General features: G+C 41.7%; 1 protein-coding gene across 3 annotated transcripts; it reads left to right on the forward strand.

Annotated features, from left to right (window-relative positions):
* The first annotated feature begins 55,447 nt into the window (after nt 1–55,447).
* SLC25A13 (solute carrier family 25 member 13) lies at nt 55,448–233,664 on the forward strand. 3 transcript variants are annotated; one of them, XM_032874629.1, is made up of 18 exons: nt 55,448–55,463; nt 81,403–81,456; nt 90,433–90,575; nt 123,426–123,541; nt 142,928–143,067; nt 156,862–157,008; nt 159,057–159,195; nt 159,942–160,035; nt 160,246–160,330; nt 164,096–164,183; nt 164,644–164,802; nt 177,644–177,696; nt 179,182–179,262; nt 200,572–200,712; nt 221,297–221,435; nt 232,862–233,020; nt 233,114–233,204; nt 233,478–233,664. In XM_032874629.1, exons 1-18 carry the CDS (start codon nt 55,449–55,451, stop codon nt 233,662–233,664), a joined length of 2,031 nt encoding a protein of 676 aa, XP_032730520.1. In that variant the 5' UTR covers nt 55,448. The 3 variants fall into 3 exon arrangements, with proteins under 3 accessions (XP_032730520.1, XP_032730530.1, XP_032730538.1); XM_032874639.1 differs by having other exon boundaries at nt 164,099–164,183; XM_032874647.1 differs by lacking the exons at nt 55,448–55,463; nt 81,403–81,456; nt 123,426–123,541 and having other exon boundaries at nt 90,523–90,575.
* The last annotated feature ends 5,252 nt before the right edge of the window (nt 233,665–238,916 follow it).

A 238,916-nucleotide genomic window follows, 5' to 3' on the forward strand; every position in this document is an offset into this window, starting at 1 on the left:
TATATATATATATATATAAAACATAGCCCAAGGAAGCCTGACTTCAGTCGCAGATGGGTTTAGAGAGACTGAGGCCCCAGGAGGAGAAAGTGAGGAGGACAAATCAGCCTGGACCTCTAGCCTCTGTATTTGGTAGAAGAGGTGACAGGCCCTGTGTAGGCCCGTGTCTTCTTGAGTTTCTGTCCACCAGGTGGAAATCTGCTCTTAGGATGAAAATTGTAAGGAAAAGTATCTGGAAAAATAATTTTTAGAAAACTGTTTTAGCTGAAAAAAAAAATTAGCTAGAAAACCAAACCAAACCCCCAAATTAGATATTGGAGCAGATTACCTTATTTTTTTATGACTTTTTTCTGCCAAAAGGAAATGGTCATGTGTGTGATTGTGTTAGCAAGCACAGGCCCCAGCCTCCAACTGCTCACAGAAATTAAACTGCTTTCAAAGGGAGTAGCAGGCGAGACAGCCCAAGAAAAAGAGTTTAAGGCCTTTTGCATTCATTAAAATTTATTTGGAGCATGATAAATCTTCCATATATGTCAACCGGTCGTCTTTTCTGCTTTATTTTAAAAGCAGCATTTGAAGATCTGAGAGTAAACAACGATGTGAAAGTTTTCTTCACAAGACTTTCTTGTTCTATTTTTCCTCCCCTAATAAAATGGTGTTTATGGCTCAATATACAGAGTTAGAAAGAATGCAAGTAGAAAGGTATAAAGTTTTAAAAATCTAAACCTCTAAGTCTTTTTATACTTAGAGTTTCAAATTGACTCTAAGTATAGCACTGTTTTTGGAGGTTGAACTTTCAAAAAAAAAAAAGGGGGCAAACTTTGTTTTTTAATTTAATTTTGTATTGTAAATATATATACCAGAGTGTGCATCATTTTAGCCATTCCTAAGTGTAAAATTCAGTGGTATTAAATACATTCACAATTTTGTGTGATCATCACCACTATCTATATCTAAAACGTTTGTCCCCAATAAAAATCTGTGCCCATTAATAACTCTCCATTTCGTTTCTCACCGCCCCCCCAGCCCCTGATAACCTCTATTCTACTTTCTTTCTATATTAATTTGCCCATTCTGGGTATCTCATATTAAGCTGGAATCATACAATATTTGTTCGGCTGACTTTTGTCTGATTTATTTCACCAAACTTAATGCTTTTAAGGTTCATCCATGTTGTAGCGTGTATCAAAATTTCATCTCTAAGAAGGACAAAATTTCACCATAAACAATCAGAATTTTGACCTATGTTCTTCTTTTGTGCAGCCCTTGTGATCTGGAGTTTGTTAACTCTCCACGGAGGAAAGCAGATGTCTCTGATCTTACTTGGCTTTGCTTCACTTACAGTCTCCTGAGCACTTGGAAGTTTTTTCCTGTTGCCTGAGAAGCCCAGAGAGATTCTGAGTTTTGTTTTTATTTTTCTTTTGGATTGTCTGGTATTGTGAACTGACAGATTCCAGTTTTAAAACCAAAGGACTGAAAATCTTACGTTGAGGCACTTATGGTCAACCCCAAAAGTTGTGGGTTGTTGTTTTTATTATTATTATTATTATTATTATTTTGGCCCTCCTTGACCTGAATACTTATTATAATTTTCCTTCAGTTAAACTGGGGAGAGATACAATGTGTAGGCAATGAACATTTAACACAACCCACATTCATGACTTCTTCTTTTTTTATTACCTTTTAGCCGAGTGTTTCACAACCCTTTTGGGCTTGACGGCACCTTTTAACAAATATTTTGTTAAGTCCCTTTTAAAAATCCTAAAATGAAAATACACAATATAACCTATATACACCTATTTTTTAAAAGTCAAGATAATGCCTTAAGCATGATGTAAATTAGAAGTAAAGGGAGAATGATTTTTAATAAAATTATATATATTGCAATAATGAGTATTCCAATTTGCTTGGGAATAACTACACTGAAAGACGTAATGAAGTAGTCAGAAGCTGGCATTAGATAGACTTTTGACTTCAACAGCTATAAACACAAACCAAGACAAATGTGTTATATAGACAACTAAATTCCCTGAGCAATGTTGCAATTTTCCAACAGTTCTATAAATTTCCAAAATAATGAACAACTTAAAAAAAAAGTTCTGAGCAAGACATAAGGTTTTATTCCTAGAAAACTTAGGGTGTGTTAAAACTGTGTAGTAAACATATTGTGCTTATATATAAAATGGAATTAGATTTTTAGTTGAAAGGATACATAGGCTTGTCCAAATTCATGACTGTCTATTCAAAAGTTACGTACGGAACAATTCTTCATTGTGCAGGACTGTCCCAAAGGACATATTATTTTCTGTACAGCTTTGTGCCAGGACTGTCTTGCAACATGTCAATATCCCTAACATTTGCCCGGTAAATGTTAGTAATGGTCCCCAATCACTGTGACAATCAAAAAACAAAACTCATAAATTTTTGAAATGACCCAAGAGTAGAAGAATAACTTGCCTAGTCTTTTAGAGGTGGGAAGCCAGCAGATAATTCGAAGTGCCTCTAACAATTCTCAAGTATGTTTACACATCTAATTTCCAGAGTGGGATCTGGAGAAAGAAAGGCTCCAGAGACAAATTAGGCAGGGAGGCTCCTCATGTCCTGGCCCATGCCATGGGCCTGAGATCTTATCCTCTGCCTTTTTTTTTTCCAGACATTCCATCCACCACCACCTTTGCCAAGCTTCATAAAGATAGGAAAGTACATAAACAGTTTTCCTGTGGTGTAGTGGAACCTCTGGGGTTGAACATGCAAATTATGTCGTTACAGCTTCAAAAAAGGTTCAGGTTCTTTCCTCCATTTCATTTTTCCCTTCTAAGCTCACCCTTAATTGCAGCCTCCAGACCAAAGCTGCAAGTCTTGGCATAGCTCCCATACCATTCAAAAATCTAATAATTCCTTTCTATATGTGTCTCCAATTCTACCTCCTACTTGGTTCCTTGCCTACAATGTTCTCGAAGTTTGCCTGAGCTAAACTTGGTGGCTTCCTGTGTTCTGTGCCACAATCACCCTGGAAACTGAGCTTTCCATTCTCCAACATTTTAGTGTTTCGGGTCATCTTTCCTGAGTGACCAATCTTGCCACATATCAAAAATATGTTCTAGGGGCGCCTGGGTGGCTCAGTGGGTTGGTCCTCTGCCTTTGGCTCAGATCATGATCTCAGGGTCTTGGGATCAAGCCCGGTGTCGGGCTCTCTGCTCAGCGGGGAGCCTGCTTCCCCCTCTCTCTCTGCCTGCCTCTCTGCCTACTTGTGATTTCTCTCTGTCAAATAAATAAATAAAATCGTTTAAAAATATATATATATATGTTCTAACAGAATAGATGCCTTCCATGCCTCATAAACGCTAAAATTTTTCTCCAGCCCTGATCATTTATGTTGCCTACCCAGACCCCAAGATAATCCTACAAAATGGACTGGGAAGGTGACATCTTTTCACTGAAGACACTGAGATGGGACAGATTGATTTGATAAAGTTCCATAACTAATAAGTAGCAGAAGTAGGGAACGAACACAGATTTTTGTTCGCTTACTTGATTTTTGTCTTTATTTTCTTACTTTAATTCAGTAGGCTTTTTAGGAGTTAGTTCACTAACCCCATTGAAATAAAAACCTCTTCAGTGAACTATTTCATGTTTACCCTTTCCACTCTCCTTTGAGATTGTGCAAGTGTCTCAAAAAGCCTTCTTGCTTTGCTAGCTGTCAGTCTGGCAGAAAACCCCTCATTTCCTAGTCTATCATCACATCCCCGGAAGTGCTTCTGCCCTTTAGATGGTTTAAGGTGCCCTTCCTTTGACCCCTTCCCCCATTCTTATTTCTCCTGGACACACAGAATCCAGATTGCCACACTGAAAAACATGTTTGCCCTGCCTCTGGGTACCAAAGGTGTGCTAATATTTGCTATTTTATTTCTGAAGCATATTGTAGGCAGGAGAGCACTTTGGACTTGGGACTTTTTGGAATAATCATTGCTGTAGGTTCACCAGATGCCGAGGCACCAGCTGCCCATGGGTCTCCCCTTGCCCCTGCACCACACTGCTCTTCAGCCCCTTCCTGCCCTCAAATCCGACCCCGTCTTCAAGGCCTTGCCCACATGCCGCCTCCTGTGTAAATCTTCCTTTAAACTTCCAAAAGAATTCCTCTATTTCTCTCATAGAAGATCATCTAAAGTCTGTTTAGCACCTGTTTAATTCTGTGGGATATTATAGTAAAATGCTCACAAATATTTGTTTTGCATTCTTTCTTCTTTATGGCTGGCATTACATTTCACTCATTTCCTTGCTTATCGTTGTTATTGAACCTCCTGCTTCTCTCTGGAGTTGCTTCTTTCTAGAATAGACTCTCTCTGAGAGGATCTGTGGATGTTAAATTTCTTGAGTTCTATATGTTTCAGTTAAGAAATTTTGGGCTACAGGTAATACAAATCCCTGCTCAGATGGTTTTAAAAATAAAGGAATTTAATTATCTCACCAACAGATCCCGAGATAGGGCAGTGGCATGCAAAGATATCATCTGAAGGAATGATTCTTCTCATCTCATGCTGCTATTCTCCACCTTTCTCATCTGCTCTGGGATTAACTCCCTTCTTGACCATGGTCGCCACAGTCCCAGATGTCACAGGCAGACATGATAATGTCCAAGGAAAGAGTATGCTGCCTCTTCTCCTCTGGACCTCTTGAAAGGAAAGGAGAACTTTCACATAGTCCCCCAGCACACTTCTCAAATTGAATTGGCCAGGACTGAGTTACCCAGCCCTTTCTATACTAACAAATGTCAAGGGGAATGGTATTACTGTGATTTAAGATCTACCTTTTCTTGAGGGCCAGAAGGTGAGGGCAAACACCATTACCAACTTGTGATATGGATAACACTTGGCTTATTGGAACACATTTATAAGAACGCCTTCCAAGACAGTACTTAGTCCCCACAAAGAGCTGTTCTTGAACCTGGCAAAGCAGTATTCACAATGGGTCGTGCCCTAGGGCAGAGAGCTCATGGCTGCACTGCTTTAGCAGGCTTGAAGAAGCTAGGGCAGCAGGGATACTTAACCAATCCTGTGACTGAAAACTCAGGGCAGTGGCCTTTCTGGTGAGAATATGTGGAAGTGGGACAGTAGCTACCTGCAGTTTTCTTTCCAGCTATGGTGTCAGCTATAGACTTCATAGGGACACCCCCACTGAACCAACTTGTTGCTAGGTTACCTGTAGGAAAGGGAAAAGAGTTCCAGGGATGTCTGATAAGAGTTTGTCTTGCCTCTTCCCTGAATTGCATGGAGAAAGAATGAACACTTCAGAAAAACAGGGCTCTCTCTGCAAGAGAGAAAGTTTTTTTTAGAGAAGGCTATTGAGTGTGTTCTATACCTTGAATGCTTGAAACCCTCACCAGCTGTGGCTGAGTCTTAATTCTAGACCCAAGTTCTTTTCCCTTCAATGCTCTGAAGATTTTGCTTTATTGTTTTTTCTCATCTAGGACTACAGGTGAGAAATCTGTGAGTTATCTGTTTTGATTCTTTAGAATAGTTTTTGCATTTTTTTAATCTTTAATGTGCCAAAATGTCATAACTTTATGCAAATATGTGAAGTTGTTTCATCCTGTTTGGCACACAGTATTCCCTTTCAATCTAAGATGGTGTTCCTTTTTTTTTCAGGTGTTATTTCTTTTGTCATTTGCTTGAGGATTTCCTTCATTATCTCTATTTTATTCCTTCTGACTAACCCAGGAGACTCATGCGTCATTAAACACATTTTCGAACTTGCAAATATCTCATCCAAGTCTCTTAACTTCTCTTGCTCGCTTTTCATCTATTTATTCTTTGTGCTCCGTTCTGTAAGGATACTTGCTCCATTTTTCAGCTCACTATTTAGCTCTTTCATTTTTCATTTATGCTGCTTAGCCCTCATTGAGTTTGTTTTTCTAATAAACTTCATTATTGAAATATAACACACATACATACAGAAGAGTGCATAAATCCTAAGCATACAGGTTGATGAGGACTTGCAAAATGAACCCTCATCTGTTACATCTGTGTAACCCTCACAGATGAAACAAGAGGAGAGCACCAGGGAATGTTGCCTTTGCAGCGTTAATATACAGGACGTATGTTTCTGATATGGTAACTTAGTGAAGTGAAAGAACAAAGAGAAAGTGGAAAATACTGCCAGACTCCTCTTTAACTTAGCTTGCAATTCTTGCAGTTCGTTCTGCTAGAGCGGCCATTATGGTCCTGGGTCAAAGAAGAGTTTTGTTCCCATGAGATAAGTATGCGATCCTCTTTCTCTATAAAGATCTAGTTTACTATGATATTGCTGACAAAAGTCCTAATTATTTCCTCTTGCTCATATGATCATTCTCCTCACTCTTCCTCTCTGTGATGTCAGTTCATGAGTGTCTATGGCCAAACCGAACCAAGCGGAAGTTTTTCTGAACAAACCCTTTCCTAGAAGTCCAAGGATGGATTATTATGCAAGGGCCTGTCCCTGATTGGGAGGATTAAGAGGAAAGGGTTATTTCTTCTCAGTAAGAGATATATGGAAATGACAACTCTCCCTGGACCATCAAATCAATGTAGACTGGCCTGCTTATTGCCTCAGGAGTAATCTGGAAGGGGATTCTGGAGATGTATGCTATCTTCCTTATCTAATGTTCTGCCTGCCACTCTCAAAGTTATTGTCACTCATTCTCCTTGTGGAGGACTCTGTTTTAGCAGATACTGTCATGAGGAGAAAAATCTCAAGAAATGGATCAGAACTTGCAGTTCTCATATAGGTCCAATGAAGTCTCAAAAAATAGGTCATAGCTAGAAACTTCTGTGACTCATTAAATTCAACAGATGTTATTGAGCACCTACCATTTTTTTAAATTCAGTCAACAACTATTTATTGATCAACTACTAGCATCAGTCTTTGTTTTAGGATCCATAGTAGATACAGGAAATAAGATGAGACCCTGCTCTGAAGGAAATCATGGTTCAGCTGGAATGGAAAAGCATATAGAAATCACGAAAACCAATGACAGAAAAAGACATTGCCCTGGAGCAGTATAAACAAATGACACTGGGAGAGGAAAGGGAAGGTCAAAAGAAGATACAGATGTAGTGAAAAGAAGGTGTACATGCACCCCAATGTTCATAGCAGCAATGCCCACAATAGCCAAACTGTGGAAGGAGTTGAGATACCCTTCCATAGATGAATGGATAAAGATGATGTGTTTCATATATACAATGGAATATTACTCAGCCATCAGAAAAGATGAATACTCACCATTTGCATCGACGTGGATGGAACTGGAGGGGATTATGCTAAGTGAAAGAAGTCAAGCAGAGAAAGACAATTATCATATGGTTTCACTTATTTATGGAACATAAGGAATAGCATGGAGGACATTAGGAGAAGGAAGGGGAAAATGAAAGGTGGGAAATCAGAGGGGGAGATGAACCATAAGAGACTATGGACTCTGGCAAACAAACTGAGAGTTTCAGAGGGGAGGGGGTGGGGGATAGGTTAGCCTGGTGATGGATATTAAGGAGGGCATGTATTGCAACGAGCACTGGGTGTTATACACAAACAATGAATCATGGGACACTACATCAAAAGCTAATGAAGTACTGTAGGTGACTAACATAACATAATTTTTAAAAATTTTTTTAAAAAAGAGGGAGCTCACACTCAGATCAGTAAACCAGGAGGGCTTTGTGGAAGATAATATTTAAGATAATCCTTATAGCTAGGTAGGAATTTGACAGAGGGGATAGAAGGAAGAGCATTCCAAGAGAAAAAACTAGAAAGCTGCTTAAGAAAGGGATGGAATTAAAGGCAGACAAAGTATTTGCGTGTGGCTGGAATGGCAGTAGAGACAAATAAGCAGAGATTGTTTAAAAAAAAAAAAAAAGAGGTTGGTCTGTGGGCACCATACTTACAGATAGCAACTCTAACCAACAGCCAATGGAGAGTGTGTCATCTAAAACAAACTATTTTATAGAAAAGAATAGGGTTTCTGACCGAAAATAAATGGTTTTTATTTTTTTATTTTTTGTTAATCCAATATAGTCTGAGTTGAAAGCAAAGTGCCAAAATGACCCTTTCCTTAAGGAGTCCTCTTTTTCATAAATGGATTAGAGGAACCAAAAATTTGCCCAGTTTCCCTAGCTAAAAAATATGGGTAAGCTAAGGTAAACATTATTAAAGAATTAGTTCCAGCTAAAAGGACCATGGAAAGCTTTCTGGAAAAATGCACATTTAAGCAGAGTTTTGAATGGTGGGACGGGGTGGAGAAGATGGATCTGGGAAGATCAAGCTCCCAGTTCTATTTGTAATGCTCATGGGGTGAGGGTGCCTGTGGAATCATTTGCCCTCCACAGACATAAGCTACCGAAGCACTCTGACCCAGCCAATTAAGTGTGGATATCAAATGAGCTTCTCATTAGCACCAAGTGCTATGATGGATAGACATTTTATGAATCCTGTGCAATCCTCTAGGCATTTAAACAGGGGCTTTCTTTATCTTCTGTAATCACTATTACATAATACCATGTGTGGCCACTATCCCCACAATCTGGGGGGATGGAAAGGAGAGAAGTTGGGGACAGCTTCTGGGAGAAGTGGACGGTCAATTTAAGATCTAAAAGTCGAGATGGAGGGAGAGGAAGAGCATCCCAAGAGGAAGGTAAAGGGGGCAAGACAGAATTTGATGGAATCAATAAATGTCAGTAGTTCTGGGGCACTGAGGTAGAGGAAGATTTTAAGTAAGGGGAGTATGAGCCACATCTAAGGCCTTGAATAACGCCGTAAGAAGGTTAGCTCTTACCCTAAAGGCGATGGGAGTCATCAAAGCGTTGCCAACAGGAGAGAACTTCTGCTTTAGAAAAACCACTCTGGCGCCTGGGAGAAAGAATTGAGCAGTAGGAGGAGGGAAGGCTGTGAGAGGAGTCCAGCTTCCATCGCAGTTTCCCAGCCAAAGCAAGGTGGGCCCGGATCGGAGTGTAGTAACTAAAACTCACTTTTAAGAGCTGCAGAACGCACTCACTTTTCTGCCGCCTGGTAATGTCGTTAAGGTCTCTCAACACCCCTTGTTTGTCAGAACATTGTCCAAGCCAATTTTTAAACCAAAAGGCTTAGGAGTAAGAATATCACATACACTGAGGAAATTTTAATTTAACTTTCCTGAAATTGGGAAACCAACCTCTTGCACAGCTCAGCACATTCCTCAAAGCTGCTCTCACTTTCCTGCCCAGCTGAGTCAGGCAGCAAGAGGACGTCGTTGCTAAGACAACTCCATCCAAGGCCCAGCACTGGCGCTGCCCTCTGCTGCGCTCTCTGGCCAAACCCTTTGGGATTGCTTGGAAAATTACAAACGAAAAATAGCATCGCTACTTCTCCACCTCTCTTTCTCAGAAATCCCGCTTTACGCATCCCATTCTAGCCACCATGTTATTTCTGTATCTGTCTCTCCCGCCTCAAATTCTTTCTTCTTTGAAAGGAAACGTGAACTTTCCATTGAAATTAGGTTTCATTTTCTGGTATTTTCAGACCTTATTTACTTTTATTCTATTTGTTGGAAACCCACCTAAGGAAGGAGGAGAAAGGGAAGGAGAGAAGGTGCATCTGTAGAAGGTGCTAAGTATTATGAGGCATCCGATACCAAATCTAAATGCATTTCCTTGTTAACATATATGACACCATATATTAAATAAGAGCAATACAGCACATCTGGATTTCAAAAAGGTATTTGGCAAAGTTTCAGTATAAGGAACAAGGTGAAGAAATGGAGACTAGTTAAGGTTGTGAGGTTAGCAAGATTCAAATCTGACAACATCCAGAGCATGTCGATTAAAGAATCCCTGATATTTTGTAACAAGGGCTTTAATCTTAACCCTATCCTATTTATCAAATTCATAATCACTTGGATAGCAACATGTGCTATTAATTTCTTAAATGATCCAATGCATCTAGTGCAATTCTAGGAACTTAGTAATTGCTCAATAAATATTGAATTTAATAGAGAGGAAACTATTGATTCTTCACCTGACAGAATCACAATTCTAAATTAGTTCATTAGACTGAAAGAAAGTAAAAATACAAATACAATAATATTGAAAAGGTAAAAATTAGTTTTGTGCTCTTGGGCTCAAGTAATCAATGTTCAAGTATAGGATTAAAAAAGCCTAATTTAACATGTGATTTTAAAAATTAAGATTTAGGGGGTTCCTGGGTGGCTCAGTCGTTAAGCGTCTGCCTTTGGCTCAGGTCATGATCCCAGGATCCTGGGATCGAGCCCTGCATCAGGCTCCCTGCTCAGTGGGGAGCCTGCTTCTCCCTTTCCCTCTCCCCTTTCTTGTGTTCCCTCTCTCTCTCTCTCTCTCTCTGTTAAATAAATAAATAATATCTTCTTTTAAAAAATTAAAATTTAGCCAACTACAAGCAAAGTATGCGTTAATAGGTGGCTTTTCTCTCCCTGCAAAACTAATTCAGGCTACATAGCATCATATACGGATCAAGGCAGATAACAGTGTACTCGCCATTGAGCTATTTAGACATCTGGAAACTGTGCTTCATACTAGACACTGCATTTTAAAAGGATTGTTAATCAAGAGACTGTGTCTAGACTAGATTAGGCATATTGGAGCTCTTATGAGGAAAATGTCAAGATATTTGAATTATTTGCCTATATTACAAAATAAAGTTTTGCCAGAGTAGGGGTAATACTGGGAGTCTTCATAGTAGCTACCTTCACATGTTGAAACGCTATCTTGTACAAGCAGAATTCAGATGATTCCTATTTGCTCTAGAGGGCTTAGTTTACTAAACTCAGCTTAGCTAAGCTAAATTTAACTTAACTAAGTTTAACTTAGCTTAACTACACATTTGAAAGAAGTGAAAATAAAGCATATTTTGACTGTAAGAAATAATTCCTTAGCAAATAAATTGGCCGATAAATGAAATAATAAGTGTTCCAAAGAAATACTGAAAAGCAGGTTACTTTTAGAGAGAATTATTACGTGAAATAGTTTGTTGAATTTTAAAAAATACTTCATATTTTGAAGTCCCTACCATCCCTAAGACTGCCTGATTATCACAGTTATATTGTCTGAAAGAAAAAAACAAAAATTAAACCACCATAACCAACTAATCATCATGCAGACCAATATGATGTATGAATTTAAGAAATACTAATGCAGTTGAATTCCATATGTCTTTGGGGATTGCTTCTTTAGTACTAGGCACTTTGTAGATGCTGACTTTATCATTGAAGCTTACAGTCTTGTGGTAAAGAATGATCTAAGTGGGTAATTTCAGTATGTTTCATAACATATTGCACGTAACAGACATTTGTATTAGTTTCCAATGGCTGCTGTAAGAAATTGCCACATTTAGCAGCTTAAAACACCACAATTTTACTACTTACAGTTCTGGAGGTCAGAAGTCCAAAATGGACCTCACTAAGCTAAAATCAAAATGTCAGCGTTCTAGTTCCTTTTGGAGGCTATAGGAAAGAATCTGTTTCCTTGCCTTTCCCAGCTTCTAGAAACCATCCATATTCCCTGGTCTGTGGCTGCATTCTTATAACTTCAAAGCCAGTGACATTAAGCACAGTTGTCCTTACACTGCCATCCTTCTGATTGTCTATCCTTCTGATTCTGCCTCCCTCTTCCATATCTGAAGGCCTTTAGGATTAGGTTGGCCCCACCCAGATAATCCAGGATAATCTCCGAATTGCAAGGTCAATGTAATAGCAAACTTAATTCCTTTGCCATTGTATTAGTCATTGAGGGCTGCCATAACAAAATACCACAGACTAAGTGCCTTAAAAAACAATTTTTTTTCTCATAGTTCCAGAGGCTGAAAGTCTAAGATCAAGGTGAGTGGCAGAGTTGGTTTCTGGTGAGACCTCAGTTTCTGGCTTCTAGACATCCTCCTTCGCCCTGTGTCCTCACATGACCTTCCCTCCATACATGCACACTCCTGGTATCTCTTCCTCTTCACAAGGATGCCAGGCCTATTGGATTAGGGCCCTTCTATTATAACTTCATTCTTTAAAGACCCTACCTCTAAATATAGTCACATTGGGGTTCAGGATTTCAACACATGAATTTGTGGGGGGACACAATTCAGCCCATAACAGCCATGTAACCTAATATATTCCCAAGTTCCAGGCATTAGGACATGCATATGTTTAGGGGGCCATTTCTTGTCTACCCCAGTCAGTGAATGTTTGTTGAATGAATGAATGAATGAATGCTAAAGTAGGACTGCTGACAGGGAAGCTCAGAGGAGATTCTTGGGTCAACCTGGTATCTCAGGGAAAGATTTCTGGAGAACTAGTTATGGATGCATATAAATTCAATAAGGGAAATTGTGGGGGAAAATATTAAGCATCATGTAGTCCAATGCTCGATTTACAAAGAAAAAAATGAAGGGTCAGGGAGGTTAAATGACTTGTGATAGAAGCTAGTTTTCTCTACCTTTAGTCTAATACTCAGTCTGCCATATTGGTCAACACTTGAGACAGCATGGAGAAGGGCTGCCCCTTTGACAGTGCAAAGAAAGCAAACAATAGGTAGAATGAAACAGAAGCACCCCACTTCATCAGACAAAACAATCCCCTTGGGGATTTGGGAAACTACAAGGAAACTCTGTCCTCTAAGTATGAGATGATAAGAACTTAGGTAAAGTGTGAGCCCCTGTTTCATCATCTACAACATGGGATAATAGCAACTTTGATTTCATCCAATTATTGTCAACTTTAAAAAAATAAGTGTGCTTAGAATAGTCTTTGTGCATAAGAAATACTCAATGAATGTAGGTACTATTATTATTGTTATCATCATTACTAGCAACTTCTAATGCCTTTATTGTAATTGATATACCTCCCAGCTAACTGGTGCTGAAGTAGTACCAGGACACAGAAATCAACAAGAGAGTTTCCACCACAGTGGACGTCAGTCCAACCAATGCCTAAATGCCTATGATAGTCACACAGGTGGTCTCTGTGAGTGAAATGAGCCAGCTGGGCCCTGTGGCAGGAGGAGGGCCCATGTCCAGTGTATGTGGAAGAACTACTGAGTTCCAGACAATTTTTGCCATATAGCATCTTGCCCAATTGTCTGATAGACCAGTTTTTCAGAGGAAGCTGAAGATCTGGATATTTACATAAAAGATATCAAAATTTTTCACTGGCAATTCCAATCTTAAACATCTATGAACCAGATGTGGCCCATAGACTACAAGTTTGCAATGTGTAAGGTGAAGAAAGCACTGACTAATTAACTAGCAGTTCTCTACCTGGGGTCCTAGATAGAATTCAGAGGTCTTTGAACATAAATGGGGGAAAAAAACCACCTTATTTATATATAACATAATTTCCATATCTTTTTATATCTATTTGTATTTCTTTTGTTAAGTAATAGAAAATAAATTGTATATATTTATTTTTCTAACACCTAATTGAAATTGAACATCTCCTTAATTATGAGTATCAACAACAGACCACAGGAGTATTAGAAGTACCTGAAGCTATCACCCATAGAAACCACAAATATTTTTACATCACATTACACCATTGTGGCATCTCAAAATATCTACTGTGCTCATTACTGCTTTGAAATCACAATTAGTAGATCTACCCTAGGTCTTGCTGTTCAATGTATAATGTATTTAACGTGCGTGTGTGTGTATAACACACATAATACCTTATCATGAATTTGATTTTTATTTTTTTTTATTTTATTTTTTTTAGATTTTATTTATTTATTTGACAGACAGAGATCACAAGCAGGCAGAGAGGCAGGCAGAGAGAGAGGAGAAAGCAGGCTCCCCGTGGAGCAGAGAGCCCGACGTGGGGCTTGATCTCAGGACCCTGGGATCATGACCTGAGCTGAAGGCAGAGGCTTTAACCCACTGAGCCACCCAGGTGCCCCTGATTTTTATTTTAATATTTTGATAACTATTTCATCGTATTTGGTTACTTTTGCAATGCTTCTTTATTTTATGAATTGAGAAAGATTATCCTGAGAAGGGTTCCATATTCTTCTCCAGACTGCGAAGGAGTCCATGGAACGCACTACACACACGCCTACACTCACACACACACGCACACACATGCGCATGTGCACACGCCAGGAATGAACATTGAGCGTCCAAGGAGGGGAACGAAGGATCCAGGTGAGACAAAAGTCTTCTCCAAAAGTAACACACACAAGAATTGTGCATCTTGGTTTGCTCTCTGAGAAAATGTTAGTGTGTGGCCGCGCGGCAGTGGCCCATCTCTAACTATCCCTGAAGCAGTGACCTGAATTCATCCAGTCTTCTCAGGTACTACAGTTAAGTTGAATTTCAATGCCCAGGAGTGACTGAGTGTTGGTGAAACGGAAGCCTGCTGTTGTTAAGCATTATTATGGAAGCCGGCTAGCCGAGGAACCACATTTTGTTCAGTAAACGGGTCATGCTAGAACTTCAGCTGTAGTTACAGATAAAGTTTTTTTGTTTCGGTCTCGCTGGACTGAGGAGTTTCTAATTATTTGTTTGCGATCCCCTCTTACCAGAGCCTCTCTGCTGGTGGATGATGGTGAGTTCCTTTGCAGGTCTGGGAAATGTGTTTGGCCTGCTCCAGTCTGGGCTGCCTGCTCTGCTTGCTGGGTTTTGCAAATCTGAGCTGGGTTGTGGGTTTATTTAGTTCCAGGAGACTGGTTTGGCTTTTCACATTCCTAGGTCTCGTGTGTCTGAAGACCTTCAGTTTGGCTTTACGAATGATCCTATGGTGTAACCCTAGCTCCTAAGCGGTAACATAAGTTTGGTAATAATAATAAAACAGAAATAGGGAGCTATCAGAGATTATTAGTACTGGCATATGAATTAAACCATATTGTAACAAATCTGTTTCAAGGGTAATAATCTTAGTTTGGACAGAACTGAATTCAAGACCTCAGTCTCGCTGGCATTTCCCACATCCACTTCCTCTGAATATGAAGATTTCCAGATATACTTACATGATGTACGCTCCCAACTAGTCTTCAGATAGTGCTCTAAAGGAAGTCATTTCTACCAAACTCTGTTTTCAAATGTCCTGGTAATTTTTGAGTTCCAGTATTTTTTGAATACTCCCAAAGTCATAAATAAGAGGGCACCCATACCTATTTATAGGCCTGAAGGGGAGAAATACTTGTTTCTTTTGTTCGTCATGGTTCATCTCTAACCTGGCACACGATAGGTGTTCAAAAAATATTAGTTGGTTTAGTAAATATATGAATCAATGCAACACAAATTAAGTGTAATTACAATGCTTATTTCAAGTTATCGAAAGGATTAAGACACCATTTTTAAAACATTCATAAACTCGTAAGTCCTACATAAGTGAATAAACTGGATTCACCAGTGCCATAAACCATAGTTAACCTCACACACTCCCTCCATTGATACCAACTCTAATAGTCTTTTAGTTATATAAAAACCTGTCGCTAATTGAAATTGTATATTTGGCATACTTTTATTTGCTGCCATTCTATTCTCTCTCTCTCTTTTTTTAAGATTTTATTTATTTATTTGACAGACAGAGATCACAAGTAGGCAGAGAGGCAGGCAGAGAGAGAAGAGGAAGCAGGCTCCCTGCTTAGCAGAGAGCCCGATTCGGGGCTCGATCCCAGGACCCTGAGATCATGACCTGAGCCGAAGACAGAAGCTTAACCCACTGAGCCACCCAGGCGCCCCCATTCTATTCTCTTTTAATCAATGCTACCCTCATTGGGGGGGGGGGGCTGCAACTTCCAGGGGTCCAGGGTCCTCACAAAATCTTGTACATTTGACATAATTAGTTTAGAAGATACCCGCTTCCTTACTCCCGACACTGAACATCTCCTAACATTGCCTCCCTACCCTCAAAATTTATCTTTTTTTATGTGCTATTTGTTCTCAGTTGTACCGAAGCTAACCTGAAGAGCTTTATATATGTAGGTATGTCTCAGCAGGTTACTATTTAATGTCATATCCTTCTTGGTTGGTGCATGTGCCTTTCAGCAGGGGCAAATACTTCAGCCATCCTGGCAAAATGGCAGGAGCATACTGGCTTTTCCAGGATCACTACATATTACACCACATTGGCAGCTACCTATTTGGTGCATAAAATCAGCCCTGCCAGTACATGCAAAGGCTTATTTTGCCCCTGTTCCACCCAGGTGCACTGGGAGACCTGGGCAAATTGCCCCGTGTCTCTCTGCCTTAATTTCTTCACATATAAATTGAAAAGGGAGGACAGAAGTGCCCCCAGATAATCTAGTCCTTACTGCACCTAAAAGAGCAGTGGTTCCAGGGTTATCTCTAATAAACCGGGTTAAATGAGAAATCTGTAAGAGATGCTGATGTTTTTCTCACCCTCACTTGACACCAGACTTTGACAATAGAGTAATTTAGGTATATATATAGACATATAGATACACGTATACATATGTTCTTGGCCATGTACCAGCCTGAGGTGAGAATTGCCAGTAGGTATTTCCATTGCTTGGTGATCATTCAGGAACCCAGGCTAAAGGTGACTCAGGTATCTGGCCCCTAGTAACACCTTCAATTCCATTTATGGGCTTAGAAATAGACCACAAACTGGTAATTTTATCACTTTGTACTTTAAAGCATGATCCATAAATTGACTTATCTCTTCTCTCTATAAATTTGACTTTAAAAAAAAAAAATCACGGCATGATGACTCTTTAACTTCATGTACTGGGCAAACTTGATAAAACATACAGAGTCATTTTTTAGCTCTAAGAGGACCTAATAAATGAATCTAAAGGCTTATTTCTTGTTTATATGATTCTTCTGTTCAATACAAAATGTCAAGGATTGATAATAAAGGTCTATGCTTTTAATGTCTTATTTGCCATCATGTTAATATGTCAGTGTCACGCCGTCCTTTCTGTAGAGGGAACTAAACTTTTAAATATAAACAAAGGAATGAGTTTCTTTGTGTTCCACTTTTGTTGACACTGGATTTTTCTTCTGGACAAAAATAAAACCCTTTCCCCCTATCATAAGTAGTGACTTTAAATTGACCAAAAAGGAAAAATAAAAAGACAGTAATGTGTTGTCATATGCCAGGAGACAGTGGTGACTGTTTTTATTTTTATAGTGCATTGTAAAAAACATCTAACAAAAGAAGTTTGAGGGACTGCTAAGAATAAAATACATTTAAAGGTCTCTGGCTTCCTTTTCAAACATGACTTGAAGGATGATCAGCATTCATTTCTGGGGGATAAATAGAAAGTCAAGGAAAGTAAGTCAGCTTATAAAGAAATATATTTACCAAAATCCAGAAAATGAAAAAGTTACGCTCTTCACATCCATCCAATACAAGTTTGTTTGCATCTGTGGAGAGCCGTGATATTCTATTGGCTAGAACCACCACGTGGTTTCTCCACTTGGCTGGATCTTTAGGGCGAGCAGACCCACAGCAGCTGAGCAAACAGGCTGGAGTTATATGTAGCTTGAGACCACCGCAAGGGCTGCTGGAGGAAGGCAAGACAGCCATACTGTGGAACCTGGGGGAGTGGCTTCTGAGAATGAGATGGTCTCAGGGGCATCAGAAGCCTGTTACGGACTCTGTGCCAAGATGCTGAGTCTCCCAGATCAGCAAGGTCCCCCAGATCAGGTTAAGTCTGGGGTCCCCTGCCTGCCTCTGTCAGACAGCCAACGACACTTGGTGCTAAGTCCCAGGGAACTGTTTCTGGGCCCTCCCACGGCTGTCTCACAGTAGTTTTGGCCCAGATCATTTCCTGCTACATTTCCTTTCTCCATTGCCATGTAGAAAAGTGTGATGGGGCATGAAAAATAGTATTGCGAGCCAAACAACACACTCTATTTGAAAAGATTGGTCTGGTATCCTTAAATAAAAAATAATTTTGCTTGTAATTTCAAATGCTAGCCTACGAACTTGAAAGAAACCCAAATGACCACAGGATGGGGTGGTATAGACTACCAAGTGGCAGACAGCAGAAAAAGGAGATCCCATAAGAGCCTGGGAAAGGGGTCCCTAATTAGAAGGTGTTGCTCTGGTGTTGGGCCTGAAGGCATTTGACTATAGTTAACGCCTTTCCAGGACTCAGAAGCCTGAGGTGAAGTTAGTTATACATCTAATGCCTGCTCACACTAAGTCTCTAAAAGTTAATTACACCAAAGTATACTTTTTCATTTGTATTATTTTGTTTGTTAGCATTAAAATTCTGCTTTATTTTCAGAATCTGAGAAATTACTAAACAATATAAGAGTAAATCTGAAAACATGTGAGATTTGACAAATAGGTTCCAGACTGACCACTTGTTTATTGGCTACTCTGGGGAAAACTCTACCACTTCAGGTCTTTAAGCAAAAACTTATTACAATGAGTTTGATAGGAATAAATCTGGAAAATTAAAATGATCAATGTCCTTGCCCCTAGGCAAGATTAAAGGCAAATAAATATACTATTTTTCAAAAAATATTCATTACCACATAAACAAACAAAATATACTATTTTTCAAAAAATATTCATTACTACTTCATTACTACTTCAGGCTCCCTTTTCCTTTAAAAAAATTTTTTTATTAACATATAATGTATTATATGTTTCAGGGGTACAAATCTGTGATTCATCAGTCTTAAACAATTCACAGCACTCCTCATAGTACATACTCTCCCTAATGTCCATCACCCAGTTTCATTTGTATTATTAAAGATAGTCAGGATGCAGTCTTATATCTTGTAGTCTATCCCACATTAGCAGAAATAGTTACAAATTAAGGTTATCAAATGTATGAATATATATTTAATGCAAAATATTCATGGCAGGTAATTCCATTGGAAAGCAGTCATTCTCTTCTTAGCCCATGCACATATGTGCACAAGCACCAATACTATTACACACACACACAGAATTCAAGGACAGACCCAAAGGAAAAAAGATGAGTAAGGAAAAACAACTCGGGAAAAGTGGGGCAGAATTGGAAATCAAAACAAACTTATATTTGAAATGATGTGATTAATAAAGTAGCCAAAGAATGGCCCTTCAACATCAAAGTAATGCAAGAACAGGGACATTTTCCAAAGCTCTGTGGAGAATAAGGAAGTCATTTCACTGCATGAACTACAACAATATACACAACACTAGCTCTCCTTTCTAGTCATAACAAAAATTACTTGAAACATATACAGAGTGAAGGAAAGAATTTTGGTTGTGAATATTGAGAATTCAAGAAAAGAGATTTCCTCTGAAGGCTGAAAATCTACCCAGGAGATATATATATATAGATATAAATATATCTATATATATATATATATCTACACACATATATGTATGTGACTTTTTAAATTAAAATTCTTGTTTTCTCCTTTACCTTGAAAACCTAAAATAATTTAATCTTCTTGCAAATTATTTTAGAAAATAGACTGTAAACATTCACATTATTGAGCATATGTTTAATGGAGATAAAAGAACAAGGACAAGAATTTTAACGAGGCATTTTTGCTAAGAAAAGATCTGAGTGAATTTCATGCTGGCTTAGAAAAATAGAGTGGGTGTGTTTCATGAAGATTAATGTTATTTGGAAAGTTATAAGATAGATTTTAAATCCATTTTATGATAATAATGACAAGTCACCTTAAGTAGTGTCATTATATTCTGTTAATAAGTTAATTCATAACTGAACTTTCCTTCTTTCACAATAGAAAAATTCAAAAATACTAACACCATGAAAGAAAAATAAGAAAGGGGACTTGTCTTGATTAAAGGAAACTAGAGAGAATGACAACCATATGCAATGTACAATCTTTGATTGGATCTTCAAACAAAAATAACTGCAATAAACTATGTTTTGTGGAAAATTGAAGAAATTTGAATATAGACCCTTTATTAGATATTATTGAATCAATATTAAATTTCTTGGATGGTTTGGTAGACTATCTTCATTCTTAGGAAATATATGCTTTAGGAGATGTATTTAGGAGAAAAGTGTAAAGTAAAGTTGCTTTCAAATATACATACAGATATATAGGGGAGTGTGTGTGTGTGTGTGTGTAGAGAGAGAGAGAGAGAGGTAAAAGCAAATGTGACAAAATGTTAACAATTGGTGGATCCAGGTAAAATATATGGGTTTTCATTGTACTATTCTTTCAACTTTTCAGTTGATTTGAAATTGTAAGGACGCTGAGTTACTAAGTTATAGATGAGAACTATTTCACTTTTTAGTAGTATTTCAGGTAATAATTGAAGAAAGAATGATAGAATTATTCTATCTCCATTTTGCAATTTCTAATTACTTATGAATCTAAATGCTGAGCATCAGTGGCCATAAAAGGAAAGATGATCAGATATTATGTGCCTTTTAAGAGAACACATCACTGAGAACACACCATTGTTGTAGAGTGGGCTTGAAAGAAAAATTAAAAAAAAACAACAACAAAAGTATCGAACCTAAGTTCAGCTTCCAGGCTGGCTGTTCTCAAACAGCAGCAGAATCAGAATTTCCTGGAAGCCTAGGTTAAACCACAGACTGCGGTCCTTCAAGTCCAGAATTTCTGATTCCATAGGCTTGGAGTAAGTTTCAGTGATTTGTGTTTCTAACAAGTTCCCCAGTAATGCTGAGGCTGTGATCTTGGTCCACCCTTTGAGAACAACCTCTCCATATCAACATATTAACTTACAAGAACTACAAATGACAGAGGAACAAGTCAATTAATACCATAGGGCTGATATTCAACAAACCCAGACTGGGGGTAAGCAAAGGAAAGAACAATCTGCTTCTTAAATTCAGTACAATTTAAATAAAGTTGAAAGGGGAACCTGTAGGTTAAAAGAGATTTAAAAGAGGTACCCATCAATTGTAACATGTAAAATTTTACTTGGATTCTTATTTAACTGTTGTGTTGATGTTTTTTTAAGATTGTATTTATTTATTTGAGAGAGAGAGGGCATAAGCAGAGGCAGAGAGAGAGGGAAAAGCAGGCTCGGAGCTCCATCCCAGGACCCTGAAATCACGACCTGAGCCAAAGGCAGACAGACACTTAACTGACTGACCCACCCAGGCACCCCTTAACTATTTTTTAGAAGTATTTATTACATTTACGAGACCTTTAGAAATTTGGCCACTGACTGGATAAATTATGGTTAATTTTTTAGTTGTATTAGTGGTATTATGGGTTTTTTTAAAAAAAGAAAGTTCTGGGCGCCTGGGTGGCTCAGTGGGCTAAGCCTCTGCCTTAGCCCACTGAGGTCTCAGGTCATGGTCTCAGGGTCCTGGGATCAAGCCCCACATAGGGCTCTCTGCTCAGCAGGGAGACTGCTTCCCCCCCGCCCCGCCTACTTATGATATCTCTCTCTCTCTGTCAAAAAAATCCATAAAATCTTTAAAAAAAAAAAAATAAAAAAAGAAAGTTCTTATTTTTAGATGTATGTATTGAAATATTTACAGATGAGAAAAGTTAGAAGGAAAAAATAAAGGCAAAAAAATCTATAATTCTTAATAGCTTTGCTGATTTTTATTCTCCAACAAGAATATTTTTTTTTTATCTTTGCTTGTTTCATCATTAACATTCCTGTCTAGCTTTTTAAAAATCCTCCTTTCCCCTGATGATGACTCAGTTCTTGGAAATCTGAGATGGCCCTCACAATTATTCTCATGGTTAAATTCTCTTTTCTTTGGTGTCAGCATGAGTCTTCCTGAATCCAGAGTACACATGTGTTGATTTCCTCATTAATTTGACATTCTGAAATGTCAAAATACTAAAATACCAAACACATTCAATATAAGTTCCATTTAATTACAAACAAAATCATGAAAAATTAAGTTTTTTATTGTGAAAATACCATATATAAAGTGTATATGATGAATAGATTAAAGAATACCAATGAAAACCATCCATCAACCACTCAGCTTAAGAAATAAGACTATCAGTACCCTAGAAGATCCCATGTGCCACCATCTAAATCACCTCCCCTTCCCTGCCCCATGAAAGTAACACTATGCTGAATTTTGCACTAATTAGTCCTTTGCTGTATAATGGTTTTATCTTCTAACACTATAGTTTTGTCTGTTTTGATACTTACATAAATAGAATCATACCACGTATTCTTCTGTGTGTCCTTATTGCTCTTTTACATCATGTTTTTTAATTTCAGCCATACAGAAATGTACAGCAGTCACCCATCCTTTTTCACTACTATATAGTATTCAATCATTCATTTGTACAGGTTTCCAAGATTTGTCAGTTCTTGCATTGACAGTTTCTCTCTTCCTTTCCAAATTTTAAAACCTTTTATTTGCTGGCTTTTGGAACTTTTCTTTATTCATTTACTCTTTCTTCTAAGGACATCATTTTGTTTAGATTTTTCTGTTTTTTGATGTTAGTTTTGGTGGATTATCTTTCCTAAATAAAAGTTCTTCTGTTCAGGGGTGACTGGGTTGCTCAGTCTGTTAAGCATCTGCCTTCAACTCAGGTCATGATCCCAGGTTTCTGAGATGGAGCCCTGAGTCAGACTCGTTGCTTGGCAGGGAGTCTGTTTCTCCTTCTCCTCTTGCCTCTGTTCATGCTCTCTTGGTCTTTCTTTCTCAAATAAATAAATAAAATCTTTTTAAAAAAATGTTATTCTGTTCAGCTAAATTTTCAAATATATTTTCAGAGCTGAGTGTTCCCTTAGATTCGTTTTATTTCCTTTGTTTCTACCATTATTTCTCTGTAATCATTTCTTCTTTTATTTTTTTGTCCTTTTTTGTTAACTTGCCTAGTGTTTTGTCTACTTTATCATTTTAAAGAACTTGTTATATTTTCTGTGTTCTGAATCACTAATTATATTGTTACTATTTCTTTCCATTTGCTGTGCTTCATTTTTTTCAGCCAGATACCAAAACATTATTCACTCTTTGGAGTCTTCTACCAAAATTATTTAAAGCTATTGAATTTTCCTCTAATGGCTGCTTTAGCTCTAGTCTGTATGTTTTGATAGTATTCACATTCTTGTCCTTTTGTAGAAATCCTGTGGTTTTTGTTTGGATTTCTTTGTTAACCCAAAAGTTGTTTAAAGAGAGCTTTTAAAATTCCAGGCAAGAGGGATTTTTTTTTCATGATTAGTTTGTAGTTTGTGATTTCCAGTGTATATTCAGAAAGCAACTGAAAATATTGTCTATTTCCAGGGCACAGGTTTTGTGATAATAAAATACTATTAACTATTTTTTCAGTTCTTTGTATACTTACATACAGGCTTTTCATCCATTTAAGCTATCATTAACTATGTCTTCTTTCCAGGCACATGGTTAAAGTGTTCTACCTACCCCAATTTAGGTTAGAGATGGCTGTATTGATTGCTGTGGATAATGAAATGTGAGCAAAAGTAGCATGCAGCATTTCCAGGTGAAGGCCTTTAAATGCTGGTGCACTAATTATTTACACATCAGCTTGCCACAGTACCAGGAAAGGAATCTGGAGTATGGGGGCCTCCATTAGCCTATAAGCCTCAATGAAGGAGGCCTTGAGAACAGGCCCCTATTCACCCATGATGCACATGTCGCATAGGCAAGAACTTAATTTTGTTAGTTTAAGCTGCTGAGATTTGGGGATTATTTGTTCATTAGCAGGGTAGGCAGGACCCAGATAATCTGAATACAGCAGGTATTGAAGACGCTTCAAGGCAGAAGCGTCTCCTTCAACAGCTTGATATGTCATCAAAGACTCAAATTTTTGTACCTTTAAATCTCGACTTCAGCTTCTCCCTGATAACAAGAGATGCAGAGGTTCTAGGACTTAGACTCAGAAATGAAATAGCAAAAACAAGAAGAAAGAACATATTTTCTCTAGCTCTCTCTTAGGAAAAGGGAAACTCCCTGATACAGTCCAGCAGAGGGCCCTTTCTGCCTCGTTGCCTAGAAATGTCACAAGCCTATTTCTGAGCCAATCACTGGCAAGAGGGATGGAGTTTCACGATTGACATTGACTAATGGTCTAGGATAAAACAGATGCTGGGGTCTCAACCACAATGACTGCTGGTAGCCAATGATCTCTATTAGTATGTATACATATGTAGGAATGATTATTTTTCAATATTTTAACAGAAGAAATATGTTGGTTTCTAGAATTTTCCTGATAAATATGAAACATAATATAAAACAAAGTCATTAATTTTCTCCAAATTCTGAATTTAAAAATTTTGTTTCTTAGGTGATAGTTTATATATTATCATTTATATCTCATATAGGCCTTTTATTTGTAAAAATAGCCACTCACACGGTGTCAATAGAAACAGAAATGATAAAAATATGTAAAATTATAATCCAGGATAAGCAATGATCAGAGTATATTTGTACACTGGCAAATATATATTTCTTATTACCTGAGAAAGGACAAATATCACTTTAACCAAGGTTCCCATACTTTCTGACAGCTAAATTTGGCCTTTTGTTTTACTTGCCTAAAATATTTCTTCTTGTTCAGACTTTAGTCCTTTACCATGTATGTTATCTCCTTGTCAGATGCTGCTCCTGTTCAGTTTATTTATTTGTAGCAAATGGTCAATGATATTTCAGAGATCATTTCCCATTAATACACGCATCTTTTTAATGTGTACATCATATCTTTTGTATGAATGGATCTTAATTTAACCTGTCCCCCCCATTTGTATGTATTGAGGTTATTGCCAGTCTTTTGTTTTTATAAGCAATGTTGCGATGAGCATCTATTTTTGCTCATTTATATAAGCATATCTGTAGCAGAAATTCCTAAAAGGGAAGTGTGTTTTCACCACTTGACACAGCTCTGATATGAGTCAGACTTGCCATTTTTAAGAAAGTATTCAGAGGATGTATCCACAAATAAATAACTCTAAAAACATTACTTGATTCATAGGAAGATATAAAAATTTGAATGAATCTTGTCCCTGTATGAACACACCTATTTATTTTTATTTCACCACTTTTTCTGGTGAGTTCACAAAGTTCACATTACCACAGAATGATTTATTCATGATTGCCAATGTGATTTAATTAATTTGGGGGATTTACAACTATTTCATTCACTTATAAATATGAGAATAAATGACATTAAAAATAACAAAATAAATACCACCATCAGGAACTTGTGAGAAGAAAAGAGTAGTTTAAAAAATAATGTTTTCCAAATGCTCCCTATATTTCATTCAAGGCTCATCTCTCAGGGCATTACTTTATATATATTTTTTTAATGTTTTATGGGTCCTTTGTGAAATACTGAAGGTTACCGGATGTATGACTTAAGTTTTGCAAATCAAATGTTTCTTTAAAATTCAACAAATTTTCAATGAGGTTTAATTAGGCAGAGAAGTGGTTCAGAACTCATTTTAAAACATGCATGATAATTAGGGAACATCAAAGAGTATTGTTACATTCTAAACAGTAAATAACCAGCTGTTAATGATTTAACAAATTCCAAATGTTAGTTCAGAGAACTGAAGCTTTGTTTTTTTAAGGCAAGTATAGATTAAGTCAATGATTTACTCAATTCCTCTTCTCAAAAAATAGTTTCACCAAAGATTGCAAGGGTCAAAGTTCATGGAATTTTGGACCTGAGAGACGGTCTGTGTCTTCCCATCCACAAGCAGGCGAGGACGCTGTCTGGCCAAGGTCCTATTTGGTTACCAATAGGCTGAGCTAGGACACAGTTTCCGGGGCTCTCAATCTAGGTCACTTTCTACTAGACTGTGCTGTGTCTGCATTAATGTATGTAAAAAACCTCACAACACCATATACTGAGTTTACTGCGGTATATGCTTTTTTTAAATCAACTTAAGAAAAAAAAAACAACTATGTTGAAAATCATGGATAAATTACAGAGATACACCAGTGAAGGAGGGAGAAAAAGTTTCTGTCAGGAATCCATGTTCTGGTGGGAAAAGTGCGTCCCTGATGATTAGAAGAGGCACTTGGGGAGAATAAGAAATCCTGCTAGGACTGATGAGCCCTGGACTTGCTGGGAGTGGTGGCATGTCTGTCCTATTATGTCATGGTTGCCTAAGATCTACCACATTTTCATTACAATCATAATCCCTCCTTCTTACACCCTTTACAGATTTTAAAACATGTCTCCATGACTGTCTGGTCCTCACAGTGAATTGCGAGGCAGTTATTATCTCCAGTTTCTAATTAAGAAACCCACTGTTACGAGAGGGTGACTTGCCCACAGCCTCACAGCCAGAAAGTTGTAGAAGTGGGACTGGAACCCCAGGATTTCTGGCCTTTGGTCCAATGAGTTGTTCACTATTAATCAACCTGAATTTCCCAAATTCCAAATATTAGTTTACTGGGAATTCTGAGGTTACTTTGGAAGGGAGATCCTTCAGTGGAAGTTTGGGTAACCTAAATTTCCAAATTATAGCATGCTTTCTTGGAAAAGGAAAATAGTAGCGCCCAAAAGTTCCATGGAAGTGCTTGTGGCTGTTAGTGAACTGTGAGGATGGCATTTTGCTAGAAGCATGAAACCACAGTGAGCTTTGAGTTCCTCAGTTTGTTTGTTCCATTCCTTGTCATGGGGATAAGGAAACTTGAAAATAAAATATCACTGAAATTAAATGCATCTGGAAAGAAGTTTACCAAAATGTTACTAGTCCCTGGGTGGTTGGATTGCAAGTTAATTTTGTTTTCTGAATTTTCCACATTTCCTACAATAATCATGTTACTTTGATAATCGGAAATTACATAATTCATCTGTAGCTGTATATAATTCCCAACTTATTCAAAAGGGAAATTTACATTTTCTTGATCTATATACTTAGATGGACAGACATTTGTAACCTCTCCTAACAGATAAATATCCTTTAAAAAAATCAATCTGTGAGTGAGCTAAGGAATTCATTCAGGCATCTATCCGTTCTTGTAACAAATATTTATTGAGCACCTACAGTGTACCAGGCGTACTTAGGCACTGGGACTACAGCACTAAACAAAACAGATAGAAATCCTTGCCTTCATGGACCTTCCATTTCAGAAAGGGAGACATGAGTATGAAATGAGTATAACAGAATATGTTAAATGGTGCTAAATTATCAGGAAAAAAAATAATAAAGCATGGAAGAATGGAGTGCTTAGGGTGGGAACATTTGGGATAGGGTGTTCAGGGAAAGCATCTCTGAAGAGGTGACCTGAAAGAAATGAGGTAGTGAGCCTGATGAGTTTCTGGAGGAAGAGAAATCCAGGTAGAGAGAGCAGTGAGTGCAAAGGCGTAGGGCAGGGATATACTTAGCATGTTCACAAACCTCGAGGTGGCAGGATCGTCTGGAAGACCTCATGTAGCAGGAGAAAGAGTAGAAGATGCCATTGGCAAGAAAGAAATACAATCTGACTTAGGCTTTAGGATCATTTTGGCTGCTGTGATAGGGATAGATTGAAGGCAAGCAGAGGCCGATGCAGGGAAACAGATGGAAGGAACATTATAAACCTCAGCAAGTGGAGTTGGTGGCTTGAACCAGAGGGGCGGGGACGCAGGGAGTCAGAAGCAAGAGCGGCTGGATATACTTGGAAGGCGGGGCTACTGGGATTTGCTCATAGATTGACTGAAGGTTGTCGGAGAGTCAGCTGTGACTCAAAAAGTTTCCAACTGAGCAACTAGAAAATTGTAGTTGTCATTTCCCAAAATGGGGAAGATGGTGGGAAACACAGACTGGAGATGGACAGAATCAGGATCTTTTTGGACATGCTAACTTTGAGATGCTTATCCTCTATCAAAGTAGACGTGTTGATTGACCCTTGGATATACAAAGGAGTGGTTTGAGCTGGAGTTAAAAAGTTGAGACATGTGAGCATGCAGATGACAGGTGAACCTAAAAGGCCAGATGAGAGCAACAAGGAGTGAGTGAGAGCAGACAAGAGAGCCAAGGAGTCTTGAGCCCCAGCTCCTTATAGAAACCAGGGGAGGAAGAGCCAAGAGATGGCATATCCTGGGGGCCCAGTGAAAACCTAGTGAAACAACAAAGAGGGTATGTATCAGGTGGTGATAAGTCAAATGTAGCTGAGAATTATTGTGCTTCAGACCAATTATTTCTCAGAAACATTTGAGTAGTGTTTGTTCCAGGGACTAACAACTCATAACGACTGTGCCAGGAAAAAAAGCATTTTAGAAACCATAGTATCACTTCTTAGCATTTTAGCTAAGATAGAGTATAAAGGCCATGGTATAATGAAAGATGGAAAGCATGGGTTGGAAGACCAGCTCCACTATTTATTGGCTGTGTGATCTGGGAGAGTCACGCAGCCAGTTCTCTTCTAGGTTTCCACATCTGTAAGACTGAAGCAATACTAGCTATCCCATTCTGTTGCTGTGAGGAATAATGGAGAAAAAAATCTCTATCTATCTTTGTTGTTTCTAACAAACAACAGGCACTCAATAAATGTTAGCTTCCTCTTTGGTATTAAATGGAAGAGTTGTTGGGCCGTGTAATAGATGGTAATATGGTCAGACCTTATAACAGATTTCAGACTCTATGAAATTGGTCCTCAATGACCCAATTCCCCATTGTCCCCCTTTGTAATTACTCAGGTGCCAAATATGTGCCCCTTGCTAAACTTTAAACTTGGCTTCTCAAACTCAAAAACATGAAGCTGAGGAAGTTTTAAAAAATAACTGGCTTATGTTATCCATATTCTTTTTTTTTTTAATTAATTTATTTGACAGACAGAGATCACAAGTAGGCAGAGAGGCAGGCAGAGAGAGGGAGGAAGGGAAGCAGGCTCCCTGCTGAGCAGAAAGCCCGATGTGGGGCCCGATCCCAGGACTCTGGGATCATGACCTGAGCTAAAGGCAGAGGCTTTAACCCACTGAGCCACCCAGGCATACCATGTTCTCCATATTCTTAACGTCGTCAAAGCAAAGAAAGGTTTAGGAACTGTTCCAGAGCAAAGGAGAATAAAAAGACATGACAAGTAGATACAATATGTGATCCTGGACTGGATTCTGGACTGTTGGGGTCAGGGGGCTGCTAGAAAGGACATAATAGGGACAACTGACAAGATTGGAATATGGACTATACATTTATTGTTAACATGTTAATAATATTAAATGCCCTAAATTTGATAATTCTGCATGTATATCTAAGGGAATATCCTTGATTTAGGAAATGCCACTAAATCATTTCAGATTAATAATTCATTAAAATAATTATATATAGAACAGAGAGAAAGAAAATGAGAAACAAACATGACAAAATGTTAAAAGTCAATTAATCTGGGTAATGGATATACAAATTATCTCTATTATTCTTGCAACTTTTCTGTACATTTGAAATGATTTCAAAATAGGAAGTTGAAAAATATTACTCCATGGAGTATGCTGTTAATTACTTCATGCAAAAAGCTTCTTGCCCAGGGGCTCCTGGGTGACTCAGTGGGTGAAAGCCTCTGCCTTCGGCTCAGGTCATGATCTTAGGGTCCTGGGATCAAGCCCTGCATCAGGCTCTCTGCTTAGCAGGGAGTCTGCTTCCTCCCCTCTCTCTCTTTGCCTGCCTGTCTGCCTACTTGTGATCTCTCTCTGCCAAATAAATAAATAAAATATTTTAAAAAAAAAGAATCTCTTATTTAAAAAAAAAAAAAAAAAGCTTCTTGCCCAGAGGGGTTGGGGCAATTTTTCTTTCACATATATTTTATACATATGGCAATTTTCACAACAAAAAAATTTAAAAAATAATAATGAGGAATGTCTAAATGTCTGTATTTATATGGAAATATATCAGGTGAAAAATGAAATTGCAGGCCTTTGAATTACAAACACCTTTGGTTATGGAAACATACACACACGTTATACTTGGTTTATGTCGGAAAATAGAAAAGAAAAACTTTAAAAGCAATTCCTCTGAGGAGTCCAATTGTAATTTTATTCCAATAGTTTTCTTTCCTGTTCAAGTTTTTTAAATCATTGCTTTTCTAATTTAAAATAGATTTTAAGGTGGATAATAACTGATACTGTTAAATTTTATGAACCAATAATGAGGGAGTGGTTTTGAAAGAGAGAAGCAGAGAATTTCTTCTGCTGCAAATACAAAGATTAGAAAAACTAGAATTTATCAGTCTTTGTCTTTTGTCTAGGATCACGCTACGGCAGGAAGCAGAATTATTCCTGGGAATGGACAAAGCGACTGTTATTTAAGATCTTATTGGCTTTCAGATATTTAGGTAAATTATTCTTTTTTTTTTTAAGTATTTATTTATTAGAGAGAGAGAGAGAGAGCAGGGGGGAGGGGCAGAGGGAGAGGGAGAAGCAGGCTCCCCACTGAGCTGAGAACCAGACATGGGGCTCAATCCCAGGGCCCCAAGATCATGACCCAAGCCAAAAGCAGGCACTTAACAGACCGAACCACACAGGCACCCCTAGGTAAATTATTCTTAATCCCCAGTTCCCTGGCTTCTGAAAATCTAGAGCTTCCCCATTAGTTCTGCTAACATCTGACTTTATCATTCTAGTTTACTCTGCCGCTTCAACGTCCAAAGGCACTTTGTTGCTGCCTAGCTTTTCTCCGCTGCCTTTCACAAGGAGCTCAGGTACGTTCCTGGTTTACAACTGCATAATTTAAGGAAAGACTTGAAGAGTGTTGGTAGCACCTTTACCAGACATTGTCAAACCCTCCACTACCTCCCTCTTTCACATTACCCTGACTCCCCAAAATGGATGCTCTCATTCTATGAGCCTGGGGCTGTGTATACCCTCCGAAAAGTAATAACATTTTATCCTAACAGTTCCATCTACAGTGGGCCAGCTGGGCTATCCTCCTTGCCCCAACTCCCCTTGGAATTCTGGTGAATGAAGTGTTCGTGAGTAAGAGTTTATGATTATGGTTTTTGCAAATGAAACATCCAATCAGGCAAAATTGTGGCAGGGAGTGAAACTGATTCATGGAAGTTAATAGTTACCAAAAGACCGTACCTGAAATGCCCTGGTGTCTCCTCTGCCTCATCCCTCCTTGTTCTTAAAGACATGATCCTGGGATCACTTCCTGGTGAAAAATGTTTATAGCTCTCTGGTCCATCTGCAGGCCGATCATCTTTAGACGCGCATAGTAGCTGAAACCACACAGGTAAGTGAGGTGGTCTAAAGGGTCCGTGAAATACAGAGCAACAACAGCAATAAAAATAAATGACTGTGATTAGAGACACAGACTATAGACACTGGCACCCAGAATTCAACCCCAGATCCTCTACTGGCTACTTTGATCATACAGATACTTGCTAGACTAAGTGCAGGGAAAAGAGAATGACACAAATTCCTTTGAAGATCGTGGGGAATTTGTTTTATTTACTTTCATGAAAATGAGGGCATGTAAGGAGGTGGGAAAATTTTATAAGGAAATGTATCGATGAAGTTTATTTAGTAAGCCTTCCAATGTATGGCTCGTCTTGCTTCTGACCCTGAAGTATTCCATACCTTTTCTTCATTATTTTCCCACTTACAGTCATTGACCAAAACATTTGTGTTTGTCTCTCACCAGCTCAGGAGAAAAGGTCATGAAAGGTCTTTAAAGACCTATCTCGGTAGGAGCCTTGAAGGTAGTTAAAATCCAAAATAGAAGAATGAGGTTCATCTCTAAGCTGACACTGGCCTATCCATCTAAGCTCTGGAACCCCTCGCCAAGTGTGGCAGACAGAATAATGGCTCCCAAACATGTCCTCATCCAAATCCCTGAAAGCTGTGAATTTGTTACCTAACACAGCAAAAGAGTCTTTGCCGATGTCATTAGATTGAGGAGATAGAGAGATTATCCTGGATTATTCAGTGGGTCCAACAAAACCATACAGGCTGTTATAAGCAGAGGTAGGAGAGCAAGAGTCAGGAAAGAGATTTGCAGGTGCTGTGCTCCTGCTTTTAGAGACAGAAAAAGGGACTGTGAGCCAAGGAACACAGATGTCCTCTAGAAGCTGAGAAAAGCAAAGAAGCAGATTTCTAGTTGGAGCCTCCAGAATGATCACAGCCCTGCCAAAACCTTGACTCTTCTGACTAGTTCAGACTCTTCTGACCTCCTGAACTGGGTAATCATAAACGTGTGTTGTTTTAAGCCACGAAAAGTGTGTAACTTATTATAGCAGCCGTAGGAAACTAATACACCAAGTCACCCACATTATTTTCTTCTCGTACTTCTCTCTAGCTGAAACTGTGTTGTTTAACTGATTTGTTACTTCCTTACCTCTCTGCTCCCTCAAGAATGTAAGCTACACGTGATAATGAGAAATAGCCTAGGACTGAGCTTGTTCCCTGTCTCTCGAGTGACAGAACTACTAATTATGCTGCTGAAATAAGTTGACATTAGTCAATATCACCAGAGACCAAGAACCCAGTATTCATTCTCATGTGTTCTTAGGAATCTATGATGGGCCAGGTACTTGGGAAGTGTTGAGATGGAGAGAAATATAAACATGGCTCTGGACACCTAGGAGTTCTCACTCCAATTACATAGAATAACAAGGTAATATTGATTGTAAAAGTGTTTTTTGAGCAATCAAAATGCAAATAGAATAGCAATGTTTTAGAAGTCTGTGTTTTACAAGAAAGGTATGGAGGCTCTGTGGTGAAGAGTAGTGGCTTTCAACTCAAGGCATTTAGTTGAGAATCTTGACCCTTCTTTCTTTCCCCGGGACAATCTGGAGTGGCTACTTCTCTCTTCAACCTTATTTCCTCATCAGTAAAATGGGACAGTGAGATTCATGCCATAATCATTGTGATAATTAAATTGGAAAATATATATGGGAGCCTTTAGTATAATGCCTGGCACAAAATAATCACTCCATAAATGATAACTTAAAAATAGAATTCATTTCTCGATATCCAGAAGCAATTTTTACAAAACTGGATGGTTTCCCAACTTTTCCTCACCAAGAATCTCCAGAACTGAGTTATTATTTTGAAGAGCTTTGCTTCCCATGTGTCCCTACTCCTTCCCCCATTCCCAAATCCATAGTTTCTACTCACTGCTGAAATGAATTTCCAAGTCAGATTTGCCAACTAGGATTTTCCTTAGCCTATTTTCTTTTTAAGGGATGGGCCCCAGTCAGAAAAGGGGTTTTGGAGGTTAGTTAGGAGCCTCTCCAAATAAAAATACAAACATCATTCGGGAGGCACCATAAGGAAGCAGAAATATAAGGACACAATTATTCTTCTTTTTATGATCAAGATGGATGAGCTAAATTTGTTAGGGCAATTTTGTTTGCCTCTATGTGTGTGTGTGGTGGTGGTGGGGTTACTATAAAATCCCTCATTGTTCATTTTCGGCTGGATGTTTTGCAAAATGAGTTTCATGGTTTTCGTTCCAACACCTCACTGCCAAGCTGATTGGAAAGGCAACTGAGTTTACCTTTCAAAGGTTAAGTTATAAAGTTGAACACATGTGCCAGATTTTCTCTTTAACACATAAAAATGCTTTGTCTTATTTCTTTTCCATCTAACTCAACACACAAAAATACTCAATCTTCTATTCTGAATTTTCAGCAGCTAATGCAGGGAGTAATAAAGAATGATCAACAGATGGGGCACCTGGGTGTCTCAATTGGTTAAGCAGCTGCCTTTGGCTCAGCTCATGATCTCAGGGTCCTGGGATTGAGCCCCACATCAGGTTCCCTACTCAGTCTGCTTCTCCCTCTGCCCCATCCCCCAACTTGTGCACTCTCTCTCTCAAATAAATAAATAAAATCTTTTAAAAAAATGAATGATCAACAGATACATAGACCAGTGAAACAGAATTGAGAGCCCAAAAGTAACCCAGTCATACACAGTCCACTAGTATTTAACAAGGGAGCCAAGAATACTTAATGGAGAAGAGATAGCCTCTTTAATAAATGGTGCTGGGAAAATTGGATATTCACAAGTAAAAGAATGACCCAGTATCCTTATCTTTCATCATACACAAAAATAGACTCAAAAGACTTAAATGTAAGGCCTAAAACTATGAAGCTTCTAGGAGAAATTGTAGGAAATTGCAATTTGACTTTTTTTTTTTTTTTGGCAATGGCTTGACATGGTTCTTGGTAATGATTTTTTAGAAATTGCACATAAAGAACAAACAACAAGATCAAAAATAAGCAAGTGGGATTGCATCAAACTAAAAAACTTCTGCACAGTAAAAGAAACCCTCAACAAAGTAAAAAGATAACCTACAGAATGGGAAAAAAAAATATTTTCAAAGCACATATCTAATAAGGGTTTCATATCCAGGATATATAAACTACATAGCAAAACAAAACAAACAAAACCCACAAATAACCCAATTAAAAATAGGCAAAGGACCTGAACTGATATTTTTCCAAAGAAGATATAAGAATGGCTAACAGGTACATGAAAAGATGCTCAACATCACTAGTCATTAAGGAAATGCAAATAAAAACCACACTGAGATGTTACCTCACAACTTTAGAATGGCTATCGCCAAAAATACAAGAGACTATAAATGCTGGCCAGAACTGGAGAAAACTGTGTACTTTGGTAGGATTGTAAATTGGTACAGCCACTCTAGAAAACAGTATGGAGTTTCCTCAACAAATTTAAAATAGGTCTTCCCTAAGATCCGGCAACTCCCAATTCTGGAAAAATATCCACAGGAAATGAAAACACTAACTTGAAAAGATACCCGTACTCCTACGTTCCTTGCAGCATTATTTACAATAGCCATGACATGCAAACAATTTAAGTGCCTATCGATAGATGAATGGATATAGAAATTGTGGTATACATACACAATTTATTCAGCCATAAAAATTGAGGAAATCCAATCATTTGTAACAACATGGATGGGCCATATATGCATTATGCTAAATGAAATAAGTCAGAGAAGGACAAATACTGTATGATCTCACTTACGTGTGGAACCTAAAACAAAACCAAACAAACAACAACAAAAAAAAAACCGCACATGAAACTCATATTAAAAGAGACTAGAGTTGTAGTTTCCAGAGGTAGGGTGTGGGGGAGGAGGAATTGGAGGAAGTAGGCAAAAGGTACAAACCTCCAGTTGTAAGATAGGTAAGTAATAGCAATGTAATGCACAACGTGACGACCATTGTTAACACTACTGCCTGGTATAGAAAGATGTTGTTAAGAGAGTATTTCCCAAGCATGGTCATCACAGGAAGCTAATTTTTTTTTTTTATGATGAGTATTCTTAGAATCTATTCTCTTATAAACATTTCCATATATCACACAGGAGTGCTACCTATGTGATGATATTTTTTCTTTTTTTCTTATTGTATCTGTATGAGGTAATGGATGCTAACTAAACCTATTGTGGCAATCAGTTTACAGTATGTCTAACTGAAACAGTCCTGCTGTATACCTTAAACTTATAAAGTGGTATATGTCAATTATTTCTCAATAAATCTGAAAAGAAAAGAATAATTAAGTCCCTTAATTTTTTTTAACTTTTTATTGCTTTTTGGTATTTTGTTTTGCTAGGGTTTAAAGATTTTATTTATTTGAGAGAGAGAGAAAAAGAGAGAGAACAAGTAGGGGGAGCAGCAGGCAGAGGAAAAGGGAGAAGCAGACTCCCTGCCGGGCAGGGAGTCCAATGAGGGGCTCGATCCCAGGGTCTAGGATCAAAGCTTGAGCCATAGGCAGCCGCTTAACTGACTGAGCCATCCAGGTGACCCTGTTTTGTTAGGGTTTTAATGTCTTTTTTAAAACTGAAAATCAATCAATTAACATATAGTGCATTATAAGTTTCAGAGGTAGAGTTTGGCGACTCATCAGTTGCATACAACACCCAATGCACATTACATTAAGTGCTGTCTTTAATGCCCATCCCCCAGTTACTCCATCCCCCAACCCCTCTCCCCTCTAACAACCCTCAGTTTGTTTCCTATAGTTAAGAGTCTCTTATGGCTTGTCTCCCCGACCCCCGCCAAAGTAGAGACTCTTTTTGTTTTTGTAAGGTTTTTATTTTAATTCCAGTTAGCTAACATTCATTGGGGTTTAAACGGTGTTATTACAACGTGGGAGCGGATGTGTCTCTTTTCCTTTGTTTCCCAAATAGAAAGAACTCAAGTAGCAGTCCCAGTGATGAAGCCAGCACTGTGGAATGGGGGTTATCACCTGTAATCTCCTCATATGCTGGTGTCTTTCGGAAAATCCAACCTTCCCGCTGAGTAAAGGGTCTCAGCAAATATGGCACCTTTTCCCCATTTATTACGGCAGCTACCCAGGAATCTGTGATAGGGTCATATTCCTTTTGGAGAGGTGGGAAATTTGAGAAGAGTAGTCTATGGAGTCATGCTTGGAAGGATAGACCCCTGGAAGAGAGCTCGTCATTTATGATGGGCAGGGGCTGGGAGCTGCTGGTAATCACAGCACAGCCTCCCCTCGAGGACACCGTGACTATTGAGTCTGCCTTTCTGGCTTGCCTGCTGAGACCTGTGTGGAGCCTCAGCAGGCACAGTACGTGATATGTAATTCCTGGGCTCTCAGAAGGCAACAGAAGCCAACTTCAAACCCTTGCAAAAGAATTCAGGCTGTTTAACAGTGGGGATCTACCAATCAAGATGTAGGAATGAATGTCAGCCTCCCTCACTTAGAAATCTAAACCAGGGTATATATTTTGCCACATGGGTCAGTGTGTGTGAAGACTGGAATCTCTCCCTATCTCAGGCTATTGAATTCAGTTCAATTTGTCCTTACTACTTATTAAATTCCTTCTGTCTGTATAGCTCTGTATAACACATTACTCTGGTAAACACGGAAATGAGTGATGATGTCAGAAAGAAAGGAAAACCACATTTAGAGAGTCCATTCTATGTATCTGCTTTAATTCTTTCTTAAATGTTTCTCGCAACAACCCCAAGAGGCTGTGCAGTTTGAATTAAGGGTCCAGCCTCGTGTAATAAGCAGTCTAAATGCTGAAACCTCATTAAAACAGAAGTTTCTTTTTTCTCATGGAAGAGTCCAGAAGTCAGTGCTCTGGGCACTTTCTATCTTGTACTTAGCCATCCCTAGAGTGTTACTCTCATCTGTATAATGTAAGATGGCTCTGCACCCCATCGACATTCCCTCCCCTTGCACGTGTCCCTTCTGCTCACAGCCTGTTTATCAAAGCTTAGCCTCATGGCCAAATCTCCCTGGGAAGTGGAGGCCTTCTAATAGGTGGTCACATGCCAGTCTACAAGGCAGAAATCATTTACATAAGAGCTAAGGAAGAAACAGATATTGTAGAACTTAGATCATTCTAATGATTCCCATTTTACATTTATGAAACTGAGATACACACAGATTCATAACTAACATTCCCCAGATTCATGGGCTTTACTGACCTGTACTGACTCTCTCTAATGCCCTGCAATAGTTGCTTTAGCCTATTGGCTAAGCCTTTCCTGCCAGAAGAGAGTCCTGAAATGTCAGAAGTATGCATTTCCACAGTTCTATATTCTTTATGTAATGGGAAATAAGACTATGATGAAAACTATTTAAGGGAGAGCACTTAAGAGGTTCCAAAGCTCTCATTCAGTCAGCAAAGGAAAATCGGGTTTTGTTTAAGTGGGAATTCTACTGGGGTGTGGGAAGAAGTCCAACACACCAAGCAGCCAGGGTGGCAAGGTTGGTAAGACTTGTCTGGGAGGAGTCAAGGTAGAACGTTCCCTCTCTCTGGTTTTATACCCTCAATATGACAGTGGTCACCATCACGACAACTCAAGTCTGCCATCATAACATGAAAGCAGCCCTAGGTTAGACGGTATCAAGCAAATGGGCATGGCCATGTTCCAATAAAATATTATTTATGGACACTGAAACTTGGCTTTCATTTGGTTTTCATGGGCCACAAAATATTATTCATCTTTTGATGTTTTCAACCATTTAAAAATGTAAAAATCATTCTGAACTCGTACTCCATTTTTAAAACAAGTAAGAGGTACATCTGTACTATGGATACTACTTAACAATAAAAGGAAACAAATTTTGATACATATGACAACTGGCAGGGATCTCAAGGATGTTACGCTGAGTGAAAAGTCACTCTCAAAGGTGACATACTTTATGATTAGATTAAATAAGAGTCTCAAAATGACAAAATTACATAGAGAACACAGTAGTGGTTAAGGATTAGGGAAGATTGGGGATAGTGGTGTGGTTGTGACTACAAAGGAGTGGCAGGAGGGAGATCTTTGTGATGATAATGGAATTGTTCTGTGTCTTGATTGCGGTGGTGTCTGCATGAATCTTTACCTGTGATAAAGTGGCACAGACACACACATACACACACGCACACACACACATTATGCCAATATAGATTTCTTGGCTTTGACATTGTACTAAATTCTGTAAAATGTAACCCATAGGGGAAACTGGGTAAAGCCTACATGGCACCTTTCTGTATTATCTTTGAAATTTCATGTGAATCTATAATTACTTCAGAATTAAAAATTTAAAAAAGAAATTAAAACACACAATGAGTTTGGTTCATGGGCTGTAGTATATCAAACACTGGACTAGAAAAAAAATTTGCAATATGTATAATGGGAAGATATTAATATACATAATTATGTAAGAATACATAAGTCAACAGGGAAATGATAAGCAACCCATTTTTAAAAATGAACAAAGGATATAGGTAACTCACAAAGAAATACAAAGGCCAATAAGCATATAAAAAATGATTAAGGCAACACAGTAATTAAAAAATTAATAACAATAAGCATCTTGCTACAGTATCAAAAACATAAGATTAATATTATCAGGTGTTGGCAATGTGATGGAGAAATGGATAGTGTCATACACTATCAGCAGGACAGTAAAGTGGTGAATTAAATTTGAAAGACAACTTGGTGGTTTCTGTGAAAAATTCAAAAGACATCTGTCTGATCCACCAATTCTACATCTCAGAATTAATTCTCTGGATATACTTCCATAGGACCACAAAGATGAGTATAAGAATTTTCACTATAGTTTACTCGTGTTTTTTTTTAAAGCAGCTTTATTGAGCTATAATTTATGTAGCATAAAATAAACTCATTTTAAATATACAAGTCAATGATCATTAGTAAATTTACAGTCATAAAAATCTATCATAAAATCCAATTTTAGATTATTTCCATCACTCCCAAAAGACACCACCCACCCATTTGCAGTCACTCCTTGTTCCTATCCCTAGACCCTGGCAACCACTAATGCACTTCTTCTGTCTCTATAGATTTGTCTTCCCTGGATATTTCATACAAGTACTGCATTTTAGTTTTAATTGGGACATGTTCAATATTCAACAACATAATATTTCTTTCACTAATGCTCTGGTACCAACTATGGACATGATCTAAAATCATGCTTGAATTTAGCTTAAAAGCATCAAGGATACAGCTTCAATAAGAAGGAGCTTGAAGGATATTAAATAGCATGTAAATTTGCATGTATACCATCTTCCTTCAGAATTTGATAGGCAAAAGCTGTTGAAATTTGTCACAGAGTAATGCCATGCAACTGTTACACTGTTCCCCTTCCATAGGGGATACAAAATTGATCCGTGTATTTTCAAAGTGGGAGGCATTGGTACTTTGACAGAGTTCTATTACAGTGACAGTATTCTTATTACACCCAGTATCTAATGTACACCTAATTGTATTAGACACAGAAAGCTGTTATGCACTGATTACCAACTGCTGTTTGTAATCTTTTGAATGCACTTTTCTGATGCTGAAAAAAATGCTGGAAAAAGTCACAAGAGAGAGAAAATGGAAGAGAAAGTGATCCATAAACAATGGGGCTTCATATAGCTCCATGTGGCTACATCAAGCCTCATGATGTCTCAGAGACTCTGACAAGTTCTAGGAGCATAATAAATTTCTAGGCTTAATAGCAATAAAGCAAATGGTAGCTTCTGATTTAATAGGTACATGGGTGTCAGGATTATGGTAACACTTGATATCATGAGTCCTTTGAGACTTAGACCTCCTGACAACTGCTGAGCCTACTACACCCCAACCATAAATCATCAGTCCTCCTAATCAATCAAAGATAAATTTTCTTGTAGGCAAACTGCTAATTTAAATGTTCAGGGCTATTTTCTCTGTTTGTTATGATCCAATTATATTTTCAAATATTTGAAAGGTTCAGTAGCAAGAGAAAATAAAAAGATTTGGTTCCTTTGAGCAGGATAGGTGCTATTGATACCTACAAATTCAGCCACCATGATAAGAAAACAGAAAGCATAGGGTTGTTCCCCATTGGGACCAGATCCTGAAACTCTGCTCTCTCCTTCCCATATAGTAATCATTTTGGGAGAAAAGTGAGAGAGTGGTAACAATAGAGTAACATCTTCCCCACAGTAGAACAAGCAAGATTTGAAAAGAACCAAGGCAAGAAGAGAGTGGGAGAAGAGTTTAAGAAACTAAAATTAGTTCAGCTTGACTAAAGCAGAAGTTGCAGGGAAGAAAGTGGCAAAAGATGAGGCTGACGTGTAGACAAAGAGCCAGCAAGCAATGGTAAGGTCTTGGGAATTTACTCAAGGACAAAGGAGAGCTATTAAAAGATTCTGAATAAAGGAGCAGCCTGAAGAGGCTTGGAATTTTAAGGTTCACTTTGGATACAGGGTGAAGGACAGTGTGGAGGAGAATGAAGCAGAGGCAGGGAGACCCTTTAAGAGATCATCAGAATTCCTCAGGAGAGATGATCATGCTGACATTACTACAGTGGTGGTAGGACAGAGAAGAGGTATTTACATGGTGTAATCTACAGCACTTGAATCTACACTGATTGAAGAGATGTGGAGAGTGAGGGAAAGAGAAGGAGAAGTCAAGAATGCTCCCTGTGTTTCTGGTTTGGGCAACGAGATGGTTGATGGTGATATTTACTGAAATAGAGGTCAATATGGGAGTAGCTGGTTGAAACTTGGACATATTTTTTTTTTAAGATTTTATTTTTTTGTCAAAGTGAGAGGGAGAGAGCACAGGCAGGGTGAGTGGCAGGCAGTAGAAGAGGAAGAGGCAAGCTCCCCACTGAGCAAGGAGCCTGATGTGGGACTTGATCCCAGAACCCTGGGATCAAGACTTGAGCCGAAGGCAGATGCCCAACAGACTGAGCCACCCAGACATCCCTCAACTTGGACATATTAAAGTACTAATATTAAATATTAAAGAAATGGTCAGAAGGCAAGTACATAAGCAAAATGAGTTGGAAGTTCAGGAAGAGAAAGGAAAGGGGTAAATATTTGAGAGTGATCTATTAAAGCTATACAGATAAATGAGATGAGACAAGTCTATGGGGAAACTGGGACACAAAGACAGGCCACAAAGATAGTATTATTGGAGCTGGAATCACAATCCTCATATAGCGGCCGTGCCTAAATATCAGAAGACAGAGCCATCTAGCATTGTAGCAGAGAGCCCCAAATTAGGAAAAAGAGCAGTTTGAATCCCAACCTGGTCACATATAAATGAAATGATATAAGGCAAGTGACCTAGACTCTTTATGCCTTGCTTTCTTAAGCTGTGGTCAGCAGATAATAATATGAGCTTCAAGGGTATTGGAGATGGAATGTGAATGCAAATCCAAAGCATCTAGTTCAGTGTATCGATCAATAAATGGTTGTTCTTATTATCATTTTCAATAAATGGAAGGAAAAAGTTTCTTTGAAGATCATTACATATTATTACATATTACAGATTATGTTGAGAGATGCTGATTTTAATAACTTATTGAATTTAATAACTAATTGAAATTTAGTCAACTTTCACCTTTACTTCTCATTTAAAATGCCTGATCTTTAACTTACACAAATTGTACTTTTTTTTTACAAAGATAGTTGTACTACAGGGGGATTGGTTGGCCCAAGATCATACTATATAAAGTGCTAGAGATGACAATCTGCAGTCTATATTGGAAAAGCTCTGCCTAAGACTGAGAAAGACACAAGAACCACGTACAGTGTCACACTTATTCACATTAGGGGCTACTGGTATTCTGTATAGAAACAGTACATATCTCTATAAAGAATAGAGTACCATACGTGGAGGAGTAAGTGCCTACATCATAGGCAGTACTGTTTAATCTATTTGGGGGAGAAAGAGCCCATATGAAAGAACATGATAAATATGCTAAGTTTATACAATACATGCTCAGTGATAAATATTCTAAGCATGTACTTCAATAATTCTCTCATCAGCACAGCCTTGTTACCCCCACCATCAGCAGATACTGATAATTAATCAACTGAAATGAATCTTTACAGAATAAACAAATCTGTTATACATGAATGATGATTATGTCTCTTTCAGTTGTGAAGGCTTTTCATAACTTATTCATGCCAACGTTTGAAGACTTTTCCCTTAGGGAACAAATCTTTTTGGTGAGACCTCTTTTTATATGGTTTCTGGTGATCAGTGGCATTTCAGCCATATTCAGTGGATGTAGGGAGTTTTAAGGAGCATACGGGGTTTGTGCAGTGTTATTCCAGTCCATTCTCCAGGAGGGAGGGAGTAAGCTCCTCAATCTGTCTCACAGGCACTTGCAGTCTTGCTGGCAGAACTGGGATGGTTTGCTCTGACTATACTCATGGAAGTGGACATGATGCTATTGTATCCAGATCTGAATAAATCTCTATATAGGCTGCTTTGAAGCTTATGCATACAGACATTAACTCCTGTGGATAAGGAATATGGAAAGAAAGTGCCACACGCCAGAAAAAAAGAGGCCTCAGGTTGGTCCTGATGAAAATAACAGCAGTCTCATGATTACGATATACAGACATACTCCAACCAGTTCCTAATACCATCTTCATGCCCATAATGAAGATAATACCCTACAGGTCTCTTGCATTTTTGCACATCTTATTAGCAGAGGCTTTACTGGTGTTTGCTCCAAATTGTCTCATTAGGACATTTGTATCACAAACAGACTTGGAGACTTCTGGCCATAGAACAGCATGCTTACTGTCCCTTATAAAAGATTCAGGTTCCCTAATTCAGGGTCCTCCCCTGTAATGCAAATAACTGCATGGACAGGTATCACCTGGCCCTCTTTGTGTCACCTTATGGGAATGGGACTTAGAAAAACCAAAACCAATATCCCGGCTGTTGCTGTTACTGTGAATAATAAACTGTCCTCTGTCTCTGACTCAAGAGTCTCGTGTCTTCTGCCAGCATCTGTGAAACTTGTTAGCTTTCAGGTAGACTAAAATCTCAGAGCCTTTACAGTTTTTAACACTGGGTTTCACCACATCTAATATCTAATATGAGTTATTTTCAGTTTCAGTATACCTTGAAAATTTGCCTTTGTGCTTCTAGTCCTTCAAAAGTGAAATGTGGGATAGAGAGAATTGATCTCTAGTCAGTACAAAGAGACGATATTTCTGAAAGTCATGTGGAAAGCCAAATAGTCAAAGCCTGTTCTAAATCACCCGTAGGAGATAGGAAATTATAAAATACTCTTCTATATCTTAAATGACAAAAAAACTCCCAAAGAATGATAACTAAAATGTTTTTCCAAAGAGTCAGACATAAAATTTCAAAATAGGAAGAAAACTTAAGAATAAGTTAACTTGACTGATTCTATTCTTTTTTTTTTTTTTAAAGATTTTTATTTATTTATTTGACAGACAGAGATCACAAGTAGGCAGAGAGGCAGGCAGAGAGAGAGAGAAGAGGAAACAGGCTCCCTGGCGAGCAAAGAGCCTGATGTGGGGCTCGATCCCAGGACCCTGGGATCATGACCTGAGCTGAAGGCAGAGGCTTTAACCCAATGAGCCATCCAGGCGCCCCCAATTCTGTCTATTCTTAAAAAGATAAGATATGTGAGGACACTCACTGACTTCCTTTGCATTCTCTGTAATGGTTTTGGTAGACTTCTTTCACTTTCCTTAAAATATTAGAACAAATTTGATGTACAAAGTTATTTGTCACATTTTACCTATGGTAGATAAAAATGATAAATGATTTAAAACTCCCAACCATTAGAGAATGCTTAAGTGTTGATAAATTATTGCGGTGTAATATTAAGTAGCAATTATAATTATATTTTTCAAGAATAATTAGTGACATGATATAATTTTTATGCCAAATCATTGAAACAGTAAGATACACAAATTGTGTAATCCCAATAATATAACACATCATTATAACACACACTCATGCATACAAAGAAAAGAACTGGAAGAAAGTTACTGTAAAGTATTAAAATAGTTATAACTGGATTAGGGGAATATGGATGATTTTTATTTTTTTCTCTTTTGTTGTTTTTGGTGTTATCAGAACTCTCTCTAATCTAATTAGAATTTAAAAATAACTTGGGGGGCGCCTGGGTGGCTCAGTGGGTTAAAGCCTCTGCCTTCAGCTCAGGTCATGATCCCAGGGTCCTGGGATCAAGCCCTGCATCAGGCTCTCTGCTCAGTGGGGAGCCTGCTTTCTCCTCTCTCTCTGCCTGCCTCTCTGCCTACTTGTGATCTCTGTCAAATAAATAAATAAAATCTTAAAAAAAAAATAACTGATGCTTTATGCCATAAAATCAAAATCCTATTTCTAAATAACTAAGGTTCAGTCTGTGTTTAATCCACCACGTTGTTTATTTTAGCCTTTCTCCTTCCCATTTAGAGCTCTCTTTGCCAGTTGGGCAAGCTCAGGGTGCAGTGTGGTTTTGAGGGGGGACAGGTAACAGAATTGTATCTGACTTCCCTGCCTCCCACTTCATCCGATTCCTCTTACCCTATCCTCATGTGAAATCCCATATCTGAAAATCCCTCAAATGGTCATCTCTGGGAACGCCAATCCATGACCTGGCATTGCTGGACTTTGGCCACCTTGCTGCCTAATGGTGCAATTGAGTACAAATTGGGGACACACTAGGCAGAATATCTTCTTGATTCACTTCCATCTCCTCCATCAAGTCCCTCTTTTCTGCACCAATTCCTGCTCCTTTTCCTCCCCCTCCTCCTCCTTCTCCTCTCTCTCTCTCCTGCCCCCCTCCCTACACACAACTAGCTCTGGATCAGCCCTATTCAATAGCAACATCATTTGAGTTCCTCAGTAATTTAAAATTTTCTATGAGCTACATTAAAAGAAACTTATAAAATTAATATTAAGGATATATTTTATTTAACCCAACGTGTTTAAACTATTGCCATTTCAAACATGTCATCAATTTATGTTATTTAGTCAGATATTTTACATATGCTTTTTTGTACTAAAATCTTTGCAATGCAACATATATTTTATATTTTCAGCACATCTCAATTCACCCTAGCCCCATGTCAAGTGCTTGGTAGCCACATGTGGCTCATGGTTACAGTATTGAACAGCAAAGCTCTGGAGAGGTCTTTCCCCCCACAACTTCTGATCTGTGTCCTGTTAGCCTGGGTCTTCCAAAAGCATCCAGGGCTTTTGGGGCTGGCTCTGCTAGGACAGCTATCTTCTTAACTAGCGACTTTGGAGGCAATGCCTGTCACAGATTGTGACAGGAGATCAGGTACCTTTCGTTTTCCTGACTTGCAAAAACCCTGAAAGGCAGTTACATATCCAACCAATGAATCTTGCCAGAGTATGTGACTGGATCAGTGGAGATCTGTTCCCTTGTGAATGGACAGTTTGCAACTTAAGGACAGAGGCTATCACTGTCCTTGATATGCAGCATCCCACCCCAGTCTTACTATAGTAAATGGCTTCCTATTCCACCTTATGTCTGAGGTTGGCTGGCTGGCTGACTGACAGTCTGTTTAAATGAATCAGAAGAAGAAAACAGAATATTAGTACTTGATTGAGCATTTGCAATCAAGTACATTGACTTCATTGGTAAAAAACCTGAGTCTCGGAGGGGAGAAGTAATTTGCCCACAGTGATAAGACTGGTAAGTGGCAGAACCGGATTAGAACTAAAATCCGGGTCCCCTGACCCTTAGCCCGTGACATCAAGTCTCAAATCATTTACTTGTGACAATGTTGATTGAGCTACTGCACCAGGTATTTACCAGTAGAAAGGCCCAGGATCTACCCCAGAACAAGAAGCCATTCACCTTCTCCATCTAGCTCCAATCTTTCTGTCCCAAGTAACTTTTCACACCAATGCTCAGAAAACACACACACACACACACACACACACACACACACACACGTAATTACTCACTGTTATAAATGCTAAAAGGGCCAGAAACAGGATGCAGAGATAGAGAACAACAAGGAGGTTCCTGCTTTAGAAAGGAGGTCGGGAAGGCACCCCTGAGTACCTGAGGATGAAAAAGAAGATCAGGGAGAGGGACCGGTGGTCTTCGCTGCAGACTGAACAGTCAGTGTAGAGATCCTGGGGCAGGAAAGCTCAGCCCGTTGAGGAACTGGAGGCAGTCAGGAAGTAAGAGGTGGGAGAACCTGAGATGCAGGAGGAGCCACATTCCATGGGGTCTCACAGAGAAAAGCCAGACAGTCAGCTAGAGTTTGAATTCTCCTGCCCCTTTTGGTATCTGGTGAGTTTCTTCTTACTTTTACCTTTTGATGTTTAATGACCTCTTATTTGTTTAAAAGATCCTTTTATTCTCAAGAGAATGAGCTCTGCCTTCCGCACGAGTTCTTGGAGGTTGACTGTGCTGGCCTCTCTTTCTAGCTGGCAGTGGATCCCTAATGGACTTAGGCAGTGGCAGCCAGAAGGAAGATAAAGCACTGCAAAGGCCGGTGGCCCTGGGGCTGGAACTGTGATTGTGTCCAAGTGACAAACAAGTTCAGACATGAACCATCTGGTCCAATATCTTCAAACTGGAAACCTAGAGCTAACACTGGTAGGTTGTTCGTAAGTACTCAAGGGTTCTCATGTTCTCTGCCTTATTGGAATTTCAAGTTCCAGCTTCAAAAGTAAATTTTCCACGTCTTCTAAATTGATCTGCCTCCCTTCTTTTTTTCCACCCCTATGTTTGCCTGCCTTTGAAAGATTCTGAGACAGTGCGCCTAGGCCTGGATAGTCTTCATCTGTGTAACAGAATACTAGAAGCAGTAACACTAGAATAGAGTCATTGGGCACGAGAGCAGGAAAGAGTCAAGGAGGACGGCTGCTCTGACCCTTTCATTCTTGTATTGCTATCATTTAGAACCCGCTTTTATGTGCGGAATGATTTACATATTCAATTCAGTATCATAGCAACCTTGCAAAATGGGTACTTTTATTTCATTTACAGATCAAGAGACTGAGGCTCAGAGAGGTTAATAACTGCCCGAAGGCTCTGCAGCCGTAGCTGGCGGAGCTGGGACTCCAATAAAGGTCTGTCTGATTATTCACTCACCATTCTATTGGAAGCTAGTTAGACAAATAGACACAGAGAGAGATAGATGAGGAGATAATAAAAGCCAGGGCAGAAACTACATAGCCCAACTAGTCCTTGCTTGTCTACATCTTGATTAGCTGTAAAGAAGGGCTAGAGGGAAATAATACCTATGACAGAGTTGGTTGTTGGTGGTGGTGGTGGTGTTTTTTTTCTGTTTGTTTTTGATGCTTACTTTTTATTAAAAAAAATAAATAAATAAAAACAAAAACAAGTCTCATGAAACCAGTTTTGGTAAGATTGTTTTCCCGAGCATCTAATTCCATAAGGAATTATAGAGCTCTTGATGAAGACTTTTAGGAGTTCTTGTGAAAGACATAGCTGCCCTAAGAAGGAATGCTCCGTGCTACAGCTGGTCAGGCCTGGAGAGCTCACTATACGTTACTGGCTTCTGCTCCTTCCTGCTGATCAGATGCTGGCCTGCTGATGCATTTGCCTGTTCTGCTACATCCCTCCTGGGTGCCCTGAGGGGTTGGGGTGGCCTACGCCTGGCTTGCCCCTGCTTTGAGTGGATTGCTGGGCTTGGGGGACCTCAGTCAGACTCATAAACACAGAGTTGGGTTTGGTGAACAAACCCTGGAATATTCTCCTTCCGGACTATAGAGATAGAGCTTAATCTCTTTAAAGACTTGACCTAAAAAAAAAAAAAAGACTTGACCTAATCCCCGTGAGCAATCAGTTTCACTTTACTGGGATCTTATGGGACCATGGTTAAAGGTTTTAAATATTCTACTCTCAGAACTGCTATTTCTCAAAGATTTGCTATGCCAGTGATACCATATTCAGTACAAGGTGTGTTAGGCTCCCCAAAGGCATTCGTGTCTCCATCTTCAGAACCTCTGAATATGTTACATTACATTATGTGGCAAAAGAGGATTAAGGTAGGAGGGGGAATTAAAATTGCTAACCATTATGAACTGAATTGTGTACCCCTCAAAATTCATATACTGAAATACTAACCCCCAGAACCTAAGAATGTGCCTGTTTTTGGATATAGGGTATTTAAAGAGGTAATTAAATTTAAATGAGATCACTGGGATTGCCTCTAATCCAGTATGACTGGTATCTCTATAAGAAGGGAAGATTAGGACACAGGGAAGACCATGTGAAGACACAGGCAGAAGACAGCCATCTATAAATCAAGAAGAGAGATTTACTAACCCTGCTAAAGACAAACCCTGCTGACACTTTGGTCAGAAACTTTTAAACTCCATAATTGTTAAGAAAATAAGTTTCCATTGTTTAAGTCACCTAGTCTGTGGCACTTTGTTATGGTAAACCCTAACGAACTAATACACTAATCACTTGACCTTAACATTGGAAGGTTATCCTGGATTGTGTGGCTGAGCCTGATGTAATCACAAGGGTCCTTAAATATAAAAGAGCAAGCAGAAGAAGAGATCAGATTGATGTGATATGGGAAGAACTGGACCTGCTCTTGCTGCCTTTGAAGATGGAGGAGGGCCATGAGCCAAGGTAAGAAGGTGACTTCTAGAAGCTGAATAGGCAAGGAATAAATGGATTCTCTCCTAGAGCCTCCAGAAAGTAACACAGCCCCACCGATATCTTGATTTTATCCATTTTGGACTTCTGAACTATAAGATAATACACTTATGATGTTCTAAACAAGAAACTTGTGGCAATTTGTTATAATGGCAATAGGAAACCAATGCACAAAGGTTCTGAGCCTGGTCTGTACAACACAGCAGGATGTAAGGCATGACCCTTGCTTCAACATGGTTCGGACTTCCCTTGTTCTCATACTATTAGTTCTTCAAAATATCCCTACTATTTCTTATTTACCTACCTCTTTTGTCAGTGTTGTATAAGATTCCAGGGGTGTTTCTCTTATGAATGGTGCTGGAATAAGGTACTGGGAGGAGCAACTGCTCTGGTCTAACATAGGAACATTCACAATTTGCCTTGAAACTGTGGATGAAGCCAAGTCATCAGGATGTCCTTAATTTAAACTTCTACTCACTGGCCCCTGTGGGGTAATCTTCCTCAATCATTAGAGGCATTGGTGCTGTAGGTGTAGGACTTCGTGTTGTCAATGCATACATTAAATGGATATTTATTGAGTGCCTTATACATGTCAGTGTTGCAGACACCAGGCATACAATCTCTACTTTCTTTCCAACGGGGGAAGGCAGATGACAAATAAATTATAAATGTATTCCAGGTGATAAGGGATAGAATGAAAACCTAAGTGGCAGGTGAATGGAGGAGGGGCAGATTTCTCTGATCCAATGACATCTGACAAAGACAAGAATGATAGATCTGTGAATTCTCTGAGGGCCAGGACTGAGTCTTCTTCACCTTGGCTTCTTTGCGTAGAATATGATGTAGGGCAGGAAAATGGTTTAATATTAGAATATAAGGCCATGTTGGCAGGGGCTGCAATGGTCAACGCTTGAGCCATGGAAGTATAAATAATGTGTATAATCCCATGAATCCTGGTCAAGCATCAGCTCTCTACTGAATTTTACCCAAGAGTCCGTTATGCTCTCAGAATACACAGCAATCACATACCTCTGTCAACTTAGACCTTTTTGGGGGTACTATGTGCCATCTGTTACCCCAGTACCATATTTAGATACTCTTACCAGTAAATACTGTAGTCTAGGGACTTGAAATGAAATTGGAAACCTGAATTCATCCCCAAATCTGTAGTGGCTATAGCAGATTTTAGAGATTTTTCTTTGCCTCCTGCAAAGCTCTATGTACTTTGAGTGCCTGTGAATCTCATCATTTATCCCTGGAATATTTGGCTATTGACCAAGACATTACAATGAATTATACGTAAAGTTAGTGATTGTGATTCCTTTTCCCCAGCAGACTGTTGGTAGTTGCTGATATGGCCCCTACTTCCATTTTTGGGTAACTTTCAATGCTCACATTTTATATTTGGTGAAACTGAAGGTCTACCCAAGGGTGCAAGTGTTCACAGGCTTGTGTATACCTGCTCTGGTCTCAGCAACTAGCTATTCAAGGCCAAGAGCATATCTCAAAACTCTGGGGATTTGATTTCAATTACACTTTCTCAAGATGTCTTCTTTTCTTGACTCCCTCCCTCCCTTTCCTTTCTTTTTTTTTTTTTTTTTTTTAAGATTTTATTTATTTGACAGACAGAGATCACAAGTAGGCAGAGAGGCAGGCACAGAGAGAGGAGGAAGCAGGCTGAACAGAAGGCCCGATGCAGGACTCAATCCCAGGACCCTGGGATCATGACCTGAGCTGATCCCAGGACCCTGGGATCATGACCTGAGCTGAAGGCAGAGGCTTTAACCCACTGAGCCATCCAGGTGCCCCATCCCTTTCCTTTCTTTTTAACTCTAAAAATGTTGACACAGCTTTCTCTTTTTGATCTACTAAGAATACTAGGTCATATTCATTTCCGACATACTTTTAGCCCACTCTCAGGGAAGCCTTATCGTGCTTGATCTGACACTGGGCAGGATTCACAAACCAAATGACTGCCCCAGAGGGTCTGGGTCCTGAGCAAGCTCAGAACTTGGGAACTCTTCATTTACTTATTTCATGGTGCTCCTCTTGCTCTGGCACACATGTCCTTTACCAGCTCTACCATTATCTTTGCAAAATGCAATCCATACAAAGGATCGTGTTGCAATTTGTAGTAAATGCCTAAAATTTCCAGTAGATGATGTGTTTTGCAAGCATTTTTGCTGGAGTAGACTTTCCAGCATGCTGGGATCTGGGAGCAGGCTGGTAGTGGTAAGGGTACCTCTTACTGGCTTGTCTGTTTTTTAGGGAGCTGAGGAAAACCAGATAGTTTAAGAGCATGGGCAAAGGGCATCTACAAGGTATGGCTGCTCTGGGAAAGGTGAAAGCTCAGAGCAGGACACGCGGTTCACTTTTCTGAATTCCTGGGGCTTGAGCTCACACTCAGGCTGCGTGCCTTCGTAGCCCATAAGCTTTCCCTGTGATTTGGATTGGCTGCTTTCCCAGCACGCCAGGTTGGCACCTGGTGCTATAAGACAGATGGCTTTGGGACCTCTATGGGTTTCTTTGGGTGGCTAAAACAAAGTACTACAAACTGGGTAGCTTCAAACAACAGAAATTTATTATCTCATAGTTCTGTGGAGTACAAGTCTCCAGTCAAGGTGTTTTTCCCAATCAAATCAAGCAGAGCCATGCTCCCACCGAGATTCTAGGTAAAATCCTATCTTTCGTCTTCTTAGTTTCTGGTGGTGGCTATTGACTGTTGGCATTCCTTGGCTCATAGCTGGGTCACACTAATCTCTGCCTTCTTATCACCTGGCCTTCTTTGGTATGTCCCTCTGGCTTCTTATAAGCGCATCAGTGTCAGTTACTTTCAAATGGTAGGGAGGATGGTAGTCTGGGAACAGAGAGAAGGGACAAGTATGAGACAAGTCACTTATCAAGAGTGCACCTAAGCCTGTCAGGACATGATGAAGAGGTCAGAGGGAACATGGTAGGTGCCCAGGCAACTTACACTTTATCTTCCCAGATGATGTTTCACGTCACGCTATTGCTTCCAAGGAAATCAAGGAGCATCTTTCCTATTTCAGAGCTTGTGACTGAAAATTTCCTATTTTGAGAAACTATTTGAAAATTTTTTTGGGGAAATTCTAGAATGAAGGAAGAAGCTTAATAATTGAGTCTGACTCCAAATGTAAGTCAAAATTCACTTTTATCCATATGTGGATACACTTGTATCCATAGAGTGGTAGGTTTTGTAGGTGGACTGATAGCCCCCCAAAAGACATCCACATCCTAAACTCTGGAGCCTATGAATGTTAATGTCTATGGCAGAGACTTTGCAGATGTGATTAAGGATCTGGAGGGTGGAAAGATTATCCTGGATTATCTGGGTTGGCTTTAGATGCCACCGTAAGTGTCCCTAAGGGGGAAGTGGAGGGATTTCTCGGACAGAAGAGGCCATATGAGGGAAGCAGAGTCACACACAGAAGATGCTATCTATGTATGTGGGCTTAGAAGATGAAGAGAAGGCTGTGGGCCCCTGGAAAAGGTAAAGAAACAGATTCTCTCCTCTATCTTCTGGAGAAAGCCCAGCCCTACCATCACCTTGATTTTAGCCCCTTAAGGCTCATTTTGAAATTATGACCTCCAGAATTATAAGAGAATATATTTCTGTTGTACGTGACCAACCATATGGTACCTTTGTTAGAACAGCCATAAGAAACTTACAAACAAGAGTATGATGCTTTGTCTTATATTTAAAAACATAACTCTTTCAGAAAACTTATCATGAGCACTAAGATAAAGACTGGTGAATCACTCTATTGTCCACCTGAAACTGAAATAACACTGTATATTTATTCAGTATATAAAACTGAATGAAATTAAAAAAATATATAACTCTCTACATAAGGACATAGAGACATCAAGACTTGAATACAGTAAAATGTTTAACAGTGGCTAACTCTGGTGGTGGGATTACGAGTGTTTTTTTTTTTTTTTTTTTTTTGGTCATTACTATGACTTCCTAAATTCTCCAAGATATCCAGAGAAAATCTTACAGATTCTTGATTCTTTTTCTATTTCTTTTTCTTTAAAAGTTAAGGGAATATTATTCAATCTTAAAGAATCTTAAAACTCTGACACACACTGCCACATGGATGAAACTTAAGGATATTATGCTCAATCAGGTAAGCCAGTCACAAAAAGACAAATACTATATGATTTCACTTTTATGAGGTATCCAGTGTAGTCAAATTTATAGAGACATAAAGTAGAATGGTAGTTGGTTGCCAGGAGCTGCAGGGGAGGGAAGACTGGGAGTGGCTGTTTAATAAGCATAGAGTTTTAGTTCCGCAAGATAAAAAGAGTTCTGGAGATTGCATAACAGTGTGCTTAACAGGACTGAACCATACACTTAAGATTGGTTAAAAATAGATTTAAACCACATTGAGGGCGCCTGTGTGGCTCAGTTGGTTGGGCGACTGCCTTCAGCTCAGGTCATGATCCTGGAGTCCTGGGATGGAGCTCTACATGGGGCTCCCAGCTCCCCGGGGACTCTGCTTTTCCCTCTGATCTTCTACCCTCTCATGCTCTCTCTTACTCGTTCTCTCTCAAATAAATAAATAAAATCTTCAAAAAAAAAAAAAAAACAACCACACATTGAAATTTTTAAAGTTCATCTACATTATAAAAGGAGAGCTTCAGTGATGCCCTTAAAAATAAATATGCAGTATGTGATGTGATCTTGGTTACATGAGGTTGTGTCTTCTCTGTACCTTTTAAATTCCTTTAGAGCAGCTGGGGCCACTTCTCTGCATGAGCTGTAGACCCATCCCCCGCCAGTCTTTTCTCTATCAATTCCCCTGGTTTTGCTTTTGTTTTTGTTCTTTCACTCTGCATGGTCTTTCTTCTCTGCCTATGAACATGTTCAAGTTTTTCCCGCTCTGTTAGATCTCTTGGGAGTATGTTAATCAGTTGCTCCTCTTTGAAATGCTTATTTTTCTGGCTTTTCATGGTAATATGTATATTGCACATCCTCTTCTTAGAAAAAGACACACACTTCAAAACACTCCTCTCTTGTATTACTGCCAACATTCATATACCAGAGATGTAGGTGCAAGATAGGACGACTCCGTTTCTCTCTCCCACCCCCACATATATTAGTCATCACAGGTGACTAATTTTACCTCCTATATATTCTTTTAGCCCCATCCCATCTCTAGTTTCAGGCCCTCAGCCTGCCTTGTCTGAATACACCAACAGTTCCATCTTGCCCACTGCAAGCAGAGTGATCCGTCTATACTGTAAAACTTCAAACGCTACTTCCCGCTCTAAAGCCCTTCAGTTACGGTGCATACCCTTCAGCATGGCACCCAACACCCTCCATGACATGGTCCCTACTGTATGTCCATCCAGACCCTTCATCCACCAGTCCCACAGCTCAAGTTCACCTTTCATGACCAACTACTTTCATGACTTGCTGTGGTTCTCCAGCAATTTCTGGGTCTCCTGCCTCTCTTCCTTTTCTCTGGTTGGAAAACCCTTCCCCTCCACTTCACTGAACTAATACACAGCCTCTTTTCTGCATACAACCTAGGCATTATCTCCCCTAAGGTACTTTCAGAGTCCTCAGTGTTCCCATAGTGCCCTGGGAACAGGTTGTTGCCTTAACAGGTTGTTTAAATAGAAGTCAGCTATTTATGCATTGGCCTCCTCACTAGCCCTTAAGTTCTTTGTGGGCTGGGACCATCTTTCAAGTCATTTTGGTGTTCCCAGTATCTAGCACAGTGCCTGGCACATGTAGACACTCAATCGGTATTGACTGATTAAAATAATTAATAATACACTTTTGCTGAAAGGTTATATCCACAAGCCACAAAACATTTAAAGCCCTTTTCTCTGACCACCATTGCCTTAATTATAAATTGTCATGGCAGAGATACGTGAATGGAATTTTGATAAAGAGGGCTGAGATATCTGGAGGTTATACATTCAAATTTCCCAATTGAAATTCTGACCTAGTTATCTTAACAGGGCTTATATTCGGTGTGTGTGTGTGTGTGTGTGTGTGTGTTGGGGGGGGATCTTTGACCTCTTCCATCCTAACACGCGGGGCTGAAATGAAGTAGCCTCCCTAATATTATGTTCTGCACTATATATACCTATTTGGTACTTAGAGTTTACAGATTTGGCCTCAATGTAGCTTTGCCAGTGATATTACTTTGCTCTCTTCCCTTCGACTGGCCAGTGCCTTTGGATACATTCTACTACGGTGCAGAGTGGAGCCCCTTTGCAGGCGAACCGACACAGAAAATGTGGCTAAAGAGTGACCTAGTGGAGTTCTCAACTTCCTCACGCTCCGTGCCCCTCCTGGTGAGTCTCACCCGGGTCTGGCCGTCCCCAGTCGAAGTCAGCAGCTTCCCTCATCAGGTCACCTACCCCCAGGCCACCCGCCCGCGCCGCCAAGGTCGCCGCCCCTGGACAGCTCAGCCGGGGTCACGTGCGCGCGCCGCGTCCACCGCCCCCCGGACCCGGGCCCGCCCCGGCCGCAGGGCAGAGGCCGTCGGATCACGCGCGCCCCGGCGGACCCGGCCGGGCGCAGCCAATGGGCGGGCGGCGCCCGCATGACCCGCGCCGGCGGGAGGGCGTGGGGAGGCAGGCCGGGCGCGCACGCCGCCGGGCTGTATCGCCACCCGCGCTGCCGCCCGGACTGGAAGTGAGCCGCCGGGGCCCACGGTGCCAGCCAGCCTCCGGGAGGGTCCTGCAGCCGCCCGCGCAGCATGGCGACCGCCAAGGTAAGCGTCGGCCCGTTGCCCCGGGGAGCGTGCCGGCCGGCCGGGGCCGGGGGACTCGGGAGCCTCAGGCGTTCACGTGCCGAATTGGTGCAACGTGGAAAACAAATGAGAGAGGGGCGTGGGGCAGCTGTTCCACCTTGCAGCAGCGGGAGGAGGTGGGTGACCGTTCCTCCCGGGTAGCACATGTGGCCGGTGCGGGGACGGAGGCCCGACCTTGCGGTAGAAACTTTGCCGGTTGAACCCTCCCACTTGGCTCGGGAGGGGAGTCGGTGTCTGGTTGGCGCCCTGCGGGCTGAGCCACGCTGGGCTTGGAGAAGCCCGGTGGGCCCGGGCGGGCGAGGGCCCGGGGTCCTTAGAGTCTCGCGGCTGCCCCAGAGCGCACCTGCTTCTGACCCCGGCTGTTGTTGACTCGGGCCTCTCCTTCCCCGCGGCACAGCCGGGGCTGAAGCCAGGGCCTATTAGGTTTCAAAGGCCCCGCCCTCCCGCGGGTGGGGAAGTCACCTTGACTTCCGTTTTGGAGGCTGGTCGGAATAGTTGGCTTGCGCGCGCGCGCGTGTGTAAAAACTCCAGAAGACCCCCGTCCCGCCTCCACTTCTCATTCTGCAGCCCTCTCCCCATCTGACAACACTTACATACCGGCCTCTGAGCGTTTGAGAGGCTTCTTTTTAGAAATGACAAAACAGATTGTCCTGGGAGCCTGTTAACTCTTGTGAAGTTTTACTTAAAAGGAATTCTGTGTAATGTGAATCATTCACTAACCCAGAGGAAAGGCAACTCCAACAGCTTGACCTTTCCTCTTTCACCTTTTTTTGGAAACCTGGACACCATTTCAGTCTCTTTGGACTCCATTTCAACTTTTCTGACAGAATACCATATTTAGTCCCAATCACTTGACTCATTGGAATTTATTGCTTTTAATTTTAAGTTCACGAAGGCAGCCCTTTAATCAAGCCTATACAACTTCTTAGTTCGTTTTAAGTGCCGTGAACTTAAATATACCCAACATCTCAAACATTTGTCCTTAATCAAAACTCTGTGATAACCCTCAAGAGGAAAACATGGCCAACACATCATATTCCTATTTATTCAAGCAAACTAATCACATTTGCAATGGAAATTGTAAGCAGACAAATATATTTAAATGCTGTTCTATGACTTAAGTTTCTCCAGGCTCCCCAAATCTGCAGACTTCGTGTTCCTAACTATGTGGCCCAAGTGGCCTTTTTCTTTTCTGTAATTACTCTTGAGTTCCATCCTCAAGAGTCTGCTCTTGGGTGTGTGCATGAGTGTGTTTATGTGTGTGTGAACTTTTGGGTATAGAGAACTATTTTAGGTAGATTCTTTAAGGATCCCTGGTATTCATTTTTGGAAACTTCATTAACCCTTTCAAACCCAGTAGCCCTTGACCTTTTCTTTGCATTAAATATGAATGCAGTCAGAGTCCAAGGCTTCATATGAATGCGTTCTCTCCTGGTGACTTCTTGCAGCAGAGTAGGTGAAAGTAGATTCCCGTACTTTATTTTTTTAATATCTGCAGGTGATTTAAATAATTTTAATTTGGGGATAAAATAATTGAGGGGCCTAAATTGAGGAATATGCATATAACATAATTGGAGTATAAGAAAAAGATCATTAACCAGTATGAAGTAAATAAGTGACATGGAAGCAGATCCAGCTTTTTGGTTGTATCTTTGTGAAACTGTCACATCATGTCAATAAGTGCAGTTGAATTTTAGCCAAGTATGAGAGAGAAAATGAAACATTTCATTTTTGCTCTTCGGGAGTTTGTGTTTTTGTTTGTTTATTCATTTTAGCCTTGCCTCTTTTCAGGGTTTCTGATGGCTCATGTCATGTATACCTGTATTTATAAGCCAACAAGACATCAACACCAAGTCAGAGTAGATGAGAAAAACAGGATAAAGGGAAAGTAAGATGCAGCCAGGACTAAAGTTAGTGGAAAATAAGGATGTACTTGCTAGAGTTGACTGAATTTTCTAGCATCCAAAGTAAAGAGGAAATGATCAGTGAGGTCAGTTTCTTGAGAGAGAGGTCTCCTTGTACTGAGGATGATTTCTCCCCATGTCCTTTTATATGCTGTGAGTGAACTGAATTCAAAACTAGCTCATGACCACACATATATGTCTGTGGGTTCCATAAGGCCATTTCTTGTAGTGTCACTCCCTGTAGCTCAAGGGCAGTGCCGTAAATGTAGTCTTAAAAGTTCCCAAAATGAGCTGTGGTGGTCTGCCTTAATCCAAGAGTGTCTCTTATTTAGATGCCTTTTAGCACTATTCTTGGGAGGTGATTGTGTTGGCTACTAGTCAGTGCTGGACAACCCAAGTTAAAGGCTCTTTGCTTTTTCCTGGAGTGCAGTTATTCCATATTGCTGGGTTGAACACAGAGCTATAGTCTCATTTAGAAGTAGGACTGACATCCCCTTTTATTAAAACGTGAAGAGCTTGCCTAGGAGAGAGCTCACTTCAATGGAATGTCTCCGAGGTTGGGCCAAGAGTCTGAAACTCAGCAGTTATAGGTGAATTCCAGCACTCACTGTGATGAATTATTTGAATATTTAATTAGGCAGATTTGATATTTTCTGGATGAACTCAGCCACACCTAGCAGTTTCTTGATCTCTTTATTCTGAGTTTCTTTTTTTTTTTTTTTCTTTTTTTCTTTTTCCCCAAATGTAACTAATTGTTCATGTCCCTCATCCTTTAAGTAGTAGTTCAGATAGGCAGGCCAAGAATCTAGTCTTTGGTCTGCTTTTATTTTGCATGAAGACTCTGCATAACGATGCCAAAGGTACATGTTTTTCATGATGTAACATTTATCTAACTCCTAGTATTTTGAGACAAACTCAAAAAGCTTCCATTCTCGGGGCACCTGGGTGGCTCAGTGGGTTAAGCCTCTCCCTTTGGCTCAGGTCATGATGTCAGGGTCCTGGGATAGAGCCCCACATCAGGCTCTCTGCTCGGCGGGGAGCCTGCTTCCCCCTCTCTCTCTGCGGGTCTCTCTGCCTACTTGTGATCTGTGTCTGTCAAATAAATAAATAAAAACCTTTAAAAAAAAAAAAAAGCTTCCATTCTCTTGTTCTGCCTACTTTTGTAAGGATAATCCTTATGGGTTCCCTTGTTATATGGTAAATGGTAAGTGGTCTGCCTGTACTGTTTGTGTTGTTTTCAGGATTTCTTTTAAAAACTTCCAAGCACTATCCTGCATGTATTAAAATGCAGATGAGTTTTTAAAATTCATGCAACTCCACAAAAAATGCATTTTTTAAAGGTAGTATTAGAGAGGAAAAACCTTTCCTTCCCCTTCACCCCTTGTTTGGTTGTAGGGAACATTCCTTCTTGGTCATCGGTTGAGTTTGTACATTAATAATGAGGAATTGAAACTAAATGAAACTGTTAAAAGTTAGAGAATGCTCCCTCAAGTTCAGCCAGGAGAGATGTTCAGAAACAACACTGGACATGGACCAGTAATTTGTCTAAAATTAGCCTAGACCTGAAAGAAAGGAATTTGGAGACAAATTGAAGTGTTAATAATGAAAATTCGGTCTGTAGGACTAGTACACTTAGTATTGATAGTCCCTTCTTGGATGAGATGTTGCCTTGATCGTATTTTGTTCTTATGTTCCAAATGTGGCTAAGTTGAGGATATGAAATGAATTGGTCTCCCCTTGGGCCTTCAGGAATACCACAGCCACACTGCAGGCGATTCCTCTCATGGAGATGCCTGGGTAGGATTAGTGCTATAACAAGGGCTATGGGGGCATCAGGGAAGGAGACCATTTCTGTGGGCATAGGAGGTGGTATTTCAGCAGGAATGGTTGGGGGGAAGAGGGAAGACCCATTCCAGTGATAAGAAACAGCAGGTGAAAGGCAGAGTTACGTTACAGAGGAACCTTGGTCCGGCAGCCTTTTCCCCTGGCTCCCCTGGTTTGGGACCCTGTGCTGTAGGTGTTTCCCAGTTAGGCCACACTCCTTACAGGTGTCGCTCAGCCAACAGAGAACTGGGGGGTGGGAGCGGTGGGAAGGATTGAAAGCCAGGATATAACACCTAAACAAACTAGGGAGCACGTCTTTTTGGGTATGGAGTTGTTTATAAGATTGCTGGAGGGGCTGTGACTCCTGCTTCTTTGACTTTTTGTCCTATGTCTGGCCTCTACTTTTGTTCGGTTCTTAAATGGAATCATTCTGCCCTGAGTTTCCCACTCTCTGTCAGTGGGAAGCTCCCCTCTTCGCTCAGCATGTGCTGCTTCATAAGCATCCATCCTTGCTGCCACGATGCCTTGGGGTGTGTCTTGGAAAGGAGGAATGTGTGACTCTGCAGATGCATGTTGGTTTTGCTGGGAAGTAAGGGGGCTGTGCCCCGCCACCGTGATACAGTTCCCTTAGCATGTCTTCAGCAGCAACTGAGCAAGCCCTGTTTTCATGGCCCGTTTAACCAGACCCTCTTGTTGGGTTAAATCGGCCCAATTAATGGTGGCTCTGGTGTGTTACCTCGGAATTATTCCCAGTGGTTGATATGTAGCGTGGTGGTCTGGTTTGTTGATTGGAAATGTTTACAAGATAGAGTACTCATATTTAGCTATTTCCTTTGGAAATTTGCTGTGCAGTTGTGTGAGTGAAAATAAGCCCGGATGGTTCCTTTTGACTTTAGGTGCTGACAACATAGCAGAGTTGGCAGTGTTGAAATTCTTAGTAATTTAACCTAAATAAACCACTCTATTTAATGACTGTTATTAGGCTGGTAGCTTTGTCTTGATTTCCACATGTAGTCACAGTTTCCACATGTTATCCATGAAAATTGTTGACTTGATATGTAAGAGTCAGATATTTCAAGATACACTTACTGTTCTATGGTAAAATGTCTTTTGCATAAGACTCGCGCATTATGGTTTGGAGGAAAATTGTATAAGTCTAAGTGTAGAGGAGGGAAGAGTTTTTCTGGACTCTCCTAGGGGTCCCTGGCTGGATCTGAAAATTAAATTGACAAAAACAAATGGACAGGAGAAAAGCACACAAATTTTACTGAATTTTTACCCGGGTATGGGAGTCTTCACAAGAGAATGAAGACCCAGAGAAGTGACCAGGGCAGGAAACTTTTATTCCTTTTAGACAAAGAAAGAGTGGGTTTGGAAATAACTGAGGTGAAGGGGTTTGGGCCAGGAGTAGTAAATGATGAAGAAGTAACTAGAAGACAAGGGTTAGTTTAACGAGGTTTTGTTTGTACTGCTGTCTGGGTCCCCACTTCCCCATCTCTGGCGATAAGAATGTCTTTCCTCCTCCTGGTACAGGGAGGGTACCCTTCACATGGGAGTTACATGACCGATTTCAGGAAAGAGGGTTGTGGGGGTGGAGGTCAGAGTGACCTTCCTGCTCCTGCTGTTTTCTCAGACTCCTTTGGCTTCAGACATTACAGATGCCAAGGTGCTGCGTTTTGGTGCATTGTGTCCTGAACCCCATCATAAGCCTGATTGAACAGGCTTGTAGCCCCAGATGCCTATGTAGAAGTTTTTCTAAGTTAGGCATGAAATTTTTGTGTGTCTGAGTCTGGTCACAGTGCTAGGTTGAGCTGCAGAGGAGCTCGGAACTGATTTCTTAAGTGGGAGGAGGCTGCAAAGAACGTTTTATTTATTTATGTTTGTGTAGCTCTGGTTTAGTGAGGAGCTAGCCAGGGAGGAGTGGGTTATGTGTGGCTTACATTGATGGTGAGCACATGGATGAGTCTAACTTCTCTGGGAAAGTAGGGAGTGTCTGTGACCTGTGTGATGAGCAAATGCAGTGTAACGTGTGTAGATACTTTGGGGATTAGGAAGTGCTGCAGGATGGCCAAGAGATGCCTTTGTGGGCTGTAGGACATTTCTACCTAACTGAAAACTGGGGGACATAGACATTATTTGATTTACCTGGACAAGACATAGTTTGCTTTTCTTAAGCTTGTGATCATTCAGTGTTCACCGTAATAGTTAGCGATGTGGCTGCTTAGCCAGATTGTCTGAGTGGTCTTCTGGAGCCTTGCTGTTGGAACTTTTGGTCCATGGGCCAGCAGCTTTGGTTTACTTGGGAGCTTGTTAGAACTGCACCATTTTTGGACTCAGCCCAGGCCAAAGATTTTGTTGCATCAGAATCTGCATTTTAACTAGATCCCCAGGGGGACTGTATGCACATTAAAGTTTAAAGAATAGTGGTCTGGAACTCTCATTACTGTGTAATTAAATGTAGTTGCCTTCCTATGCCAAGGGTGCAGCACCTTTTGAATTGGTTGTAGGTTAGTCCAACTTTTTGCAGAATTAAATAAATAATGATAAAATCCAGGATAAATTTTAGGGTTTTAGGATTAATTTTGATTCTTCATTGGGGTCAGGGTATTATTTTTGGAACATATCCCTGAATTATTATTTAAGGGAGTGTACGATTATTATACAAGGGTTGTACTTTTCTCCATTTCTTAGCTACCCACCCATACTTATAGGTCCTGAAAATGAACTTGTGCCTCTTCTCTTTTTTGACATTCCCTCCTAAAGTTGTCAGTTCTGAAACTGTTAGCCTGTCCTCCTCGTATCTGGATTCATGGGACTTCATTTCCCACCGCTTCCTGCCTGTAACACCTTTCATCAGCATTCACGATAACCCCTCTCACTGCTGGCGTCTTAACTCTCACATTATTCCTTTATTCTCGTTTGCCGGCTTCTTTTTGTCCTTCTGCTTCCCCCTGAACTGTGGGTGTCCCTAGAACCTCTTCCCTCTGGTGGGTGATGGCTCCGTGTCAGTCAGTCTGGATAGCTCTCTCTAGCAGCAGCCGTGCGCAGCTGTTTGTTACAAATCTCAATTTTCTGCCTCAAAGATATTTCCAACTCTGCTTACCTAGATTTGAATTCATCTTGTTGATTGTTCCTCACGATCCTGACCCCAATGCAGAATCAAGTTCCTCACTTTGACCTTGCGACTTCACTTTCCTACTGGTTCAAGTTTCCAATTAGCTCAGTTACGTGCCTGTTGTGGGTGGCCAGGAGAGGCCGCCGGTGGGAATTCGGAAGAGGACAGAGAGATGGGTCCAGTAAACCCTTATGCCCTAGAGCAGGAATGTCCTATCTCTTCCACTTATGTCCCAGGTTTTCATTACTTTTTAGCTACAGCGTTGCTCTAGCTTCCAGCCCGGTCTTGCCTTTGGTCTGTTCCCTTCACTTCCCTCTCCCTTCTGTCCAGGTCTGTCAAAGCAGCTTCTAAGATTGGCTCTTACTGCCAGGCTCGTAGCCGTACTGTGTTCACGTGGACAGCGCTTAACAGTTTTTATTAAAAGATGCATTCGGGCGTGTTGTTGATACTGACCATCTGCTAGCTCCTACTGTACCGGGCTTACCAAAATGAGTCCGTTATTGGGCATGTTTTCAAGAATTCACAGTCTATGGGGATTAAAATAACCAGGTAATATGAAGATCCATGCTTATCTTTATGATTATCTTTAAAATCACCTATAGCATAACAGGGAAGGTATTGTAGCCTCATTTGACAGGGAAACTTAAGATTCAGAAATGTTATGCAAGTAACAGCAGCCTTAGCAGGTTACGTTTATTTAATACTCACAAAGTCAGGCACTGTTCTAGGCACTCTGGACATGAAGTAATTTAATGTTCTTAACAATCCTATGATATATAAGTGCTGTTCTTATCTCCATCATACAGACGGGCAGACTTACCTGAACAGAGTGTTTAAGTGTCTTGGTGAACAGAGAAGTTAAATGATTTGTCCAAGGGCACACAGCTTAGAAGGGGCCAAGCTAGGGATTGGAAGTCAGGCAGCCTGGTTCCAGAGTCCAGGCGCGTAACCACGAGATGACATTGCCTTCTTTAATTTGCCTTGTTACATAGTGTAGTTTTGTATTGCCTATAGAATAAAATTAATCTCTTTAGCCAGCTAACGCCTCCTTGGTCTTGGCTGTTGTCTCTTTTTTCCAGTATTACCTCACGCTCGTTCCCTTCTGATATCCTTCACAGTGGTTTGTGAATGGGACCCCTGTTCTCATTCCCAGCCATAAAGCTATGGCAACAGTGTAACTCCCAGGGAAAAAGGGAGCCTGTTTGTTTGTTTGTTATTTAATTTAGAGCTTAGTCAGGAGGAGTGTTTCTTGTCATTTCTCTGTATGGGTTGGTAGGTTTTTTAAGTTTTTTATTTTAACTTTTTTAGTTCTCTTTAGTTCTTTTTAGGAACAGGGGTTTTAGTTTTATTTCACCATTCCTTCAGACACCTGCCAGGATGTTAATCCCTAATCCCATGTCCTGAATTTATAGTTTTTACAGTTTGTTTGTTTGTTCTAATCAAGATTCAAACATGGGCCACACATGGCATTTGACTGATTTGCCTTTTAAATCCTGTTAATCTGTAGGTTCTGCTGCCTCTCATTTTATTTCCGTGCAGTTTATTCCATGAGGGAATTGGGTCATCTTTCCTGCAGTTTGGATTTTACTGATTGCATTCCCCCTACTGTTCTTCAGTCCTCAGTGTTTTCTGACAAGTGATCGATCTGGAGGCTTGATCAAGTTTAGGGTTTTATTAATTTTTAATTTTTTTTTTTGGCTTGAGTGCTTCCTAAGAGTTGCTGGGTGCCTCTCTCAGGTTATTGGGTACTTGGTACTGAGTATTACATCAGGGGCCCATAATTCTTGGTTCTTTCCTGTGATGTTATGTTTGATGAGTGGGTTTGGATGTTGCCTTTCTATTCCAGCAACTTCTGCATAATGGTTTATTTAAGTTGGCTAATTTTTTTTTTTAATTTTTATTTATTTACTTGACAGAGAAAGAGAGAGAGAGATCACAAGTAGGCAGAGAGGCAGGCAGAGAGAGAGGGGGAAGCAGGCTCCCCGCTGAGCAGAGAGCCCGACATGGGACTCGATCCCAGGACCCTGAGATCATGACCTGAGCCGAAGGCAGAGGCTTAACCCACTGAGCCACCCAGGCGCCTCTAAGTTGGCTAAATTTTAATATTAGCAGTCATTCTCATGTATTATTTCATTCTTTAAACACACACACATATGTGTATACATACCCATATTACAATGAGTGTGTCTTACAATTATTACAAAAAAACAATGGCTATTAAAATCAGTTAGATATCAGTGGCTATAGAATTTGTTTGGAGTGATGAAATGAGGAGTGCTGGTGGTTGTCCAACATTGTGCATACACTAAATGCCACTGAATTGTACACTTGAAAATGGTTAAAATGTTAAGTTTTGTGTGTATTTTACCATGATTAAAAAAAAAATCAATTGCAAATAGACTGTAACGCATTGAATAAAAAAGAGCTACACTATCATTCCATGAGAGAGTAGTATTCATGCCCCCAAAAGTCAAAGTGAGACAGAGAGTGAGAGGTATAGCTTTTTTTTTTTTTTTTTAAATACCAAAGAATGCCAACCAGTAAAGGTGGAAGGCTCGATAGAATTAGGAAAAAGAAAAAATACCACTTCATAACTCTTAGGTAATAACTGATTTGGGCAAGGTTCTTCCAGTGGGTGCTTAAACTAGTCAGTAAAAGACTGTTAGAATTCCCATTGTCTCAGAGTATCTCCTTGTAAATTACTGTACAATGAAGAGCTCTGCTTCGACCTCTGATCCAATTTAACATTATCAGGAAATGGAACAAGCTAGCATTGACAGTCCCCTGAGGTGATGCAGTGGGAAGTACACAACATCCATGACATTGGGAGAATGCTTGTTAAAAATGTTGGATCTAAGTCTAATCACGGAGAAACAATTAGACAAATCCAGAAAGTAGGACTTTCTGTAAGACCTCTGGTCTGACTTCAAAAATGTCAATGTTGTGAATGAAAAGGCTAGATTAAAGATGTCCAAGGAGATGTGACAGCCATTTATTTGAACCTGGGCCCAAAATAAATAAATGAAACAGTAAAATAAATAAATAAGTAAAAGAATGCCCAACTGGTGTAACTTGAATGAGTGTATATTATATGATTCTGTATTAATTTGCTAGGGCTGCCATAGCAAAGTACCAGAGACAGAGTGGCTTAAACAACAGGAGTTTATTTACTTAGAAATCTAGAGGCAGAAGTCCAGGATCAAGGTGTTGGCAGGGTTGGTAAGGTGAGTCAAGATTTAGAATTTGCTCGTTAGTCCTTGGATGGCCTTTTCCTCCCTGGGTCTTCACATAGTCTTCCTGTTGCATCTGTGTCCCGATTTGATTTCTTGTGAGCATTCACACACTTCTCTTACTGCAGGTTGATGTTGACTCTGAGTTTGAGGATCCCACTTCTTTCCATTGTCTCCCATCGCAGTACCAGAAGGGAAAGCTCAGTCCCTGCTTCTCTCTTTTGGTGGTTCTTGGAGATTTGTTAGCCCTATTTTGGTGTCCACCAGCAGTTTGAGAAGACCCTGGTCTTGACCTTTGTCCAGTTTTCTGTTGGATTATTTGTCTTTTCACATTGATTTGTTCTAAAAGCACTTTTAAGAACCTTGGCCCTTTGCCCTGTCTGTTGATATATATATATATATATATATTTTTTTTTTTTTGGTAGTAGTTTAACTGGTCAATACTCACCTTTGATTTTAAAAAGATTTTTAAATTAAAAAATTACATATTTATTAATCTTTTCATTTATGGATTCCTTTATGGATTCTGAGCTGTTTGTGATGTTTAAACATGGCTTCCCCATTTAATAATACATAGGAAACCACTTGTGTTTTTCTAGTACTCTTTATAAGACTCTTTCTCTCTTTTTGAAATTATTAATTATCTGAAGTTATTTTAATACAAGATGAAAGGAAGGAAACCAATTTAATTTTTGTTGTTAATTGTTCAACCCCAGGAAGTCATGAACCTTCACTATAGTGCCACATCACCAGCCAGCATGACCTGCTGCCAGCTCAGTCCAGACCCTCTGCTGGCTTAGATTCTTAAGAGAAAATACGATTAGTTCAGAAAGCCAAGACAGCCTCCCCTTGGGGCTCAGTTGTCCTCCCGTGACTTCGTCAGCTCAGCTGCTATGAATAGGAATATGGAAAGGGTACCAGGAACTGGGGAGCAAGGCACTGCTAGATTCTGCCCCAGCTTACACTGCTTTCATTCAGTCCTTTCCCTCCCTTCCCCGCCTCCTAACAAATGAGAACACAGGCGGTCATGTTGCTGGTTAGTGATAGAGTGAAAATTTAAATGTCCAATTGCAAGGCCCATAAAACAAGGGCAAGTAGCATTCCATGAGGGGAATTTGGTTGGACAATCAGGAAAATCTTCCAAGAGGAATTGGCATTTGACCTAGGCCTTCAAAGAACTGCAGCATTTTTAAACTTCTCATTATGGAAAATTTCCATAATGTAGAAAAAAAAAAAAGGAAAAAAAAAGTATAATGAACCTCCATGTTCCTATCTAGCCAATTTCAGGAATCATCAGTTTGTGGCCAATAATTGTTTCATTTATACTGCACTGGCTCTTCTCCTTTCATCCCCCTGATGTTTTCAATACAAATCCCCATCATTGTATCATTGTATATGTAAATCTCAGTGTGTATCTCTAAAAGAGTTTTTTTTTTTAATGCACAACCAAAATATTATACCTTAAAAAAAAAATCAGTGATTCTTCAATACGATCAGGTATCTATTCTGTACACACTTTACACATTTCCCCATTTCTTAAAATTTTTTAAGTAGTTTTTTAAATTGTCATCTACATAAGACCCAGGCATTGCAGTTAGTTGGTGTGTCTTAATTTTCTTTTAATCTCTAGGTTCTCTTGCTCTTTCAGTTTTGTAGTCTCTAAAAGCCAGTGTAATATAATGGTTGAAATCTTGGACTCTGTGTTCAAATTATGGCTCTGGGCAAGTTACTCTATGTATACCTCAGTTTCCTGACTTATAAAAAGGGGCATAGGTGCATTTGTTTCCTGGGTCAATGTGCTCATGTTTGCAAGGCTCAGAGCCAGGCCTGTAACATCGGTAGCTTTATGGAAGTGTTAGCTGTGGGTTTGGAATCAGAGAAGTTGCTCAGAGTAACGTGGGAAGTCTGTGGACCACGAAAGAGAGCAGAGGAGGGCTCACATGAGTGAAATTGTGTGCATTCTTTAGAAGGGGGGTCCTGGCTGTGCAGAGGGTTCCTGTTCTTTTTCTTTAGGCCTCTCCTGGCTCCTTGACTATTCTTCAGTTCAATGATGTTGATGCACAGTGGAATTTTGAACAGGTAAGGTATGATTTAGTGGAAGCAACTTTTCTATTGTCATTTGATTTGCTGCTTTCTCTTCCTCTGCATTTATGAAGTTAACTGTTCTCTCTCAGAAGCCATTTTAACTTTCGGTGGCATTATTTGGGCTCCAGCAACTTGTGATCACTTAAGTAGAACCTTTCAGCACTTTATAAATATGTCATATACTTTTTATAGTCCTTTGTTCCCCATCAGGAACATACATTCCAGTCTTCAGAACAGCACAATCAGTTTTTATTCATTTAAGAAGCAGTAGTAATTTGACACTTGCTAATATGTAACCAATTATATTGGGAGCGGTAATTACAATTGCAGCTGGTTCCTAATTATACTGTAACCTTCATGCTTTAAAAAAAATTATTAAGACCGAGTTCAACCTGTAATACAGGAGAAGAATATTCTCCACTCGGCGGGTCTGCTTTCTGCTGACTGTGGGCACTTAACACATTATAATGCCAAATTAAAAAGACTTTGTTAGTTTCAGCTCTGGTGTTGTCCAGTGATACCCTTCCATAAGGATAGCTTGAAGTCCCCATCCCAGCTTGCCAAATTCTTGGCACATCCTCCAGTATTATAATTAGTGTCAAAACAACCTGGGCTCTTGGGTCATTTTTGGCTCTGTAATTTACCTTCTCACTTGTGATGACTAAGAGTCTTACAGCCTCAGTTTCCTCATCTGAAAAATGGTGATAGTAATGACTCTTTACCTTAAATAGTTTTAGAGATGTTCTAATGAGGTCAGATATAAAGCCTTTAAGCACCATGCCTAGCATAGAGTAAAGGACCCGGCAAAAGTTACCTGGTTACTGTTAATTGCTGTCACCAATAATGAACAGTCCAGCTCCAGAGACTTTACCTCTGCAACCCCCCAACACCAACAGAATTACAGTGTTAGTTCTGCCACCACGCTAATTTGCAGAAGCACGTATCTCCACTCATGGATCAGGCCGGCATTCCCCTTGTGAGGCAGGGTCTCTGGCTTATTTGGCATTGTGTCCTCAGTGCCTGGCGCTGGGCCTGGTATAGGGAAGGCTTCCCAGAGGCGATGGCATTATGTGAATGGGCAGCACCATCTAAGACAATGGTTCTCAACTCAGGGTGGAGTAAATCTGCCCCAGGGCGTATTTGGTAATGTCTGGGTACATTTTTGGTGGTCACATCTGGGAGGAGGGGTGGCCAGAGATGTTGCTAAACATCCTACAGTGCACCAGACTGCCCCCTGTAACAAAGAATGATGGGACATCCAAAATGTCAGTAGGGCCAAGATTGAGAAAGCCTGCTCTGAGGTAACCTGACTGCCTGGGTTATGGTCCTGTGGAATAGACATGGGGTTTGGGGTAGATCAACCTGTTTGACCTGCAGTTTTCTCATCTGTAAAGGAAGAGAGTCCAACCTGCTTCAAGTGTTCTTTGAAAGTAAAGGGGGATTATACAGGTGTGTCCCTAGTTACACTACCTAATTAAGTTAATCTTTTTTAGAAAGGGGGAGAGCACAAGCTGGGGGAGAGGCAGAGGGAGAAGCAGACTCCGCGCTGAGCAGGGAGCCTGATGGAAGGCTTGATCCTAGGACCCTGGGATCATGACCTGAGCCAAAGGCAGATGCTTAACCAACTGAGCCTCCCAGGCACCCCTAATTAAGTTAATTCTGATTGTTCTGGCTACTAATGATTTTTTTTTCCCCCAGTAGACTTATTTTTTTTTTTTAAAGATTTTATTTGTTTATTTGACAGATCACAAGTAGGCAGAGAGGCAAGCAGAGAGAGTGGGGAGCAGGCTCCCTGCTGAGCAGAGAGTCCGTTGCGGGACTCGATCCCAGGACCCTGAGATCATGACCTGAGCCGAAGGCAGAGGCTTAACCCACTGAGCCACCCAGCAGCCCCTAGACTTAATGTTTTTGAATAGTTTTAGGGTCACAGCAAAATTGAAAGGAGGGTTCAGAGATTTCTTACATACCACTTGTCCCTAAGAATGCATAATGTCCCCATTGTTTTCCTTCAGAATGGTACATGCGTTACAGTTGATGAGCCTACATTGACATATCATTATCGCCAAAGTCCCTGGTTTGCATTCGGATTCACTTCTGGTGGCGTACATTCTGTGGGTTTGGACAAATTGTATAATGATACGTATCCACCATAACAGTATCATAAATGGCATTTCTCTGCTCTAAAAATCCTCTATATTCTGTCTATTCTCCTTCCCTCCTCCCTCACCTTTAGCAACCACCGATCTCCTTACTATCACCACACTTTTGCCTTTTTTTTTTTTTACCAGTGTCATGTACTTACAATCATACAGTATGTAGTCTTTCAGATTAGCTTCTTTCATTCAGTAATCTGCACTTAAGTTTCCTTCATGTCTTTTCATTGCTTCATAGCTCATTTTTTTTTTTTTAGTGCTGAATAATACTCCAATATCTGGATGTCCGTGGTTTATTTAACCATTCACTGAAATACACTTTGGTTGCTTCCAGTTTTCACTAATTAGGAATACAGCCGCTGTAAACGTACATGAGTAAGTTTTTGTGTGGAAATAAGTTTTCAATTTGTGAGTCATATGGTAAGACCATGGTAATTCTGTAAGAAACTGCCATTCTGTCTTCCAGAATGATGTAGCATTTTGCATTCGCATCAGTAATCCGTGAGAGTTCCTGTTGCTGCTCATCCTCACCAGCCTTGGTGGTGTCAGGATTCTGCATTTGGGCCAGTTAGAGGGGCGTGCATTGGTATCTTGTTTTAATTAGTATTTCCCTGATGGCAGATGATGTGGAGCAACTTCTCATATTTACTTCCTATCTATACGTCCTCCTTGGAGATTTTTGTGAAGGCCTTTCGCCCATTTTTGTGTTTTTTTTTTTTTTCTTTCTTACTGTAGAGTTTTAAGAGTTCTTTGTATATTTTGGATAGTAGTTCTTAATTGGCTCCTCTTTTGCAAATACTTGATCCCAGTCTTTTGCTTCTCTCCTCACTTTCTTGACATTGTCTTTTGCAGAGCAGAAATGTCTATTTTAGTGAAGTCCAGCTTCTCAGTTCTTTCTTTCGTGGGACATGCCATGGGTGCTACATCTAAAAAGTCCATGCCTAACCCAAGGCCACCTGAGTTTGCTCCTTTATGATCTTCTAGGACTTTACATTTAGGTCTCTGATCCATTTTGAGTTAATTTTTGTGAAGGGTTTAAGGTCTGTGTGTGGAGTCTTTTTTTTTTTTTTTTTTTTTTTTTTGCCTGTTGTTGTCTAATTGTTCCAGCACCATGGTTGAAGAGGCTGTCTTTGCCCTCTTGTGAAAGAACAGTTGGCTCTATTTATGTAGGTCTATTTCTAGGTTTTCTATTTTGTTCCACAGGAGATCATTAATATCCTCTTGGAGGATTGACCCTTCTGTCATTCTCTAATGTCCCTCTTTATCCCTGGTAACTTTCCTTGCTTCAAAATGGGCCCTGACTGAAATTAATATAGCTACTTCTGCTATCTTTTGATTAGTGTGTAGGTGACAGTATCTTTCTTCGTTCATTTACTTTTTTGTTTTTTAAAGATTTGCTTATTTTAGAGAGGGCATGAGTGAGTAGGAGGGAGGGCAGAAGGAGAGGATCTCAAGTAGACTCTCCGCTGAGTGAGGAGCCCACTGTGGGCCTCAACACAGGATTCAGTCTGTCGACCCTGAGATCATGATCTAAGCTGAAATCAAGAGTCAGGCACTTAACTGAGCCACCCAGGTCCCTGCCCCTCTGTTCATTTACTTTTAATCTATAATTATTTTTATATTTACAGGGGTTTTGTTTTTGTTTTTTGTGGGTAGCATATAGTTCTTATTTTTTGATGCATCTGATAAGTTCTGTCTTTTAATTAATTGGTACGTTTAGATTATTAATATTTAAGGAGATTTTGATTATCTTGCTTGGTTTTTTCTATCTTCATGGATTTGTGGTTTCATGTCTGACATTGGAGGGAAGTTCTCAATCATTATTACTTCAAGTAATTCCTACTGTTCCTTTTTTTCTTCTCCTTCTGGTATTTCTTTTACATCTATGTTACACTTTTTGTAGCTGTACTGCAATTCTGTTTCCCCTATTCTACCCCCCCCCCCATCTTTTTTCTCTCTGCTTTTCAGTTTTGGAGATTTCTGTTGAGATATCCTCAAACTCAGAGCTTCTCCTCTTAGTCATGTGCAGTATACTAATAAGCCCATGAAAAGCATTCTTCATTATCCTTAAAGTGTTTTTGATCTCTGCTGTTTCTTTTGGTTCTTCCTTAGAATTTCCATTTTTCTACTTACATTGCTGATTCATCCTTGTATGCTGTCTACTTTATCCATTAGAGCCCTTAGCATATTAATTGTAGTCTTTTTAAATTCCTCTTTGATCATTTCAACATTCTTGCCATATTTGAGGCTGGTTTTGATGCTCACTCTGTTTCTTCAAATTGTGTGTGTGTTTGTTTTACCATTTGCTATGCTTTGTAATTTTTTCTTGGTAGCCAGACATGATGTACTGGATGGACAAAAGGAACTGCAGCAAATTTGCCTTTGGTAGTGTGGTGGTGGGGTGCAGGGGGGGAGGAAGTGTCCTGTAGGCCTGTGATTCGGTCTCTACCCATTGGAGAGTCTCGGGCTCCAGGCAGCATACTTCACAAGGATGTCTCAGGTTTTCCCCCTTCCCTGAGATGGGAGAGAATGGCTAGCGGTGGCTGGGATAGGGTATTTATCATCCCAGCAGTAAGGTAGGCTCTGATAATACCCCAGCAGGTTAGACTGTTAATAAGTAATTTCTCCTGAGGACAGATCTTGTTAAAAAGAACGGAATACTCAGATGGCATTTTGGAATGGTTCCTTTTCCTGTCCTTGTGTGAGATGTGCAAATGATTTTTCTCCCATTTTCACTGTGAGAACCAGGTGGAGTTCCCAGAGGTAAAACTCACAAAAATGTGGAAACCCTCCTATGGCTGGGACTTTCTAGAGTTTTTAAATCTTTGTCTGGTCCACACTGAGCATCCAGCAGTTTGTCTTTCATAGGTCAGGTTTTCCTGCACCAACACAGGTTCCCACAGAGGTCCTAGTTGGTCCTTAAAATAACTTTCTGAAATAGTTACGTAGGTTTTGTTACTTTGCCCATTTTATAGATGAGGAAACTAACTTGGAGATATTACCTGATTGTCTGGGATCACCGGGTTAGTAATACACGGGACCCAAATCTGTACTCTGAACCTGGGGATGTTTGCTTTTGTCAGGGTGGGCAAACACCTTCTGTCTCCATGAGGAGTTGAAAATATAAACAGAAAAAATGTCTATTTTAGAAAAGACTCATACTGTCTCTTGTCAGGTTTTTACTCTTGGGAACATTTACTGGAATGTTAGCTTTAGCTTAATAACAATAATAATAAAATCTAAAATTAGTGTGTTTAAAGTTATTTTAGCATCACAGAACCCACAGCTAAAACACCACCATTCATTTCTTAACTGTTATATTCTGCTTCTTAATACGGAATTGTAATGGTGATGGCTTTATCCTTGTTTAAAGTTTGTCTACAACAATGCAGAGTTAAATCCAGCACACTTCACAAGCTACTGAATCCATCTGATAAACATCTCCAGCACCCCTGACATGACCCGTTTGTGTAATTACCTGGCAGGTTAACGTTTGTGGTATCTGGTGCCTTATAAAGTCAGCTGTTGAGTGATGTGAACTTTTGAGGGTTGATTACACAGAAAGGCTGTGGTTTGAAGCATGCTTAACAACACATCTTGTCTCTATACTAATGCATGTTTCAGTAGCTTTTTCATAATCACTGCTCTTCATTTGTTAGAACTAAGGGAAACTGTAGGATGAGGAATGAGTGACTTAGTGAATTTGGTAAAAAATGATTTTTCTTCAGTTTGATGAGACACCTCATTCTTTCTTCTTAAGTTAATGCTAGCTGTGGTTTTGGGGAATTCCAAACTTTCTTTCGAAGTTACTGATTGTATCAGTCAAGGTTCACTTGCAGAGAACAGAATCCACTCTAGCTGGTTTAAGCAGAGGGAGATTTATTACAGGATATTAAATGGTTTACAGAATTTGTTGGGAAGGTGAAGAAACAGACTTCAGGTTGAGCTTCCAGGAGTGCCTTCTAGGCCCTCACGGCAGAGCAGGCCACCAAGGGAGCAGCAACCTCTTGTATAGTCATGAAATGGCTTGCCGGAAGGGAAGTGTTCCAGATATGTACTGCCACTGACATGGGCAGGAGGTTGGCGCGGGAAAATCCAGTACTTCTAGCAATGATGCTTGCTGGCAGAAGCGGCAGAAGCATGGCCCCCACCTTCCCAGTTTTTGCTTTACAAAATGTTGCCTTCCACATCTCACCTAGCTTCATTGAATGGACAGCACCTAGGCCACGTAGCTGCAAGGGAGTCTGCGAAATGTAGTTTTAGCCTTCTAGTCTCTGCAGTATAGGAAGTAGATGGGAAGGAGAGTTGGGCCCAGCTTCTAAATTGTTGGGCCACACCCAGTAGAGCTTTCCTCTGGGATTCAGGTCCGCCTACTACACTTAACTTCCTCAGATTCAGAAGACAGGCAGAGCGATTTCTCCCTCCACCTCCATTTTCTGCTTGTCACTGCATGTGTGCCTGTACATACAGCAGAGGCCAGCTCACTTTGATGAGCTGTCTCTTCTGGTTTTTATTTCATATCTAAGGTAAATAATTACTTCATGACAGTAGAATTTTCAGTGTAAGCCTGTGCTTGTCTTAGCTTTCAGACCTTTTAGGTTTCTGGGTGGGGATGAGGGGTGGTTGGGCACAGGGCTGAGTGAAGGCAGCGGTGTGCAGTTGGTGGAGTAGCAAAGTTGAGATTGGGATTTTAGGGCCCAACTCAGTAGGTCTCGGCTGAGCCCCACAGTATAATCTCTTGGTGAAGCTTTAAATGTACCCATTTCGGAGATTCTGCTTGGATTAGCCTTTGCAGTCTAATCTGATAGGCCTGGACCTGATAAAACCCAGAAGTCCTTCGGGAGACTTGAATAGACAGCTGGGGCTGAGAATAGCAGTCCTAACCAGACCGAATTGGACATTAGCTAAAGCTGTGGTTCTTAAATTTTAATAGCATCAGAATCACCTGGAGGACTTGTTCAGTGGTCGATTGCTGGCCCCATGCCCAGAGTTTTTGATTTGTAGATCTGGGATACATTGTGACAATTTGCATTTCTAAAAGTTCCCATTGGAGGCTGATGGTCCAGTGCCCACACTTTGAGCACCCCTAGCCTAGAAAGAACTACTATGTATTTTCACTGTACAGATTTGATTTTTACTCATCTGAAAAACTTTCTTCCTGCATCAACATTTTTGGAGCATCTGCTTAGTTTCTTTTCTTTGCAGGAGTTGGGAGTAAGATGCATTTGAAGAGATCATGAATATATAAATAGATAGATATCTTACAGCTTTTCATTGGAAGAAGAGAGCTTTTCTTCTCTTTACATTTTCTTCTTCAAATTAGTATCCCTTATTCTGTGTAGGTGTTCTTGTGTTCTTCCCCACTGCCCTGTTAGACTCACAATTCTGTACTACTGCGATTTGTTAATGAGCTTACAACTGTGCTTGATTCCAGTGTTAGAAAGCCAGTTTAAAAAATATTCCTCCACGCAGAAAAATCTTTCCTGGTGTTCTCCTTTTGGCTGTTCTAACTCATTCTAAAATAAGAATGCATTTATTTGTCCTGAAAGTATTTTTCTGGTTCTCCTTGTCATGCTTCCTGTCATGCTTCCACCTTTTAAAAACACAGTCATTGAAGTTATGTTCTTGTTGGCTGTTTTTTTAATATGTAGGATATACCTAGTTAGTGCATCTGTTTTGCAAATGCTATTGTTAACCTGTTCAAGCTATTATATCTAATGTTTGTCTTGTCAAAAATTTTACATACTCAGTGGTCCTGAAATTTTGTCCTGTGAAACATAGATTCACTGAATTGACCTGAAATTTCCATATTAAAGTTCAGTAAAGGTAAACTTCTCCCGGTTTGTGGAGGGGGGAAAAAAAATGTGTATATGTATGTGTATATATATATATATATATATATATATATATAATGCATAGTTTTTTCAATTTTAACCCTCCCTCTTTTCACTGAGTCTTAACCGTGTGTGAAAGTTAGCTGCTATAGTATGAGGCTCTGTTGTATTGATTTAAGGAGCAAATGGTAATATTTCATAGTCATCTGCCAAGAACTCTTTTCCTTCATGGTGATTTTCCTAACTATGCTGGAAAACTAGTACCTTTATTTAAAACTCTAAATATACAAATTTTGTTTAATAGTGGAATCTGTTCTTACAAATGCAAATTCAGAAGCATGATGATAAAATCAGGCAATTAATTTGTAAGAACAGTAGCTGTAAATATTTACATGCTGTTAGTATAAGGAAAAAAAAAACTTACAACAATGAGATTCAGCTTCTGGAAACAATCCGAAGTTTGATGAACCTTCTAAAGGCTTGTTAAAGTGATGCAGAGTGTGCATGCTGAGCTGCTGTTTTGAGTTGACTTAAAAAGGGAGGCTGCATTTTTGTAGTTCCCTTTTTCCAGCTCCCCAAACTTCCTGGGTATTGATTTTTGCCACCAGGCAGAATCCCTCTCAGTACACCTTCAGAACACTGGTACTTCTAGCTCTAACTTAATGTTGTCTCAAAAGAAGCTGTGTTTAGTATTCTTCCTTCACTGCACATGATACCCAACAAGAAGATAGGAATGGGAGGTAGAAGTAGAAATGGGAATTCTGGCTAGCCACACAGCAGTGGGCAGGCCAAGAGACCGGTAAAAGTTTTTCTGAATTTATCCCCAGTTGAACCATAGTTATTTTCTGCTTCATTAGTATGTTTATGACCTAATAACACACATTTCCACAGGCCACAGAGAAATTCCATGGTGTATCTGGAACTTGGGATCTGTTTTCAAGAAGTAGCATTGGTTGAGGCTCAGATAGCAGAAGGGATGAGTTAGGAAAACGTCTGTGGTTGGTGGTTTGCTGAATGTTTTTGAAGATCCATGAGTTCCTTTCCCCTCCCTCCTCCTCATTTTTTCCTTCTCAATTTATATGCCAGGTTACTCATCACTTAGACTTTTTGAAGAGTAAGCGTGGTAGAATATAAACACCTTTCCACAAATAATACAAATAATGGATTTCATTTGAGTGCTTTCACTGTGTGTCCTTTTATTGCTAAGCACTAGATGTTATTATCTCCTGTAACTCTTTCAACCATCCAGGACTTCTGATTTTACAGGGAGGAAAGGGAGACTGAGAGGTCAGAGGTCTAGCTCAAGGTCACACAACTAGTAGGTTTAGATGTCACACCTGATCCCCAGTCACAGGTGGGCTGATATGAAAGCCATGTTTTTTTTGTTGTTTTGTTTTGTTTTTAAGATTTTTAAACATTTACTTATTTATTTATTTAGTGAAAGTCAGGGAGGGGCAAAGGGAGAGGGAGAGAGAGAATCCCAAGCCAACTCCATGCTCAGTGCAGAGCTCGATGTAGGGCTCGGCAGGGCTCGATCCAGCACGCTGAAATCATAACCTATGCTGAAATCATAACCTGAGCTGAAACCAAGAGTCTGATGACATGTAACCATCTGAGCCACCCAGGCACCCCTAGAGCCATGTTCTTAGTCATAGCACTGGATGGACGTTCCAGTCTGGTGGTTGTAGGAGAAAATCTTGATTTCTAGGCATGTACTATATTAGTGGTTAACGTAAGTTATGGTCAGTTTGAAGCTCCCTACAATGTGGCTCAGTGGAAAGACCAGTAGAGTAGGAGGTGGAAGATTTGGAATCTGATCTCAGCTCAGACGTTACTTAGATATGTAAGCACAAATGGGTACCAGATCTGACTTTTGGGGAAGTACTTGACCCTCTTTGAGTCTTGGTTTCTCCTTCTATAAGGGGGTGCAATATTATGCTGTCTGCAGGTCTCAGATTTTGTTGTGAAGATCCAGTGAAATAATAGTCATGCATTGAAAATACTAAATGTTCTATACACATTAGGTGACATGACTTAGATTTGTTAGGTAACTATACGGATTTTTAAAAAATTAATTTATAGAATTCAGTACTTCAGCTAATATTTATCGAATGCCTCTTGTGCCAGACATTATACTAGATGTTGGTCATACATTGATGAATAACTCCTGCTTTTTAAACAAAAAAATTTTTTAAAAGGTTTTATTTACTTATTTGACAGACAGAGATCACAAGTAGGCAGAGACAGGCAGAGAGAAAGGAGGAAGCAGGCTCCCCTATGAGCAGAGAGCCTGATGCAGGGATTGATCTCAGGACCCCGGGATCATGACCTGAGCTGAAGGCAGAGGCTTAACCCACTGAGCCACCTAGGCATCCCTAAACAAAATTTTTAATAAGTTTATATACCCTTCACCCATTTCTCCCACCCCACTCTCCTGTCTCTGGCAACCACCAGTCTGTTCTCTGTATCTATTTTTTTCCCTCTGTATCTGTTTTTGTATAGATATATAGATTCCATATATAAGATCATACAGTACTTGTTTTTCTCTGATTTATTTCACTTAGCATATGCCCTTGAGGTCCATTCATGTTGTTGCAAATGATAAGATTTCATTCTTTCTTATGCCTGAATAATAACCCATTATTTATTTATTTATTTATATGTATCTATCTATTTCACAATTTCTTTGTCCATTCATCCATCAGTGGACACTTAGGTTGTTGCTTTGTCTTGGCTATTGTAAATAAAGCTTCAGTGAACATGAAGGTGTTCATATCTTTTCAAGTTAGTGTTTTCATTTTCTTCAGATAAATACCCCTAAGTAGAATAGCTCCATCTTTTAATTTTTTGAGGAACCTACGTAATGTTTTCTGTAATGGCTGCACTACCATTCTCACCAGCAGTGTACAGTTACCTTTTCTCTACATTCTTGCCAACACTTATTATTGTTTTGTCTTTTTTTTCTTATAATAGTGTGACAGGTGTAAGGTAACATCTCATTGTGGTTTTGATTCTCATTTTCCTGATGATGAGTGATACTGAGCGTCTTTTCATGTATCTGTTGGCCATCTGGATGTCTTCTTTGGAGAAGTTTCACTTGATCATGGTGTATGATCCTTTCAATAATATAGTGTTGAATTTGGTTTGCAAGTATTTGTTGAGGATTTTTGCACATATATTCACCAGGGATACTAGCCTGTAATTTTTTTTTTTTTTCTTGTGGCATCCTTTTCTGGTTTCGGTATCAGGCTAATGCTGGACTCATGAGTTTGGAAGAGTTTCTTCTTCTTTATTTTGCAAGAGTTGGAGAAGGATTGGTATTAATTCTTCTTTGAATAGTTGATAGAGTTTGCTAGTGGAGCTGTCTGGTCCTAGACTTGTGTTTTGGGAGGTTTTAAATTATTGATTCAATCTCCTTACTAGTAATTGGTGTCTTCAGATTTTTGTATTTCATTATGATTCAGTCTTGGTAAGTTGTGTGTTTCTAGGCATTTTTTCATTTCTTCTAGGTTGTCCCATTTGTTAGTATAATTGTTATAGTGGTCTCTTATCTTTCGTATTTCGGTGGTACCAGTTGTTGATGTCTTCTCTTTCATTTTCGATTTTATTTGTGCCATCTGTCTTTTTTGCTTGGTGAATCTGGCTAAAGGTTTGTCAGTTTTGTTCATTTTTCAAAGAACCAGCTGTGTTACATTGATGTTTCCTATTGTCGTTTTAGTCTCTGTTTCATTGATCTCTGCTCTCGTCTTTGTTGTTTTCTCCCTCTATGGATTGTGTTCCCCTGTGCCCCTTAGATCCTGGCAGAGTTGCGGAGTGAAAGCCTTGTTTCTTAGGGAGGTGCAGTCCTGCTGGGGGATACTGATGTGCATTTGGGGGTTAGCGATGGAAGAATGCTGTGGGAATTTAGGGCAGGGAAAGTTCACTCTAAAATAGCATTGCCCAGGGAAAGCTTGATGAAGTGCATGGAATAGTGAAGTAATTAGATTTTGAAGGATGTGGTATTCAAATGGAGCAAGAATAGTTCACTTGGTGGAAACTTAACCTTTGTTTTTAAAAGGAAACCCAGTTAAGTGCCTATGGTAACCATATGCCTTCTAAAAAATGTCACATATGGGGGCACCTGGATGGCTCAGAATGTTAAGCATCTGCTTTTGGCTCAGGTCAGGATCTGTGGGTCCTGGTATCGAGTCCCACTTTGGGCTCCCTGCTCAGTGGGGAGACTGCTTCTCCCTCTCCCTCTCCCTCTTCTGCTTGTGCTCTGTCTCTGTCTCAGTAAAATAAAATATTTTTTAAAAATGTCACATATAGACTGTTTTGAGATATGGAACTTGGAGGGATTTTGTCTGCTCTTAAGAGGATGGAGGCGTTTTTATGCTGTCTCCTCTTCTTCAGTAGTGTTTGGCCTATCCTACCTTTCTCAGAGTATAAACCCGAAAGGAAGGAATCTTCTCTGGAAATGTGTAGATTGGCACTATCATCAGTCTTAGGTTGGTTAGCATTCTGTTTTTTCCTCCTTAATTGAACAGCAAAGAATACTAAAAAGATTTCCAAATCTTATGGACAAAAAAATGCATTGGTGGTTACAAGTGCTCAGTTGAAATTAAAGGAGTTATCAGTCTTGCTTTGGGAAACAAGGTGAGTAGCCAACTCGTTTTAGAAAAACTACCTCTCCCATTCCAGTGATTAGTTAATAAAATTATTCCTGACAGTGGCAGGCCAGGAAGCTCGGCAGTTACAGATTTAGAGACAGAGAACCCATTGTCCAAAGATCTCAGAAGAGCCTCTGCAAACACACAGAAGGGATTTAGAACAATTTGCATAAATCTCCCCGTGGATAGCGACATGGCTTTGGTATTAGGGTGGTTCCAGGAACCCCTCCTTGGCTGTATCATGGGGTGACGCTGTGCTTGGTGAGAATTCAGTCTCATGACGGGTATTGCCAGCAGGATTGGGTGATGGGACACTGAATAAGCCCACTGTTTGGTTCCACATAAGGACTCTTTTGTGTTGGCCTGGGGTAGCCATATTCAAGTTTGTCTTGCTTTTTCTCCACTGATGTTTTTGGACTTTGTGGGCTGGGGAATTAAGCACAACACCTATTCTGAGCTAATCTGTCAAATTTTGTTCTCGAAAGGTAACCATAGCCCCTTGTATTTCTAGAATGTGGAGAATAATAGTCCTACCTTTGGAGACTTTGACTTCTTAAATTAAAAATTGGGGAGGGAAGGAGACCTTGCTTGGCATGCCCAGATAGCTAGGTATTCATGCGTGTTCCTGGCAGAACTGTGGGAAGTAATTCCCTTATTTGTTAATATGATTTGCCTTGTTCACCAACTTCTTTAAGAACTGTGTTCTCTTGCATAGTTAACAAACAAGTTGTACTTTAATATTTAATATTCCTCTGTGGAAAGGTATGGATCACTCTGGTGTGTAGTTTAAAAGTGCCAGGTGGTCACAGATCTGTTTCCAGTTTTCTTTTTTTCTACTTTTTGGAAAAAAAAAAAAAAGATATACATTAAGTACCACATATTAAGAGCTTTACTGGTTTCTTGCACAGACTGTTAACATTCTAGAAGCCACATAAGGGGTCTGATTTAAAATCCAGAGAGTAGTTTATGCAATGGGGAAATTTGGTGCTTTAAATACAAAAATGACATCTATTAATTTCTAACCTGGAGTTTATTTTCTTTCAGTCTGCTAGCTTGATTTCTCAGCTTTGTTCTAATAATATAAACATTTTTATGTTTATTTATAGGTGGTTTTAACCAAGAGAGCAGATCCAGCTGAGCTTAGAACAATATTTTTGAAGGTCAGTATAAAGGAATCTATTTTGTTTCTTGTTTGATTTGTGTTCTTGAACTTTTAAAGATTATTTTCAAACAGCTCTTTATTTCATTGTTTTATATATATATATATGGTACCTTAAGTAAGGGTATCTTTACTTAAGACTTATGAAAGATCCATTTCAATTCTGTTTTTTGAAATGTATCAGCAGCTTGCAGGTGACTGTGAGGACAGTATGGTTTACATTTTAATTTCTTTTCTCTCACTTGGTGTCAGATACTGGAAGGGGGTTGTTGGGGGATTTAGTCTCACAACTCATTGACCTTTCCAGGACTCACCTATGTGTTGTGATGATTGTGGTTTTTCTCCTAAGAAGTTGAAAGCTCTTTGTTAACATTTCCATAATCTTGATCCATCCAGAGAGGGCTGTCTTTGCCTCTCATTGGTAGAAGCCCATCGTTGTTACCATCATTATCATTATCATGGTTTTATTGCAACTGTGGTTCATGGTGGAAGCGCAGTATGAGTAACAATACATACCAGTTCACGACAGATACCATATATTTCCTTAGTTTCTTATATTTACCATACTTGGTAACATTGGGCAGTGAATGAATGATACTCAAATAGGAGTCTACCCCAGGTCCCAAACCTTGAATCACGTGATGTTATTTTACCTTGATTAAAGTACTCAAAAAAGGAAAAGCCACTTTTGTAAAGATCATTTAAAAGGTGTATATGTGGGCCTTTTCTAAACATGATGGAAAAGCAGCTGTGCTGTATTATCGAGGACCAAGGCTTCAAATGAAACACTTTGCATTCTGCTGTGTACCAAATACATGGCCCTGAAAGTCACTAATTCTGTGAGCATCACTTTCCTCATGAAAGTGTGGTACTATTAAAAAATAATGAGAAATCAGAGAATTTGCATACTGACAGGATTATCTGATATCAAGGAATTGTTACTAATTTTTTTTTTTTCTGGATGATGATATTGTGATCTGAGCTATAAAGAGTCTTTTTCTGTTAGAGATACACACTGAAGTGTTTATAGATAAGATTATGATGTCTGAGGTTGGCTTTTAAACCCCCCTGTTTTGGTGGGGGAGGGAAAATGCCTTGTCCGTGTGGTGGTAATATTTGAAATTGGTAAAGGGAACATTGAGTTTCTTACCCTGTTCTTTCTACTTTGTTCATGTATGGACATCTTGTGAGTTATAAAAATTTATAAAGATTGAGTGAAAAAACTTTGGTGAAAGTGCCCAGCGCCTGATACGCATTGATAACTGATTCAGTAAGTATTTGAAATTAAATAATTCAACACGAGACAGGCTTCAAAAGGAGATGGTTAAAAATGTGAGTAGGGCTGGGGGTGGGGGGAAGGGATAGTATGTAAGGAGATTTGGATTATGTATAAGAAAGCAGAATTCTTTATAAATTTGGTTTTAACCTGAAAGGACAACACAGTATACAGATTCAAAGGTGGAAAAGGATTTTAGGTCATGCAAATCCAGAAAACAGAAATGCTTTGTTTCTCACCTGGACTGGTATCTGTTACTCTGCATTTGGGGCCCACCGTGATTGGGATGAGTTGTGTATGTGGGAACCGTGGACATTTTTATTGTGTATATTTAAGATCTATAGTATAAAACTTAAAATTCTAGGAGATCACTTCCAGTGGGTTGCCAGAGACCCTAGAGAAATGGGTAAAAGCTCATTAACCTCAGCTGGCAAAGTCATAATCATTGAACTCAGGACCTCGCTATTACTTCTGTTTTCTAAACCAGCAGTAGTTGTGGGCATCCTTCTGACAGGAAATGGGAACAACTTTGAACGTCTTAGTAGATGGTACATCTTGGGTACCTCTTGGTCTTTTGGCGTGATCCAGTAGAAAGACTCTACCTGGGTAAAAGCTGTGCCCACCTTTTGAGGCTACATGGCAGCTGGGTTAGGTTAAGATCCTACTTTGGAGAGCCTGTCTTTTCCAGCTACTCCCATTAATAGGAGGCAAGTCCCTGCTGGAGACAAATCAGATTGGTCGGAGTTCTGGAGAGCCACCTGTGAGGTTTCTGTGTCGGTGAGCCTGAAAGCTGGGGCAGAATCTTTAGCAGCACATAGGGAAATGCTGTCGCTCTTGGGGTGGCTAAGATGACGTGGCTTTTGAGTGAGAGTGTGACTTAGAGTCCAAGGGAACGATGGGGCCAGGAAGGCGGGTGGGACTGTCCGTGAAGAAAACAGTGATCAGCAGTTTCTGGAAGGGATTGTGGCTCTGGCAGAGGTTTGGGTGATCTCATTAGGCCTGGGCAGTGTCGTACCAACACAAATCCACCTTGGCTCAGCATGTGGGGGATCTCTTGTTTACCAAGTGCTACAGATGGTGTTGTGGTGGGAGGAGAATAGGGATGAGGAGAATTGGGGTGAGGGTTGGGGGCTCTGCCAGGCACGGCTCCACTGTGGCCAGGCTTTCCTGTTAAGTGGGGATCAGCAGTAAGCTCTCTGCAAACTGGACTACTTTGCTGATTTTCTGTGACTTTCTCCTGATAAATATCCCAGCCTTCTGACTGTTACGCTAGTTAGGGGATCCTTCTGTAGCTCGGGGGAGGTGGACCTTTGGATCAGATGAGCTGATAGCAGAGGAGATAGCAACTGTGGAGGTCAGAGAGAGCCCGTGGAACTGGCAGAGAGGAGGAAAGAGGGGTCCTGGAAGACGGAGATGGGCCCTTGAGAAGGGTTACACTTTCTTCTTTTTTTGTGTGTGTGGGGTTGCTTACTGTGTAGCGTTTAAGTGTTGGGAATATAAAGATGTATAAATCATGGATCCTGCTTTTTACTAGTTCACTGTGTGTAACTGTAAACAAACAAAAAAAAGCCATGATATGGTTGATAAGCATTATATGGTGTTAATTAGTAGGAAGATGATGTGGGGCTAATTAGATCTAGCCAGGGTCATTGCAATTACAGAGAGGTGGTGGTGTTGGAGCTGGGCTTGACAGTGAGTAGGTACTTACCAGCTGGAGATGGTAGAGGGGGGCTGTGGGGCAGAGGAAGACCGTTCCGGGCAGAGGCAGCAGCAGGTGTGGAACAGAGGGCTGTAAGAGTGCCAGGCGGGGGGTGACCTGGAGCACAGGCTCTTGGGCAGTGCAGTTGGGTGGTGGGCAGGGGGCACTTGGTGGCTAGCATTCCTAGCCTAAGGAGGTTGAGTTGGTTATGCAGCCTCTTCGGGTGACAAGTGGTGGCTAACATTTTGTCTGCGTGTGGAAGTTGAAGTCCAGGTGTGGTCAGTTTGGTTTCTAACCTAAGTGTTGACGTGCGTTTTGGAGCAGGTGTACTGAGTGCTCCCAGTTTAAATAAAAGACCGTGAAACTTCGAGGTGAGTGGGGTGTATAGAAGAGGTATAAGCAGCAACCAAGACTTCAAGGAGTTCAGCTTTTACATGGGAGACCACATTTACAGGTACGCAGCGGGTGAAAAAGAATCTAGGTTCACGTAAGTGCCAGTGTGGTGAGCGAATAGGGAAGTTGAGGTCCAGGTGTGGTCAGTTCTGTTTTGTGGCACACAGGAAACCGAGAGGCTGGAGTGGCCTCTGTGGTGAGGAGTGGTCGGAGAAGGTTCCTTGGAGAGGGACTTGGGAGAGCCGCAGGGCGAGTGGGCACTGGAGTCAGGAGGAGGGCAGCTGGGGAGTTCTGGGGGAGAGGGCCACATTCCAGGGAAGTCCGGGAGATGGGTTTGCGAGCACACACAGCCTCTCCACGTTGAAGGATTCTTGCTCTTTCACTTGTTTATTTAAATTCAGCTCTGTGCCAGGGAGTCTGCCAAGCCTTACAGGGTGTGGGTGACAAAATTAGCAAGGTCATTGGGAGTTTGGCACGCCTGCTGAACAATAGGAAGCCACTGGGTTCGTCCAGTGACACTGGCAGGGTGGGTCGCGGTTTGGCAGCAGGGTCATGGTTAGGTGGCCTTGGGGGATAATCCCGGTGCGGGGGCCCTGAGGACTTGTTAGGGTTATGGCAGCAGGGGGATGGAGAATGGGGAAGGTTAAGACATTTTGAAGGACTGCTTGATGGAAATGATCTTGTACAATGTACGAGAGGGTGCAGGGATAAATACAACCCCTGGATAGAGCCTGGGTTAGGGAGGTGCCAGAAATGAGAAGGGGAAAATTGAGAAGGACACCGTTCGCTCAAGGGAGAGCAAAGGGGGTGATACGTACTGTTTACGGGGGGAAGTAGCTGAATGCCTGTAGTGTAAGTTTTGGGAGATGACAAAACTGGGTAAAGGGACTAGACAAGGGGAATAGGCCCTATGACAGTTTGTACACTTGGATTTTTTATAATTATTCTTTGTCAGCAAAACATATGTATTTAGAAATTTGTTAACAAAATTGGAAAAACAGTTAATTTCTTTTTTGAAAACTTAAGATGAGAAAATGCTTCATATTCATTGGCAAAAATTTAAAAAGCAAAAGTATATAAAGAAAATTTGTGATTCTGCTGTATAGATAAAATCCATATCTATATGTATAAATATGTAAAATTATATTTTATATACCTCTCTGTCCGTATCTCTGTGTATGTATATAAAACCTTTTTTTCCTTAACAGGAGAAAAAATACTTTTTTATCCAGCTTTTCCCTTCACCTAATACGTTAGGAAAACTTTTTTCCTATAATTGAATGTATTTCTACAGTATTTTTATTGTCGTGAGCTATCCCTGTGTATGGCTCTTTTTACCGTAATTTATCTAGCCACTTCATATTTTTGGATGCTTAGTTGTGTTTCCTGCTTTGCTAGTATAACAACACTGTACTGAATATCTTGGACCTGCATTTTTGCATATAGCCTGCATATGTTTAATCATATTAAAACTTACAAAAATTTACAAGGGAGAGAGAGAGAGAGGCTTCAGGTCACTTGTAAAATCCAGTCCCAAAAAAGGATTAAATACCATTTTAAAGATGTGGGAGCTGTGTGGTCCACTCCCTTGACGGGGACCCCTGCGGGCCCTGGGGACCCCATTGTCAGTACATTCTTACTATGATCTTTGTCCATCAGTTGAAGGAACAACCTTTGACATTTTTACTGTAATCACAAGGCAGACCACCCAGCCTTGGTAATACGCTGGTTTTGCAACCTGAAGAAAACTGTGTTTTCCATGTTCAGATTAATATGTTCTTATATTTATAAAATTATTTCATTATCACCTCTAAAAACTGGGGCAGAAAATATCTTGATTTTTTTAAAAAATGTAAACTGCTGAGGTATAAATCAAGTGCCCAAATCATAAATGTACATACAGCTCCATTAATGTTCCCAAAGTGAGCTCACACCCATGTAATTACCCCCCCCCCCAGAAGCCATCTGATGCCCCGTCCAGTCAGGACCCACCTCTCCTGAGGGGAACCAGTTGTCTGGTTTTCAGCTTCATAAAAATGGAAAAAACACTATGTTTTCTTGTGTCTCATTTCTTTCACTCTTGTTTTATTTATTTATTTATTAAAAAAGATTTTATTTATTTGACACAGAGATCACAAGCAGGCAGAGAGGGAGGCAGAGAGAGAAGGGGGAAGCAGGCTCCCTGCTGAGCAGAGAGCCCGACATGGGGATCGAATCCAGGACCCTGAGACCATGACCTGAGCCAAAGGCAGAGGCTTTAACCCACTGAGCCACCCAGGCGCCCCTCACTCTTGCTTTAGTTGTTAAGATTCCTCCCTGTTGTTGCATGTGGTTGGTGTTCTCCTATTCTCATGGCCGCGTTGTATTCCGTAGTGTGATTGTATCACAGTAGTTCATCTGTACATCCTGTTGTTGGTTGATGTTTGAGTTATTTTCCATCTTTTTGCTATTGAAGCTAATGCTGCTATGAACATTACAATGTCAAAGGGTGTTTTTTAGTTAAAACACACACACACACATACACACACACACACACACACACACGTTTCTCTGCACACGTTTCTGTTAGAGACCTACTTACAGTTGAAATTGCTGTGTCTGTGGTTCTGTGCGTGTTCAGTTAGAGGAGATGCCGCCAGACAGTGTTCTAAAGTGGTTTGACCGTTCACTCTCGTAACACCAGTGTATGAGAATTGCATTTGCTCCCTGTTTTTGCAAACACTTGTTACTTCTTTTTAATTGTCCTATGTATGGGTTAGAGGTATGGCATTATAATTTTATTTGCACTTTCAGTGGAATTCTTTTTAAGGGGGACAGCAGCTCAACAATGATTCTGAATGTTACCTGGGGGAAAAATCGAAGACTGATCGTGGCCCAGAAAACTCCCAGGAGGGAAAGTAGCACAATAATTTTAAACTTTCCTTCATTCAGTAGATGTGTATTAACCATGGTTCTCTCTGCCTGACACCAGTCCAGGACCCTGAGGATGCTGCAGTGAGAACCCATGGGAGCAAATCCCGTCCAGACAGAGCTTCCCTCTAGTTGTAGCAATTAAGGTGCATGGAGTCTTGGAAGAGTAGACAGGTGAGTTGGCCAGGACTCCTGCTAGAGGAATGGTAGGAGTTGTCAGCACATCCTGGCATCCCTTCATGGAATGTGGGGGCAGCCCCAGAGGGGAGTCTCTACCTTGGGAAGCCATTTGTTCGTCGCCAACTTATTAGGACTAGTGTTGAAGATGGACTTACTTGCCAGGCTGTTCCCTGATGATCACGTGATAATTCGTGTGTGATACACTTGCATCTTAAAGACAAGGGAAGGGAGAATGATTTCATTTGTGCTCCTGGGACAATCAAGAGAGTAAGTGGGAAAAACTAAAGTAGGAGGGTCCTCACCTCAAACCACATAAAACAATAAAGTACCAATGCATTGAAACTTAAAAAATAAACCTACTTAAAAGTTAAGAGAAAATATGGGTAGATACTAGTCTTGAGATGAGGAAGGCCTAGGTTCTAGATTTAGAAGTAAGCGATGGAAGAAATTGCAAAGGAGGAAGAAAAATCTACAGACTCAGTTATCTACAAGTATCAAACTGGATAAATATTTGCAACAAATCTGGTAGAGGGGGAAAAGGGCACACACTGCTGGTGGGAGTGTAGATTGGTACAGTCTTTTCTGGAGAGCAGCATGATAATAAGTATCAAGAGCCTTCAAGTTCCCTCTCCTTTGACTCAACATTTTCTCTTCCAGGAGTGTAGCCTTTGAAGATTGCCAGGAATTTGGATAATTGTTATATACAAGCTGGATACCTTAGCTTTATTTAAAAATAGCCCAAACTAGAAAACAACCTTAACATCTACTGGTGGGAGAAGAGTTAAATTGTGTTTTTAGCTAAATTAATTACTCACTGCTGTAAGCAAACTAGGTATGATTCTCAATCATGGATCTTTGTAGTTAGCCGGGACATCTCCCTTGTACTTCTGTCTTGTTTTGCCTCCGGAAGATCAAATATAATTCTTCCACGTTTCCAAAAAGCCAGTTCAATGCTAAGTGAATAATAGGGGGATTCTTGGACCATTTTTGAGCTTTTCTTTTGTGCCATGCTAAAAATTATTAAACAAAAACGGATTGTACAGAACATTTATGAAGTGCTTATTGTGTGTAGTGTGTTGTGCTAAGTATATTATGTGATTATTCATTTATTTCTAGCATTGACCTTAAGAAGCAGGTGGTGTTGTTATCCCAGTTTTACAGGGGAGGAGCCAGAGGCCCGGGAAGTTTACTTTACAGGTCATCCAGGTGGTGAGAGGCAGAAGCAGAGCTCGGTGCAGCCCAGGCCTGAGGGACTCCAGGGCTGGTTACTGAGTATCTAAGCAAGTTTATCCTGCCTTGGAATTAAAATGTAGAAGTAACAAGTGACTTTTAGAAACAGTTGTAATGGGACTTGACCCTGTGGCTGCAGAGGGAGTGGAGGTGCTTTGGTTGCACTTCCCTTCCCAGGCGCTCCACATCATAGTGGCCTCCGGGGTGGTCACTGTCATCCAGCTTGCCTTGCTCTTCGTGCAGCTCTCGGAATTCACCTCCCCACCCCCCAGTCACTGTCCTGTCCCCAGGGTCAACGTCCTCTCCTGTGCCGTCAGGATACCGGATGGTCCTGTGTTGTTTCTCAGCATCCCCTGTGGCCCCTGGGATTCCATGAGACAGGGATGAGAGGCTTCCTGCTTCCCGGCACTGGATTCTGTCACTAAAGGCAGGAGGAACGCTGTGTGAAAGCATTGAGTGCACCTAATTCTTACGGGCCATTTCTACTCTGGAATGGAGAGGAAGCTAACTAGAGCAGCCTTTCACATCTCCTTCCGTAAAATCCCACGAGAAGCCGTACAGTTAACAGTTTGCTTTCCAGCTTAACCTGTTTGTCCTGCTTTCTTGCATGATTGGTGTCTTTGAAACAATTGGGGCAAAAGAATTAGGTTGTTCCCATCCATGATTTTATAATTAATTCTTTTTTTTTTTTTTTTAAAGCTGTGTGTCCTTCCTAAAAACAAGATGTAATTTTTCTTTCCAAGTTTCTGTAAACTAGGGTTTCTCAATGTCAATACTGTTGACATTTGGGGCTGGGCCACTGTTGTAGGGGGTCGTCCTGACCTCTCCTAACTAGATGCTGGTAGCATCCCTCCCCCTCAGGTTATGACAGTCAAATTTGTCATCAGACACTGTCAGATGTCCTCTGTGGGGAAATATAAAACAAATGGAGAAAGTGCAAAGCAAGAGAAACCTCGCCCAGCCCTCCTGTCCTCCCCAAAAGGCAGGTAACATAGAGAGGGTGGGCCTCTTAGGTTTTGCTTGGCTGTTAGGGGGATGTTGGTGTTTAAAAGCTGGACAGTCAGGCTAAGCTGCCCCCAGTTGAGAACCACTGGTATAAATATAAAACTTGGAAGACTTAACATGTTTCTGTTTTTTTCTATGAGATGTTTGGAAATAACTGTGCTTGAGAAGAGTGTATTATCATGTCTCATGTCTTATCTGTTGAATATTTTCAGCTTTTTCACATTGATCTCATGATTGTGTACTTTTGAGGGTAAAATACTTTTTCTCTTTTTTTTTCTAAACAGTATGCAAGCATTGAAAAAAATGGTGAGTTTTTCATGTCTCCCAATGACTTCGTCACTCGATATTTGAACATTTTTGGAGAAAGGCAGCCTAATCCAAAGACTGTGGAACTTCTAAGTGGTGTAGTGGATCAGACCAAAGATGGGTATGTTTGTTTTTAATTATCTTATTTAAAATTTTTTGTTTGAAATAGCTTTTTATCACTTTAAATATTAAGAAGTCACTGAATACCTTTCTCTCTCTCAAGAGCATTTTGTCTATCTATTACAATTAATTCATTATTAGGAATAATACCTTTAACATTTCCTTCTTATCACAGTTGGGGATTCTATGTGTGTGTCTTTTTTTTTTTTTTTAAGATTTTATTTATTTAGGGGGAGAGAGCATGCTTGAGTTGCGGGGAGGGGTAAAGGGAGAGGGAGGGAGAGAATTTCAAGCAGACTCTGCACTGGGCACAGAGCCCTGTGTGGGACTCAGTCTCATTTTCCTGAGATCATCACCTGAGCCGGAATTAGGGGTTGGATGCATAATTGACTGAGCCACCCAGGCAGCCCGTGTGTGTATTTTTTGACAGTAAAGAACTGCTTATGGTTTTAGAGACTTAACTATAGTTGATGAATGGTGTGAGATCTACTAAAGTGTTTGTACATATTTGGTATTTTTCAAGGGACTGAAAGAATTGTGAGTAAATGTAAAATATAGCTCTACGAACATGATCTTTCCCTCTGCTCAAATAACTTTTGAAATCTTTTGTATGATTAAATAGTGTGACTCTAAACAGAATAATATGATAATTCCAAATCACTGAGAAGGCATTCTACCCAAGCTGGAAGAGACAGATACTTTGCAAAATGCCTTTTGATTTCTTTTCCCCTACCAGTATTGTCACATTTTAAAAACGAGTTTTTCCTAAGCTGTTTAAGATTGTAGTTGGCTGGGGCACTTGGGCAGCTCAGTGGGTTAAGCCTCTGCCTTTGGCTCAGGTCATGGTCTTGGGGTCCTGGGATCGAGCCCCACATTGGGCTCTCTGAGGTAGTCTGCTTCTCCCCACCCCCACCCCCAACCCTGCCTGCCTCTCTGCCTACTTATGATCTCTGTCTGTCAAATAAGTAAAATCTTTAAGGAAAAAAAAAAATTGCAGTTGGCTTTTACCATTAAGTGTGGAATTTTAGGCCCCAAACTCTCGATAATAGAAATACCAACATCCCCTAGTAGCCAAGTACAATGTCCAAGAGCTGGCCTTCTCTGTATTAACTGTGGTAGACCCAACCTCCCACCCTTGCTACCTGTCAGCACCCTCTTCCATAGATTGCAGTGACGTGCTCTTCCAGAGTGGCTTTCTCTAGCTCTCGGCCTTCTCTGTTTGTCGCCTGTGATTTTTCCTACATGCACTGGTGAAGATACAACTATGGTAAAATTTGTTGATGTATTGCAAATGCTTTCAGTTTTCACCATCACTTCCCTGTTCTTATTTATGCACCTGTGGTCCCATCTTGCATGGAAGTAATCTCTTCTAAAATGAAGGTGTTGCAGATAGGAGCCCAGGTAGGAGGGAGAAGGATGGATCTTGGCAGTGATGCTTACAGTCATATCCAGAGAGTTGCTGGATTATGCCTTCTCTGTTTATTCCGGAAGAGGTTATTTGAGTTACTTCCATTTTCTACCTCCACCTGGACACAGCATTCTTTGCTTGGTGGGTAAGTGTGTGTAATGCATGAGCAGCCCATCATTCCCTCACAGGGCCTCTCCGGGGTGGTGCATATATTTCATATATTTTCACACTATATTTTTTTAATATATATTTCGTATTTTTTCACACTAGTCCATCGACTAGTGTGACATATATTTCATATATATGTCATATATATGAAATATATGTCACACTAGTCGATTGAAGCAAAAGCTAGATAGAGCATAGATTTGTTCCAGCAGATGTATTTTTGTGGGGAAAATTTGGTTGCTTTCACACACCTTGTGTTCATGATTCATACGAAGTGTGACCAAGCTCACATGCAACAAGAATGATTTGATTCAAGGTTTAAAGCCAATTTTTTTTCTTACTTGATAGTTTAAAAATTCTTGGGCACCTGGGTGGCTCAGTGGGTTAAGCCTCTGCCTTTGGCTCAGGTCATGATCCCAGGGTCCGAGGATTGAGCCCCACATCAGGCTGTCTGCTCTGCGGGGAGCCTGCTTCTCTCTCTGCCTGCCGCTCCCCCTGCTTGTGCTCTCTGACAAGTAAATAAAGTCTTTAAAAAAAATTCTTTAGGGGCACCTGAGTGGCTCAGTTGGTTAAGCTGCTGCCTTCAGCTTGGGTCATGATCCTAGGGTCCTGGGATCGAGTCCCGAAGCGGGCTCCTTGCTTGGCGGGGAGCCTGCTTCTCTCGCTGCCTCTGCCTGCCACTCTGCCTGCTTGTGTTTACTCTCTCTCTCTCTGACAAATAAATAAAATCTTAAAAAAAAAAAAATTCTTTAAATTACAGAAACATTGAAAGAATGTAATGAATACCTAGTATATACTCTGCACCTAGACTAATTAACACATTTGTCACCTTTGTCTTCTCTTTTTACACACACACATGCTTTCTACATACAAATACATGTATACACGTCATTTTCTTTTTTGGCTGAACCATTTAATTATAAACTGTAGACATTATGATATTTTAGCATTTATCTTCTAAGGATAAGAACATTCTTCTACATAACCACCATACCATTATCTTCCTCAGGAGAATTAACAGTGGCATATAATATCTTCTGATTTCCAGTCTGTATTCTAATATACTGGATCTTTCTACCTGCCCCCCCCACCCAACCTCAAATGGCTCTTTGCTGGTTTTGGTTTTTTTGTTTTTTGCTTTTAAATCTGGGATCCAGTCAAGGTTCTTGTATTACACTTAGTTGTTATATCTCTTTTAATCTAGAATAGAATTTTGCCTTCTAATCTTTTTTTTCATGATACTGACTTATAAAACCTGGGCCAGTTATTTTATTGAAAGTCCCATGTTCTGGACTCATCTGGTTGCTTCTTCAGGCCTGGATTCATGTGAGTTTTTGGTGCAGGTTGGGAGAGATTCTCTACTCTCTGTTGTACCTCCCAGGAGGCATGTCGTCACAGCATTGACAATAGGAAGTTGGATGTCTTGGTTAAGGTGGCATCCCCCAGATTCTACAGAGATCATTTTTGTTCGTAATTAGTAAAGAGATACTGAGAGCGTGTGCATATCCTATCTCCCGGCGACTCAACATCCACTAGTGTTAGCATCCATGATGATCCTTCCCCGAATTAGTTGTTGTCTTGTGGTTTGAAAAGTGGTGATTTTTCTTTCTTCCTTCCTTCCTTTTCTTTAAGATTTTATTTACTTATTTGAGAGAGAGTGAGAGAACACAGGAGCGGGGGGAAGATGAGAAGCAGACTCCCCTGCTGAGCAGGGAGCCCAATTGGGGGCTTAATCCCAGGACTTGAGCCAAAGGCAGATGCTTAACTGACTAAGGCACCCAGGCGCCCTGAAAGAGAAGTAGTTGATTTTTCAAATTCTGTTATTTCTCCTGTATTTATTATCTAGCATTCTTTGTTAAGGAAAAGCTTTTCTTCACTCTGTTTTCTTTCTCTCTTTATATTGGTATAAAGTCACGGAAGTTCATACTTTAAATTCAGTATATTATAGTCTATTGCTGTTACTCTTACTGACGCTCAGCTTGTCCCACTGTGGGCAGAGGGAGTCCCTTTAGCCTGACCTCTGTGCCTTCTGCCTGTGAGGGCTCCTTGCTTCAGGAGTGTAAGGGGTTCCAGGCTCACAGTGGGTATTCCCTACCTCCAACCTGGAAATCACTCTTTTCTTCAAGAAGTCCTGTTTTTTTTAGGTTGGGAATGGGGCTTAGAAGCATAGCTGGGCACAGGCTTATCGCTACTAGGTTGTTACTACTACTCTGGCTTCTCAGTGGAAAGAACAGAGAATTGTATTTAATAAAATCAAAACTTCATAATGACATTTCCTATTTACATTTAACACATCAGGAATTTTTCCTAATAGTTCCTCTCTTTCTTTCAGTGAACATTTTGGTTCCTTATTAAATTAATATATTTATGGGCATTAACTTGTATAATTGTTATACCTTCTAATTTTTTTCCCCCATTAACATATTTATTTTTACAGGTGCTCTCCAAAAATAATAGCCTTTGATTCATTAGATAACGTACTGTAACATACGTTGTACATATATATATACATATATATATACATATATAACGTAACAGATACATTTTTTCAAAAGCTTCTAACAAATCGGAAATGCTGGCTCTGCTTTCCTGGTTGTGCAGACGAGCTAGCTGGGGCTGTCGCCGACCAAGCTGTTCGCCACCAAGGCCTGGCTGGCTCCAGAGACCGTGTGGCCTTTCCACTGCTTCAGACTGCCTTTTCTCTCATAAGCTTGTCATCCTCTTCAACTAGACATTTTCTTTCAGATTTTGTATTATCTTAAATCTCAGTGTTTGACTGTGACAGAGAAAACCTTAGATGGCCTCAATCTCTTGCCCTATGACTTTTTCTTCCTTCAGTTGCAAAAACCTCAGTTTCAGAAAATAACCATCCATAATCTTTTCATCTCGACACGATTATTTAGAGTTTTTTCAGTGTCTCCTATGATTTGTTAACCTACATCAATATTTTCCATAATCTGAATGTATTTTAATTGCAGTTCTTTTATAAACTTTTATAATCTTTTAGACTGTATCAACCAATTCTCATATTTCCATACGCAGTTCATATTAACAGTGATAAATAGCTTCATCATTTTCTATGAAATTATGTACCATACTTTATGAAATTGTGCCCTTCTAGAGTTATTTCAGTTTTCCTTTTGTTTCTAGTTTTCCTTTTGTTTAATTAATTCCCTTGCAAGAACTTAGAGGCATTCCTCGATGCAAGGGTAGAAATATTTTAAGTCTCACCGTAAACATTGTAATTCTTTCCAAAAAAATTCAAAACTGAGTAAGTTGAAGAACTTGTCCAAACTATTAAAGCTTTCTGAGCTAGTAGCACAGCATTGGTGTTTGAGCCAAGACCTGCCTAAGCCCCAAGCCTGTTCAGATGTTCGTGTGCCATTTTCCCAAAGCCTAACCCGGACATACAGCTCCTCGGTATTTATGTCACACATAGGTGTAACTGTACATCTGTTCTCAATGTAAAACTGAGAATGCCTTCATTTCCCCTTCCTTTCCCTTTCTTTGGAAGCATAGCATTTATCAAGTTCACAAGTTACAAATCATCTTCCCAAATCAACTACTGTTCCTTGAAAAAATTACACGACGAAGCCACATGTTGGCACACAGAAGCACAACACCTACAGCAGGCAAAGGGGAAGCCCTGGTGTGGGCTCTGTTTGTCTCTCCAGGCTCTTTCCACATCGCTTGGCTGGCCCTAGGGATTTTAGTGCCTAACCTTATTAAAATTTGAAAAACTATTTATAGATTGGTAACTTTAGGAATAAATATAGTGGCAGCTGTGCTGACCCAGATGGCAGGGTGAACTGCAGTAGTTACTTTTAGGTAGATACTGGCCCACGAGCTGTGGTTTCTTGAGTCTGTAGACCAGGTCTTGCATATTTGCAGATCTCCAGTGTCTAGTCCAATATCTGGCCTCCGTTTCACAGCAATTTGTTGACCAAATATAGGTAAATCTACTGAGAAGTATTTATTCCCCTTCCTACCCCTTAAGTTATGAGAGCCTAGGTGCATTGAGGAATGGAGGGTCTAGTTCACTTTCAAGGTTACCCACTGTAGTAGCTGAATAACGTCTGCCTGTAGATATCAAGTCATATTTCCTCGAACTTGGAAATGTGACCCTCTTAAGAAAAAGTATCTTTGTAGACATGATTAAATCAAGGATCTCAAAATGAAGAGATTACCCTGGCTTATCCATACCTTAAATGGTGTAAGTGTCCTTATGAGAAGTAGAGCCAGATGTGACACAGACACTGGGGCCACCAGAGGCTTGAAGAGGCGAAGAAGGCTCCTCTCCTAAAGAATCTGCCTTTGGAGGGAGTGTGACCCTGCTGCAGCCTTGGTTCTGGACGTGAGGTCCCCAGAACTGGGATGGAACGAGTTTCTGTTGTGTTCAGCAATCTAGTTCTTGGTAGTCTGTTAGAGCAGCTCCGGGAAACTCCTACATTCACACACCTGTTTTCTCTGGTTTAGAAAGCCTGTAGTCACAACTGGCCTGATCGTGAACTGCCTTTTTTCCAGTAGTAACTTTTGGCCAGATCCCGACATTTTCCAGGCGGAGACCCCTGCCGCAGCCTGTCTCTGTGAGGGCACTCTCCCTTCCCAAAGGCTTCACTTCTGTGTGGGGTTGGGCTGAACTCTAGGCATGGGAGTTAAATGCCTGTGCACTGCATGAACTTAACGGACAGGGATTCTCTTTCTCTGGAGCAGTCTTGATTCTGATTTAGTGTTTCATTGGGTAGTGACTTGGTCATACTTCCATTCTGTGGGCTTCTTGCTCATTTTCTGAAATGCAGAGACTGGCATGCCAGTAATATGGGAAGTGCAGGACACAGTGATGGGAGAGGCAGGCCGTGGCCGACTGTGTAGGAACTTGGTGTTGAGGATTGGGGATCTTTGAGAGCACTGGAGAGCCGTCAAAGGATAATTTGAGTCCAGCAGTCGTTACAATTTGCCCGTGTTACAGCCTTCTCAGGGTCTTTGAGTTCACCTTTCCCCACCCCTTTTGTAATTGCCTGTTGTGTTTAGATTTCCCCAAATTGCGCCATTTTAATAGATTTAATAATGGGTTTAATCAATTCGTGAAGTTCCTTGAGAGAGAGGAGAAGAAACTGAGTGCCCAGTCCTGGAGACTTTGCTTTGTGGGCCTCATGGGTAAAGAGAGCTTATTGCAGCTTTTGAGGAGAATGAGGAGGAGGAGGGGTTGGGAGATTGAGGGTCTCTAGGACCCTCTTTTCTGGGGGCCAGATCCTCTTACCATAGCCAGACGGTATGAATTCTCTGCTTGATGTTGGGTTTATTTGTATGATTTTTGATGTGTGTCTTAGATTTGTCATCATTATGGTTTTGTTTAAAATGGGATTGAAGCTTTCTTTGTATATCATCCAAGGGTAATTTTCACACATTATACAAGAGCAAGTAAAAGTAATTTTGTGATTGTCCTTTTGAGCTTTGCAAGCATGTTTCTCTTTGTTATTTAATATTAAGGGATATGTCATTAGGGAGAGCTGGGCTCAAGAGCTGTTTTCGCTAGTACTTGAACTTCTTACCTGGGAAGATTAAGTGGGGCCTCAGTAAGCTGGAGGTATTGGGTGCCTTGCCTCTTGAGCTTAGGATGCTCACTGCCCAGTACAGCCTGACCCTGTCTTTGTGGGGTGGGCACTGGCTGCCTCTGGCATCCGATCAGTTTGCTGAGATCATGTATGACTTTAACATGTACATGTTTTCCATCTCAGGCAAAGAAGTTCTTTGTGGTCAACACGAGAACAGAAGTTGGCACTTCTTTTGAAAATAGGACAATCAGAAATGCTGATTTCTTAATGAGCTGACATGTCCATTTTACTGTTGCAGCCCCCACTTTATTGTATTAAAATGATAGCTCTATAATCAACACATAATTCCTTTCTCTTCAGAGAACAGAGTCCTGGGCCTGTTCTCATTTTGAGGCAGGAGGAATAAAGGTGTCAAAGAAGAAACAAAAAAGAAATCTAGGGCTTTAAAACGTGTGGCTGTATAAATCAAGTGTGTTCTCTGCCTTTCCCTTGTTCGCTCTTAATCTGAGGGAAGGAAAAGTATGGCCTGTAAATACTCAACAAGGTGAAGGAGGATATAATAATGTTGTTGATGATAACATCATTTTTATATACCTGTTTTCACTTTGTGAGGCTGTTGCAATGAGATCCAGGCCTTGGCCACATGCTGGGAGTTAATGAGGTTTACAATTGGCAATGCTTAAAGAGTATTAGGGTAATGTATTTAAATATCAGCAGTTCCCAGTCAGAAATGTTCATCATCTGTCAAATATAATCCGGAATCAATACGAGGAGGTCTTTAAGTTTGCTAATGAGGAGCGTTTTCTACATGCTAGGGTGGACACAGATTTCAGATAAACACCTGAAATTCATAAACTATAGAATTAAGCAAAGGCATCTCTTTCATTAAAAAAAAGTTGGTAATAATCAACAGCAGTCACCTGAGATGCTTAAATTTTCTTCGTAGTCATCAGACTCCCAAATTAATCTACCAAAACAAAAAGCCTCATTAGCAGCTCTCATTGAATCAGTGTTATTTTTTCTTTCTCTCAAGGTGTCTGATTAACCCCCTTTCTTTTTGCATTTCTCACTTTGTGTTAATATTTGATGTCTGAAATCATAGGGGGGTGCGTGCAATGTGGTGGCTAGACACTGTCTGCAAGGAGCAAATTAAAAAGAATTCTTAAAAAGGTTTGTATTATGTCTCTGGTATATTAGAGAACCTTTAGGAATGTCAGGTGCCTAGGTTTATTTTTCTTTTTAATTTGGGAAAGGGTTGATTAATGACTGGGTGTTGATTTCACTTCTCATTCATATGTAGGGACAGCCCTCCTCCTCTTCCCCCTTCTTCTGCTACAAACGAAATGCAGGCCCTCTTTTGGAGAGTGTTGCTGTCAAGGGAAGGTGAGAAATGGGGCCAGAGCTGGTGGGGGAGGGGAGGTGAAAGGAGGGTTGTGGATAGATGACAGCATAATGTAAGCTGACGGTAATGACTGTAGAGAGCGGAGCCCTGGCACGAAGGAGAGAAAAGGAGGAAATTCTAGCGCATTGTCTGAGAAGGAGGTCCATTCTTGTGAGAACTGGGTGAGTTCATCTAGAACAGCTGTTCTCAGAGTGTGCGCCCCCCCCCCCCCCCCCCCCCGCCCCGGGCCCCTGGGAGTCTCTGTAAACCTTCTCAAGGAATCTGTGAGGTCAGAGTTGTTTACCTAATAATACTAAGATTCACATCTACCTTTTTCACTGTGTTGTCTCTGAACAGATGATTCTGAAAGCAGTCGGGGTGAGGGGGTGAGGCGTCAAATGTGTGGTGCCTTAGCTGCCGTTAGGGAGTGCCACCAAGCCAAACAAGACAGGTCAGCAGTCACGACGCTCTTCACTACCACACGTTCACGGTGACGGAAGTGATGAACATGTCAGGTCCACTTCAGAGTGTCCTTGAAGAAGCGGTAAAAATCACTGATTTTTATTAAATCTCACCCTTGAGTACACATAATTTGAAAATTCTGGGTGGCTAAATGAGAAATTGGCATAAAGAATTGCTGCTGGTTATTGTCATGTGGTTGGTTGTCTGAGGAAAAGGACTTGACCGCTGATTTGAGTTGCTAGCTGAGTAGTGATTATTTTTCATACAACACTTTTTAAGAGAATTAAAATTTTCATGTGACAGTTTCCCAATACTTAGATTTTTCTGATGTAATTAGTGGGGATATTAATGATTGTGAGTTTATAATACAGTGTAATGAAATGTGCCAACATTTGGAAGATCGGCATAACTTAGGGAAAGGTGTTTTTCCGTTGTCCTGTACAGAGTGTTTCAAAATCATGCCTGGATAAGAGATCTAGTCCTAGTGCAGGACAGACGCGTGGAGTTTAAAGTAACAGAATGGGTGCAGTTTCAGAGTCCACATTGTAACTAATCTCTGAGGAAAGATCACTTGGTGGGATTTGGTGTTGTACCAGAGGAATCAGGTACCTGAAAAGGCTGTTAAAATACTCCTTCTATTTCTATGAATCTGCATGAGGCTGAAATCCTTCATATCCCTCCACAAAACAACATATAGCAGATTGAATGCAGCTGTCTTCCATTACGTCAGACATTTAAGAGATTTGCAGTGACATAAAATGCTCTTTTTCTCAGTTCATTTTCTGTTTTAGAGGATAGTTATTTTTCATACAGTTGTGCTATTTATGTTGCCATGTAATAGGTTTATCACTTGTAAATGAATTAGTAAATATTTTAAAAGTTTATCTGTTTTAATTTCCAGTACAGTAATTACACATATAACCCATGTAAATAAAACTCTTTGGAATCCTCAATATTTCATAAGAATATTTCAATTTTACCACCTGAAAAACTTGCAAATATTTCAAAACCCTAAGAAACGCTGAGCTAGAAAAATGGAAGGGCAGGTAGAGTATAGAACAGAGACGTGTAGGTATGGTGGTGGGATTTGGGGGACGTCGTCTTCTGGTTTCCTTGGTTCTGCTCAGGGAAGTAGATGGGAAGGAGGATGTGGGTTGAGGTGCTGGCAGTTTGAGGAGAGAGGAGAGTATACTACATAATGATTGCCTATAGACTGAATCTGGGTAAGGGGCAAAGAGAGGACAGTGGCATGTGAGGCAATGAGAGGGTGGTAGGCTTATTGAATTGTATGTTTGAGTGTGGTTGAAGATGGTTTAGGGTATAAGAGGGAGGAAGAGCAGGATGATTAGGAGATAGTGGCTTAAATGTGAGATGCATGACATTGAGAATAAGGAAGTTTTGCAGTTATCGGTAATGGCAGACGTCCTGAGTCTGTGGGTGTGAGTGTCTGAGGAAGGATGGGAAAAGGATCACTAGAAGAGAGGAGGAGCTCAAGTATTTGGAAGGTCAGGGTGTTTTGTGTGTTTGTGTGTGTGTTTAAGATTTTATTTATTTGAGAGCGCGTGCCTATGTGCATATGAGTGGGGGAGGGGCAGAAGGAGAGGGAGAGAATCCCAAGTAGAGTCTGTGCTGAGTATGGAGCCTGATGCAGGGCTCCATCTCATGACCCTGAGATCATGACCCGAGCTGAAACCAAGAGTTGGATGCCACCAGGTGCCCCAGGTCTAGGTGCTTGAAGGCTCAATGTCGAAGTGTTAGTACATGGAGCTAAAATTTGGTTGGGGTTATGAATCAGGGGTCATTAAGTGATGGAAACCAGGAAGGTTGCTATGTGGTGTAGTCAGGTGGTGTATTTCAGCGGGAGTGGGGTAAGGAAGGAAGGGTTGGGGAATGGTCTGGAAGAGGTGATGAGAAGGAAGGAGTTTACCTGCCTTATTTATAAGCCTGGTCCACCTAGGAAGGCTGAAGAAAGCCCATCCATACTCAAGAGGGGGCTGCAGAGGAAGCATTGCCCTCAAGGAAAAGCCAGGTATTGGTTAGAACAATAAGGCGAAGGGATATTTAGAGAATTTCTCTGAAAGGGATCCCTTCAGAGAGGGGATTGTGCAAGATCTTGCTCATTATGTCTTATAGAAAACACAGCGCAAGGGTTTTTGAGAAATGGCACAGAATAAGGAAAGTACAGAGCCCTGGGGATTAGATGTGGGTGATGGGGAATGAGGGGGGAGCCAGTGAACAGGAAATCTGGGCTGCCAATGGAGGTTGACATACATGCACAGGATAAAGGGCACAATGAGATTAGTCCTGGTGCACTCTAGGTCATGCGTCCTGGGAGACTGGGATCTTGCGGAGTTGTAAGAATGCCTGGAGAGGAGCAATATTACCACCTGAAAAACTTTCAAAGCAAAAATATCCTGTGGGATAGAACCTCTGTTGATAGTTCCTCCTAGATGGTTAGACAAAGACTGTAGGAAGCAAATAGTTGCTGAGTACATGTATGATTCCAGGTCTGGTGCTAAGAGTTTCCATCCAGTTTCTTCATACTTGATCTTAGCCAAAAGGCCGAGAAGCGATCCATCCAGTTTCTTACTTAATCTTCATACAACTCTTTAAAACAGGTACTTTGACTCCCTACTTTAAAGGGAGGTATAGAATCAGAAGTTTGCCCAAAGTAATGTAGTGAGTTGCTGGAACTAGAATTTGGGCCCAGTTCTTTTGGGCTTTGGGGCTTGGACCTAATCTGTTCTTTCATGGGACTTTCCACACACACAGTAGAGTAAACTGTTGAAGGTGGAGCTTTGCATGAGAACTCTGCCTATGTCCTTGCTTACAAGTTCTGATGCTCTTTGCAAGATTCTGAGCCCCTAAGACTCGTTCTTTGGCCAGCATGAGGGGGGCCTAAGTCCTTCATGAGCACTTCTCCAACTGTCATCCACACCCACAGGCGTAGGAAAAACTGCCCTCACATTCCTCTCATCCATTTTTTTCTAAGCAAGGGATAGTTTTTGGATCATTCTCCCCCTTTCACTATTCTTAGACTCAGCCTTGAGGTCCCACTGCATACCATATTCTCAGAATTCTTGTTTTTCTTTACTGGCCAACTGAAAATACCAGCCCCCTCTTCCACATTCTTCCCAGCATGCGGAGGTGCTCAGATAATGAAAGAGCAAAACAAGTGCCTTCCTGTTTTCCGTGGTTGGTTGTCTAGTCTTGCTTTACTCTGGCTCAGAGGTATTTAAAACTCACATCTAAAATGTTAAAGGCAAAGAAATCAAGGATAAGCTCTGTTAGCTGGCTGCGGGAAGATCTGTTTCTCTACCAGTGACAGTGTCATAGGCATGGGGTGTGGCATTGCTGGAATTAAAACAATCTTATAAAGCTGTGAGGGATTCCTGAAGTGAATTGTGAGGAGATTTGGTGCCTGTTAACTCTCCATTGCTGGTGGCATAATTGTCAGTGCGTCACTTCCTAATAAAGAGAGGGAGAGTCTCAGATCTTAATGAGGGTTTCTGGGGGTGAGGCTCCCATCACAGTCTGATGGAAAGGTTTTGGGATTTTCAGTCTAGAAGAGCAGGAGATGAAAGAAGATGACGGTTGATCTTGCACAGAAATTATAAAGTAACTTAGTCTCTGTAATAAAGGATATATGGTATGGTAAAGTGACCAAGTGGTACAGACCCGAGAGAACCTAATACTTGAAAAATCTAGGTTAATTTCAGATTTATTAATCCATTTAACTAATATTTATTGACAACAGCTGTGTGCCAGGCGCCGTTCTAAACAAAATGGTGAACAGTGTGCCCTTCTGTAGCGAATAGTGCACATCGACAGGTCTGTACGGCCCCGAGGCAGGTGGCTGCCTCTCAGCAGGGAAGGAGCGGCTGCGTGCTCTGGGGTGCCATGGTGGATAGGGTGGTCAGGGAAGGCCTCTGCAAAGTGACATTTGGGCAGAGATTGCAGTAAGAGTGCTCCAGGTGAGAATCTGTGAGTTGAGTTTTCTGGGTAGCGGGAATAGCAGATGCAGACGAGGTAGGAAAGCGCTTGACACGTTTGGGAAGTAGCAAGGAGACAGACTGGCGAGGAGCCGGAAAGTGAAAGAAACCAGAAAGACATCCAGGGATCAGACTGTGTAGCTCTTGGACAGTTTTATTCCAAGTGTAGAGGTCATTGGAGAGTTTTGAGCGTGGGACTGACACAATGTGAGTTAACTTAGGACAGATCTCCCTAACTTATTTGTACAGAATAGAATGAAGCAGGCAGGAGTGGAAGAAGGCAGAAGATGGCAGGATTAGAGGGCCCATTGTGGAGACGGTGGTAAGTGGTTGAATTTGGGGTTTTCTTGCCAGATTGGCTCTGAGATGGGAAAGGGCAAGTTAAGCAACTGAGGGAGTCCTGTGGGAGGGATGGGTTTGGAAGCAAAAGCAAGACTTCTGTGGGACATGTTAATACTTACTTGTCCATTCCACAAGCTACTAGAGAGCTTGGCTGTTAGATGTTTGCATCTGGATTTCAGGGGGGAGGTCGACTTAGAAGTAGAAGTAAGCCAGATTCCTTGATCTGAGAGCGTTTTCAGCATAAGCAACTGGTGGTGTAATAACTTCCGAGGGTTCGGAATTGGGGTTATTTTTTGTGGGAATGAGGACCTTTATTATATTGAGTATTGTGAACTCATAGAATGCTTTTTAAGTTAATATTTGGCATGTTTTAATCAACTGTATTTCTCTCATTTTTGGCCAGTGGGGGTCCATTTACATTTTCTCCTTAGTGATCCAGTAGTATTTGATAGCTTCCTTGTTTTCTGGCACAACAGGACATTGTTTTGTTTCCTGCTGCAGATCTAGAATCGTCTGCTCTTCATGGAGTCTTTCTTCTTTGTAATAGGTAGTTGTATTTAGAGATCACAGTCTAGGTATTAGTTGCTTCTTTTGGGTTCCCATTGCTTTAAGGTCTTAGCAGCTACTTGGGGGAAACGTTTTCAATTCATACGGGATTTCTGACTCAAAGTGAACAATTGACAGGATTAGATTCAAAGTATTTTTATTTTTTTGCTTTTTCTATCATCTCTTTACTCTTTCATTGAAAAACCTTGGTTACCAGCAACATTCATGTAATTACATATTTGCAATATGTAGGTTATATTCAAAACAATAACACCAGTATTGCTGCTAACGGTTAGATATTGAATGAAGTTTCAGATTTCTTTTCAGCTCTTTTTGTGCTTCAAATGTATCCCACTAAAGACTTACAGTGAAAGACTGTGTTCTAAAGTTATTTGAAACAATTCATTTCTCTGTGTGGTTTTGCCACCAACTTGATATATGGTTAGGTTCATTCGTTTCAGTTTGTTTTCAATTTTTAGGGTTTTTTTTTTTCTTTTAGATTTAATTTAATTCTTGAATATGTAAAACATATGTTGCCCGAGTCAAAGCTGTATTAACAGAAGCAAGGTATCCTCAGAAATGTGACTTAACATGTCTCCTCTCTCCCCTTAGAGGTCACTCTTCTTTCATTTAGTTTGTGGCTGCTTCTTCCATATGGTGTTTCTCCCCCAAGTATAAGGAAATTGGTCATTTTTCTGGCCCAGTCATACCTATGAGAGATAATATATAGTGTGTGCATATGTGCATGTGTGTGGTGGGTCAGGGTTCTCCAGAGAAATACAACCAATAGGAGATTGTGTGTGTGTGTGTGTGTGTGTGTGTGTGTGTGTGTGTGTGTGTAGGGGTGGGGAGAGGGAGCAGAGAGGGAGAGTTTTTTTTTTATAAGGAATTGGCTCATGTGATTCTGAAGTTGAGAAAGCAAGCTGCAGACCCAGGAAGGCCAGTGGTGTAGGTCACTCTGGAGCCAAAGGCCTGAGAACCAGGGGAGCCAATGGTGTGAGTTCCAGTTGGAGGGCAAGAGAAGATGGATGTCCCCCTTCAGTCAGGCAGGCAGAGAGCAAAGTCTTCTCTCCTCATCTTTTCTTCTATTCAGGCTCTCAACAGATTGGGGAGGGTTTGGCTCAGTTCATCCATTTAAATGCTAATCTCACCCAGAAACACCCTCACAGACACACCCAGAAATAATGTTTAATCTGGACATGTTTAATAATGTTTAACCCCAGATCCCAATCAGGTTGACACATTAAGTTAATTATCACAACATACGTGTAAGATTAGTCCCTAGGACATACATACACTTGCTTTTGTCACTTAGCCATATATCCTAGAGATCACTTTAAATATATAAAGAAATCACCTTCATTCCTTTTTATGGCTACTGAGGACAAGAATATACATTTTTAATCATTTCCCCAGTTTCTTCTAATACTCACCGAAGCTGTGGGCCATTGCTTTTTAAGGTGGCTTACATTACTTGGGTCATAAGGACATTTTCCCAGGGTTCTCTTCGAAGGGAACTGGACACACTGTGAGGAACTGGATGAACTCTAATTACACTCAGGATATGCTTTTCCTTCCTTCTGTCTACCTCCCACTTTCCTGCATCAAACGCTTCCAAGCATTTGCCTCCCTTGTCCACTCCTACAAGGAAAAAGTCTTCCATGTTACAGATCTCAGTGTGATTCTTCTGGTCACTACTTCCTCAGACAGAAAGGATTATTCACATGGCAAAGGCATTGTATAGTGGAAGGAACTAGATAGTGGTTGAAAAAAGCCCCATTTACATCTTACTTAATTTCTTAAAATAAACTTTCGGAGATCGTTTTCTCACCTGATTAAATGGGATTATTCCTTGCTCTGTGCACACTTCTTTGTCGTCTCCCAGTGAAGTACCATCTGTGATGGTGTAGTCCGCCTTCCCTTCTCCCCGTTCTCCCAGGTTTGTTCCAGCATTCCTTCCTCCTCCTCTGCATATCACCTGCCACTCCTCCGCCCTCACTGCTGGCATCTTCTCCTGGCGACACACATATTTTCCAATATCTTTACCAAATGAAGAATATCTTCTCATGATTCCACTTTCTCCTCCAGCTTCTGCCTTGCTTCTGTTCTTTCTGAAAAGTTCATCGAGAGCGTTCTGTTCTGGCCCTCTGCTCCTCACCCCTGCCCATTTGTGCTTGAGTGCCCTCCGGCGTGGATTTTCTTCCACTGTTCTGCTCTTGTTAAGATCCTGAGAAGGAAACACTTACTCTTCCTCCTGTGTGTATCTCCTTTACTGCTCACACAGGACACTTCACTCTGACTCTGCTGGTCACCACATGTGTGGGGTTTTTCCCCCACACCAAGCAATTCTGTGACACCAGCTGGGTGTCTTACAGTTTAACTCCGTTCTGACAGTGGCTACCTGGAGATAGCGTCAGATCCTACGCGTTGCGGGCTCAGCCCCACAAGACCGCCTTTCTGTGCCTTTGCTTCTGATGCCAGTTGTAAGATAAGGTTGTTCCCTGTGCTTCTGACTGATCACCTGTAAATCGCAGGTTCTCATGACCCCCTCCTTGAGTTTGGTTAACTAGCTAGAGTGGCTCACAGAACGCAGGAAAACAGTTTCCTTACCCTTTCCCAGGTTTTTATGAAAGGACATGATAAAGGCTACAGGTGACCATCCAAATGGAAGAGCTGCGCAGGTATGGAGTTTCCATGCTGTCTCCCAGAACTGTCACACGTTCACCAACCTGGATGCTCCCTGGACGCTTCTGGGATTTTCATGGAGGCTTCACCATGTAGTTGATCGGTCCCTTTGATCCCCTCTGCCCTCCTTGGAGAATGGGGGATGGGCTGAAAATTCCAAGCTGCCAGTGATGGCTTGGTCTTCTTGGTGACCAGCTCCTATTCAGGGTCCCACCCAGAGTCGCCTTAATAGAACAAAGCCACAGCTGTCCCTCAGGCAATTCCAAGGGGTTTATTAGGAGCTGTGTGCCCATGAGCCAGGGGCAGGGATCTCTATAGTTTCTCTGTTACCTCACAGAACTGATAGGAAAATCCAGTCCCAAGTCCTCAGGTTAACATAGTTTCTCCCTTGCACCTTCTGGAAATACTCTTTCACTTTCAGGACACTTATCACGTTCTTTTATTTCCCTGATTGTTTATTCTCATTCCCCTTTTCGGTTCTTCCTCATCTCCCATCCTCAGAGCTCAGTCCTTGGACTTCTAGTTTTTCTGACTGCTTCTTTGCAGTCTCTCCTCTCACTTCAGAGTTCTAAATACGTCATAATTCCTACTTTTACGTCTCTAGCCCTCTCTTCTACTTGAACTCCAGGGTCCAGTCTGCCCATCTGCTTGCTTAAGATCTCCATTTGCATATTTAGCAGGCCTCTGGAAACCTCAAGTGTCCTAAACTGGGTTCCTGATCCTTTTTCCAAAAATGTTCTTCCTTTCTTATTTGTTATCTCAGGATGTTCCATCGTAACTGTCGTTCAGGTCCTAAACCCTGGAGACATCCCTGCTTCCTATTTTCCTCTCACACTTCACATTTAATCTTTCATCAGATCTGTTGGCTTTACCCTCAAAATATAGTAAAACTCCATCTGTCCACTTTCTTAGCACAGTGGCAGGAGCAACAGCTTCTCCGGTTTCATGATACCAGTATGGACAGTACGGAAATGGGAGACGGCAGAAAGTTGACTGGGAGAGACAAAGACTTAGTATCTGGGGCAAGTCCAAAACACGAGAAAAGGTGCAAAGGCAAACTCTAAGACAAGTTCAGTAACTTTGTCTTGTTTCCTAAAGGGACAGGGGACAAATTATAAGAAGTTTCCAACCCAGTTTCCTAACTGCCGTGGTCCTCTCTGGAGAACGGGCAGTTTGCGGCTCCCTGACCAGGAGAGGTGCTTAGTGAAAGACTCAGCAGGTGGATTTCTAACACTGAGCCCACGTAACCAGAAAATGTGGTGACGCCCTGGCTGCTAGTGAGGGTGAAGAGGGACAGCAGGGGACCGGAGGTCCCCACCGCTCTAGTTCTGCTCGTGTTTGTCTTCTCTTCAAGCTGATCTAAATGTAAATTTTCAAAACTAGAACTGTATTAAATGAGCACACACCCAGAACAATACCGGAAGTCTCATTAACTCACTCCACAGTGATTCAGTGCAGCTGGTGATCGGCGTGTGGCCCCCGGTTGACCAGTTCTGTAGATTGATTGCTAGTGAGTCAGTGATCTCCCAGTAAACATGACCCTGCATTTTATATGATTTAGGTTCTTTTTTTATTCCATTTGTAGCACTGTGGCAGAAAGTTACAGTGCATCCAGAATGTGGCTGTTTCTTTCCTCCTTTGCTGCTACTGTGAGTTTGAGGTGAGACCATCTCTCACCCAGATCTCTGTCATAGCCTTTTAATAAGTCTCCCTGGTTCTGTTCTTGCTTCCCTTCCGTCAGCTCAGCATAGCAGCCGGAGTGATCCTGTTCATACTTAAGTTGGATCATGTCACTCTTGACTCACAACCCATTTTGCCTGCCCATTTCACCCAGAGTGAAAGCCCAAGTCCTGACTGCGGCCAGCAAGGCCTTACAGTGGCCACGTTCCTTCCCTTCCTCCTGCTCCTGTTCTTCCTCCTAAGGACTTTGTTCGGCCCCTGCACTGATCTTGCTGCACCTTGAACACACCGTGCTCAGTCTTACCTCAGGGCCTTTGTATTTCCTCTTCCCCTAAGAAGCTCCCTTCCTTCCTTTAGGTCTTTGCTCTGATGACACCCTCTTAGGTGGGCTTTCCCTGCGCCTGCTATTTTAAGTTGTACCCCTAACATACTTTTTCCTTTTTACTCTGGTGTCCTTCACAGTGGTTATCTTGCAACATAAGGATTTTATTCATTGTTTTACTGTGTCCCCCTCCACCTCCTCACACACACTTCCTGTAAGCTCCGTGAAGGCGGGGATATTTGTTTTGTCCACTGCCAAGTCTGCAGCTCCTGGGATGGTAAGGTCAGCATGTAGGAGCCCTCCATCCATATCTATGGAATGACTTTGAATGGATGGGGCACGTGAAGTGCCATCAGTGTGTGACATATCATCAGATAGATGATGAGGGGGTGAGAGTCTCAGGCTCTCCTTTTGGTTCCATATTGAAATTCAGCATGTTAAAATCCTCTGTTGGCATTTTTCTCCCCGAGTCACTAACGTTTTATGCAGTCTGCCACTTTAATAGGTGCTGGAACTTTCAGCAAATCTTTTTTCTTCTCATGTCTTCACTTTTATCTTCCCTAAATAGGCTGCTGCTACAATAGTCTGGGGTCATTCTAGTTTTTGTAAAATTACTCTGAGAGATTCTTTGTATCGAGAAAACCACTCATAGAATTAGGTTTTTGATCCTTTTCAGACTCCTACCCTTCCCTTCAGCACCCTGAGAAGGCCTGGATGTTCACTGAGCGCCATTTGCCATCGCCCCTCTGCCCCTTGTCCCTCTTGCCTGTGCAGCTCTGTCCTCTGCCCTTACCGTCTCTGCTTACAGTCTGGTGAGTTCAGGCCTTCTGCAGTAGAGTTAAATAAATGCAGTCATGTCTTATCTCTGAATGCATTTTAGTTCACAGTCTTCTTCTGGTTATTAATTTAACAATTTTAGAATTCACTAATGGTGTTGCATTTCCATGGGTGAAAACCCCTTTTTAAAGTGTCTGAGGATTGGCTGAATGTGTAATTCATATTGAAACCTTTTTCTGTGCTTTTTACAATGTCCTGATCAGTGCTTTCTTCTACAGGGTTTTCTTTTTTTTTTTAAGTCAGGAAGTAAAACAGTCACCAACTTACTGAAGGAAAAAGCATTAAAACGCTGATGTTGCTTTTCCACAATTAGCAATAATTATACCCAGAAAAAGCAAAAGAGTCTCAAAAGTCTCGTAGCTTAATTTGGTTTTGCAAAAATATAAAGTACTCCTAGCAGTTTCTAATTTTGATTATTCTTTACAATCGCTATTCTGTGTTGTAATTGCCTGCTTTTAAAAAAGCTTGGTATTGTGAGGAGACCTTTAGAAATAGGACTTGCTAATGAATACAGAGATAGTGTGGAATAGGATGGGGAAACATGGTGGGCAGAAAGTTTTTCCTTTTTCCTTTTTGCTGTTTTTCAACATTTATATTGGTTCTTTCAGAGAATAAAATAAAATATAAACCTATGTAGGCCAGGCTTAAAAAGTTATAATAAATGTTTTTGGTTGTTTTAATGAGAATCTATATCTGTGGGTGGTCTGTGTTAACAGATGAATTTATTGTATTTTGTTCATGGTTATTTATGTAGTAAAATACAATTAAATACAAAAAAATTTCTTTTCAAGATTCTTACCAGTCTTAGGCAAGCAAGTTATGCTCATGTAGTAAAATTTTAATTAATCTTTATTGGGGATAAGGATGGAAATAGCAGTCTGTTTATTTTGAATTGGGGGTAAAATCCAGAAACACTACTTAATCGAGCTGTTATAATCAGGAATCACTTTTTATTTCAATTCTCATATTGTTTAAGTTATTAGGCTTCGTTTTGCAATAATGGCGGTTTATGCAACCTAGTCTTAATTTGAAAATTTTATTTGAAATCGCAGAGTGTCTTAGATAATCATTCAGAATATGAATTCTCATAGAGGCATTGGGGTGTGACTGAATCTGTACTGATCCCAGTATATCCTGAAAATGTTTTGCGTAAAGATTTATCAGTGCTAGTGCTATCAGTTTGTTTCTCACAATTTACCTCACTTCAGAGCAGAGTGCTAAAACCAAAAAACCAAAACACATTTAATACCGGGTATATATATATTTTTTCTCCAACTGCATCCCAGCCCCTGGACTGAACATGACAATGGAAGTTTTATTCAAGCAGCTATAGGAGTATTTGTGGAGCGGTGGGAGGTGGAAGCATGGGACCTGAGGCTAAGTCATGGTATTTTGTGTGGCCATTTCTTCCTTATCGTGGATTAGAAAACAGATCTGGGAAGGAGAAAAAAGACACAGTTCACCGTCGTAGTTGTATCTTGGGATCTCAGTCCCATAACCAAGAACTCACTTGTTCTTGGCAGAGCTTTTCTTCGTAGTGACTCTTAGGTTGACTGGACAGCTTTGCAGTTGACTCCTGAACCTTGATCAGCCCTCCCCTCCACCCTGGTCACTGTTGAGCCTCACCTGCCCCCTCTCCTTTCCAGGATTTTGGAGCTGCCTTCCTCCTATACTGGGAAAGGTGAGAAAGTATATTGGATTTGGCACTGCCACCTGAGGACTCATTTCCATTTTGTACGTGTCCTTTAAAATGAACATTGTAAATTCGGAGACCCTTTCCAATGCAGATGATACAAGGCAAGTTGTAATTGCTTCTAGGCCGAGAGTTTAGACTTAATTTGGAATTACGATTATGTCTCAGAAAAATCAGAAGTCCACTGTTTCTGAACTGTAATCTGCTTGGGAGGGTTGGTGGGGAGGCTGTAAGTGTTGTAGAGCCGAGCGTGTTGTTCTTCTTAGACATGAGTGCTGGTTTGTGGTGGCATGGGAGGGAGGGCTAATGGATTATTTGGGATGATGGCTACTCTTAATGCAGGCACTGGCTCTAGAAAACTGTGAATAAAACCATATTTTGCCATATCTAAACTATAGAACACATTATTAAATTTTTAATGTTTAAAATATTTTAGATAATGCATGATGTCTCCTATACTTTTATTTATTACTGTGTGCCTTGAGTTTTAAGCACCTTATCCTCTAAGTTAATTTTGTTGCTGAACTCAAGTGCCTTCTTCACACCTTGTTATGAAGAGTAAAAGTCTTTGATGGTCTGAGATGCAGTTGATGGAATTGTTGTACAACTTTGAGTAAATCTGAAAAGTAAACTCTGAGTAAAAAGCCCAATCCTTTTTTGTTTACATTGAATATGGTAAGACATGTTACCCCTGGAACTTGTCTGAATTCTCTTATGTTATCAGAAATTTCTGCAAATTGAATTTGGAATCAACACGTGGGTACTTTTTTTTCTTTTTCATGGTCTTAAATACAGAAAATCATAATCTATTTTAAGCTTCTTATAAATGATGGAGCACTTGTTTACATGGGTAAAATGACTCTATCTAAGTAGTGTATTGAAGTTCATGTTAATGTTTGCTATTTAATGACACCTAATGATATTCAATGAAGGGTTATGCTAAACCGAAGAGAAAATGTGTTACCCAGGCAACTGCCTCAGGCAGAGTAGAGATGCAGGCATATGGCTCTATAGTACACATTATTTCAGCATCTTTAAGCATAAAGAACCACACATGTAATTGACTGTGAAAAATTACTGCTCAGTTACTGTATTGTATGGTCATAATAGAAGTAAATGAATACGTCATTGTTGTTGGAACAAGTCTGTTGGGAATCACTTGTAGACTCTACTATTTAAGAGGCAAAAATACAATAAGAAGAAAATAGCTGGTTTAATTAACATGTAAAATTGGGTTAATTTGAATTCAGCTGGCACAGCAGATATTAATGTTGGCTTTTTTGTGTGTATGATATTCTGGCTTTAAGCCTGTGTGCTTTTATTTCTTCTTGCCCACAGCATGAATAATTTTATTTTTAAAAATGTGATAAAGGCTATTTCAGTCATTGAATTTTTGCTTTGCCAAGTGCTTATGTTATGATCACATCGGAAAAGGTATTTGTGTGTATCCATAGTGTAAGACTTAAACTGAATGAAAGAAAAAGTTGAAATACTTCTGAGTAATTGATAATAGTCCCTGAAGAGGAATCAGTAAAACTTGATTTCATAGGTTTTTTAAAAAAATTAGTTTACTGCTTATTTTTAATTTTGTTTTTAATAAAGTGACTAACTGGCAGTTGTCATTGGCAAATGCAAGAAAGTAGCATATTTGCTCTTGTCACTTTCTGTATGTCTGTGCTTAGGTGCTCATCTGTTTTTGAATATCCCTGTAATCATCATTACCTTGCTTCAAAGATTCAGAAAAACACGTTGAGAAAGGCATTGTGTCCCAATTAAAAAATCATTCAACTCAATCGATTTTTGGTATTTTAAAATGCTATTTGAGCAAAGAACACCCATAGTTAATATGGGCCTGTGCTGAAAGTATGCATGAGAAAATTCTGTTCTTCACCTTGTCTTCTGGGCTTTAAGTACTCAAAATCTCTTGAGTGGAAGGTACTTTTTGTGCTCTTTAGTGCTAAACCAAGGGAAAATTAAACTGAAGACTGAAATTGGGTAAGTGAAGGGTTTGGTAGCATGTGCTCTACTGGAAGCATTTAAAGTACCTGGTTATCCAGTGGTAACCTAACAAGCAACCTGCTGCTTTATGCAGAGTGCTAGCAAGTATACAGCAGTCACTTGAAAACATGCTAGGTAACACATTTGTGTGCCTGGTGGCATTTTAGGTCCTGATTATCTTATCTAAAGCTGACATATCTCCATTATCCTTCTTCATTTACCATTTTAATAGAATTGAAACCTTCTCATCCAGCCTTAAAAGGACAAAGGAAGATCTCGGAAATAGATTTTTTAGTTTACTTTGCTTACCTGAGTGACTTTTCCATTATGGCTTAGAACTACTCTCTCCCCACCCCTCGCCTTTTTTTTTTTTTTTAAATTTAAACCAGTGGTCTTTCTCCCTTTCAGTTTTTCTCTTCCGTTAAAAGTCCCCTTTAAACTTTTTAGGGTTTTTGTTATTTTTCGGTTTACAATCCCTGTTAGTGTTTAAGAACAAAGAGGATATTTATCTAGAGTCTGTTGGAGATAGAGAACATGATTTGTCTCTAGCTTTAAACACCCTGTGGGAATTCTTTTCCTCAATGCAGTATTACTTTTGTGGAGATTGGCCACAATTAGAACTTTTTTATGATTCAAAGTTTAAAAGGTTGGGGAGGTGACAGGACATGAAGACAGATTCTCCTGAGGTCATTGGCCAGTGGGCAGTACTATTTAACAGGGGCAAGAAGGAATGGGGTGTAGAATGTTTAGAGGTATGAAAGACCTTTTTGAGTGTGTGGTTCAGCAGACTATTAGCAGAAGAGAAGTAGAATGGGGGTGAGTCATACCTGTTAAATGTGCAGATCCTTCTGATAAGGCAGGCATTGTTGGAGGTGTAAGAATGCCCTGTATGAATCCCAGTAGTTGGCACAGTTGGCCCTGGGCCACTTGAGTGCTGTTTGGAGTGAACTGTAAGCGGTGGACAGACAGGTAGATCTGGAAATAGGAGCTTATCACTTACTGAGTCAAGTTCACAACTATGAGAGCCTGTGTATTTATCTACTGTTGGCAATATGGAGGCAGTGATATATGTAGAGGTGGTATTTATAGGCGAAACTCATGATAACAATACACTAAAATTGCTAATAAAATCTTTAATAGGTTTTTAAAGCCAGGCAGTAGCCTGCTTGTTTGAACAATATTCAATCTGCCAGATTTCACTGGAGCCAGTGAATTTAAATAGACCCCTGGCAAACGCTGCAGTGAGATTTGAACCCAAGTGTGTGTAGAACTGAGGAGCCCAGCTGGCCTCAGAACAGATGTGCTCCCAGCAGTGCCAGTGCTGGAACCACGGTGGGCACGGGAGGGCTCCTTGTGGCCGAACATGAAAGAAAACAGGATTCTGGACTGAAAAGCATCGGAGAGAGCCTCCTTCATAGATCAGGGAAGGAGATCTGCTCCAACTTGCCCAGCAAAATTATTCAGCCACACAGGCAAAGAAAGAACTGTAACTCACTCCGCTTTCCACCTTACTCCTGATGATTTTAGCATATACAATTAGGTAATAATAATTCATTGTCTCTTTAAAGTGTGTTAAGAACAGTTGGAATGAATTTGCCTGATTGGGTTTACGGCTTTGTTTGTTTTCTCACTGACCATCAACTGGCACCATTTACTTACGAGCTCCTCCACCATCTGCCCAACTAGTAGTTTTCATATCCTGCGTGACCGCAGGGCCTCAGAGTCTGTACCTCTAGCTGCCGTAACTCCTGGGGCCATAGGCCATTGGGTGTCCCTGATAGGCACCTGACTCCCCAGGCTTGAATAGCTGTGTGCTGTGACTTCTCAGACAAGCCCTGGATTTGAACACTTCTCAGATCTCTCTGCTAATAAGCTAGCCCTTGGCCCAGCCTGCCGCAGCCTCTTTGGATTGGGCTCACTGCCTCCCCCTGCAGTCTGTGCTCTGCAGCATCCCGAGTGTTTTTCCCATGCAATCCCAGCATTCCTGGGTCTAAAGTCCTTGGTAGAGGCTGTCGCCCGTGCGTCCTTTTGGTACAGTCCACATCACCTCATATAGCCCTGCATGCTCCTTCATCCCCGTCTCCCTCCTACTTCCCTCGTCCTCTAGTCTCCAGCCCTCTGGTGGCTCCCTGCCCCGTGGGGCTTGCCAGGGTTGGCCTGTCTTAGGGCTGGCGCAGGCAGTGAGGTTCTTCTGCCCCCAAAATTCTTGCTCCACATCTTCCCAGTGCTTCCTCCTTCTCACCATTCAGATCTTCATGCTACCTCCCAAGATGTGTTTCCTGACCACATAGGCAGAGCAGCCCATCTCCCATCATTCTCAAGCTTGGCTGCACAGTAGAATCACTTGGGAAGTGGGAAGAAACAAAAGGCAGCCCAGGTCCCTCCAAAGACCATTGAATAGGCCGTCTGGGGCTGAGAAACAACTGCTTTACGGCATTCCTCTATCTTACGCTCTACACGGAAGTTACCTGATTATGAATCATCTTATTTTTATGTGGGTATGTTTGTGCTCATTGCCTCTCTTCTCCACTAGAATGGAATTCCTTGAGGACACGATTCTGTCCATCTTACTCATGTTCATAGTATCCTTAGTGCCTGGGGCATTGCCTGGTACACCAGAGATGGAGGGAACATATTTGCTTGGTGGCCTGAACCACATATATTTGCAAGGCATTTGCGAGGGAAATAAAAGAGCTGGAAAACCCCAAAAGCTGTTGAGGATGTTAAAATCGTGGAGGCCAAAGCTCTTTTGATAAACTTGGGATCTCAGGAAAGCCCAGTTCTGTGTTTCTGGTCTCCCCCACCCCCGACATTCACAGATAATTGAACCTGGGTGGTCTGGTGGTTGGAACTGAGTTTTTGGAGTTCATTTTGACTTTTATCTCTGCCATTAATCCTGGACAATTGTTTGGCTTCTGTTGTAACACACGGAAGAGGGTTATAAGAAGAAGTTATTTTTGCGAAGCACTCTTGTGGTTAGGAGCCTTAAGTAAAAGTGGTAATTGGATTTTGATATGGTGCATTGTCTACAACCAAACTTCCTGAAGGCTGAGCAGATCAGATCCTTATGTGCAGTTGCTTAAACTTTCCTAGCCACAGAGTTGGCCTGGAGGTGGAAGCCAGGCAGAGGATGAAAGGGACCACATGGGGTATAAGCCACTGCTGAGCAGGAATAAGCAACAGCCGGCAGGAAGAGAAGCTGGAGGTTGTCCTCCTTGGATAGCCAGTTAATGTGACTTTCTGTCATTTGTTTCTTTTTCCAGTCCCCCCTCCCCCACCATCCCCATCCCTCATTCAGTCCTCCTGCCACTACCTAAGCTTAGATCCTTGATGTTTTGTTTCATGTAAACTTAAATTCTTTCTCTCATTACAAAAGTAATTCAGGACATGTATTATGGAAAAGACTTAAAAATATGGGCAAGCAAAAGGAGAAAACTTTGTTTCTAAGATTTTAACTATCTGGAGAGAACCATTGTCAACATGTTGGCATACATCCTTCGCACTTTTATGTATGTGTTATTATTTTTGTCCACTTTTAACAAAATGGAATCTTTTTTGTATCCATTCATATAACTGACCTTTTACTTAATAATGTGAATCTGTTTGTAATGAGGATAGTGGTTGGAGAGTATTCTGTATATGGATGTTCCTGTGTTTAATTAGTCACGTATTTTTGCATATTGATGTTGTTTTCGCTTTTTGCACTATTGACCGTGCCACTTGAACATCCTTACACATAAAAGTTCGTGCACGTTCATTCCTTATTTTCTAGGACACAGCCTGGAATTGGGATTGTGGTGTCAAAGAGTGTGGGCACTTCTCAGACTCTTGCTGTGCTGTCAGATTGCCCTCTTTGGAGAGCGTAGCACTCTAGACTCCCCTTGCCTTGTCCTAAGCCACCCTTCTTTTCCTCCAGGCCTTCATGGCTCTTTCCTGGATTTAGCCAACACATCCCCTGATGCCTGGCTCTTCTCCTTCCAGCTCAGTTAACACTCCTCTGCCAGACTAAATGGTTTAAAGCACAATTCATCGTGTCATGAAGAATTTCAGACTTTGGGTACTGTCAGGATGTGAGCCCCTTTGCCCCTGCCCTTACTCCAGCATTCTCGCACCGCTGGTGGCTCTTCACCTGCAGCCTTCCTGCCTTGGTTCCTGACCCACCGTCTGCCACCCTATCCCAGGCCATCAGTTTGGCGGCAGGGGGGTGGTGGTGGCAGGGGTTGCACTTTTCACCTGTGTCTTCCCTGCACACAGAGTAGGCATTGAAGCCCCACTGCTTTTGGCGGCCTCTCCTTCTCCCACCTCCCATCTCTGCTCGGTCACATGTTCCTTCTGCAAGACTGATGGTACACGTCCACTTGGTTGCATCGTCCCTCTGACATCATGTGATGCTACTGACAGTCCCCATCTCTTTTCCCTCAATATAATAATAATCTTTCCTTCCTCTCCACTTCTGTTATTCACCACTTTTTCCCATAATATAGTTTTCAGTCTGGAGTCTCTAAGCATCTCTAGGCCAAGAGCTATGCCTTGCAAATATGGGAGGAGGAGACCTAAGGAGATCCTAGTATAAGGAAACACTGGCATCGTTTGGTATGTGTCCTTCTAGTATCCGACTGTGTACATAAGAGTTATGTAATCTTATGCAGTCCTGAGCCCAGTGTGCACATACAGTCCGCTTGGAATCCCTTTTCTGCTTGCCTCAGTATTTGATTGCAGGATGTGGTGTTTAGGCTGCTTTACATGGCTCTCATGGGGTTGTAACATTGCTGCTGTTCCAGATGGCTTTAGAATGAGGAGAATAATGGCTCAAGTGGTTTGAAACACAAAAACAACTTCCTTAAAAAAATCTCTGGTGACATTGGAACCAAGAACAGTAGTTAGAAACCTACTTTTCACTCATCCGAGTAGTTGAAGGCCTTTGAAAATGGACTGCTGGGTTTGCTTCTCTTTGCTGACCCATGTCCTGCTCTTAGTTGCTGCGGGTGGGCGCACTCGAACACTGTTCCGTAGGTAGCGATCACGGAGTCCGACAAGAGTTGTGGGAATTATTTTAGAGGGCATCGGACATTGTCAGAGAAGTTTTGGGTGGAAATGGAACCAAGTGAGCTCACCAGCCAGGTCTGAACTTGATTAAGCTTGTATTTTTTGTTGTAATTTACTCTAATACCCATTAAATCTATAAAGCAAAACTGAAGTACTGTTTATGTGAAAATACATATATACGTCTGTGTGTGTGTAGATAGCATGCTGTAAAGGAATATAGTACTGTGTAATTATTCTGTTAGCCCTCTAGTCAGATTACCTTGAAAATCCTAAATGATCTTGCTTAACAGTAAGACATTATGATTTCATGGTTCATCTGTCTACCTCCTACATAGATGTATAATACTTGTATCTAACAGGATTACCAAATTACATACCTTTTTGGTATCTGTAACATGCCTAAAATACCAGAGTATTCATTGGCCAAATGGCCAGAAACCACATTGACGTTGCCAGATGAGGATTTGTTCATGCATATAGATAGGTTTCTCATACCATTTTGAGAGATGTAAGATACTCTTTTTATTGTATTTAAGTCTTTATTCCAATCATTAAATTTTTTTTTAAAGATTTTATTTAGTTATTTATTTGACAGACAGAGATCACAAGTAGGCAGAGAGGCAGGCAGAGAGAGAGAGAGGAGGAAGCAGGCTCCCCACTGAGCAGAGAGCCCGTTGTGGGGCTCAATCCCAGGACCCTGGGATCATGACCTGAGCCAAAGGCAGAGGCTTTAACCCACTGAGCCACCCAGGCGCCCCTCCAATCATTAAATTTTAAAAAAATGCCTCTTTTTTGAATAATACACTGTGCAATTTGCTTTTGATTAACCACACGTCTGTGCGGGGATAATGGAGCAAATAGGATTATTTTGTGCCTTGACAGATTGCCAGCAAGCAGTTTGGTGAGCCGTGTGGCTGTATGGTTGTTGGTACCTGCTCAGAGGAGTCTTGGGAGTAGGAGCAGTGGTGAGAAGAATGAGAGTCAGAGATGCCTTCCCTCTCTGCTGCTTCAGTAGTGTGGAGAACGAAGTGTGAGCCCTGATTGAGCAGCCTCTGGGCAGCCTCATTCACAGCTTTAAGGTGGCTTTGTTTCAAAACTCCCAGATCTGTTTCCTGTCTTAGCCTTTGTATGAGTTTGCTAGGGCTGCTATAACAAAGTTCCCCCAACCTGGAAGACTTTAAAAATAAGTAAATTTATTGTCTCACAGTTGTGGAGGGTGGGATCAAGGGTGTCAGTGAGGTTGCTTTCTTCTGAGGGCTGGGAGGGAAGATCTGTTCCATGCCTGTCCCCAAGCTTCTGGTGGTTTGCTGGAAGTCTCTGGCATTCCTTTGTTTATAGAAGCATCTGATCTCTGCCTTTATCTTCACAGATATTCTTCCTGTGTGCATGTCTGCATCCAAACATGCACTTTTTAGGACTCTAGTCATATTGGATTAGATGTGCACCCTATTCAGGTCGGAGCTCATCTTCACTAATTACATTACAACAACCCTATTTCCAAGCAGTGGTCATATTCTGAAGTACTGGGGTTTACGACTTCAGCATGAATTTTTTTGGAGTTCAACTCCTGTCAGCCCCCCTCCCGAGTTCCACACTGGTGCTTTTGGTTTCCTGCTGGACACCATATTCAGTGTCCTAATAGTACCTTAAATGGAATAGTCAGAATTGGTTTTACTGTCTCGCAAGGCCGTTCCCTCTTCTTTTTTTCTCTTGCTCTATCTTTGTTGGTCATATCTTCCTGCTTAGTTAGCCAGGTTGGAGGTTTTGGTTGTAGTGAGGCCCTTTTCCTGGCCCTCGGTCTCTGACATCCATCTCCACCAAGTTCTGTCATTCCTGCCTCAACTGTATTTCTCTAACCTTTCCTCTCTTTTCAATCCTGGTGTGATAGCTCTGGCTTAGACCCCTGCTGTCTCTTGCTCTCATATTATCTCCCATCTCATCTTGCCTCTGTTAAATTCATATTCCACCCCAATTCCTTTTCTTTCTTTCTTTTTTTTTTTTTTTAAGATTTTATTTATTTATTTGACAGAGAGAGAGAGGGAGAGAGAGCACAAGCAGGCAGAGTGGTAGGCAGAGGCGGAGAGAGAAGCAGGCTCCCCGCCAAGCAAGGAGCCCGATGTGGGACTCGATCCCAGGACCCTGGGATCATGACCTGAGCCGAAGGCAGTGGCTTAACCAACTGAGCCAATCAGGCGTCCTACCCAATTCCTTTTCTAAGACAAAGATCTGAACCTGATATTTATTAGTGCCCCCCACTCCCAACTTTCAGTGACCTCACTGCTTGCAAAGAAGACAGGATTTAGTAACTTGGGCCTTTAAGGTGTTCCACAGGTGGCATTATTATAGCTCAAGTCATTGTTCACCCTTCACAATCTGTTAGATATGGGGTTGGCAACACCTGCATCCTTCCCTAAGCACAGCACACCCCATATGTTGTCACCTCTGTGTTTTCCTCTGTTCTTTCCTCAGTGTGGAACGTCTTCTCTATGCCCTTCACTCTTCTCGCCATCTTCCCATCCCAGCTGGAATTTGGTCTCAGTCAGATGGAAACTAGGACACCTGGTTTTTCGGCCAGAATGCCAGAATCAGTTGCTTCCCCTTCACATAAGTCATTGACTTCTAGTTTTCTCAAAAGTAAAATGAGGAGTTGCCTGGGTGGCTCAGTCATCTAAGTGTCTGCCTTCAGCTCAGGTCATGATCCTGGGGTCCTGGGGCAGGGATTCTATTTCTCCCTCTCCCTCTGCTGCTCCCCCTGCTTGTGCGTGCATGCGCTCTCTCTGTCAGATAAATAAAACCTTAAAAAAAAAAAGTAATATGAGGAGGTTGAAGTAGATGATTTCTAAGATCTTCTCAATTAAAAAAAATTTTTTTTAAAGATTTTATTTATTTATTTGAGAGAGAGAATGAGAGAGAGAGCATGAGAAGAGGGAGGGTCAGAGAGAGAAGCAGACTCCCTGCCAAGCAGGGATCCCGATGCGGGACTGGATCCGGGAACTCCAGGATCATGACCTGAGCCGAAGGCAGTCGCTTAACCAACTGAGCCACCCAGGTGCCCCTAAAATTTCTTCTTTAAATGCCACATCTCCATGAAGCATTCCCTAGGTTTGTAGGCAGAATAAATCACTCCTGTTGTGTCCCCGTAACACTTTGTCTTCTTTAACTTATGACCCTCAACTCGTGCATTCTGGTGGGCATATATGCACGTGACTACCTTGTGCTCCCCCAACAGGCTCTAAGCTTGTCAAGGACCCCTGAGAATGTTTGACTCCGCTTTGCTGCTTTTCCATCCCTGTCTACCCCAGTCTCGCTTGCACATAGACTCTCAGTGAGACACACTGAGTGGTAGAGAAGATGTTCTTGGGCAGACATATTTATGTAACACATGCTGTTCCTGGTCCCAAATATTCCCTTGCATTTGGAAGGATGTGTTTTGGATTGTGAATGACAGAAATCGTCTATTGAACACACGATGGGATTTTCCTTTCTTGGTGACATTATTATGATCAGGTGACTTTCTGGAAAACACTTAACTTTGTAACACTTAACTTTGTATAAAAATGTGTTCTCTCTATGAGATGCTTAGAAGTAATTAAGTGTTTTGAGAAACATAGGAAAACACTCCTGTTTTCTTCCTCCCTCTCTATCCTCCAGAGACTTGGACTATTTCAGTGTATTATTGAAATATTTGGACATTTAAAATACAGAATAGTGGCACAGAACATTTCTGGGAAAGCTTTTGTGGATGTGTTTCCTCCTTGAAAGTCAAAGCATCTGTGGCCTGCTGTATTGTTCCTAACAGCCAGATTTGATCATGTCATGACCTTGCTCAGAAGCTGTCAATCACTCCTTGCTTCCTAGAGAAGAAAAAGGAGGCCCTTTTTTTGTTTTCATGCCCATCTCTGGTCTTCTACTTCTAATCGCATTTCACAGTGTTTTTCTTTTATGTGCTCTGCTGCCTAGACAAAATCAGTTCCTCACCATTTCCCTTGTCCACGCCCTAGATTTCTCGCACCTGCCTTTCTGCTCGGGTCCCCTGACCAGAGTTCCCGCCCTTCTGTGCCCATTACTACATACCTGAACTTCACGCGTTTTTCAAGACCTAGTTCGCATTCCATTTCTGCTGCAGAGCTTTCTTTGATTTCCTCCCAGAATTCTGTTTTCATCATGTTGGTCCCTATCTTAACTGTGTATACTGTCTCTAGTTCTAGACTAGTCCTGTCTGCCTAATGGGACCAAAACATCCTTGGCGTCACATGTCACGTCTGTTTGTACTCTACTGCCCCTGCCCGTGCTGTCGGCCAGCTGAGTCCACATGTGGTCGGTGGATATAAGCAATGAATGGGTCTCTGTGAGCCATTTTTACATGGTGTATAAAGGTGTTAATGAATGACAAAGCTGCTCTGTTTTGCTGCTACACAATCACATCCTAATCTAAAATATCTCCTCTTTAATTCTAGAATCCAGCAATATGCCTGAAACAAAAATGCCATTTTTGGCTAAAACAGTTACATTTGAAATTATAATTCAAACCTGTCATGTTCTTTCTTCAGATCCTCTACATTGCTGTTTCAGTCCACTGTATGTGAAAGAAAATGCTGAGTGTTAATCAATGGTTTTAGGTTTGAATGTAGTTTTTTGACAGTGATGTTTAATTTTTTTCCTTAGTGTCTATTTGTGTATGCTTTTATTTGCCACAGGCTACTGATTTTATGCTCTGTGCTTGTTTTATGTTGCAGATTAATATCCTTTCAAGAGTTCGTAGCATTTGAATCTGTCCTTTGTGCCCCGGATGCTTTGTTCATGGTGGCCTTTCAGCTGTTTGACAAAGCTGGTAAAGGAGAAGTGACTTTTGGTAAGGGCGTGAGTGTGTGTGCACCTAAGTGAGTACAGACTTGTGTCAGCTCTTTGTGTGTTTGTTTGTTTGTTTGTTTTCATCCCCAGGAATGAAGTGTAGGGAGAAGCTTTGCAGAACTTAAGCATATCCCTTTTATAAAGATTGTTCTGTGTTTTGAGCTCCAGATATCTTTCTGTTTGGAAAAAAACCCAGATCTCTGGCTTAGTTTTGAAACTCTGGTTTAGTTTTAAAGTGAGGGAGGTTGTGTATGACTTTTTCAGAGCCGTAGACCATGGGAACTAGGCAGGACTTCTGTTCATTCCCTTCAGAGTCAGTGGTGCGTCCCATGGATGGGAGGAAGACGTCATCCACTGCCCAAGAACAGAAGGTACCTGCGCCCCCAGCACCTACGGTCCTTACCTGGTTCCCACGGAGTAGCTTGAGTGTCAGGGTTCTGCCCAGGATAGGAGCTCAGGGCAGTGCCAGAAGAACCTTGGTCTTCCAAGCCCTATGTGCCCCCTTGGCTGGGTCATTGTGCCTCCGTGCTGCTGCCTTCTTTATTGTGAAAAGCCAGAACCCATCTCACAGGGAGTAGCTACAAAGCTGCAGAAAACCCAGAAGTCCTTTAAGTATTAGGAGAAAGGAAGCAGTGGGCCAGGAATAGGTTCTTTATTAAAAATAAACTGCTTCCTGACGTTTGAAAAAAGTGTACAAATAAACTTTTTATACTGAAGGTATAGATTGGCTGGAAAGTACCACAGTTTCCTCGGACTGTGTGGTATCCAGCGGGTGCCCTTTGTGCTCGTGAACCTGCTGTAGACAGCACTGCCCATGAAAAACGGTGGAGACCTTTTGGACTTACACATTGTTGATTCAGGGGAGGTGGCTAAGGTACCCATTTCAAATGTCTTTATTCATAGTTTCCAATTCATTGAGACTTCCTGGGCTTTTTTTACTTGATGGATGGTGAGAAATGTACAGATGGGAGGAAAATACAGATGGTATCAGTGTACCATCTATTCTGGAATAGTTTGGAAATTGGAGACACTTAGCTCCTTCTAGCTTTTGGCTCTGTTGTGCTTGAGCCAGTTAATCATCCTCTCAGGTCTTCATTTTCCTTCTCAGAAGTGAAGACAGTAGCTGCCTAAAGTACAGGTCAGGCAGTATAATAGACTTATTCTAGAAGCCTTCCCCCTCCTGCAGCCATTCATCCACATTCATTGGACATGCAGTTATTTAAGGCTTGATCACCTGAGGCAGAACATGGGCATGTGCCTGGTTTTGTTTTGTATAGTCTAGAAGCTCAGATGCTCTCCGTGAATACTCCTTGAGGATTATTTCATATTTAAACATCCCTAGAATAACTTCCGTTTTTTCCTTTCCCATCAACCCAGTTCATCTTAGTGTCACTGTAACCACAGCTTTTCAGTGGAACACCAATAAAAACCTGTCCCCATTGAAACTGTCGAGTAACAGACGAGCGGCTGGCTCATGGTGGCCTTAATTGACACAGTGGAGGCAGTTTGATGAATACATTAGGACAGCGTTTCCTGGGGGTTTACAGAGGACCGGGGCCCGCACACCTGAGTGAGTTGGGCAGTGTCACGCACTCATGCTCTCCTCCTCCCTGGAGCATGTGTGGAGGCGAGGGTGCGGGGGCACCAGGGTGGAGACAGGGGCCCTGAGAAATGGCCTGCACAAGGAACACTTTGTTCTGTTTTTATTTGTGTTTTTAGCCTACTTTACATGTGATAATGAATTTTTGCTTTTAATTTTTTTTTTTTTAAAGATTTTATTTATTTACTTGACAGATAGAGATCACAAGTAGGCAGAGAGGCAGGCAGAGAGAGAGAGGAGAAAGCAGGCTGCCCGCGGAGCGGAGAGCCCGATGTGGGGCTCGATCCCAGGACCCTGGGATCATGACCTGAGCCGAAGGCAGAGGCTTTAACCCACTGAGCCACCCAGGTGCCCCTTGCTTTTAATTTTTTAAAGTATGCTTCTCACATAAACATAGTGTACATACAGAAGAATGCACACATCCTAAGTGTATGTCTTGATGAACTTCTGCACAGTGTATGTACTTGTTTTATCACCATCCAGATCAGAAGGAAAATAGTGCTGGTGCTCCACGGGCCCCTTTCCAGTTATTGTCCCCCAGGCCCAGTGCTAACAGCTAACATCTGTCACCATCGACTGGGTTTGCTTGTTTTTAAACTTGGTAAAAATGAAGAGATACAGAACATTCCATCTCACTCTGACTTTCGCTCAAATTTCATTTGTGAGATTGAGCCATGTCTTTGTTGTATCTGTTTTTCCCCTTGCTCTTTTTCTTTGTTGTATACTATTCCGTTGTATGACTTTATCCTAATTTGTTTATTCATCTTACCACTGATAGACATTTGCACATGTCCAGCTTCAGTAGCTGCAAATACTGTGCTTTGGATGCTGTTTCATCTGTCTTTTGGGTTGTGGGTGTGGGGCCATTTCTAGGAGTAGAACTGTTGGGTCTTAGAAAAGGTGTGTGTTTAGCTTCAATAGATACTGCCAAACAGTTTTCCAGAGTGCTTGTACCAGTGCATTCACACTCTCAGTGTGTGAGAGTTCTCGTTATCCTGTGCCTTTGCTAACACTTGGTATTACCAGTCACTTTTATTTCAGTGATAGATCATTATGTGGCTTTAATTTGCATTTCCCTGACTACTAATGGCTTGTGCAACCTTAAAAAAATATTTGCTGGCCATTTGCATATCTTCTTTAGTGGTGTGCCGTTTTTCTACATACAAGTTGTTTATGGGTTGTGTATCTCAGATATCTTCATTCTGTGACTTAACATTTCCACTCACTTAATAGGGCCGTAAGGAACACAAGTTCTGAAACTTGGGTAGTACAAATTATCGACATTTTCTTTTACAGATAGTGCTTTCTGTGTTCTCTTTGAGAAATCATTGCTTATATTGAGGTCCCAAAAGTAAATCTCCTATGTTATCTTCTAGAAGTTTTTTGTTTGCCTTTCAAATTTAGATTTTTAGTCTTTCTAGAATGGTGCTTGTGTTTTTTGTTTGTTTACTTTTGCATGTTGTGGGGGGTCAAGATTCTTCCCCAAACCTCATGGATACCTAGTTTCCCAGCACAGTTTATTGAAACGATTGCTCTTTTATTGCCCTGTGGTGATACAGTGATCACCACTGTGATGGGTCTTTTTCTGAACTCTGTCCTAATATTGTCTGTCCACATCATCGCTATACTCTCTTAATTACTAAAGCTTTGTAATAAGTCTTGATTTCATGTGAATCCTCCCACTTTATTTTTTAAGATTATTTTGGCTGTTCCTGGCCCTTTGAATTATCAAGACAGTTTTAGAAAAAGTTGTCTTTACAAAAATCCTGCTGAGATTTTGAATGCTATTGCATTGAGTATTTTAGTGTGTTTTTACGTATATCTGTATGTGTGTAAATTTTTGACTGCCTTAAGGGTTTTTTGGAGTACTTAAATAAAAGCTTATTTATTCTTTTTTTAAAAAGATTTTATTTATCTATTTGAGAAAGAGAGAAAATCAGCAGGGGAAGGGGCAGGGGAAGAGGTACTAGCAGACTGCCCACTGAGCGGGGATCATCATGAGCTCATAGTCATGACCTCATGACCTCATGGTCAATCATAACGAGCTAATGTCAGATGCTTAATTGACTGAGCCATCCAGGCACCCCTAAATGAAAGCTTATTTAGTAATAAATGTTAGTCTGCCTGTTCCACCGCTATTTAGAAAGCGTAAGTTGATGGAAACTACAAATTTTGAAAGAGAGAAGAGAAGATATGTATCTATGTGATTGTCATCTGAAGATGCTAGTGTATGTCTGCCATTTTGTAGCTAGGTCTCTTGCCAGTAGGAATCAGTGCTAAACCTCTCAGAAGGAAGATAGCAGGAACAAGAGCCGTATTTTATATGTAAGCTGAAGAGTAAGCATGATTTTTAAAAATATTCATGAATCTTTTAATAGATTTATATTATGTTGACACATTGAATATAATAAACGGAAAGAAACTACAGAATTCTGTGAACTTGAACATCATTGATACTTAACTATCACATTAACGTAGTGGGCAAGAAGGACGTACAGAAGAATAAATCGTGGTGGAAAGCAAGCAAGAAGGAAAAAGAGGAAATATTTGTTGATGGTCTAGTTATTTAACCAAAAGAAAGGAAGAATGAATAAAATGATATTATAATAATTACATATTTCTACACCATTATGTGAGGAGTTGTTTATAAGAATTTCAATTTATGATATTTAAGGCCTAAGGCCTTATCTCTTTAAAATTATGTTTTTTGAGTATCAACATGATTCCCCGCCCCCCTTTTTTTTTAAGCATTACTTTTATGCTAGATCAGGAGCAGCACATTTTTTCTATGAAGGACCAGATAGTAAATATTTTGAACTTCATGGGCCTTAGGGTCTCTGATAACTAGTCAACTCTGCTGTTCCCATGGACAGTATGTAAACGAATGGGTTTGGTGGTGTTCCGGTAAGCGTTTATGTACAGAAAGAGTTGGTGGGTCAGTGGAACATAGTTTTCCAACCTGTTCACCAGACTAGTAACAGGAACATGTACAAGTTGAGAATTTTAATGCTTGGGATTAAGGGATTAATAGAATGGGTAAGTTCTGGTAATATTGGGGTGATTACAATGAGCTATGCAACAAAGAGGGTACTCCTCTGTGCACAGTATGGTTTGGTTGGCTTTATTGAGAAAGTGACTTTTGAGCACAGACTTGAAAGAGGTAGGGGAATTGATCATGTAGACAGATGGAAGAAGGAGAGAGATTGTCCTAGACAAAAGGAACGGCTGTTGTCTAGGTTTGAAGGCTGGAGTATACTCGGCACATTTGAGGACCACAAGGAGAACCTGTGTGAACTAAAAGAGTCAGGGAGAGCCTAGTAGGAAAGCAGCTCAGAGAAGTAACAAAGCTGATAAAGACCCTTATAAAGATCAGGTTAGGTGTTGGACATTGATGGTAAGTAAACCGAGAAACTGTTGGATTTTTTTTTTTTTTAAGCAGAATTACATAATCTGATTTATGTTTTAACTGGATTACTCTGGCTGCTGTGTTGAGAATAGATCATGGAAGGAACAGAGTAGAGAGGGACCACTTAGAAAGCCACCCACATGAATGATCACTATGGCTTGAACCTGAGTGAGTTTAGGGGTATTTTGAGGAGAAAATCAGCAGGGTTCTCTGATGGATTGGATGTGAGCTGTGGAAGAAAGAGGAGGCAAGAGTGATTTCAAAGACTTTGGCCAGTTAGAAAGTGGAGTTACCAACCAAGATGGGAAGGGCTACAGGCTTGGGGTGGGAGGAAAACAGGAGGTCACTTTTGGATGTGTTAGTTTCATGCCTCTTGGATATGGAAATGAGGTTGTCAAATAGGCACTTAGGTATATATGAGTATGGAATTTGGGAGATAGAAATTTGGTAGCTATCAGCAAATAGTGCTTGAAGCCATTTAATTGGTAGGGGCAAAAGAATTAGTAAAGACAGGGATATCTTTTAGATCTGACTATATTGTAAGACTGAAGATTATAAAATCTCCAGGGAGCTTACATTTTAGGTAGAAAGTAAACAAAAAATATATGATGTCAGGATAGACCATAATGTAAGCTAAGTGCTAGGAGGGTTAGAGGCCCTATGAGCAGCGCTAGAGGAGTGTCTGCGAACACCCAGGAGCTTTATGGCCTGTGAATGGCCGGAACTTGGAGCAATGGGGGTCTGGAGGTGAAGGTCACTTGGGAGGTGCTATAACAGTCTCATGGAGGTCTGGATTGGCCTTGTAATCTCTCTGGACCTGCCAGCGAATGAATCATATATGACTAAACTGTGGGGTATAGGGGGTCCAAGGGCAGGAGGAAGGACCGGATAGTAGGTACCGAGCTTGTTCTGCTCCAAAGACAGACGGCTTTACATAATCTCTTGAGAGAAGGCAAGTACCTGACATTTTTATCTTTATCGATCGCTTATTACCTACTTGCCTCTGGGCTAAGTGCTTTCTATGTAATTTATTACTTAATCCTCCCAATCTGGGAGGTCTGTCCTATATAATTCCCATTTTTCTGAAAGGAAATGGCCTTGGGAAGGTTAAGTAACTTGCCCACAGTTGTGGTTGCTGTGGTATAGTCCAGGTAGCAGCCTGATGACCGCCAAGGGTTTGCTGTTTACCGTGTGCTCCTCCCTCCCCCAGGGGTTGGCTGTGCTCTGTGGGACAGCCCTTCCTTCCTAATGAAGACGGGGGCCGACTAATCTGGAATAGTTTCAGTCTTTATCAGACATGGGAGGGATTTTAATAATTTTTCATGAAGAAGTAAAGAACTTTCATGAAGAAGTAAGCAACTGCATTTAGTTAGGAGTTTGTACGGCTGTAGCAGGAAGTAATCGTAAGGAAGAACATACCTGGATTAGAGTTCTCATTGCCTTGATGGCACAGTTGTCCAGGTAATTTGTTGAAATGCATTTGACATGGTCTCACCAAGGAAGCTTTATCTTTTGACGTGAACAGAATTCTAAAGTGGGGGGGCGGCTCATGGAGTGGTAGGGGGTAGGGAGATGGTCTTCGTACAGGCGGAGGATGTTAAAGGAAGCCCTTGATTGAAATGAACACCTTGAGAGCTGTGGGCACAATATGTTGGAAGAGGCTCCTGGGCAGGAGTTTTTAGTTAATAAGAGAGGAAGTTGGGAGGCCCGCAGGCTCCTCAGAGGACAGGGACCAGATCTAAATGATGCCTGGAAAAGATGGATTTTCTTGCGTTAATTGGAGTGCGGCACAGCCAGAGGCAGTAGGGCCTATGGTCATTTTGTGGGCTTCCCAGTACCTCTGTGAGGCGGGCAGATGACCACTCTCCTGTGAACAGAGGAAGTGAAGGTCAGGGCTTAAAGGTGTGGTGTAGACACATTGCGAAGGGTGTTTCCCACTTTCATTTTCCCATGTTTCTTATTTGAAGATGCCGGGAAAGCAGAGCATTTTCCTTATGAATTTTAAGAAAGAGCATGTGTTGTGGGGGCGGGGTGGTGGTGGTGGTGGTGGTGGTGGTAACGAAACTGTTAATCCTGGTGTATTTAGTGTGCCCACCGGTGACCCGTCTCTTGATGATACTAATTTCACATCACCGATTCCAGCCCTTTGCTGGTTCTTTGGTTGTTGTATCTGCAGTAGGCCACAGGAACAGCCTTGCCCAATAGTAGTAGACAGCCTGAATCTTATTTTGGTCCAGTGAACGTCATAGGTGGATCCCCTGAAAACTCAGAGTATGTTCTTAGGTTTAAATCTGAAATTTTTGCTTACTTGCATAATGCTAATACATGTATTTCTCTTTAACTTACCTTTTGCATTCCAGTGAACAAAACTTCATGAACTGTTTTATAACGCAATTTTAAAGTTCTCGTTCTTAGTATGTGAGAGTAGCCCCCAGTTTCATTGTCTATGTGGCAGTGATGTCTGTAGGGATCTGCGGTTTTTAATTGAACTTTAAAGACAGGAATTCTCGAAAGACAAGGATTTCTTGACTCTGGGGTTCTGGTAAGTGTCGGAGTCCAAGAATGGCCACAGTTGTCAATAATGTCAATAGTGATCTGTCTAAATGAGCATTTGCTTTTAGCAGATCTCAAAGAGGTCAGTGATCTGCCAAAAGATAAGTGCTTTTTGTAGAGGGACAGTTTGAATGAATAGACATCTTATTTAAGACTTTTCTAGCTGTGAAGAACTTCGGTTGTGAAATAGTGCCATGCTTGGGAAGCTTTGACTGGCTTTCTGCTTCAGGTTTGTCAGTTGACCTGGAGTCCAAAAAAAACTAGCCCAGTCTTGCTCTTTTATTGGAAGTTGCAGTGGCCTCTTTTCCTTTAATCTTAGCTGTTGAATGATATTGTGAGTTTTGGGTACCTTCAAGTAGTGGTGTTTCCTGTTTCTGTTAGTGTTATGTGAAAAAAAGATTCTCCTACCAGACAGTCACTTTTAAAGCCTAAAATTTTTACTTTATTAAAGCTCTGCAAAGTCCTGCAGAAAAATAAATAAATTTAACTTTGTCAGACTTACTTGAACAGGACCTTTCTTTTGTCTTTGAGACCTAAACACAATTCCCAGAACTAATGAAGTGATTGATGCCTTTCTCTAGTTAATTCTTTGACATGGATGGTGGTGTTTGGAGGGGCCCTTTCTTGGTCCACGATTAGATTTTGTACCAGAGCATCTGCTGTGAAAGTAGAGTGGGCATGCTCTGGGAAACAGGCAGGCCAGCTGACATGACAAAATACACGGAAACAGTCTGCTTCAGTCATTTTGACTCGGTTGCAGAAAATGATGAGCTCTAAAATTATGGAAATAAGTTTTGAAGGTATGCACCCTAGAGGAATGTATGTAGTGGATTTGACGAGGACAGAACTTTAGCCGTAATTTTTTAAACTTGCTGGGAAGATCATTTATTTTTATCTTTATAAAGGCACTTGGAAAATGAAATATTCCAGAGATAAACGAGGGCAAAAATTGGTTAAGGGTTGAAAGGAGCATTATTTGGGGGAGGTTTTGATTTTGGTGTTTCACAAAAATAGTGTGTTATTTTGTTGAAAGAAACTTACTGCGCTACAGTAGATTTAGTTTATATTATTTTGGGACTCAAGTCCATTTTCTTATACACATTCCAGTAGAGAATGAGAATATTGGATAAGAACAGTGTGTGTCCCGAAAGTAAATAACTTCCACATTGATAAGAATTGTGGCATGCCTCGGTGCCGAGCGTCTTGCCTGAGATCCCAGAGACTGTTCAGAAGCTGTTCCAGTTCATTGGGTCAAAAATCCACTATTTACGAAAAGCTAAATACGGATTTGCACGATTGACCATAATGGCTTCAATTTTGAAAGATAGTAGTATCAGGGAGCACTTCCAGTTGGTGGGATAATTTGAGAATCGTCCATGCTCAAATGGCTAAAATATTGTACTTTTTGCTACTTCATCACTCCATTTTAAAAATAGGGAGGGGGGATAAAGGCCTGTTGAGAAGGTGGGAGAATGTCAATTGGAGAGTAAATCACAATAACCCTGTGAAGCCACTCCTTAGTTAACAACTGCCTGAAAGTTAACTGTACTTCAGAAGCCTGTCAGCTTGGAGAGGCTGACTGGGGGATTCTGCCCCTGTTTGTGTGGATGTGTGAGCACGCACGTGTGGGTCAGGTGGAGGGAGAAGAGGACTTGTAAATAGGGTAGAAGGTGTGGAGAACAGAAAGCCAACAGTAAATCCTAAAACTTGGAGCACTGGGAAAATTGTACTATTTTAAACTGTACTGCTCACTTAAAAATAGTAAAATTATACCATTATTCTTTCAGTATGAGGGAGAGATAAAAATACAGTTTTTCCAAATTGGAAAATTTGCTGTAATCTTGCTGCTAATGACTGATTTCTTCCAACAGTTGCAAGGCAGTTTTTGCTCTGATAGGTTGATAAAGGAAACAAAATCAAGAACATATTGGAAGTTCTCAGAGAAAATTACAGTTTAGGTATGTGTTGGGGGTGGATAGTTAGACATTTTAATTGAAATAAAACAGTTTTATACTAATATGGGATCACTGTGGGTGTACATTTGTAGTACATCTGCTCTTGAAGCATTTCAGTAGGGTTAAATGTATGTTAATGCTTTTGCAAGAAAATAATTTTTGATCACATCCGTCTAAGGAAACTGGCTGAGGAAATTGGTTTTTTAGACAATACAGATATTATACTTGCATTTAGAGAACGAATTAGGAATTCTGTACTCCCTTAAAAATTTCAAAGACTTGGAATTCTTTGGTTGTGGTCTTCTCTAGTGGTGAGGAAAGTTAACAGTAATTAGTACAACAGATGATTAAAGCAAACACATACCTGGAGAGCGACCACAGTCTCCTCTATGCCTCCAGACATTGTTTTAGGGCACCTACTTTTGATACTATGAAAGACTGCTAATGGTTTGGTTTATCTGGTTGAAAACACCTTGTCTAGCATGTGGATCGAAAACATCTCAGTTGACCTTTCACTGTTTATTGCATATGATAAAAGATGAATATCAAGTGCTAGGTATCTGCCAGGCTTTAATCTTTTTTTTTTTTTTTTTAATTTTATTTTAATTTTTGTGAAGCAGCGTTTACACTGTGATGAGTTAAGCAGTGTGGTAACCTCAAGGATTTATAGCTCCATCAGATTTTAGAATAGGAAGGATTCTTACCAGTAAGGCAGACCATGGGTTTTGGTTGTAATAGTGTGGAGGTGTTCATTACCACTATGGACTTCCTGGCTCCCTCTCAAGTCTGCAGAATTAAAAGCTTAGGGCGTGGGGCTTGGGAATTTGTTTTAAATAAGCTCTCCAGGGAATGAGGGAATGTCGTTTTCACCACTGTTGAACAATGGCTGGTGTAGTTCATGGCTTTCTTTCATGGATATGGAAAGAAGCCCAGAGTGGGGTGGAAAGTGACTGGTTTTTCCAGAACCACAACTTTGCCTTCCACACCATGAGAAGGACGATCTTTTTCTTGGATGCCCATGACCTCATCAGAGTAGTTGCATCCCTTTCTAAGTACTGGATTGGAAGAGGTGCACATTAGCTCTCATTTTTACCTACTCCAACACCGCATTTATATGACTTCAGTCTCCTCTTCGGCCCAGCCTGCCTGCGTGTGTGCGCGCAGAGTGCGTATGTGCTTAGAAAGATACTTACCACGGCTGTACCTGTGTGTTGAGAATAATAATAAAAAGTTTCGGGGGCTTACAGGGAACTCCGTTTTAATGAGAGGGGCTGTGTGTGTGAAGTACTTACTCTTTACTTACTCTCTTTTAATGGCACCCATTTTCCCCCTAGAACTTTCTTGAGTGAGTGTGAATTGTAGCCACAATACTTCTTTCCTCTTCAGACCCTTAACTGTGATTAATATAAAAAGGCACTTGTCAAAAGGGTTTGAAATGGCAGCCTTGATCCTGGAGCACGTGGAGGTAGAGATGGGTCTGCATCCAGTCGCTCCATTATGTTGTTTAACTTACCAGTTCAACAATTTGTCTTCCGCTCCTTGCTTAAGGGACAATGTCCGTGTGAGCTGTTGTTAACTGTATCAGCGGGGTGGGATATTATTTCCCTCAAAGCAAAAGAACAACTTTCTTTTAGGATTTAGTGCACGTTAGGAAAGCACCCCAGTGAAGCCATTCTGAGCTGAAGTGTGGGTTGTTAGGCAAGTCTCCCTCTGCCTCCGAGAGGGATTACTTTGAGGTTTAATAAACATCCTTTTTGTGTTTATTGTATTAATGAAATTTTTTAGGATCCATGAGAGAGATTATGGTTCAGTGTTTAAAATAATGTAGCTTGATGAACCTTTTTTATTTGAATGGGAAACTCGTTTTCGTTGATTTGCAGCTTCAAAAAGTGAATCTTTTGGAAATTGAAGTGCATTAATTTAGTTATTCTGTATGGAAACAAAAACATAGAAAGTTAAAATTTGCATAAGTGAAGACCTTGATGATTTCAGATTATAGTGTGGTGGAGGTTAAGGAATAAGCGCCCATAGAATTTGTAAAAACAAATTCATTCTAACCACTTAATGGCATGTGCAAGTAATTTGCCAATTAAATATTTCTAGTTATCTGAAAGATTTAAAAGTAAAGAGTGGAGGCTCTTAATCTTTCTTAATTTCATACTTTCAGAAACATAATAGAAAATTATTAAATTTTTGATCACTTTTCTTTCAAAATTTTAATATATGAGCTAAGAGAAGGATGGATTTTAAGTATTTGAGGAAAATTATTGCTTTTTGAGAAATGTATAAACTATGATATTTCCAAATCACACTGTGCCTGATTTTTTTAGGTATCGTTTGTAAATATTTGATTCCCAGATGACAGTTTTCATTATAATTAAGACTTCAGATTTTGGAGTTTTACCATTTTGATGGTCACCTGCTGTGTTTAGAACCTGTGCTAGGAATACTTAGCTCCACACAGCACTCTGAGGTAGATATTTTATTCCCATTTTACAGAGAAAATTGAGTCAGAGTTAGTAATTTGCTTAATGTCACTCATTAGTAAGAGGCAGATCTGATAGTCCTAAGTTTTTTAAACAACAGTTTATTGAGATAAAATTTACCCACTTAAAAGCGTATATAATTCAGCGGTTTCTAGTATATTCACAAATTTGTGCAACCATTGCCACAGTCAATTTTAGAACATTTTCATTACCCCGAGGACATGTTTATCACCCCATACCTTAGCAGTCCTCACTTTTTGGCTGTTATGAATAATGCTACCATGAACATTTGTGTACAAATTTTTGTGTGAACATATGTTTTCACTTCTCTTGGATATATACTTAGGGGTGGAATTGTTGGGGCATTTGGGAACTATGCGATTTTCCAAAGCGACTACATGGTTTTACATCCCCACCAACAGTGTATGAGGGTTTTGGCTTCATATCCTCATCAGTACTTGTTATTTTAGTGGGGATGAAGTGGTTATCTCATTGTGGTTTTGGTTTGCATTTCCTTGATGGCTAATGATGTTGAGCACCTCATATGTGTTTATTGGCCATTATATGGAGAAATACCTACTCAAATTCTTTTGCCATTTTTAAAGCTGGGTTATTTGTCCTTTTATTATTGAGTTACAAGGGTTCTTTATATGTTCCAAAGTTCTTTATCAGGTACATGAGTTGCAGAATTTTCCTGCCATTTTGTAGTCTGTCTTTTCACTTTGCTGATCGGATCCTTTGGAGAACAAAAGTTTGAAATGTTGATGAAATCCAATTTCTTATTTTCATGTGTTGCATGTGTCATAATAAAGATCATTGTTAATCTTGAGTCAGAGAAATTTATGCCTGTGTTTTCCAGTAAGAGCTTCACAGTTTTAGCTCTTATACTTAGTTCGTTGCTCTATTTCGAGTGAGTTTTTGTATATAATGTGAGGTAGGGTTCTAACTACTTCTTATTTTATTTTATTTTATTTTATTTTATTTTTTGTTAAGAAGACTAATCTTTCCACATTTAATTGTCTTGTCATTCTTATTGAAAAGCAAGTGACCAAAACCACGTTTATTTCTTGACTCTTAGTTCTTTTCTGTCTGTATGTCTGTCTTTATATCAGTACCACGCAGTCTTGATTACTATAGCTTTATAGTAAATTTAAATTACAACTTTGTTCTTTTTCAAGATCGTTTTGGCTCTTCTAGGTCTCTTAAATTTCCATATGAATTTTAGGGTCAACTGGTCTATTTCTGCAAAGAAGCCAGCTAGACTTTTGATAATGGATCTACTGAATCTGTAGATCACTTTGGGATAATACTGCCATCTTAACAAATTAAGTCTTCCAGTTTATGAACATGGAATATCTTCCCATTTATTTAAGTCTTTAATTTCTGTCAACGGTGTTTTGTAGTTTTTGGAGTATGAGTTTTGCGTGTCTTTTGTTAAATTTATCCTTAAGTATTTTTTTTCTTTTTGAGGCTATTATAAATGGAATTGTTTTCTTAATTTCATTTTTGGGTTGATTACTTTTGGTGTCTAGAAACACAGTTGATTTTTGTATATTGATTTTATATCCTTTAGCCTTGCTGGATTCATTTTTAAGTTCTAAGAGTTTTTTAGTGGAGTCCTTAGGACTTTCTACAGACAACAACATGTTGTCCATGACCCAGTTTTTAAAATTTACAACTTTTTCTGCTGTAACATACTCTGTAGCCTGAGAAATTTATTAACTTCGGAGAAATTACTTGACTTTTTGAAGTTATGTTTAGGAAAGAAACAGTTGCCACAAACAATTGCCAATAATTGTCTTTTTGTAATCTTTAAAAAAGTACAGTGGACATTTAGGCTGGAAACATTTATGGGGAAAGCAAAGTCCCACAGATAAACTCAAAGGATCCTTGAGCTTATTTGGTAAGTCTTGCTTTAAATAATACCACCATTACTTGGTGATATTATGGGAACTGTAGGCCTTCCAAATATTGTTTGGCACAGACTGAAATAACAGTGATTATACTTTAAGAGATAAGCATTCTAATTTGTTTTTATTTTCAAGAGTAGTGGCTGCGCTAAGAAAAGTATGACTTTAAATACCTAAAACACATAATGTGGTGCCTCATTCCTATTCCAGTGGTAATTCAGTTTTGCTTCTTTGCCTATTTGACCTCTGCCTGGGGTTACGATTTTAAGGCCTTGTGTTTTAGACTAGGATAGACCTTCTTATCATTTTTTTTAAGTTAGTGATAAATCTGTCCTCTGGTGCTTATTTGAAAGCTATCAGCTGATGTGGTATGAATTATCGTTACATATGTAGCTCAGTGAACCAAATAAGTAACCAAAAAGCCTAGAACATTTGGGGTTTCAGAACATTTGCGGTTTCCTCTTTCCCATCCAGGAATACAAGTTAGGTTTGGAAAGGTCAGAGAGTGGAAAGGTTTAGTGATAGGATGGCCTTCAGGTTGATTCCTGGAGTCTTTTATGGTAAAGCTTACGGAATTTCCAGTGGGATCCAGATTCCAGAGCAGAAATTTCCGATTTTCTAGCTATAAAATAGGAAGAGTACTCTTACCTTTTCGTTGCCTTACGAGGCAGTCAGATCTCCAACAATCAAATGTTAGAAGAGAAAGCTCTTTGTACCTGCTAAAAGGAGAAAAGAATATTAACCTGAGGTGATATTACACTGCCTTTCAAAATAAAGGGGGGAATTCCAGGACCCATTGTGACTCTTGGCTCATGGATGTTTGTGTTCATGAAGCAAAAGGAAAGTATAGAGACAAAGCATTTTGGAAGACAAAGGCCCCAGAATGACTTACAGAACAGGATGAAGTATTCATTGACTTGGGAACCTATTCAGTACTTTTGTACAAAATGTGTGAGTTTTCCAGAGTGGCAAAACTTGATATTTTACTTCTTTAAAAGAGTTGATTAGTGATGAAAACGAGTAGAAATATTGGTAGTTCTCTTTTTAGAAGAATCCTGCTCCCCTCTTGCACAGGCATCTGGTCTCTCCAGTTACAATGGCTTGGCAGTCTTAAGATATTTGAATACATAAACCTCTATTAGGTGAATTAGGAAAGTGTAAAATGAATTTTGTAGAAATTGTACCATATGGTTTAAAAAAAAAAAAAAAAAGCCCTGGGTCTTTTTCTCTGCAGAGTTCCATGAACAGTTCTTCCACAGCAACCTTTTCTTCACCATAAGTGTGGCGTCAAGTCCTTGGGGTTTAAAAATAATATTTGGTCTGGCAAGTGAGGCCAGCGTCTGTAACTGCCTGGAGCAGGATCTGTCATGTCTCAGTGACCCCACGTGGCTTTGGTCCAAAGCACTCTGATTGGACCCTTAATTCACTTCAGAGGAAATGAACCCTTTTCCATGCTGTTGCTCTCCACTGAAAAACTCCCTCACAGATTTATCTGGATAAGTCCTTGGCAGTCTTCAGGACCCAGATCATGTTTTGTCTTCTCCGATAAGCCTTTTTCTCTTCTGGAAGGGCCCCCCTCCTGATGCTTCTGTTTCCTTGCCGCGAGGAACTCCTGCAGGTGAACACTTCCTGTGGTACTATGAGGGTCTGCTGTTTAGTTGTTTCTTATGGATTAGACTTGGATACAGCAGCACGTCTTCTCCCACTGTTTGGCTTCCCACATGGAGAGTACACTGTGACAGTGGCTGTGCTGCTTCCGAACTGTCAGTTAGCCAGCTGAGCCCTGGCGTTCTTCCCATAGCCAGCTTGTCAGAGCAGCTGAGAACTAGTAAAGGGACCACGTTCTCCGCGTCATGTCAGGTGGAGCCCGTCCAGCTCCAGGGAGCATCAGACGCATGGGACATGAAGAGGAGGTCGTCCACTGGGTTGCACAGTGTGGCAGCCCTGTGAGTCCTCTTGTGTCTACAAGTGGCCTGTGTTTACACGTTACTCAATTACATTCGCTGGACTGGAGACTCTTTCCTACCTCCATCCTGTCATATGTTTGTCTCTTTCAGTGAGAAGTTAAAAATTAGGAAAGAGTGAATCTAACTTTCCCATAACTTTTTGGGGCAGTTTTTTTCAAAAATGAGGTCTTAGACCGACCCTTGTATCAGAAACACTAGCTATTCTGGTTAAAATGCAGATCCTCAACCCTCCTGATAGATAGGAGTCCGTCTAGGAGTGGAACTGAAGGCTTTACTAAGCAGGACTGATGATTCATAATACGTACTTCCCTGAAATCTTAGGAAATGATTGTGTGTGTGTGTGTGTGTGTGTGTGTGTGTGTGTGTTTCTTTTAAAGATTTTATTTATTTGAGAGAAAGAGAGCATGAGAGAGAAAGAGAGCATGAGAGGGAAGAGGTCAGAGGGAGAAGACGACTCCCTGCCAAGCAGGGAGCCCGATGTGGGACTCGATCCCAGGACTCCCAGGATCATGACCTGAGCCGAAGGCAGTCGCTTAACCAACTGAGCCACCCAGGCGCCCCTGGGAAATGATTGTTGAAATAGCTTCTCAGTAAGTGGAATCTATAGTACCTCAAAGGGTTAATGCCACGGTCTTTAACCTGTTGCTCTACTGTCAACATTTACTGACTCATTTAAATTCTATTTAGTAGGTAGTTGCTCTAAGCCTACTAAACCAGCCATGGTGGGAGAATCAGATGTGAGCAGAAGGCCCTTTGCTCTGGAGGTGCTGATTGTCTATGTGAAAAGAAAAGATATACAATAAATACATGCACTCACAACACATATCTGCATATATATATATATACATATTATATAAATATATCTTGAAAACTGATTATTACCAATGATATGGGTCTGTAGGATTGATAGTACGTGGTGTTATGTCTTCGGGATCACATATAGCTCTGTGCTTTAGAGTGACTGGATGTCAGTACTTCAGGCAGGCTTCATAGGAGAGAGCAGCTCTGTGGAATAGTGGCAGAAGGTGCTAGACTTAAGGGTTCAAAGTTCACGTTTTGAATTCAACTCAGAGCCTCTACCAGGCAGTAAATGTTACTTTAATTATAGAAAAACTAATTAGGTTATGGTGAGGCATATTTTATTTACTAATTTTTGAATGATTTAAATTTATGTACATATATTTCCAGTTTTAGATTGTAAATATATTAAAATGGATAATAAGTGCCCTAGCTTTAGATACCAGCATTTGGCTACTACAGTCTGTTACTTTCTATGGGACAGTGAAGGAGAGAGAGGTCAGGAAAAAGAAGGATGTCATTTTTGATAGGTATGCAGGATTATTGCATGAAACTTTACTCCACAAGCATGCTTGGCAGAAAAGTGGCTAGGACACTGTTCTTGCTTACATTTTATTATGCTATGAAATGTTTACTTACAGTGTAAAAAATTGTGTTTTTTCTTTTGGTCCCATCTTTGTCATTTGAACATCATCTCCCACTAGATACTTTATTGGTGTAGATTAGAAGATGGTGGGAGCCTTCCCGGAACCTCTGTGGGGCCTGCTTCATGCAGAGGTGTGGAAATGGAGAATGGAAAGGAGCCATGGATTTTCTGGGGGCACTGTCTCTTGTACAACTTGTGCGTAGCACCATTAGAACAGTCCCTGGCACATGAGCAGTGTCTGAGAAAGGTTAGTCACTAGAATTTGGGTTTAGGAATTTCTTCTCGGATGTTTAGAGCTGTAAAGAAACTTGTTTTTCCTGCTTAATTTATTTCATCAAGAATGACCGTTAACCGCACTCTCTTGGGTGGGTGGGTGGGGTCTTTTTTTTTTTTTTTCTTTTAAACTCCAATTCTTGTTTCACTTCCTTTTTCCTTATGTCCTCTCTGTTTTTCCTAAAAGTGGGGAAGGCAGAATAAAGTCAGAGAAATTAAGGCTTGTACTTTAAAACTTTCAGTGTTACTATCCTCATTAGAGCCAGCCTGAGATTTTCTGCCACCTTTTATAAAATTTATGCCCAGTGTAGTTCTGATTTTTACTGCCTTCTCTGTGCAGGTAAACACCCATCCTTCTGCTGATGGCAGCACTGCTATTTCTTCATAGCCAAACTTAAAAAAAAAAATACTGGAAATGTTAAAAGCATGGAATAAAAACTTGAGGTTGTAATGCGCTAGAAGTAGGAGATTTGGGGGAACAGTGGAAACCTGTGCCAAAGTTTTTGGCTCCTTTCAGAAACCTAAAGGACTATCTTCTTTTTTCTTTTTTAAAATAGGTGCAAAGAGGGGAAAAAAATCCCCAAGGTATCAGGCATAGCTTGGTCTTAAAAATGAGCAGGTTTGGTAGATATATTTAAGGAAGTGAAGGCCAGGACAGAACCTCATTAATACAATAATATGTGTCCCTCTGCCTTCCACACGTACATTTTTGTTGGGAGAGGGAGACTTGTAAAGAGAAATGTGAAGCTTTAGAAAAGTCAGGTTTTTCCTGTTACTGTTTTCTTTGTCAGTTTTCAAATGATTTGTGATAGAGGCTCAAACGAGGTAAAGGACAGTACAAGTACATTTGGTGCCCATCTGAAACGGGATTCTGTGGGCATGTGCAGTGCCAAGTTGAAGAATTGGGCTTTGGACTCTACTCCCCATCACCTTTGTCTTTAGGTGCCTTTCTCCCATGACCAGTGGAAATTCTTAAAGCTCAGATAGAGTCTTAGCACTGTTGAATATGTGCTTCAAGATAGATCTAACTGATTTCTAAATCCTCAATAACTTTTTAAAAAAATGGAAGTGTATTTAGCATAGAGTGTTGTATTAGTTTCAGGAGTACAACATAATGATTTAGCAATTCTCTGTATATTCAGTGCTTACCATGATAAATGTAGTCACCATCATTTGTTCCTTAAATTCCACGTATGAGTGAAGTCCCATGGTTATTTGCCTTTCTCTGTCTGACTTATGTCACTTGAAGACGACACAAACAAATGGAAGAATATTCCATGCTCATGGATTGGGAGAACCAATATTATTAAATCATCAAGAACTTTTTAATGACTTGAGAAAGGACTATATTGAAGACTTGTATAGTGCTATATGTGTTTCTATTTGTGTATATGTGTTTCCTGCCACTAACAGTTGAAGTATGTCCCCTGTGTTTAGAAAATAATATTTGTTGAAACAAAATATATGAGATGATGATATTAGGTTTAAATTATTATTTTGGTTTGGTTTCCCACTTCCTTCTAGGTGCATGAGCGGACACACGCACACATGGGTGTATATCTGTGTGTGACTTCTTGATTTTTTTTTTTCTCTTTATTAGTGGGACTTTTAATTTTGGGTTCTTCACTAATTCCATGAAGATTACAACTTTTATTTTTGCTATGGTTTTATAACCTGTGTTGTTTTAAAATTGAATTATTTTTGTAAGAAGAAAATAACAATATCCTTTTAATAACTTACTATATAAGGATAAATCTGATTTGTTTTAATCAGTCTTTCTTTTCTCTTTTCAGAGGACGTTAAGCAAGTTTTTGGACAGACTACAATTCACCAACATATTCCGTTTAACTGGGATTCAGAATTTGTGCAACTACATTTTGGAAAAGAAAGAAAAAGACACCTGACATATGCAGAATTCACTCAGTTTTTACTGGTGGGTCCAGCTCTTAAAGTGTAAATAAGTAAAACTGGGATCCTGATTTACCTCAAAATCACTAACCTAGCCAAACCATCCTATTTGAAAGTATTTCTTTATTAGTATGTAAACAAAATATCACTAAATGGGTTCTTAAAGACTGTGTAGAATCCCTTCTTGTGGAAAGGAATATGCATTGAGGCCCAAGGAAATCAAGTAACTTGCTGAAAAGTCATGTAAGTCTGGGAGGGGGCAGGATTGGAACTTGAATTCTTGACTTATGACTAGTTCCGCTATTCACCGATATTTTATTTTCCTTTGAGCGATGACAGACACATCATCATCAGCCTCTAACTATAGAATTATTTCACTTGAAGCCTTTTATAGACAAAGGCACTGGGTCTGCAACTTGACTACAGATTGAAATCACCTGGGGGAGCTTTAAAAACAGCTGGTATTTGGGTCCCCCACCTCTAGAGACTAGATTTGACTGGGCAGGGGGGCAGCGAGAACCTGGGCATTGGGATATTGAAAGCTTCCCAGGTGCTTCTAATGTGCAGCCAAGTTTGAGAAGTGCTGTTCAGAGAGCACCTGCTGTCCATATCCAGGGTTAAACTCAGGGTTGTTTACATTTCTGGGGTTCACCTTCCTTGGCCTCGTCCCTCCTGCCTTTCTCTCATCACCACCCCTGCCCCATTATGGTCTCACCATTTTGCCACTGATGATGCCAGTGGGCGAGTAATAACAAAATATGATTGCAGTTTAGTTTTCCTCCTGAAGCATAATTTTTAAAATGTTCTAATTCCAGTATTAACATTTAGTCACTAGAGGTCAATATCTGTATGGTATGTAGGCTCTATGATAAACCACTCTTTCTTCTGGACTTCGATGCATTTGTTTTGTTTCTCTAATGATTAAATTTTATTTATGTTTTATTAAATATAATTTAAGAAGACTCACTTAAGGCCATTACTTTGCTGTGTTTAAATTCTCGGTCTTGAGGAAAAATTTGCCAGGGAAATCACCTGCTTTCCTTTGTCACTAGAAATGTCTTCGCTGGGGGGGGGGAGGGGGGTTCCTGATGCCCCTGTTTATTTCCTGTGCTCAGCACTTTGCCGGAGCCCTCTAAGGAGTGGTTGGAAGCTGGAGTGTCGGGGTGGATGTGGAGGGCTCAAGAGCGCACACGCAGGCCGCCATGTGTGCTCATTCAGTCAGCGTTTTGTGGGATCCGTTCTCAGGCACCAGCATATGTAATAGGTTGACTTTAATAGGTACTTCTCTTTTTGACTTCTGGTGGTTTTGTTATGATACGTAAAATTCGCCATGCTATTTATTTAGTTTGCTTTTATGTTCCAGGCCTTTGGGAACTTAAAGCAAGATGTTTTAAACATACCTTTATATATTTTTTTAAAATGTTCGTGTCTATGAATCTCCTTTTTCCGTTCTGTGTAAACACAAACCTACTTAAATAACTCAGGTGGGGAATGGAATGTGAGTTATGGATTTTTGCTGTTGTTTACACAAGACATTGGTGCGCAGTAGGAGGTGGTATTCGTTTTGATGAGGAATAATTACAATAATGCTATTGAGACAAATGCCTCAAATTGACTTTATGGAACACAGCCTAATTAACTTTTAGCCTTAATGGGATGTTAGCAGTAGTAAGGATGATCACGTTTCCCTTTTAAGCAGGTATCAATTATGCTGAATTGAGTCGGCTGTAAGCCACTCACGGCGGCTTCTAGGCCTTCTTCAAGATATGGAGAAGCCAGAGTCAAAGCTTAGATGACTCAGGGGTTACCGATTGTTTCCAGCTGCAACTTACAAGGCATTCACTTATATTTGACTCCTTTTTATAATGTTAAATGGAAAAACAGCCCATAGTGTCCTGCGTGGGATGATTTTTGACTTTGTAGCCGGAGTGCAAGTGCTGAACATACCCTAGATTCACGTGGTTATGGTGGATAATTACCTCAGCGAGGGCCTTGCCTTTGTGCTGTGCTCCAGGTCCAGATCTAAAGGAATTAATGGATGTATCATGATAGAATCTCTGTGAATGTCAGGGAGATGCTGGTTTTGATGTCTGTCATTGGGTTACTCTCCCCTCCCTGCCGTTCAGATGTTTTGTTGGTTTCCTGTGAACTCTTTTCTGAATGCAGGTTTAGCTTCAAACCCCTACTCCACACGCTTTGTTTGCTTCCTTTGGGCTCTTTTTTGTAGGCAGGAACTTCTTAAAAATACAAGAAAGCTTAATTTCCTATATTTTGGGCTCTTGCTTTGTCAAGCACACACCCGCCGTTCTGCTCTTGAGCGAGGCTCCGAAGTAGGCAGCAGCTCCCAGGCAGGTGCCAAGGTTGTGAAGGCAGATGCTAGGCCACTGGAGCTTGGAAAGGCCTGCCCCGGGGCTTGCTGCTACCTATCACCTGAAGAGGAAGAGGAGCAGCCCCAGGGACAGCTGAGAAGTGTGTGTGTTTTCAGGGAGCCTTAGTGCTATGTAGAGAAAACCCTGCTGAATCCCACAGACGTCCTAGAAGGGAGGTCAGGTTGGTTCCAGCCAACTCATGTCTGACGTTTGTGAGTTACCTGTGCTGATATACATACATGGGCTTGTGACTGTGAGCAGAACTGGTCTCTGCGAGGTCAGATTTCTGTTTTCTTCCCTTAATGAATGTTTCACTTTATCTGAGCACGGGTGAGTTGGTTATAAGCCACCACGTGGCTGTGAGGCCTCTGCTCACATGTCCCATCTGTGTACTGTCTAGCCAAGCTGCCCTCTGGCTGGTGTGATGCTGGTCACAGGTGCTGCTCAAATGCCATGCTGTGTGTCGTTCTGTGTGCTTTGGTTTTTAACTTCATAAAGTGGTGAATCAACTTGATATTCTTTGAGTCGAACCTGCCTGACTTACACTTTCCCTGTAAATGATAGTGTTGAAGCAAGAACCAGGGGTACAAAGACTCCTTCCCAGAGTCGTGTTCCTAGTTGGTGGAGAAGGACTTCAGAAGCGAGTGGGACCGCAGTCCTCTTACCTCATCATTGACGCTGTTGAATTTACTAGGGCTGTGTTTTGTCTCCAGGCTGTGGTGCATCTGTGTGAATGGGAGTAGTTTGTTATGGAGGTATGCATGTTAAAATATTATTAGTATTTCCACATCCTTCTGTTCTTGGTTCCAGTTTTATGGTTGCTAGTTGAAAAATGGATTTTAATATACAGAATTTTTTAGAAAACGATATCTATACCCGATGAAACTCCTTTTCATAAATGGTATTAATGTAAACTCTCTACCCTGTTTGGAGTTATTTCTTGTGCTGTGGTTTTGACAACTGGGTGACAAACCACCCAGTTGAGCAAATATTTGCTGAACATGCAGGGTTTGTCCAGAGGCCTTGTGCAAAGTGCCAAGAGGTACAGAGATAACAACTTTTTAGATACTTACAGTGCACAAGTCTAGGGGTCATTTCGGTGTTTATCCATCTGACGGGCTCAGAAGGAACAGCTGTAAGCAAGTGGGTACACCCTACAAGGCTGCTCTCTTACGGCAGAAGCCCTCAGGAGTTTGCAGCGTAGGCCCTTATGGCAGCTCTAAAGCTGAAACCAACATTCAGGTGTACTTAGGGGAGCATCCAAAGTATAAACTTGAAGGACCAGATACTAGCATAAGTATGGCTAGTTAACCTCCCCCTTTTATAGTTGAGAAACAGGCCTTTCACTTCAGGTCTCTTGGCAGTATCTCATTTGTGATTTTGATTTGCATTTCTCCAATGACTAATGATTCCAAGCATCTTTTCATGTGCTTATTGGGGCATTTTTTTATGTTCTTTGGAAGATCCATTTCTAGCTTGTTATTGGGTGGACATCGTAGGCAAATGTGGGCACAGAGTGAGAGCCCTCTTAAACTTTTCTGCCAAATTATTTTGTTGGTGCTAAGATTCACTCTTGAAAATAGAAGTAATAATAGTAACAGTCTTTATAATTTACAAAGTGCTTTTAAATACTGTTTCTGATAATGACATCCCAATACCATGAGAGGTAATTATCATTACCTGCTATTGTATGGGAAAGAATAAATGGACTTTAGGTAAAAGTTTGCATTTACAGGTAATATTCTGAGGAAAGTGATACTGGCTTTCATTGGGTTCCCAAAGGAGTACCCCTAAGGAGTACATAGAAACCCTTCTAGAGTTTAGCTTCTTCTGTAAGATCACAGGCATGTGATTCAAAAATAGTATGTTGTTTCCATTTTATTACATTTTCTCCAGGGCCAAAGCTATGGAAAATTAGTTTCTGTTTCTAGATGGGGCTATGCTTCTGAATGGTGCACAGTCATGCCTTGCTAGACATTTGATCATTCCTGACCCCCACTGATTAATTGCCAAATATGATAACAAAAAGAGGCCCTTAGTAGGGGGTGTGTCTTTCTGTCATTTTCAGTTACTTTTTTTTTTTTTTTAAGATTTATTTATTTTAGAGAGCACGTGTGGGAGGGGCAGAGGGAGGAGGTGAGAGAATCTCCAGCAGACTCTGCACTGAGCGCAGAGCCCGTGTGGGGCTCGATCCCACGACCCTGAGATCATGACCTGAGCCAAAACCAGGCACTCAAACGACTGAGCCCCCCCCACCCGCCCCCACACCCCCAGCAGGCATCCCTGTCATTTTCAGGTACTTTTGGATGATCTTTTATAATCATAGGTATATATTTCACATAGAATTATTATAATTTTAAAATAATCTACACACTAGGAGATTCTAGTTGCTCCAGATTCAGAATAGAGAAGCCTAGGGTGGCTACTAAATGTAATATGTGCGTTAACTAGAAATCTGTTGTTACTAGTTACCTCTCACATAGCATTTTCCAGCTTAGAAAGTGCTTTTACTCGTATTTGTCCTTGTGATGATCTTAGATGTTAAGCATTTGCTCTTGTTTCTGTATGAAAGACAATCAACACAGAGGCTTAGTTTTCTGGACTTGTCCAAGGTGAGATACGTGGAACTGAAGCTAATTTTAATTTTCCTAAGTCTCTATCAATGTTTTTCAGAGTTTGGGTAAAATTTTTCTGAAGTGATTATTTAAAAAGACAAGAGTCCTGAGCCTCTCTGCCTCTCAGGGGTCTGATTCAGCAGGTCTGGATAGGGCCCTTCCACTGAGGACAGAGAAGACCGGTTGGTCACTTTCTAATGCAAGAGCGAAGCAGCAGTGGTCTGGGTTGGATGGTGATGGTGATGAGCCAAAGTACTGGACTCAAGAGAAGGGATAGGCCTGGCCAGGCTTGGCAATTTAATAGGATGGAGACAGGTAAGGACCTGGTAAAACTCCCAGTTCACACATTTTTCAAGATGAGTTTTAGGTTCAGGAAGTGGAAGGATGGTGATGGGTACTGAAATGGGGAACACGGAGGAGGCTGTTTTCCTAAGGGGCTACAGAGCAGTGCTTTGCTTGTAATTGCTGTTCGCATGTGTGCAGCTGGGTTGTTTCCCCCTTTCTCAGTCTGGAGGTCAGATGATGCTATAGGAGTCCCACTTATGGGTCCACGAACAAGGGCATTTCCAAGGAATTCTCTTCCCCATTTTGTGGAGCCAGGACACTTCTATTTCCAAAGGCTTTCCCTTCTTGCTCTAGGAAAAAGAGTCATCAAGAAATCAGCAATGCTCTGAATTCATGAAGAGGCTAGATTTTGAAGTTTGGGTTGCTTTAGTTATCCCAGAAACAGGATTGCCGACTTGGGAGGGAATGGAGCTAAAAATCTCTCTGAGTGTCTTCTCCTCAAATGGAGTTTAGGAGTGAAGTTACCTGACCCAACGGAGAGCCCTGAACACAAAGGTGTGGGTGTTTTACTGTAACTTTATTCAGGTCCCCCTTTTGTCAGAAGATGATGAGTCATAGTTGATGGAGCTGGGAGTAGCACCTGGGAGTCAGAGCTGTGTCTCGTGCCCTAGACTGGACACACACACATTGCAAGGATCTCAGGTTTGGATGACAAAGCATATTCATGCTAATAATGCAACTGAACAGTTTTGGTTCTTTTTGTGAAGTGAGACTGACCCAGTATTTTGGCTTCTGGTCAGCATGTTGTACAGATCTGGTCTAGTCTTTTCAGTATAAAATGGACATTATTGTTATTCAGGTTCTGAGCCCTAGAGGGTGGAGCTGTGGAAACTACTATTCCCAGGCGCTGGCGGTTGTCACCTTCACTCTCTGGGCCAGAGATTTGTTGCTCCTAGTCTGCTGTGGTCTGGGTTTCAGAGTCCCCGTCACTTACGGTGCTGTATTTGTCATGCCGTCCTAGTAGAAGGCAAAACTTTCAACACAAAAAAGAAATTGACCTCCCCCCACCCCACCCCAGCACCACCAAACAGAGGGAAATGTAACCTTCAGCCATGGCAACATCAAATTCTCATGCTTTGGAATTGATGGAACACTTTGAGTGTGAACAAAAAACAGTCACTTGTCGTAGAACTCAACCAAAGCCATGATGTTTAACAGGTTGGTAGACACTAACAAGGTCCTTGTTTAGGATTGAATAATCCAAGCCATTTGTACCTCCCTTTTGTCCCTCACCTTGCCATCTGTATTAGTTAAAATATCTAGACCATGGATCTTTAGTAGCCAGAGACCAGGATTTTATTTTCATTTTTAACATGTGAGTACTTTTTAAGTTGGACCAGATGGAGATGAAGTACAGCTTCGGTATTGTTTCATCAGTACAGCCCCACCTTGGTATTCCAGAGTGAAATGAGTGAAAGTGGCTGTTATTTGCCCTCCCCTCTTCTCGGAGATTAGATTGTATTTTGTGTTCAGCTGGAAGGCGTTGCTAGTTTGTTGATGGGTGACGGGAGATGTCGTCCTGTCCTGGTCACTTGGAGGATTAGATGCAGGACACGTGGCGTTCATGTTGCTCTTTCTGCTCTCAGGGCAGAGGAAATCAGAATTCACTGTGCTGCTGTGTCCATGGTGTTTGTCTGCTTGCTGTTTTGCTGAGCAGCCTGGTGTGCAGGCTTTTACAGTAATGTCCCGGTAAAAATGAGCATCTCCCCAGCCACTACCCCCTGTGAAGTTTAACATTAAATCTCAAGAGCGAGGCAGTCGAGATGGATGAGCTCTGTACTTGGTTTCTGCTGAGGTGTTGCTGTGTGTGCAGGCCCACAGGCAACGCTGCTTCTAAAGACTCCTTCAGTTAAAGGCCCCATCCAGTGACCTGGGGAGGAAATATCACCCTGAACTCTGAAAGTCTGACTGCGTGGGTAGAACATGGGGGCACAGAAAGGTGTTAAGAATGGGAACTACTTATCTCTCTACCTAGTCCTTTACTAAGTTCTGTTTTTTGTTTTTTTTTTTTTTAAAGATTTTATTTATTTATTTGACAGACAGAGATCACAAGCAGGCAGAGAGACAGGCAGAAGTAGGCTCCCTGCTGAGCAGAGAGCCCGATGTGGGGCTTGATCCCAGGACCCTGGGATCATGACCTGAGCCGAAAGCAGAGGCTTTAACCCACTGAGCCACCCAGGTGCCCACTAAGTTCTGTTTTTAACTCTGTTTAATAATATGTGGATCTTTATTTTAACCAGATTTTTACCCCTCCAGATTAGCAAAGGATTGTGAAAATGAAGCAGATACTTGTATGTTGAAGAGGATACAGGTTCTGATACTCGATGTAATACAGAATTTATGTGAAGGAGGGCTGAATGTGATACCATATTTTTAAAGCGAATCTTCATACACTTTCTTCCTTGTTTTCATAAATAATTATGTGCATTTTTGTCAGAATTCTTCCACCAGGACTCACTCCTAAAAGAGAATTCTTTTGAGTCATACCCTCATTGACAACTTCTTGCTTTTATTAAAGTTCTGGTTATTTTTTTAAAATTCACAACTGTACAAAACACAAAACATGCCAACTAGCCAGGGGTCTTTTTTGGTATTCTTGGCTTTATAATATAAATCATCTGGGTCTGCTGCTTGTTTTGAAGGTCTGTTTTGTTTTGTTTTTGTTCTGATAAATTGTCCTTGGGCTGAAGCACAAACTTGCATATCTGAATAGAGGTGGAGAGAATTTTTGCATTCAAAATATACCCACTTGAAAATTGGAGATATTAAGGAAATGACAGGCCTGGAACTATTAGAAGCATGAATGTTAGACCTGAAGTGGTATAGCCCCCCTCGATATGTTTATTTCTGTACAGCTAGCAATTTTGAAGAATTTGATTTTGTTCTTCCCTCCAGCAGTCTGAATGGGTGTGCTGAAGTAGTTGGAAACGGCTGCAGTAAAAGCCTATTCCATTAATCATCATGCAGCAGAAGAGTGGAACAGAAAACTGTTCGCTGGCAAATAAGAAAGAGAAATTGGGCCTCCTTCCATGTGTTTGAGCACGACTGCCTTTGAGATAACCCTGCGGCTCCTTGCTCTGTGACCTTCTGGCCTTGGGTAAAGGATGGCCCTTTCTCCTTAGTGTTTGCTGTCCCCAGCAACAGCTCTTAGCAAGGGACACTGGTGAGAACTGAGCTCCCTTGGCAGGGCTGTTCTGTCTTCCCAGCTCTGGGTTTCCCACCAGTCCCAGGTCCTCCATTTTATTTCCATACTCACCTTTTGGATACTTGGTTCCATTTTATGGTCACCTGGCTGCTCTTCCTGTGTACTATGGACGATCTCCTCTATTTCTGCTACTGTTATTTTTTCCTTCTGGTTTTTCCTAGGCCATCCGCCTAAAGGGAATAGGCAGTCCATATAGGTTAAGGTTGCGGCTCCAGAGCCGGACCGTCCAGGGGAATGTCCAGTTCATCCTCAGTGTCATGTGACCCTGAGTGGCTCTTGACCTTGTTGTCCCACCTACTAAATGGAGGGGATGGTAGGGCCCACCTCAGTCCTTTGGGAGGATTCAGAGAGATGAAACAGGAAAACACAACAGTCGCTACAGCGTAATACACACTTAATAAGGCTTAGTAGTGGTAGCCTTTGGTTTTCTCCCCTCTGAGATCCTGCTGTCTCTCTTCCCCGCATTTATATTTCTGTCTCTATCTCTAGCTTTCTTTTGTTTATAGCTCAGCTTAAGCCCATCTCCCTCCAGTTTCTCATTGTGGTCAGCTGTCTCGTCTCTTTCCCCTTAGGTGTTCTCCCCCCTGGTGGATTCTTCTGTCTCATCATCCAGGGGGAGAATTATTTGAGGTCTGTCTTGCTCCATTTTTATGTGCAAGTCCTCACCAAAACTTTTCTTGAAATCTCTTATCCAGGTGTCTGTTACAGTGGCCTTGCTCACAGGTTTACCCAAAGCAGCATCAGTTAGTGGTTACAGATCCCAGCCTTGGAGTCAGAGGCTAGCTCAGGATAGATCCCAGCTCTGCCACTTCCTGGCTGTGTGACTTTGGGCTAATCAGTTACCTCCCAGAGCTCCAGGTTCCTCTCTGGGAGATGAAGATCATATTCCTTCACAGGATTATCGTGCGGCTTTAATGAAGTACCATGTTTTAAGTTCTTGGCTCGCCGCTGGCCGGTAGTGAGCGTGCTTAAGCATTCGTCCATTATTGTTCTCCACCCGGTCTGGGCTTCATCTCGGTTCCTGTGGCTGCTTCAGAATGACTCAGCAGAGCCACTGTTCCTTACAAGGTGATTTTTTTAAAGACTCAAAGAACTTACACTGAAAGGGTCTTTAGAGGATTTTAAACCATTCACCTCAACAAAAATCAGAGCTCCCACTTAGTAAGTGCTGGTCATGCATGACGTCTTGTTTTTACAACCCTCCACAGTGGATATTGCATGGGCTCTGAGATATATACTCCCCTAATCCTCCTCGGAGTGTCATGATTGATATTTGAGCTCTGCTCATTCCTGTTCCAAACTCCACAGATTTTTGTCATCACAACATATTGCTTCCATAACTCCCGGTATGAAAATAAACAGGTTCCTTGACTTATGTTCCTCAGCCTGTCATTGCACAGATATTGCCAGTGACTGGGAACCTGCTACTTTGCAGTGTAGACCCCTTCACTGCTGGAGAATTGGACAGGTTAAAGATTTTGGTGTTTTGTGCTAAAACCTGATCCCTATATTTTTTTCTCTGTGGATTTTGTTTTTTTTTTAAAGAAATACAGGGAACCAGTCTAACTTCTTTTTTTACCTGATAGTACTTTTAACCTTTAAATACTTGAATGTAACTCTTGCTTCTCCCGTTTTGTGCTCCTCTGCTCGTTTTGGAAAGCTCGCTCTTTTCCTTATACCCTCATCATGCATGTCAGAGCTCTCCATTCCACTTCTTTCCCCCTGGGTTCAGATCTAGGAGCCATCAGGGTCTGGGCTTTGTGGGTATGCGTTAGGTTCGCCTTAAACAGCTTCAGAGGTGCCAGTGAAGAGCTCTGATTTTCAGCTACTCTGCCATCAATAGCAAGGCTGAATATTTATTTCAAAAGCCATTCATTCTCAACTTAAGTATTTATAGAGGCTCTGTGTGTTGGCTCCCTCAGGCCTCCTTATTTGTCTTTCCTTCACTCAGTCTGTTAGGGTTGTAAGTGAGCAGCGCCAGGAGAAGACTTTGATTTGGTTCCTCTTGTCTCTGCTCTTTTTGGGAGAACAGTCCTAGCCCTTGGAGAACGTAAAAGACATTTTTGTGAAGGAAAGTGTCTCAGAAATTATACTGTTTTCTCCTGAAAATCGACAACAAAATATCTGGAGCATTAAGAATAATTTTAAAAGCAAACTTGAATTTTTGTCTTTTCATAGTTACTAAGATTCCTAAATGTCAGATGTATTTTGTCATCAGATTCCTGACAGGCACATGATCCAGGCTTCTGAGGTGCTGTGCGAAAGTGATAGCGGCAGAGTCAGTGGGCAGAACTGCCTGGGTTTGCGTTCCAGCTTCGCGGCTTCCCAGGAGACTTTGGTTTCCTCAAATGCCATGACAAAGTTAATAGTAGAGCCCACCTCTTATGGTTGCTGTGAGCAGGAAGTGACTTTGAACTGTCACAAACTTTAGAACAGTATAAAGGCTGTTAACGTAGTGGTTGTGTTGGTTGAGGTAATAGCTTTACTTCTTCACCCAGAAGAAGAAATAATCATGACATAAACAGTTGCTCTTCACAAGGCAAGCTGCTTTTGGTTTGAGGAAACACTTAACTAAATGTTTTTACTCTATCCTACTATTTAGAGAATGATGTACAGTTAGCTTCTTGTTTTTTATAGGATTTATGGGTGACCCCAGTCTTTCAGAGCTGTTAGAAATGTATTCTAAAGTTGTTCATCATGAGAGTAAAAGTGCTTTCGTGTTCTGCAGTGGAGGGATCCCTGCTCGTAAATGTTGAATCCTGAAGTGTAGGCACAGAAGTGGGTAGTGACACCATCCCTGTTATCACAGATGCAGCCCCTGGTCTGACTCTGGAGCACCCACCCCCACTGGGTTGTCTGTTTCCCAATTTGAAATTCCAAGTAGGTTGGCCTTAGTGTTCTGAGGAGAAGAGGGGGCCAGGAATTCTGGGGGTGGCCAGGGTGAGTGATGCCATTTTTGGTATCCTGATCTGAGGAGCCCTAGGTCTCTAGATGAGTTATAAGCTCTAGGGGAAAATGGTAACTAACTGAACACACCTTCTGCTGTTGTTGGGAGTAATCTTGCCTTATAATAGCTTTAGCAGTGGGTCTGGCAATTCGAAGGAGACGGTGTTCATTTACTTTCAATTGAATACATACTGTGGTCATTTTTCACTACAGGGTGTTTAACAGTTGGTTTCTTCCTTCCTCTCAAATTGGAGGCACTTATACAGAGAACATCTTTTTGTTTAGTAGAGTGTGATTTGTTCATCAGTTGGTTTTATGGAACACCTATCACTGAAGGTTATATCTGTGGTTTATTGAGTACCTAGTATATCCGAGGCATTCTGCCTATGCCAGTAGAGGGATGAACAGGGTGTAGTCTCTTTTCCCTGGCTAGGTAGGGAAAGACAGGAATATAAACAACTGCTTCAAGTAAGATGGAATAAGACAAGTCACAATTGAGGTGCGAGCTGGGAGCCACATGACCACATCAGTTCTTTTCAGCTAAGAGACCTGCTTATACTTACTTAAGTGGTGGCATTGGAGTTAAGCCTGGAGGAAGTGGTAGGATTTCAGGAACTGGAAAAAGAGGCTGCAGTCTACACCAGGTGGAGGGAGGAGTGCAGACAAAGGTCGGGATGTGTGGAAGGTCTGGAAGGACTGAACATAGGGTGCTGGAGACCAGGCTGAGAGTAGCTCCTTGGATTTAATGATGGGCCATGGTGTGGCCTTTCCAGGAGACCCACGTGGATATATTCTCTGTGCACTTAGGGATTCTGGTCCAGCAGAGAGGTGTGGGGGATTTGGATCTTGGGAGTCAAGCCTTCTGAGAAATCTTTAAGGCCTAGGGGAGTAGAGCGTGAGGACAGAGGGCTGACAGAAGCCTCCTTCCACCAGGGAGATTAAGGTCCCAGAAGAGACTTGGGATCGGGACAGGTTGGATCAAAACTGGCAGATGCCATGACTGAGAAGAAGCCTTTGGATAGGATAAGAACTCTGATTCTTACTGTAGTGTTGTCTTTTAAAAATTTTTTTTAAAATTTAAAATTTTCAAATTCTACTGAAGTAGGAAAGTGTATTATACTGTGACTCACCGTGTTCCCATTATGCAGCTTCAATTATTATCAATATTTTATCAAACTTCTTTCATCTCCCACCTTTCTGGGGGAAGAGAAGGGAGATGGAGCCCTTCAAGTGCCATCAGACTTGCGTCATTTCTGCAGTGCTTAAGTTCGCACTACTTCGTAAGGGACAGTTTGTTTTTACACTACTCTCAGTCATTGTCTTGCCAGAGTTTAAAAAAATAGTGACTCTCTGTCAACTAATTATTCTTCTTTTTGTTTAAATAATTTGAAGTCCTTGCAGTGGTTTTTAATTCCATAGATATCAGATCTCACTCTGAGGGCCTGTCCATGAAATAGGCAATGTCATGTGGAAGATAATGAAGTGCCCTCTGCAGACAGGCTGCTTCTCTCACGCTGCACCTGACGGGGTTTGATGGAGGCTGTTTATTTTGTGTGTACACTAACTCCTTGTGAATCACAACTGAAATCTAAATTGGGCTTCCTGTCTTTAGATGGGAGGAAATAAAACAGTGGTACTGTGAGTTGACCCACATACCACCCAGTTCTTCGTTGTGGAGCAGCAGCCCTCATTCGGGACCTGTGGCCCTCTCCGGATGCATTGTTGTCATGCTCTTGGGGCTAAAGGGGCTACCGTCATCTAGTGCAGAGAGAGAGGGGAGGGATGCACAGGACAGCTCCCCACAACAAAAACTTAACCCTCCCAAAATACCAGTAGTGCCAAGCCTGAGAAACTGTACATTAGAGGAACAGCATATTCCAGAGGAGAAGCTCCTTTTTCGGTTTATTACATCACATGTTTGTGTACCAGGTTACCAGTGAGAATTTTTCTGTCTTCTTTGGAGAGAGCTTAATGTCCCTGTAGATGTTTTTCATTGGATCATCTGCATCACCTAAGTTGGGTTTGGCCGTATCTCTGGGCCTTCCAGACGTCATTCCAATTTTTATTTTCGTTGTGTCCTTGGATTCCAGCAGAACATGGAAGTGATTTGGTTTCTCTGGGCAGGAGATTTAAGGTAGAATGCATTTTCCAAGACATGTTCACTGGTCTGAGCAAAGTTCTGTCTGGGGAAGAAGAGGATAGCTTGAGGGTGTTATTTAACAAACTGGTAATGCTTGTTAAATCAAGATACGATCTGTATTTCTTCACCCTGACTTGAAATTGAGCAGTCTTTTGTAGTAATTAGTAAACATAAATTATTTCACTTTCATTATTTGTAGGAAATACAGTTGGAACATGCAAAACAAGCCTTTGTGCAAAGGGACAATGCCAGGACTGGAAAAATTACAGCCATTGACTTCCGAGATATCATGGTCACCATCCGGCCCCATGTCTTGACACCTTTTGTAGAAGAATGTCTAGTAGCTGTAAGTTTTAACTTGCCCTAATGAAGCAGGTTTGTTTTTTTTTTACCTGGCAAAAGCTCCATAAATAAGGGATTATAAGAACAGTTCTTTAAAATTATGTGGAGATTTTTCAGTTTAAAACAATAACCTTTTCTTATTGTGATCCGATGTATTATCAAACTTATAGACAGTATATTTTGGCTGGTTTTAATGGAGATAGGTTAATTTGTTTTCTGTATCATATGGAATATCTTTAATGTATTAACTGGTTTTATTTATTTATTTTTTTTGGAAGATTTTATTTATTTATTTGACAGACAGAGATCACAAGTAGGCAGAGAGGCAGGCAGAGAGAGAGGGAAGCAGGCTCACCGCTGAGCAGAGAGCCCGATGCGGGACTCGATCCCAGGACTCTGAGATCATGACCTGAGCCGAAGGCAGAGGCTTTAATCCACTGAGCCACCCAGGCGCCCTTAACTGGTTTAAAAAAAAAGAAAAATTTATGATTTCATATTAATTTTGCTGTATATTTTAAGGTATATCAAATTCTAATCTTCACTTTCATCTATTTTCCAAAGCAAAATTTTTTTGAAAAAATACTCCATGCAGATATATTTCTTTTAGTTGTGAGCAGAAGAGAGACTCTAAAGCTTTGATTTACTCATTCATTTAACATGGGTGTGTTGAGGGAACAGTGGCTCATATGGTGGGCAGGGCCCAGCTGTCCTGTGTAGTAGCTTAAATCACAGTGGGTGCCCAGCCACTCTTCTGACCACGTGGGCCTAGGAGGTGGTCCAGAACATTCTGTGCTGGAGGCCCCCAGGCCTTGGTCACAAAATACAAATCACCAGGGATTTACTTACTAAAAAATATAGGCAGTAAAGTTTTCTTCCGGGCCTATGGATTGATCACCTATAGGTTTGAGGTCCTAGAATCTCCTTTCTAAAGCTTCCCAGGTAATTCTGATGATCCTGCAGATTTGGAAACCCTCACACAGTGCTTTTGTTAGTCCCAGGGAGAAGACTTCTGGAGTGTTTCTACCACATTCTGGGGTTCCCACAATGTTTACCATAGGCAGGAACTCAGCGTAGCTTTTCACTTTCATTTTATTTTTTCCTGGTACCTCTTTTTAGAGGTACAGAATTCTGAGAAGGCCTTTCCACTCTGCACTGTGTTAATCTAGCTCCTTTCTTTGCCTTCCCCCATCCTTCCCTACTCCATTTTAAACTCTTAGGTTAGCTATTTTAAATGATTACTAAGTGTAGATTTATGTGCTTGTTACCTTATAAAGAAGTGCTTTTCCTAATAAATATATTTTGCCTTGTTAGGGAAGGACAGAATTTGAGACCCCAAACTGAAGTTCTGTTCATAATGGCCGTGCTATCTGTTTCGCTTGCCCCCAGGGAAGAAATACGGCTTCTTACAAATTCTGATTATCAGAGTTCTGACCAGTCTTAAACCCCCACCCAAGCATTTGACATCTCATAATTTTACCCGAATACGCTAGTTTGCTAGAAATCCTACCAATGTAAAGTCTGTACTTAAATGAATATTTATTGCCGGTTTTAAGTAACATGACAAATCATGATATTAATGTTAGATTGACCACTTTTCATACTGTGTTTGTGTTGGTATAATATAGTTTTACATGTCAAAGCACACGCACGTGTGCATGTGTATAGTATAGTTGTGCATGTCTAAGCCTCTCAGAATTGCTCATTAGATGAAATAAACAAACTTATAAAACATTTCCAATTGAAATTTGAACTCTAAATTACTACTGGTCCTGTTGTTACAATCCTACACATGTATTTATTTAGTTTTCTAGGACTTGTGTGTGGAGAGTATAAGCTCTGGTCATGATTAGTTGCAGTTACTTTTAAAATTCATTTATAGCTTTTTTTTTTTTTTAATGTGAAAGGAAAATACTTATGGCTATTTCTTCTTACACATGCATTCTTGATTACTTCCAAAACTAGCCTTTGATATATGTATTTCTGAATCTTCTTCATTCTATAAATCCTTTGTTTATTGTTCTTCTCCCTTCTCTTATTTTCAACTTATTTGAGGCTGCTGGAGGCACTACGTCCCATCAAGTTAGTTTCTCCTATTTTAATGGATTTAATTCACTCCTTAACAACATGGAACTCATTAGAAAGATCTACAGCACTCTGGCTGGCAACAGGAAAGATGTGGAGGTGACCAAGGGTGAGTGAGAATAAATCTGAATTTTTGCTAGTATCTTGGTGTATTATTATTAGGGTAAAGAATTGACGTTACAGATTTTTCTGTTCCACTGACAATGTCCTAACCACGTGGCACATGTGTGTTCTCCATCCTTTGATCAGGCAAACAAAAGCAAATAAAACAATCTTCAGCAAATTTAAAATAAACTGAAGACAACCTTTGAATTAGGAAACCATGTAAAATTTCCTGTTTCCAGATCGTGCTAAAAGCTGAGCTCAATTGGTGGCCCCTATAGTGGCCTTCAGACGCACATGAGGAATTCTGTGAGCTCACACTGGTGACAGCCTCAGAATGAGACATCCGCATTTTAATGTTGTTTGTTTGTTTGTTTTAAAAGAGAGAGAATGGCCTTGAGAATTGCACAGCTTCATTAATATAACCTCCCAGGCCCGATGCTTATGAAGGTCTGTATCGGCTTCCTTGTTTTCTTGGACCTGCAGTTTCAATCACGTCCTGTGTCATTTATCCCAAGCCTTCAGTGGGACACTGGGCTTTGAAAGTCAATGTTAGAGAAGCTCTTCTGCAAGCTCCTTACTTACGGACAAATAAAAGAATTGCAAAAATTCTTACCCTGTTTGGGTTTAGTGGAATTCAGTGACTGATAATAAAGTTTTGTGATGTTCACTCAGCCCAGCACCTTGAATTAATGCTGCATTTAGCAGCTATTCCTTCTTGAATCTCTCCCTTTTAACTCTTTTTCCATGCAGGGGAGTTTGTTCTGGCAGCTCAGAAATTTGGTCAGGTTACACCCATGGAAGTTGACATCTTGTTTCAGTTAGCAGATTTATATGAGCCACGGGGGTAAGTAGGCCTTCCCCCCCCAATTAACTTAATAAAAGGAGGTTGGGGGTGGGGGTTGGAGGAGGGCAGCGCACTGGGAGAAAAAGAAGCCAAATAAAAGAGGACTCTGAGATACAGGAACAAAAAAAGGGAACGTTTGCAAATTCCATAATGCAGATTTTAATAAACTTGTATTTTGTTGTTGCTCATGCTTGTTTTTTTCCCCTCCAGACGTATGACCTTAGCAGACATTGAACGAATTGCTCCCCTGGAAGAGGGAACTCTGCCCTTCAGCTTGGCTGAGGCCCAGAGGCAGGTGAGCAAAAGGAACACGCTTGCTTCCTGATGTCTCTCCAGTAGGGTACCCCAAACCCTTTCAACTCACAGTTGCCTTTTCGACACCTATCTGACCTGCCATTGTAACATGTTGCACCAAAAATACAGACAAATTTCAAAAGGCTGCAAAGAGAAATTACTTAAGAGATGTTCTGGTTGACAGAGAGTTGCTTTCAAAGATGGGTTGATTTCCTCACTGCACTGGAAGCCTGTGTCCCCAGCTCCGCACCAAAATAGGCAGAAGATCTTTTCTTCTTCCCTATACTCCGGTGTTGGGGGGTGTGGGCCAGGCGTCCTGTTTTGGTGTCGCTGCCCCAACGAGGCGGCGCACTGCTGACTGAAAGCCGTCTCTGCCCCACAGAGAGGTGCTTCATCAGCTCATTGTGTGACTGCCGTACCTCCCGTTTTTCTGAATATCAAAATGAGATAATTTTGTTTAGTCTGGAGTAACAGTTTGAAGGCTTTTAGACTTCTTTTCTCTGTGAAAGGATTCATAAGTTATGTGGAAACAATTTGAGGAATGCTAAATTTTATTTTATGGTTAACAGAAACCAATCTCGTGAAGTCATGAGAGTCAGAAACTTAAGACACGGGACCTCCTCGTTTAACTCTTGCTCGCCTTGCTGTGGACCAGGATTAGAGAATAAAAGCTTTCATAGCATGTGTTGTGCTTACATGTTGTTTGTAAAGTAAATCCAGTCACAGACGAGCATCGTCTTAGAAAAATACCTCCTTTAAGGCAAAGCCACCTCTGAATCCTGTGAGACTTAACAGTTTTTGGCTTGGAGCTCCGGGTCTGTACAGAGACGCCAGTTTGACCACAATGGGTTGATGCGGGCTACATTTTTAGGACTGGAAGGCCTTGAGCCAGCATCCCTCCTTTCAGCTCCTTGCCCCCTCCCGCCCCAAACGCGGTGGCGAGTTTTGTGTGCAGCATGTAACTCAAAGTGGTGGGTGTGTGCTCAGTAAATCCTAACTAGGCACCTCTGGAAAACCAGCTGGCTGTTGTTAAAAGAGGGAGCCGATGTCCCCGAGTGCAGGAGAGAGCACTGTGTAATCACGTGCAGAGGGAGAAGCAGCACTGCTCTCCTCCCTTTGATTTTTAGACACTGCTTACCAGACGATTATCTCTTCGTCTCTATGCAACTAGCTGTTGGAGAAATTTGGGGATTAAGAAAAAGCAGAGGGTTTGTTTTGTTTCGTTTTTGTTTTTCTCAGGATTCCTTCTGTTCTCCAGCTGGCAGTGGTATCCCACAATTTTTCCTTCCTGCCCTCTGCAGCTCTTGAGACTTGATGGTGGGTGCTCATTGATACTGGCCGTGCAAGGGCCGGAGGAGATTTACAGCAGGAATTGATGGGCTGTGGCTGAGAGGCTTAGAGCAATTCACAAAGGCCTTGCCTGGAATATTCTTTCCTGTATGAGCGCCAGTAGGCCTGACAGCACTGACAGGGCTCAAGCAGTGGCAGTCGTCCACCTGGTAGGCTCGGTGCTAGCATGTGTCCTCAACAGAGGGGTGCGGGAATGGGACTCTTTCCTGTCTCATGAGCATGCTACATTTTGCGCTTCAGAGCTTCAGAGAAGTTAAATGAAAATCTGGGACTCTATTTATTTTTATTTTTATTTTTTAAAGATTTTATTTATTTATTTCACAGACAGAGATCACAACTAGGCAGAGAGGCAGGCAGAGAGAGAGGGGAGGAAGCAGGCTCCCTGCTGAGCAGAAAGCCCGATGCGGGGCTCGATCCCAGGACCCTGGGATCATGACCTGAGCTGAACGCAAAGGCTTGAACCCACTGAGCCACCCAGGCGCCCGGGACTCTATTTATTTTGTCCTTTCGATTAAGAGTTAGTGATAGCAGTAGGTCAGCTCTCCCCCCCATTATTTTCAAAGTATTTTCACTCATTATTTTGATGCCAGACCTCTCTAAGTATTGCATATTTATATCCATATAAAAAAGTAGTGCCTTTCTTAGGGATGTATTTGTCAAAATGAAGTTACTCGTGATTTCCATCTATGCAGAGATAGAGTTGGAAACACCTCATGAAATTCACAGAAGAAATGTTTTACATTCTAAAGATGCATATTTCTGTGTAAAGCTGTTTTCAGTGAAGTCACTTTACAGGAGATTCCAAATTATCTCATTCTATTAGAATTGTAGAACATTGACAGCATCTAAAATTCAGTGGGTTGATAGTTGGGGTTGGTAATTATTTTCTTTGTTCACCTATTTTAATTATCGTGGCTTTTGAAAAAACAAATTTTATTGAATGTATTTATTCATTCAACAGGTATTATTAAGCACTATCCCCCTCATTTGACAACTTTGCTTGACATAAAATTGCTATTTTATTTATGTAGACAGAAAAATGCAATACTCTAAGATGTTCTGGCATCAAAAACATGGCAAGGATAATAGGTCAAAGGGACAATAAAATAATGACTGGCCTGAAGTATGAATTTAGTAAAAAGTGGATAGAAAAGAAGGGAAAGTAACAATTACTTACAATTGTAAGTATTTACAATACAACCACCTAGTTGTAGCCACTGTAAATATTTTGTGTTATCTCTGGGTGTTGGGATGGCCAAAATATTAGTATGTTTTTATATGCATACATATGCCCACAAATAATTTTAATTAAAAACAACATCATACTGCACCAGTCTTTAACATTGTTCTTAAAAGATTATAATGAAATATTTCAAACATTTATAGAGGTAAACAGGATCATATCATGAATACCTTTCTAACTGCCATATTCCTTTTAACCTGTTTTCACTTTATATTCCCTTATGACCATTTATCTTAACATCAAATAACTCTTTTACAATGACATACGATTTCATTTTAAGGCTATAGCATTTTTTTTAAAGTTTATTTATTTATTTAAATAATCTCCTTACCAATTGTGGGACTCGTATTCACGACCCTGAGATCAAGCGTTGCGTACTTTACAGACTGAGCCAGCCACGCATCCCAAGGCTGCAACATTGTTAACCAGTCCTCCGTTACTGGACATGTAGGTCATTTTCAACGTTTTTGCTCTTAAACAGTATTGCTTTTTAACATTCTGGTAGCTTGATCCATGTTCGCGTACATGATTATTTTCTAGTCTGATGTTTTATAAGGAGATCTGCAGGGTCAGAGGTTATGTACAAGAGTTCGGGTGTATGTTACCAAGTTTCCCTTCAAGTTGGTACTCGATTAAATGATAGGTTATCAACTCTTGCCAGGCTGGGTATTGCCATTAGAAAACAAACTATGGGGATAGATGGTAGTTAGGTTTATCATGGTGAACACAAGGGTACATCAGTGTCGAAATACTATGCTTTGCATCTGAAGTTAGTATATTGTAGGTCAGCGACAGTTCACTAAAATGAATAAACAGAACCCCTCAAACCTACCAGTTTGACTGATGAAGAATAATGTCTCCTTAATGTTTTTCAGTTTGGATCTCCCTGATCACTGCTAAGAATTAAATATTTGAAAATAGGTTAATAACATTTTGGGGGGGAGTGCATAATGGTTTTCATTATGTTCAGATTTGATTTTCAGCATTAACGACAGTAATAACTTTTTATTAATAAGAACAACAAACTCTAATCCTGCCTTACTCTTTGATATGTTAGTTGATACCATGAATTTGGAACCCAGTGGGCAATTTAAAAAAATCATATGTGCTCATTTCTGTTCTGTCCTTCTTTCTGTCTCCTGACCCCCGCCCCTGACTCCTGTGTGTGCAAAGAAGAAGGCCTCGGTGGACTCATCCCGACCGGTTCTCCTGCAGGTTGCAGAATCGGCCTACAGGTTTGGGCTGGGTTCCATTGCTGGAGGTTAGTCATGGATGAGTGCAGATTTTTCACTTTTATTATTCCTCAAATTTTCTTCTCTGATTTTCCACCTTACGGTGTAAAGGACAGAGCCTGCCTTGGTCTTTCCAAGCCAGTTTCCTGTCTGTACCTCTGAGATGGGACGAGAGGAAAGGAACCTGCCTGTGGTCAGGGCCTTTTTCTCTTAGCTGCAGATAGTCTTTTTTAAAGATGGGTGAACGAGGAAGTTAGGCTGAAGGTGATGTGTTTTTGTACATTTGAACTGTCTGGGACATCGTTTTACCAGAAGACATCTGAGTGAAAACCTGTAGTTGTTTACTAGGAAAGTTCGTGCACTTTTACAATCTGTACGTGCACAGTTTGTCCCTTTCCTTCATCCGGCCTCTCTTTGACGTTGACCACCTTCCCCTTTCCTCTGACTGACCTGACTGCCTCCTGAACTATTGGCATTATCTGATTTTAGCTGTTGGAGCCACTGCCGTGTATCCTATCGATCTCGTAAAAACTCGGATGCAGAACCAACGATCAACCGGCTCTTTTGTGGGAGAACTTATGTATAAAAACAGCTTTGACTGTTTTAAGAAAGTGCTACGCTATGAAGGCTTCTTTGGACTGTACAGAGGTTAGTGCCATGTACTAAATTCATGTAAGGTGAAATAGTAGCCAGAAGGTTTGGTTTTCCATCTGCATGCCTGAAATGGATTAGGGAGACTGCATTACAATGGAAATGCAGCAGATTCTCAATTATCCATGCTAATGGGAGTAGGCTGGAGGCATCCAGGGCATGGCTAATCAAAACAGCCCATAATCTGAAAGCTATTTATATTGCTTTAGTATGTTTTATTTCTTAAAATAATTATTTTTTATAAATATCCTCAGTGGGTTTTTTAACCCACTGAGCCACCCAGGCGCTCACCTCAGTGGGTTTTTTAAAAGGCTCATATGATTTGTCTTCCTGAAGTAACTGCTCACCAGCTAAAACGAAAAGGCATCCTGGGGACAGAGCAGAGACTACTCGGGATTAATGATTGTCCTTGAATATACCCCAAAAAAGTCCACTAATGGGTAAAAAAGTCCAAGTAAAGCGGGTTCAGTGGAACCCTCCTTTACTGCCTCTTTCTTGGTTAAAGTTGCACCTTCCCTTCCTCTCACTCTACCCAATGGAGTTGATTCATGCACCACTCTAACAGGTAGTCCTATCCAGCTGTTCCTTCCATCCTCTAAGGTTCATGAAACAAGGGAAACAGTAGCAAGTTGTATGGCATCATAGAAAAGATCCCACAGATCCTGACTGGTTTTCTGTTGGCATTGGCTTAAAGAAGCTTGACTTTACTTCCCAATCTCTCTGTATTGCCTTCTACAAAGACAAAAGAAGTAAGTGTATTTGCTAAAATACAGTATTGCAGGGTGCCTGGGTGGCTCAGGTGGGTTAAGCCTCTGCTTTCGGTTCAGGTCATGATCTCAGGGTCCTGGGATCAAGTCCCGCATTGGGCTCCCTTCTCAGGGGGGAGCCTACTTTTCCCTTCCCCTCTGTGTGTCTCTCTGCCTACTTGTGATCACTCTCTCTGTCAAATACATAAATAAAGATCTTTAAAAATAATACAGTATTGTGGGGCACCTGGGTAGCTCAGTTAGTTAAGCTGTCCTACTCTTGGTTTTGGTTAGGGTCATGATATTGGGGTCATGAGATCAAGCCCCATGTTGGGTTCTGTGCTAGGCACGGATCCTGCTTAAGATTCCTTCTTTCCCTCTGCCCATCCCCCATGCACGTGTGCCCACACACATTCTGTCTCTCTCTTAAAAAAAAAAAAAAATATATACACACACACACACACACACACACACACACACACACAGTATTGCAAGGTGTTTTAAGCTGAGCCACTTTGCCATTTGGCAACTGCACTGTTGGCAAGGTCTTCCCTCCCTCTCAGTGCTTGCTGTAGAAGAAAATAGTATTTAGTACTCTGTGGGGACAGACCTTGGAACTGGCAGCCGCGGAAACCTGCGCCTCTAGGCCTCTTCTGCCATCTGCTGATTCCAGCTTCATCTTATGCATCCAAGTGTAAAAAAACAAAGACCCCTCTTGAAATCTCTCACCTTAGAAACAAGGGGGTTTTAAACTCCAGAGAAGCTCCATTTTGCAGGTTCTGTTGTAGGTAGATAACTCCCATCAAAGGCCTTTTGATCTGTTCTCTACCCTCTTTCCCTCACCCCCTGCCTCTTCTTACAATTGGGAAGGTCTTTGACCCCAGGTGATTGATGATGACCCTTACAGGGTCACTGCCTTCCATTTGAAATACTCTTCTGTCCTGGTGACAACAAACCTCACAAATGAAATGTCTCCCAAGTAGTACAAGGTTAATGTCACAGTGCCTGCTTTGCAGTGACTCGGGCAAAGGCTGCCACCTGCCCCATTCCTGTGGGTGGTTTTCTGCCTGGAGAGCTTTGTGCATCAAAACAGAAGGGCGTCTGAGCCTCGCCATTGCTTTACAGACTGCTTTTATGGCCTTCCCTCTGTATTGGATTAAATGTCGAGAGTGCCTTTAGGATTGTGAGAAGTACTTTTTGTCCTGCTCGATGTCTTTAATATGCTTGTATTGACCTGGTTTGATGTGATGTTGAGTCCCTTCTCTTTCCTCTTTGACCAGTCTGACAGATCTTGATTCTTGGTTTATCCAGGTTTTCTTCCTTGACCTGTTCTTTTAACCCCATAGACAGAACAGCTTAAAGCATATATGAGTATTGAGTGCCAAGCTATAATATGGCCATCCCACAAACATCATGCTATTTCAGAGATTATGTATGTAAGATGAGGGGCTGGAGGATGGGGGGCGGGGAGCTGGTTTTAACTCCTTAGAGAAGGGGAGTCAGCCCCCCTATTAGAGATGGAAGCTCACTTTGAAAACCAAAGACGCAGTCCTGCCCTTTTTCCTGGTTTAGAAACCACCGTTTATCTTACTGTTTTGGCTGCCTGAACCCTAGGGGGTTCCCTGTGAGAGGGTGCTAGGTAGGATGTGAGTATAAGAAGATTAATTCTGAGAGTCATCTCTGTTCATTTCCTCTTGAATTCTTCTATTTTCTAGTAAATGGTTTTAAAGCAAAAGATTTATTATAAAACCTTGTTGGGTTTTGTTCTTTAGTTTGGATCTTGAGAGCAAAGAGATGATTGGTGGTAGTTCAGGTTAAAAAAAAAACATTTTTGACCTTGCTTCATAAAAATGACCTGTTCCGGGGCACCTGGGTGGCTCAGTGGTTTAAGCATCTGCCTCGGCTCAGGTCATGATCTCAGGGTCCTGGGATCGAGCCCCACATCGGGCTCTCTGCTCAGCAGGGGCCTGCTTCCTCTTCTTTCTCTGCCTGCCACTTCCTACTTGTGATCTGTCAAATAAATAAAATCTTTAAAAAAAAAAAATGACCTGTTCCTTTTATTGATTAGTTGGGGACCAATTCTCTTTCATTCCTTGTACATAATTATTAATTAATAATTGTATGTAACTGCTTATTTATGAATGCTTGTCATTAGGGTAGGAGAAAGATGAGATGAAAATGGGAAGCCGTCAGTACTAGTGTAAATTTTAATAGAAACAACAAAACCTGAGGTACCCTGGGAATCACTATTGTAACCTGTGTGTGCAGCGTCAAGACAGCACGCAGCCTGCATGTGGTTCTTTCACTAAATTTCTCATCAGATGTAATTCTGATGTTTAAAAATTTTATTTTAGGGGAAACTTGAATTTCAATTTTGGGAATTTAGAATTGCCTCTGATAACGCTTCACCTAGCAGGATGTGAGAAGGTGTCAGAGGACATCTCGAATTTATAAACATGTTTTGAAATATGGAGCCTATTTTTTCTATTATGGAATTTTGCTTAACATGTAATTTTTCTGCATCAATACATATGTAATTGCTAATATTTTCTGAATAGTATAATTTGGGAATGTTGCACAAGTAAGGTCTCTCCCCTTATTTTAAAATTATCTTTATGCATATTTCAGAAAAAAGTTGGCAGTTCACCCTGAAAGAAGGTGCTTGCCGCATGCGTCCTTATTATAAGGTGAATGAGCATCTTCCTTGCTCTCTCTCTTTTTTTTTTTTCCTTTTCTTCTGATAACAAGAATACAGATCTCTCCAGGGGTGCTGTGTTTGTATGGAGAAATAATTCCTCATGCAACAGCTAGAATGAAGATCTTTCTAAAGAATTCTTGATACCTCCACCACAGGTGGTTTTTTCTCTTTGCTTTCTCTGGCAGCGGCCAGCCCCTGCATGCAGTCCAGAGGTTATCCAGTCCTAAATTGGGAGTGCATTTCGAACACCGCCCCGGGGTCCAAAGGGGATTGATAACAGTGTCAGCAACTGTCCTCAGTGGATGTGGTGGGGCGTCCTGGACCTCCAGCAAGCCAGGAAGCGTTGTAGTACTGGGGATTTCTTAGGTCTTACTCTCCACGTCTCTGTGCAGTGCATCGTTCCCTTGTCTCCGAGAGTCTCTTATTGGGATCGGGATTAGTGATTGTCCCTTGGAAATCCTATGAGACTGACTCCGCAGACCTTCTCTGTTGTATACACTATTTTTTTGTTGTTGTTGTTATGAGAAAATGATTGATTTTCCAAGATTTTTCTGTAATTTTTGAAAATCAGACCCTCAGGCTAAGTCTGTCTGTATGAGGGGAAATAACACCCAGGATAATCCAGATCTGCCTGCAGTCAATTGTAGAAGGCTTCTTTTATTTCCTCCTCCCTCTCCAGATCGATTTTATGCATTCAGGTGTTTAAAATTCCTAATGAAGTACCTGATAGCTCATTTGGTTTGAATGAACCACAGGACCAAATGAGTCACTTATTGGCCTGCTATTGACTTGGCATATTAAAGAGAAACAATTGATTGGGTTGGGTAATCATCCCCAATTAAATGCTCTTACCAGTCCAGGAATAACTGATTTCTGCCTTTAAACTTTGCTCTACTCTCCTCCCTCAGATGCTTCAGGTAATGAGAGGAGCAGCCTTAGAATTAGGAAAGTTTGGGGGAGGATCTTTGGGGAGGGAGATTGAAGAGAAATCAGAATCCATGAGAAATACTTCTTAAGGAAAGGTTTTTGTTTTTGTTTCTGTTGATGGGAAAAGTCATGGAAAATCTATCAGAAGGAAAAATTAGATCATTTTATGAATTCAACTTAATTTGGAGCACTACTTAATGTTTTAGTTAATTGGCAGAAAAAAAATTTTTTTTGTTTTAATTAAACCCATCGATAAAGGCTTACAGAGTCTCAGATGGATCTATTTCACGTTGTCTGTGTGGTGCAAAAGCAGTCGTCTTCCATCCTGGAATGTTCTCAAGGTGACATCTAGAGGATATTGTGGTGATATCTCGGGATGTTATTGATATGTTTGCATTCTGGAAGGAAGTTTTGTCAGACATCTAGTTTAAGCGAGGCCTCTTGTTGTGGTTAATGTCTCTATAGAGGGTAGTACCCAAATTACATGGGTCCACAGTGAAGTTCCTTCTTGAGTAATTCTTGTGGATAAAAATAAACTTAAAAAAATTCTGGCACCAAAATAAAACTATTGGAGTTTCTACAACTGTTTTGCATAACTTAAGAATGCATGTGTCTTGGAACCAACTGCATTGAATCCTTGAACTGCACCAAATCATGGGGGTCTATCCTTGTCCAGCAAAGCTTCTAATGAGCACAAAATAGATTGGTTTGAATCTAATTATTTTTTTCTTTTTTAGCCAGTTTTTTTTGCATATTTTAATTTAGGGTATTAAGGCTGTGGAAGGATCAGAAGGCAGACATTTGCGCCTAGGAAGCTGTGAGCTGGGTAGTCACATCTGTGGAGATGTACAGCCAGCCAGCCCTACTGAGCACAGGGTGTTAACACAGGAGGCAGAGGTAGCACAAGGTCAGACCAAGGGGGGTGAGTGCGATATCAGAGGCCAGAGAGTGCCAGACGACAAGAGTGGTGAGCTTAGAAACTTGGGAAGGATGATGAAAAGATCGAAGTAGTAGCCCAGCGAAAAAAAGATTGAGTGAGTTAGCGCTGGGCCTCCAGGATGGTAATTTGCAACCAGTTGCCGTTGCTGAGGCCGCAGCAAGCAAAACAGGTTAAACCTCATCAGCAAGGAATTAGTTGAGGCAGAAGAAAAGATGAATAGGAGTTGTCATGTACCAGAGTGACAAATGGAAGGAGGGGATATGACCTTTCTTCCCAGTGATCTTCACTTCTAGAAAGCCAGCCCCGATACAGAGGAGTCAAAGGAACTAAATCCTTCCTAGACAATAATCAGTATCATTCATTTACATTTTGACACTCAGTCTTCTGAAGGCATCCTGAACCATGGTTGGTTCTTGACATTTGGAGTAAAACATTTAATCCAGATGAGCAGTCATTTAAATCTGACCATCTGCACTGTGGTCCCCCCTCCCAGCCATTTCCGCAGCTCTGCTGCTCAGTCCTGGTGGGGTGCTCCCCAGAGCCAGTGCAGAGACCTGGAGTGATCTGAAAGGGGATAGCTCAGTAGGGAGGGTGGAAATGCCTCATGCCTCAGGGCAATATGAGTCAAAGGCGGACAGACAGGCGGTTGGAGGAGGAGGGAGGAAAGAAGGTTTGAACAAGTGAAGAGAGAAGGCCATGGAACTAGGAGCACGAATAAAAGCTGTGAGACAGGGCGCATAGAGTGCTGATAGCTCCAGAATGAAGGGTAATCTGATGTTGAAAGCAAGGTGGGCTCTCTGGGAAGATGAGGGCAAGTGTAGTGGCCTCTGGGGGGAGGTCAGGAGGGTAAGAATTTAACATTGGAGGGGTTTCCTCTGGGTTGAAACTAGATAACACAAAAAAGTGCTTCATGTGCCTTTGGCTAGAGGACTGGGTGGTTTTTGTGCTCATTTCCCCTCCCAAACTCCACTACCATCTCTGCCCTGGACGCCCCCTTCCCCATTACGAGCTCAGCAGTCGCTTTCTCAGGACTGTGCTTGCCACTCCCGAGTGTGTTTTTGTCTGCCTGGAGACAGATGCTGCTTTAGTTACAGAGTTTCTTCGTTGCTGGGGGCCCTCAGCATCTGTGCTCCTTCCTGCCTCAGCGAGTGGGGCATTGCGGGAGAGCTGCACAAGGTGCTTGTACCATCTACGAGCCTGCCGCTCTCCCCAAGCCCGCTTCCCTGTGCATGCCTGGATTCGGCCCTGTTCTCCAGGTTGTCACCAGCGGGTTGGCCCTGCTGTTCAGTCCTTCAGTGCCCGGTACTCAACGCCTGTAAAGACAGAGAAGTAGACACGTGATGTGGATGCCCATCACACCTCCACTGAGCTCCTTTTGCCCTGTGGAAGGGCCCATCTGTGCAGGGTGCTGGCCCAGTACTGGCCGGGGCCCAGAGAAAAGTTTCGAACAGTCTGGGCCAGAAGAAAAGCCTTTACAGAGCAAAGAAAGGTGGAGCAGTAAGTCTACTAGAGGGACAGGGAGATGGCAAGCGGGGGCAGAGAATCCCAGCTGGAGGAGAGCTGTGGAGCTGAATGAACTCAACTCCAAGCGCCACTGCCCACAAGGACACAGCTAATAGCTACCAGAGACAGCCTGCAGACCTAGCATCCTGGGTCCAGACCCCACAGTCCTCTGCCACTCGCTAGAAGTCACTCCACAGTCCTCTGCCACTTGCTAGAAGTCACATTGTAAAAAGTCGCTTATCATGAGAGGTTGAGTAGTGTATAACTTCTTAACAGAAACATTTTAGTTTAACTTGAAAACCTAAAGATGTATTGTTATGTCTGTGCTACTTCCTTATCTCTGCACAGAGGAAGCAGGGCCACGAGACACTCTCGGACCAGATGTGCCCTTACATCTAGGGGACAGCTCTTCTAAGGCATAATGCTCTAGAGACAGCACTCTACTCCAGAATTAACTCTGGGCTGCGAACATTCATCGGTAGAATTGCCTCTTGTATGCAGGAGCAGAATCAAGGACATGCCTCGAACAGATAGGTAGAAACAGCTCATTTTTGAATATGTAATGAGGGTTGTGAACTGTGTCTAGCTCTACGTTTACTCATATAATCATTGTGATAACCCAATGAGTCATCATCAGCGCCTATGATTTACCAGTGAAGAACCTCAAGTTCAAGGAAGAGCACCCGCAAGATCACTCAGCAGGAGAGAGGTGCAGGCCTCGGATTCCAGCCCGGCTCTGTCAACCTCCAAAGCCCAGGCTCCAAGCCATTCATTTTGCTGCCAAGCCATTGGAAATAAATCGCTTCAGTTAGGCCAGCAGTATTAGTGAGTTTCTCTCAGAGTCCCTTCCAACCCTGAGATTCTAGAGTTCTATTTCTAAAGGTTTTTAAGTAAAGAATAGCATAGTAGCCCTCTGATCCAGCACAGTGCTCCGGAACCTCTTTGGGGTGCTGTAGGACACTCAGGTTAGAGGGTCCTGATAGGGGCTTAGTTTCCCACACCTCCAGCTCAGTTCTCGCTGGGTTTGCAAGAGGGGCTAGGATCAGAGGGGGTAGTGTGATGTATATCTCAGCCCTATGAAATTTGAAGACAAAATACTATATTAATATTGTACCCTGTAAATCTTTTCTCGCATTAGCAGCCTTCTGGTAAAGTTTGCCAAGGAAGCATTGCCATATGTGCTGATGGAGCTGAACTAAAATGAGAAGATTAGAAAACTAACCACACTAATAAATTTCATTTGAGGCAGTTGGAAAATAGACGGCTGTTTTGACAAGTTCGAAACAATACACACATCCATTCTCTGTTAAAATGAGTTTCCACAATCCAACAGAAACATCTTCCATTAGAAGCCTAATTTTTCTGCTGAGTTACCCAGATGTCAAACATACATGTGCTTTAAACTTCACTGGGATGGTTTTGGAGTGCCATAACCAGACTGGCTGTTTTAGGCATTACTGAGCCACGCCCCTCCCCAACCCCCCTCCCCCGCCCCCTGGGGCAGGGGGTCAGGGATCCAGAAGGGTTCCTGAAATCCCCACCTCTGGGATTTTTCATTGTCCCACACATCATGACCCTTTCCAGAGGGCATTTATGCAGGGCTGTTGGTGTCCAGGTCCGCATCCGTAGTGGCACTCGGGTCAGGTCACGGTCCACAGCTGCCTTTGTTTCCCTGATTAGCCAGAGCAGTCATCACAAGAGTGGACCTTATCCAGTGTGTCCCCAGGGGCCAACATCTGGCTTAAGTCTTAGGAATGGGTCTGTACTTTGATTTTATTCTTACTGAGTTGAAGTTGTTCATTTAGTGAAACTCAGGGCCTCCGATTATATTACTTTAACCTCTTGATTACTCTTCCTGCCTTAGGTCTCTGGCCCTAGCATCTGTCCTTCACCAGCCTCTAGAACTTTTTATTCTTTGAATTTCGCTCTCTACTTTAAAAGCCACCCATGTGTCTACAGACTTTGGCCTGAGCTCCTTACTGTGCCCTGAGAGAGAAGCAGTGTGCTGTAAGCAGTATAATGCACCAGATAGGAACACCCCTCCAGCCAGACCACCTGGGTTGAACCCATTCTCCCATCTAACAGCTGAGTGACCTTGGGCAGGCTCCTTGAAGTCTGTTTCAGTTTCTCTTGATGGGATAAGAATAACTTGCCCTGAGTTACTGTTTTGACTTATGTGGATTAAGTGTGTTGAGTCACCTAAAGTCCGCAGAATAGTGCCTGACATGTGGGAGGTGCCCCCGAATTCTGGCTGTCACCACTACTACGGTTACTTGGCACCCGGTCTGTGATCCAGCCACAGCCTTCAGTGGTCTTGCCTCAACCCCGACTGTGCCGTGCTCTTCAGACTTTGCTGCCTGTCACTCACTGGCCCCAGCTCTTTTCTCCAGTGAACCCCTGCATTGCCTTCAAGACCCAGATCTAGTACCTCCTCCTCTTTGATGCTCTCCTCTCTCCTGCAGGAAACAGCTGGTTCTCTCCACTGTGTTCATGTAGCTCTTTGATGCCTCTGGGCTCTGGGACTTACCAGAGATCCAGAGATGGTTTATTTTATTCTTTTTTTTTTTTTTTTTTTTTTTTTTTAGGTGGTTTATCTCCCTTGAGGGGCACACAGAGACACCCAGGGTTCCCTTTGCTTCTACACTGAGAATTTCTCCTGGCGGCGGCACAGACCTCACTGTGTCCATCGCAGTTCCTTCCAGTCCCAGGCATGGCAGAAGGCTCTTGATAAATGTTTGTTGAACAAATGAGTATCCGCTGCCCTACATTTAGTCTGAAACACAGGGTTTTCTCTTTTGTTTCGTTTTGGTTTTTGCTGTTCACGGTACATTACTAAATTTATAGTGAGAAAGACAAATCTCGAAAGCTTAAAAGGCTGGCTGAAGTGATCGTGTCTAACGCTGTAGTCATTTGGCTCTGTGGGCTGTTTGTTATTAGTCATTTTAAAAGACCGTCACAGGGTGGTTATAGAGACAAGAGATCATCATTTAAATCACAGTGCTTTCAGCCCATCCATGGTTTTGGTCTACAATTTAATGATGAGAAAAATACATCTAGTGAGTAACTATTTTTAACTAAACATTTTGATACTTGACCTGAATACAGAGGAAAATGGAAATTGTAAATGTTAAGGTGTAGTTAAAACAGCGCATCCCTCTATTTTACCTGTAGAAATTAGCATTGTATCTGTATAAAGTCATAACAAAGCCTCTTTTCTCCTATCAGAGACATCGTATTCTATCATTCAGTATAAGTAAAAGATTCCTAAGTGAATCTAGTTCAGGAGGAGAGAGTGCTCACTTTGAGTAAGAGCACTTGCTTGGGCCAGGTGGTTTCGTATTCATGTTTTCAGTGCTGCTTTGGTTCATTTAGATTATAAAGAGCATAGCCCACCTCCCAGCTAGTGAGAGCAGAGTTTTGGTAAGAGTTTACTCAAGAGAGAAAGAAGGCAGAGATCCCCCAGCAATGCCAGGGTAGGAATGTCCGTGGAACCTGGCCTCAGAGGGACCAGAAGATGGTAAAGGCCACCCCCCACCCCGACCTGGGTACCCTTCATGGGCTGTGTTCTCTCTCTTTGGTGTCTCTGTTGCATCGGCTTCCCATTCTCTTCTGTCTGCCCGTCCACTTCCTTATTATGTTCCTCATACTTATCTCAGTGTTCGGCCAACCCGGGTTCAGCCGCCCCCACTCCCCGTCTGCAGGGCGTCTGCTCCATTTGCGCCTCTGTACTCACTGGCCCTTCACTCTTAGGAGTCTGTTGCACAGTGGGTGAAGATCGCCCACCGGCCAGCTCCACTTACGCTGCCAGCTCGTAGGGCTCAGGTTGCTGGACTTGTGGCCTGCACGTGTTCTAGGTGTCTGATCCTTGATCAGCTGTGGGTGTGGGGTGAAGCAGGCTGCAGATATGGTGCCCTAGAGAAGACATTGCAAACTCAAAGGTTTCTAGGGTCCGGGCAGGTTATGTACGTGAAGAAAGGCAGGGTGTGAGAGGCAGATTCATGTTTGCTATGGGGCACAGGACAGGTGAGTGTTGTCTAAAAACACGGACTCTCGAGGAGGAGGGCTCAGGTTGGAATCCCAGCCTCACCATTTGTCAGCTGGGTGATTCAGAGTGATGAATCTCTGTCTGCCTCAGTTTCTTCTCTGCAGGGTGGTTATAAGAAGTAAATGAGTCAGTGAAATGCTGAAGGTGGTGCCTGATACACCATAAATAATACGTTAGCTGTTTTTAGGTCAGCTGTTTTTAAAGAACAGTTTCGTTAGCATCTGCATTCTTCTCATTGCGTTCCACAGTGAAATGAGCTTGCTCCCATTTTTCCTCAAACATGAAGTTGTTTGTGCTTTTTGTAGAACCAAGAGGCATAGAAAAATGTTTCTCTCTTGTGAAGATAGCAACAGAGCAAGAAAAATAATGAATGACAGTTGTCCTCAATCCCACGTCATCAGTAGGGAGTTTGGGGGACTGATGCTTGGTCCTAAAGGGCAGAGCCTCGCCCAGCTGGAGCAGATTGCCATACTGTCAGAAAGCGGCCAAGGGCTGTCAGATTGATGCAGTCTTCGGTCCATCGATCAATCTGTCTTTACATCTTTACAGTAAGCTCAAATTACATTGGAAACCTTGTGCTGCTCTATAAAACACACCTGCAGACTGGATACAGACAGCCCTCAGGCTGGCAACTTTCAGCCACAGGCTGAGGAAGATGGTGTTTGCCAGGCTGGTCTGGCACAGGGGAGACTGCCAGTGGATCGACCTTCTTATGTTGACGAATTAGAAAATTGTCCCTACCGACAGAGGCTAACGCTGTGAAGTCCCTCTCAAGGACGGCAGTATGACAAGGGGACAGTATGCTAAGGGGACAGTACGCTCTGATTCTCAGAGTTAGCTCACGGTGTGTTTCCAAGAAAAGGCTTTTTGCCTTTGATTTTATTTCCTTAGCATGAATGAAGATGATGACATTTTTTAGTTTACCTGTATCAATCTGCTCCTGTTGTGACTGCCTTTCCCTGAAGCTGCCTTTCCTGTGAAAGGCATCCTCTTCCTGTGCCCTTGATACGTAATTCCCACTCTGTCTAACATGTTTAAAACAGAACTTCTCACTTCCCACCCCAAACCCGTTACTCTCCCCAGGCTTCATCTCTCCCCAGGTATTCATGTCAAACCCAGTTTTTCTTTTTCTGTCTTCTCTCCTCACAGACAGACACACACACACACACCCCACCCACCCACCCACCATTAGTATGCCCTTTTTCCCACACAGCAGCGAGAGTGGTCTTTTTAAAATATGAAGTAGTGTATCACTCTCTTGATGGGGGCGTGTAATGACTTCCCAGCTAACGCAGGATCTTGGCCCACAGCACTGCTCTAGCATCTGGCCCCGACCTGTGTGTCTCTCTCCTCGTGCCGGCTCTGTGCCTGGCGGCTCGCCGGCATTCACCCTCATTTTTGAGCACACTGGGCTTGTTCCTACTCTGCTTTCTTTGCCTTATCTGTTCCCCCTCCAGAATGCGTTTTTCCCCAATTGTCACGTCTTCAGGAAAGCCTCTCCCTTCCTTCCGTCTGAGGCTGGTCAGAGCAAGAACCTTGTTTGTCTTGTGCTTGTCACCAAGTTATAGTTGCTAAATGAATGAATGGCTAAACTGTGGGCCTTCGGGGGTGGGGAGATGGGAAGAGCGTTAGAAAAAAAATAACAATCACTAAAGTACACTTACTTCACGTATTGAAGAGGCAGGAGGGAAAAGAACAAACTTAGGGAATAATGAGATTTCCTCTCTCACTAATGCTGTTGATTTACCCAACGTGCAAACGACCCAGAATATAAGAAGGAATTTACTTGGTCCTGATGTGGCTCTTAGACACATTTGTACTTACACATTCCATTTTGTGTGTTCTCATTAAAAGTCATTGCAGAAAATCACAGCCAAGATTGCCCCGGTGTTCAGATGGTGATCCCTTCTTTAGAGCTGTTGATTTGTTTAGTTAACGGTATTTTATTTAATATACTTATGCTTTTTGTTGCTTCTTAGGTCTGTTGCCACAGTTATTGGGAGTTGCCCCAGAGAAGGCCATAAAACTTACAGTAAGTCTTTTCAGTTGATGCTTTGTATGCAGGGAGTTTGCACACAGTCAGGAGTCTAGCAGATTCTCAGGTTTGTGTTTCCTCGGAGGTGCTGGCTTCTTCGAACCTAGGGCACTCGTCACACACAGCTTGTCACTGTCCTCCACCGAACACTGAACATCCAAAAATGTGATGCTGTATTTGAACAGGACCCGTGGTGGCTGCTACCCACCACCACCACCACCATCAGCCACCACCGTCACCCTCTGCCACCAGTGCGGCAGCAGCTGCCGCTAAATTTGCCTCCACCCGTGCTGTCTGTATGGTACACGCGTGTTCTTGTACACCTGTTCTTGTTTCACCTCCAGCAAAGTGGGACCCGGCGTTTACACATGAGGAAAGTGAGGCCCACAAGGTTTCAGTATTTACCCGTGTCCGCAGTTCCTGTGGACAGTTCCTGAGTGGAAAAATTAGAATCCAAAACCAGGTTTTTCTGACTCCAAAGTGGCATGTGCCGTTGATAGAACTCATGGTTCAGGCATACTCCATAAGCGTCCGCCAGGCTGCCTGACAGGGGTCTGAGTTCTAGCTGAAGTTGATCCATTTTCCAGTTCCAGCTCTCTTGTGACACACAGGAGATACTCAGTAAATTAGTGGAATGGACAGATACTGCTGTTATATAATGAAGGTCATAAAGCCCCCGAAGGTTAAACTTTTTTTTGAGATTGGGCTCTGTAGCCTTGGGGCCTGAAATTCTTTTACTCTGTTACTGTGTGGCCTCAGGACAATGCATCTTCTCTGGCTTGTATCTTCCAAAAACGTGGTTGATTTTTAAGATGGCCCGTCGTACATACGATTTTTGAGTACATTATACTTAGTTAATTAAGGTCACTGATGTTGAGGATTCTTAGATACTGAATTTCTACTAAGCTAAAAAATCTGCTTAGCCAACTTTTTCTTGGTGATGCGTTTTGTTTTAGATTAAATTTTGTTAGCGGACGTGAAAGTGATTTTTAATCAGACTCCATAAACCAGTTTTTAACTTTTAAAATGTATGTTTTTATTGTGTCCTTGGTGTCAATATGTCTCTCTTACCTCATTGTAATTGGTAGACATATTTGCATTTGAGGCTTGTAAACCATCTATCTTTTTTTTTATTTTAAAGACTTTAAGTAATTGCTACTCCCAGAATGGGGCTGCAACTCACAACCTGGAGATCAAAGGTCACACTGTCCACCCACTGAGCCAGCCAGCCGCCCCTAAGCCATTTGTCTTTCGATTTCTTTCTCCCGAAACATCAGGAATATTTATATATGTTTTACCTTTAAAAAAAGTACATATGTGCTCTTAAAGGCACCTCTCAAACTCTTTTAAGATCCTTAATTTATTCAGTTTATGATTACTTGAGTAATACTGACAGAGAACATATTTACAGTTGTTATTTATATGTGTTTAATGACTTTTTTTTATATTTTTCATCAGCTTCTGTAAATATTTTTCTTCAAGGTGAATGATTTTGTGAGGGATAAATTTATGCGCAAAGATGGTTCGGTCCCACTTGCAGCAGAGATTCTTGCTGGCGGCTGTGTAAGTACCTTTTGCAGAACCCTGTGTTGCAAAGACTTGTTGCACATGCGTACCCCCACCGTGTAACCTAATGTGGACTAAGGCTTCTGTTCAACCACAGATCCTGTGCAGGGGCAGAGTCCTCTAGGGCCCAAGAACCATTCCTGAGATATGGAAGGGTAAATGTTTCTGATCTTATTGCCTGTTAAGTCATGCCTGTTCAATCCGTCATTGTTTTTGGTTGGTTCTGCAGTAGAAGTCGTTTGTGGCAGAAAGTGTTTGGCCTTTGAAAGAATCTTTGCTGACCTTTTCCTAAAGTTCATTTGTAGTACGTTCTTCCGTCATGGCACCCTCTGCTGGGCCAGGCACTAAAACCTGTAGTTCGTGGAGTTGGCAGCCGTGGCTCTCTGCTTTGCTTGACCTTCCATAGACCAGCACCTGCTCAAGCTTCCGTGTGCTTCTGGAAGAAGGATGCTGCGAAGCAACTGGCTGAGTGTGGTCTGCATTGTCGAAAACGCTTGGAATGAGTATTTCTTTCTATGGATGAACGTCCTGCATCTTGTTCTTAAGCTCAGCAAAACGCGATGTCTAGCTTTACCTCATGCACAAGTCTGCTCATGGGAATGCAAGTACTTTAAGTAAATTAAACTCTTCCACAAAGACTGGTGCTATTCGAAGATGTGGTCGGTTGAATAAACGGGCTTTGATCACTAGGGCACTACAATATTGGTATATTTTCCATCTAAACCTGTTTCTTAAAGATGAAGTCACTTATTTTTTCAATTAGTTCTGTGCAGGTAATGGCCTTCATAGAATAATCTTTTCTTAACAATCGTTGCGTTTCAATGCTGGGCAAACACCTGAGAATATTAAACCTTTGTTTGGAAAGGGCTTATTGTCCTGTCTGACTTTGAATGGGGGTTCCTTAAAGGGAGGAGGAGCTAAGAAATCATCCTGGTCATTCTTAAGAGGTAGACGGAATTTGGCTCTTGCAGGACTCTCTTTCTGTTTGATCACTGACCTGTCGTAGATGGCCAGGCAGGGTCCCCTTGTCCTGTAACTTTAGGAGCATTCAGGCTGGAAAAAGGGAGGCTTTCTTATTCTAAGTAAAAAGGGCACACAGTGATAATCAAAAAGAATATTATTAGGAGGTGCAGAAGCTGCTCTTCCCGGTAAGTACTTTTCATTTGAAACAACAGGACTGCCCATTTGCGTCTCTGGGTTTTCTCCTGTTAAAGGGGTGCGTGTCCCTCTGCTGCCTCTGGCCTGGCCTCTGGGCTGTTGCAGGGGTGTTTCTGCACGGGGGGGCATAGGAGGGGTTGTTTCTCTTAAGTCAGGTTTTAAACCTTCTTGAAAAGACATGATTGTATATCGCTGTAAGAATTTAAAATGTGAAATTAATTATGTGACACTGCTCAAGATTTTTGGCAGTAACCTGGAGGTTTATTATCTTTTTAACGAAAACACCTTGCCAGCACGTGGGTCTGGGAGATGGGTTGTGGCACGTATCGTCTGCCGTAGGTGGTCTTGTGTTCTTGTCTGTGGTCGCCCATTTCAAACACAAAGCACAGATTGGCATCAGAAGTGGTGCCTAGTTGTTGTAAAGGGGGGCAGCCCTTCTTGAAGCCTGATCTAAACACGGGCTTAAAATTGGAGCCACTCGGGCTTTACAGCTACTTAAAATATCTGTGAAATGAGGTTTACCATCCTTCATCTCAAAGGCGGGTAGACCGTGTCCTCGGTGTTTCAAGGCTCCTGTTTTGCTCCCTCCGCCCCACCAACGCTGCTTTAAGAAGTCAGAGTTTATTGTTCAAGTGAGCAATCCTGTAGGTAGCAAAACAATCCAGACCCTTCAGCTCTCTGAGCAGCGTGTTTTTAAAGCAGCAGCGTCTTCCTTTGCTGCGACAGTGTTTTCCCACCCTTGGAACTAGACACACACCTGAGAAGGTCCTCGTGGCTTCCACAGCCTCGTCTCTCCAATTGGGAATACAAAGGGCTTTGAAGGGCTGTCACGTGGTCACCTCCCCTTCTTAGTTCACCCAAGCATGCCAGGCATTGACTTTTAAGTCCCCGAGGAGCTCCCCTTGCTTCATTATTACTGAGAATTAGTACACATGGCTGACTTTTCACTTGTAACTGAAGCTGCTCATGTCTTTGAAGAAGGCTTTTTCTGTTTTATAGTCTGTTTTCTGCAAAAACAGGAAGAATATGCGGGGAGATCTTTGTCTTATAACCTTCACAGCACTTGGCAAAACTAATAGTCTGTTTTATTATATTGTTTTGGAAAAACAACCACAATGATAGTAAATTTGGAGGAAGATTTTAGAAGAAAAAGACAACAAAACTCCATTCATTAATTTATTTTTGATTACAGCAACATCTGTAACTGAAGAAATAAAAAAAAATCTTCTGTTTCATTGATGTGTATAAAAAGATAAAATCTGACTTTATTTTAAAGTCATTGCACTGAGAGTAATTTTGGTTTAGAGCACTATTAAAAATTTGACTTGAGCTTTCTGAGCATTTTTATAGATTCACACATAACAGTAATGATATGTTCAGCACCGTTCCAGACCAAACTAAAATGCCGAGCCTGGGGTTTACAAACTCTGAGTCTGAAAAGTTCTTTGCGGTGCATGTTCTCCATACGTTGCTTTGCTATGTGCTGTATTAGGCAAATAGTTGCAGGAGCTTTGACAGAGACCCAGATCCTCAGGCATCCCTGCACGAAGTATATATACCTTATGTTTCTTTCCATCTTTCTCCTTCTTCGGTTAGAAGCTTGGTGCCTGCGGGGGGACATGATGAGAGGCCGCTGGTCAGTGACGGTGGAGCTCACAGGAAACGTGGCAGAGGAGAAGGGGCTTGTCACCACCCCCTTCCTAGTAGGTTCCCAGTGAATTTAAAAACTGACGTCACCTCTCACCACGTTGTTAACTGCTTTGTCGCTTCTGCTTATACCTGACACATGTGGTGCCTTGTCTGTAAGTGGCAGTCCTTAATTCGGCAAAACAGGTGTCTGTTGACGGAGTTCTCTGCATCTGCTGAAGTAGAGGGTTGAAATCCCGGGGAGTCTGGGATCTTCAGTTTTTGATCCTTTGATCTTAACAAGTCCTCAGATAAGGCAAGACAAGTGGTGCCATGACTGGTTTCAAGGAGAAGGTAAACATGAGTAACTTATTTGGCATGAGAATAAATCTACATTGAAATGAAAAGAAATACTATTCACTGGGGGAAAAAAGTGACCAACTCTAAACCTCTCTCTTTTAAAGCTCATATTTAGTAAAAATTATTTGTGTTCCAATGGAAAATGATAGTTTTCTGTGATAATTTTTAGAAAGACAAGTAAACGTGCTTTTTGAGCAATAGTCCTTTGAAAGTAGGCCCACGGTATTTTTTTCCTTTGTTATCCCCACACATAGACACACACACATGCACACTGGTGTGTGCATGTGTGTGTGTGTGTGTGTGTGTGATATATCTAATGCTTGTGGCAGTTTATACTCGTATCAAGTGGTAAAAGCAATTGATGTGCCCCATCACTGGTTTGGAAAAGGACTAGTGAGGCTGTGGCATGAAGGGCCGTCCTCACTGCAGTCCCCTCCATGTATGGCCCTGTCATTGTCAACCTTTATTCCCGTTACTATGGCGAGCCCCACAGGCATGATATCTTTATTCCTGTGGATATAGCTGTGAATCAGATAACATTTTTGAGGCACGTTTTTATCACTCACCTCTTTTACATCACATTCAGTTGTGGTTAATCTTCATTATGTAAAAAACAAAAAGGTACAGACACTCATGTGCTTACCGCTTAGCTTCAGAGGTCAGACTCGACAAATGAGGCTTGGATGGAGGTCGTCCTCTTTCTGATGCGATGATAGCTTGTCCCTCCTTAATCTCCCAGGAGATAACCTTATCCCGAAAGTGGTGATTTTCATTTCCACGCATGTCTTTATACTTTCTATAAGTGCAGCCCTGAGCAATATAAAGGTTTGCCTTTGGAGGCTTCATTCTGTAGGACAACTCACGATTCTTACATTGATGCCTTCGCAGTTTTTCCCGCTGGTGCAACTCATGTGCTTTGTTTGCAAGAAAAGAACAGTAAATGGGAATATAGCATTGAAACGTTGTAATGTGGCATACTGTGAGTATGCCTGTTAGAGATGTGTGGATTTATAGGATTTTGTGTAGATACAATTGGGACAGTATTTATTTAACCAATTTTTTTTGTAACTTGGAGTTTCTTCCCTAGACCTTCCCCTCGTTCCTTCCTCAATCTCACCATTTAAACTCATGCCCAACACTAAGTAGATTTAAAATTACAACCCTCCTTACTGCCAGCATACATGCTCCCTCTTTGCGTTACTGTCCCCACTCCTTCCCTCCCTCCTAATGGGAATGATTTGAGTGTGTTTCTCCATCATTGAGAAGGAGCTGTGTTCTGGTTATCTACTGTTGCATAACAAGTCACCCTAAAACTCAGTGGCCTCAAAAGCAGTTTATTATCTCTTACGTTTCTGTGGGTTGACTGGGCTCAGCTGGGCGCTTCTCATTTCTGATCTCCATGTGTTTACCAGCAGAGAGCAGCGGGGCTGGAGTCATCTGAAGGCTTGACCGGGATGATGTCCAAGATGACTCCCTTGTGGCTGCAGTGATGCCAGTGAGGCTGTTGTCCAACGGTCCTGCTGTGGCTTCTCTCGTAGCTTGGGCAGCTTGATTCTGAAGGGGGCTTCCTCAAAGTAGGTGTTCGGAGAGCCCTAGGCAGAAGCTGCAAGTCTTCTTAGGACCACTTAAGACTTTGAGTGTCACTCCTCCGGGATTCTGTTGGTCAAACAGACCTCATATGCCAGAGTTCACGAGGAGAGAAACTAGATTTTTACCTTTCAATGAGAATAACAGTAAAGAATCTCCAGACTGCCTCTGGAGGGCTTAGCAGCCAGTATTGCAGGACAGGAACATCCTCACTGGCCTCTACTTATGACGATTTCATTGTTTATCCAACGTCTTCTCTGAGGGTCTGTTGCTGATTCTAGAACCCATTCCTGCTTCAGATACCTTTTGACTGCAGGCGGCAGAATCTCTAAAGTAACAGTAGCAAAATGAGGGTTTACTAAGGGTGTCTGCGAAACTAAAGGCACTCGAGAACCAAGGCAGTTCTGGGAACTGGCTGCTTTCTGCATTTTCTCCTCTTGGTCGTCTTGGTCTCTCTCACAGTGACTTTACATGTCTCTGCACATTTTTTTAAGATTTTTTTTTTTTTTCAAGACAGTTTTTGGTTCACAGAACTGGGGGGAAAATACAGAGATTCCCCTGAATACCTTTTACCCCTACACATGCATAAACTCCACCAGCATCAGCATCCCCCAACGGAGTGGTATAATTATTGCAATTGATGGACCTACATTGACACACCTTTATCATTCAAAATCCGTAATTCACCTTACGGTTCACTTATGGTGTTACTCATTCTCTGGGTTTGGACACATGTATAGTAACATACATCATATTAATAATCGGACAGAGTATTTTCACTGTCCTAGAAATCTTTTGTGCTCTGCCTGTTCATCTCTTCCCTTCTCTCCCACCCGAAGCTCACTTCCATCAGTTTTTTTAACTGTCTTTACAGTTTTTCCTTTTCCAGAATATCTTAGAGTTGAAATCACATAGTGTGTAGCCTTTCCAGATGGTCTTCTTTCACTTAGTAATATGCACTTAAGGTTCCTCTGTGTCTTTCATGGCCCAGTAGCTCATTTCTCTTGAGACTGAATAATATTCCTTTGTCTGGATGTACCAGCAGTTTATTTATTCATTCTCTTACTGAAGAACATCTTAATTTCTTCCAGGTTTGGGCAATTATAAATAAGACTGCTATAAACATCCTTGTGCAGGTTTTTGTTGAAAAACACAAGTTTTCAACTCCTTTGAGTAAATATCAGGGAGGACAGTTGTTGGATCTTATGTTAAGAGTTTGTTTAGTTTTATTAAGGAACCTCCGAACTGTCTTCCAAAGTGGCTATATCATTTTCCATTTCCACCGGCAACAAATGAGAGTTCCTTTTGCTCCAGATCCTCGCCAGTGTTTGGCATTGTCAGTGTCATGAATAGCATTTTATTTTGCTGATCCATTTCTTCTCTTCCTCATGGTTTTGAATTCTTGAAGAATTCCTTCATATTCTTGCTGGATATCTGGCCTGTCTCACTAACAGATGACTTTCAGCTTCTTTTCATCATCAGCCCCAGCTAATTAGTGCAGGTAACTCAATTTTGTTTTGTTTTGGTTTTCATTTAATTATTAAGAGAGGAAGTTTGGGGTGCCTGGGTGGCTCAGTGGGTTAAGCCTCTGCCTTCTGCTCAGGTCATGATCTCACGGTCCTGGGGTCGAGCCCTGCATTGGGCTCTCTGCTCAGAGAGGAGCCTGCTTCCCCCTCTATCTCTCTCTGCCTGCTTCTCTGCCTACTTAGGATCTGTCTGTCAAATAAATAAAATCTTAAAAAAAAAAAAAAAAAGAGGAAGTTTGATTGGCAAGTGTCAGCTTTGTGTGCCAGGCTATAGATCAGCCTTGAGTCATGACCCCGCCCAGATATTAATAACTTTGCTTAACAAAATCATTTGTTTCAGCCATCTGTGAACTCATTCAAATACATCTCGTACTTGAATTCTTCAAGTATCCTCTGAATAATAATGTATGTACTTTTGTTATAAAATACACCTAAAGGCATATTCTTCATGATTAAGCTTGAAATCCCTTGAGGTTTCACACCAAGTCATATAAAACCAGGGAGAAAATTTCTTCATGTAATGAAGACATATGCTCTGATATTCGGCTGGTGAGTCAGATTGCCTGAAGTGGAAAAGTCCTACTTCTGTGATCTTTCTCTTCTCAGAGTTTTCTGTGGAGATGTGGTCTCACAGTGTAGATTTCTTGAGGCAAAATTGTTGTTTATATGTGTGTAGATGTCTGTGCACATATCCTACTTATAAATATAGAATGACGTGAGGCTCAGTTACTAAGTTCAGTTTCTGTGAGATTGCTCCTATGTCACATGTCAAATAGAATTTATTATGCATCGTAGTGAAGCTGTGGAAGTAAGGTTATTTTTTTTTAATTTTTTTAATGCTTGCACCTTTATAGTTAATTTGTTTAAAGAAAATCTAATGGTTAGTTACATTGTTTTCAGATGGTGTCATTGTTATTATTTGGAATATTCTCTGGGAACTTTTTCTGCATGCCCCCCCAGATTTAAGCCCATATTGTATTCTAGTCTTCTCCCTCCCTCCCTTCCTCATTTGTCAATGGCAATTTCTAGTTTGATAGATGACTTCCAATAGGATTGTAGTGAATTAAATTATTTTTACTTATATAAGCTTCACATTATTTATTTTTCATTCATTTCCATATATTTACAAACTTAAAATTGTACCAAACACATATTTTAGCCAACATTTTCTATATTTCAACATGTATTATAATTGTGCTTTTTTATTATGGAAAAATAGCCATATTCAAGCTAAGGTAGAAAACAAAGCAAAAGAAACTGACCATAATTCTTCAATTCTCATAGTGTAAGTTTTTTTTAAATTTCTACATATGCTTCATCCCTCTCTGTCCACTCTGTTGACTCCAAGGCCTAGAGACTATATCAGGTAATGTGTACAAACTGGTAGTTTGTCATGTCTGGTCTGTCTTCACCACTTAAGGAGCTTTTCCTTTATAACTTGGTGCTGTCAGCTCCTTGCATCCTGGGGATTGTGGGTAAATGTTGCCAGCCCTGAGACATCCACTAATGCTGAGAACAGGACCCACGTCTTACTGTTATGTCCGCATGCCTAGCATTGTGTCTGATATATGGGAGAGGCTTAAAAAATATTTATTGAATGAATAAATGCTTGATTAAAAGGTGTTGGTAATGAGGGCAGTAAATGTAGGGTAGTGATTTGATGTACTGAGTTGCTGTTAACTTCAATACAGATAGTCATGAAAAAGGCAGTAGTAATTCCAGGGATCAGAGTGTAAAGGAAATGATGGACTTGAGGGAATGGCCGTAACATGCCCAAGCCTATAGATACATATCCGGGATGTTTCCTTTTTTTTTTTTAAGATTTTATTTGTCAGAGAGAGAGTGAGAGCACAAACAGGCGGAGCGGCATGAAGAGGGAGAGGGAGAAGCAGGCTCCCCATTGAGCAGGGAGCCTGATGCGGGACTCGATCCCAGAACCCTGGGATCATGACCTGAGCCCATGCTTAACTGACCGAGCTACCCAGGCGTCCTTATCCAGGATGTTTTGTAAGAAATGTTTTCTGTCCCTCAGTAAAGGAACTAACCATTAAAAAGTTCTGTTTATTTTATTTGGCTTTATTCCAGTCCCCAAAATACACAGAACCGTAGGAGCAGGATGAATATGAAACACTTAAAATACCTGGGGTACTTGATACAGCTTATTTATTATTGCTTATGTTGTTAGAAAAGGTTTTATTGAACCATTAATGTATGAAGTTATCATGTCAGAATCATGAGGGAGTCATGCAAAAGAGTGGCTTTATTTTTTTTTTAAAGATTTTATTTATTTATTAGAGAGAGTAAGAAAGAGGATAAGAGGGGAGGAGGTCAGAGGGAGGAGCAAACTCCCCATGGAGCTGGGAACCCAATGTGGGACCTGATCCTGGGACTCTGGGTTCATGACCTGAGCCAACGGCAGTTGCCCAGCCAACTGAGCCACCCAGGTGCCCCGAAAGAGTGGTTTTAAAGCAAAAGAGACCCAACAGAGAGCTTGTACTACACACCTGTTAGAATGGCTAAATTTTGAACCACTGACAGCATGCAAGTGAGTGTGTGAAGCAACAGGAACTCTGATCAGTTGCCGGTGGAAATGCAGAATGGTACAGCTACTTCGGAACTTAGTTTTGAGGTTTCTTACAAAAGTAAACTGTAAGATCTGGTGATTGCAGTCCTTGGTTTTTTCCCGGAAGAGTTGAAAACTTATGTTTTCAACAAAAACCTGTACAAAGGATACTTATATCAGCTTTATTCATAGCTACCAGCTACCAAAACTTGGAGGAAACTAAGATGTCCCTCAGTAGATGAACGGATAAATAAACCGTGGTATAGTCAGACAAGGGGATATTATTGAGTCTAAAAGGAAATGCGGTATGGAGGCATGAAGAGACTTGGAAGAACCTTAAATGCATATTAGTAAGTGAAAGAAGCCAACGGGAAAGGCCATGTACTGTATGATTGCAGCATAGAATCCAAAGAGATAAGACATTCTGGAAAAGGGCAAAACTATGGAGAGAGTAAAAAGATCAGTGGTTGCTAGGGGTGGATGAGAGGCAGAGAAATGCACAGAGTGCAGAGGATTTTTAGGGCAGTGAACATAACTCTGATATTGTTGTGGTGGATGTATGTCATTATACATTTGTCCAAACCGATAGAATGTACCATAGAATGTACCAAGAATGAACCGTAAGGTGGACTGTGGACTTCGGGTGGTCGTGAGGGTTCTTCAGTTCTAAGATACACAGCACCCCGGTGGGGGTGATGATAGTGGGGAGGTTTGCATGTGTGGGGGCAAGAGGTAGGTGGGAAATCCTTTTGTAAACCTGAAACAACTCTAAAAAATAGAAGAGCCAGTAAGTAGCAAAAAATGTTAACCATGACAGTCTCTTAAGTTGGAGGTTTCGGAGAAGCCTGTGGGGCAGCTTGGTCATCACAGTGTGGCCAGAAAGTCTTCTGGGGCTGGGACTTGGGCAGCGGGCTGGAAAGAGGAATCTGCTGCCTGGCTGCTTCCGGGGGAGCTCGTGCTCCAGACTTGAGCTGGACTTGGAGCACGAAGAACAGAGGTGTCTGATGGCACCCAGTTTATCAGGATGGCCTACCTTCTGCATCAGGGGAAAGTCCAGCTCATAAGAGGTCCTGAGCCAGCCAGATGTCTCTCTTCTGTTTCCTCCCTTTTCCTTCTGTGGCAAAGTCTCAACCTTGTTTGACTCAACATGGTTCAAGCACTGGGCCATCCTTCTGATTATCTAATAAATGGGGGAGGGGTTTGTTATGATGTGAAAATACAAAGAAAGATTGGGCTACAGCTTTTATACAGTTAAGGTACTTTGGACATTGAAGGTCTGTAAATCATTACATGATTCTGGTAGTAGTAGTCAAAATAGACACAGATCACAGACACAGCCCAAATGGGAACATTTTTGACAGGTCTGTACCTTAATTGCTTTTTAATGTCAGTCAGACGGATTCCACTTTGGTTTCTTGGCCAGGCTTCTATAGGCCTATTAAAATCCTATGAAGTTGAAAATATGATACTTGATACTTGTAAAATGTGTAAACAGCATAGTCTTTTTGCCGTGTAGTTAAGAAGTTAAGAATAGGAAATTTCAGTTGGGTGTCTCTCAAAAACAGTTAAGTGGTGAGACTCCAGTTCTCTTTTTTTTTTTTTTTTTTAAGAATTTATTTATTTATTTGACAGACAGAGATCACAAGCAGGCAGAGAGGCAGGCAGAGAGAGAGGAGGAAGCAGGCTCCCCACTGAGCAGAGAGCCCGATGTGGGGCTCGATCCCAGGACCCAGGGATCATGACCTGAGCCGAAGGCAGAGGCTTTAAGCCACTGAGCCACCCAGGCACCCCGAGACTCCAGTTCTTTTACAATTTCCTGATAGTCTAGTTCCAGAGTTTTTACTAAACAGCTTCATTTACACGTCACATCCAAGGAGGCAACCCTGTACTGTTTCACAGTCCGAGGCTGCATGTAGTCAGATAGCCCAGCTAGGCGTACTAGTTTGCTAGGGCTGCCGTAACAAAATGCCACATACTGCGCAGTTGAAGTCACAGAAGTTTATTTTCTCAGACTTAGGAAAGCCAGGAGCCCAAGAGCAGGGCGCCTGGGTTTCCTTCTGCAGCGTGTGTTCTTCGCTTGCGGATGGCCATCTCCTTGCTGTGTCTTCACATGTCGGCCCTCAGTCTGTGTGAGGCCCATGTTTTCATCACCTTTAAAGACTCTGGTCATACAGAATGAGGGCCCATCCACAGGACCTCATTGTACCTTAATTGCCTCTCTAATGTCCCTGCTTTCAAATACAGTCACAACCCAAGGGTGTAGGGTTAGATCTCCAGCATAGGGATTCTTGAAGGATGCCATTGAGCCTATAACACGAGGAGTTCAGCTAAAGGTTCTTTTCTCAGCTTGCAGCAAGGATTCGGCTTCTCAATTGTAGCTGAGCAATGATGTCTGCCCTGGGCACTGGGTCCAGCACTGTCCCTTGAGAGCTGGATAGAGGGTGAGAGACTTCTTGGCTCGTGCCCCCTCACGTTTGCCAGCTTCTTTGTGAGATTGTTAAATTCCTGTCTTTGGTATTGCATACCTGACTCCCGTCAGCTACTGTATTTTAATTTCATTCATCCACCACTATTTGCTGAATATTTTTTTTATACCTCTTTTTTTCTTTTTTTTTTTTTAAGTAAGCTCTATGCCCAATGTTTGATGCTCGAACTCAGGACCCCGAGATTGAGAGTCATGAGTTTAACTGACAGAGCCAGCCAGGTACCTCCCTGTGATATATTTTTTTTCTTTTTTGAGTGAGGGTGAGAGAGAGGCGGGGCAATGAAGGGGGCAGACTCCCCACTGAGCACGGAGCCCGATGCAAGGCTCGATCTCAGGAGCCCGAGATTATGACCTGAGCCGAACTCAAGAGTCAGACACTTAACCAACTGAGCTGCCCAGGTGCCCCTGCTGTGATCTTTATACATGATGATAATACCTGTACTACATACAAATTATTTTCATGTCTCCATGTAACATTGAGTTAGTAAGAGACTAAATAGAAAATATCTCGGAGCTTAGATTTCTTAAGCAGTCTTTGTTTTTCAGGGTGCCTGGGTGTCTCAGTCAGTTAAGCATCTGCCTTCAACTCAGGTCTGGCATTGAGTCCCACGTGTGGCTCCCTGTTCAGAGGAGAGTCTGCGTCTCCCTCTCGCTCTGCGCCTCCCCTCTGTGTGTGCTTGCTCGCTCGCTCTCTCAAATAAATGAAATATAAAAAAAAAAACAACAACTTTGTTTTTCAGTTTCTCTAAATATCAGATACTGTCATCACTCGAGCATTCATTTTATATGAAATGTGCATCATTAGACATTTACTAGTGTAGACCTTTTTTATAGTTATAATTTAATTTGTATCCAAATAATCAAAATAATGTATTTGGGTGTTAGTTTAAAAAAGCCATATTCCATAACTTCATATTAATCTATTTTTGACACATATAAGCACACATTTTAGAATGTCAGTGTGCAATTAGATATTCTTAGCACATGTCATTTGTGAAAAGCACTTTAAATCTAAGTACATTCAATTGAGCATAATTAAAATATCAAGATACACATTCTTCATATACATTTTGCCACTTAATTTTTTAAGTAGCTATAAGTATCTACCATGTGAATTCAAATTAAAGGGAGGTGATTAAATACAGTTATATTTAATGCTTTTAGTTTAAAATATAGCAGGAATTATGCTATGTTAAAAAAAAATACACTGCTGTGTTTTCTGTGGACAGCAGATTGATGACAGGATTGATTTTTTTTTTTTTTTTAATGCACGACTATTAATAGTTTCTGAATATTCTCAAGACTGTTGCCCAGAATGGTTTGAGGGGTGTAGATTGTATGAAAGCATGCTTTTTCATCTTGTGAGTTCTTTTGGCTCGACTCCCCAGGTCCCAGGAAAGAATGGTCAGGGACATCATCCAGGTTAGGAAAGAAGCTTTGGAGAAGGGCTTGTTTAGTTCCTAACAGGTGAAAGAAAATGGATCCTGGAGAAGTATGAACCGGAGCTCCTGAACCAGTCCTTTAGATGATGTATTAAAGCTATAGCTCTCTTCCGTAGCCTAATGATCAGCAGATAGCCTTGGCAACTCATTCTAAGGCATGTGACTTTAAAACCTACTTGTTCACCATTATTGGACCTAAACTATGGTAGTTTGACTTTAGTGTGAGGTCACTGTCCTTAGGGCCTTAGGGTATGTTGCCTTTCTATTTGATTTTTCAAAATTCTGTTTTTAAAAAGTAGATTCACCCCTTCCCACAATAAAATTACCTGTGTGGCATCAGAATTGTCAACAGTGAGCTTCATCATTACATAACATGGCAAGAGAAATTTGAGTGACAGAATTGTGAGAAAGAAGAAATCAAGCTTACAGTAGTCTCTGGTCAATGAGCAAAAGCTGGGATGGGAGCCACATTTCAGGTTCTTTGCAGTCTCTCTAGCCCATTTCAGAGAGGCGGGTATTAGAGGGAAAAACCCTGTGATTTTACTTTGAGCCGCGAGGAGTATGTCACATGAAAAATTAGAGCATTTGGAAATAACGATGCTTTGTGTCGAGAGAGCCCTGTCCATTTGGGAGGCTTGGTGCTTGGGCTTCATGCTGACATAGTTGCAACTTGCTCAGTCCCATGTCCCTTTCGGGTTGCTCTCAGCCCTCCGGATGCACAGGTGAACTGATGAAGATCGTGCATTGTAGTCAGGGATCACAGCCACTGCATCTCTCCCGGAGACGTGGACTTTGATTCGCGTTTGGTAGCAGAATGGGACGTCCAGCATTGACTTGGGACAGCTTTAAAGGTCCAAAGCAGTAGAAGTTGATCTTGGATGGAATGGGCACTTGTGAGGCTTTCCCCATAGCAGTCTCACAGCCTGGTCAGAACGTGCCCCGTGCCTCGTTTTCGGCGGTGGGGAGCTTTGGCGCAGTGCCTAACCTGATCTCTGTCTCCACTGCTTCTGTGACTCATGGTGCTCGTTTCCAGAGTAGTTTGCTGGTATTTGGGGGTGGTCCACAACTGGACGGAGGTGCAGAAACCAGTTCCCCCAAGAGAGTGGGGGAGACACTGTGCTGGTTAGCTACCATGGCTGCTTTACTAGCTCTTTCCTGCAGCAGGACAGGATGAGCCCTTTCTCAGTAACAGAAGTATTTCAGAATTAGAAGTACCCAAGTTTTGTTGAATGTGAGCTTGGATTTAACTGATAAAATTAAATGAATTTAAATAAAAACTCTCCCGTTATGTTGAGCATCTCGCTATCACCCATCACTGGGAGAGGTATTTTTTCCCCCCAAACTGTTTTACTTGAGATTACTACTTCCTAGAATGCTCAGTATCACGGTGCTTTCCTCAAAAAGAAAGTTTAATTTATAGATTTCTAGGGAAAGACAAAATGGGAGCTCATTGTACTGGCTTTGAGGACATTTGGTAAGCGAAATTCACCTAAACAGTATTTGTTAATGGTGATCAGTACCGCTGATTGAGTAGCATGCTAAGCACTGGGATACATGCTTTATGTGCATGCTTTCATTTCATCTTTACATAATCCTATAAATAACTTCTAGAACGTGTGCTCCGTAAGGGTGGGGGCTCTTCTTAGTTCTGTGCACTCTTACACAGCTGCTATAGAGTGGGCACACAATTTCTTTTAAAAAAATTGCTACAAAATATTTTGTCATACTGACACTGGTATTCACTACAGTGCATTGGGCAGTGCAGTGTTCTTGCTCAGTACCTGGTAACAGCCCGGGGAAGAGTCCCCATCTCACTGAACTGACTCATTCCTCACCTGCAGGTCCTGTGCACTCAGTGGGCTAGGGTCTCAGGGAACCCACTGTGGTGCCTCCCGTGGCTTTGGGTCCCCTCGGGCAGGTGCACATTACAGCCCTAACCAGCACATGGGCACAGCGCAGCCTACTGTGTCTCCTCGGAGTTGAGGCAGGGAATGCTTGAGCCATTGCCCTGGACTCGTCTTCAGAAGTCATTAGCTACCTTGTTGACCTGTCTGTGTTGCTCACCATAACTTCTGGAGAGCCAGGACCTTGTGTTTACTGTTGATTCTCAGAGGTCGTTTGTTTTTATGTTTGGTTTATGCTTCAGAACTTTCATCATCTCCGTTTGCTGAATCCTGACCCATTGGATTTTATTTTTCTATATCTGTGGAGCAGAAGGAGTAGGGAAAATCCCGGTTTCACACCCTGCTTTCCTCTCCTCCCCTACCCAGAACCCGTATGCTGTCTTGTATAAGTGTATCATAACCATCCCCAGTTCTGTTTTATCCTCCTTTTCTTCTTAATTACACTAAATACATTTGCATTCTACCTTGCTTGCTTCCAAATATGATATCACCTCTCCCTTTCCCTTCTCTTAAAGATGTGGATTATAGGGGCACCTGGGTGGCTCAGTCGTTAAGCGGCTGCCTTCGGTTCAGGTCATGATCCCATGATGGAAGTCCCGCATCGGACTTCCTGCTCAGCGGGAAGCCTGCTTCTCCTTCTCCCACTCCCCCTGCTTGTGTTCCCTCTCTTGCTGTGTCTCTCTCTGTCAAATAAATAAATAAAATCTTAAAAGAAAAAGAAGGCAAAAAAAAAAATGTGGATTATATAAACTCTAATTCCCCAGCATCCATTTTCCCATCTTCCTGGTCACAGATCACAGCGTATGCCGGACCTCGCCTCCCTGTGCCAGCAGGCATTGCTGCCATTCCACTGTTGTCTTCTCCCCTCTGGAAGTCCCTTTCTTGACTTCTGTGCCTGGACTGCTGTACCCTGTGGTTTGTGGCAGAGGCTTCCTGTCACTTCTTAGGTTTCCACTCTTGGTGTTTTATCTCCCTGTAGCCCATGTAAGCTCCTGCCTTTGGTTAGCACAGATGTGGGGTAACGCTCTCATCTGTCTCCATTCTTGCTCCCAGCACACCTTTCCATTGCCTTCTGGAAGTGTCCCCCACCCTTATGTCCCTATGTTCCTGTTACACAGATGTAAAACGCTGGGTCCTTTCTTCGCTCCTACACACTCCTTTGGCCCTGCATTCAGCAGCCAGGCCCGGTGCTCTCTACTACGTCCGTTACTCACGCAACCCCCACCCCCTACCTGATTAGTGCAGTTCTGATTCTGGCCTTTTTTTAATCTCCCACCTAGTCTGCTAAAACCCTAATTGTCAGCCCTGCCTCAGGGCTCTCCTTCCCTCCTGAACCCTCTCCCTTCTGCCATCCAGTCTTCTTTCTGAGACACAGATATTAGTCATGAACTCTCCAGCTCCCAGACTTTATTCCGGACCCGCTCTCCTCCTGGTACACATGCAGTGGAAGGTGCTGTCTGCAGGATGGAGGCCGAGTCTTCAGCGTCGCATTCGAGACCTCCCATGATTTGGCCCCTGTGGCCTTATCTTCATTGTCTGTCTCCTAGCCCCGCAGGCCCCGTGTAAGTGGCTGGCTGGTTCTGTGAGCTGCCAGGACGTGCGGTGCTCCGTGGCGTGAGGGCATGGCCGGCCTCCAGCAGGTGTGCTCTGCGTCCAGGCTCCCTCTTCCCAGCTTTGCGATCTCGGGCATGTTACATGAGCTCCTTCAGCCTTCTGGTCTCGCTTTGCTCTCTGATAAAACTGGAGGAGTATTACCCACCTTCTGTGATGAGGCCCGAAAGGGAGGATTCTTACAGCGCTCTTGGCATAGTGCCTGGCACATAGTAAGCACCCAAATAAATGCCAGTGGGTGAAAATGTTGATCTCCCCGTAGTGCTCACTCTTACTAAGATTTCGCTTGGACAGGTGTGGTGTGGGTCTCCGTACCCTGTGAGTGCGGCAGGCCCCCGTCACCGTGCCTTTGTGCCATTCTCCACCTGGATTAGCTACATCCGAGTTGCACGCAGTTGCCAGCTGATGTGTCACTTTCTTGCATGCCTTCCCGCCTCCCCACATTATCCCAGCCAGCAGAAATCTTGCCCTCCTTCAGATTGCCATGGCAATTTGTCTGGACCTTACCTCTTGTATATGATAATTACCTTTCTTCCCATGTGCTGTTTTTTCCTCCTCATAAGGCATGTATTTATCGGGCCCAGTCGCAAATCCTCTGCATGCTGGCTGCGGAGCCCCGCATAAGTGCTGTATTGGCTTGCTCGTGCTGCTGTAACAGAATACCACAGCCTGGGTGACTTAAACAACAAGAATTCATTTTCTCGCCTCCCTGGAGGCTGGAAGTCCAAGCTGGTGTCGGCAGGGTTGGTTTCTTCTGAGGCCTCTCTCTGGCTCCATGATGGCTGCCTTCTCTCTGTGCGCTCACCTGGTCTTTTCTGTGTGCACGTTTGTGTCCGTATCTCAGTTGGCTCTTATGGTACGTAGTAGGGCAGCAGTTACTTTGGAGTAGGACCCACTCATACGACCTCTTCTTCCCGTAGCTGCCTTTGGAAAGGGCCTGTCTCTAAATACAGTCACCCTCTGAGGTGCTGAGGGTTAGGACTCACTTCAGTCTATGAATTTTTTTGGACACAGTTCAGCCCATAACAGTTCCTTTTAATGTTTATGCCTCAGTTTTCTCTTCTGTAAAATCTAGACGAAAGACCTCTGGGAGGGCTGGAGATAGGTAATCCATGCAGAGCAATACCCCAGTGGCCAGTAAGGGGTGCTTCATTAATATTTATTCCTTCACTCTTATTTCAAGCTCCTTGAGAACAGGCATGCTTTCTCACTCACCTCATGTCCTTGGAGTTCTTAGGACAAACTCTGAGCACGATTACTTATGAATATGTGGTGAATCCTTATGATGTGAGTGAAAGCACGATCAGGTAGCAGAGGCGAGTCTGCCGTGAGTGCGCGTTTGTCTTTAGACGGATGCAGAGGCTGGGTAGCAGCTACGATTCCGGCAAGAAGCAGCACACCAGGAGACCTGTAGGTGAGTCTGCGTGCCCACGGTAAAGACGACATACCACACAGAGCCAGTCCTAGTGTCGAAGGTCTTCGCCCATTCTACTTGCCGCAGACTCCAGAAAGTCACAGGGAAGTGATCTGTGACACAGTTCCACACGCACACACAGGATGCCTTCCCCCAGCCAGGTCTTCTCTCCAGTGATGAGGGACACCAAGCCGGCACACACAATAGGTGTTCCTGTTGGCAGCTCACGGAGCCCGCTGTCTTTGGTCTCCCAGAGTAGGCACAGGGGCAAGGCACTGTGAATGGACAACAGGCTGGGAGTCGGGACAGCCGCAGCCAGCGTGCCGCTCAGTGGTCATGTCGTGGCGATGCCCAGACACTGCGCATCTGGGGATAAGCCTCGTCTCTCGGTGCCTCGGGGTCTTCCGTTTCCCCCTAGCTTGACTCCAAAGGACCGATTCATCTTCGAAACCTCTACAATGTGCCACTTCGAATCCGTCTGCTCTTTCTTTCTGAGCCCACCCGAGGCAAGGAGCCCATCCTTGTTTCTTGGTATCCCTACCCTCTCTTCCCACTGTGTCTGTCCCCTGCAGCTGTCTGAAGTGGTTCTGACTCTTGCATTGTCCTTAGTGATTAGAATTCGCTCTGCCGTGCTCAGAGAATCTGTCTATTGATTGGCTTGGAGTCAGGGAATGGAGTATTAAGTTCTTACTTTGTATATAACGTGAACTTTGACAAGTGTTTGTACAGATGGAAGAGAACAAGTAAGAGAGCAATTCTGTACCTAAGAATTGTACCTTTACTAATGGCACCACTTGGATCTGTAGAAGTTTGTTGTGAGGTCACACATAAAACATAAAAGTTGCTTTCTGAAAGAAAGTGGAAAACTGACATTAGAAATCCCAGCTGTAGGGAGGCCTGTCTAGCAGCCTCTCAGCATTCAGAGGGATCTGGAGGTGATGCAGTGAAGTCAGGCGATCATCAGCTCTCACTGCACATCTTACTCATGCAGGAGCAGTTTGTAAAAGGGTGGTTGCGGAATTTCTTATTTGTCTGGAGTAGGATTTAGAAGTCACTGCTTTTCAGAGCTCTTAAAGTGACTAATATGCAGCCGGAGAGAGGAACCGTCCCTCTAGAAGACCAGAAGAATCAGGTTTGGAGTCACTACCGTGTCTCAAGCACTGTGCTGGCTGCAGTCCGTTTGCCGTCTCTTTGGGCCTCGTATGAGGTGAGGTGGTTTGACTCAAAGGGACGAGGGGGGTGGGGTTGGTCCTCCCAGAGGATGCTCCGCCTGCAGGCCGTGTGTGTTGCGTCTGCTTTGCGTTTGTTCCTGTGCTGTTCTTTGAGATCAGTGTATGCAGACTGCTTTCCCTTCTGCCCTTGATAGAGATGCTCTTGCCCACTTCTGAGCTTTTAAAAATCAGTCTCAGACTAATTCCAACTCCCCAAATCTTTCTCAGCAGTTCTGCGCCCATGCATGATTTCAAAATAAGTTTTTATTCATTTCTGCAACTCAAGAGCTTGGATCAAGAAGCACAAACCTAATCCTCACTGTGCCACTGGTGCTGTTACTAAGCCGGGTCTGTCTCCTCACTTCCTTCTGCCGACCTTAACTCCTGTCACGTCGTGTGCAACGATGCAGGTGCAACCCCACAGAATCCTGAAGGGCTGTAGACAGGCTGTGGGTTGGCCCCGCCACCTCCTTGCGGTCACAGCAGTGTGGGAGCAAAGCGTGGCTCTTCTAAGCCAAAGAGAAGAGGGAGCCTGGTGTCTGTGCAGACCAGAAGAACACATCAGCCTCCGGGCGTGCCGCCTCACGCTCTTCTTCCCGCTTTACGGGGGCCTTTCGATGCATGCCTTCTAGGTGTTTTTTTTTTTTTTTTACCAGAGTTGTTTGGCCCATCTCCTGAGAGTCACCTAGGAGAGCCGGAGGGGGTGGGTAAAATAAGCAAGTGAGAAGGACTGGTCTGTGTGGCAGTCAAGACACCGGGCAATACCGCTGCCTTGGGAGCGGTTGTAATGTGGGCAGAGAGTGGAAAGCTTGGTCTGTTGTTAACGACAAGTGTGTCTTGGTTAAGGGATCAAGTTAATAAAGGTGGAAAAGCAATTTGATTTATAGAGAATTAATGGGTGAACAGATTTCTTTGTTTTTTTTTGGCTAATGTTGCTGTGTATATCAGGTAAGTTACGTAGAGGCATTTGTTTTTCTTTGTAGAGGTAATACATGATCTGTGTAGAAGAAATACAAAATAGAGCAGAAAAGAAAAACCACTTGTATCCTACCACGTCAAAAGCACTGCACTGGTGTGTTCTGTACACGGTGGTAAGGGATAACGGGGACAGCTGGACACGCATTTCAATAGGAGGGTTTTTACTTCCCAGGATGTATGTTGAACATTTTCCACAGTATTTTTATTGGCAGGCATATAGTACTCACTGCATGACATACTCAAATTCATTTAATTCATCCCCGATCATTGGATATGTACGTTATCTCATTTTTGTTTCCAAGTAGTTATACTTCCAAGATCATCTTTACAGCCACTGTTGGTTAGTACTGGCCCTTTAGTGAAGGCACATACATTGGTTAATGATGTCAGGGAATCTAGCCAGAAGAAGTTTTGTGTCCTGTGAGTCCACATCGTGCTTGTTACCGTGATGGCCCCGACTGAGCTGTGAAATAGCAGCATTGCAGCGGTGGTGGTGTCGCTCTGTGGTAACATCACTGTGCAGTCAGGATTCTGAACTATACCCTGTGTCAGCCTGAGTATGGATGAAATAAAAATTTAATGTATGTGTGACAAGGAATAACAAGTTGAAGTAGAGTGGGAAAGAATGTAATTGCTTATAATAAATATAGGCTTAGGTTTGAAATAACTAGCTTAAAATTTCCCTTATAATACACTTTAAAGATTTCCACCGATGGTCACAGGGGTGGGGCACCCAGCCACTGCTGGAATGAAATAACACACATTGCTCAAAGTTTGGGCCATAATTGATTTAATGCATATTTTTACTACTTGGACATTTATCTTCTGTGAAAAGAGCAATCTTACACAGGTAATACATAAATAAAATTATAAGAATATGCGACTCCATAAAAGGGTGTTTGATGATGGACCTGATTTTTTAAGAGAAGAAAAAATAGCTTTCATCTATGCTTACATGTTCTCTGGCAATTCTTGAGTCATTGCCAGAGTCAGGAGGTCCATCATGGGAGAACCTGTGTCTGCCCTGTCTCCTCCTTTTCTGACAATCAGGTTAGTGTGTCTTGATTTGGATACTCTTTGATTTTCATTCTTTTGTTGCCATTGTGCCCTTGGCTTTGAGCCCTGTGATGGTGGCTGCTTGTGCTTCAGGGAATCTTTGTCATTTCCACGTGAAGACACCAGTGAGGCCAGGAAACTTTGGTCTCTGGTTTTTTTTCCTTCTTTCAACCTCTGAGTGAGGGAAATAGGACCTCAGTACCCAAAGTCTCGTTGGCAATAGCTGTATTTTTGATTCAGACTCGTCACTGTCTTAATTGTGAAACTATAGACTCTTGAAGATAGAATATTCTACACTCCGTGGAGGGTAATTCCTCCACTCTTCCTAACCCATCTTACCCTTACCCTTCTTTGGTCCTAAATCTTTACTTTTTCTCTCTTTTAGGCAGGAGGCTCCCAGGTAATTTTCACAAATCCTTTGGAAATCGTCAAGATCCGTTTGCAAGTGGCTGGAGAGATCACCACTGGTCCCCGCGTCAGTGCCCTGTCTGTTGTAAGGGACCTGGGCTTCTTTGGGATCTACAAGGTAACTTTCCTTTTAGTCAATTATTAGGTTCTGTGCTCATCTTCTAAATTAGCAAATGGGGCAAACTATGTAACGAGTAAACTTCTCCTCCGTGTGAAATTGATTCCTCACATTTTGGTACCTGGAGAAGATGTTCCGCTGGGGCCCATAGGGCACCTTCACGCCCGCTGTCAAAAAGCCATCCTCAAAATACACTGATCACAGTTGACTGTGAGGTGAATGGTGCCCAGCTGCGTAGCTCCTTAGAGCAACAATGGCTAGAACTTTATTTGGTTTTGTTACTGGTGCAAAACCCTAGTTCCCAGCACTGCCCTCTATGAAGGATAGATGGAAGGATCACAGGGTGCTGTTTCTTGGAAGACAGGATGAGCGCTCAGTTCCAGGAAAAGCCTGTACCAGATGGGGAATTTATTTCCTGATCCTGTACATTCCGGCCCTGTCCGTATGTATTTTTCATTTAGAAAACAGTTTTTTGGAATAATTACAAAAACTGGGCCTTCAGAAAATTCTTGATATTTGTTATTCACAATCCTCTACCAAAAAGTTGAATTGGAATCTATTAGAATTATCTCCATATATGCGCAGCTCTAAGGCTTTATCAAACATAAGGTGTTTACCATTTTTCAGTAAGAAGGTTTAAAAAATGTCTTCCATGGCCAACTTGACTAAGTAAAGCTTCAGGAATAAGTAAACCTGAAGTGAGATGTTTACATAAAATGGTTGTCATTTATTTCCCCATAAATATACAAAGTCCCATCATATAAAATAGGTATTACTCTTTTCTGTACATATGTATCAAGAAATATTCTGTGCAAACTCTTTGTAAGAATTTTGAATCGGTGTTTTAATCACCGCTTTTTGAATCAGCCGTGAGCCATGGTCTCACGGAGGGCATTGTGTTCATTTGTATCCCACGCTGGCAAGGTGAAGCACTTTTGGGCTCTGTGTGCATTATCATCCCTGGAAGTTTTATCCCACAGACCCAAAACATTAAGACAATTATTTCTTTTCTCCTCTTCCGGTTCATCCTTAATGGACATGCCCGGTCCCCTAGTGTAACAACCGATACTGCTTTTGAGAGTGAACTTCCAATGCCTGGTTTTGACATCCAGCACAGCATTTGTGACATCCTACTCCCAGGAAGAGTTTTTCACCCTTTTTTAAAAACTCAAGTTTTGCAGGTGATCTTGGGAGGCATCCAGTGTTAGTAACAGCTGACATCATTTCGAGCAAATTTGCCCTTCCCCGAATGCTACTCTGTACTTCTCAGGGTGAAGGGATTGGAAAAGTACCCCCTGATCCGAGATTTGTTAGGATTGAATATAATGTGACCCCTTCTTTTCTGGGGACCTAGGGGGAAAACTTGCTTTATATTTAGGCATGTGTGGTGTTTAGGAATAAATATGCCGGTTTTTTAAGTAGCACTTCAAATGCTCAGTGTGTGATTGTGCTGCGGAGAACACTGTTAGAGCCATTTCATCTACCAAATTTTTATCCAGCCGCAAAGGAACTCGTCGCCGTATTGTCACGAGGCATAGCATTGATAAATTTGAAGAAAAATATCTTTTCTAAATTTTTAGGCTCCTTGCAGACTGTAACACAATGTGGCAGCGCGTCCTTCTGACAAGATGCCACGCTGTCTTTCAGCGGGCTGTCTGGGGGAAAGCACTTAGGCGCTATGGCAATGACTGCTATCGAAATGTCTCAAAAGATAAAATGGTAAAAACTTGTTTGATGACACAGAAACGGAGACTGTTAAACTACCTGCAAATGATACAAGACTGAGAGCAGGCCCTTTCCACCTTCAGGGCATTTCCAAACCGAAATCCCCTCTCCAGCCCCTGGGAAGAGCAGGGCTCTGGGTTTCGCAGTTAGGAGGGCAGAGGCTGCTGAGGACGCTGTCTGTGCTGACACTGTGGCTCCAAGGTGACTTGTTTCCACTTCCGTGCTGCAGTTGCTTTCCTGAAATGAGCAGGACTGCTCAAGTTTGAGCAAGAGACCTCTCCCATATAAAGTTGGTTTAATTACTAGCCCGGTGGTTTAATCTAGTTCAGAGGCATTCCACAGGGCTTGGTGCCTTCTTACAAAATGCCGCTTTTGGTGTAGTGATAATTACCAAGTGAGGTCACTACCACCTTGAGCTTTGGGAAACTTGATTTCTCTGCAAGAGAGTGAGTTGGCAGTCTCATCCTTTCTGCAGGTCATTGATGTCATTGGCTGCATTGGTTAAGACGGAGTCTAGACCTCACTCAGCAGAGTTCACCTTTCCGCTCCATCAGTGGGATCCTCCGTTACGGTATCCCGGTATCACGCAGGTTTTGTTTCTGGGGACTGGCTCTCCTCCGGCCCCTGCTCACCGTCCCCCAACCCTCCCTGATCAGAAGTCATTTAGCAATTCAAGAGCCGTCCTTGTCCAGGCATCACAGCTTTTGCATTTCTGTATGGTTTAATGTGATTTTGTTTCAGGATAGGGCTTTTCAGTAATAAAGGTTTTTCTTTCTCCTCGTCATTGGGTAGAAAAATGCACCTGACCAGGAGTGGCCTAATACTTTAGAACTTGTATGCGTCCCTGCCAGTGGGTCTTTAAAAAGGGAGAGAGAGAACTGGAGTCCTGGTCTTACGGCGGACTGGTGATCTTCATTCTCCTGCCCTTGGGTCTTCTGTTTGCTGTCGTTAACATGACAATGTGGGACCCAGGGCAGTGCTCAGTGAGTGGCTCTGTCTGTGTGGTTAGGCCTGCAGTTTAACCTCGCCTAAATTGGACTTAACCAGTCTTCCTATTTTTCTCCTGAATTGACTTGCAAAATGCCCAGCTATTCTGTGACTTCCCAGTAAATGGTAATTAGAATATTTGCTTTAGAAATATATTTACAACTGAAAAAAAAGTGGCTGTGGTAAACATTTCACATTCCTGAGGTTAGAAATAGTTTAGAGCAGATACAGTGTGAACTCTGCAAACAAAGCCCTCGCTCTTTTGGTAACATTAAGAGATCAAGTCCCTGTGCAGACTAGGTGGGTGATTGAAGTCAGGGCAGGATAATTAACTGCCCCTGCAGGAGCTACTTGAATATAATGTAGTTGGTTTTGCTGTTTTTGGAGGGGGGGGTTGGGGTTTTTTGTTTGTTTGTTTGTTTTTAACAGAACCTGCAACATACACTACTTTTCTTAAGAATGTATGAGGTCGTATTTCCCTTTCCCTACGTAAATTTTAACTGCATAAGCTGCTGGAGCATAAGTAAAATAAATAAAACACATTCTGTCCTGGAAGAGGAGGTGGTACCCATCCATCTTCTGATCCCTCTTCTCTTGGATGGTGCCTTTTCCATAGGAGCCAACAGAGAGCTTTGGTAAGGGAATGGATTACACTGTAGGAACAGAAAGAAACCTCATCTCACATTAAATGGGAACATGGCTGATAGAGGCTACAAAGGTGCTTCCTTAAGCAGTAGACCAGTTTATGTCTTTTTCTGAGGACAGTGAGGTCATGGAGGCTCGTGAGGCACTGACAGCCAGGACAGCAAACATTGTTGGCAACCGCTTTCAGATTGTTTAATCACGAGTTACGCACCAGCTCTACCCTGGAAGGTGGTTAGCACGGGATGTGGGCTGTGCATCCTACTGTGTTCTAACCAAAAGCGTTTGTCCCACTGCATTCAACAGTGTTCAGATACGGTGTTCACACGCATGCATGTCGCGTATGTCTGTTCATTCGTGGCGCGTACGTGAGGGGGCTGGTGGGGCTACTAGCCACAAAATCAGAAAGCAAGTAATGATATATCGGGTGCATTCCTACTTCGTCTGCTAGTTGCCTCCAGGAAATGTTGTTTGTGTATTCTAGAAGTTAAAACACAAGTTCACGTTGCAAAAAAACCAAGTAATTCAGAAATGCACGTGAGAAAGATTCTCTCTCTGCTACTCCCAGTTTCCTCCTCTCTTCAAAGGATAACCACTCTTTGTTCCATATCCTTCAGAAAAGAAAACCTTTCTGTTTACATCAGTATTTCTCAGTCCTCTCTCCCTCTCTTTTTCTCTCTGTATATCACATATTAGATCAATACCAGTGCTGTGTGTTTGTGTTTGTGTGTGTGTGTGTTTTAATGCAAATAGAGTATTTCTAAATACACAGTATTTCTTTTTTTTTAAATTGAACTATAGTTGACACACAATGTTATGTGAGTTTCCAGTGCACACAGTTTACCTTAAAGTTCTTTCCTCCTTTTATATAAGAGCTGTGTAGAATTTTTTCTAGAGTTTTTCTAAGCGGTTTCCTGTTGATAGGTGTTCATGTTGTTTCCAGTTTGGGGGTATTGCCAGCAACGACAAGGTGAATATCCCTGAGAGACATTTTGACATACTTTTATGAGTATATACAAATGATAAGTTCCTAGCAATTAAAATTTTTAGGTCAAGGGGCATGTTCATTGTTTTAGTGCTAGTAGATTTTATTAGATTACAACAGTTTAGCAATTTGAGCTTGATAGTATGGGAGTACATAAGAATAATTACTCAATTTAGCAGCTTTTAAAAATACCTATTTTGAGGCACCCGGGTGGCTCAGTGGGTTAAAGCCTCTGCCTTCGGCTCAGGTCATGATCCCAGGGTCCTGGGATCAAGCCCCACATTGGGCTCTCTGCTCAGCGGGGAGCCTGCTTCCCCCTGCCACCCCCACCTGCCTCTCTACTTGTGATCTCTGTCTGTCAATAAATAAAATCTTAAAAAAAAAAATTTTTTTTTTAAATATCTATTTTTGAGTTCATGGCCCCACCCATAGTGCCCTTGGGGACAGTGGTGCCCTGCGAATTTTCTAGCATTGAGGGCCACTTCATGGTTTTACAGCCACTCCATTGCTGGTTCTCACCCCCTACCTCTCCCACATTTGTCTTTCCTCTGGGCCTCTGAAGGCCGCCTCATGGCTTATTCATTTTGATTCTTGACTCCCCTAAATTTGTTGTCCCCAGAATTAATCTATTTAAAGTGTAATCAGATTAATTGATTGGGAATGCATTCAACATATTTCTGATGAAAGCTGACTGGTAGGTGAGGAGTCCCTTCCCTGCTCAGGGGTTGGTGGGTAGAAAAAGTCAGCCATCAAGAAAACAAATTTTTGTTTTTGGGGAGGCAGAGGGATGGGCAAAATGGGTGAAGAAGAGGGGGAGGTACAGCTTCTAGTTATGGAGCAAATCAGCTAAAGGGATAAAAGGCACAGCATAAGGAATGGAGTCCGTGACACTGCAGTAGGGTTGTGTGGTGACTGCTGGTAGCCACACTTAAGGTGAGCTCAGCATAACATACAGAGGCGTTGAATCACTATGTTGTACACCTGAAACTAATGTAATATTGTGTCAGCTCTACTCAAAAAAACAAAAAACAAAAACCCAAATCTGACATGAGGTGATGCTAAGATCCTTGAAGGAAAAGGAGGCAGGTGAGTGGAGAAGGGCCAAGGCAGGATGGGATTGGGGGGTGGGGGTGCATTTTAATAGGGTGATCCATGGAGCCTCTCAGATGAGATGATATTTGAGCAGAAACCAGAGGAAATGAGAAATAAGTGTGCCCTACAGAAACTGTGGTCCCTGGTGGAAAACCATCTAAGCAGATTCCTGCTGCACTTAGAATAGAGTCCCAGCTCCTTCCCCATGGCCCCATCTTCTCCACCCTCCATTTTGTACCATCCTCTTCTAGCTACACTGGCTGCCTTTCTTTTATTCAGGTATTCCAAGTTCACTCCCTCTGCCTGAAGGTTCTTCCCTTCATGTCTTAGGTCAGCAGAGGCTTGCTCAGAAAAACAGCCAGATCGCTCACTATCCTAGTGCCATCTTCCAGTTCTGTTCAGGGCACCCAGTACCATCTGCTGGTTTTAGATGTGGGTGTGTGTTTGTGTCTGCTCATCTAGAGTGTACTCTGATACCAGAGAGCTAGCTTCTTCACTGCTGCTTGTAACCGTTTGTGGCACATAAATAGACATTTGATAAATATTTGTTGAGCAAATGAATGGCAAGCAAAAGCCAGGTGTTCCCAAGTTACAAACAAGGATATTAGAGCACAGAAAGTGAGTGAATTGGTAAGTAGTGACCAAAGATTATGGTACCGGGGACATCAAATGTAAAGAAAGCATCTGATTGAGAGCTTGATTTCGCATTTCTGGAGGAATCCATTCCTTCACCCAGCAAGCTCTGCCCTGGGCACTGGGGATACAAACAAAAATGCATGGTTTTCTAAGAAGTTCACCATCACATGGAGCGGTCAGACAGGTAAAAAGAACCTTGGAATACAGCATGTGTGCAATTGGGAAGGGCTGTCGGGGAGTGCATGTGGTCCTTGGGGGAGTGGGGCTGACTCGGTGGCAAGGACAGAAAGGCTTTCTGAAGGGGAGGTAGCCTTAAAGGAGGAGTCATTTTTCACCAGTGGAAGGCAAAGACAAAAGGCATGATCAGGATTGTGTTTGAAGAAGGATAATTCATTTTCAGTATGGACATGCCACGTAGGAGCTTAAGACTGAAGGTGGGTGGCTTGTTAGGAGGATCTAGGCTGGGGATGGTGGGAAATGATGGTGGAGATAGAAGGATAGAGGGGATATGTTTGGGGTTTTTTGTTTTTTATCAGTTTAAAATTTAGATATGTGTATGTGTGTGTGTGTGTGTGTGTGTATATATATATATATATCTATATATCTCAATGTTTTATTTTCAGTGAGAGAGGGGATATATTTGAAGGATGTTTGAGAATCTGTCTCATAAATTCTTGGAAAGTGTGGCAAGGTGAAAAATAAAGATTAAAAGATGACTCCCAGGTTTCTGGCTTGAGCACCTGGATACAGTAAACTTTAGAATTTTCTGATATTTAAGAAGCTACAGAACTTCACAAGACCTTCTATCTGGTGTTACCTCTCTAATTGAGATGAGAAGCCCAAAAATCTTAGATTTAGCCAGGTGACTTAGTAGGCAGGGGTGGGGCTCCGAGAGCCTCTCTCCTGACTCCCTGTGTGGTGTTTGCCCTGCCCTGCCTTACTGAGTATAGAACCAAAGCCTTATCAGACCTTGTCAGAGGGCTGGGGATCCGAAAGGCTCTTTTAAGGGTCATCTGCATGTGTGAAAATAGGAGAGTGGGTAATATCTCCAAGCCAATGGGACACCAGTGATGCAACATGGAGGCCACCCACATCTAGGTGGCAGAGAGAAGAATGGATGGAAAAAAACTAGAAGCAGCTGTCAGGTGGAGAACTGAAATGAACAGTTGTTAGTAGGAGTTGGTGGAGGGATAAAGTACAGGGGAGGAGGGTAGCAGTGAGTGGTATTAAGTGCAACAGAGACCAGATAGGATAAAGCCCAAGAAAAAAGGTCTTTGAACTTAAAGATGGAGGTCAGCAGTTATTTTTAAAAAATCAATTTAAGTAGAATGGCAGAAGTAGAAACCTATATGAGAAAATATTAGTAGCTACAGACCACTCAGCTTAAAGATTTTACTGTGAAAGAAAAGAAGAAAAAGAGTACAGCAACTTGAAGAAAAGGTGTGGAAAGATGTTCGGGAGAGAGGAGGTTGAGAGATTCATTGCCTTTTTCAATTTTGTTATGAGAACTATAGCTAACTATAGACAGAGAGGAAAAAGAGTCACTAGAGACAGAAGGATTTGAAGCATCTGAAGATAGCAAGATCGAAGATGGTGCTAGGATTTCAGGAGAGGCAGTAGAGACAGAGCCCAGGCTTAGAAGAGAGAAGGAGAGAATGCATGTACGTGCATAATGGCACACACGCTCATTGGAGGCTGTGTGACTGAGCGCTTACCTGTGCCAGGCCCCGTGCTTAAAGCTCTATATTACGTCATGTCATTTAATTCGTACTACAGCCGAGGAGGCGGATAGTAGTGGGGTTTTTTTTTTGTTTTTTGGAGTTTTTTTTGTTTTTTGTTTTTTTTAAGCTCCAAGTCACCACCAAGGCAAAGAAGTCTTGATGGGTTTGGGTAATTTGTCTAAGGTCACAGACGTTCTAAGTAAGTAGGAGGCTGGGTTTCTAACTTAGTCCAGTCTCTCTTTGAAACCTGAGCTATCACATAAAGGTCTGTTGAGCCAGATAGGAGAGAGCACATGCTGGCTGTTTGGGGGAGGTTTGACCACAGAGTTATGTGCTGAGTGCAGAGAGGGAGCCATAGCTGGCAGGTTTGGGGTCGTCATCGACAGTGAGAGTGGAAGTGGAAAGAGTTGAGACGGCACTAAACACTGTGAACTTGGCTTGGCTGAGGCCGGGGCAGGTAGCTTAATGCTCTTGCTGATGGTTTTTTGTAACCAGTGCTATTTGTATACGGTGGCTATCCTGGGAGAAGGACTCTGCTTTGCTCTGTTTTGTTTTTTTAGACTAAGAATATGTTAGATCTTCTGTCAGCTTTTTAAATTGTAGAAATTAAAGTTATTTTATCCATTGTGAGGCAAAAGGGCCCTTTATTTATTTATTTTTTAAAATTCCTATGTTAAGCAGAGTAGCAACCACGAATCTCCTATGTTGTACCAAAAGCCCCAGGTAACCTGGCAGCGGGGCCATATTGCTTTTGCTGTTCCAAGTGATAGCTGTTGGTGTGCCTTCCTGATGGCTTTGTCAAAAATACCCTCCATGGATATGCACATTTTGGACATCTTATTAAAAGGCAGAATTTTTGAAATTCAGAAGAGGATGTCAAATACCTCAAGGGTCCAGGTTTTGTATCTAATATGGTGAGAATTTGAGAATAATATTGGAAGTCATATGATATTATCCGTATTATGCTTAAAGGTTGCATTAAGGAAAAAAAAACTGGAAAGAAAAAGCCTTTATATCTTCCTATCTCTGTGTTCTAGGTGCATCAAAGAGAAGAGTCGTAGTGTGTACATGTTCATAGGATTGTTGTCAGGATTTACGAAAATAATGCATGTAAAGGACATAAGCTAGAAATTAGCACATAGTTTGCATGATGTGTTATTATTAATTTAATTTAATTTTTTTTAAAGATTTTATTTATTTATTTGAAACAGAGAGAGAGAGATCACAAGTATGCAGAGAAGTAGGCATAGAGAGAGAGAGAGAGGAGAAAGCAGGCTCCCCGCCGAGCAGAGAGCCCCATGCGGGCCTCCATCCCAGGACCCTGAGATCATGACCTGAGCAGAAGGCAGAGGCTTAACCCACTGAGCTACCCAGGTGCCCTATTATTAATTTTAAATTATGGGATGTCAACTGATGGATAACCTTGTAGAAATACGTGGTTCCTGCCACTCTGCCCCAGTCCTGGGTAGTTTCTGCTGTTGTATGGTCAACAGCTTTCTCTAGGTCAGGCATTCTTCTTTGGACTTTGGAATAGGAAATAAAAGGAGGCACCTTGAAAAATACTGTTTTTATAAAACACTACCCAAGGGAGTTGAGTGTGCTGAAAGAGGACTAGAAAATGTTCTTAAAAATATTAGAAAATGACTACATTGTACACCTGAAGCTAACACTATATGTTAACTCTATTGGAATTAAAATTTTTAAACTTCATAAAGAAAAAAAAATACTGGAAAATTACTCATTTTTTTTAAATCATTTTTCCATTTGTTATTTGTTGAGGGCTGACACTCTCCTTGGAGCTGGAGTTACAAGGATGAGTATGCTATCATTGCCTTCAAAGTGACCAGTGCTCAGGGAGGGGATAGAATATATCCATGTAGTGCCGTAGTTCTTTGATAATTAGTGCCATAAAGGTTTTTTGGTTTGTTGTTGTTGTTTTGTTTTTTAAAAGAGGAAGAGAGGGTGTGGAGAAAAGATGGTGAGAGAGAATCCCAGGCAGGCTCTATGTCCAGTGCGGAGCCCAACGTGGGACTCAGTCTTATAACCCTGAGGTCATGACCTGAGCTGAAATTAAGAGTTGGTCACAACCAGTTGAGCCATGAAGGTGCCCCATGTTTTTTAAAAATCAATTTTAGTAGGCAAAATAGTTTTTAAAAGAAGAAAATTCAGATATAAAAGAGTATAAGACAGGGGCACCTGGGTGGCTCAGTGGGTTAAAGCCTCTGCCTTCAGCTCAGATCATGATCTCAGGGTCTTGGGATCCAGCCCTGCATTAGGCTCTCTGCTCAGCGGGGAGCCTGCTTCCTCCTGTCTCTCTGCCTGCCTCTCTGCCTACTTGTGATCTCTGTCAAATAAATAAAATCTTAAAAAAAAATGTTTATTGACTGTAAAGTTAAGGAGATACACTGTGTGACACTCAAAAATTCCCCTATGGGGTCTGATCAATTTAGCAAACCAGTACAAACCTAGGATTAGGTGTTTTGCCAAATTAAAGATTGGTTCTTAGCCTGATAAATAGAAAACTCTACTGTGATTCAGGTGTGAAACCATCTAGTAGTAATACTTCAGCAGCAAGTTGTTTAAAGACTATATTAGCTATTTCCGTTTTCTGCTGCAACAGGCAGTGTGCTTTTCATTGCTAATGGTAATGACCTTTATATCATCACCTTTTATTGAAGTTCCTTTTGCTAAGTATTATACTGAGTACTTTATGCTAGTCATTGGATCTAAATTCTCATGTCACTAAGAATTTTACATTTAATAGATGAGGAATTTGAGGTACAGAGATACTGAGAATGTATAGCTAAGTGGCAGGGCAGTGATCTGAGCTCAGGTTTCTGACTTCCAAAGCCTGTATTCTTGTTCCAAGAGTGTCCTGCCGTTGGACGGAAGTGGCAGAATTCAGATATAGATCCATATTAAGATGGTACTTTAAAAAAATATACTTATTTGTCAGAGAGAGAGAGCATAAACAGGGAGAGTAGTAGGCAAAGGGAGAAGCAGGCTTCCTCCCCCTCCCCTCCACCCCCCTGCCCCAGCAAGGAGGCCTATGTGGGACTCTGTCCCAGGCCCAGTCATCATGACCTGAGCTGAAGGCAGACACTTAACCAGCTGAGCCACCCAGATGTCCCAGAGATGGTACATTTTGACTGTTTTTTTTTTTTTTTTAAATACAGTCTACTTCTTCTCTGAAAAGTCATTTTCTTGAAGAAGAGTTAGTTGTAATAAAATTAAAAAAAAAATTGCTATGAGCAAAATAAAAAAAAAAAAAAAGAGTTAGTTGCATGTAGAAAGGTGGAACATGAGGATGATAACCAGGCTTGAGTAGGTGATCAGCCATAGAGGTTGACAGTGCAGAGAGATGGCCTCCATTGAGTGTACGTCAAGGAGAAAAAGTGAAAAAGGAATTATCAGGGGGTGTTATGTGTATAATATTGCACATTTTGAAGGAAACTTGTCAAAGGAATGTGTCAAGAGCAAGCCAGCTTGAACATCTCTTTAAGGCAGTAGGTTCTCCTCGTAGGGTTTCTTACCATTGGCAGATAGGATGCTTGAGCTGATCACCCCATTGAAAACAATGAAAAATGTTGGGTAATATACTTTAGTGTATTTTGTAAAAGCCTTTTCAGACTCCTAAGCTAGTCAGGAGCATTCAAGCCAAAATTTAGGTGAGATAAGCAGAACCCTGAGGCTGGCTGGCTTTGGCCTTCAAGGCATTTGCCAAACACCTGAACTTGAGCATTAATTCTTGATATCCCAGGGGACAGCCACGTACTGCCCAGAGTGCTAAGTCTAAAAGAAAAGAGTAGAACTCAGGTGGGCAAGCAAAGCACTTACTGTCAGGTGCTGAGCTTGTTGAGCAGTCCTGTGACTGAGTGCATCCTTCACGTCTCTACTTTAGGGACTACTCTTGCCTTATCTAATTCCTGGTCCTAAAGAAATTCCTCTTCCATAAAGCTGGACCTCAAAGGGTTATAATTGTAAGCCAGCCCTTCAGTGTAAGGGTATAATTAAAATGCTGTCTTTTACCACTCTGGACTATAAGGAAAACTGCTTTGGTTCTGGAGGGAGAGAGAAGGGAGAGGGGAAGACCCACCCTTGGTAATAATTTGGAATTCTAAGCTTGTCTCATATGGGTTTGCATGCTAAATTTCTATTTCTCGGGTGATAAGAAAACTCTCAAGCTGGCAAAGTCTTGAATTGGTAGTACCCCTAGGTACCTGACAGAAGCAAACACAAGTTCTCTCTTTTTTATCTTTTTTAAGATTTTATTTATTTGACAGATCGCAAGTGGGTAGAGAGGCAGGCAGAGAAAGAGAGGGGGAAGCAGGCTCACTGCTGAGCAGAGAGCCCGATGCAGGGCTTGATCCCAGGACCCTGGGACCTTGACCCAAGCCGAAGGCAGAGGCTTAACTCACTGAGCCACTCAGGCACCCCCAAACACAAGTTCTCTTGAAAGGAGCCCACCTTCGCACCTGTTAGGATGAGCAGTGGGCATTATATGTAAATGATGAACTCCTGAACTCCACTCCTGAAACCAATATTGAACTGTATGTCAACTAACTAGAATTTAAAATAAATAAATACATAAGGCCCACCTTCAAGCCAGACCTCAGAGTTTCCACAGATATTGTTTCAAGGAAAAGGAACAGCTCATAGTCTAAAATCTGAAGTCACACAAGGAAACAAGGGACTTTAAGAAGAGATAACAGCTTTTTAAACCTACAACAGGCAGCTTTTTAAATCTACAAAGTTTTAAATTTCAAAATTAGCAGAAATATAAAATGAATGTTTTTATTTGTTTTAAAAAATTAAAAGGGATGAAATATTTATATTTATTGAACTTTAAAACCAAACATTTCAAAATTCTGGCTTTAAGAACGGACTAAACATAGCTGAAGAGAGAATTAGTGAACTAGAACATAAGGGAATGACTTAGAACAGAGAGAGAGGTTGAGACAGAGGAAAGTATGAGATGGTCTCATACGTATAAAAGGAAACCAGAAGGAATGGAGAGATGATGTCTAAAAATTCCCCAGAACCATTAAAAAGCTATCAGTCCTTAGATTCAGAAGCACAACAAATCGCAAGTGGGATAAATAAAAATAATCCAGATGAAGATGTCACAATGACCCTGCTGAATACCAGGGCTGCCAGGAAGTCCACAGATGGCCAGAAGGAACAGTAGGTGCCCCCAAAGGAGAATGGTTGAACTGACAACCAACTTAAAAACCCAGAATAGTAAAAGCCAGACATCGGCACAGTGTTTTCAGTATGTGGAGGAAAAACCTTTCAACCTAGAATTCTATACTCGGTGAAAGTGTCTTCCAGGAACAGGGATAAAATAAAGACATTGTTTAGACTAGCAAAACTGAAAATGCATACCACCAACAGGCCCTTACTAAAGGAAATTCTAGAATGTACTTTAGGTAGAAGGAAAGTGATCCAGATGACAATTTGGAGACGTAGCAAGGAATGAGGAGCAAAGAGTGATATATGTTTAGTCTAAATAGCATTGTGTGAATTTAAATATGTGTGTGATGGTAATTACAATTGTTCATATTTTTAAAGCTAGAATTAAAGTACTTGACAATAAGAGGGGGTTGCTTATAATGTAAGTTGTATAAAATGCATGTATTACACAGGAGGAAGGAGATAACAAAGACAGTAAATACACATATTAAAATTTCCAGGGTAGAAACACTTAAGAGTAAAAACAGACTGAACCTTGCAAATAGATAGTGGGGAGATGTCAGAAGAAAGAAGGCAAGAAAGGAAAGGAAAACTGAAAAGGTGGGACATGTTTTATAGATTAGCTTTGTGAAGGTGACATGCTCAGAGACTACAATTGCATGTAATAAAACTCTGTGCCACTTCCTGGATTTCTAGCCTGTCTAAATGTGAGCGTCCTTGATGGCAAAGCAGCGTACGATAGAACAGTAGAGAACTAGAACCAACACAGGAGTGGCATTTCCTACCAAAAACAAAACAAAACAAAGAAAAAACCCTTGAGTCACCAAGATGCTTTGGTTAGAATTGCAATGAAATTAAGGAGAAGCCAGTATCCTGAAAGTCCCCAGACTAAAGAAACGAAATAATAGGTTTTGATATTTCATATTCAAATTGAAGTAATTTCAGTGTCACCAATATCAAGTCTCCAATTGTTGGCTGGGTCATTTGGTTTTAACACCAGTGACACAATCCCATAACGGGTCTTGGCACCAGTGCTTTTTCTCCACAAGATACTGAAACTCACCCTGTTCAAATCCCAGGCACGTGGGCCTCACTCTCCCTTGACTGGGCAGGAGAGGTGCTGCCAGGCTGTGTATACAAGGGTTAACTCACTGGGGAGAAACCAAGAGGAATGCTAAGGATCAAGACCTGACATGCTGCCCATTGTTTGTAGCTCCAGGATCAAAATATACAATTATACATGCCAAATAAATTCTAAACCTGGAAGGTAGGAAAGGAGGGGTGGCTCTGACTACAGGTGCCAGAAGCATTAAATAACGTCCGCAGACAAGGTGCACCACTGTTGTCTTGAATGCTGCAGGTCCCTCCGTCTGGCATTTTACCCCCTGCCAGACAATGTGCATTCACTGCAGGAGTCTCTGTTGAGCCTCCGTCTCCCAGACCTGCTGGCTCCTGGTGCCCGGCCCTGACACAGAGGTGCCTTTGTGAGTGTAATTACCTTCCCCTGTATGAGAAATACTCTGTTTGGAGCTGTGGTTGCAGGTACAGCTCTGAGAAGCAGGAATTAGCATGCAAAAAGACTGCACTGCCCTGACTCCTTCCTTTATCAGCAGCAGTCACTCTTGAGGCTTGTTTTTTGTTCCTCAGATTGATTGGGTAGGTGTGATACCATCCAAGTGCAGAGCTTTAAAGGAAGAAAAAAGAGCCTTTGGAGATAGCAGAGTGTGTGTGTGTGTGTGTGTGTGTGTGAGAGAGAGAGCGAGAGCGAGAGCGAGAGCGAGAGAGAGAGAGAGAGAGAGACAAATCCTGTTGTGTTCTTTTGACAATTTCATGCCTGACAGAGCTGCCAGAGTAAACTTGAGTGGATGCTTCTAGCAACTTAAGAACTGATTAAGCTCCCTTGGGCTTTCCCCAGTGTCCACATCAAAAAAAAAAAAAAAGAAAAAAAAAGTGTGAAGCAGAAGAAATAATTCTTTGGCCACAGCAATACTGTGGCCAGCGTCTCTGAGCCTGAGTGGCCCATGCTGACGGTGGACGATTAACCGGAGGTTAAGTGAGACCAAGCCTTGTAGAAGTTGCCCTAGACCCGGAAGACAGAACGATGACAAGAGCCCTTAGCTTGATACAGAATAGAATGGAGCCAGGGTGGAGAAGTAAACTAGATTTGAGTTTTGATTCTAGTTTATTTATATACAGGTCTCCCCTCAGATGCCTTTTCTCATTCCTGTCTGTTATTAGTGGGACTTTTGTTAAAAAGGAAATTAAAAAAAATTTGTTTTTCCCTCTTTGGAGAAATGCTTTAATAAATAGCAAGATATTTGATGATTGCATTTTGTATTTATGAATTTTCCCCCAAGTGATTTTACTGTGTGTAGAGAGGAAATGTAGGGCTGACCAGAGAGCATCTGAGGGCAGAGCTGCCCAGAGAACCAGTGAGAAAGACGTAAGGCAGGAAAATGTGGGGATTTTCCTACAGGGCAAGAACATTTAAAGATTTATTTGAGGTGGCATACACTTTGTAATTGATTAATTTTTTAATGGCCAGAGTAGTGATTTCGGTGTTGCTGACGCAGGCTCTTGGGCAGCACGGAATGTTGCCCCTGATCACTTCGAAGAGCTCAGATGTGGGGCAAGTAGATTTCAAGTCCGACGGGTTCCGTGACGTGATGTGGGACTGCAGAGTGGGTACTCACCGTGGAGAGAAAAATTCTCACTGTTGGAACTTTGAAAGCCTTTTTTCACATCCTGCTTCCCTTTTCATTGTGCGGGAGCCACAGGTCAGGTGTCCCCGGAGGCAGCCTTACAAATTGGCACCTGCCTTTGTGCGGTGGACCTGAAGAAAGTAGTGGGGAAAGAAGGGGGGGCGGTAGAAGAAGTCTTTTTCTCCAACCCTTTGCAACTTTAGCTCTCCTGGGGAGTTGGGCTTTGATGCCTGTGTTGTGAGAGAGGCCAGGGCTCACCCTCGTTTCCAGATTCCTGAGAGGGATTTGCTGCAGGGAGATGCCTGAGCAAGGCGAGCAGGCGCCAGGAGAGGCTGGGACACCCACACCTCCTCGGGACTTTTGTGGTTTTACCATCATTTATTTTTAAGCCCCTGGCCCCACAGGTTTTCTTTCTTCCTTGGCTTTTCCTTCTCCCTTTTCTCAGATAATCAGAAACCCGTGACATCTCTCATGGTCTGATCTTCATTCTAACATGTGTAAATTACTTGACAACATTGTCTGATTCCAGGTAGGAGAAATATGTTTTCCTGACCCATTTTTCCCGTGGTGGGTCACAGTGCATCTTCGGTTTTTCCTTCGCTTTGCTCTTTTTATTTGTTTGCTCACTTATGTTTTCATCAGGCCGTTTTTCTTCCCAGGGATCAGGAGTGTTTTCAGACATCTTAAACGTGTTGCACCTCTTACTAGACACGTGTTGTCACACAGATGTGGGATTTGTTGTCATGATTTCAGGACAGGAGGGAGTATTCCTTCTTGGGAAAACCCACCTGCGGCTTCCCATGGCCTTATTCTTCAGTGTCACAGGGAGGTTTCTAATTTCACATCATGTCTTCTTCCCGTGGCCTTCTGATCATCTTGAAGCCACATAAGCATCTGACTTTCTCTCCTTTTTTAAAATATTCATATTCCAGTACAAAATCCTCAAATACTTTTTTCCTAAGCTCTGTTACATTGTCCGCAACAAATTATAGATCTTTGTTCGAAAAGCTAAAAGCTTGACTTTGGTTTCTAATATATTTCTCCAAGAAATGGGTTAGTTTCCCTTGTAGGAGCCTGACCATGTATCCCAAAGCCTCTGGTTTCTATTTGTAATTGTGTTGTTTTGATTATTGTTGTTTCTGTGTGACTTGGTGGAGTCAAGTCAGTGTCACCAGAACATGCCTTAGGCACAAACTGACAGCCAGAGATTTTGCTGAGTGTTCTCTAGCCCCTGCTCCCTGGCCCGTGGTGCCTTCACTCGGAAATAGGCAGCATTGATAGAGGCAGATAGAAGAGCACGAAGAAAATCAGAACAGCACTAAGGGAGTGCAGACAGTGTAGAGAGAGGTGTGTGGAATTCACTCCCTGTTTGCCCTCTAGTTAAAGAATCATCTTGGTGCGCCTGGGTGGCTCAGTGGGGTAGGACTCTGCCTTCGGCCCAGGTCATGACCTCAGGGTCCAGGGATTGAGCCCCGCATCGGGCTCCCTGCTCAGTGGGCAGTCTGCTTCTCTGTCTGCCTTCTGCTCCCTGTGCTTGTGCTCTGTATCTCTCTCTCTCTCTCTCTGACCAATAAGTAAAATAAAAAAAAGAAAAGAATCCTCCGTGGAAAGGGTGGTATTTGGGCTTTAAGTGAATGAAGAGGTGCTATTCAAGGAGTTGATGTTCCCAGCTTAGCCATCCTCAAGATCATTGCAGGGTGATAGGGGTATCTTGATTGATCAGATGAATGGGGCATTGAGCAGCTTTACCTGAGAGGAACCAGGCTGACCAAGGAGAGCAAAGTGGGGAAGTGAAGGCATTACAAAGCTTTGAGAAGGGTGACGATACAGCCCTGATCCACAGGACAGCCAGGACCAAAGATGGCTGTACAGTTTTTCAAACAGCAAATAGAAAGGAAATTTAGGCAAATGGCCAAGTAATGAAGGAGATGCTAAACCATACCAGTCCCTACCTCCCCACTGCCACCGCCCAAATAACTCCCACAAAACCATACACCATGAATTTAAGGAGAAGAAAAGGATAACTCAGAACCACAGAATGACTGTCCCAGCTATGGAATAGTTACTAATTTTACTGTTGGAAGGAAATGCTCCAAGGCATGTACAGTTGCATTGGTTCTCTCTGGCTGGTGAAAATTAAGCAATTTAAATTTTTAATGCTTTTCTCTGTTGTCTGTGATGAGCAGTTAATATTTTATAGTCAAGGGGGAGAAACATTTTAAAGGAAAAATATTACCAGCAAAAAAATAGACTGAAGTTTGGCTCTTAGATGTGAAGATTTTGGGAGATGAGGTTAAAAGTAAAAACTAATAGATTTAGTAAAAAGCAAGATTTGTGGGAAGAATTGTATCAGCCTAAAAGATTACTACAAAGAGATCTGTTTAGAAAGCCAGTAATACGGCAATGTTTCTTTTACTATATAGAGGGAGTGGGACATGAAGAAGATTTCACTGATCTTCATTTGAATTGGTTCTTTGGCATCTAATTTGAATATCTCCTGAACAGAGTAAGCTAGCAGAACTTACCGGAAGGTCTGCAGGTAGATGAGGCAAAGGAAGTAAATGTATTGAAACAGCTGGTGAGGGTCTTCCCTGTACATATGAACTGATCCCAAGGGAAAGACTGGACGCTGAGCATGGATCCTGACATTCTACTGTACTTTCTCCCCCTGGAAAAAGCTGGGGTAAGTGGAAGGATTTGAGAGTCCTGTCCTGAGTTTTGCATCTGCCTCTGGCGCTGCCTCCAAGGATGTCCCCTGAGCGAGCCAGTAGTGTGACCCTTAATAAATGTGCAACTGATAGATTAATAATAGTCCTGGGCATCGTTTGTACATACATATAAAAGGAGGAATTTGGGTGTGGTGGATTTTTTGGTTCTTCTTTTCAGTTAGGTATTTAACAGTTTGGGGGTAGACAAGATACAGAAGTGTGGGTCGATCAGCAGAACGTGATGTAGATCTGCCCCCCTCCTTTCTGAGTGTCTGTACAGAATGGACAGAGGTATCTTTTTTTTTTTTTTTTTTTTTTTTTAAGATTTTATTTATTGGGACGCTGGGGTGGCTCAGTGGGTTAAAGCCTCTGCCTACGGCTTGGGTCATGATCTCAGGGTCCTGGGGTCGGGCCCGCTTCGGGCTCTCTGCTCAGCGGGAAGCCTGGTCTCTTTCTGCCTGCCTCTCTGCCTACTTGTGATCTCTGTCTGTCAAAGAAATAAATAAAATGTTTAAAAAAAAAAAGATTTTATTGTTTCTTTGACAGAGATCACAAGTAGGCAGAGAGGCAGGCGTGGGGTGGCGGCGGGTAACGCAGGCTACCCGCTGAGCAGAGGAGCCCAATGCCGAGCTCCGTTCCAGGACCCTGAGACCATGACCTGAGCTGAAGGCAGAGGCTTAACCCACTGAGCCACCCAGGCGTCCTTGGACAGAGCTATCTTAATATATCCATGGGTAGGTTGAGGAAGAGTGAGCAAGACAGAAACCAGATTGTAAGCATTTGTTCTGGCTAGAAGGATGGGCCAAGCTAGGACAAGGTTTACTAGGATGAAACAAAGCCCTGCTTATGTTATTTATTTAAGGCAGCTAATGAAGTTACAGTATCCCTAGGTTAATGGCAGTTCATATGAAAAAGACAGTCTCAGTTTGAGTCAGGAGTGTAATGATGGTGTCGCAAAGCCAAGGCTATGGTAACAGATGTGTCGTGTTAGGAACTTTGACAGAGTGGAACCTAGCTTCAAGCAAAAATCCCCGCGATCCAACATCATTCACCCTTACTAAATTCACTGGGCTCGGCTAGATCTGTTGAATCTGGATGGATTCATTATTTTCTTTGAAGAATCTCTCAATTTAGTGGAAATTTTTAGGTATTAGAAATCTGTGAAAGGAATGATACTAAATCATTAGGTGTTGAAAAGGGGTGACTTCCTTCCCATTTAGCCTTCCTGAGACACAATATATGTCTCGTGGTTTTCATTAGAATGCTACGTTTCTGGGCACACACCAGTTCTCAGGGCCCCTCCGTGCATTATTTTGGCACCAGAAATTATTTGAAGACTTTGCTGTAGTTGCTAATTGCTCTACGCACAGCTCTTAAATGGGTGGGAATTATTGTAAATATGTTAAGGCTTTAGAACAAGCATTTATCAATGTTTCATACCCTAGAGGAGAAGGGTAAGTATGTGAATAAATTAGGAGATCCATGAACCCCTTGAAAAGGTATATAATTTTTTACGTATGTGTAATTTTTTCTGGGAAGGAGTCCAACGCTTTCATCAGAATCTCAATCAAGACAAAAAGAAACCTCTTCCCCTGCTACCTATATAATTTGTCTACTTCCTAGTATATAAACAGAGGGTACCTTGGTTGTTAACTGCCCATCTTCTGAGAACAGATACTCCTTGAAATGCCAGTGAGTGACATGGAATTTAAAAGGATGTTGTAGGCAGAGTTCCAAAAGTGTTGTTGTTGTTGTTTTTTTTTTAAAGATTTTGTTTATTTATTTGACAGAGATCACAGGTAGGCAGAGAGGCAGGCAGTGGGGGTGCTGGAAGCAGGCTCCCTGTCGAGCAGAGAGCCCGATGTGGGGCTCAACCCCAGGACCTTGGGATCATGACCTGAGCCACCCAGGTGCCTCCCAAAAGTGTTTAAATTGGAGTCTTATCATTGGAATACATGAGAACTATCCCCTTCTTGCTCACACCACACAATAAAATTACTTTTATTTAAAAAAAAAAACCTCATTTATTACTTGCAGAATTTGGGTTATTTTTTTCTGTTCCCCCTTTCAGCTTGTGAGTACAAACTCAGTCTCCTCCAGGAATATTTTGTTCTGAGGTAAGTTCCAGAAAAGCTTGATCTTCTCAATGGGATATGTGTTTCATGTGGTTTTTCTTCCTTTTCAAATGTACAGGGTGCCAAAGCATGCTTTCTGCGGGACATTCCTTTCTCCGCCATCTACTTCCCATGCTATGCTCATGTGAAGGCTTCCTTTGCAAATGAAGACGGGCAGATTAGTCCTGGAAGCCTGCTCTTGGCTGGTGCCATAGCTGGTGAGTGGCCCTCACAGAGCTCTGCTTGCCCCAGGCCCCTCCCATGTCACTGCCCTGGAATTTCTTACTTACAGTTCTTGATAGGGTGCATATGAGGGGGCTGTAGATTGCTTTGAACAGCTACTGGAAAGAAAGGAGAAGAATTTAATCTTCTGGCAGATTAGATTAGGCAAGCTTAATTTCTTAACTCCAGAAAAGGCTCATTAAAATATGGTGCATTTTGTGGTATTGTTGAATTCTAAGTTCTGTATTGTTTCATAGTTTTACTTCACAGCAAAACAGTGATAACGGTTCAGCCAGAAGTTTTTTAAAAATTTGAATACTTGTGCTTAAAGGTGTCTAACCAAAATAGTTCATAAATACTTGTCCAGAATTTAAGCAGTGGTTGTTATTTAATAACTTTTTAATTAATTTTTTTAAAGATTTTATTTATTTGAGAGAGAGAGAGTAAGAAAGAGAGCACAAGCTGGTGGAGGGAGAAACAGACTCCCCACTGAGCAGGAAGCCGGAGGCTGGCTGGATCCCAAGGCCCTGAGATCATGACCTGAGCAGAAGGCAGATGCTTAGCCGACTGAGCCACCCAGCGTCCCAGCAGTAGTTATTATTTAGATAAAAGTAACAGTAGAATCAGGAAGTCTCAGCCTGAGGAGATACCAGATTCCTCTTAGCTGTGTTACAGGACCAGGATATGTAAATTGAGCCCCAGAGGGAAATGGCTCTTGTTTTCAGTGCTACAGTGAATATGTCAATACAAAAACAAAAAAACAGTGACTTTGTCAATACAAAAAAAAAAAAAAAATAGATGAGGACTGGGGAGGGCTTCTACATCTCAATGTAAATTCGCAGAGGAGATTTGATTATGGCCACAGCAGGAATCCGTTGGATCTTTGATGCTCCATGTTCAGAGACCCTAAGGGCTCCAGCAATCCCATTCGCTCTCTAGGTGGTGGCAATTTAATGAGTTAACAAACCCTGGGTGGGTTTGTTAACAATGAGTTAACACACCCCCAATCGTGGGATGCCTGGGTCCAAATGTTTCTGATACAGGTATTGTTCTCCAGAGATGTGTGGCCTGAATCTCAGGAGAACAACCCCCTGCTCTGAGAAGTTGGTTGCTGTTTTGTAGACCTGCCTGGAGCCTGGGAGCCCCTGAAGGCAGGAACCAGCAAGCTCCTCTTCGGTAATCCCCTTCTTTGAAAGGCAGTGATGTTGGTCAGTGAGGCAGGGTTGTCTTTTCTTAGCTGCTCAGGGGTCTTCATCGTAGGAGGCCACTCTGCTTCTATCACGAAATCATGATTTTGAGACGAGACTATAGAATTCCCAGTTTTAATCCCAATTTAGCTATTGTTTAACTGTATCCTTTTATATATCCTTTACATGTGCATAAATGAGTAGTTTTTAAACCAAAAATGACAGTACAATGCATTTTGTGCATTGCACAAGATAAATTATGTTCTGGAAATGAGGTAGGACCTACTGGGGAGAACTGCCACACCACTCAATAGTGTGCTCGGTGGACCAGTTACCTCACCTCTCGAGCCTCCGTGGCCATCGCTGTGAATGGAGACGGTAATTGTGCCAACTGTCGAGCCAGTCTGGGAAGTGCAAGTGGGAACACCTGTGTGGAGGACTTTGCATTGTGCCTAGCACACAGTAAATACTCGGGAAGTATTCGCCAGTATTATGCCAGATCCAAGAGAGTCTGTCTGTAACTTACCCAGAAATCAGTTGTGAGAACAGAAGATACATGTTAGAGCTCAAAGTCTAGGACTCTCTCCAAGCCGTGTTTTCCTCACCCCACAAAAATAGCGCCTTTACATCTTTCCTTAGAGAAAGATAGTCAATCGGGTTTCATCGCCGGGTAGGAATTTTCTAAGCAATCCATGCTACCAGAGCTGTAGAAATTCCTAGTGGATTTTTTTCTCTTTTAAGGTTTATTTTCTTCCTTCTGTTACTTTTATGATTAGGAAAATAATATTGCTAATTGTAAAATATTTGGAAATTAATTGAAGGGGTAAATGAGAAAATATTATCTGTTATTCTGCGACTGTAAAATAATCCCTATTTAACATTTTTGCTAATTTGCTTCTCCTTGCTTAGTTTTTAACAGAGTTACAGTCACACTGTGGAGATGTGGTTTTCACTTACTTTCGTTACTGAAGCACCGTTAGCCAGCACCGCAAAATGGTTAATGGCATATTGCTGTGGGGCCAGACTAGGCAGATTCAAGTTCCAGTTTCTGTGTGATCTGCCCAAGTTCTGTAACCCCTCTCTGCTTGTTTCTCCATCTGCGTATGGGATGAAGAGTAGTATTAGTCTCCTAAGCTTATTATAGAGATCAGTAGACATAAATTAATAAATGTAAAGATCCAAGAAAGTACCTGGCACGTAAGTATTTTTAATACATACATAATACATAATAATACATGTTTTTTAAAACTTTATAAACCTAGTTTTTAACTGCTGCATTTAAGTACCTCAATCTTAGGTACTTAAATTTTTTTGAAAAAAATTTAAATACATTATATTATTAAAAAAAAAGAAAGAAAGCCTTTGTGCTTAAAGGCTTTTTCCCTATTCTGGGATGTTTTTCTTAGAGAAATAGATCTCTAAAGTCACTTTGCTGGTAAAACCATAAGACCATTTTTATTTAATGCATTACCATGGTATCCTTGGAAGTCGGAACTGGAGCACACTGCTCTTGTAGCCCTGCGGCCATCCCAGTATCTTTCAGAGTGGTTCTTCAGATACCTTCTCTATTCCTTATCTGTGGCTGCCTAACAGACACCCCAAAACTGACGGGCAGCCCGCAAGCATTGATCATCTATCTCACGGTTTCTGTGGACTAGGAGCGGCTTATCTGAGTGCCTCTAGCTCAGGGTCTGTCTGTCATGAGGTTGCAGGTACAGTGTCCGCCAGAGGCTCGACTGAAAGCAGAGAACTCACCGTCAAGGTGGCTCAGTCACAAGGCCGTTGGCAGAGAGGTCTCACTATTGGTCACCTTGGATGTTGTCGTGACAGGGTGGCTCCCCAGAGCCAGGTCAGAGAGGGATGAAGGGACTGGGGAGAAGGGTGGGTAGAAAAAGACAGGAAGAAGGCAAAGCAGTAGCTGCCATGTCTTGAGTGACCAAGCCCTGGAAGTTCAACTCCTTCATTTCCACACCATCCCCTTGGTCACACCCATCAGGGAGACTGAATAGAGGCAGAAGTGTGAAGATAGGAGGTGAAGGTCATTGGGAGTCATTTGGGATCTGACCGCCATGCTTCTTTTCATTTTATTGTCCATCTTCTCCTTCCCTGTAGGGCAGGAAAATACAAGACAGACTGTGGTTGGTTTTTTCCTTCAAAGAAAAGATGAGCGTCAAAGCTTGATGTACCTATCATCCTTGTTTTTCAGGCATATTTGGGAGGTTCCAGTCAATCTGGTAAAAATAAAGAACAAGAAGTGAGAGGTACAAATATTAGAAAAGAAGATGTGAATCTCTCATTATTTATGAGTGACTATTTAGCTTAAAATCTAAATAAAAATGCCCCTAAATATATCAGAATTAACCAGTAATGTAATTTTGTTACCGAATGAACATAAACTCTATCTAGTGATAAGCAGGTAATGGATGTCAAAGGAGGAAGCAGGACAACCAGCTAGCTGCTCAGGGTCGAACCTTGCCCTGCAGGCTCAGCCAGATTGCTGCATTGTGTGGAGAAGGGCAGGAAGACTTCTGTGTAGACATGTGTTGTGCCCAGTACAAGAAGGGCAGCGAGCACAGAAGTGCCCTCATGTGGGCTGTTGGATAGAAGATGGGTCAGATCCCCACATACCCTTTTGTGGATGCTTGTGAGAGCAAAGCCAGTTCCTAGGGAGAAGACCTATAGGAGGAGCAGGCTCAGAATGCTGGGAGGTAGAGCTGGAGGGAGCTGTGTCATTAAGAGAAAGGAGAAAAGCTTATCTCAAAATAAGCACAATGAATACCACTGACTTTGTATTATAACACAAATGTCTCATCACTATTTTTATGTGTATCTTTATATAAAATACAATTTTAGATTTAAGTCGCTCTCCTACCCAGAATACATATAATTTTTGTTGAGCAATTGTATTATAAATAAGATGAATCTGGGATTTCATTAATATGATCATGCTATCTATATTTTGATGGCAATTTCAGTTATTCAGTAAGTACTGTCGGTTTCTAAAAATTCTGTTTGACCTGAGGTTAGATTGCTTTAGCAATATTTTTTAAATTTATTTTATTTTTTCAGTGTTCCAAGATTCATTGTTTATAACCACACCCAGTGCTCCATGCAATACGTGCCCTCCATAATACCCACCACCAGGCTCTCCCTACCCTCTATCCCCTCTAAAACCCTCAGTTTGTTTTTCAGAGTCCACAGTCTCTCATGGTTCATCTCCCCCTCCAATTTCCCCCCAACTCCCTTCTTCTCTCCTTCACCCAATGTCCTCTCTATTACTCCTTATGCTCCACAAGTAAGTGAAACCATCTGATAATTGACTTTCTCTGCTTGACTTGTTTCACTCAGCATAATCTCCTCCAGTCCCGTCCATGCTGATACAAAAGTTGGGTATTCATCCTTTCTGATGGAGGCATAATACTCCATTGCATATATGGGCCATATCTTCTTTATCCATTCGTCTATTGAAGGGCATCTTGGCTCTTTCCACAGTTGGCGACTGTGGTCATTGCTGCTGTGAACATTGGGGGTACAGATGGCCCTTCTTTTCACTATGTCTGTATCTTTGGTGTAAATACCCAATAGTGCAATTGCAGGGTCATGGGTAGCTCTATAAAATTTCTTAAGGAATCTCCACACTGTTTTGCAAAGTGGCTATACCAACTTGCATTCCCACAACAGTGTAAGAGGGTTCCCCTTTCTCCACATCCTCTCCAAGACCTGTTGTTTACTGTCTTGTTGATTTTGGCCATTCTCACTGGTGTAAGGTGGTACCTCAATGTGGTTTCATTTGAATCTCCCTGATGGCTAATGATGATGAACATTTCTCATGTGTCTGTTAGCCATTTGTATGTCTTTTTTTGGAGAAGTGTCTGTTCATGTCTTCTGCCCATTTTTTGACATGATTATGTTTTTTTGAGTGTTGAGTTTGAGGAGCTCTTTATGGATCTTGGATATCAGCCCTTTGTCTGTAGTGTCATTTGCGAATATGTTCTCCCATTCTGTGGGTTGCCTCTTTGTTTTGTTGACTGTTTCCTTTGCTTTGCAGAAGCTTTTGATCTTGATAAAGTCCTAAAAGTTCATTTTTGCTTTTGTTTCCTCTGCCTTTGGAGACACGTCTTGAAAGAAGTTGCTGTGGCCAATGTCAAAGAGGTTATTGCCTATGTTCTCCTCTAGGATTGTGATAAATTCCTGCCTCACATTGAGGTCTTTTATACATTTCGAGTTTATCTTTGTGTATGGTGTAAGAGAATGGTCGAGTTTCATTCTCCTATACATAGCTGTCCAATTTTCCTAGCACCATCTATTGAAGAGACTGTCTTTTTTCTACTGTAGATTTTTTCCTGCTTTGTTGAAGGTTAGTTGACCATAGAGTTGAGGGTCCATATCTGGGCTCTCTGTTCCACACTGGTCTATGTGTGCTTTAGCAATATTTTAATAGGGGTGGTTGTTGAGTTCTCAAAACCTAGAGAATATTGATTTTTTTTTTAAGATTTATATATCTGGTTGCAAACTGGGACTATCCTTAAATACTGGGAACATCTCCAGTATTTCACAGGATAGAATAAGCCTAACTGATATTTGAATTTGTGTTCATTGACCAGCATAACTTCATGTGTCAGAAGGTGAGAGCTGAAGCAGGGAGCCGGAAGTTAAGAAACTAAGGTTTAATTCCCTGTAATGAACGTCTTGCTTTTTGATACACAAAGAGCATTTCAATATGGCTTATGGATAATCCCAAATAAAGGATATCTAGTACTTCTCAAATTTTAGAGCTTCATCATACCAGGTGATTTTAATTATCAGTGATGAGCTAAAGGGTAAGTCAGCTTAGACTCAGTTATAACTCGGGAGTATCTTTCAAAGCTGTTCAGTATACAGACAGTGAATTGCTAAAGACGTGTAACTGTCAGGACGCTTTTGCAAACGTATTAAAAGGATTAAGTTAGGAGAGAAGTACTGTTGGCACAAATTTGTTAAATGATGTGGACGTAAAGATTAAGACCATTTAAAAGCAACCCGTAGATCCTCAAAAAAATGTAATGGAGAGATCGAATCAAAGGAATAGACTGAGCGTATTCATTGCTCTCTCCTCTGGTCCCGAATACCTGAAAATGTCAGAAAGTACCTTTTTGAAAATCCTACTGGCACTGGAAAAGGTTAGCTCCGGGCCTGGGAAGGGAACAGAAGCATATTGAGTCTGAAACCGGACCGGAGGGTACCACGGCCCAGGACACTGGCAGGAGAAACCATCCTTAATATAAGAAGAGAGCTGGAGAACCGTAACCTCTGAGGGAGTCCCAGAATACCGAGCGTTGGGGAGGCCTGCGGGTAAATCTGTCACAGGAGTTCAAGAACTGCCTTCGTGGCAGGAAGGTGGGGCTCCGTCCTCCCCGCTCCTCTTTGTCTCCGGCTTCAGACAGCTCCTGAATCCAGACTGTGAAAGCCCAGAGCTGTTTTGCAAAGAAAGGCATCACCTGCCTGGAGAGGGCAAGTGTAAGGAACTGAAAGAAAGTAGGGTTAAGGCTTCAGGTTCCAGACCTTCAGCGCAGATGGCAAAAATAAAAAAAGAAACGAATGGCAACTCTCCCCAAGAGGGATGTGAAATTATTTCTTCTACTTCCAGAATGAAGTGCTCCACAGTCCAGAGATTTGGAAGGTCCCAACCCTGCCAGGCCTCCTTACTCCCTGGTACCTAGTTTGCAGGCCTTCCCCATTCCGCAAAGCCCATTGCCAGCCCTCCCACTCAGGAGAGGAACCTGCGGAGGAGACTGACCCTAGGGGGTGGTAGAAACAAGCACTACACTACTCAGCCTATTCTTTGAACTTGAATTATCAAGAGATAGCCAGGGGTTCCTCAGACACGGAACAGCAGAGGAATTTCAAGGAAAACAACCAATTCAGAGGAAAGAGAACTTTTAGGAACTATAACTAGGATCTGCAGAGATTTGAGAAGAAGAATCATTCTTTAAATGTTTTTTCTTTATTTTATTTTTTATGTTATCATATCTTTAAGAGGGGTGTAGGGGCAGACGGAGGGAGAGAATCCTAAGCAGGCTCTACCCAGCAGGCCTGATGCGGGACTCAATCTCACAACCCCAAGATTTTGAACTGAACCAAAATCAAGAGTCAGAAGCTTAACCGACTGAGCCACCCGTGCACTCCTTGAGAAGAACAATCCTTAAAGAGCTTTCTTGAAAATTAATAAAGGGATCATCAAAGCTAAAAACCCATAAATGGTCTGAATGGTAGAATGGATATGCTCAAACAGCAAATTACATCTGGAAAACGAAGTGATAGGAAAACAAAAACAAGAACTACAATATGGAGCAAAAACAGAGATTAAAAAAGAAAGAGCAAATGTAAGACACACGTAGGATTAGTCCAGGAAGTCCAACATCTGTTTAATAGGAGTTCCCTGGAGAGAAGTCATACGAAAGGTGGACTCAGAATGAACCAGTAATGAAAGTTGACTCAGCTTTTCTTTTCTTTTCTTTTCTTTTTTTTTAAGATTTTATTTGACACAGAGATCACAAGTAGACAGCCAGAGAGAGGGGGGGAAGCAGGCTTCCCACTGAGCAGAGATCCCCGATGCGGGACTTGATCCCAGGACCCCAGGATCATGACCTGAGCCGAAGGCAGAGGTGTAACACACTGCGCCACCCAGGTGCCCCTTGACTCAGCTTTTCATCTGCAGTCCTAGCTAGTTTCAAAAGATCAAGGAGAGGATATCTGGAACCTCGATGGCATTCCCAAGCACACGAGCATTCAGGAGGGAGGGCAACCTCAAGTTTGTTTTCTCCCATAACTTAAAGGTTACACCTCACAGACATTGCTGAAGCAAAGTGAAAAATGAATTTACGAAAGAAGAAAATATGGGATGTATGAAACAGCACACATAAAAGTTACACCTGAGAGTAGATTTAAATAACTGGTGACTTTAGTATATGTATTTTAGTATAAGTAGGGCTTGTTGGTGAGGGGTACAAATAAATGCTAATTTATTGGGCATACTGTAAATATTGTGCCTATGTGATAAATGTGTATAATATTTAAATTAAATTAGGAAAGGGTGGCGATCAAAAGAAAAACAACTAGAAGCAGAGAAAATAACTACAATATGGGTTAGCAGAAGTAAGTCTAATAACCACAATTACAGCCACAATTGGATGGATTCAATGCCCTTAGTAAAAACAAATGCCTATTTTAGATGAGTTGTGAAAAGAAATCTAGTCATCTGAAGTTTGAGAAAACAGTAACCTAGAACAACTGAAAGAGAAAGGATTGAAAAATACATTATTAGGCAAATACCAACAATAAGCAAGTTTAGCAATACTAATGTCAGAGTAAATGGAATTCATGGTTTAAAAATAGCGCTCAGAAGCACAGAGGCCTATTTGACACTCACAAAAGAAAATTCACTGAGAAGCCTGTGCTTGAGGCAAGCTGGGATTAATAGGATTCGAGTTTATTCGGAACACGCTGCAGGCCAGTGTGTGGGCAAGGAGTGCGAGGCGGGGGTCCAGCCAGCGTCCAGGCCGTAAGCTGACTGGCTTGAGGATGGGGAGACTTTGCCCGCCGGATGTTCACTGGCCAGGAGATAAATCTCAGTCTTCTGCAGATCCGTTCCTAAGTTCCGTTCTTCTGAGGGAGCACATGGGAGAATCTCTGTCTTATACCTTCCGGTTCCATTTTCAACCGAAATCCTTTCCCGGTGTATTGCCGTCCGCCGCTGTGTATTATCTGCATACTCTTGTTTCCTAAAACCCCAACTTAACAGTATGATAAGAATATGATATTTTCTTATTCCAAAGCTTGACACTTAGAAGCTGGTCCATCAAGTAGATACTATGGATAAGGGTACGGAGGGAATTAGTGAAACTCTTTTAACCTTGATCCAAAACAAATAATATTAATTTCATATTCCCTAAACAGAGAAGCACATTCTTGACAAATGCTAATGAGATACTTGTGAGAATTGCAGATTTCTTGCCCCACAGTTGTATTTTGCTGGTTGTGCTTTCTTTCTGTTGTAAATGAACTTCTGTTCTCTAGGTGCTGGGCCCCCTTTAAAGGGTTATGTTTTAAACTGAGCTGGAGAGCACCTCAGATGGTTCTTGTCCCAGAGGTGTAGTAGGTAAGCCGCAAGGTCGCAGGATTTGTTTCATCGCTGAAGCATGGGGCAGGCTGCTGTTGAGGAACCTAGAAGAAGCTTCTCTGTTTTCTAGCCAACTCTTGCTTCGCCATCTTTGGGAATCAAGAAAGCCAGACCTCTTGATCAGTGTTGTCTTGGACTTTTGCAAGCCAGGAGAGACCAGGCAGATTGACCCAGAGCCTTTGCCAATCCCGGCTCCCCCAAATCAACAGATTTTTGGTGGACAGGCTCTTCCTGGTGCATCCTGCTTTCCTGGCCTTGCTTTGGAGCAGCCTGACGCTCTTCTCCGAGGTTTTAGCCAGTCTTATACCAGAAGTCCCCCATCCACAGAGAGACCCAAAGTTGCCGGCCTGGGAAAGGTGAGGGTGCGTGAGAGATGATGAGAGTCCCGGGCAGGCTGCCGAATTTCCAGCGCCTGTCCCCCCACCCCCCACAGCACCACCACCACCTCCAATCAGTTTTGCCAGACAACTTACTGAGCATCTCACCCATTTCTTTTGGCATGTTTATTTCATGTTCAGTATGTTTCCTCCCTGTCTCTAGTACTTCTTTCTTTTTTCTACTACAAGGAACTACTTATGAGAACTAACTGGAGGACACTTTTTACCCGCATTATTGCCTGTGTGTTTCCCACTGTCCCTCGGACATGCCTCCTCACTGTCATAAGGAAGATTTTACTATGTGCTGAAAGCAGAGAGCCTTGCTAAACTCTTTCTAAACCAGGAAGTAAAATGTGGTGTGAACACAGTGGGTTTCTAAGCATTCTTCATGTTTCCTTCCATTATGTTGGAGGATAAATTCCTGGCTCAAAGTTAAAATAATTCCTCCAGATTAATAGGAAATTCAGTATGACTTATCCAGTGAAGCACTGGATATAAAGTGAGCTTTTTCACATGCAAAAAAATCTGATATATTTCATAAAACACAGTTACTTACCATGAGTGTTTGTGAGGAGCTCAGTAAAGATCGAAGAGGAAGAGATGCAGTTTAGTAACACAAATGCAGACTTGTGTGGTGCAGATTTCCCCAGGCACACGCACACACACACTGTAACTTTAAAGCTGTCTGTTAGAAGGATGAGATGTACTTGTGAGCCAGACCACGTCGGTTTGGACAGAAATTCTTACAGAATTATTAAGCCTTAAAAAAAGCAAAGGAGATTTATGCATCTGCATTTGACCAATTTGGTTTGGAATAGGTTCATAATGGAAAAGTAATAAAACCATAAGAGACAGTGTCTTCTGAGTACAGTCTCGCTTTTAAAAAATCTAAACATGGGCTGCCCCATTTTGGATAAAATGACTGTAGAAAAATTTCCCATTGGTAATTTTGGGAGGGTTTTGTTGCTGTTGCTGTTCCTTTTTCATTGATTATCAGCCAGTATAAACTTGCAGCTTTCTGTCAAATATTTTTTTTTTTTTTTGGAGATGTCAGTTTTAGGAAAAAGGAATCCTGAACTGTTATCTGTGGGAGTCTCCATCTCTGGTCACTACCCCCAACCCTCTCCCCCACCCCCAGCACACACATACACACAGAGTGTTTGCTTAGCCCTCAGTAAAGTCTTTTTCTGGTGTAACTGGAGAGGTTAGGCTTTGGTGGATAGGGGGTGGTTGAATGTGTGTGAGAAAGCACCTCGTGTGACTGCCAGCAACCACAGAAAAGCATGAAGAGGAAACGCATAACAAACTTCACCTCTGAAAATCGGACCTAATAACTTTGCAAGTTTCTGATTTAGACAGGGAAGAGAAAAGGAAAAAAGAAAAGCTTTTCTCCGTTTGTTCCAGTTGAAGTAGCGTTATAAGAAATAATATGGTTTTAAGAAATAATTCCTTAAAACCATTACTGAATACAGTCTGTACCAAAGAGCTTGCTTGGGTGCTTGGGGGAGGGCAGGAGAGGAATGTCTGCACAGACTCCGTCACTAAGGTAGTCACGGCTGTGCCGCCCAGAGAGGACAGCAAAAGAGGCATTTGATTTCATCAGACTCTTAACTTTCTTTCCACGGCCAGCAGTTGAAAGTACAGTTATTTTTATATAGTGTGAATGTGACCAGACTGTGATGGTGGTGCGTCTCCTGCAGGTATGCCCGCGGCATCCTTGGTGACCCCTGCTGATGTTATCAAGACGCGATTACAGGTGGCTGCCCGGGCTGGCCAAACCACTTACAGCGGAGTAGTGGACTGCTTCAGGAAAATACTGCGGGAAGAAGGCCCAAAAGCTCTGTGGAAAGGAGCTGGTGGTAGGGAAATAATTTGTTCTTAACCAAACCTTTCGTAGCAGGTAATTTTTTAAAAAATCTAATTATATCTGTTGCTCCCCCATTTCTTCAAAGCTCGTGTGTTTCGATCCTCTCCCCAGTTTGGTGTAACTTTGCTGACGTATGAATTGCTACAGCAGTGGTTCTACATTGACTTTGGAGGCGTGTAAGTATCCCGCTAAATCTGCAGCCAGGTTCGGCAACTCCAATACTCAGTCGCTGTTAAGAAGGGTACGTCACTCTGGTTGCTCTGATGAAATACACAAGAGGTAGGAAAATACTGAAATCACGTAACCACACTCATTTCCAGGGGGCACATACAACCAACTAGAATTCCACACTGCTTTATGTGATGAAGATTTTCACAGCGTTCGCATGTTATTTTTACCATGGTAAAAAATGATAAAACAGATTCTCACCCAATTTTCTCTTCCTTTAGGAAACCTGTGGGATCAGAGCCAGTTCCTAAATCCAGGATCGTACTGCCTGCTCCCAATCCTGATCATGTTGGAGGCTACAAACTGGCAGTTGCGACATTTGCAGGGATTGAAAACAAATTTGGACTCTACCTACCTCTCTTCAAGCCACCGACATCTACCTCCGTGGTGACGAGCGCAGGCCCATAGAAGGAATGCTGCCCCGGGTAGAGAGCGCCGCGTCTCCCATGGAAACAGTGTTCCTCCTTTCACTTCCATCTCTTGTTTAAAATTCAAGTCGAGGCTTTTTAGAAGGTGAAATCATTCATTTTCTGTGTGTTTTCTTAACCACATCATCGTGAAATTATTCATAATTATTCTTTTGGGCCTCTGCTCACAGCCCTGGGTTTGTATCTGACATTTACTGGGATTTGGTCAACACTAACATGATTTGGGGAAGGAGCAAGTCTGAGTAGAAGTTTGAGCTGCTCTTCTTGGATTAGGATTATAGTTCCAAAGAGACTCCTGAAAGGCAATCATGGTACTCAGAGCAAAGTGTTTCATGCATGTTTCAGCTGGTAGAAAACTGGGTGCATATTTATCACTGTAAAAAACACTGGAAGAAATGGAAAAAAAAAATGATCAGAAATTGCCAGCCTGGCTTCAGATTTTAAACATGTACTAATTCTGTTTCTGGATTATATTATGAAGCTTTTATGTGAAACTTTTTTTTTTTTTTTTTTTTTTGTAATGAAAACCACATTGAAGATGTTTAATAATCATACTCTGTTAGTGGTACCAAGACTCTTAAAGAGAAGTCTTTGTATTTTAGGGAAGTACTTTGTGCCCATAGACCGAAAACCCCGGGGGGAGCTACAGCACCTCTCCGAGACATGCTAATTTTGGATCACAGCTCATCTGATGACACGTGCTGGTCGCTGCCTGTTGCAGTAGACGCTGTGGGAAGCACGTGCCCATGGACTGGTGCCTGCTTTCATGCCCTTCCAACCCTCCCCACAGTTGGCACCTCTTCACTTTTAAAGCCCCATTTATCTTGAATCATGTGAGACAAATATATTCTAATACATGCTTTTATTTAATTTGTGGTGCCTTGCATAATGGTCAGAAGGCTCAAATGTTTGTAAAGGAGGAAATAAACTATTTTTAAAGCTGTTGAGTCGTTTGCTCTTGTGTATGTCAGGTGGTCAGTGACTGTAATAATTGTCATTATTGGACTCTGTATGTTTCATTTTCAGGGTGCTTTTGTCCCTGTTGGCATGGCTATATCTTCCTGGCCCTTCAAGGTCATGTGTACCCTGATTTTCAGTGTGCCGACATCCAGAGTGAGTAAAAGAAATGACATTTAACCCTAGATAAGCAAGGAATCCAGTGCTTGGACACTTTTCCTCTAGTCATCCCCAGTACTCCAGGCAGTTTCATTTGGTGAGAATTCATACAGATTCTCATTTTGTAATACAAAGTTTCACTGGAAGGTGAGCATGAAAACAGGTAGGAAATGACGATTGTGTTTTCTAATCTTCTCTGATCCTTCTTCCTACGAAAACCAGATGTCAGTGTATCTGACATTTGGTGGTATTTGGCCAACACTATCATTGGGGAAACAAGGCTAGTCTTGAACAGAATTTAGGGCTTTTGGACTTCTTAGACTCTGGCGAGGCTATTGAGAACCTGTGAGCAGTCAGTCTGAACTTTCCGCACCTCCAGAATGGCCTTCCAGAAGAGACAGCCATTTTCTAGTCTCTGTCTGACTTTTAAGTCAGCGTGTTGACATTCAGAGTTACTGTTCAAAGCTGAGGAGCATCATTACCATCTGTGGGTCTGATTTTTTTTTTTTTTCTCCCTAAGTGAACAAAAGCTTTGTTAGCTTCACCAGAAACAGGACAAAGACTAATGTGGCTCCCTTCATGGTTTTGGTTTTGCAAAACCAAAGCAAAAACCATTCCCTCTGTCCACCCATCCTCACCCCCAATCCCTGCTTGGTGGGATACGTGATAAATGCTTACATTTTAATCTCAAAGACCAGTCTCAAAACTCCAAATACATCTTAGAAATATAGGTGGTGTTGCAGTAACACATCACTCAAGCTTCGGTATTTTGCACATGGACAGAAGTCCCTCAGTGTAAATCTCTGCATTCCTGCTTCTTCACTTGCTGGAATCGTGTGGGAGATCAGATTTTCATGCTAACAACAGTGACCCAGATCTCAGAAAAGGTGCATTGCCCTGCCTGCTTGTTCAAGAGCTGTTTTTATATTTACCTGCCCCCGAGCATGGTTCTCTTCAGTAAGGGAGAAACCAGAGGAATGGGGGAGCCAAAGGGGATAGGGCCACCGGGCGGTGTTTCTTTAAAATCCTTGGCTGCTTCTGTTCGGAATAGGCTGTGACTTGAGAGACTTTGAAGGAGGCCTGATTTCCATCTGAGTTCTGCTCAGTGGGTGGTGTGACTGTGACCTCCTTGAACAGGACTGCAGTCACGGTGTGGTGAAAACCACGTCAAATTTGTTTTGGGTTTTCCTCCTTCCTGAAGTGACAGCACAGGACGTCAGCTGGGCCGCGGCTGCCGTTCACGCAGCTGGTCATTTCCCTCCTTGACGCTGAGGACCCAGAAGCTGTGTCACCCCCACGCCCCCTGCCCGCCCCGGGGGGTCAGCTTCCCCCTGCTCTGCCGGCCAGCCTTGTCGGTGAGTCTTTCTCAGCTCTGCCCTGGGTCCACCTCTTGTTGCTTAGGAGGTCGGGGGGAGAAGCCTGATTTTTGTAGCAGCTTCCTTTTTTTCAAGGAGGGGAAAAAATGTGAAACTGACCACAAAGTGAACACACTGATTCTTGGGTTCCAGTCATGGCTGGGTTTCTTGAGGCTGGGTGGCATGCTGTCGCCAAGCTCATGCTGCACCTCATAACCCACAACCATTTGCTGAGCTCCCTGGGGTCGCCTTAATCCCAGCAGCCAGGGTTGCACAGGGGAAAATAAGAATTCTGGCACAGAAAGGAGTCATTTAAGTGCTTATTGCATTTCAGGCTTCAGTTTTTACTTAGCTAAAATATTTACCATTGCTGGAAAACAATGTTTAAAATTTTGTGCTTATATGTTATTTAATGGTGTGGCCTATGTAAACCTCAGGATGCTTACATTTTGACAGTCTTCTGGAAATGTTTAACAGCACATAAGTCAGTGCGCAGGGAATAAAAACAGGAAGAAATTGTGCTTGAAACCGTTTGTAACCCCGTCCGGCTAGGTCTTCAAGTCCCGTTGGAATTCTTCAGGTAGACAGACGGCAGTCTCTAGCAATGGTATTTGCTGAGTTCTGTCTTCTGGCCCCATTTATCAGCCTAGTAGGTGACTCTCTAAGTCATCCTGTGCCTTTTCACTGCAGAAGCCATTCTTTGGGGGGTGAATTTGTATCTTTGCCACTGAGCAAGAGCCCATTTTAAATTCAGGGTAATCAAATGCTTTCAGGATGTAGATTTTTCCAAAGATTTTTTTTACCCCTCCAAAGATTTTTTTTTTTTTTTTTTTTTTAAAGTCACGTTCACTGGTAAAAGCAGAGAAATGTTCTTTCCACAAATGGTACTGCCCACAGAAGGGGTGTGCCTTTTGTTTTACCTTTTGGGAATAACCCAACTCTTGCCAAGGAGTTCTCTTTTCAATGCTAGGAAGACCACAGGGGATCCACCACCTGATTTCCAAGGCCAGGACAGCTAAAAGCATTGCATCTCTGTCTTAAAACCCTATCAGTCTTCAGTTTGAAAGCCCGGCTGGTGCTCTAATGAGGGTACAGACCGGGATTTTTGTTCAGAGTCCACAGTGCCTGGGACTTAGTAGGCTCTTGGTTATTATTTTGAAGAATGGGTGAATGGATTTTCGAGGACTCTGTATTTTTTTCCCCAGTGAGCAATCTCTGTTATTTTTCTACCTTACAAGACTTTGCTGCTGCTGGAGTTAAAACCATAACTGAAAACAATCACAGTCTTCTGTATTGATCATATACTTTAGAAGTTGTAACTATGTCTTTTATTCAAGCTGTAGCTGGCTTAAAATTGGTGTTAATGACTTAAGTTGACTCAGGAACTGTCATATAAACAATATTTAAAGTTCCTGACTGTTGTTAGAAATAGAGCTTTAAAAAAATCATTGCTTTTGAGGTGAGTGCTGCATTGGGGTTGAGATAGGTCATTAAAATAGTTTTTCTTTTCAGTGAATATTAATTATTTATAACTCATTCTCTCTCTTTTCTCTCACCGATATTTATGTGTCCCTAAGAGCACAGTGGCAATCTTTCCTTCAGAAGCTGCTGAGGACAACAGGAACTCTCTTTCAAAAGGATTTGTATTTGACTAATGCATTAATTGACTCCAAAAAAGAGTCCAAATGGAAGACTCCGCTTTCATCTGCTGGGGCGACCTAATAAAATAATGTTTGTTTTTAGATTCCTGGCTGTTAAGGGGGTTTTGCTCAAGGCAAAACCACAGTCCCCTCGAATAACTTCAGAAGGAAAGTTAAGAAGACGCACTAATTGTGCCTGTCTGAGGCTCGCTTCTCCCAGGTCCCAGGCACACCCCCAGCACACTGGTCTGGCCACCAGAGCCTCGGTGCCCACCACCACTCTCATTCCATCGGCCAGGGCCCTTACCCCTTGCAAGATGCTTGATTTGGCAATGGAGCAATTCTAAGGTGACTTAATAGACTCAAGCTCCCAGAACAGACTTGTGCAAGCGTACCATAGTCTGTCTTGTGTGGTGGGGAGAAGGAAATTCAGCTTCAAGAAAACAGTGTTCCCTATCTCTTACCACCTCCCTCCACCTCTTGCTTTTGCTCTGGTCTTGTTGGGCTGCCTTCAAAAGAGAGAGGGACAAGTCGCTCTGCCTCTGCTGTGGTATTCTTTGGCCACTAAGAACTCATTAAATGTGAGGTAGTACATGCCAGGCATGATCTCATTAAATCCTCCCCACAGCCCTTAAAGTAGGTACTGTTCTTCTATGCTACAAATGAGGAAACCCAAGATTCGCAGGGGCACAGTATCTTGTTCATGGCTTCTCAGCAAATGATGGGGGCTAGGAATTTGAATCTAGGTCTCATGGCAGCCTAGGCCCTTATCTTTACCTACAGGGATTTCTCGACAAAACTCGGTCCAGGAAATTCTTAATATAGTCTTTGCCCAGAATTTCTTACTGTCCCCAGTTCTCAGAATCAGATGTGTCATTCCTAGGTTAGAGTAGAAGGGAAGGGTGTTTGCTGATTATTTATCACAGTAAGTACTTTTGCTCATTTGGAAGATTTTAGAGCCTGAGGACCAGGCAAATCCTAACAAGCCTTTTGAGGTTCATCTTTTTTGTTTTTGTTTTTGTTTTTTAAGATTTTATTCATTTATTAGAGTGTGTGCTCATGAGTAGGGGGGAGGAGCAGAGGGAGAGAGAAGCAGACTCCCTGCAAAGCAGGGAGCCCCA

Source organism: Lontra canadensis, unplaced genomic scaffold (genome assembly GCF_010015895.1).
Source record: "Lontra canadensis isolate GAN:19392208 unplaced genomic scaffold, GSC_riverotter_1.0 scaffold2, whole genome shotgun sequence".
NCBI classification, from domain to species: domain Eukaryota; kingdom Metazoa; phylum Chordata; class Mammalia; order Carnivora; family Mustelidae; genus Lontra; species Lontra canadensis.

Bases quoted from the DNA above. Each gene is read 5' to 3' on its own strand.
- SLC25A13 (XM_032874629.1), top strand. The intron at 159,196-159,941 runs GTGAGTGAGAAT...TTTTCCATGCAG, and splicing joins AGATGTGGAGGTGACCAAGG to GGGAGTTTGTTCTGGCAGCT. The intron at 200,713-221,296 runs GTAACTTTCCTT...TCAAATGTACAG, and splicing joins GCTTCTTTGGGATCTACAAG to GGTGCCAAAGCATGCTTTCT.